This window comes from Ruditapes philippinarum, unplaced genomic scaffold, assembly GCF_026571515.1.
Source record: "Ruditapes philippinarum isolate M1 unplaced genomic scaffold, ASM2657151v2 ctg313_1_1_1_1, whole genome shotgun sequence".
Lineage (NCBI taxonomy): Eukaryota > Metazoa > Mollusca > Bivalvia > Venerida > Veneridae > Ruditapes > Ruditapes philippinarum.
In genome coordinates this window covers 71,046-337,500 of record NW_026860654.1, presented here as the reverse complement: position 1 = coordinate 337,500, position 266,455 = coordinate 71,046, and the positions used below count along the sequence as shown (strand labels likewise).

The following is a 266,455-nucleotide window of genomic DNA, read 5'->3' as shown; positions in this document are numbered from 1 at the left end:
TGCTTCAAGTACCATTAAAACATTGATACGTGCCTATTTTAAAGTAAACACATGTACATGTACAAGTGGCTCTTCTTCGTGGAATTGAGATAATATCAAATTATTGGTAATCAGGATTTTATCGTGCCATTGTCCGTGATTGGCTATCTTTCAATATACATAATGTATATCATACATTAAAGTACAGTTGGCCATAAATTTGAAGAAAAAAACTTTGTTGGAAAAATAACCATATTGTATTTACTAAACTGTCATGTTTTAAAGAACGTGAACAAGAGGCTAATTTAAGTGAATTCATATTAGTGTTATGGGCAACCAAGGGCGAACAACTGTTGACGAACGTCTATTTTATAGGTGGTAATGATCTCACAAACAAAGGGAAGTAACTGCTCAAATGAACATTAACCAAGGGCGGATAACTGTTGAGGAATGTCTATTTTTAAGGTGATTTTATATACAAGGGGAGTAACTGTTTCGAATTTACTGTCATTTTAAATCGAGTAACTTTAATTTTCAAGGGCTCTTTCTAATGTATTTACAAATACGGGTGTTTATAAAGTTGCTGTGGTAATTATTACTGTTTTTGTTTTGTTTACAATGCGCAATAGGTTGCAATTTTGCATTTATTTCGACGTCATTCTATAAACATGCGCAACACTCTTTTAATTGTTGTTGTTTATTTCAAATGTTAATATACTCTTTGAAAGAACATGAAATGGACCCGTGTGAATTTAGTTGTATGTTAGTCAAGGTCAAAACAGTTTAATTCTCTCAGGGTCATTTCAAAATCATTCTATTAAAATTGTTATGCGGAGTAGATCTAAGTAATGATATTATCATGAAACTCAAAGCGTAATCCCCCGTAATCCACCGTAATCCGCAGACATATACAAATAACAAGTGCTTTTTATACACAACATAAACTACGCAAAATAACGTAAACAAAAACAAGATTATTCAGTCCGATTTGTAATAAATAAATTTAATCGGATTTAAAAATTTTGTTGAGATTTGTAACCGTTGCTATAAATAACTTTTTTTCTTTACTTTTTAGTGTTAAGACAGAGCAGGTTATTAAGTACAAATAAATTCTTTGATTTTTTTTTCATAACTGGCTTTTTCTAAAGGAAAGGGAAAGGTTTCTGAACAATGCCACTGTAGGTGAACTTATTTGGCCCATAGTTTTTTATCACTGATGAAGAAAACAATATAGGGTCTTTTTCACGTCCCTCTCCGCATCCCTGATTATTTTTAAAGAAAAACACCACCACCAACAACAACAACGAAAAAAATCACGAACATATCGTTTCATCTTTCTTTAGGCTTTTCTTTTTTATGTCAAATCTTGCGTCATTGAATTGAAAAACGTCAAAGTGTTGATTCATAAACATGTCAAAACGTGGAGTGACAGAACGGATAATGTTTAACTATTTTACTATAAATGGAAACATTTTAAACAAAAACAAATCTGAAACTTGACCCCAGAGGAATTTCAAAGATCGAGGAACTTATAGGTCAGGTCGCCCTTGAGTGGATTCTTTTATTTACGCTTTCCATTCTTACTTATTGTGACACTAAGGTTAATTACAGGTATTCTTAAGCGTAACAAACGTCTAAAAATATTTAACTGTTTTGACAACTGTAAAATATAGCGTTCTGTTTTTTGATCGCTAAATCATATGAGCCCACGCAGGAAAATATAAAGTAAACATAACGTAACTACGAAAATGCCTTTGATTCTTAACGAGATTAAATACGTTACTTTCTTATACGATTATTTACGCTTAATGAAATTTCGTTTTTAAAGAAAGGTTTTAATGCTGACAAAATTTTAACCACTGCTTGCATAATATGACATCAAATTATATCATCACAAATTGTATGAATTATACAACGACATCGGTATTTATTATCTATACAGTCAAACCTGCGTTAAAGACCACATCCGAATAGAGATAACCCTGTGCAAAAGGCCACTATTCGACAATTGAATAGTAATGCAACATTTTTCACATAATACTATTTTCTAGCCGATTTATAACAAGCGGCATGTTCTGTTAAATATGTTTGTAACCTCTTTTCTCCCGTACTGATTTTTTTTTCGTATTTCGTAATGAACTCGTCCTGCTATGGATCTATCAAAAATCTCAAAAAAAAAAAAATAAAATCAAATTCTGGTAAGTTCGTAAATAACGCCACTGCCGCTCACTGCTGTTCAACTTTTGGACGTTTTTTCCCAACTTATGTTGCATAGAATAGAACAGAACAGAAACTTATTTCAGGCTTGTACAATGTACTTCAACATACTACATATAACCATTCAAATATTTCAAATGGAAATCATATTTCATTTAGGTTTTAAAATAAGCTAAGCACAGTACCGTAAAAAAGCCTTTTCTTCACGGATGTGCAAGTACTTTGCGGAATCTGCGCTGGTCATTTTCAAAAGATCACAGTACAGTTACAGTTAACAGTACGAAGTACAGTTACATTTACAGTACAGATACAGTTTAAAATTACAGTACAGAAATTTCACAAGCAAAGTACAGCTACAAGTTTACAAGTTACAGCACAGCTCAGCACAGTGCAAGCTGCAAATAGAGAGTTTAAAAGTAGGCCTTACTTCTTTGCCGAGAATAAAAGGAGATAACTATGTGGAAATTATATCGTTGCAAGAACGCAATGGGTAGTCATGTTACCCAGAAAAATTTTACGATCGAATATAGAGAAGGGGCAGATAATCCAGACTACTCCAGCGGTAGAACCTTAATGCGTGTATTCAGCCACAGATCCGGAAATTAATCATAAAGTTTTTATTCTCTCCTAATTTCTGCGTGTCTTCATTACATGTTCATCATTTAATGTCATCGTCAACATACCGTACACAAACACACACTCATTTACAAATACAATTATTTAAGCTTCGTGAAATGGAAAACATTTCCTTAAACAAGGTTTAGTTTCATTTGCATTCATTTAAAAATGGGGAAAAAAGGGAAAATTGAAAAAAAAAAGAAAGACAAACGCGCTCACTACAACAGAATTAATGATGATGAAGAAAAACAGTTCCAAATATCAGGCCAGTTTGTAAGTCGGGGTTGACTGACCAGATTTGTCGTGTCAAGCTACCCAGTTTTATCATTTTGACCCGAATAGCCGTTGAATAAGCAACGAGCAATTTAATATCAATGAAACCCTGACATTTATTCCAAAATCTTAGATAAATTTAAAACACGGGCAACAAAAAGAAATGTTCGTAACATTAAAAAATATATTAAAACGAGATGCACAAGAAATTCAACAGACTTATTTTCTTAAGTTAAGAGCAATACATCATTATCTATTGCAGGGCGAGTCGATTTCATAAAATTAAAAAACAGGTTGAAGAATGTTTTTTGTTTTTTTAAATCCAATATTCTAATATCTCATGAATATATACATTTTATAAGCATTATCTAAGTATAATATGTTGACGATTTAATAAAGGCGTCATATTTTCTACAGATTTCGTATTGAATATCGATGTATAATCAACTTTTGTGTTTGGCACAGATTGTCAAAACTATGAAGATACTATTGAGACAAACAATTTTATTCCTTTTGTCAGTATTTAGCGTATACTAAATAACTAATATGGAATGATATATAATTTCTGAAAACTGCTGACAATGTAATATTCATATTGTTAGCACTAAATTTTTTTCTTTCTTTTTTTATTTCACTCTTCCTTCCTTCCTTCCTTCCTTCCTTCCTTCCTTCCTTCCTTCCTTCCTTCCTTCCTTTTCATTCATTCATTCATTCACTCTTTCTTTCTTTCTTCCTTTCTTTTTTCACTCTTTCTTTCTTTCTTTCTTTCTTTCTTTCTTTCTTTCTTTCTTTCTTTCTTCCTTTCTCTTTTCACTCTTTCTTTCTTTATTTATTTATTTCACTCTTTTCTTTCTATCGTTCGTTTCGTTCTTTTTCACTCTATTTCTTTCGTTTCCTTTATTCATTTCGTAATAAAGATAATAAATATCTAAATAAACTATTTAACAATTTAAAGATAAAAAATCATATACGATTTTAATATAATCATTTAATAAATTTAAAAAATATAAAAATAATAAAATAATAAATCTCTTGGTTTTCAATAAAGAAAAGTTTGTAGTTAAAATAAAAAATAAAAAATAATTATAAAAAAAAATGCTTTTAAATAATATTAAAAAAAAAATAATGCGAGAAAAATTACGAAAAAGAAGAAAAGAAGGACTAAAAAAAAAAAAAATAAAAATAAAGGTTATAAATAAAATAGACCACAATCAAAAAAAAAAAACGGCCCAAAAGAAAAATATTAATAGAAAAAATATCAAAAAGAAATAAAAGATAACCAAATAAATTTTAAATAAAAATTTTCTAAAAAAATTGAAAATTTTTGTTTTGTTGCCTAAGGAAAAATTAAAAAAAAAAAAAAGAAAAAAAAAAAAAAATTTTAAAAAAAAAAAAGGTTTTTTAATTAAAAAAAAAAATTTTGTTTAAAAAAAAATAAAAAAAAAAACAAGAAAAAAAATTAAAAAAAGTGAAAAAAAAAAAGAAGTTGAAAACTAAAAAAGAAAAATGAAAAAAATATTGTTAAAATCAATAAATCCCAACAATAATATCACCCATTCAATTATGGCAAAACTTTTAAAAAAAACGGTTGGAGGACCGTATATTGAACACTATATTTTTGATATTTTAAGTAAAGTTTTTATATTTTTATTTTGAATATAATATAAGAATTTTTTTTACATACCGGATAAGTTGAATCCGCCGTGGTGAAGTATTCCATCCCTAGTTTTACTACAAGGGTTGGCTCCTCTTGAATTTTTCCTTTCTTCATTTTTCTTCGTCTCTTTAAAGAATGCTCCTTCGGAGATCGTTGAAGGGTTCATTATAAAACAGAACCCTTAGTGGAAAATTTAAAAAAAAAAAGATTTAAAAAATATAAAGAAAAAAAAATTTGGTTTTTAGTGTTTAAAATTTTGGAGAAAATTTTCCCTTCTTGTATTTACCCCCACTTAAAACGAAAATTGGAAAAAATTTTAAAAGTCAAAATTTATGTCCCATTGAGTCAAAATTTCCAAATTAAAAAATTTTTAAAAATTCAAAATTTCCACAGTTTTTGCGAAAAATTTTGAATTTTAAATCCAGCCCAATTCAAAAAAAATCCCCAGATACTTTAAATCCACTTTTCTCCTAGCCCGTTAGACACAAATTTAAACTTTAAATTTTTTTCGAGTTTTTGACTTTTCATTTAAACAAAATTTAACTTTTAAAAATAATCGGTTTTATTTTGGAAACGTCCCATTTAACAATAAGCACCCCCACAAAGCCGTTTTCGGGTAGTGTTTTTAATAAATGCCCGAACTGTAGAATTTACTTTACATTTTTGGGCCCAGACAAAATTTAAACCCCTAAAAACCGCCAAAAACAAATCCCAATTTATTTCCAATTTAAACCATTTTTCCCGTTTTTTAAAAAAAAAAGGGAAAAAAAAATTTTAAAATCTTTTGCTAAATTTACCCGGGGGCATTATTTTGCAGAACGATAATTTTAAAAAAACTAATAAAGCCCGCCAAAACAAAATAAGAGTTTTTGAATATTAAACTTTACATGAAATACTTTGATTAATTTTAAATTTGCAAAATTTGGCGATGGTATTTTAGTATAATTCATTTAGATTTAATTTATATTAAAAAATAATTAATAAATATTAAAGACGCCAACAGGGGTTCATCAATGGTTTACAATAGGAATTTGGGTTAACTGTACGGGCGTTTTTAAAATACTTGTCCTATTTTACCCGTATTTACGGGCGTATACATCTATTTTTAATTACTTTTGACTTTGAATTGAATGATTTCCTTTACATACAGTGGGGAAATGGAAATTTTACTGTATCAATTAATTGCGAGCCTACACCAATTTATTGTGTATGGTTTATTGCGAGGACACCACACCCGTGTTACCTCAGTTCCGATCACTGTATTATTTATTGCTAGCTTATTAAAATCAATTTTTATGTATCATTTCTTGCGAGCACATGCAAGAGAATCCTTAACCTACTGTGACATATATTTTGCATCTAAATGTCGCTTCCCCCCGCTTTAAATTGGGCGCCCAAAATTTTTGTCGTTTAAATCTTTGCAATGTTAACATTTAAAAGTCTTAAAAGCTACCCTTTTTTTTTAAAAATTTAAGTCGCAAAAATGTATTTTCATGATGAAAAATTTTTATAAGTTAGCTTGGGGGGTATATAACGATCAAAATTTAGGGAAAAGTTTATATAATTTTTCTAACTTTAGGACATAAATTTTCGGGCTCGGGATTTAAAAAAACTTTTAAAAGTGGATTTGGGGCTGCAATTTGGGGACATTTTTTAAAGGGAAAGGGTTTAAAAATTGAATTTAAAAAATTAAAAAATTTCATCCGGAATTCTTGAACAAAAAAAGGGTTTATTGGGTTTTTTACGAAAATTTAAAAAAGATATTTTTTATAAAACCCTTTCTAAATTTTTTTTATTCCAGAAATTATTTATCAACATCCACAATAATTCATTGTATTTCATGGTTGTTATCCACAATATATTAATACTAAACAACAAAAAATATTTATGGGATTTTTTACTTTTCCAAACAAAAACCAATTCATTTAAATTTTCTTTTTGTTTGCCAAATTTTGAAGTAAAAAAAACATTGGTTAAAGTAAGGTATGCAAATTTCGTACTATTAATGCATATAATTTTTTCTCCTCTGCCCTTTCTTATACAAATTCATTTGAGTGAGTCCAAATCTTGCCTCTCACCGCTTGGTTTTGAATCCCCCGTGAGTACTCATTTTAGGGCTAACGGGGCAAACCTTCTCTGGTTCCCCGGTCGCGGGAAAAAGGGGGGAAACCCGAATTTTTTCTTCCCCCGTTTTTGCTGGAAATTCCCCACTTTTTTTTGCAATCTTTTTTTAAACGTTTTTAGAACTTGTTAGGAGTTCTTATTAGGAGAAGTATTTTGTATTAAAACCGTATTAGAAATTAATTTGTAATGATTAGGTTGTATTTTTATATTTAGGCCTTTAAAGCTCCACATTAGGACTTAGAGATTTTATTTCTAAACTCCTAACAATATAATTAAGACTCATTAGACTTTCAAAACTCATTGTTTAGTGTTACAATTTTGTAATTAGGTTTATTTCTCCAATTTCTGAGTAAATATTCCTAAAAAGTTGTAACTAGGAGTAACAAAGTTCTAATAAGTTTTATTTTTATTCTATTTAGGAGCTTAAAGTTCTAAATAGGCTTTTATAACTCCTAGTTTAAAGTCAAAAAGTCCTTTTTAGACTTAAAATCTTCTAAGCAGAAGTAAAGTAAAGTCCTAATTAGGCTTTTAAAACTCTTTAATAAGAGTTATTTTGAAAACGCTGTCATTATTTTTAGAAATTTTCGACCATGCGACCACATACATGCATCGAGGACATGCTGGAAGGAAAGTGACCGTGCGACCACATACACGCATCACAAGATTCCCCTTCTCCTTCGAGAAAGGGACAAAGTGTTGTCCGCCCTTTTGATAAAGGGCAAACAGAAAAAGTTGTCCGCCCTTTTAGTAAAGGGACAGACTAAAAATATGCTATTTCCTTATAATTATAAATAAGGTGGCTTATTTTCACAGATATGTTTTGAATAGGTTAATATATAACAATATTAATGCAAACCAAGTGGGAAATCAGTTGTCGTCCTTTTAAGTTAACTTTGAAATTTTGAAAAGATCATATTTAATTTCTTGGAAAATTTTGAGTTTATAGTTTTTTCTACTTTTCATTTTATGTATATAATAGAATAAATTCATTTATTTGCAAAACATGAACTCTTTCATAACGTTTTATATACATTAAACATGGGAGATAAGTTTCACACTTTGTTTGCAAATATCAACCTGGGGGCATTTTTGCAAAAGTACGTATATTTAATCTATATCCGACTTACTCTATTTGAAATAGAAAAGGTAATGTGATTGGCTGCAAGAAAAAAAGCTTAAGCTTGAGCAGCCGGCAGTGCTGACAATGGTAAGGCTGTACATATTTGCAAGCATTACCGTAACCTGATGAATTTGTAAAATGCACTTTTCAAGCTTTCAATTTTTAGAGCTAGCTGTCAATCTGGGAATATCAATATAGCAATTTCTAAAGTTAGTCAGCCATAAGTACAGAGCCGGTTCAGCCTGTACGGGTGTGCAACTTGGCTTTTCGGTTCCAGCAGTGTAAAAGTGCAGTGTAAGGGTGCAGTGTTGTTAACAGTTATCATGCTTTTGGTCTGAGCGCATTCAAAGCTTATATACAGTTTCGATCTTATATATATGAAACTGTAGGATATGCCTTTAAACTTTCATTTGTTATATTTTATCAAGATAGAAAAGATATCAATGCAAAAAGTGCATCGAAGAAACACTTTTTACAGACAGACAGTAAACATTAATTCAAATCAAACGAAATCCATCAACTCAATGCCGTTTCACATAATGTGAAAATATGTATGAACTCAACAATGAGTAGTATAACAGAAAAGGCTTTCTTACATACATAGACAAATTTGGTCATAGTGAATGTAACTGCGTGTCAATAAAGCACCTTTTGCATTATCATCTTTTAATATAACATAAGAAAAAAGATGCCTTTATATATATAGAAGTTATTACTTTACAATATTATAGAACTTCTTACACATAAAGAAGAAAATTGATACTAAGCATAAGGAAAAATGATACTTACATTGACAAAATTGCCATCAATTCAAGGGAAACAACTCCTACTATTTCAAAATTGATATTCAATTAAGAGTTGTACCTCTTGTCATGAATACTTTATGCAAAGAAAAAAAACGAAAAAGAAAAAAAAACCCATTGCCATTCAAGGTGTTCAAAAGAAAAAGAAACAAAAAGGCAGTTTGCCAGTATCCTGTGATTAACTTTATACTGAAAAATTGTAAATTTGAATCCTTTGTTATATTAAAAGGGTGCCTATAAATGCCATTCCAATTAAAACCATCATTCAAATTGAGTTCATCTTAACTTTTTTTGTCATAAGAAAAATATTACAAATGCTAGCCTTGATTGTGGACGATATGATAGTTCTAATTAGTACTACATTACTCGTATAGCAAATTTGTTGCTCGAACCAACAACATCCGGGTTGCTAAAAGGAAATTAAAAGTATACAATTGGTTTTATCACTAAAGGGCTCTTTGGCATCAATTATGTTCATCAATTTATAATACTGACTATAAGATGACTTCAATTTCAACCAGTTATTTTGTACATTACAGCAAAACCTTTCCTATCTGATAGATAGGTAGTCCCCTGCAGATCGCTTACTTAACTTTGATATTGACAAATTTCCAGTTGTTGAACATGAAAATTTAGAAATTGTGACATTTAGCGGCGGTTGCGGTATTTAGCGGCGGTTGCGACATTTAGCGGCGGTTGCGGTATCTAGCGGCGGTTGCGGCATTTATGGCGGGAATAGAGTTAGAGGGCAACACCGTTCGCTTCTGTATTCTAAAGATATTAAAGGAACTCCACTTACGTCCAAAAGCTTGAAAACATAATATTTGAATTTCTTACAAAAATCACCTGGAGCACTTAAAGCAGAAAGATATACAAACGATCATTAAGAATTAGACTCAAAAAAAAAATTGTCTAGTTGCATTTGTGTGCTATTTTTGGCCCGATTTTAGTGTTTTTCAGTTTTAGGTAATTTTTCACAATTACGATAATTATTCTTGAAAAAAGGAGTGAACGAATGATTTGAAATTTTGCACATAACTTATATTGATCTAATTCTACATCAAATGGAACATTAATCTCGACAAATTATTTCCAGTTCCCTCGTGTCAAAAAATCTTAGAAACAATAGCACTCGGAATATCTTGCAGGTTATCAGTTATCGAAGTTGAACGGAAAGGGCCGAGAAGTTCCGAATGTAACACACACTTTATATCAGTATTCCTGGATTCTTCACCTATATCAAACCCGTGTTTCCACAAGTAGTAGTCAACTGCTCTACATGATTTATAAATATAGAAGTGGGGGAAAGATGACATTTTGCAAGTTGTCAAATCATTATTTAAGTGAATTGGTCCATAATGGAAGGCCTGTAATACGATGAATAATTACGTGGATAGTACTTATATTATAATCATTAGACATGACAACAAACCACGAACAAATTATACATGGTTACAAGTTGTTAGCATGTGCGAGATATATGACCCGATATTACATATATTTATACAGTCAAACGTGTATTAAGCGACCGCGCAAGAGAAACACCAATGATGGTCGCTTAATGCAACGGTCTCTTAAGACAAAGCGTGTATAGAAGATAATAAAATGTTCAACAACAAATTTTTATTATTCACCATCACCACACAAATGTATAAAATTAATTCTCAATCACTTAGAACTTTATCAACATTTTTTCTAGCAACATTGTATAAGAATATCAAAATGATGCATTTCTATTATTCTTGTTTCTCAGAGTAATAACATAAAAATTATAAAAAAAATATCACAACAAAATAATTGATTTTAATAAATTTATCATATTTTAGATGTTGTGAAATGTTTCATTCAGCATTCAATTGAATTTTTTTTATAACGGTCATTTTGCCAATTGGAGCAAAATTACATTATTTTATATTAGAGATTAGAACAATGGCCGAGTTGTTTCCAGGGACGAGTGGTTTACGTGGTTTAAAGGGTCGAGTGTTTTCCTGGGTTTTCAGGGCAGAGTTGTTTACGGAGTCGAGTGGTTTCCGGGGTTTCCAGGACCGAGTGGTTTGCAGAGCCGATCGAGTGGTTTCCGGGGTTTTCAGGGCAGAGTGGTTTGCAGAGCCGATCGAGTGGTTTCCGGGGTTTTCAGGACCGAGTGGTTTGCAGAGCCGATCGAGTGGTTTCCGGGGCTTCCAGGACCGAGTGGTTTGCAGAGCCGATCGAGTGGTTTCCGGGGTTTTCAGGGCAGAGTGGTTTACGGAGTCGAGTGGTTTCCGGGGTTTCCATGGTCGAGTGGTTTGCAGAGCCGATCGAGTGGTTTCCGGGGTTTTCAGGGCAGAGTGGTTTACGGAGTCGAGTGGTTTCCGGGGTTTCCATGGTCGAGTGGTTTGCAGAACCGATCGAGTGGTTTCCGGGGTTTTCAGGGCAGAGTGGTTTACGGAGTCGAGTGGTTTCCGGGGTTTCCATGGTCGAGTGGTTTGCAGAGCCGATCGAGTGGTTTCCGGGGTTTCCAGCGCCGGTAGGTTAAGTTTGTTGACACTATATGCCTCTCATCAGTATTCAACCAGCTTATAGAAGTTGTAACTTTAAAGCCAAAGGTTTGGGTTTTTTTAATAGATGAAACAGTATATCAATCTAATCACGGCGGACGGTTACTTGTAAAGGGAAGAATTCTGGATTAAACATAAAGTACCTTATGTTTAATCCAGAATTCTTCCCTTTACACTGGCACTTACCTGTTACCGAAACTAACCTATTAGCGGTACTTACATGTACTGACAAGTTACCAAAAGTTCCTGAAAACTACTCCACAGTAACTCTCCACATTTATCTTTAAATAAGAGATATTTTCTGCAACCATATTCTCGTCTCGGATAAAACCACGAGCTCTCACGCCGGAAGCCTCAGATCTGTACTGCACATTGTCTTAAGATGGTAGGAGAGTCTTTAAGTTGCGAGTTCTGAATGTAAGAAATGACGATCTGCTAAACTTTATAAAGGCATATACGTACGTTCAAATATAACGACCACTCCTCGAGACTATCATAGATGTGTAATTATACGAGTCAAGTGATAAAATTATTAAACTATTTTCGTTAATTCAAATCGGCGATATGAAATTCTCAGCAGCGATCGATACATGTTTTTTTTGGTCAATATTTTTCCAGATTTTAAAAGCCCATTTTGCCCCAGAATTGCTTTCACTTCTATTTCTCAATTTTTTTAATTTTTGGTATTCTTTTATGGTTTCCAACAAGTTACTCATTGGCCAATTACCTGAAACTGTCTTCTTCTTCTGTTAATTTTTTTTTTGGCAATCAGTACATTCATAGAAGATTTAGTAATTTCTGTGGAAGTCAAAATACTTTGTTTTGGTATTTTTATGTCACAGACATAAATTTTTTACATTTAGTCTTATTTTCCTCAGGTAACATTCATCTAAGCTCTAAAACCATTATTTAAACGTTGTAAACGTTATAATGTTCTTTTGAAAGAAGTAAATATTTATTCATTTCTGAGAAATACTGTGCCTTTACAATTGTACGATCATAGATCGGGAATTATTTTTTCCATATGTCTATCACTCTTGTGTAAAAACTGTTTCAGCTATACATCACAAAAGTTCTATGAAAGACTTGTCAACTTTTGAATTCGAAACTCAAAATATAGAAAGTTGTGCAATTTGGCAACTAAAGACAAAAAATCTGGTACCTACAAGTTATTATATCGCCGCCGCTAGAATTCAAAGCTTTAAAGCAGCATGCCTCCAGATTCATGCTAATTTTTCATGACTTTTTAATGTATGGAAAAGTAGGCCTAAAATTGTCGAGCGGACAAAGAAAATAACTTACACGTTGCAAACGGCATTGAAAATCGAAAATTACAAGAAATAGGTAAAACTATGCAAAAACTAGAATAACCCTTTCTGCATTAGTCACGCGGTAGAAATGTAATGACAGATACTGCAAAATCAGTCATTTATGGCATATAACATGTAAATTATTTGTCAAGTGATTTTTTTACTTTTCTTAAAATCTTTGTACAATTTTCTCAAGGTTGATTTTCTTAAAATATTTTGGCTCATCTGGAGGCATGCAGCTTTAAATTACAAATGGCATATGAGTGACTTATTATGTTTTTTCAATATTTTAATAACGTTCTGGTAACATGACACAAATTCTTCTCTTGAACCAATGCATTGTCCGATTTTTTTGTGTGAAATACATTTAGAAAATTCTCCATCGATAATATCTCATTAACAAACTGTAAACTGGTTAAAGTTTTTTCTTTTGACTATTTAGCTTAAATTGGGTACGTTAAAACTGAAGCTACCTTAGCAGCTATTTGAATACGCTTCAGTTACTTCAACACAGTGAACGGTAGTGGAACATTCGACCGATGCGCAAGAGAGTAGGTTCAACTGTCGCCAATCTTTCGGTCATTTCCGTCAATCTTCGGATATAAATCTTTGGTTTAAAGGAAATTAAAACCCCAACTTACATGTTGAAGCCAGAGATTCAGTCGTAACTTTCTTTGATGAAGTTCTAAACAGCAATGTACTAGTATACTGTAAATAACAAAAACTAAAGAACAAGAAAGACCAAGTCTTATTTTGTTTTTTTAATTATCAAAAAGTATATAAGCAAGCCAAGGGGAGGAAACACCCCGTAACAGATCTACTACACATCTCCTTCAGAGTTATGCTTCCTTTAGATTCTATAACAAACGTAAACTTAATTTGAGCTTTGATCTAGGAATGAAAATGCATTTTAAACTGATAAAATATCAATCAAAATGGAAGACACGTGTACCTTATTTCAGGTTAAAATGACAGGATTTTAGCTGCACGCAAAAACCAAACAACAACAATGCACCCCTACCCCCCCCCCCCCCCCCCAAAAAAAAAAAAACAAAAACAAAAAAACAAAAAAACAAAAAAAAAACCTTCGCACATTGTGATGCACCTAACGGTATTACTATTTCAAATCAACAGTGACAATTACAGAACAAAAATATTACATCTACTAATTTTCGTTGACTGTTTTATCCGTAAAGAAGTACAAATGTACTCAAAACATAAGATTTTGTTTAAAAAAAAACATTTTAAAATAGGCATAAAAAGTATCTATGAATTCTATATACATATATGTTTCCAAATAATCACAAAATAATAACAAAACGGTCATATATTTGAAAATAGCGCTCAAACAGAACTGCAGCTAAAATGTTAATGAAATCTGCAAAATAGAAAAAAAATCGTAAAAAGTAACAAATGAATAAAACATATCTAAAATGAAATTCATTCTCTATTACTACTATACAAACTACAAGCAACCTATTTCAGTTTGTTAACAATTCGTTACACACTCAGTCTGGGTTACAGCGTATGAAAACGGCCTAATTTTTTCAACATGTCATGTAAATTAGCGTGCATAATCATTAATGACATAATTTTAAAAAATCAGCATTTTAAATCACACCGACCATTTACAAAAACCAAATATGGTTATGCCATACACTGTTAATCAATTTACATGTATAATCATTCAGTTAAAAAAATACGTTCGCCATGTTAAAACGCTCGTATGTCATCAAATAACATCAACAAGCCTAATGTTCATAAGTACAAATACTATCTTGTCAATAATGATATACAACATGTTTACCCTTTGACCTCTCATCTTCATACTAATCACTTGATAATGACTACAATATGACCTTTATGAAAAACATGTGTTGCGGCCGTAATCTGGACTCACCAATCCATTATATCATTTATTACACACAATACTTTTTCATAGTGATCTCACAACTGTTTCAAAGATGACCACCAAATAAATATAATACTAAGAAAAGAAATAATAACCATTATTCAAATTTCCCATTTCAGTAAAATAAAGAAAAACAGGTTTTAAGCGACAACCTTTCAATAACGACCATCTTGACTGGTCTGTAAACTCAAGTTCGACTATATTCCTCATTATGATTTACGTTTGGTAATGCCATCCCGTATACATATTTAATTAAATTGATTAAAGAGATATTTGATAAAAACAATATAATTATGTGTAAGAAAAAACCCAAGAAATGTGTCTATTAAAGCTTCAACATCCTTAGCTGGCACAGAGAAATTGCATATATTTTTGCATAGTTCATAAAAGTCAAAAGTTACATATAATGTAACTTATAATATATATAATGAACAATATTATAACTAATACGTATCCTAATCCCACTACTGGAAATACTCTTAGACGAGAATTTCACGTGTCACTGTGACCTTGAACATATGACCTTAGAATCAGAAGGGGTCTCTTACCGACCATAAACACTGTCTCAGCAAAGTTTCATAAATTAAGGCTTATTACTTCACAAGTCATGGATCAGACAAGAATTTTACACAGTGACCATGACCTTTGACCTCAACATCAGTAGAGGTCGAATAAATTGGTCATGAACAATTTCCACAATAAATCTTAAATCTATATCATATGCAAATTCGTTCTCTAGTTCTTGGCTTGACAAGCCTTTAGTGTTCAAGGTTACGGTGACCTTGACATCAAACATACTGACCTCGAAATCAATAGGGGTCAACTATTAGCCACGGCCACTTTCACACCAAATCTTAGGTCAGTCTGTGTGTCAAATTGTTCTCCAGTATTGGTTGGGTCAGACAAGCGTTTAGTGATCAAGACAATGATGACCTTTACCTTTGACCTTCTGACATACAGACAGACCAACCCATTACAGTATTCTTCATTCTTTTCAGTTGGGGTATAAGGAGTAAAAATTTACATGAGAATGTTACCTTTTTTGGAAAGAATGTAAGGGGAGTTAACTCGGATACAAATTATACGGTGTTAAAATGCTATAATATGTAATAATATAATATCAACGCTATGACAGATCTTAACGAATGCACTTTGGCATATATATATATTTATAATTATGTATATCAAATTATCTAATATTACAAACATATATATAGATTCTGTAAACAATGAGATTATGCGTGACTATAAGCCTCAATAAAAAGCTAAAATGTACATGTAAAATACAAATGTCAAATACAAAACGTATAAAATATCTGTAAAAAAAATATTACAAAGAAAACTCAAATACAACTAAAACAATGTACCCACACGTCTAATATATACATTTATATTCTATATACAATATGAGCATTATTCTTTCATTTTGAATGTATGATGAAATTTACTGAAAGACAAAAAAATCAACATTTAACAACGAAACTTTAAACGGAACAACTTTAAATCCCTTAACATGCTTAAAAAGAATATTAAAGGTCATTGTTATACATCCGTGAAAACTCGACAATCCCCGTCACATTCCGTAAGGGTTTCGAAATATGGCGGCAAAAGTCGACTTCATACCCGCTGCAGACGACAGCATAATGTTTACAATGACCTGATTGACTTCTATTTTCACTTTGCATTACATGTACCTGCTTAAACGCCTGGATCAATCTAATTGTACATGTTTAAAACTAATCAACTTCTTTCTAAAAATCGACTGTTTTATACAAGACAGCCTCAAAAGGTTTCGTTTATACCCTACACTTCCGCTTAAATCATAAAACGATGAAATTAGCCATTCTTGACTTAAGTACAAAATTTTCATTTTAAAGTGTACACATGTACTTAAGAAATATCTATGTAAATATGAAATAAACGATTCGATCTTCTAAGTCAGTAAAACGTCTGTATACCAGTTTGAATTCCATGTTTAAGCAGGAACATAATTGTGAACTAATAATTTCCTGTTCAAATGAAAGGGAACTAAAACTAACTGGAACACAGAAAAAGATTTTTTGTGTGTAAAATTTTCAGTTTAAACTCATGTACAAAATGTTTTTAAACGACCTCATTATACCCATGAAGCATACATGTTCACAATTTGGCCCATACAAAAACATTAAATCCATGTCAAAAGCAGGTTTTTAAAATAAAACAGAGCTCAAAAGACTGGTATCAACTATTAAAACAAACGACCATGAAGTCTAAGACAAGAGATAATAGCCATACAAAGTAAACAAAAAACCTTTGTAAATTAGTAACAATAAAAAATAGTACTACATTTGACAAACAAACCCAAGCTTGTAATTATCGTTAACAATAAGGCAAAAATGCATTGCATAATTTTATCATAGTTCGCTAAAAGAAAGCCCCTTCTCATTCGCTTTCTGTGATCCAGGAACCAGACCACTTTCAAGAGCACGTGACAAATCTGTGCTATGCGCATGCGTAACATCCGGTCCCTGGCCAGACAAAAGTTGCGGTATGTTTTGCTGACCCAGGCCGAACAGCAGCAGTTGCATCATTCTGTACTGATGATCTCTATCTTCTCGGCGCTGTCGTTCCTCCATCTCAATTTTGTTCCGTTCCACCTCAAGTTTTCTCAATTCTAAATCCAATCTCATTCTTTCAAGATCATTTCCGGTGCTGGGTGCTTTTGAGGAGGAAGTCGTCTGCACTGCTGGGGGCTTTGAGAAAGGCACGGACCACTGTTTATTCTGTTGTTCATAATGTTTAGCAGCATTATCATCGGTGACAACTGCATCTGTTTTCTCATTTTTAACAACAATGTCATTATTATTGACCTCGGCAACATTTGTATAAGACAAGGGCTGAAAACTGTTTATATTTGCAGATGGTGTCATGTTGTACGGATACGGAGACGCTGTTTGTAAACCGGAAGCTTGCAATGGCTGCTGGGTGAACTGGTTACTCTGATTAAAATTTGCAGGTGTCTGTGAGTGTTGCTGCTGAAGTTGTTGTTGCTGCTGTTGCGATGGCAACGGTGGGTACCAAACCGTACTGGAACTAGTTGAAACAGTTGCGCTTACAGGAACTTCCTGTGAAAGTGATGAACTTTGTCCATTGAACTGAGAAATGCTACTTATGCTTGGAAGACTATTAAAGGTATTTGCCTTTTTCACTAAATTTGGATTTTGACCAACGGTAAGTTTCCGTCTTACTGGCTGCTTCTTGCCTTTAAACTGAGTCCCCCTCTGCTTTCGCGTCTGCTCCAAATTAGCAGCAAGCATCCCTGGGCTGATTTGCGGATTATCACAACAGATAATCTCAAGTTTATCAAAGTGCCTGCAGTATGTTATTGTCTGACAGCCTTCTGCGATCTCATCTTTTGTTATCTTATAAGCTCTCTTCAATGTATGTATTCTAGTTTTACACTGTTCCCACGTTTTCTCCCAGCCTAGTTCCGCCATTGACCTTGAAATCAGCCGGTAAACAGGAGCGCACGTGACTGATTCTTCCCCTCCCTTTTGCTTATTTAATTCTGCCTGCTTTGCCCAGACTTCCATCAAATATTCAGTTTCGTCGTCTGTCCAAGCAGACCCTCTTCTACGTCTCTTTTCTCTCATTTTGAAACTGTTTGACAGAGATCTTGATGACGTCACTTCCTGAGGTGATGTGACGGTGCTTGCCGGTGACGGTTGAGGAGAAGTTGTAAAACTTCTGTTCGAAGATGCACCTGGGGAATGCAGACTTGAAGATTCAGATTTTATATCACTCGTCGATACAAGATCTGAAGTTTGAACTTGTGGTAAAAATGCAGACGACTCTGTCTCAGTTTGATTACTTCCGGTTGTTTCTGATTTTTTAAGCAGGGCTGATTCAATTGCACTGCTTGTGACACCAAATTGTGGCGGAACATCTTGATAACTGAGATTAGCTGTAATTGAACTTGTAAACGATTTCAGCAAAGGAGTTTCTAATTGTTCCTGGAGTTTTGATTTAAATTGACTTACTCCTGTCTCGCCATTTTGTGTGCATTGCCCTCTCGCACTGGTATTATTGACGGGTGTCACGTGATTTTCTTCCAAAGTTACCGTAGATTCGGTAGTTTCCAAAGTTTTATTCATATTTTTATCAAGGTCATTTCTCGGTTTAGTAAGAGATTCATAAAGTATTTGAGATTCCATTTTAATCGAGTGTCTATAACACTGCGCGGAAATTTAGATCACAAATTATTATAAATCAGTTCGTTGAAAGATCTAGTTAATATTTGTACAATATATAGCGTGCTCAATATATTTTACCTGTAACAGCTTTTTTAAGCGCCACAATAGAGTCAGATTAAATCGTTCTAACAATATGTCGTTTATTGCCTTAATTAAATCCTATTCGTAAACGCATATACACACATCCTGTCGTAGTTTAAACCAGTATTTCAACACGTAAAATGTAGGTCACATGTCATTGAAGAGAATACATAATCACTTCGAACTGCATTAAAAAGTTTTAAAAACTTTGTCAAGTTTTGCAATATTTCCTATACCCACGTGTTGAGTGTATATTTACATATTTCCGATAGTATTTCAGTATTCCTTTTCGTAGATAATTACATACATGTGCTCTGTAAACTGTCCTACTGTAGTAAATTACCGTCTATTTTTAGATTGCCGTAGGTAAATACTACGCCTAGCTGCACTGTTACTACATGCCGCAAGTTCGTGATGGTGTACCGCGTTTAATCGGCACTGCGGATTCACGCTTTTGAATACACAACTCTGCAAAACGTACAGTGAGTCAGCTAAATACGCAGAAGAAATATTTCAACACAAAATTCATATTAAATTTTATAAAACTACTTATGGCGTATTTAAAATGGGTTGGTTTACAATGGTAACATTTTCAATAATTATTTCAAATATTGATGAAACATTAGAAATGTATCATTTGGATGTTCTTAATAAATATGTCTTGAAAAGAAATGTTGATACAATGCTGAACATTTATATGAAGAATAGTTAATTAGAGGCTATTTTGTTCTTGAACACTTTATTATCTGCTATTTAAATATATGTAATATCTCATCATGCGTCTTACACTTGCCAACAACATCCATATATACTATTAATGTGTTAATGTTTTTTTGTTAATGGTTTGTTGTTATTTCTGATACTAAATACTATCAACCATTATTAACTGTATAACGGCCCTTCCATTACAGACCAATTCACTTTAAAACGAATTGAAATAAAATTTATAACTCAGAACGGTTAAATTTGAAATCCAAACCCATGTGACGTACTCTTTCAGGAACGATCAATCGGGGAGGGACGCGATGCATATAATAAGTTGCCAATCCCTACCATGGTTGTATTGACTTTTGGCGCTTTTTTCTTTCCTTCTAAAACGGATTAAATATACTAAAATATAAGTCGCAGCGGCATAAAAATGCCAACAGGGCATTCAATCATTATTAGTTGGAACCTGGAACCCTGCTAAGCTTCTTATCATAAAACTCGGTTAATTAGTAACAAGCAGTGCATGCCTTGAGGATATAATGTGCCAGAATTCTTTAGTTCTGTTGATTGACAGTAAATTGTAAATACTGAATAGCTCCTTTCATTTAATTACTCATGATATATGGTGCTGTATCTGTCAAATATATATCAAATAAAAAAACATATATGAAAATAAAAAAAAAACATAAATTGATAATAAAAAAAATGAGAAAGTTGAGGGCGCAGTCAAAATCCATATTTATATTTTAGGACTACTTTTTCATATGATATTTTTTCTGTGCCAGTTAGTAGCTTCAACTATTAATTTCATTATCAGAAATTGTATGGTTATATTTTCGCAAGAAAGTTCAAGATGGTTGTGATAAATTGTGTACTGAACCGGGCCATGCACATTTATTACTGTGGGTTGTACACAAGACAACTGCGTAGTAAATGGGAATTTTCGTGAACAATTTCTATTGTTTTTTTTCTTGAATGTAAAAACAAATAAAAAAGATTCCGGCTTGTGAACATATATGGAATTTTATCATGTTTCGTGAAAATATATTTCATATTTCACTGAAACGAAAAAAATGTTCTCTAAGACTATCAAAGGGACATGTGGTTTAAATAGCAATGTTTATGGACTGTGGTGTATACATAACAGCTTTCTAAGGGTAGTCAAAGTAATTGTTCTACGAATTGAGATTTTTACTAATTTTGTTTGGGCAATTTTTCTCTACAAAAAGCGAGCCAGATTAAAAAAAAATATCTCAGAATATAGCTTAAGAGCGTCAAATATTAGGACTTTTAGAACTGACACATTTGGTACATTTGTAAAATTAGTGCATGTTAAGAGTTTAACTGATCAGCATTGATTTTTAAGTCGTATCTTTTCGGCCCTTTCCGTCAAACTTCGGATAAGTACTAATAATTTTAGTTTCACATGATACCTGTGGGTGTTCATTTTCAGAGAGGCTACAGAGATTGCATGGTATGTAAGTTCAAGCCGTAATCCGAGCCAACTTTTTAAAAAAAATTTGTTTGTTCTTTTTAATTATTTTTTTGTCTGGTAAGATTATGGTTTTCTAGTTTAATTTTTGTAAATGTTTGAAATAGAATATATTTGCAAATTTATATGTACATTTTAGTGTTGAATTCAAGTGTAAATATGGTAGTTTTACGGTTTGAAAATATTAAAATCCAGTGATTTAACAATAACAACAGAAGCAGAAATGTAAAATTTAACCGATGAGCATTTAAAATATAGATTTTTAATAAATGAAGGCATGGCTGGTGACATAACCATAGTCTGAACTTCAGTAAACTGGACCTGAATGGCCACTTGCAATTTAAACACCACTATATTGTTGTAACCAATGTTCGCATTGGTTACATTGATTTATCAAAGTAGCGAAATACAGATGGACTGGCTATCTTACTCACACATAACGTGGTGTTCGTATGTCTTTTGTAAAAAAAATGCTGTAACGTTCATTAATATAAACTCTGCACTGTTTTCAAAATAAAAAAAGAGAATGTGGGAAAATATTGTGAAATTGTGAAATGTATAAGTTTAGACTACAGTATAGTTACAACTCAAATTTACCAAAAGTTTTTTTAATTTTATTTTGGTAACATTAATAACAAGTAATATATTTTTATTTAAACATATTTTATTGCCAAAAAATTAGACATAATTATACATACATGTAGACAGTTACAGTACAATGACATGAAATATTTGGCAAAAGGGTTGACCCACAAGTTCACTCAACATTAGCAACGGGTGATGCAATAAATTACAATAACATATTTTACAAGAATGACTATCAGTTAGATAGTAGTAACAAAACTCACACATATATAGTACTTGGCTTTAAAAAAATGATTTTAGTTAAGAAAGAACAATAAAAATGATAGGGTGTACATGTTCTCTATCTTGAATAGTATTCTAAGATGTTAACTGATTTTATATGATTTGCGTTACAATGACTTAGAAAACATGTACATTTGCCAAATATAACAAAAACAAACAGAATGCAAATAGATTTTGAAAAGATGAAATATAGAAGGAAAGAAAGAAGAAGAAAAGAAGAAGAAAGGAAAGAATCTTGTCTGTTGTTTTGCAAAAATGAAAGAAAAATACAAGTAATATGCACACTTCATGAAATTTGTAGTAGGCTCTGTGACACCATACAGCTTTGATATTGATTTCATTAATATGTGATTATAGCAGATATTAATAATATGGAAAGTTTTTTTTGTCTTTTTTTTACTGAAAAATGTTCATTTTATTATAGTCATGAATTTAACTTTATTATAGTCATGAATTTAACTCATGTGTCTTTTTGTGATATAAATAGTAAAGCACTAAATGTTGAGACGATTCTTACGCTTTAAAGTAAAAGGTTATTATAAAAATCAGTTCATGATAAACTACGAAATGATCGAACTGTACATACAGACTTACATTGTACTAGCTTAAGATCTTCAGCGTACCCGTTTATATACTATGACATGATGCCGCATTGATCAGATGAAAAACAAAAATATTAAAAAGCGGCTTATAAAGTTTTGGAAGCCAGAACTAACATTGTACAGGACTGTGCTTTCTTAACTTGTTTATTGACGTTCACGATCACAAGAAAATACAGTATGCGCGCGGCTCACCAGAAAACTTAGCCAAACAGTAAAGTACGGTGTCTTTTATCAATGTTACGTGATTGTTCAGTTTGCAAATTGAATTGGATATTGATCTTTAAAATCATAGAAATAAAAATCAAATATAGTCCCAAATATAGTATTTAGATTTTTCCAATAATGATACCTGTATTTATCAATAATTGGGTTAATAATCAACAAAACCAGTCCATTAAGATATTTGGGAACCAGTCACACAACAAGCATGGCGGATGGCGATTCACTGTACGAGTTGAGCTCAGATCAGGACGGAGATCCTGATGCTATAGACGGTGATGTTGAAAATGACGACACTGCAGACGATGGGTGATACATTTTTCTTTAACCTTCAGCTATTTAAATAGTCAATAACTAATCCAAAAGTGCATACATAGTGCCTGTTTACTTGACGTTTCGAGATTTCCAAACATTTTTTTTCGCGATCGGGCATGTCGATACGAACGAATAAAGAAGATAGTACATAATGGAAAAGAATTATTCTATTTAGAGAATGCTTCATGGTGATCATTTCAATTAATAAAAGATACACATGTTTGTTGTTAATATAGAAGGAAATGGAACAAATTATGTCGAACACAGAAACTTGGGTGTCAAACCCAGCCCTCGGCTTGATCCGTCCCTGACAGCTGTCAATAAAATACTTTAAACATTTAAACACAGATAGGGCATCCTTCTTTTAAAATAATAAAACTTGTTATAAAAGTTATAACCATTTCCAGAAAGTTAGAAAAAATTCCGCTTACTATAGTCGTAATTAATTATAAAGTAAAGACTGCGAAACATATTCCTGCCCAACCAATACAAGTTCTGAGAGTTCTAGGGATAACATTTACACCATAATTTAGATTTCTGAGCTGGAATGCATGTATCATCTGTGTGCGTGCTTGATAAACTGCTTGGAGTGATAGACAAGACACAAAATGGGTGGTTGGGTGGCCCCTGAGGGTGGGGAAGGGAGTGAGATTTTAATAAATGTTAAGAAGCAAGAAGCAAACTTAAGATTTGTTTTTCAAATCTTTTTTCCTGTTTCAGGCCTTTTTTTCCTCTATTCTGGGAAAATGCCACATGGCAAATTTGGAAAGTTTTTGTCGTAAAATTTTCCAATTTGGGAAAAAAGGTTATCAAGAAATTTGCTGATTCAGTTTTGGAAAATATGCTAGCATTCAAAGTGTTACAATTGTTAAAATAAATGTAAGGCCAAAAAAAAAAAAAATGTTTGTTTAGGGTAACCTTCCCAAAATTGCTAGGTAGGGTAGGTAGGGATTTTTTTATATTTTTTTTTCAAAATCTGTCGAAAGTTCAGAGTGTTTTCTTGCACATGGCAGTCTTTCCTACACTACTGACATTGCCTGACTTTGTATTATCATATTTTATCATATAAACAATAATTCTGATTAAAATCTCCATAGCTTTAATGCCATTTAATGTTATTTCAATATTGAATAAAGACAATATACCCAAACATGTGTTAATTTTGATGTTTGTTTGCTACAGTCACTATTTTAAAGTTTGACTCTAACCTGAACAGCAAACATTGCAGATTCTCATCAGCTTGCATGGTTGCAATTCTGCTGATCTGAGTCTACATTGGTTGCATGGTAGGAGTTAAGCACAATAAAAGAGCTAAAATGACATGCTGTGATCTGGCTTTCAAAGTTTTAGTTAAAAAATCAAGACTTATTCTGTTTTTCACTATTTGATATTCATGCATTAAATACTGCACATTTCATTGAATTATCAGTTGTAGTGCTAACATCTTGTAGCTCTTACAGTATTACAAAGTTTATATTTTGACACTATGATACAATTTAACAAAATCTATAATTCTGAATTGCACTTTTGATACACTGGTTCACATAAAAAGTGCAAACACTTCTATTTGTAAAATGACACCCTTGTCAGTCAAATACTATTTATTTACATGTATATCAACATATCAAAGACAATAGCCAAGCTTTTTGATGAATTGGCATTTCGTAGATGTCATTCAAAGTGTCGTCTAATAGTGTCCATGGCCCATCTGAAAAAAAGCAAAGACTAGGTCTCAATAACACATGGAAAATGGGATACATTTGTGACGGTATGAAACAAAATGATGCACAGTACAGAGTCAGACTCCAAGTTTGGCTAAAAATTTGTTTCAGTATGCGAAAAAAGGATGAAAACTATACTGGAAAAACCGGGAAAAGCTTTGCAGGTCTCCAGAATAGCTATGTATATATGACCTGTGGCTATACAGGGCCTTTTTACCCTTCTTTGCTGTAGCCTGTATCAGGCTACTTCCCCAAGCCAAATTACTACCTTTTTTCCCCAAAAAACAGTCTAAAATTCCCCTTCTGGCAAATATTTCCCCTTTAACTGAAGAATAAAACTTGTAAACAAACTTTCTAGTTTAAAAATAGATAATTGTTTTGTCCAAGGAATGCTAATAATTCAATAACCTAATAGAGGGATACCTTGATTTAATACAATTGATGTTAACTCAGAGCCTGAGTCTGAGTTTGCAACTTTCTTAAAACAGCATAGGAAATCCCTGCTGCCTTATTTTTTAGTGCACATGTGATTTGTTACGACAATATGGCGACCGATACAATGTCACTAATGTAAACAATATCACAGAACAAGAAGAAAATACGATTGAGTGACATTTGTAATTGTTTATTAAAAATTGGATGAATTGATGACCTTGTTAGTGCAAGCCCATGTGTCCGAGTAGCACAACATGCCCAACTGTTGGAAATAGCGAGCCTAGCACATCAGTGCCAGTAATACAGCGTAAACTGATAATAATGTACCCTCTGAATCAAACCAAGAACCTTCACATGACTAACATAAAATACTATAAATAGGAAATAAATTATGAGTTAATATAAAGGGGCAATAAATTGATCTGTAAAAAATGTCCTTTTACTCCTTTTGGACAGAAAGCTTAGTACTGTAGTAAACCTTAAATGTGATTAGAGGAAGATATGCAAATAAATTATGATATTCCCCCGAAATGTGTGAAAATATGATATTTTCCCCAAAAGTGTGAAAATCTCGCGTTTTTTCCCCACAAAAGGGCTAGGGCGCCTTCCCCAAAACTAGTGAAAAGGCCCTGTTATACTTTATACTCAAGTGCACTTGATTTTCAGTGGGACTAGGGTCTCATTTGCCTCTATCTACTGTCTGAACTTGAACTGGTTTAATAAATTGTAACACTTTCAATTTTCCAATCAAGCTGAAATGTGTAACTTCAGTGTTATTTTCACCCTTTTCATTTTAATGTTACTGTTTTAATATTCATTTTGAAGTGTGGCACAGGACATATCAAAACAGCTTTTCAAATTTTTAAATATTAAAAGCAATAAAAAATAGTGGCATTGATTTGATCTAAAATGTGTTTAACCTTGTTATTTATGCAATAAAATATCAATATATTAAAAAAAAAATTAAAAATTTTTTTTTTCACTGACGGGTATGCATGAACCGAGTACGAAAATTATGGGTATGTTCGTTCTCGGTATCAAAATTATCCACCGGCAGGTAATTTCGTCGGATTTTCGCATGGAATCAATGCAATATATATTTTTCTATCAAAACTGTCTATGAACAGATCCTTATTTACACGTAAATTACCACAGTAAAGCCAGAAAGTCAGAAATCACCCAGGTCCAAAAGATGAGACCGTCATGACATGTACATTGTAGCCTGGTATTTACGCTTGAAATACTACATCAACAAAGAGATTAAACGAGTCGAACACACATGCAAACAACTGGATTTTACATACTTCTAAATGGTTTTATCCTCCACGAGTGGCACTAAGTCCTATGTGCCTGTATTGTAAGAAAAATTCTACATGTATAAGAAATTCCTAAATCGGAAGTGTTCTCCCGCAACAGGTGCGTGGTCCCCGTTCCGCTCTATGTCAATGTATGTAAAACGGAAGCCGGAGAATATTTCCGGTAGGAATTACCTTCTAAAAATATCGTCTACATGTAGAATTTTTGTTTCCAATAGCGTGATATTCATTGGACCGCAATACAGCACGAGCCAATCAAAACACGTATAACTAAAAATGACCGATCTAAATCTGAGAGTCTAAAGCGTTCAATTCGCATTTATCCGCCCTTTGAAACTCTCTATTCGCCGGCGAATATTTTTTTTGTTCAGAAACGGAAAAATATAGTTAGGGTCGGGACAGGGTGAGCTTTTGTGATCGCTTTTCGTCCGGCGTCCGTCCGTCCGGCGTCCGTCCGTAAACTTTTACTTTAAATGACATCTCCTCATAAACCACTAAGCCAATTTCATCCAAACTTCACAGGAATGTTCCTTTGGTGGTCACCTTTAAAAATTGTTCAAAGAATTTAATTCCATGCAGAACTCTGGTTGCCATGGCAACCAAAAGAAAAAACTTTAAATATCTTCTTTTAAAAAACCCAAAAAGCTAGAGCTTAGATATTTGGCATGAAACATCTTCTAGTGAGTGTCTACCAAGTTTGTTCAAATAAAAGCCCTCGGGGCAAAATTGGCCCCGCCCTAGGGGGTCATTGATTTTCCCTATATGCTTATAGTAAAAACTTAAAAAATTTTCTTTTAAAGAACCCAAAGAGCTAGAGCTAAGATATTTAGCATGAAACATCTTCTAATGGGTGTCTACCAAGTTTGTTCAAATAAAAGTCCTGGGGTCAAAATTGGCCCCGCCCTAGGGGGTCATTGATTTTCCCTATATGCATATAGTAAAAACTTAAAAAATCTTCTTTTAAAGAACCCAAAGAGCTAGAGCTAAGATATTTAGCATGAAACATGTTCTTATTGGTGTCTACCAAGTTTATTCAAATAACAGCCCTGGGGTCAAAATTTGCCCAGTCCCGGGGGTCATTGATTTTCCTTATATGTGTATAGCAAAAACTTAAAAAATCTTCTTTGAAAAAACCCATATAGCTAGAGTTTAGATATTAAGCATGAAACATCTTCTAGTGAGTGTCTACAAAGTTTGTTCAAATAAAAGCCCTGGGGTCAAAATTGGCCCCGCCCTAGGGGGTCATTGATTTTCCCTATATGCATATAGTAAAAACTTAAAAAATCTTCTTTTAAAGAACCCAAAGAGCTAGAGCTAAGATATTTAGCATGAAACATCTTCTAATGGGTGTCTACCAAGTTTGTTCAAATAAAAGCTCTGGGGTCAAAATTGGCCCCGCCCCGGGGTCATTGATTTTCCTTATATGTGTATAGCAAAAACTTAAAAAATCTTCTTTGAAAAAACCCAAATAGCTAGAGTTTAGATATTAAGCATGAAACATCTTCTAGTGAGTGTCTACCAAGTTTGTTCAAATAAAAGCCCTGGGGTCAAAATTGGCCCCGCCCCAGGGGGTCATTGATTTTCCCTATATGCATATAGTAAAAACTTAAAAAATCTTCTTTTAACCCTTTCGCTGCCAGAGGGTTATTGTTTTATTGTTCACCTATTTGCCAGATGATTTTCTAAGAAATTACTATATTTATTAATTAATATAATTATTATTGTTTATTATTAGTATTATAATAATTATATATGTTTCCAAATCTGTTAGTATAATAATAGTTATTGTCGATGGTATAATTTCTTTATATTTATTATTATTTTTATTATTATTTTTTATTAATTTATTATTATTACTATTATTATTATAGAAACGGCTAAAGCCGTCCATATGGCAAATACGCCGAAAATAACAGGGACAGCTTAAGCCGCCCCTATGGCAGTGAAAGGGTTAAAGAACCCAAAGAGCTAGAGCTAAGATATTTAGCATGAAACATGTTCTAATTGGTGTCTACAAAGTTTGTTCAAATAAAAGCTCTGGGGTCAAAATTGGCCCCGCCCTGGGGGTCATTGATTTTCCTTATATGTGTATGGCAAAAACTTAAAAATCTTCTTTGAAAAAACCCAAAAAGCTAGAGTTTAGATATTAAGAATGAAACATCTTCTAGTAAGTGTCTACAAAGTTTGTTCAAATAAAAGCCCTGGGGTTAAAACTGGCCCCGCCCCAGAGGTGTCATTGTTTTTAACTATATGTGTATAATAAAAACTTAAAAAATCTTTCTTTTATAAAAACCCAATGAGCTAGAGGTTAGATTTTAAGCAGGAAACATCTTTTTGTTGGTGTCTACCAAGTTTGTCCAAATAAAAGCCCTTGGGTTTAAATTGGCCATGCCAAGGGGGGGGGAGGTCATTGTTTTTCATTATATGTGTGTAGTAAAAACTTAACATCATGAAACATCTTCTAATGGGTGTCTTCCAAGTTTGCTCAAATAAAAGCCCTGGGGTTTAAACTGGCCCCGCTCCGGCCTATATACAGGTGAGCGACCTCAGGGCCATCATGGCCCTCTTGTTATAGGTAGGGTCGGGTTACCCGAAACAGACATATTTTTTTTTTAGGCCTAAACAAATATTAAACTGTTCAGCCTTTTCTGTCATATAAAAAATACAAGGACAGGCTAAAATGTGTACAATTTTTTATGTAAAACTGATATCAATTACAAATCCTGTTTTTATTCTCAAAACATGAATATATTCAGTTAATTTGAGGATACAACTTTAACTCAGTATGTTAAACAGTCTGTAACGCTATTTCGCGACACCAAAATTGAAAATGCGGTACTTTTTCTTTCAAATTGCCAACTTCTAGATTGGGAATATTTTTTTTGGATTGGAAAAAAAAAACATAATTTGGATGAGGAATGGGGCTGACCGATATTATGACCCATGGGATAGGGGAAGAAGTCCTGTGTTTTCACATGTAAAATTCTTATGTTGAGATTAAAAGAACTTTCCTTAATCATATCTTACATTTGAAAGGGCTTCCATTTAGTTTCAAAATTTGGAATTCAGAGACTGCAAAATCAATGATATTAGAAGTCACATTACAGTATATAGGTAAAGAAGGAAAAGTAATACATTTTAGTTGTCACAAGCCAAAATCAAGGATCAAATGACTCCAAAACTTAACTTCCATTAACAGAAACCCTGATTTGGGTTTGTTGCATTTATAATTGATTGAGTATGATTATATTCATATTCTTAAATCAATTTTCAGTGTATTAGATGCAGCCAGGAAGAAGAGCAAGAAGAAAAAGTTAAGGCGTCCACGAGGTATTGAGAAATCAAGCGGAGATTCAGACAGCCAGACAATGAGCGAGGATCAAGATGGACACGAAAGTCATCATTATCATCACCATCATCATCACGATGGGCATACTCATCAAATGAAGAAAAAAGAGGTACCCATTATTCAGCATAATTGGAATTCTCTAAATTCCTTCCCAAAAAATTGTGCTTTGCTCATGTATTAAAGACACAGTTGAATTTACAGGCAGTTGAATTTACAGGGTTTTCATATGGTGATCCATATCAATGTTTGAAATTCTGTTAAAATTGGTTGTATTTTTAACCAGGTTTTCCGAAGAAAAAAACTGGTTATTAGATTGAGGTGTGTCGGCAGGCGGGGGGGGGGGGGGGGCGTAAACAATTTCTTCTGTGCGCAACTCCTTCTACATTTCTCAACGGATTTTGACCAAACTTTCACAGAAGCTTTGTCATCAAGTGCCCCGGCGCATATTGTCCAGGTTTTGCGATTGGATAATATTTGGCCTAATTATGGCCCTTTGTTTTTTTCCTTATATAGAATATATAGTGAACAATTTCTTCTGTGCGCAACTCCTCCTACATTTCTCAACGGATTTTGACCAAACTTTCACAGAAGCTTTGTCATCAAGTGCCCTGGGACATATTGTCGGGGTTTTGCGATTTGATAATATTTGACCTAATTATGGCCCTTTGTTTTTTCCTTATATAGAATATATAGTGCACAATTTCTTTCGTGCGCAACTCCTCCTACATTTTTCAACAGATTTTGACCAAACTTTCACAGAAGCTTTGTAATTAAGTGCCCTGGCGCATATTGTGGGGGTTTGTGATTGGATAATATTGACCTAATTATGGCCCTTTGTTTTTTTTTCCTTATACAGAATATATAGTGAACAACTTCTACCGTGCGCAACTTCTCCTACATTTCTCAACAGATTTTGACCAAACTTTCACAGAAGCTTTGTTATCAAGTGCCCTAGCGCATATTGTCGGGGTTTTGTGATTGTTTTTTTTCCTTATACAGAATTATCAATATATAGTGAACAAATTCTTCTATGCTGAACTCCTCCTACATTTCTCAACAGATTTTGTTCAAACTTTCACAGAAGCATTGTCATCAAGTGCCCTGGCGCACATTGTCGGGGGTTTTGTGATTGGATAATTTTTTACCTAATTATGGCCCTTTGTTTTTTTTTCCTTATACAGAATATATAGTGAACACTTCTTCTGTGGCAATTCCTCCTACATTATTCATGTTTTACATTGCACATAGTTACATTGTTTGTTGCTTGTATTTGTTTTTCAAATACAACATATTTATCTACAATGAAGATAATTAAAAACTGGTTTCATGGCATTGCCATGTTTCTTGTTTTAGCCTGTAGATTAAAATATGCCTTTGACCCTTGTCCAAATTGGTTGTTTTTTGTTGGCACATCTGCTGCCTCAGATTATAAATTAAAACCCTGTTTTAATCCAGTATAAATGGAATTCTCTAAATTCCTAACAAGAAATTTGTGCTTTGCTGGTGTGTAAAAGGCGCAGTTAATTTAGAAATAGTAGGATTCAAGTAGTAACACCAATCGCATATCAACTACAGTCCTGTGTCTGTCTCGGAGCAACAAGCTAAGAAATTAATTTCAGACATTTTTAGTGTCACGGATTACAGCTGCATGCCTCCAGATCAAAAAATCAAACTTGAGAAAAATGTATTATGATATGTGTGACTAATGGCTGATTTATCATTATATTTACTCACTATAGTTCTGTGATTAACACATACAGGGCAATTGTAACCTCTTCTTGACTTTTAAGTGTAAATTACTTTCTTTTTTCACTTTACAATATCTTACATGTAAAATCAGTTTCAAAATGTTCATGAAAATTAGCATGAATCTGGAGGCATGCTGCTTAAAGAAAAAAAAATCTGCTGGTACACATATATGAAGATATTCTTTTGATTTTACAGGATATGAATCATATGTCTGGGTCTGGTGCTGAGGCTGATACGGAAGGTCAGGGGTCACAGATGGAATACACCCCAAGAGGGAAGGAAACTAAGACTGTAGATGAGGAAAAAGCTTCAGGGGATAAAGCGCAGCCTGCTGTACCTGCTTTGGTAAATATTTCATTTCAAAATCCCCATTTATAACAAAAGTCCCCATTAATAACAATGGACAGGTCCAGTTTCAAAGCAGGGCAAGTCCATTGCAAAAATTAAAGGTGATATAGGTTGATTATGACACAGAAACAGTCAGATATTGCTGAAAGAACAGAAAACAAAAAAATTACTTCTGGAAGATAGGCAGTACATTGTAATAATTGTTAGTACATGGATGAAACATCGTAAATAATTATAATAGGTTGAGATCAAGTTTTCTTCAGACTACTTACAGTTAAACTTCGTTCGCTTGAACTCTGATCGCTCGAATACCTCCCTTCGCTCGAACTCATCGCCCAGTCCCGGTGAAATTCCTATATAATATATATTGTTCTACCTCGGATCGCTCGAACACCGATCGCTCGAACTCTCGAACATGATCTCTGGTCCCTTCGGAAGAAATATAGTGAAAATCACACCTTTTCAGTCGAACACAAAAAGACAAGTCGACATGTCCTAAATTAATGACCGTTGGCGACACATGTTTTTAACACCTCGTGATCGTGACAAAGGCAATTAAGGTTAATTGATATAAAATAAGAGGTGTTGTAACCGATTTGTTTGTTACGAAATATTGTTGATTTGCCGTTTATGGTAACGATAAAAAGAAAATAACTTGTTATAAGTAAAATATGCAAAAGTCAGTAAAGAATAACGTTTACCCGTACGGCTTTAATTACAACCGTAGTGTGAACGTAACGTGAATTGTAACAGTGTTTATCTATTTATAGAATGATACTTGTATGTGTGTTTGTTTTAGTAAATGACTACAAATAGATGCTGCTGTAAAACTTTTTCTCAAATATTTCATTAATTTATCTTTTAAAATTAAATTAATCCCATTATAAACATATAAATATATTTTGAACATTGGTCAACAAGTTTGGTCTGATTGCCCAATCGAACTCAACCAATTACAATATGCATGAATATAGATTAACACAACATACCGTTAATACTAATAATTCTGAATATAACATATTTGACAAACAGATGTCCTAACAAACAATTATATTGACGTATTTATCATCAGATCGATGTATGCTAGAAAACCTTTAGGCATTTGATCAACGTAATAATAGTTCAACCTCGGTTGGCTCGAACTACCGATCTCTCGAACAAATGTGCACAGGCCCTCCGAGTTCGAGCGAACGAAGTTCGACTGTATTTTTTAAGGTTACTGGTAGGGGTATGTATCACCCCTTTAGTGATAGCTCTCTAGTTTCTGTAGGAGTAGAAAAACCTGTATAATAAGAACAAGGTAAAATAAATATGAATATTAGATAAATTTATACATGGTAACATTTGGATTCTGTGTTTTCTAGAGTCGTGCTCAGATACAGAAGACAGTAAAGGAACTAGAAATGTTATCTATGGTGGCAGGGGCCGCACCAAAAAGCATGGACGAAGCTGCCAAGAAAAGATACCAATTTTGGGAAACTCAACCAGTGCCAAGAATTAGTAAGTGTTTAAAAGAATGTTTAGATAAAAAAGGTAAAAATGGTAACCTGAAAACGTCATGCGACGGTTTAGGCGTGCTGTCCTAGCGACAACACTTTTTTTTACCAGGGTACCTTTTTTCCCTCAGTGCTTTTGATGCCTCCACTTAGGGAGTAAATGTGAAATAATTTGTCTTAGAAATAACAAAATGTACATAAAGCAGTATTTTGACTTCCATACAAAATACTAATTCACTATAACTGTACTTATTGCCAAAAAGCAACAGATGAAAAAGATGGTTTATGTAGTTGGCCAATGAATAACTTTATGGATACTATAAAAGTATACCAATATCAAAAAGCTTTTGATAACTAAATACGAAAGCATTTCTGCGGCATAATGGGTTATTAAGAAACAATGAATCCAAAAATATTGCTTTTTTTGTTGAAGGAAATTTTGTTTAGAAAGATCCTACATATTACATTTATACGCCAAATTATGTATTACATTTTGACGTCGTTGTCCTTGACGTCATATGACGTTGACGTCATTTCCTGTAAACAAAGTATACTTGATGAAGACTTTTGAGTCAAAAAGTTGTACATTTTTCAAATAAAATAATTACATTTTTAAATTGAAACTGGAGTTGATTTCTATATTCAAACTTACGTTTAGAAATATAGAAATTTATACTTTTTGGAAAGGAGATGAGTTTAACCTGGCCTCGGCCCTTAAAAAGCCCAGTTTCTCAGTGTGAGATAGAAGTTGAAAAATTTCATATTTCAGACGAGAAAGTACAAGGAAATGAGGAGATAGAACAAGATAAACCAACTGATGAAATCCGACAAGACACATATTCATTGCCTCAAGGATTTAGATGGGATACCCTTGATATTAGTGACCCTCTTATTGTAAGTAGTATTTTTAAAAAAAATTTTTTTTTTTTCAATTTTTAATGTTTTTTTTTTTAAAGCTTGACTTTCAGTTTCATGCAAATTTTCATAAAAATTTAGAAAAAAATATATTGAAAAGTACAATATTGTGATGTGAATGGAGAAAATGATTTATACTTTGTAAATGACACATTCAATCCACATGAATTGCAAAAAAAGTCAGTATATACAAAAATAGCCCTTACTGCATTAGTAAAGAAGTAGAAATGTGGAGAATAATACTGTTAAATTAGTACCTGTAAATTATTACTTGAATCTTGAATCATTTTATTTTTCTTAAAATCTTAGCACATTTTTCTCAAGTTTGATTTTCTTGAAATATTTTGGCTCATCTGCAGGCATTGGGTTCTACTTATTTGAGTGCCGTGAAAGAAAATAAACAGAGAAAAAAGAAAAAAAGACCAATAGACTTTTTTATTTATAATTGAATAAGATCTGAGGCAAATATCCCCCTAGTCCATTTCAGTGTAATGTCAGGCTATATTTCTTTATTATATACCTATAAATTTTCTCTCTAAAATACACGCAAATCTTAAAGCGAAAATAAGCTTCAACAAATAGAAATTTCCGTATTATGTTAGTGACAAATACGGTTCCATATATGGAAGTGTCAGACTATTTTTGACGTTGGTTCCGATCTTAGCTTTGTATGACGTTGCATTTGGAAACTGGAACCTAAATTATTAAAGGCGTGGCCGGTTTTCCAAGAATTACGTATTCATCCGTCAGTCATGAATTTATTTCTTGACAACTACATTTCATTTTCTGAATAAAACGAAAAGGTATATAATAAAAGGAAAATTATTTTGTAGTAACTTTCTGAGGCTATGTATTTTTCTACTCGCAACATTGGAAAATTGATATCTTGCTCGACCTTCGGTCTCGCGAGATATCAATTTTCCACCGCTGCTCGTAGCAAAATACAAAGCCTCAGAAAGCTACTACAACATAATATTCCGTATTTATTGTACAATACTATTAACTCTTACCACACTAAGTATTTTAGATCAACATGTCCATCTTTAATTCTTAACAAATCCATTCATCATTTATTGGGAAAATTTTAAAGTATGTACAGACAGTTAATTTGAACGGTGCAGATCACGTTCATGCAGCAGAGAATGATGTATTGCCCAATTGTGGTCTACACTGGTCCAATGGGTAGAATTGTGTGCCGCCAGCAGGGTAAAGATTTATGTACCTAATATTATAGTTTCAGGAAAATAATGAAATCTTTTAATTCATAATTATGCTAATGAATTATAAATTTTCTGTTGATTATAGTTAAAAGAGCTGTACACATTATTAAATGAGAATTATGTAGAAGATGATGACAACATGTTTAGATTTGATTACTCTCCAGAATTCTTACAATGGTAAGTTGATTTTTACTGTACAATATAAAGCTGGAATGTCTTATACTATATTGGTGCAACTTAAAACGTAGCCCAAAAAAAATGTGAGGAAGCTATTCAGTGCTTACAGGAGGTTAACTGGCTATTCTGGTGCCTGCTTGTTTCTGGTACAATATAATAGAGGAGCTGCCAAGGTGGTCCCACCAATAGTTGCCATATGACATCTACTGTGTCATTGTGACTTTAAGCTCTACAAACTGCCTCCGTGGTCGAGGAGTTAGAGTCGATGACTTCTAATCCAGTTACCTCTCTGGCAAGGGTTTGATCCCTGGGAGATGCTTTGGTAGTTTAGCGTAGAGGAAGGTAGTCTAGTACTGGTGTTACTCTCCAGGTACGATGGTTAGGAAACTACCCGCCTATATGACTGAAATACTGTTGGGGAAAAGGCGTTAAATGAAACAAACAAACAAATTAAGCTCTACAAAAAGAAAGCAGTATTTATTTTATTACTGAAACATAAGGTCTCCAAATCTCACCGGAGATTTATTTAGTGGTTTTTTGTCCCAGAAAAAGAAGATAATATTGCTGAACAAATATTAATTTTTATTGATTGATTTTGTTTCACAGGGCGTTACAACCACCAGGCTGGTTAAAAGATTGGCACTGTGGTGTGAGGGTAATCAAGAGTGGCAAGTTAGTCGGGTTTATAAGTGCTGTTCCTGCTCACATTAAAATATACGACAAGTAAGTGTTATGATCTAAGTAAAAGACAATACAGTAGAGCTCTGCCTTACAGTTTGTCGGGTTTAGCGGCCACTCTGATAATGCTTAGATAATAAGTAATACTTTTCATTTTGATTATACATAACATATTATTTTATTCACAAGTGCAAGAAACTTAGTAATGAACCTACATGAATACAATATTCTTTTATTCTTTTTTTCACATATCCAAAATAAGAACTTTGACAGTAAAAAAGATTCACTTTTTAGCTCACCTGTCACAAAGTGACAGGGTGAGCTTATGTGATCGCTTTTCGTCCGGCGTCCGTCCGTCCGGCGTCCGTCCGTTTGTAAACTTTTACTTTAAATGACATCTCCTCATAAACCACTAAGCCAATTTCATCCAAACTTCACAGGAATGTTCCTTTGGTGGTCATCTTTAAAACTTGTTAAAAGAATTTAATTCCATGCAGAACTCTGGTTGCCATGGCAAGCGAAAGAAAAAACTTTAAATATCTTCTTTTAAAAAACTAAAAGAGCTAGAGCTTAGATATTTGGCATGAAACATCTTCTAGTGAGTGTCTACCAAGTTTGTTCAAATAAAAACCCTGGGGTCAAAATTGGCCCCGCCCCAGGGGGTCATTGATTTTCCCTATATGCATATAGTAAAAACTTAAAAAATTTTCTTTTAAAGAACCCATAAAGCTAGAGCTAAGATATTTAGCATGAAACATCTTCTAATAAGGCCTAAAAAAAAAATTGATGTGTTTCTGGTGGCGAGGCGAAAAAAAGTAGGGTCGGTAGGTCGGACTTTTTTTTTTTTTTTTTTTTTTTTTAGTCAATCAACGATTGTAGATATGTCAGATACGGATTATATGTACTTTAAATTATATTCTATAGCATATAAAAGTACTTAAAATGTTAGACTACCAAACCTAGTCTTCAATATTTTATTTTGAAATAAATTTTACCAATGGCATGACTCGACTTTCGTTTTCATTTTTTTTATTCTTACAAAACAACTGGCTTCAATTTTAATATTATCACTCTTAACATGACCATGCACGTCCGAAAAATGTTTTGAGCTGTTTTGCTGTGGTCTATTAATTTGATTTCCTATTTTGCCAAACTATGATCTTATTTTTAAAGAAAATCGCCAGCAGTGACACTTCGGCTGCTTGTTGTGCCGCCATATTAGCCGGTGCGCGTTAATACGTAATTGGAACCCGAATCGTCTGTGCCTCACATCGTTGTCGACTCGCAATACTAAAACTCGTCTTCGGTACGGTTGGTACGGGCGCCATTTTTTTTTTGTACATCGATAAAAAACTTTGGGTCGGCGCTAAAAAATAGGGTCGGTCGGGCCACCGGAAACACAACATTTTTTTTTTTTAGGCCTAAGTGTCTACCAAGTTTGTTCAAATAAAAGCCCTGGGGTCAAAATTGGCCCCGCCCCAGGGGGTCATTGATTTCCCTATATGCATATAGTAAAAACTTAAAAAATCTTCTTTTAAAGAACCCATAGAGCTAGAGCTAAGATATTTAGCATGAAACATGTTCTAGTAAGTGTCTACCAAGTTTGTTCAAATAAAAGCCCTGGGGTCAAAAATGGCCCCGCCCCAGGGGGTCATTGATTTTCCCTTTATGCATATAGTAAAAACTTTAAAAATCTTCTTTTAAAGAACAAAAAGAGCTAGAGCTAAGATATTTAGCATGAAACATGTTCTAATGGGTGTCTACAAAGTTTGTTCAAATAAACGCTGGGGTGAAAATTGGCCCCGCCCCGGGGTCATTGATTTTCCTTATATGTGTATAGCAAAAACTTAAAAAATCTTCTTTGAAAAAACCCAAATAGCTAGAGTTTAGATATCAAGCATGACACATCTTCTAGTGAGTGTCTACAAAGTTTGTTCAAATGAAAGCCCTGGGGTCAAAATTGGCCCCGCCATGGGGGTCATTGATTTTCCTTATATGTGTATGGCATAAACTTAAAAATCTTCTTTGAAAAAACCCAAATAGCTAGAGTTTAGATATTAAGCATGAAACATCTTCTAGTAAGTGTCTACAAAGTTTGTTCAAATAAAAGCCCTGGGGTTAAAACTGGCCCCGCCCCAGAGGTGTCATTGTTTTTAACTATATGTGTACAGTAAAAACTTAAAAAATCTTCTTTTAAAAAACCCAATGAGCTAGAGGTTAGATTGTTAAGCAGGAAACATCTTTTTGTGAGTGTCTACCAACTTTGTTCAAATAAAAGCCCTTGGGTTAAAATTGGCCCTGCCAAAGGGGGGTGGGCGGAGGTCATTGTTTTTCATTATATGTGTGTAGTAAAAACTTAACATCATGAAACATCTTCTAATGGATGTCTTCCAAGTTTGTTCAAATAAAAGCCCTGGGGTTTAAACTGGCCCAGCTCTAGGGGCCTATATACAGGTGAGCGACCTCAGGGCCATCATGGCCCTCTTGTTCATTGACACGCTTATTACGTTATCATTTACCGCGTCATAAAGCTATGTATGTATAAGGCATATGATGGATGAAAATGAATGCACAGCAATGCAATACGATTTTTACGGACTCGCAAAAGTGGCATCTGATGAATCGATGTATTTTATTTTTCAGAGATAAGCATATGGTAGAAATTAATTTTCTGTGTGTTCACAAGAAGCTACGATCAAAGCGCGTTGCACCAGTTTTGATTCGCGAGATTACTAGACGTGTTCACCTGAAAGGACTGTTTCAGGCAGTTTACACGGCCGGAGTGGTATTACCTAAACCAGTTGCTTGTTGTAGGTGAGTGATTATAATGTTTATACTGATGTATTTTGTGTAATGGATTTGTCTTGCTTTGAGTTAAGGGCTGTTCATTAAAGGGGTTTCTGTATCAAAATTGTCGAAAATTATAAAATCTGACAAGACTGCTGTTTTGTGCAGGCATGACTGGCTGTATACTGTTCCAGGGTTTTCGAAAAGGCATGCATCTTTCCATACTGTTTTGTAGAAATTTTAACTTGGTGCATATGTGGATTGCGCCAGAAACTGAGTTTTGAAATACTTTATTTGCTTCCCCTTCAATTATTTCAACCATTTTATATAAAAGTTGGTTTAATTGCAAGCATTTAAGAGGATTAAGTTCAATCAGGGCTTTTTAGCTCACCAGAGCCGAAGGCTCAGGGTGAGCTATTAGTATCAAAGGGGGATGCTCCGGCGTCCATCGTCAGTCGTCATGCGTCAACAATCGTCTTCTTCTCTGAAACTACTGGACAGATTTACTTCAAATTTGGTCTGTAGCATCCTTGTGACAGTCACACTTGAATTTGCTCATGTCATTCCAATTGGCCCCTTTTAGGGGTCTTCAGGGCTAAAAATAGAAAAACCTTTAAACATCTTCTTCTACAGAACTAATGGATGGATGATCACCAAACTTTGTATGTAGCATTCTTGGGTAGTCTTTTATCAACTTTGCTCATATGAATTTGATTGGCCCCTTTTAGGGACCGCTAAAGCTCAAAATAGAGAACCTTTAAACGTCTATTTCTACAGAACTAATTGATGGATGATCACCAAACTTTGTCTGTAGCATTCTTGGGTAGTCTTTTATCAAGTTTGCTAATATTATTTTGATTGGCCCCTTTTAGGGGTCTCTAGGGCTAAAAATAGAAAAACCTTTAAACATCTTCTCCTACAGAACTAATTGATGGATGATCACCAAACTTTGTCTGTAGCATTCTTGGGTAGTCTTTTATCAAGTTTGCTAATATTATTTTGATTGGCCCCTTTAAGGGGTCTCTAGGGCTAAAAATAGAAAAACCTTTAAACATCATCTCCTACAGAACTAATTGATGGATGATCACCAAACTTTGTCAGTAGCATTCTCTTGGGTAGTGTTTTATCAAGTTTGCTCATATTAATGTGATTGGCCCCTTTTAGGGGCCGCAAAAGCTAGAAATAGAAATACCTTTAAATGTCTATTTCTAGAGAACTAATGGATGGATGATCACCAAACTTTGTCTGTAGCATTCTTGGGTAGTCTTTTATCAAGTTTGCTAATATTATTTTGATTTGCCCCTTTTTAGGGGCCGCAAAAGCTAAAAATAGAAATACCTTTAAATGTCTATTTCTACAGAACCAATTGATGGATGATCACCAAACTTTGTCTGTAGCATTCTTGGGTACTCTTTTATCAAGTTTTTTTATATTAATTTGATTAGCCCCGTTTAAGCTAAAGCTTAAATGCCCCAGGTCATGGCATTTCTTCAAATTATTGTTTAAACATATTCTATGCTCAAATTTAATATTAGAATATATTGACATTCCAACACTGAAAAGCAGTTGTTTCTGGTGAGTGACTCAGGCCATCGTGGCCCTCTTGTTTTAAATTGTTTTGTTTATGGCTACTTCCTTACTAACTGATAATGGGTTTCCAAAATCCCTGTTTCAGTCTTATTTTCCAATTTAAACTTTAATCAGAAAACCTTACTATATAATTCACTGAATAAAATTCTTTTTCTGTTTCTGACAAACATATTTTTCAATCTTATAAAATATAAACTAAATAAAATAGATAAGTGTAAAAGATGTCAGATTTAGCAAATGTTCTATTTATAGATACTGGCACAGATCGTTAAATCCAAAGAAGTTGATTGAAGTGAAGTTTTCACATTTAACCAGAAACATGACTATGCAGCGCACGCTGAAACTGTACAAATTACCAGATGTAAGTGCTTTTAAACAACCCTACATTTTCAAAATATTATGGGACAGCATATTGAACGACCACAAAGTCAAGAGATTGCAAGTTTGATCCCCATCTACATTGATTAGAATGACTAAACAGTAGGGATGGCAACGAATACCAAAATCAATACTCGAGTACTCGGTCATTTTTCCGATCGAGTACTCGGTTACTCGGATGATTTTTAATGATCTTTAAAGTTTTATCACACAATCAATATCAACACCGTCTGTATGCTACTTTCGTTTTCTATTTTAATTCATAGAATTCGTAACTATAAATAGGACTGCAAGAAATATATAAATATAAACATAAGAAATGTCAATGACAGCATTTCTTATATACCTATAAATTTTCTCCCTAAAATACAGGATGAACTTGAAGCGCAAATGCAAATACGCTTCAATTAACGGATAGAAATTATAATTATAGAAATTGACACATACGGTACCATAATTATATGGAAGTGCTGGACTATTTTTGACATTGGTTCCGATCTTAGCTTTGTTTAAATGTAGCATTTAAAACGGAAACCAAAATTATAAAAGGCGTGGCCGGTTTTGCAAAAATTACGTATTCATCCGTCGGTCATAAATTTGCTTCTTGACAGCTACATTTCATTTTCTGAAATTTCTTATAGTGTAGTATAATGAAAATCATTTATAATTAAAACGAAAAGGTATATAATAAAAAGAAAATTATGTTTTAGAAGCTTTCTGAGCCTATGCATTTTTCTACTCGCAATGTTGGAAAATTGATATTTCGCTCGACCTTCGGTCTCGCGAGATATTAATTTTTCCACCGCTGCTCGTAGCACAACATAATATTCCGTATATATTTACGTTTTTATAATTAACAAGTTTCGGCTACAAACTGTCTAATATTTAAAGGTGTTTAAATATCATAAGAGGCCGAATGACGTAAACGACACAGGACTGTGTTCAATCCCATACGCGTGTCAAACTGCTGATCGTCTAGTTAAATTTACGATATCATTTTCACACCTCTGCAAGGATGTTTTGATTGCATTTAACAAGTATTTATATAGATACGTGTACATTTCCGAATTTCTGAACTAATCTTTCTAAATCGCAAAAAGTAGAAATATTTTTTTTTTCCGAGTCATCGATTATCAATTTTGTTAACCGATATTCGGACGTTCGATCGAGTACTCGGTTAGCCGGTTACTCGTTGCCATCCCTACTAAACAGTATTTCAGATGAAAGACTAAGTAAACCTTAAGTCCTGTGTAAAAGTGCATAACACTTGGCGCCGACACAGATCTGTTTAAATTTGGAGAATTTACATTCTGGAAATAATCATCGAACTTAGAACAAATAATTGTGTATTCATAAAATGCATGTGTGTTTAACATTGTAAAAAAGAAGTTAGTTGTAACTTGTAAAAAAAGTTAAATATTTTAAATACAAATATTTAAATAATTCATTATGAATTAAAGCTGCACGCCTCCAGATGAGCGAAAATATTTCAATAAAATCAAACCTGAGATAAATGTACTAAGATTTTAGGAAAAGTGTAAAGATTCAAAGTTCTAGTAATAAGTTACATGTTATGTGCGATTAATGACCGATTTTTCAGTATTTATAACTATTTCTACTGCGTTACTAACGCAGTAAGGGATAGTTTTGCATATTTTGTCCTCTTTTAGTAATTTACGTGGGTTGTAAGTGCCATTAATATCGTGTAAATTGCTTCCTTTTGGTTATTTCACTGAATAATACTTTTAAACACATTTTCAAAATTTTCATGAAAATTAGCATGAATCTGGAGGCGTGCCGCTTTAAGAGAAAGGGCTGACTTTGTGTTATTTACCTGAGCAGTCAACTTTGACTGGTTTAATTTGAGCTATGGAGCTATTTACTTAACAGTTTATGTTAAAAGCTTGTACTCATGTTTTTAATAGAATGATGTGTTGATACAAAATTCAAGAACACTGCTAAGGATAATTATCTAGGGTTTCATGCAAAATTGCTGATTAATCGGAATGAGATATCTGAAAATTAGTGGATACGGGGGCTTGCTGCGTTGATTTTGGGCTTGTCGCCATCTATTTGCCCGACACTTCTAAAAACTGTGTTATTTTGAAATGATTTTCTCTGTTACAGACCACAAAGGTTCCAGGATTCCGCCCATTCACTCCAGCTGATGTTACAGACACTTTCAAACTTCTTTCTAAAGTGAGTACATCACACGATCACAATGATTGATATAATTTAAAAAGGATTTTGAAATGAACTTTACATTAGCCTGTTACATGGTAGGAAAAAATTGTCATAATTATGCTAGAAAATTACATCTGCTGACTGTTTTAAGTATTCTTTAAGTATCTTAGAAAGGGGCATTTGTGGTCGAGCAGTTAAGTTTGTTGTCATCAAACCACTTGCCTCACACTTGCCTTGTAGGTTCAAGCCATGCAAGCATTGTCGTATTCTAAATTTGAGAAAGCTATTTTATAGGACATTGGTGGTTCTACTTAGGTGCCCGTATGTGCCTGAAATAATGTACAGAGTGGCACCTGAGATCTTCCTCCACCAGTAAAGCTAAAATCATCTTTATTTATTTACAGCATTTGACTAGTTTTGTTATTTTCTGGTTTTCATTATTTGACTGATTTTGGTATTTTTTCTGGTTTTCAATATTTGGCTGAATTTGATATATTCTGGTTTTCAGTATTTGACTGGTTTTGATATTTTATGATTTTCAGTATTTGACTGGTTTTGATATTTTATGATTTTCAGCATTTGACTGGTTTTGATATTTTATGATTTTCAGTATTTGACTGGTTTGATTACAATTTTGTTTTTGTTTTTCAGTATTTGTTAGGTTTAGATCTGGCCCCAGTATTCACAGAGGAGGAATTCCGTCACTGGTTTATTCCGAGAAAAGGGATTATTGATAGCTATGTAGTTGAGGTAAGCTGACATCAAATTGTTAAGGGGTCATCTGTGACCAATTGTTTAAGGTCTTTTGACTTCAAACCACTTGCCTCTCATGGCTGTAGATTCGAGCTTGGATTCTTGCATGTGGGGATGTTTTCCTGCTAGCTAGAATACCCAGGTGCCTGTTTGTGCCTATAATAATGCACAGAGGGGCATCAGAGGTTTTCCTCCAACAGTAATGCTGGAAAGTGGCCATATGATCTATAGTGTATTAATGTGATGTAATACACAAGAAAAGAAATCAAATTGTAATGTTGTAAACATTGGTTAGAATTAGTTAAAGGGGGTGTGATAGTAACTTGCAATGATCTCTACCATTTATAAACATGCTTAATCTAACAGACTGCAACATTTTGAATTTTATCATTTTAGGCCTTCTTTAGGGATTCAGATTTTTATGCCCCCACAGAGTGGGAGCATATAGCGTTGCACTTGTCCGTCCGAGTGTCCGTCCGTCTGTCCGGTGAACGCAACTCCTCTTAAACCAGATGGCAGATTTTGCTTAAACTTCCAGGGATTAACAACCTTAATGTGTAGATGGTAGTAAAGGAAGAAATTTTTGCTGCGACCAAATTTAACAGAATTATGGCCCTTTGTTGATTTTTTCAGTATAAACTATGTAGAAATTTTGTGAACGCAACTCCAGTGACTGTTAAAATACTTCTTAATTGATATTAGTTAACATACTCTAAATAAGTGAAACCGTCATAAACAAAATACTGGCATCAAACTTTGCTTGAATTATTCACTATTACATTTCAGAACAATGGAGTTATTACAGATTTTGTAAGTTTCTACACTTTTTGTACCCTTCAAACTGGTGAAAGGGCACGCACTCCGGCTGTTTTTTTTCAGACTCTTCGACGTTGATTTAAATGTTGATAACACATGCATTTAAGACGAGTTTAAATCTAATTTAGACTGGCTTGTAGTAATGTATTTTCAACTATTTTTGACTTGTTTCAATGTGTGTTACTATCTTACAAGGGTGTCAATGTATTTTACTTGTTCAGAATTGTTTCAATGTATTTTAAATGATTCAGACTTGTTTCAGTAAATGTAAACTATTTCTTAGTGGTCTTGATTATGACAAACTATTTCAAAAACCGTTCTTGTTTCAATGTAATAGTGTAACAATTTCAGACGGGTTTTAATGTATGCAGCTACTTAGTCTGATTTCTATGTAGGTTTTATAGACTGGTTTCAATGTTTGATTGGCTTAAACATATGACATGTTCCGAACTATTTCAGACTGGTTTTAATGAATTGAACTCTTTCAGACTGGTTTTAATGAATTGAACTCTTTCAGACTGGCTTTAATGAATTTGAACTCTTTCAGACTGGGTTTGATGTCTTTAATGCCCTGGACTTAATGCAGAACAAAACATTCTTGGAGAAACTCAAGTTTGGCATTGGGGATGGCAATTTACAATATTATTTGTATAACTGGAGATGTAGTCAAATGGAACCAAACCAGGTTGGTATACTATTCATCAGCATAACCTGCTAAATGTAATTTATATACTTCTCCTGACACTATTTTTGGAACTGGCAATTATCAATTTTTGGGGATATCAAAAATGAATTTTTGATTTTGGTCAGGCAACAGCATAGAGCCTGGTCTAAATGTACAAATATGCAGACTGGCCTGGCTCTGTACTGGTGGTATAGGTTATCCACAGTTGGTTCAAGCCGGGTGAGGAATAATCTTAAGTAATATGGGCATCAGTGATGAACTATTTTCAGTAAAGGAATTCACTGAAGTCTTGTTTTAATGAATTGAACTATTTTAGACTGGTTTTAATGAATTGAACTATTTTCAGACTGGTTTTAATGAATTGAACTATTTTCAGACTGGGTTTAATGAATTGAACTATTTCAGACATATTTTAATGAATTGAACCATTTCAGACATGTTTTAATGAATTGAACCATTTCAGACTAATTTTAATGAATTGAACTATTTTAGACTGGTTTTAATGAATTGAACTATTTCAGACTGGTTTAAATAAAAGGAATTATTTCAGACTGGGTTTAATGAATTGAACTATTTCAGACTGGGTTTGATGTCTTTAATGCCCTGGACTTAATGCAGAACAAAACATTCTTGGAGAAACTCAAGTTTGGCATTGGGGATGGCAATTTACAATATTATTTGTATAACTGGAGATGTAGTCAAATGGAACCAAACCAGGTTGGTATACTATTCATCAGCATAACCTGCTAAATGTAATTTATACACTTCTCCTGACACTATTTTTGGAACTGGCAATTATCAATTTTGGGGATATCAAAATGAATTTTTGATTTTGGTCAGGCAACAGCATAGAGCCTGGTCTAAATGTACAAATATGCAGACTGGCCTGGCTCTATACTGGTGGTATAGGTTATCCACAGTTGGTTCAAGCCGGGTGAGGAATAATCTTAAGTAATATGGGCATCAGTGGTAAAGGGTCACTGATTTGACACCATTTGACATTCACTGCTTGGTGTTCCAATCCTGCTAGGGACTTTGGAGTTTCTATTTAGGAAGCTTTTCAGCTATCCACCTGGTCAGTGGTTCTACCTTGGCCTTTATGGACAAATTTTAACAATGTTTATTTGATTGGGTTTTATGTCACATTGACACAGTTTAGGTCATATGGCGACGTTCCAGCTTTACTGGTGGAGGAAGTCCTCATGTGCCTTTATGTGCATTTTTACTATGATCAATGATTGTTATTGAGTTGACAATTTGACAAATGTGACAAATGTGTAAGCTACATATACTTTTATTTCTGTTACAGGTTGGGCTTGTATTGCAATGAAGTAGGTATTAGGAAACTATTGTATTTACTGTACAGGAAGCTGGGGAAAATGAGATAGTGGTAGTTGACCTGCAGAAAGAAAAAAAACACTCTGTTTTGTGATATATGTTGATTTTCTCCAAAAAACAAAACAAAAAACAACTTTAAAAGAACAACCTCACTAAGGTGTACAGGAGTGAGATATATGATGTGTCACTGTGTATAACATGTAATGTAAAATAAAACATGCACTTTATCTGCAATGCTCCATGAGTAGTACATTACACTGGTGCAGCGTGTTCTATTTTTTCTCCAAAAAAATTTCCTGTGAACAATAACATTTACTAAATGATCATACTTATGTTCCTTCATTTAAAGTTAAGTCAATGAGTTGTTTATGTATTTGGTAATTTTTGCAATAGTCATTTTAATATTAATCACATTGGCAAGCCTTATTAGTATGTAGAATGCGATAAAAGGTTTGAATGAATTTTAAGTTTTTCTGGGTTAAAAGTTTCATTTTAGATAGATTAAACCATTAATTTAAAATAGTTTATATCGTTTGCTACAGTCGTTTTGAATGACTATCAATAATTGAGATTATAATTCGATAATATCAATTGATAATGTTCCAGCATTAAGGAATGATACTTTTATTTGCGATATATGAACACCAATCAATAAACAATTAGTACTACAGTATTATGAACATATACTGAAACTTTTACTGTGAATTAATAAAGCCAAGGCTACATCATTAAATTTTATAATTCAATATTTTTATGGATATTTTGTTGAACGTTACTTGCAGAGATGGTGTTTTAGAACAATGTTTAAGTATAATAATCATGTTTATGAGCTATATGAACTTTTAGAATGTCTATAAACTATATGTTTATGGTATTTGAACTCGGTATATAATGTACACATTCATGAACAGTTACGAATTGTTCACCAACTTTTTTTGCTCATTATTTAATTGGAGATTCATATTGGCAAGTTAAAGGAATTGCCATTCTTTACATACAAATTATGACGTTTTTTACTTCTCAAAGTAAAAAATCATCCAAACAGTTATGTGTCTGCGAATCATGTGCTATATTTATCTAAGAAATGAATTTATGTTAATAATATTGTCGGCATGAATGCATGAGCGGATTAGTATATAGTTATGTGACACAAATACTTGTTATGTGTTGGCCCATGTATTCATTTTTTTTCAGACCACTATTGCAACCTTATTGATACCTTCGTATTGTGTGAAAGTGTGTTTGATAACTTTGACACTGTTTTCAAAGTGATGACAGAAAATTAAAGAATTCCCTTTATTTATCTTTTGACAGAAAGAGTGCTTGGAAGGGCACCTGAGGTCTTCCTCCACTAGTGAAGCTGGAATGTCGCCATATGACATAGTGTGTCGGTGTGACGTAAAACCCAAATCCTTCAAACAAACAAAATGTAAATTATTAAGCAGTGAAGTGCTTGCATCAATTATAACAAACTTCTTCAACAAGTATAGAGTCAGGCTAATCGTGTAGTGCTACCTGATTTATACAGTATTCATAAAGCTTAATTGTATTTTTATTTGTTATCCAAAATCTATTTGGCAATTCCAAAACCAAGAGAAGGACATGCCCATTGAACACATTATTTATAAGAAGTGGTTAAATCTATGCTCTCCATAAATTTTAAAGAAGCTAGTGAGAATTTGAGAGTAGCCCTCGAATGTTTGTTAAAACATTTTTGTTTACTATGTCTTTGCAAAAATAACTAGTGACTAATTATATAGAAGCCTGCGATTTTGAAAGAGAGCACTTAAGTCAGTTGATTTACAACATTGTTGTAATATTGAATCATTTTGTTCACCAGGTGACGTACATAGCATTGATGTTTTCATTATTTTCTATTCTTGGATTGTAATATTGATTTTTTTATATCAAATATTTAATGCACACATTTATGGTATTTATTTTAGTTCACCGTTTCATCGTCGGCAGTTTTTGTTTTAACGCTTTATTAGAATGGTTGGCACTTTCTTTGTTGTAGTTTTTTTGTAATTATTTCATATCCGATCTGAACCATGGTGTAAAATTGATGATAGAATAAATGTGCTGTTTACGTAATGACAGAATTTGTTTCCATTCAGGTTTTGCATTAAAATATCAAGTCATTGTCAAAAGTCGCATAAGTATCAATTTCGGTTATCCTTCATTTCCATGTGGAAGATCAGTGAGTGCATTTAATTTTTCTATCACCTCTAAGATTGTAACTGTTATATATGTTTATTTCATGCTTTCCAGTGTTTTATTGTAATATATCAGATGATTATATTCTGATAAACCACTAGTGAAATTTATAAAATATAATTTTCACTGTAGCCGGACTATATCTGAATGCGGATGAACAGAAAATCATAAATAAATGGAATAACAGGCAGAAATAAATGCCGTCGTACGTAAATTTTGCTTCTTTAGGAAAAGAAAGTCAATGTCATCATACATCATGTTAGAAATTTAACAAAATTAGAGAAATTTAACGGAACTAGATTTCAAAACTGATGATGTGATGTCATGATATAATGACGTCACAAAGGAGAATGCGCGACGTTACGCGGCAAAATCATTAAAAAATTACTTAAAATCACTTAAAAAGCATAAAATAAAAAGAAAATTTATTTGTTTTACAAATAAGATTGAAATATATTTCATTCGTGAACACCAGCTATTATATTTTCACTCGTGGCTACGCCACTCGTGAAAATATTGCATCTGGTGTTCACTCAGTGAAATTATATTTCAATCTTACATGCAAAACAAACAAATATCCTCTATATAATTAATTTTTCATCAGCTGAAGCCATCCAGATAGCTTACGAAATTTTGATGTTAACTGGTGAAAATTTTGATGGGTCTTGCTTGCAATTGTACATGGTATGGCACCTATGGTCTTCCTCCATCAGTGAAATCTGCATTGCATTATTTTCAAATTTACGTTCATTAGTATTTATATAGTTTTGAATTAATAAATGTAAGCTGTACAGACACACGCAATTATTGCTTATAAAAATGTTTTAACCACAAGATTATTTAATGTTGTTTCTAATTTCCTATTAATGTTTTATAAACAAAAAAAAAAACATTATTAAAAATATTAAGCTCAATTACATGTAATATATGAAATACTTCCGTTAACTTCAGATCTTGCTTAAAACTTAACTTAAATGTGCTTGTCCAACTTATATTTTTTATGCCCCCACAGAGTGGGAGCATATAGCGTTGCACTTGTCCGTCTGAGTGTCCGTCCGTACGTCTGTCCGTACGTCCCGAAATCTTGTGAACGCAACTCCTCTTAAACCGGATGGCAGATTTTGCTTAAACTTCCAGGGATGAACAACCTTAATGTGTAGATGGTAGTAAAGGAAGGAATTTTTGCTGCAACCAAATTTAACAGAATTATGGTCCTTTGTTGATTTTTTCACTATATACTATGTAGAAATTTTGTGAATGCAACTCCTCTTTAAACCTGATGGCAGATTTTGCTTAAACTTCCAGGGATGAACAACCTTAATGTGTAGATGGTAGTAAAGGAAGGAATTTTTGCTGCAACCAAATTTAACAGAATTATGGTCCTTTGTTGATTTTTTCACTATATACTATGTAGAAATTTTGTGAACGCAACTCCTCTTAAACCGGATGGCAGATTTTGCTTAAACTTCCAGGGATGAACAACCTTAATGTGTAGATGGTAGTAAAGGAAGGAATTTTTGCTGCGACCAAATTTAACAGAATTATGGCCCTTTGTTGATTTTTTCACTATATACTATGTAGAAATTTTGTGAACGCAACTCCTCTTAAACCGGATTGCAGATTTTGCTTAAACTTCCAGGGATGAACAACTTTAATGTGTAGATGGTAGTAAAGGAAGGAATTTTTGCTGCGACCAAATTTAACAGAATTATGGCCCTTTGTTGATTTTTAGTTTTCAACTTGTGGCACATGTAGTCCAAAAAATATTTGACCTAGAGTCATAAGATTGACAGAACAGTGGCGTGTGGGGGCATCCGTGTCCTATGGACACATTTCTAGTTTACCTTTCCATTACCAATGTTAGGGAAAATCATGTTGAATATTTTAAGACCAGTCTGCCAACAGAATAGAGCCCGATCTGACTGCTCGGATGTATAGGCTGACTTGACTCCATACTAGTGGCAAATGTTAATTGTTTATGGTTCAAACAGTATAATCTAGTAAATTAAATTTGTTTTCAATTCATTTTATTCATTAAGTTTTTTGTTCAATGACATCATTATTATTCAAGATCATCAATTCAAACATTTTGAAACAATTGACATTATACAGCGTTACTATCAATAATTTGTTAGACATGATGCAATTAATTTTCGTTATTACATTATCAAAGATGTATCGACACCGTTTCTATAAATAGACATGATGCAATTTATTTCACTGAGTAGGAGCTTGTGTGTTTATTTGAGTGTTAGGTAACTATGATTAATTTTTGTAGTCTTTTTATATATGTTTCATTGTAAATGATAACTTAAAACATTTTTTATTTGCTATCAAGAATAAATTGATGAAAGATGTGTAAATATTCTTTGTGGTTTTTATTTCCCTTTGACAGCAAGTAGTCTAGTTATTTGTGGTTTATTGTCCCCGACCTTTTCAAAGAAAACAAGAGCCATGTCAACATGGCCATCCCCCGCCGAATGTGTTTGCTCATTGGAAGAATGTATATGTAGTAGAGCAGAATAATTCCATTTTAAGAGGTCTTTTGGTAATGAAAACTGATGGCTATAGTGATTACAGATTTGAAACCTATGTGAATACTGATGGCTGAAAATAACAAAGGGCAATAACTGAAAAATAATGCAGGGTAGGTTATCATTCTTGTGTGCTGCATCCCTCCTCAGTAAAATCTATCCACCTATGAAGTTTCAAGTTGATACCTCAAATACTTTTTGAGAAAAAAATTGAATTAAGTATGAAAAATAACAAAGGGCAATAACTCAAAAATTATGAAAGGTAGATTTATCATTCTTGTGCACTGCACACCTCCTGAGTGAGATCTATGCACCTATGAAGTTTCATGTTAATATCTCATAGGCTTTTGGAGTTATGCTCTGGACAAAAATCAATTTTGAAAAATAACAAAGGGCAATAACTCAAAAATCATGCAAGGTAGAGTTATCATTCTTGTGCACTGCACTCCTCCTCAATGAGGTCTGTCCACCTATGAAGTTTCAAGTTGATAACTCAAATACTTTCAGAGATATGCTCCGGACAAAAATGTCGGAGGACGGACGGAAGGTCGGAAGGACGGACGGAGACTATTTCTATATCCTCCGCCGAAAATTTTCGGCGGGGGATAAAAAGGGGGGATATAGAAGTACCTGTAGGCTCTGTCGGTCTTTCCGTCCATCCGTCAGCATGTTCGTCCTTCAAATTTTCGTCTCCAGGCCATAACTGTCATTTATCAAAGGAAATTGAAATAACTTGGCACAATGTTTGTTATAATAAGGCGATGTGTCATGCACAACAACTGGAACCCTACCTCTATCGTCAAGGTCACACTTGGTGATTAAAGGTCAACATTGTCTATCTGAGGGTATATGTCGTGTTAGGTCAGTAACTTTCTTATCCGTGAAGGGATTTTAAAAATACTTAGCAAAAATGTTCACAATAATGTGATGATGTGCCTTGCCTAACAATCAGTCGCCTACCTCCAAGGTCAAGGTCACAGTTGGAGGTCAAACATTTACATAGTCTGTTACAGGGTTTATTTTGGGTCCATAATTTCTTCATAGATCAAGGGATTTTGTAATTATTTGGCACAAATGTTCACAATAAGACGCTGTGTCATTCGCAACAAAAAGTTGCCTACCTCCAAGGTCGTCGGTGTTGGAAGTCAAAGATGAACATAGTCTGCTATAGGGTATATTTTGTTTCCAGTTCATAACTTTCTCATTCATCAAGGGATTTTGAAAATACTTTGCACAAATGTTCACAGTAAGATGATATGCCGTGCGCATCATCCACATGACTACCTTCAAGATCAAGGTCACACTTGGTGATAAAATGTCAACATCGTCTGTTTGAGGGTATTCCGGTCCATAACTTTTTCAACTATCAATGGATTAAGAAATTACTAGGCTCAAATGTTGACAATAATAAGACGATGTGTCAGGCACAACACCTGGACCCTTATCTTCAAGGTCAAGGCCACACTTGGAGGTCAAAGCTAAATATGGTCTTTATAGGGTATATTTTGTGTGCAGTCAATAAATGTCTTGTTGTTCAAGAGATTTTGAAGTAACTTGGCACAAATGTCACAATTATTGGACCATGTGCAACAGCAAGACTCATACCTTCAATGTCAAGGTCACACTTGTGTGCCAAAGCTTAACATGGGTCTGTTGTAGGTCATATTTTGTGTGCAGAATATAACTTTTTCATCAATCAATGGATATTAAAAATAACTTTGCACAATTATAAGCAACATGTCATGCGCAACACCTAGACCCCTACCTCAAAGCTCAAGGTCACATCACTTGGAGTTCAAAGTCTAAAATAGTCTGTTACTGGGTATGATGCCAAGTCAGGCCCTTGCAAATAAAATGTCATTGGTGAATTGCCCACATACCTTGATTGATGACTGGACTCGAAATATACCCAAATCCGAAATGGCCGCTTCGTGAGCCGCGAGGTAGTTAAAATGAATGGTTACCGATTTCTATCCGCCTGGCGCCTGGCATAGTGATAGGAATCGGGAGGTACATGGTATGCAAGCAAAATGTGTCTCATAAGTCAAAATGGCTGGCCCTTTCAGTAGGGGTGACACTATAATAAACAAGACCTTTTATACCCTGTAATCGACCACACCCTGTATTGATTTTGTATTCGTCACATTTTATGGCTTTGAAATGGTGATAACAAGTATACAAAAGTATTTCTGTTGATACATACACAGGAGTTATTTGATTATATTTCTTTAAAGAATTTATTGTAACTTACATGTGCAGATCAAGCATCATCAAAATTTTGCGCTGGAAGTCCACCTCAACCTTTTGAAATAGCACCGTTTTGTGCTTTATGTAAAACTTCCCTAGGCGGGGGACGCTGGTAACTCTGTTACAAGTTATTGTTCAGTATAAATCGGCCCTTTTCGGACACTATACATATAATGAATCTTTTTGTTTATCAAAAGTTGGAGAGTTTGATCAAATATCGATAAAAACCAGTCGCGAAATTTGAAATAACAAATGCTATTGGATGTTAAAATGGTACTAGTAAAAAAATAGTCGCCGTTTTGTCTGTTTGTCCAGAAATGTTGTACTGACTGGAATTCATCGAGTCTCCACAAGATGTTTGCATATTAATATATATGTTTTAGTTCAATGATTTTTTCACAAATTTCAATCTCAAGAAGCCTTATTTTCAAAAGGAGCCGTGCATATTAACAGCTTCTTTCCATTCACTGAGTTGTTCTCAAACGGAGGCCCCTTTAATGCCCTTTTCAACTGCGTTATCCAGACAATGTCTCAGCAAACACGCACAAGATGTCTCCTAAACTTCGCAGGAAATTTCAATACCATTAAGTGATGTGCATTTTCGCCACTTTGGTAGGTTTTTATCAGCTGTGATTTTTGTCTAGACTATTTCTCAACTGACTTGAATAACGAAACTTCACAGTAGGCTTCAGTAACAAGAGGAGCTTTGCATTATAGTGGCATGTTCCGGTTCATTGATTTCTTTCTTTAAATTTACTCCTCGCCCGAGGATAAAACCAGCGACCTGAATTATTTATCTAATGCTCTCCCCATTAGCGGGCGGACGGAATCATCCTCAGAAAATGTCAACAATACCGTTTAAGTACTAACGTAAAATAGGCCAACAATATTGTATTGACACTAATAGAACACAGAATGTTATATAAAATTCAACACCTAGATAGATCATAACATTTTTATTCAAAAAGAAAACGCAGCTTCAGTAAAATGCACCAAATAAATACCCAACTTCTACATGAACATGCACCCTATAGACATCTGTTTCAAATTAAATTAATTAACACATTATTTATACAAGAAAGAAAAGAACAACTTTCAAGGTGGTGAAATATGAAGCACGTTACTAAAATATGTATCATATGCAATAGGCATACACTGACTACATGGAAAGCTTTCAGGCATTTGCCTAAAAGTTCAGTTTTTATACTCCTGAAAGCTCTCTTTCTATATAAAACCAATTGAAATATACTAAATTCATAGTTTTTAGGTTTTCTGATACATGTATTTTTAACTTGCAGCCATGCTATGCAATCTTTAGCGATACTTGAAGTCCTTTATTTATTGTTTACATAACTAAAAATTTGTTTTGAAAAAAAAATGCATTTTTCCTGCTTTTGAAATGTAAAATGAATATTAAATACATCAAGTAAATATATCACCGAAGAAAAAACAAACAAAAACAACAACATTTACCAATAAGTTACACTTGTACTCCACATTTTTAAACCAATAATGTTATATAAATATTAATAATATGCACATCCTCGAGTAATAATACTTTCATAAACCCAAACAAGTCATTTCAAACAAACAAAAAAAGCCATAAATATGATGCAAAATTATACATTCTACTCTTTGGTATTTAGGTTGCTTGGGAGGGAAGTTGTCAAGGAGGGAAGACATTTTTATAAGTCTTCTTCCTTTCTACTTCCATGCGTAATGCGTTTCCTTCTTTCCCAACGGATCTTTTTCTCTTTTAAAATATGACGGCACTCACTTCATCGTTACTAATTTCATATACAAACTGGTGGTGAAAAATTCATGTATACAATTTAAGTGACATATTTGTTTACTCTTGACACAGTTTCTTCACCTCTATACCAAATTTCATTTTCTGTTTGTTTAACTTTCCTTTATTTTTTGATAACACGATATCGTCGTCACACCTCTGTGATTTTCTTTTTTGGGAACACAGGCAGAGGTGGTAGATCGAAACTGTAATGATCGCTTACAGTGACATTGTCAACATTAACATCATCAAACAGATCAATATCCATATCACTGACCGGTTCTGGATGAAAAAAGTCCTCGTCGCTCGTCATTCCAGGGCGATAATTATCATACTCCGATTCATACGCAGATGAGCCTGCCTCCATATTCAAATGAGGATCACTTCGCGACATTTCGCTCCCGGAGTCAACCGACGAGACACTTATGCTGTCGATACCTAGACCATTCCGTCCGGAGAAAAAAGGAAACATATACGCGTGCATAGATGGTATATCATGTTTTGATTTAGGGCTTCCACAAGTTGAAGACTGATTTGATTGATTATGCTCGTCCCTATCACTTGGAATATAGTCCAAACTTCGACAATATCTAGGCGGTATCGTGTAATTGTTCCGTCTTTTAATCTGGTAAGGGTTGATTCCATTTTTGCCTATTAGAACCTTTCCATTTGCTTTCTTTGATTTGTCCATATCTTTAATCTTACCTCTGCTCGCTTTATTGCTTACTACGCTATTATCTGTAACATTATCAAAATCACTGTTAGCACCATTTAATAAAGGTTCGTATTCCGTAAAACCTTTTATTCTCACATTTCTAAGATGATCCCCTTCATCTGAATCAAAATCCGACTCGTCATGGCGACCAAGCAAGTCTGTATGTAAATTTATATCAAGAGATGGGTGATCATTTGCCAATTCTTTTAGTAATTGCGTCAATGACGTTGATTCTGCTGACATAAGCGGAAACTTTGGTGTCTGTTGACCACGTGGGATACTGTTTATCGTATCACTTGAGCGTGACAGATGTCTGTGTCTGCTAGGAAAGCTAAAATCCGAATTTGCCAGAAAGGCTTTTAAGTGATGATCAGGATTTGAGATTTGACGAACGTATGCTGGCCTTGCAAGCTTTAACTCGATCGGCTGCAGCAGTACAACAGAAGAATTTTCACTCTGTTGATGAGATGCTACCGACTCGTCGTCATCTGAAAATGAACTCACGTTATGACTAGGCTCATTTCTGTTCCGCATAGGAACAGGAAGGCCTCTTGGTCTTGATTTTGGACTAGAATTACTTCTCTTAACTTGCGGTACAGATTTTCGATGTTTTATCTTATCTTTTGCACTATCAGAAGGAGACCGCTTCAGAAGGGAAATTATTTTTTCTTCTTCATCTTCAAGATCTTGAGATTCTGGAGGAGGTGGCAACAATGACATCATTTTCCCATCAATACTTGCAACCAGTGGGTTGCCAGAGGTTGGCGTCAATGTTGACGCGGAGCTATTACTGCTATGATGTGATCCATCAGAAATTCGTCGAGGATCTGGGGGTGTTGGGCGAGGCGGCAATCTTGTTAATGGTTCGTGCTCTTGCGAGTGCAAAGGCGCCTCAAACGAATTTGGTGTACTTCTTTGCATATTCTGGGGAGTATTTCGTTTCGATAGTGTCTCCTTTAATGGTGGTGTAGGTATTGGACTGTGATTTGGGGATGCCGACGCTGCAATTGGTTCCCGATATACTGCAGTCACAAACTTTTCTTCGCACGTTTCATCTGGAGATTTATTTTTGTTAATAACGCTATAGGTTGCCTCATTAGGAACATTATTTTCTACTTTGACATGCCGTAAAACTGGGCGATTAGGCAGGGCAGGATTAACGACTGTACCAAGTTCTTTGAGTACATTCGAACGTTTCCGCCTTTCCTCAGGTGGTATTTCATCAATACTGGCAAGATCATTTTTCAAAGCGATGTTTGCATGGTTGTTAGGAAAGAAGAAATTGTTTTGTGGGTTGACACTTCTAGGTGACTGGCACGGTGCAGACCTAACCGGGCTGAGAATAGGATTTGTGACCCCAGCCTGCACGAGGGGCGTCTCTTGCATCATAGGCACTATTGGATTGCTCACTTGATATGGAACAATAGGGCGCCCGTGTTCAGATGAATATCTTTTTAACGGGTATGGATTTTGATTTACGTTTTGTGTTTTAACAGGAGTAATACTATCGTAATGTAAATGTGCATATCCAAATGAATCTCTATTTTTGGCTGGCAAAGGAGGTGGGATTTCATTGTTCAAAGACTTTCTAACAATTTCTTTGTCCAACGGGTTACTAATCGAACGATTTATATCTTTCTTTTTCTTAAGTTTAGAATGCTTATCATTGTGCTTTACTTCAAGTCCAACCTTAAGACTATCAAACAAATCATTTTGTATTGCTCGGGAATTTCTGTCATCGCCATCGTTCATTTTTAAATTCCTGAAATGCACTGCAGGCAATTCCGGTGAGTCCACTCTCATATAGGTGGATGAAGTTTCTGATGGTGGACCTTGGTTTGAAATACAGTTTGTCAATGAATTATTGCTAAGCTTTCTCAACGGATTTCGCGAGTCTCTTGGACTTTCAATGTTATTTCGTCTTCTACTTAGACTGCCTGGAGGTGTCGGCATACTCATTTGCATATCTATCTTTTGTGCATGCTCTTGCTCATATGCACGCACTATTCCACTTGGCGACCTTGGCGTTGATTTTAATGACGAAGACGGCGATTGAGGCACATTGGCGGTAGCAGACACTACTCGGTCGTTACCATTCTTTTCTGTAGGGTTCGTACGTTGACTTAGATTAGAAGAACAAGACGGAGAAGACTGACTAGTACTTGAACTACTCTGTTTTCCTTGCTTGTGGTCCTGCTTTGAGCCACTCTTTGTTGATTCAGATGAAGTCTGCCTATTAAAGAACCCTCGACTTTTTGGTGTATTTTCACGTGGACTAGATGGACCCTTTGACTGGCCTTGACTTGGAGATTGTGCCCCTTGTGAAGCCAATGGTGGTTTGGGATTTGGTAGACCAGTAGCAGCTTTTCTTCCAATTAACCAATACGTTGTCATTTCTCCTTTACCTTTTACCTTTACTGTTCCTCTACACTCAAACTCGTACCAGTCACTTAGTGCTTTTTTCACATCCTCTGTCGTCTAAATATAAAAAAATAATTACATTTTAATGTGATACATTCAGTGTTCAACCTAGCTTCGTCTAAAAGGTGGCCCAGTTGTTTATTGTTATAAAATATAGTAACAATTGTAAGATATTTTAATAGTAACTTACTAACATTTATATGAACTATTATGTATCAAAATGTTCTATTATAAATATAAGAACTTATTTATGCACAGTACAACACTGAGCTTGAATTTAAAATGACCAGAACCAATACTATAAAATCCTAATTTTTTGTCGACATGTGGCATATTCTTTAATGTTAATTACATGTATGCAGCGACAGTGCCCATTAAAAACCAAATCTCCAATCACACTTAAAGTCTACCGTTCTTCAGCTAATATTGGTCGCACTCACCTGTATGGATCCAGGTTTTCCCGTACTCTCCATTCTACTGGCAACATTCACAGTGTTTCCCCAAATGTCATATTGTGGTTTTCGGGCACCAATCACACCCGCTACCACTGGACCAACATTAACACCTGAAATACATATTCAACTTCTTAACTTGCATATTATGTATATAAAAACAATCTGTATTTTGCTAATTCAGCTTCAACATTGTATTTGTTTCTTAAAGAACGTCAAAAGTTTATTAATCCCCACGTGTCGATGAAAGAGTACGACAAGTGCACTGCGGGTAATTTGTATTGCCAAACTTTGTTATTTATCAAGTAAAAAGGAACCCTTAAAATTCTAGAAATTTCCAGACTTCTTTAGCCCTGCACAAACTACAGGAAATTAAGTGCTAAAAGCTTACCTATTTTCAGCATGAAATTGTTGTATGAATTCTCATTAATATTATGAAGCTTTTCCTTCATAGCCAGAATAAATTCCACCAGTATTGACAGATTCTGCGTGATTGAATCAGGCGAATCCTGAAAAAGAGACAAGAATGATAGAGACCAATTTATCTTCAATATTATTTTCTAACATCCGCAACAGTACAAAGAAGATTGTTTAAATTTCATTAAAACAAAGAGGAGAGGTCAGCAAGGAGAGAGCCAAATTCAATAAAGGCAGACCACCAAACAGAACCATCGGTAAGGTACCCTGCAAGGCAATGAACAAAAAAGACCGCAAAATGGCGGAGCAAGAACGGGGCGAATCATTTAAACCTAATAAAAGAATTTGATTACGGAAATAAAGTTAAATTTATTTAATTCAATATAAATGGCAGAAATGGAAATTACAGAAAAAACTATAGTTTTCATCGTTTCAGAATGTTTTAATGTTTTCAAATAAAAGAAAATATAAAAATTTCAATTAGACTCTTTGAACAAGAAATAACAACACTGTACTTACAGCTTGTATTTTGTATTCTGGCATCAGACCTATCGCGCCCATGTAGGTACTTCCGATGGTCTTAATCTTGTCAACAGCACGGAATTTTGGCTCATTCAGAGACTGCAAACATATTACTTATATTCATGTAAGACCGACAACAATATTTGAACTGAATTCATTACATTATCAAAGGAGATGAAATAAAAATCATTAGTATAAGTATACATTCAGTTGTAAGGTAAATATCAAAACTTTCAATTAATCATCAATGAAACTAAAAGTTCCAGAATCGTCGAATGAATTTACGCATGTTCAAATGATAAGAATTACACTGTGAACTACATTAAATCATCACATGCACATTTATTTTGCCTTACCTATATACGACCATGTGTCAACTTTTAGTCATCTCGCATTTAATATGATGATGGTGGTGTTGGTGGTTTTCACCCAGGATAACGACAGTAAGCCACATTGAATTAACAATAAGACAGTAGTTTACGAGTACTAGTTTCGCAAGGAACTGATAACTTCTGTACATGCCAGAGCAGAGGTACAGTGCCAATGACCATAGAAAGGATTTCATGATCAGTCACAACGAAAGTGATCTGCAGCGTCCGGGAATCGAACCCTGGTCGACCAATGCACAGTCCAACGCTCTACCTATTGAGCTAACCGGACAACTGCATTTAATATAATCACCATACCCCTACTTTTGCACTACTCATGTATTCACCTAAACATAAAAGCTGACGTGTCTTACCTCATCAAAGTCGGCGATTATTTCGTTGAGGACACGAAGGCACTCCATTCCTTGGTTGTTAGCATCAAGCTCCATATAAAACTCGGAGAAGTTTGGTATTGAGGCAAAGAAAACGCCAATCTTGCTGTAGTGCTGGCTGTACAACTCCTGAAGCAAAGGAATGGACTGTCTTTTGTTTTGCAAAATGTATTACCGTACTTGTTTCAGGCCTGTGCGTATATTGTATATAATTTTGTTTTTGAAATGGTTATTGCAAATTTCAAAACAAACTACGTACCGATAATTCTACAACTGGAAATACGAAGTTTAATCAGTTTAAAATTTAATGAATTACGTTTTATTGCAAACCTTTAAAGTACAACTTTGTAATGACTACGTAATGTAATATTCAGTCTAAATCATATTATTAACTGGCACAAAACAATGTTTCTGATCAAAACACCCGTATAGAAGTAAAAAGAAAATTGGATTATTCTGTGATTTCAAATATGCAGGTTAATTACAGACGTCAAGACAAAAAAAGTTGAGATTAAAAACTGTTTTACAGAGTGAGACAGAGACAAAAATTCATTTGTGATTCCTATTTCATTTAATTATTTCTATATAAAAAAGCATTACCAGAATCTTGACTGAAATTATTTTTAATTTTTGCCTTTCCTAAAAACTTTTAGTAGAAGAAGCTTTTGAAACACTGTCAGGCAAAATGAATGCAAAAATATGATGCGTTTTTTATACCTTAGAATAATACAGAAATATTAAATATGACAAGCTTATTTAAAGACTATTCTAAATTAGTGAAAGAATATATTAAATTCACGCAAAATGTTTTACAAAAAAGAAATGTTTGCATATTACTTTTACTGCACAAACTCATTGTCACTTTATGTTAATCCAAACTGTGTTGAAACGGCATTCATGTATCTTAACATTATTTACTAGTAAACTCTTAACCCTGTTTTTATGATAAAATAAATTCGTACGGCTCTAAAATGAATACAAATTTCTAAAACGCAAACTTTCTCCCTTTAATTCACTTGTAATACGTGGAACCAGTCATAGAAATTGACTTACCATATGACTTTTATTTTGGTTATCAATAAAATGTGCCGCAACATGAGCTGGTAACAAGTTACATAATATCTGTCGATTATTATTCTGTAAGTCTGTCATCTCAATCTTCTCTTCTGTCGCCTGCAATAAGTAAACAATAAACATAATTTATGTAAACAATAAACATATGTAAACAATAACATAATGTAAGAATAATACTATGTAAACAATAGCAATAATATGTAAACTCTTCATATTTAAATATCAAAATTTACAATTAAAAACAATTAACATTGTAAAATGAAAATATATGACCAAGATATAATGTAAATAAGTAAACAAACACATGTAAACAGCTTCGTTTAATATGTAAACAATGAATATGTACACAATAATAACTTATAAAAATAATAAATATGTAAACGATAGTAACATATTAACAATAATAGTATGTAAACAATTGATATGTAAACAATAATTAATATGTAAATAATTTATATGTAACAAAGTAAGAGTTAGAAAGATTCGAATATTATGTAGACAAAAACAACAACACACCCCTCAAAAAAAAAAAAAGAAACGATAAAAAACATTTGAAAACATATCATATTGATCTAAGATCCAAAAATCAGGTTACTTTACATTTGTACATAAACTTTATTTCTTTTTTGTATTTTATTTTCTAATCTTTTACTGACGTCACAATGTTTTACATTATTTGAATGGTTTCTGAATGAAATGAAACAACAAGAAGAGAAATGAATCGCACGCAAAGAAATAAAATACATAGAACCAGTCTGAACTGAATTTTGACAATAAATTCCATGCTCGTTTGTTTTTTAATTCAAAACAAAGAACATGACTCACCAGGGACATGAAAATCTATATAAAAACATACTGGAATAGCAATGTCTGGCATGTAGGACCATCATTTATTATCTGCATTTAACCATATACAAATTTCCAAAATCAAAAGCAAACATTGATATAGGATTTACGTAATATTTACAGAAAACAGACGACATTTTCAGGAGCCAATCTATAAATTTTCAATTTCGGAATGTCAGACAATTCTGTATTTATTTATGATTTTATTAATATAATACTACCAAATAATCGACCATTGCAATTGTTTTATGATATAATATATAATTGTATATTCCATATGAGGAAAAAAAAGTTTCTTGAAGGATTGGCTGAGGTAATGTTTTGATTTTCCTCCGTCTGGCAAAATTTCGAAATATTTATATATATTTTTTTCAGAATTCGCTAACCATAGCAATTTACCAAATTTAACAGGAGTGCCTTTGAATAATTGTCAAGAAATTAGATATAAATCAAACGCAAGTAGCCGACAAAATGTAATAGTTATTAAATATTTGTGTAATTACCAAGTTAAATCTAATAACTTGCATTGTCGGGAAAATAATGTTGAAGTTTTATTTTGTGGTTTTAGCATATGCAGCATAATTTTGCAGTTTATGTAATCTAACAAAAAATTTTGAAAATATATTATATGAAGTCCAACAAATAACTGCATACCAATAATATACGAGTAAAGTAACAACTCAATTAATCACTGAATCAATCACTGAATCAATCAATCAATCAATCAATCAATCAATCAATCAATCAATCAATCAATCAATCAGCAAATCTAGCACCAAATTAATCTAATAGCTAACATAGAATGTTTCGAACATCCTGTATTTTCGTTAACAATCTTCATGAGAACTGAAAAAAATCATTCTTTTTCAGATTTTTTTCCTATCTTTGTTTCGTTTTATTATTTTTTAAATTTATTTATAGCTTGATCCTACCTGTGTTTTCCATAAGAAGTCCAACCGTGATGTCCACTCCGATTGTCTCCCTTGTACATACAGTGTCACCATGAATATGATCAACACAACTATACCGGAGAAATTAGTAGGAATGATTGGGCTAAAAATAAAAGAGAATTGCATTTTGTTTTGTTTTGAATTAATTCATTATACTTTTGCAGCAATCTAGTAGGTTTAGTCCGATTTGAAGAAACAGTTTTAAAACTACATCTTATGATTCTATTGTAATTTCTCGGCAGTCAATCATTAAGTAATTTGAAGACATGTTTTCAGCGAGGACGCGACTTTCTTTACACTGGAAATTATACAATAAATAAATGTTGATGATATCTGATTTAATTTACAGGCAACATGAAAAAAAGTCCTACTTAAATGAACAGTCGTTACAGACATTTTGTTGGTTTTGGTTTGGTCATAAAAACACTGTAAAGGTCAAATGGCGACACGTCAGTTTTACGGAGAAAGATCTGCGTACATGGTTACAAGCCGTTTCTTGGCTAGAATCACCATTTTTCTGTAAACTAGATTTAAAATCCGAATACTTAACCTTTCGGCTAAAGAAGGCTCAAAAGATATTATTAAATTAATTAACATACTTGTATAGGCTATCAAACTCTGTGAATATTTTTGAGTGCGTATGTTCCATCAAGACAATATAGCCTGCGCCCATGATCAGCATCAGTAGAAACTTGATTCCAGCTGCAAGCTTCAGGAACACCGAGACGCTTATGTACGCCATTACGCACGTGAGGTACACGTAATGAGGAACGCCGCATTGAAGATGGCTGTCTGAGGCGGTATCCGAGAGCATTGTCTTTGTAAACACATGGAACACACCATCTGCGCAGCAAAACTGCAGAAAAATCAACAGAAAAATAAACCAGTAAGACTATTTGTTTACATTTTAATATACTATTAATATAAAAGTTATTCTGAATTTAACAAAACGTGTAAATAATGTGTTTAGATGTTTCGTTCTGTAAACGTTGAACCTGAATACTATGGCGACAAAAAATAACATATAATTCTAAATTAAGTTTCATTAATTAGTTAGTTTAAGTACTGTTAAACCAGAATACTTTGCGACAAAAGATAACACATATTTTCTTAATTAAGTTTCATAAATCAGAGAACTTCAAAAATTTAAGAAAAAAGTCGAAAGTATCATTTCAGGAATATTATCAATTTCATTATATGTTACTATATTAATGTGACGTACATTCCTTTATCATGATTTCGTTTTAAATATAATGTAAAGAAATATCAAATAGAATCAAATATACATGTACCATGAGACTATTATGTCAGGTAATATACTAAAACCACAGTAGAGCACTTTTTTGAAGACTATGATTTTTGTTGTTTGATGTACGTTTCTCAAGAAATTCTTAGCTTAATGCGTATTATAACTTTGAAAAGAAATTATTATTATTGTAAAAACTGATTGCTTTACAGGGATGGTCGCTCTGCAGGGGTTGCACTGTACTTCAATGGACGTGTTGATCACGGTCTTTTATTATAATATGATAATACACAATTTAGGAATTATTGTTAATTTCTACATAAACATAATGTTAAATTGTTTTCAAATCTACATACAACATTGACTTGCGCCATTGCATAGATGAGTAACACAGTTGTGATCATCACAAAGAGCCGTAGACCCGACGATTTCCGAATATCAAACTCCGTGCACTAAAAATAAAACAAAAAAACCAAAACCAAATTAAGATTACGTAACATTTATTAACAGACGAAATAACATATATATTGTATTGAATTAGCTTAAGGTAGACTAAAAAATAACAGTTACATTACACTGTAACAATAATTCAATTATCTAAAATTGAAAACAAATAAAAAAGAGACGGTATGGCAGACAAATCTAATATTACTTTCATTTCTTTTCAGAAAACAATACGTGATATCAATACAAAAGGACAATTAAGACAATCCGGGTAAGGCAGACACCAATCCGCGATTTCATGATTTTTTTCGGAAATTAAATCAGTTTCCAGACAAACAATCCAGTTTTATATATAATTCAAGAAAGATAATAAAGGCAGTCTGACAATAGTTCCTATTGCATGTGTTCAAACATTGCAAGAAACTGACATCCATGTTATACTATTCTAAAAAGACAAGCAAAAAAGACCAATCTATCGCAATAAATCGAACTATAAGTTCGTTAAAAATCGACATTTGCCGTACCTACAATTTACCAAGAAAGCGTTTAGTTAACAAGGATTTTTTGTTGCTCTTTGCTTTCGATACACATTCGAGCTTAAAACTCATAATAGGGCGAAATATGCACTATTTCTACGGAGCAAGGAATGTTGGGAAACATACTCTTTTTCTACGAGACACGAAATTTGGCGATATGAGTCAAATATCTGTGAAACACGGAAAATGACAAACTGTGCTCTTTTATTTACGACTTACGGAATGTGGCGAAACGTGCCACATGTCTACGAAGCATGAAATGTGACGGAATTTCAAGAATAATGATCTTGACTATTGATCTTTAAGCACATGACTTGAGGCAATACTTTGATAGACAAGTTTGATAGACATTTATATAAAAAAAGATTTAAAGTTAAAAAAAAATAAAAATGAAACAAAAATACCTTTAATTTCACACTCAGTATGAGCATTAACACAACGGCTATCCAACAAAATGATGCTAAAAATAGCATCAATAGCAAGAGTGTCCTTGGTAACATGGCAGTGTTTAGGGCGGCTGTACATATTAGCATCAACATAGAGCATATCATACTGCTACTGAACGCGAAGTCATCCATGGCCTGATACTGTAATGGTGATAAGAAACAATCACATTAGAAGAACAAAGGGAATCTAACTAAAGTTCAGATCTACTTAAATTATTTCCTGCATGTAGATCTGATTGCCACCGTATTTGTTTCACCTTGACTATCATTCGGATTTCCCGAGAAAAAAATCTTTTGCCATGCAATGTAATCAAACCGTTTTTACAGATATGCCGCATTTTTTAAATTATTTAATTAACTTGATGAAAAAGAAAAAAAAAAGATACAATATCTCTCGTTCAGTTAAATGATCTAAACTAAACTTGATAGAGAAAGTCTTAATCTAATATTCATGTTCAAGTATAAATCAAAATGTTTTTTGATAGGTTAAGAATGCATTGAATATATTTTTTATTTATTCTTGTCAGATAAATCTTTTTTAGCTGGGGGCAAAAAGAACAAGGTAAATATAAAATTCAAAACTTTTAAATAATCTGCTTACACTGAAATTTAAATTTCTGTTCTTTCTTTTCTTTCCACATAAACTCATTTAATCACAGTGACGTTTAAAATGATACAGTTTTTTTTATCAAACTTTTGTCAAAGACTGAATTCTTGCAATATTGTCCCGCAAAACTACATTAAATTTTGTATTTGAATAGTTAAACAACCTAAATTCTAATATATCTCGTCTTTACAATTATTACAAGTTCAATTTTCAGGAAGCCATCTAACGAAAGAAAAAGGTTTCAGTAGTTCTACCTCAATAAGACTTCATGCTTAAAATTATGCAAAAAAGTTCACTAAATTTACTTCCTTCTTCCGGTATGTTGTCATGTTATTATCTATAAATATCAGAATGACTCAAAACCAACAAATTTAGAAGTAAGTGAAATGCAAATTGTGCACTGTTCCATGAATAAAAGAGTAATGCCTTGTTAAAACAATAATATCAACATGACTGTGCGACCGTAAAATCAAATTGAATATGCAGAATGACTCATTTGAGTGCAATTTACCTGAAAATATGCTTGTTCTAATGCATTTGTTTAATTACTTTGCTGTTCGCCATTAAAATGAGAAGAAATGAAACGAAATGTATTTCATTTGAGGCATTTGACAATATATTTGTTACGGTTTATACGCAAAAAATGATTTCATGTGTTTTCCAGTTTGAATGCGTATCGAGCCAAATAGTCAAACAACAATGAAGGGGCAAAGGCAAATTTCTTGTCTTGAACACAGTCGTTTGATGGTGGATGTAGCCGATCATTCAAGCTCATAATCCATAAGCCTTACATTATCCATTTAATGACAACCGCTTGATTAAAGAAGGAAACAAGATGTTTAAAAAGATAACAGGAGGAAACAAGGTGAGTTATACTCTTAATATACAATGTCAAAGCTCATTATGCCTCAAAAATGTTATCATTTTTATTTCTCAAAAACTTTCTATTTTTGGTATCTTGTTACAGTTTCTAGACAATCCTCATTTGTCATACAGATAAACTATCTTTGCTTCTTTTGCTCTTTTAGCAATCGGTAAAATCAAAGTGAATTAGGATTTTGTATGAAAGGCAAAATACTACTATGTTTACATATTGCTTCCTTTACGACACATTACCGCATATTCAATATTACTTTCTTCAGCTGTTAAACATCTAACATGCTCTAAATCAATTATTAAATATGTTCTACATTTCTTAAGAATATAATCAATATGTATTTATGAGGCAAAATGTGCCATTAAACTGATTCTTTCTGTCCATGCGACCATTACAGTCCTAAATAAGCCATCACGTGTCCTTGCTTACATTCCATTGTCTGTGCATTTCAATCAGTACAATTTTGAAATTTCCCTTAAATGTGAGTGACGAAAGGCTTCGTTCAAAAATTAGAGATTGACAAGTCTATTTCAGATATTAAGGGAAATTGTTACCTACCAGTTTTTCCTTGTCGGTGTTTCTAAACCTTAATGTAATATAGTTTACATGTTCCGACTTCTCTCGCTCCACACTTCTTGCTGTAATCGCTTGATTAAGGTACTTGTTTACCCTGTCTACTGGCGTCGGCTTGTTGGAATGCCTTAAAGTAGAAAACGAAATACTATCATAATAGAATGATATAGAAACAAGTGTTTTTATGTTATCAGAATTAAGAATAAAACTTTAAAGTGCATTATGACGTAAAATTGCTATTGTCTTTATTTCTCAAAAATGTTTAGCTTTGGTTTTCTGTTATTTTTTTGAAATGGTACTCATCGGACATAAAGTACATAAGGCTGGGTCATCCTTTGCTTTTGTTGGCCATTAGATGATAAGTTAACGTTTAAGTATTTTGTATGGGAGAAAAATACACTTTGTTTATGTTTAGCTACTTATCTGATGAAACTATTTCATTTTCAACGCTGCTTTCTTCATGAGATAAACATCTAACATGCAATAAATTAAAACATTATAAATCAAACACAATTTTGTCTTGTCTTAAGAGGCCAAATCGTATTCAGTTCCGAGGCGTATTGTGCCTTTTTTAAATAACATGTATATTTGTACGTTTCAAAATCTAGACATGACATATATTTATATATTCTTTCCCCTATGTTTTACAGTTTCTCTTAATAGTACAACTGTGCAAGTCCCAAATGTATATCTCTCTTAATACGTTTCACCAATAATCCAGTAATATTACTCTTTAATCAGTTAAGTACTTGAATACCTACATCTAGTATAGCCCATGGATTATAAAATACTTAAATACTTTACTGTCTGTAATAGTAACTACCATACTAAATTAATATGCAAAACATTTCTTCAAGTAAAATATAAACTTACTAAAGACCATCTGTTAATAAAATTCACATGTTTTGCTTAGATAATTATTGCTCTAAATCATGTCTGGAAAATCTTCAAAAAGTACAAAAGAAAATTGGCAATCTACGGTTTTATCACTAGCAATCTACAGTTATATCACCAGCAATATAAGACACAGTGCGCCATAATGTGACACAAACGATGACTTCATTTCCGTTGTCTAGCTTGCGACAATGTTATCAAGAGATAAATAAATTAATGAAATGTCTTAGAGATATCATATTCTCTCAGACAGAAAAGCGCGTATTTTCTTTGACAGACAGACACGATGAATCAAATTCTTATTGTATCTAAATATTGCTTAAAACATGATTAAAACATTATATAGCTCACTGCTTCATTATTTTGTAATGCATATTGAAATTCCGAGAATTGTTATAACATGCGTTCGCTTGCATCGAATTTCAATGACGTGGAATAATTCATTGCATTAAGAACAAGCCAAGACAATTATTTAAATGCTGATGTACATGATGTAATCTGATGCTGAAAAACACGTCTTTTAAGCCATTATAATCTAAAAGAATTCTGAAAAGAAAAATCGTCTTCTGAAAGACAAGATAACAAAATAATGTATGAAAATGGCACACCTGGTTTCCTGAAACTGTTCAAGAGACAGGAAAAAAAGAAAAAGGAGAAGAAAAAATAATAATAAAAATTAAGAAGTGAAAAATCTCTCAAACCACACTGCTTCTCATTTGTAAAGATCAAATATTTAACAACAACAATTATAGAAAACACAATATATACGACTTTCATATATATATATAGAAAAGAAAGGGACCACGATAATGTTTCAAAACCTTTTGGCCTAATCCATTTGTATACTGTGTAATTATGTTGATGTATCAGAATTGATGTTTATTTATATATGCAAAAAATATTGTTAAATTAAATATATAATTCAGCAATAAAATATGGGACAAGTTACACGCTTTGAAAGTTTCGTAAAGTTTCATAAACATAAGCATCTACTAATAGCAAACCCTTGAACAAAACATTTCGATAACCGTTATCACCAACAAAAACATTTTTTGTTAGATAAAATGTCATTGTAAGCATCAAAAGTTTTGTTTGCCCTTTATTTTACAATCTTAAAAAAATACAACCCACAAGAGACTACCTTGATGTATTACCATTTAAAAATTAAACACGTTCTAAAAGTCAATGTCAAAAATGGGAAATTAAAGTAATTTAAAATGATCTCAACGATATAAATTCAATCAGAGTAATTTTAAAACATTGAAAGCAGAAAAAGGAATCAGAAAACACGGAAAAATTGTTCGAAAAACAATCGTCAATGATGTATTAAAAGCAAAGTCAGTTTGCCATTTCTATTTGTCTTAATTTATGCCTAAATTTAGATGCATGTAGTCTGGCATTTAAAAACAATATCTGGCCAATTAAAGAAAATTTAAAAGAATCAATATGATTAAAGGTTCGTTTGTTATTTTTTTTTATAATGTACCGTAATTAGATAGAATTCAAAAATAAAGCAGACGATATTTTAGGTGACAATATTCCCAGCATGCAAACGATGGATTAATGTTTCCGGAAGTTTAAAATATAATTATATAAAAAAATACGTTACAGCTCCATCACATACATGTATTTAACCAGTTAGTGATTTGTTTCAGATTAGTTAGTCATAAACGGGGATACTCTTTACAATAAATGTCATTTGTAATAAAAAATGTATACAACTTTAACTATTCCTTATAATGTATTTATATTAACTGCAACAACCACCAAAAACTCAATTGAAGCTTGTATGGAGAAATAAGAAACAACCATGTTATGAGATTGATATTTGGGCTTTATTAAGCCATAAGTATAACATGAACAAGAATGAGGTAATTTTTCGAAATATCTGGCAGGGAAAAACCGCCAGCCTTAAAATGTATATATATCCAATATTTCATTGTCTTTTATATATCTACTCATATTGATTTCCAAGACTTTAGAATACAATCTAAGAACATCATATGTTATTAGTTGATGCCAGAAGTGGATAAGTGGATAAATATGACACATGTTTTTTAAAATTACAAATTTATGTGTCTGATATTTTTTCTAACTTTAAGAACATATGTAACAATCATTCCTGAAAGTACTTTCTCACAACTCATTAGCAGCAAATTCCATACAGAAACTATTATATACATAGACCCGTAAAATGTTTCTTTTGTCATAAACGCATTGAAATTATGATGTAAATCAAAATTATTATCCTCTGAAGCCTGCAGTATTTCTGGAAAGACTTCAAGAAAAGTATAAAAGAAAATTGACAATCTACGGTTATATCATCTATATCATCAACAATAAAAAGACATTGCGCAATAATGTGACACGCAGGGAGACTTCATTTCCGTTGTCTAGTTTGTGACAATTTAATAACGTGATAAAATGATTAATCACAAGTCTCAGGGATATCATATTTTCCAACATAGACACTGTAAGGAGAAAATAACTTCTTGTATATAAAGTTATTGCTTTTTAAAAATTGGTCCTCACAGATGCCATTAATAGTATTGCTAAATACATTGTACATGCACCTTGTCGGTTTCTATTTAATTGAATTTTATATTCTGTATTATTTGAAATATCATCCCGTCGTGCTTTGCCATTGTGCCCTGTTCTGATTTTATTTGGTGTCCGGCTGGGTTCCTTCAAGGAATTTTTGTGTTGCTTGGTCGTGTGGAGGATTGCGTGTATTGAATGCTGCCCTTTCTTGTTGATCTTGATTTTCATATTTTGGTTAAGTTTTTGGAAAGAAATCATGTATTATCTTTAGAGACAAGTGTGAAATGCATGCATTTTGCTTAATTGCTTCAGGGCAAATCATTTATATTTTTTTATCAGATAAATGATCCATTTAGAATCCATGCTTGATTGGTTTACGAGTATTTGTCATTTGAAACAACAACAACAAGTACAGCCAATGGGTTATAAAATACTTAAGTATCCTGTAATGTATTTTTTTATGGTTTTGTATCATAAAGCTGATGCTCAAATGTAGATTTATCCATATTGTAAGTTTAGAAAAAAGCATTATTTGTAAAGATATAACCGAATTTACATGTCTTGTACATAAAGGGAGGTAATTAGCGAGGTAATTAGAAATCTATTTTCCATAAATTTAAAGCCAATTTTTTTCAATAAGAAATAAATGCATATATTACAATGATTACTTATAAACATTTGCAGTACATATTTAAAATATTATTGGATGTTTGGAAATTGTTTCAGAAGAATTATTATATACATATATAAAATTTCACGTAAGCTTTGTTTCATCCTTAACTACAACATACAGGATCTTTAAATACTTTACCGTCTGTATAATAGTAACTACTATACTTAATTAAATAAGCAAAACATTTCTTCAAGTAAAATATAAATTTTCTTATGATGATCTGTTAATAAATTTATGAAAGTTGTATGTTTTGCTTAGATAATTATTGCTCTAAATCATGTCTGGAAAATCTCCAAGAGGTACTAAAGAAAATTGGCAATCTACCGTTATATCACTAGCAATTTACGGTTATATCACCAGCAATATAAGACACTGTGCGCCATAATGTGACTCAAACTATAACTTCATTTCCGTTGTCTAGCTTGTGACAATTTTATCAAGAGATAAATGATTAATGAAATGTCTTAGATATATCTTATTCTCTTACACAGACAGACAAGCACGATGAAGTTCTTATTTTATCTGAATATTGCTTTTAAAACTAGATTACAAAACAACATAAAACTCACTGCTTTATCATTGTCAATGCATATTCCGACTATTGACAACCTAGAACTGCTTCAACTAGTATCTAATTTGTAAATTAATTAATGCTAAGCAATAGATCAAATAATTAAGAATAATAATGGTACAAAACGCAAGATTTGCATAAATATATATAATTCAGCAATACAATACAATACGGAACAAGGTACGCGCTTTGAAAGTTTCGTAAAATTTCATAAACATAAGCACCTACAAGTAACAAACCCTTGGTCAAAACATAACGACTTCAGTATTCATCAACACTTTATTTTAAGAAAAATGTCACCTGAAGCATCAAGAGCTTTGTCTTGGTTGCCCTTTTTATGCTCCCCTAAAAATTTCGGGGGAGCATATAGTCGGCGCATTGTCCGTCTGCCCGTCCGTCCGTCTGTCTGTCCGTCTGTCCGTTGTATTGTCCGGAGCATAACTTGAAAACCCTTGGAGATAATTTATTGAAACTTCATACAGTGGTAGAGGGCATTGAGGGGGAGTGCAGTGTCAAAGAACCATAACTCTATTTTGCCCGGTGTTTGAATTATCTCCCATTATAGAAAAATCTTGTCCGGGGCATAACTCTAAAACTATAAGAGATATCAACAAGAAACTTTGTAGATGAATAGATCTCAATAGGTAGATGTGCAGTGCATAAGAATAATAACTTTTTTGTCCTAATTTTGGAGTTATTGCCCTTTGTTAATTTTAACACTTTGAACTTTGTCCGGAACATAACTCTAAAACTATAAGAGATATCAAGATGAAACATTGTAGGTAGATAGATCACATTAAGTAGAGGTGCAGTGCAAAAGAACCATAACTCTGTTAAACCTCATTTTTTGAATTATCTCCCCTTTTAGAAAAATCTTGTCCAGGACATAGCTGTAAAACTATAAGAGATATCAACATGAAACTTTGTAGGTAGATATATCTAAATGGGTAGATTAGATGTGAAGTGCACAAGAATCATAACTCTGCCTTGCCTAATTCTTGAGTTATTGCCCTATGTTTATTTTTACTTTTTGAAGTTGTCCGGGACATAACTCGGAAATCATAAGAGATATCATCAAGAAACTTTGTAGGTTGATAGATCACATTGATTAGAAGTGCAGTGCAAAGAACAGTAACTCTGCCTTGCCTAATTTTGGAATTATTGCACTTTGAACTTTTTCAAGGGACATAACTCTGAAACTACAAGAGGTGTACTTTCCTGTGTCCAAAACCTATTCGGGGAGCATCACCCGGCTCAAACTGGGCTATTGTTTACAATCAGTACAACCCACAAGAAAGTACCTTGATGCATTACCATTTAAATATTGAACACGTTCTAAACGTCAATTTCAAAATTGGATAATTAAAGTAATTGAAATGATCTAAATGATATAAATTCAATCAGAATAATTCTAAACCATTGAAAGCAGAAAAATGAATAAGAAAACACGGGATAATTTTTCGAAAAACAATTGTCACTGATGTATTAAGAGCAAAATCAGTTTGCCATTTCTATTTGTCTTAACTTATGCCTAAATTCGACTGCATGTAATCTGGCATTTAAAAACAATATATGGCTCATTAAAGATAACTCAAAAGAATATTTATATGATTAAAGGTCCATAAGTTATTTTTACGTCATGTACTATAATTTCTTCATGAAAAATAGATAGTTTGAGGATGGCTTAATGTTTCCGGATGTTAAAAAATATTATAATATCAAAGAACGTTACAGTTGCATTCATATACATGTAAACAGTCATTGTTGATTTGTTTCAGATAAATAAGTCATGAACGGGGGTGCTCACTTTAGTACATGCCATTTGTGATGAAAAATGTAAACCATTTTAATCATTTCTTGTAAATATGTTTAACTAAGCAATTATTTATATCCAATATTACATTGTCATTACAAATACACTCATACTGATTTCCAAGGCTTTAGAATACAATCTAAGAACATCTTCTATTATTAGTTGATGCCAAAAGTGGATAAGTAGATAAATATGATACATGTATTTAAAATTACAAATTTATGTGTCTGTTTTTTCCCTAACTTTACGAACGTATGGAGCAATATTCCCTTAATGCACCTACTCAGTATTTAACAGAAAATTCCATACAGAAACTATCATATACATTGGCCCGTAAAATTTTCCGTTTGTCATAAACGTATTGAAGTTATGATCTAAATAAAATTTATTATCCCCTGAAGCCTGAAACATTTCTGGAAAGACTTCAAGAAAAGTATAAAAGAAAATTGACAATCTACGGTTATATCATCCATATCATCAGCAATAAAAAGACATTGCGCAATAATGTGACACGCACGGAGACTTCTTTTCCGTTGTCTAGTTTGTGACAATTTAATCACGTGATAAAATGATTAATGACATGTCTCAGGGATATCATATTCTGTAACACAGACACTGTAAGGAGAAAATAACTTCTTGTATATATAGTTATTGCTTTTTAAAAATTGATCCTCAAAGATGCCATTCATAGTCTTGCTAAATACATTGTACATGCACCTTGTTTCTATTACATTGTATTTCATATTCTGTATTATTTGAAATAACACCCGTCGTGATTTGCCATTGTGCCCTGTTCTGATTTTATTTGGTGTCCGGCTGGGTTCCTTCAAGGAATTTTTGTGTTGCTTGGTCGTGTGGAGGGTTGCGTGCATTGAATGCTGCCCTTTCTTGTTGATCTTGATTTTCATATTTTGGTTAAGCTTTTATAAAGAAATCTTGTATTATCTTAAGTGTGAAATGCGTGCAGTTGGTTTAATTGTTTCAGGGCAAATCATTTTTATTTTTATAACACAAAATGGTCCATTTAGAATCCATGCTTGATTGGTTTTACGAGTATTTATGATTTGAAACAACAACAACAAGTACAGCCAATGGGTTATAAAATACTTTATTTCTTTTTGTTGTAATTTGTTTTATATCATAAAGCTAATGCTCAAATGAAGACATATCAATATTGTAAGTTTAAAAAGCATTTTTGTAAAGATATCACCGAACTTACATTTCTTGTACATAAATGGAGGTAATTAGGGAGGTAATTAGAAATCTATTTTCGATAAAGCCAAAGCCAAATTTTTCAATAAGAAATGAATGCATATATTTTAATGATTACTTATAAACATTTGCAGTACATATTTTACATATTATTTAGGTTTGAAAATTGTTTTAGAAGAATAATTATATACATGTATAAAATTTCACGTAAGAGTGGTTTCATCCTAAATTACAGCATACAGGATCTTTAAATACTTTACTGTCTGTAATAGTAACTACCATACTAATTAAATAAGCAAAACATTTCTTCAAGTAAAATATAAATTTACTCAAAACCATCTGTTTATAAAATTATAAAAGTAATATGTTTTGCTTAGATAATTATTGCTCTAAATCATGTCTGGAAAATCTCCAAGAGCTACTACAAGACAATTGGCAATCTACCGTTATATCACTAGCAATTTACGGTTATATCACCGGCAATATAAGACACTGTGCGCCATAATATGACTCAAACAATGACTTCATTTCCGTTGTCTAGCTTGTGACAATTTTATCAAGAGATAAATGATTAATGAAATGTCTTAGATATATCAAATTCTCTTACACAGACAGACAAGCACGATGAAGTTCTTATTATATCTAAATATTGTTTTAAAACACGATTTCAAAGCAACATAAAACTCACTGCTTCATCATTTTCAATGCATAATCCGACTATTGCGATAACATGCGGTCGACTGCTTCGAATTTTAATGACGCGGAATAATTCATTAAGTAAGGACAAATCAAGACAATTATTTAAATGCTGACATAATTTGATGCTGTTTCAAGCCATATAATCTAAAACAATTCTGGAAAGCAAATTTCGTTTTTTTTGAACACGATAACAAAATGATGTTTATGAAAACCGTGCGTCCGGTTGAATTCAATTTGTTTAAAAGAGTGTAAAATCTCTTAAACAAATTAGAACTGCTTCAACTAAGTTAATTAATGTTAAACTGATCAAATATTTAAGAACAATAATGATACAAAACTTGCTATATACCACTTGCATAAGGATATATAATTCAGCAAAAGGTACGCGCTTTGAAAGTTTCTTAAAGTTTCATAAACATAAGCACCTTCAAATAACAAACCCTTGGTCAAAACATCACGACTACAGTCTGCTTTTCTTATATGTAACAATAATCTATTTAAACACCTACTTAGTATTTAACAACAAATTCCATACAGAAACTATCATATACATAGACCCGCATAATTTTCCGTTTGTCATTAACGCACTGAAATTCTGATATAAATCAAAATTATTATCCCCTGAAGCTTGCAATATTTCTGGAAAGACTTCAAGAAAAGTATAAAAGAAAATTGACAATCTACGGTTATATCATCTATATCATCAGCAATAAAAAGGCATTGTGCAATAATGTGACACACAGGGAAACTTCATTTCCGTTGTCTAGTTTGTGACAATTTAATAACGTGAGAATATGATTAATCACATGTCTCAGGGATATCATATTCTCCAAACACAGACTATCATATTCTGTTACATAGACACAAAAGGAGAAAATAACTTCTTGTATTTATAGTTATTGCTTTTTAAAAATGGTCCCACTGTCTTGCTTAGTACATTGTACATTCACCTTGTCGGTTTCTATTACATTGTATTTCATATTCTCTATTATTTGAAATAGCACCACGTTCGTGCTTTGCCCTTGTGCCCTGTTCTGTTTTTGTCCCTTTTATGCCTTTTTCCATTCACTTTCACATGCAAACCACTGGTTAAATTTAAAATATTTTTTTCCATTTTTTTCGCCTACATGCTTTTATTTTTATATCAATTTCGGCTATTTCTATCTTATGATTGAATGATTGAATTTTCATTACGTCGATTGGCAAAAATGCATAAAAATCGAACCCAAGCCATTAAACAACAGGCAAGAATTGAAATAAAATCTCGGATGATTGTTCCAAGAAACGAAAGACACTGATGTATTAAATGTATAATCAATTTGATTTTCTGCTTTATCCTCTGTTCTGCTCTAAATTACGGTGAAAGTACTTTTAAATCACTACTATAAAGTGATTAATATTTTCACAAACTGTAGAGTCAGATATTTTTGCGAGGCACATTTTTACATTATTCACATTTTGTACTCATTTACGAGTTTAAAGTGGATTGGTCATGAATGGAAACCCTTTTCCAGAAGTATTTCCAGTTTTGATATAAAAAAGGACAGAAATGTAATATTTGGATATTCTTATAAAATGTTTCTTGATAGTATTAATTTAATATGAACATTTATATGATAGAAAATGATATTTTGTTCCAGGACAATTCAATAATCTGCCAAAAATTGATATGTTATATCGGAACGTGTATCTCAAATATAAGAACTATATCTTATATAATTAATTTGGGGTTTGTATTCATGTTTGTTACTAAATACTATTAACATAATTATTTATAGAATTACAGACCTTCAACAACAGAACAATTAACTTTACTCGTAAATGATCGCAAATTACTACTTTCAATGTTGTTGAATGTACTTGATATACATTGAATATTAATCATTGCTTCATTTTTCTTTCCGTAAATTGATGGAAATGTAATATCTATTTTACAGAAACAAACACATACATTTCAATTAAGTTTTTGTTTCATAAAATAATATTATTCTATGTTTGTTGATATACCAGAACTAAGAATTCAAATACTAAATATATGTAATACTTATGAGTTGCAAAAATGTTTTTCGTTACCGAGTTGGCATTACTGATGTTTTGTAAACACCATTTAAGTGGTTACACATACTTTTCTGTATAGTAAAAGGACATTTGGCTTCTTAACGCTTACGGGCCGCAACAGGGGATTAAGAGTTAAACAAGTTTCAAGGCTTATGCCAAAGTGTTGGTATATTTCATAATAATTTCACCGGATACAAATATATTACTGAAAACTTTAACGAACTTTATCAGTTTAAAAAAACCTTACCTTTCTTTGAACGCTTTCCGTAGTTTGTCTGTTACTGAGTAGCCAAATTTTGTCTGTAAAAAGAATTATATGAGATGGCTGATAACCTACACAGAGCATTCTATCAAAGAAGCAATATATTATATATTCCTAGTCATAACTCAAATTAACAACTCAAGCGATACGTTATTGATATATCTGAAGACAACCATCATTCAAGGACCACGTAATGGCATATCGGTTAAAAAAACCCCGCAATTTTATAATTATTATCAAAGTCTCCAACTGTTTATCCTCAAAAACTTCCGTTAGTCATTGCTTTCAAGCATTTAATAACCTTTTTAAATCTTCAAAATATTGTAATAATATCTAATGCTTAAATACTGTCTTTGCATATCGTTTGTAAAAGCTATAATTTGTAATATTTCATTTTTGTTATGGTATCAATTACTACAATTTTGTTTCTTTATTAAATTAGATAATTTAATAAAATTATTATATGCTAAGTCAATATATTGTAGCGTTGTCAGTTGTTACACTGTTGTCTTTATATACATCAAATATAAATATAAAAACTATGGTTTTGTAAGCTTACGAATTTATTGGAACCTCCATGGCTCGAATGGTGCTTTGGCTCATCAGATTGGGGATTAAGTACGTTGGAAAATGGAATTTCTGCATTAAATTTGACAGAATGGATCAGCCTCATAACACAGTTCGTGACACTCCTAAACGACAATTTCTTTCCTCTTATACCACCTAGACCTTTGTCGGAAAGATGCGTCTCCTGAAAAAAAGTGATAAAGAAATATTTTAAAAAGTAAGTTATTTATTATAATATGTTAATATAACGATATTATTCAGTATTTACTTAAAGTTGCATCTGAGATTAGAAGAAATAATTATTGTAATATGTAGACAATAAATGCGATCTTGAAAAGAAAATTAAATAATTGCTTTTGAGCAAGTTTGTAAAGAACGTTTTACACACAAAATGACATGATAAATACATTATCATTTGTTGTGGGCCACACTTTATTTGCTTAACTCTTTTCAAAACCGAATGCCTTATATGGAAGTAACCATCATTTAATCTGGACAATACCATTACTAACTTGTAGGGAAAAAATCAAAATATATTCTAATTGAATACCAAACATTAAAGATCGCGATCAGACGGTATGGATTAAAACTGTGTTGGCTCTAAACTAGTTGCATTGGTAGAATCATTTGTCACAAGCAAGATAATGAGCTTGATAAATGGAAAAGTAATTTTTATAAAAGATAAATTCAAATTAGTATAAAACAGAGATATAAACATTCCGTGAGAAAGCTGCTATAATAAATGTATCAATTCGTCATGTTTTGGCAAACATTACTTAGAAACAGCAATGATAGAACCCAATTAAACAGCCTTATTTACCTTATGTAAGGGCAAACTTTGACAAACAAAGATTGTCCAAGTCATTTTAATACCAAAATTCTTAATTTTTCAAAACATTAGCTTACAATTGCAAAGAAAATGACGATTCGATTTAGTAATACGTAGTGTTTTTAAAAGACTTCGGTCATATGTACTACATGTTCAAGCAAATAATAATATAGTCTCAATATTCCCAAAATCAACAAGCATACATAAGCATTTGTTTAGAAAAGCAGATGTTAAGTATCTAGATATTGCCAATATTTTACAAATATAATTAATGAACATACCTTAGGTGGAACTGGGTGAAGTGATTTGACAAGATATGTTTCTATTCCGTGTTCTTGTAGGTAGGAATTCCTCTCCCCACCATGCCCATTCTCAACTTCATACTCCCCGTGCAAACACTCTAATGTTTGTTTGGTAATATGTACACGTCTGCAAGCGAAAAAGGGTTTGCTTCTTATTTATTAATGACTTGCTTGTATTCAACACATAGCTTTGGAGTAAGCATATTGTAACACAATTGGTTTTATTCAAAATGAGCTACTAAAATTTATCAATGCAAGTTAATAAGTACCAATGAGGCTTTGATTTAAATGATATAAAGACCTATTTGTCTAAAAGTTTGATGACTACAATACGTCTTTAACAAGACAGGGCTATTGTTTGATTCTATTATTTTCGAAAGGTTCATATTGCTTTGGCAAAATAGCTATCATTATTGCCGTTTATCTAATAGTGTATATCTTTTTGTCAACTTGATATTCTGTTGTAGATCTAATATTATCTATTTTCACCTAAAGGACAGGGTTTTTTGAATGGACATACATCTAAATATATTTCTTTTGATTCTGATAATTAATATTTAAGTAGTAAAAACGTAGTTAAATATTATTAAAACAATTGTTTAATTTACATCTTTTCAAGCTCATGAATTGTACATTTAAACTAAATTCATTTACCCAGGTATACCACCAGATTCCATGGCGTTCGCTAATGTGACGTCATTACTCCATACGTCATATTGCCATTTCTTTAGCCCAAGGACACCGCACAATACTCGACCAGTATGTATTCCAACGCGCATGTTTAAATTTACTCCGGTAGACTCACATACAAAACTGAAACAGGTAAAACAAATTGGTTACACTTAGTCACACCAATTCTCTGTAAGTCATATAGCTATTTTTTGTAGTGGAATACTGTATTACGAATAAAATAACCAAAGAATTATATGATAAAATGTTACGCAAAGTTGAAAAAAAATGTTCATTGCAATTCTATAACCAAAGACTGACAGGAACAATTAAACATTTTTGACATAACAATATTTATCAATCAATCAATCAATCAATCAATCAATCAATCAATCAATCAATCAATCAATCAATCAATCAATCGATCGATCAATCAATCAATCAATCAATCAATCAAAACTTACTCAATGGCTTCTATCATATCCATGCCCATTTCCACACAGCATTTAGCATGATCATCTCGTTTGTCTGGCAGACCACTCACACAATAATAACAGTCACCAAGAATCTTAATTCTTAAACAATGATTGTTCTGTAAAAAAAGATAAAACATATTTATAAGAAGTAAAGTTATAAAAGACTGATTAATAGAACGATTCTAAATAAAATCATAAAAGTAACATTTTATTATAACAATTATTTTTATAGAATCATTTTCAAAATATGGTAAAATATGCTTCGTTTCCTAGGAAAGCATATTAAATACAGATAAAGTTTCATTATGTTATCCATATGACAACATTGTTTATAACATTCAAATGAACAAAACAAAAATAATGTTCTGTATAGAAAAGTCAAAGACAATAGGATATATTGTAAACATGCACAATGTCTAGGAAAAAATCTCATTTCATCAAAAGGAAGAAATGATAAATCTTGTCTCTTACCTTTGCTAGATGATCAAATCGGCCAAACAATTCATTGAGAATCTTGACAAGGTTTTCAGCTGAACAATGGGAAGAAAGACTAGACTAGTAAAGCCAACAATGTCTGCGAATAAGATGCTGAAAAATATAATTACAATGTATGTAGAATGAATTATGTGCTTCTTTGCAAGTTTTAGTTGACTGATCTTTCTTTTATTCAGTTGTTCTATAATACCAAAATTGTTAATATATCCCGAAGACTATAATTATCTTCAGGTTTGAAATTGATATAACTGTGAAAAGATAAGACAATAATAACACTGAAAATGTTACCAAACTTAACGAAAACATTTCAGTTATTATTTGTAAAGGAGTGAAATGAAATATAAAAACAAATTAAATAATTATAATTTTGTTTTGTTCTTAATTTTATTCTATTTATTTTGTTTGATTGGGTTTTACGTCATTTGTATATGGTGACTTTCCAGCTTTACTGATGGAGGATGACCGTAAGTGCTTAATTTCATCAAGTTGTTGCAAAATTAAGTTAAAAGTATATGGTATTTGGAATGTCAAGGTACGAGGAAGCTTCCTTAAATGACATTCTTTATATTATATCTTTTCCCCGGAATCGGCACACTGCAATGCATAACTATAATAAGCAACAGGCAAAGTTTGACGTTAAATACAGATTAACGTCCTGGAGCGGTGCGGTATTATATAACGAAATGCAAAAGCTTACCTAACGTCTTCGTGTTTTTGTATGTATATCTTGTGAAACATTCCCTGGTGTGGGGATGTAATGTCATTCTTCATCTCCATGGCAACATGTTGTGGAAGAACACTGAGCAACAACTTTTCCTGCAAGTAGAAACAGCATTTTTTGTTAAGTGAATGTTGCAAGATTTTTTTCAGCGTTGCTTTCTATTGTATATACTTACTGCCTACTTCGGAAACCGGAGCCACAAACCTATATTAGCATGTTACACTAGTTATGTTAATTTAGCTAATTTCTTTTAGAACTGAAACTGTTCTTGTATTGCAAACAGATATTACAATTGAGACTATAAAATGTTATGAAAACCAAATGACATGGAACTGATAGACAAAGGATCTCATCCAATCAAAAGGCAACACGTAACGCATATCTATATAAAGGCCCATTATCCAATCACATGCCAAGACGCAACACATAATTTTAAAAAAAAGTAATATAATTCCTGAAACTGACAGGTCGCTCAGAATATTTTTAACATACGTATATTATCTAATCAAATGGCTAGGCACATAACATATTTTTCAAGTGTTACAAAAATATTAATTCAATCAAATACATATAGTAATACACAAAAACATAAAGTAAAAGAGAAAACCAATTATGTAATATAATTACTTTAATTTCACGTACTGCAAGTTTTATAACATTCCACTTTGCAAACAAATTATTTATCAAAGGAAGTAATTTCATATTCAATTATTCAATTACCAGAAAAATAATTGATAATATATCTTTATAACAAGTTATTTAGGTATGCAGAATCAGATTTTTGTCCACATTAGAATCTTTTCAATAAGGTTTTTGTCAAATCAACGTAAAAGCTTATTGAAAAACAGGAAAAAGGGTGATACAAAGGAAGCATTTATAACAACAAAATAACAAAAGAACAGCAGACTCGATTAATGAATCTGTAAATGAGGGATAATCAAAAGGTGCAACATCCCTTACACCCCCTAGCACAGGCTTGAGTGGTACTCAATTTTCAACACTTAAAGTGCCGGAATCAATTAAGCCAATATATGAGCTTTTATGTATTTTGATAATCTGAAAGCATATCGATCATTAAACTGCCAAACATTAGCTTTAACATATTGTTTAATTATTTCCATATCAAAACAAGGACTTTATCCAAACTAATGTTATTGCTGTTTTTCGATGTTTACAAAACACATTGGTTCTAATTATTTCAGGTAATGAAGATATATTTCAAAGCTGATGATCAGTGCCTATATTTATAATTCGATATATTAAAGAATGACGTTTTCACATTTAAGACATTAATTTGGCACACCTTGTCACTGATAAGCATTTACTGTGTGTTCTGATGATTATTTTGCAGAAACACACGTGCGTTCAGCAGAAATACACAATACGTTGCAGTCATTAGTGCCAAAGATAGTGTTTTTGTCGATTAATACATATAAAATTTGCAAAACATTTCATTTTTACTTTGATTATCTAAGGTACATCTGCGTAATGCATTTTTTTCATTTTATCAATCTTTATTCAAGGTAACTGTAAATCGTATTATGCACTAACTTATAAAAGTAAAATCTTTGCGCAGCGTGCAAACTACCTGCAGGAAAGTGTAGATTCTTTGATACATACCTTTTAGCTTGATTTTTTCCTGAGCCAGATCAAAAACATAACATAGGGAACACATATATATATGATATGATACATGAAATTTACAGAAACATCAGACGAAACGTAATGTTTTCCTATTTATTTTGAACAGTCTTTTTAACAATGAAAGAAATCTTATCCATTGAAAAAAACAACAAAAAAACAAAACAAAACAAAAAAAACAACAAACAAAAAACACAAACAAACTGGAAAACAATATAAAATCTTGCTGATGTGGATTCTGTTCTTGGCTAATGCAATAAAATTGGCGGTTTTATGGCGGTCTCAAAATTAAATACCTAGAATTTTGTCTGAAATATGTCATATAAAACGTCTAGTGGGTGTTCAATTCCAATAAAATGACATGTCACACGAATTAGTTGAAAATTCAATCGTGTTATTTTAAATTAAATTCATAGTGCACTTTGTTTACTAATACGTCATTAGAATTAATAAGGACACATAATTGTGCAATTTCAAAAGAAGCCGCAAAATTTAATATGTCCATCAAAGGAAGTCTTTAAAGTGTTTTAAACAACTTTTATTTAAAATTTAATTTCGATAATGAACATTTTTTTTTCATTTGTATCAAGTGTCTTATAAGCTTTTATACTTTCTTGGGTGATAGATATTTGATAAAAGAATATTTAAACAGTTGGCTTTTATTTTTGGTCATATCCTTTCAATCTGAATAGTTTTAAACACTTGAAAAATGCTATAAAGCTTATAATGAACAAGTCAATTTATAAATAATGAACCCAGCTTACTTGAATGTCAATATTTTCCTGAAGGAAAAAAAAGACATTTAAACTAACCAGATCGTTGTCTGCGTCAGTAAATTGACATTTGTCACCGAAATCCCGTACATAACGTCTTACAATAACAAAAACGACAGTACCTTATATACGAGTATATGTAGACAAAATGTAATTTAAAGCCCTTGTTTTACTGAAAAGTACATCGGTTTTCAAAATAATTTATTTTGGACACAAATTACTAAATAAATAAACCTACTATAATGGTGAAAATATACCTTACTCCATCCTCAGCTTTTTGAATTGTTCTTCTTAACAAACAATTACAAAATTTAGCCAAGGCTATCTTCTGTTTTCCAGAAATGTCTGACACTATTTCAGCAGCTTTAATCTGATTTGCAGTCTTTACAAGGATAAAGGATGTTCTAAGAGAAAATTAGGCGCGTTATTAGCGAAATAATACGAATGTCCAAAAGGCTCTTGACACACATTGTTACAATTACATACTAGGATATATACTTCAAAGCTCATTAGGTGATACGTTAACAGCTATTATTATCGGAAAAAAAAGATTAAAAAGGGGTCAAATAAGACATGGAAATAAACTTTATTCAGTCACATAGTTTAGGTCAGTAAGTTTGTTTTATTAATTATATTCAGAGTCATATGAACTTTTGTTTTAATAAATATTTTAAGAATCAAAATAAGTCATAGGACTAGAGACCATTTCTATTATTTATATCACACATGTTACATCAATTAAACCTCCATTGTGACTAAGGGGTTGCCTTTAAGGGTTGATGCATCAGAATTACAGAGCCAGCGGTTATCACTGCGTGATCGTAAGAGGCAACGACTTAATGGGGTTCGAATTACTGGAGTCTATGCATCTCTTAGCTCAAGCAGGTGAGGTGGTTTTGACCTCTGGTGTTGCTTTAAGTTTGTAACACCCAAGGTTAGCCAAAATCATCTTTCCTGTTTTTGGCGCCATATGAAAATTGTGTTGATGCGCCGTATAACCAAACCAAACAAACATCAATAAATCAATCGTTAACGTATAAATTAACATGTATATCTAGCAGAGAATGTAGCTGTATTAATGCCCGGTTTTTAGAATATTTGCAAGTACTTAAAATGTTATTTAATACAAGGAAAAGAATTTTCAAACCTATTTTCTTCTTAATTGTCTTGAACATTTTGGTATTAAACATGATATGAATCGCTCACGAAGATATGTGTGTCACCTGGTATGATCATTTAAAATTTGGCACGATATTTCCACCCACACTTCAAAAGTAATGTTCCATTACACCAAACTAAAACTATGTAGATTTTCAGTTGTGCGTAATAGTGAAAACAGGTACTAGTAATATGGTTGTATGTTTGTTTTAACGGTGCACCAACACAGTTTAGGTTATATGGCGCCGAAACAGGAAAGATGGGTTTGGCTTACCTCTGTTGTTACAAATTTCAAAGCAATAACAGGGGTCAAACCACCTTACCTGCCTGACTTCATGCGCACTATGATCAAAAATATAAATTTATCATTGTTAAATATTTCCTAAATAATGTTTGTAATTAAATGTTCAACTTTATCTTTTCTCTTAGTTACTCACTCATACACTGGAGGCTTTTGAAGTAAATACTTTAAAATGTATTCATGTATTTCTTATTTAAAATATTTTTCTTCATTTTGATACATTATCAATGAGAATTTTTGGGTACTATTTTATCATGATAAAATGTAAATCAATTCGAAAATAGTGTTGTTGTTCCCGAACGATTTTATATAAATAACACAAACATATGTCGTATTCAAATTAAAATTAGAAGGATAATCAAAATGTAATGTTTGTAATCGTTTACACTTAATTATATACGAAACAGCACAAACTGCTTTCAGATGTGTGATAAATTTTACATAACAGTTTTATATCTACTAAATAATTAATCATTAATATAGTAACACGTCATAAAATAATTTAATTATCTCTTAAATTATGTAACTTGTTGTCAAGATCTCAAGGCAACATGTCTCTGACAGCACATACAATTTATTGCAGAGAATATACTATGTAGTATTAAAACACCAGTTTTTGTAAACAAACATAATTCACGTTTTATTGTACTGAAATAGAATAACAATTTATATAATATATCACTATTAATATCGTTTTGTGATATTATTAGCTATATCTTTATTAGCTATATCTTTAATTGTCGGGGAAGATATATAGTTTTTTCTGCATATTTCTGACGTGAGTACAGCTTGTACTCAAAGTATACTTAAGTATTTTGCAATATGCGCAACAATCTTTGTGATACAAAAACAAAGTTAAAACTAAAAATGGTTGTAGATACATTGCCCTGTACCCAAACAAGATCAATACAATCACAGTTTATAAAGTTGCCTCTTACGCTAAAATTCTCGGATAAGAATATATTCACTTTGGTCACTAAAGTGATTTGATTATCTTACAACTCGAATCATTTTACTCTTTACACATTACACAGAGCAGGACAAACTATTGGCTAGATAACACTGTAAAATGGCAAGAAAACATAATAAGAGTTTGGTTATCGAATTTCTCATTTTATTTTTTTTCAGCGTAATCTTTCAGTAATAAAAATGAATAAAGCATTATTTTCATAAAAAAGAAAAATGCCTTATTTCCTCCGTATAGAAATATTAATTTATCACATTGTAGTAAGAGTGAAGAATACATTGCATAGCTATCATGACGTTTTGGTTAACATGCATTTAAGGTCATATGTAATGTAAATAAAGATGTTATTCACTGATTTCACATATTAACAGAATGCATTTTCTGAAAACAACAACATGCTCTAATCTAGACATCGCTTATTTTACTTTTACATATCAAATCTTATTGTAATTGTATCGAAATTCCATACCACTTTTGATGAAAACTTAATTTCTTAATTTTTTTGTTCTGTCCTTTTGTGATATAATAAAACTTTTCATTATAATTATATTCATAAATCATACTGTTAAATAATTTTTCTTTGATACTATCATTTTATTAGTATTCTTTTGGCACCCAAAAAACTTTCAATAAGATACAAGAACATTTTAAAGGTGCATTTATTCTTAGAAATGAAAAAGAGATTTTCTGCTGAAATAAAGAAAAACTTGTAATGTTTTAAAAAAATGATGTTGAATTTAGAGCATGTTACATGATGATTTTATGAGGAGAAAATAGCATAAAAAGTTAAATGATTAGTTATAAAAAAATCAAAACTTAAAAAGTGGTAGTTTGTTTTCATATAAATACCAATTTAGTATAACTTTATGAATGTCCTATAATTACCTTTTCAGAAACTGTGACAGAACACCAAAAAATAACAAATGCTTTGAGGCATAAAACTTAAAGTATGTTGGTGACTTTATGAGCTTAAAATATTTGGCAAGGCGCAACGCATTTATTGCAAGAAGCAAGGGACTGGCAAGATATCACTATTTCTTTTTCACGTACTGGAAGTTGTTTAACATCAATCATTTATTATAGGGAATTTTTAGATGTCAATTTTAAGAAAAAACAAATCACATAACTTTAAATCTAATGAGATGTATTTAAGTGATTTGATTTTACAGAAAAAAAATGATATTGGCAAAGAAACCTTGGTATTAGGTTTAAACGCCAACTTATCACTTACCGAACACATGTGCAATCATGTTATGATGCGTACCTGCATTGTTTGATGTTAATATATGTATAATTGTCTTATTTAAACAAAAGTTCAATTTTAAACTAATGTAAGTATATATGCCATTCGAAAGTTGAATGACCTTCGAGTGGTCACAGGTTTTCTAAAATCATTGTTATTGTGAATGTTGAGTTTACGACAAAAATGATTTTTTAACTGCTTTAATTTTGTTTATTATCAATAATTATGGCAAATGACATAGCAGAGTTGATAATAAGTGCCATTAGGCAGTAATTTGAATCATTTTATATTGACGTCACCACATAAAAATTGTTGATATGAAACAATATTTTTTGTTCACAGAAATCTTAAAACGGTAACTGTGTGCTTGGATAAAATTGTTAGATATAGTTCATTAAGCAAGAATTCACAAAACTTCAAGTGCCGCAATTAGTGTTTTTTTTGTACCTTTACATAAAAGATATTGCAAAACCGTTCATAGATTTTTGATTTTTAGAATTGCATGATCCATATGACTGACGCAGATACATTTTATTTAATATGGGAATATATGTATGTATGCACTTACGATACATGAAAAAGCTACGCAGCGTAGAAAACAAGAAACAAGCTTGCAAAAAGGAAAAATGATAATAAAAGATGTACACATGTAAAGTGCCTCGAAAAATCATAAAAAATAGCTTAATATTGATATATCAACTACATTCAAATATAAAGTATCATAAACGCCTGATGAGACAATCATATTTTGTTATATTTATAGTCAATATTAATCTTGACTTTTAAAATATTATTAAAAGTCTTATAGGGGATGACATCACATCGTAAGTTTACTTAAATAAATATCTTTAAAACGTGTAATTTTATTTTGATCAAATAAGAGAAAACTCATTGCAATAGATCATATATGATTATGTTCATATATGATTATGTCACAGAAATTCTTTTATTTTTAACTTTTTGGTGTCCTGTTATAGATTCCTAATAGTCACTCATTGGCAAATTACCTTAACTATCTTTTGCTTCTAATGCTCTTGGCAATTAGTACAAGTATACTGATTTCACATTTTGTATTGAAGTCAAAATACTACTTTCTTTACAATTGACTACATTTATGACATATACTTTCAAACTCAGCGCTACTTTCTGTATATGATAAGCATCTTAACATGCTGAAATCCATTATTAAAATGTTATTAAACCCAAGTAATATATTCTTTAAGGCTCATAAGGTTTCATGTCTAACCGTTTTTACTCTCAAACAGTAATTATAATAATAATAATAATAATAATAATAATAATAATAATAATAATAATAATAATAATAATAAATATAATAATAATAATAAACGAATGTCAAACAGGGGGATACAGGCTACTCTAAATACGTCAACCAAAACTAATACATTTTTTTTTAATTTAGAAAGAGAAATTCTCATAATTCTCATAATGTTAATATTTTTGTTTGGTCTATTACCCTACCCTGTGCATGCATAGGGTAAAAATAAAAATAAAAACTCCTATATAATTTGATATTCACAGGTTATTGAATCAGAATACGTACACTTTTGTTATTTATTTAACTAATTTGATTATTTTGCAACATTGGCTCTCGGACCGTTTTTCTTTCTTAATAAATTTTCGAATCGGGATCAAACGAGTGTACCAATGACGATGCTGATTGTTGATACGAAACAATATTTTTTTGTTCACAGAAATCTTAAAACGGTAACTGTGTGCTTGGATAAAATTGTTAGATAAATTAGTTCATTAAGCAAGAATTCACAAAACTTCAAGTGCCGCAATTAGTGTTTTTTTGTACCTTTACATAAAAGATATTGCAAAACCGTTCATAGATTTTTGATTTTTAGAATTGCATGATCCATATGACTGACGCAGATACATTTTATTTAATATGGGAATATATGTATGTATGCACTTACGATACTTGAAAAAGCTACGCAGCGTAGAAAACAAGAAACAAGCTTGCAAAAAGGAAAAATGATAATAAAAAATGTACACATGTAAAGTGCCTCGAAAAATCATAAAAAATAGCTTAATATTGATATATCAACTACATTCAAATATAAAGTATCATAAACGCCTGATGAGACAATCATATTTTGTTATATTTATAGTCAATATTAATCTTGACTTTTAAAACATTTAAGTCTTATAGGGGATGACATCACATCGTAAGTTTACTTAAATAAATATCTTTAAAACGTGTAATTTTATTTTGATCAAATAAGAGAAAACTCATTGCAATAGATCATATATGATTATGTCACAGAAATTCTTTTATTTTTAACTTTTTGGTGTCCTGTTATAGATTCCTTATAGTCACTCATTGGCAAATTACCTTAACTATCTTTTGCTTCTAATGCTCTTGGCAATTAGTACAAGTATACTGATTTCACATTTTGTATTGAAGTCAAAATACTACTTTCTTTACAATTGACTACATTTATGACATATACTTTCAAACTCAGCGCTACTTTCTGTATATGATAAGCATCTTAACATGCTGAAATCCATTATTAAAATGTTATTAAACCCAAGTTTGCCCTTTCTTAAAAAGAAAAAAATGAGAGTGTGCCTTTAAATAAATCAGATTAATTTCGGTATCATTAATTTTAACTGAGAATTTAAGAAGCTTTTTGTAGCCACCACATGTGCTTCGGTCAAACGTTTGTTTTCAAAATTGTGTCTCCTACTTGTCATTTGGTTCAAAAAGTGGGATTTTCTGAAAAAGCTCAATTTTTAAACATAATAAAAACACGCTAAACAACAAATTAATTGTTTTACTATTTATCGCAAAAATATACTGACAATACAAGCTGTCGCATTAAAATATAGTGGTAGTTGAATTTGAATGAATGTTCTAATGTACAAGATGAAGTACAAGATGAAGCCAATACCTCTTCGCTAAAGCAATATTATAGGCGGTTTTGTAGAATTCATAAACTTTTATACTTAAACTTTGTCTGAAATTTGTTCAGTTGAACTGACTGGTGGGCGTTTGAATAATAAATATAAAATGAACTGTCACACGAAGAAGTTAAAATTCATTCGTCTTATTTAAAATCAGAGTGATTTTTGCTGCACTTTTGACGAAAATTTACAGATAAATATGACATTAAAACGCAATTAAAACGGAATTTGAATTAATCAAGACGCGTAATTCAAATAAATCTAATGAAACCGCAAAAGCAACACTTTCCATATAGTAGAACCTTCTAAATATTAATATGATGATTTAAATTTTAATTGAAGCAATTCTTTTTTGCGATCACACGCTATCGTTCATCTCTTTATAAAGGTTCTACAATGCCTTATTATACTTTGCCTACTTGAGTGGTATGTGTTTCATTCCTATAATTTTGAATAAAATAAAATCGTTCATTTACATTATTCTGAATAAAACAAGAAAAACAAAAAGAAAACTGATCGATTTGAATGTCAACATTTCCCTGAAAGTGACATTCAAACAGATTAGATCTATGTCTGCGATAGAAATTTTGACATTTGTTTCAGAAATTGCATGCACAATATTATTACTCCCGATAACACAAGATAGCAGCTAATTTTACGAAAATGTGTAGACAAGATGCAATTTAAAGCAGTATTTTTCCTTGGTAAAATCTTACTTTTGAAACAAAATCATCAAATAAATGTAAACCTCCCATGTCCAAGAAAAGGATCATAAACTAACTGCAATCTGTTCATATCTACTTATTCCTAGATGGGTAGCGTTATTTAGGAGCTGACTTGAATTAAATTGAAACTTTATGTTGCTTCTTTTGCATTGTACACAGGACATACTCGAAATTTTATTATTAATTTCTAGAGGTTTTTTCAAAAAAATTTCTGAAAACATTTAAAACATTTATAATCTTATTTGCTAGTCTTTACAACGATAAATGATGTTTTAGGAGAAAATAATGCACTTTATAAACGTAAATGTACGATACTTCAAAGGCCTTTGCAGCATTTTCTTGATACACTTGTTACAATTGCCATCTAAGATATTCTTTAAGGCTCATAAGGTTTCATGTCTAACCGTTTTTACTCTCAAACAGTAATAATAATAATAATAATAATAATAATAATAATAATAATAATAATAATAATAATAATAATAATAAACGAATGTCAAACAGGGGGATACAGGCTACTCTAAATTCGTCAACCAAAACTTATACATATTTTTTTAATTTAGAAAGAGAAATTCTCATAATTCTCATAATGTTAATATTTTTGTTGGGTCTATTACCCTACCCTGTGCATGCATAGGGTAAAAATAAAAATTCCTATATAATTTGATATTCACAGGTTATTGAATCAGAATACGTAGTCTACACTTTTGTTATTAACTAATTTGATTATTTTGCAACATTGGCTCTCGGACCGTTTTTCTTTCTTAATAAATTTTCGAATCGGGATCAAACGAGTGTAACAATGACGATGCATTATGTGATTGGTTGACGAATTGCTTAGTTTTTATTCTTTCCATTCAAACGTGACTGTCCAATTCTCAAAACAGATGAATTACGCATTACATTGATTAAAAGGGTAAAAAAATATCAGATTGTATTACTTCATCCATATAAAACAATTAATGAAATGAATTTTAGTTAAAGTAAACGACAAAATTTACGACTGACATGACGCTGCATTATTCTACCTGCTTTTAAGGGAATTAAAAAATTGAGACAACATTTCATCCTTGAAAATCAGGTTTGCTCTTCATAATCAAGAGGCATGTTTTACATTTCAATTAAATCCAAAAATGAAAAAAAGTATTTATTTCATTTTCTATTATAACAGAATTAAAATTCATACAAGATTATGAATTATGATATTCTGAAAAAAATTGTTATTGATTTTCCTTAAGATGTAAAAATTATCCGTTCATAGCCAATCAGAATTTCTTTATTGGTTTATTTAGATTTAAAATTGTCCTAAAATTGCCAGATCTTGCCTAGATGGTATCAAAATATTAAACACCATTTGGCTTAGCTTCTACTATGGTGAATATCTGTAAGGAATGTAAAGAAAATTTTGCAATTTCTAATATTAAAGATCCTGTATGTTAAAGTGAAATTTTATATGCTAGTAAAGCAATTTTCAAACATCGAAGAATATGTGAAATATGTACTTCAAATATTTGTCCACAATATATGTAATCATAAATTAATTAAAATATACGAATTCATTTCTTATTGAAAAATATGACTTTGACTTTATAGAAAATAAATATGTAATTACATTCCTTTATTAATATGAAATGTAAATGAGGTAATCTCTTTACAAATAATGCCTTTTGGAAATTACAATATTTATAAATCTTCATTTGAGCATTATATTTATGATATAAAACCATCAAAAAATTGAGTTACAGGATTTAACAGAAATCACATAATTTTCATCACATGATAAAGGAACGCAATTTCTGAAACCACCATTTTGCTCTCAATTCATATATATTCCTTATTATTTTTTTTTACAAGAATTGACTCTCGTTGCAATTGTATTGAAATTGCAATTATATTGAAACATATTAAGTTTATTTAAGAATAACTTATTTCGTATAGTGTCCAATCATGTTTGATATATTGATATTTTTTATTGTAGTTATTTCATCAGGGGTTTTCAAATAGATAGACCATGTATTCATATAAAATATTGTTAAATAGTTTTGCTTTGGCATGATAATATTTTATTTTGGTGCACAATGCAAAGGAGTAGCTGCCATGAACATATGATTTATGAAAGGCAAATTTGATGGCAATATAGTTTGCAAAACAATCCATTATCAAAGAAACTGTTATCAAAGTCAATTACTGGAAAAATAAGTAATCATAGGCTTAGCCTTAGAGACTATAAGTGATTTACTTACACAGGAAGAAAGATTTTGGCAAAGAAAACACATTATTTTATAATTCACTGCCAACTTCTGACTTTTGTAAGACACCTTTGCAATTATGTTTCTGATACATGCATACACAAATAGGATAGTGTATGATTTTTTGTTAGTGACATACGATTTCATCATAAAAATGATTTGCAGAAAATTTTGACTGCTTTCAAAACTTCTTATTATTACTATTTCTTCCTCTGGACTGAGATAGCAAAGTTAATAAAAGTAATTCCGAACATTTAATATTGACGTCATCACATCAAAAAATTTGCTATAGAACAATTTTCACAGAACTCATAAACAGTTACTTTGTGCTTTGATAAAAGTAATAGATAAAGAACTTAGTTTAGCAGGAATTCGTAAAACCTTGAAGTTATTAGAGCCACAATTAGTGTTTTTGCCGCCCATTACATAGAATATTTGAAAAGCACTTCATAGTTATTTTGGTTGTCTGTGATTGCAGCAATATTCACAAGTCTAATGCAAAAACTTTACTTAATCAAGATTTTGCTACATAACTGATGAACATATTTTGCAATAATGATAAATGTTAAATCGTTATGCAGAACGGAGAACATCTTACAAAAAGAACAAATTATACAAAAAATGAAAAATGCCTCCAAATGTCTGCCACAAAATCAATTTTCATGGATATATCAACAAAAATCACCATCCAAATATACCGTAACATCAACGTTTCGCGTGACAATTGCATTTTTTTTATCTTTTAAGCCTTCGATGATGATCAGCAGAAACGTTGGCTGTTTCATGCATTATGATAGCACTCTCATAATATGAGGTTTTTATATATTGCTAATTACAATACTGAATTTCATTGGAGGAGGACACAGATGCCAAAACCTATGGACGAGGCCCAAGCTGCTGTGTATTTCATCTGTTGATTGTTGATATTTTGATAGAACATGTTACTTAGGGTATTAAAAAAGGTTTTCTGGACTCTGAAAATGAAAACCCGAGAGTGGATTGTGTACATGAAAACACTTATCTATTGACTTGAAAATGAATGTTAAGACAGGCAAAATAAATGAAAACAAGGTTAAATTGATTGATGGTGATTCGTATTCGGAGATCACATGGTACAAACGTCGGAAGTTCATTGGTTACAATGTAAAATGTGCGTAATAATATTGAAATATTAGACAGAAAGAATCATTCACGCCAGTCTTTAAGCATTTAAAGGTATTTCTACAGATTATTGAAGATGAAATATTTTAGAATAAAATATTAAAGGGAACTGTTCTTGACAAAAATCTGTAAAATTCACTGTGTAATTTTTATTTGTTTGTTTTTCTGTTTTGATGCGAACTTATTATATTAATGGACATATTCAGTTGCCGATCCACCTGTCCTTAATAACTAGCAAATATTTACTAATTGCTCCATAAGTGACCGACGAATAATCAAATATGACTAATAATGATTCGACATTCATTAGACTCAATGCCTGAGATCAATTGTCAAGTGGAAATTACGATTCTCTTGCGGTTCATACCAGGGTAATCACGCTGCTCTTCGGTTTAGCCAGCCAGCCCACACTTTTTAATATATCAGCTTATTTTAATATGATTAGAAATATGCTGCAGCTTAGATTATAAGAAGCTTTGTGTAGTCAGCATATGTGGTTCAGTCAAAAGTTCATTGCAATGATAAAGTTAAAAGAGTGTGTCATTCGCTTGGCCTTTTTTTGTCTCATACAGGGGGATTGCCTACAGTATTTATCTAATTTGAAACATGAAATAAAAACACACCACCAGACACAAGTTATGTTTTCCTATCTATTATAAACATCATTTTACAATATAAGCTGTCGCATCAAATAAAGTGTAATTGGAGGCACACTCGGATGAAAACTGGAATATATGATATTATCTATATAAAGTCAATTCTCTTCTTCGCTAATACAATGTGATGGGCGGTAATGTAGGGGTCACAAAATTGATTGTTTAGAAATTGTCTCAGATTTATTAAATAAAAGACTCGTGGGTGTTTGAATAATATGAAGTGTCGAAATTCATTCGTCTTCTTTTAAATGAAGGAGATCCGTGCTGCACTTTGATGTAAATTTACTGAGAAATGCAAAATTAATACGAATCAATATGTTATTAGAATTAATCAGATGTTAATTATGTAATTTAAAAAGTAACCGCAACATCAACACATTCCATGAAGTAAAATCTTAAGAGGACTTTTAAACAACATTGATCTTAAAGGGAAATTATGCTTCAGAATCTAATGAATTTTTACCTCTTAACAAAGGGCAATTTTTGAATAATGGTTCTAAAACCTGTTAAATGAAAGTAGCGCTAAATGTGAAGAAATGTGTAATAAAAGTAGCAAAATGTAAATAAAGTAGTATTTTGACTTCCATATAAAACACTAAATAACTATACATGCTATAACTGTATTTATTCAGAATGCCAAAAAGCAACTGAAGGAAAAGATTCATTGGCCAAAAGTTGCTTACTTGAGTGATAATAATGTAGTAGTAGATTGAAATCACCCCTAAAACAGCAAAAAACAACAACAACAGAAAACGACTGACTAGAATGTCAATATTTTCCCAGAAAAATGACAATAAACTTATCAGATTATTGTCTGTGACAGTAAATTGACGTTTGTCAAGGAAATTCCGTGCATAATTTCATTACTCTTCTTCACACAGCAACAGAAAGACAGCAACTCATTTTACGAGAATTTGTAGACAAGAACTAATTTAAAGCAATGGTTACCCAAGATGTACTGAAGAATCTCAATATAAAGGTTTGACTACACCTTTCTAAGAGAGCAAACCTTCTATAACCTATACTTAGGCTTTAGTTTTGTGCAATCATATTACAAAAATCAAGTAATCATCGCAAAAAACATACCGAAACGTTTTTAATTTTAAATGGAGTTCAAAAACTGTTAATTATTTTTTTTCCTGAGAAATATTTGACAATATTTACAGTAGCTTTAATCTGATTTGCTAGAAGTATCTTCAAGCAAAGGTTCATAAACATCATGTGCTTATTGCAATGTACATAGGCCATATACGAAATTTTATCATTTTTGTATAGAGATTATTTTAAATCACTGCTTAAAATTAAAGTTTCATATTTTTGTAAATATTTCTTTTTTTTCTCCAGAAACTAAATTTCTGACAAAATCGACAACAGCTTTAATTTTATTTGCTAGTCTTTACAAGCTCAAAGAGAAAATTAGGCGCTTTATTAGCGACATAATACAATTGCCCAAAGGCAAAGGCTTACTCTTCCCAATCGCCTTCGCCTCGAAATACTTGTACAATTTTGTTCTACAAATCCTTAAACGGTTAAAATGATATTTTATATGCCATCAATTTCTTAGATGTCTTGGGAGCGACAAAATATTAACTGAATCTTCGTTTCACAGCTAATACATCTGCAACAACATTTCATTCCGCTCTAATTTTGCTTGATTTTCATTCTTATTCAAGTTGTTTGGAGACTTAAATTTAAATCAAACATGTGGTAAAATAATGCTATATGTACATGGGATAGAAGACATAAGGTGGAATATATTTACGGGAATATATCTGTGCAGTATTGAATATCTCATTTTGTTTTGAAAAATTAAATACCCAATGCAATGCAAATTGTGTAAAAGTAAAAAAAAGTTTAATAAAAATATAAAGTGCACATGACCGTAAAAAGTTTCATTATGAAACTTGCAACATCATACCTTTTATAACTGTTTCATCTAAACAGTATTAACATGCATTTCTGGCATCAATCTTGATGTTATAAAATTCTTTGCGAGTAATTTATATAAATCATTTTGCAATACATAAAAGTTTCTTAGATCTACGATTAGTACTTATTTGCCTAGTAAACTTTGGCTTATTACAGGAGACAAATCGCTTGCTTAAACACAATTGTCGTCTGCAATAATCGTTCAAGGTTTGGCACGAAACTTCCACCTACACGCTCACTTAAACAGTCGTTTTCCTGTTACTCTAAACTATTCAAGAGTTCAATTCTATGAACAAAGGCAATAGAAAGAAATAGGAAATGTTTTTGTTTCGGAAGAAACTAATAAGTTTAGATAAAATATTAAAATCTGAGAAATCATTGACTATGCACGAGCCACTAAGTCCCCTAAAATATAAAAGGGAAATTTGGATTTTAATTATAATAATGATAATAATTTTTTTATCTATAGAAAGTAACACATAAAGATTATTAGATATACCATTGTAAAGAACTAATATATCTTAAAATGTTATTAGTTCAAGAGCAAAAGTATTAACTGATGAATTCGAATAATTTTGATATAAGACCTTTTTTCTCGAATTATTCTTTTCAAAATCATCTCTTATATTATTTTGTATTTCAATAAAAGAATTGATTAGAAAGATTAAAGCTTTTCTTTACAAATAATCATTTGCACATTTTACGTCACTCAGAACATTTATTTATTTTCCAAGTTACATCTGTTTGATCAATTTTGCCATCATGAAAGTCCACTACAATATATTAAAGCATATCCTGGAAGATACACGAAAAAGCTCTTAATTCAAGAGTATAACTGCTTTCGAATATTTGATATTACAATACAGGTCTGCAGCATTATATGATATGTAGTTAATGAGAAAGAGTAATTAAAAATTAACCATTAAATACCGTTAATTTCTCTCTTAAATCGCGTATCTTATTAATGGAAAATTAAAGCAAAATATCTCTGACAGCTTAATCGTCCTATGAAATTTTTTTAAATCTAAAGTAATATAGCTTTAAGAAAATAACAAACATAAATAGTTAAGGTTATATTTAAGGTACAATTATTGTTCAAAAATCAGCATTGTTTGACCGTTTCATCTCTTAACAAGACAGTTTCTGATAAATGAACGGATGAACGTGATATCTGTTAACTCTTTTCCTGACGCATTTACAACTTGTAGCCGTAGAAAACATACGAAGTTGAAAATATTATAAATTTTATTACAATGGTATAGTTATAAAAATATAACATGGACGTTAACTTCTAAAATATAAAATCTCGAAGTTCAGTTTATAAATGAAATGCTTATAAGAAAACATAAGAACCTGAACGTAACGAAAATGTCTATAATCATTGACTAGTACAATAATTAGATCACTAAAACAATATGACTTCTCATAAAATTTCTATGCTCATGGAAACGTCTTGGGAAGAGAAAATTTTCACTCGGTCATTTTAGAAAATTTGATTACCTAACAACAATGGCTGTCAAACCTTTTACCCTTAAGGCGTACTCAGAGCGTTATAAAGAAAATCATGAAATGAGAATTGTTATCAAATTGCTCAACTTTTGACCGTATTCAGCTTAATTAAAAAATAAATCATTGAATCTCAATACGACAAATTATTAATTATATTGGTTGAACAGAAAACAAATGAATGGCAAAACTTCATAACATATATAGTGTTAAAGTAATTAGATGTTTACGTGTATAACAACCTGTATGGTTTGCAAAGAGATTGAATCTTAATTGCACTTGAATATCGTTTCTTATATCATACAAAATTTGTGACTGAAACGAAACATTTATCATGATAAATTATATCCCATTTCTTAAATTATATTAACAATAATATTCAAACATCACACAAAAGAAATTGTTATTGTATATAATAATGGAGCGGCAATCTATATATTTATAAAAACTAATGAATAGTATTCTAACACTTGCTTTTGGTGCTAATTTATGGTTGCTCTTTAATCAGAACTTTATTTTATTTAGAAGTATTTGTCCCTTGATTGACATAAGCTGTTAAAGAGAATGTTAAGCGCATTTTAAAGTTATTAGGTAAGCTACTGCAATTTTGTTTTCTGTGACAAACATATTGAAGAAGATTTCCTAAATTTTGAGAGAAATTTAGATGATTTAAAGATTTAAATAGGCCGTCTGAGACAATCTAAATGCTTGCTCTAATTAACAGTTTCCTATCAATCATTGTCTCCTATTCAATTATGTTGAGGCAATTTCGACAGTTTTAAGAGTTAAATTATTAAAGAATTAATATCTGGTACTTCCGCACTTCTTTGGTATCAAGTCCCATGTGTTCTAAAGACTGTACCTTTCTACATGCATTATTGTTGTATCCAGTTCCATATATAGATATAATTCTCGACATAAATGATATAGAGTACATACAATGCTGATTATTTTCCAAGACTTATGTAGGACAAACAAGCATTTTTCATACCTATATATAAACTTTTACCATATAACAAAAATAAAAATTAACAAATAATGATAATAATAATGATATAAATAACAATGTTTTTATGGTCTAGACAAGAAATTTGAAGATAAAAATTTTAAACTTTTAATAACAAATGATAGATAAATGAGTTAAATATAGGGAAACTAACATGTACGTGTCCTTAGAATTCCACGGCAGCAGAAGATTCCCTTCTGTACTTAAAAGGAATTATATGACTTTATTATACCTTGAACCAAAAGCAAATACAAACGAACATTGTTCCACAGGGATTTATCTGATTTTCTCACACATAATATAATTTTTACAAAAGATAAATCTATAAAACAACGATACACTCGAGAGGTACATTCCTAATGGTATCATGAGGTTTCATGAGGATATTTGCAGGAATGCAACGAGAATATATTCTACGGTTCCTAGAAGTCAAAGAAAATTCCAACTATCCTAGAATGTTAATATTTTAAAATCATCATTTATAATGCACGTGATTTCGTAAATATCAAGTTCAAAATAAATTTAAGAAAATTCTAGTTATGTATTTTCCATATGGCCTTTAATGGCTATTAAATTGTTATTTACTCTAAAAGACCTTCCTGGTTAAATACCATCTCGTTTATCTAAAGTGGATAAATATTAGGAATTAGGATTAGGAATCAATTTGTGCAATTGTAATTGCAAAATCAATGGTTAATGGCGACAAAGTGGAAGTTTTCTGCCGTATAAATGAACATTGTTTTGCATATCAAAATATTCAATGGAAGCAGTTTAAAAGACTAAGTAACAGGTTTATCAATTTATTAATATTACATCTGAATAGACTTCCCATCTTATCTCGCAACTCATACAACAAGTTCATGAATTGACATCAAACGTTTACAGCCAGCAGAGGAGTATAATTCAAATTCTAAGGATTTTAAGAAGCATCAACATATAGAAATGATCAAGAGGACTTTTGTTTCTTCCATACAATTATTCTGTATAGTACTCCCTGAGTGTATCGCGTTCTCGTCGATATTGCGGTAATTTGGACATACGGTTATTTGCATACATAGCTAGCGCCACCTGGCAAATTAACATAAATGACATTGTCTTTGATCATTGTCTTTAAGTTTGAAAGTTTCGTGTACTTTAAGAAAAGGTGAAGCAGTCAATACCAGTAAAATTATTAAGTTAATGTAAGTCCCTTTACTCTTCAAAATTTACAGAAATATTATGTACCACGTGACATAATGACCCCACCCTTTATGAGTGTTTATTAGACAAGTAAAAGAATTATTAATAACAGCAAATCAGTTCATTACATAACGGACATATTATTAAGTACTCATGCTTGTTTAGTTGATTTTAAATAAATGTTATAAATCTTTGAAACTTTTTTTATCTACTCCTTTGGCTAAAATAGTCTGAACATGCGCAATAAAATAATAATTATAAAATCCTTTTTGCTTGATGACTGGTTAGAGGAGGACTGAAAATTAAATATCCATTTGCACCAAACTTATTTGATTTCTTATTTAACAAAATAATATTTTTAAATAACAAACAATATAAAAATCAAACAAAAAATAAAAAAACCATAAACAGTAAATGAAATCACTTTTATTCAATTAGAGCACTGTTGTATTTGACAGAGCTTCTTCTTTTAAGAATGTACAATATATCGACTTCATTTAATCACAATTTTCTTTTTTGCGGAATTATGGGATTACATGATAACATTTCTGTCTGCAGATTTTATATTAAAGAACCAATCTCAAGGGCATTGTTTATTTTAGATTGTTATGTCATTTTACATAAATTCAATGTTACGACTAAAACATAGTTTGGCATTGTTTCCATTCGACACGCACGCATGCAACTTTTATTTTTCAATTTCGAAATATAATCTTACTTTTTGTCATCATTTATTTTCAAAATTACACTGAACACTTAATCATTAAAGTATAACTGAAGAAACAGGAATTTACAGAATTCAAGCAAATCGAATTGTACATGTTAGAGTCACCTAAATACTCTCTAAAACATTTACAAAATCTTTATCCGCGTAAACAATAAATTATTAATTGCATCTTAAGCATTATAAAGTTTCTTAACTGCGGATAGTCAATCCATCCTATAAAATGAGAAAATTGTACTTGTCGAACTTTTCAAAGTTCAAACATAACAAAACTGTTAACACTTTGGTATAATTTGGACTTGTAAGCATGCCAAATATAAACATTTCCAACAGTTTTTGAAATTCAAAGGAAGCAGATTAATCAAATAAGCGGGTTTAATCCAGGGAATGCTAAGACAAGATCAAAATTCCTCCGTCCGTTGCACTAAAACAAAGGCAACGTCTTTAAGCTGTACTAGTATAGCCCCAAATGTAATGATTTTAAACTTTACTTTAAATTTCCATCTTGTGCATTGATTCCCGACTGCAAAATGTCACTCATTAGTATAAATATGCAATAAATTTAAGAAAAGAGATTTGCAGAGGTAAAAAAGCATTGGTTCAGGGGTAAGTCATGTGTTTAAGTAATGTTCGTAAAACTGTATATGAATGAAATATTTCATTTTAATAGTTAACTGAAAAATTGAATAACCTGACTAGACAATAAATCTAAACATATAACACATTTAGCTTGTTTCCTTTTCTTTCAAATTTCGTTCGTTTTATTGTCTCGGAAACTAGATGACCGACAAACTCATTTGCTTTTTTAAATCTAATTTGTTGATCCTTTAAATGATGTTTTCAGAAAAATTAAGATAGTTTATTTGCGACCCATTGTCATTGTTCATATACAGACCATTTGTTGCTCGGGAAATATCAAAAATATAGAAACTCTTCAATGTTCATAAGATAGTCTGCTTATCTAAAGTTATTTTTCAATGACGAGAAATCAATTAAATGTGATATGACAACTTATACAACTAAATTTGATATCAAATTATCTTCATGTCATTATAATATTTGATATCTCAATTGAAATGGGGAGAAGAAAATATGGAACCCTGTAAGGTGGGCAAAACTTAGAAAAGGTAACTTCCAAGGTTTGATTGAGACTTATGTATGTTAACAGAGACACGCCCCACACCAGCTCCTTCCGTGAACCGATTTAAATTACATTGTAACATTATCTTTACAATATTATAATCTTCTTTATCTACATTGAAAATATTCAATTTGTCGTTATTTCCTTTTTTTATACATTTTGGGACGGGATGACATTTTCTTTTTGTTGTTTTATAATCAGGAATCGAATCAGTAGGCAGAGAGACCAATAAATTGATACGACTGTTACAAAACGACTACTCTAATAAAGTTATGATTCAGGAATGTCAATTAAATCACTTTTTTCAATTAGAGAAATAAGTCATTTTCCAGTGTGTGAAAAAAACCCCGAAGCAAAACTATGCAATTTCCTTTTAACAATTTAAGTTCCTTGAAAACTTGGCAAAGCAAATGAAAATAAATCTTTATATGTTTTAAGTTTGTTTATTTTCTGGTAAAACTATTAGAATGCTTGAACAATATCTTATAGTTTTCCACCTACACTTTCACTGAATAGTGCAATTGGTTAAGTATCAAAATATTCAAGATTTTTTATCTTCAATACAGAAGGCAACACAAATCTAAGTATTATGCCAGTATAAAAAAGATATTTAGGTATGATGTTATATTTGAAATAAATTTCAAATAAAAAATGAATATGCTTATGGCTACAAATTATATAAAAATACTAAATAACATAAGATAGCAAACAAACTCTTTTAGATATTTAGATAAAAAAAAATGAAACAAAAAATTTGCCTTTAGTTCTTCGCCTTATAGAAATTCTCATTAAACACTAAGTATAAACAAATTTTTTCTATTAAAACTTTGCTCAGATAGTCTATAACATATTTTTTTCAGAGAATAAGGAAGATAAAAAAACTTGAGGTCTTGTGAGCAAATGATAACGCAATTATCTGTAATGTTTTCTTTGTTCAGTAGATTTTGATCTAGTTGATGAAATAATATCTTGGTCCTAGCATCTTTAAATTTACTTATTATCTTAAGATCTGCTTCGAAGGATTACATAAACACTGGCAATAATAGAATAAAACTCGTGGCTCCATATATTTATGACTAGGATTACTTGTATCATTTATACATTTTCTTTTAATTAAGACAGTAAGCATATCATATCATCAACTGATTTTATTTTGTTCAACAAATTCCAATTCAGCAATGATTTTTCTTTGTAATATGAGCGTTATATAATTGTTATCTGAATCATAGCGAATAGAAATAGCGTTAAGATTACTATCCGTTAATAGTATGTGTTTTAGTAATACATCAGTACGATTAATGACACACTGTATTGACAGGTTATTTTCAAGCTCTCCTTTTAAATCTCATTTACATTTTTCGTATTTTAATATGAAAGATTCAAGTATCATTAAATTAACACATATCTGATCAATTACATTCTTGTATGAAATTATATTGAATATTATATCCAGGAAACCACAAGGACAAGCTCTTAATTCCTACCAAATTGTTTTTCACACTACTGATTTGTGACATGATAAGACATCTAGTTAATGAGGTGAAGTAATTTTTAATCACATAATGAAATACAATAAATTAACGTCGTAGGGAATTAAGCACAACATAATTTCATTTCTGTTCAAAAAGAAATATTAAACAAGCTGCATGTTGTCCAAATCATTAAAAAGTAAAAGCAAAATCGAAAAAAAATATCCCTTTTTATTTCAAGCAGATACTTTTTTTTAAAAATATTTTAATATACGATATAACTTTTGGAAAGCGCCGCTGTCGCAGATATGAAAAACTTGTTGTAATTAAGAAACTACTAACATGAATTTTTCTGTGTTTATTGATTATTAATTCTTCTAAGCAGTGTAAGAATTTTAAATCAATATCTCAAATATGTTTTACACAATAAAGAAAGTCCACGATGTTTTGGATAACCCCTCGTATAATATTCTTTGCACTGCTCAAAACGAAGATATTGATATCAAAACATTAAGTATGGTTCACAGTTATGAAGGGGCGATAAGTCATACATAAACAAAGATAAATAGATGTCTTTGACAATTCAAATACTAAAAATAAAATCTAAACTAAATGATTGATCTCTTAAAACAATTCCTCTCTCATTATAATAGGCATTATCTCTGAATCAAAACTCTTACAATGAATTGTTTATTTTTAAATTCTTTCTCAATTGCCTTGGCAGTTTGTCTAAATTAATTGTTATTTGTGAGATCTTTGCGAAGCTCATTTGATTTGGTGATCTGTTACAAATGTAATGGAGAAGAAAATTAAATACTCTAGAATTGATAGAAATTTAAACGATTTTATTCACTTAATTATAGAATGCAATTTCAAATCTAAATCCATATTTTCTCTCCTCTATAGTTTTGTTCAGCAACTCACACTGAAATATTATCGATATATGTCGTACAGTTCATTTGGTGGCTGATTTCAACCATATGATTGTATTTTCGGCTCTAAAATGCGAAACAAGGACGACAAATAGTGGCTCTGTCGCCCCTTCGTGTTTTCACAAAGGAACAAAACTACGACATGGTATAAATTAGCCATCATAAGTCAATCAACAGAACAGAGACGAATATATTTATATACCTATTGCTAAAATTAAAAGAAAACTACTTCATAATAGTTGGGGTTCTTAAAGGCAGCATTGCGACTTTCGAGCTTTACTGGTTGAGTACGACATCTTATAGCCACTCGTACATGGAATAAACTAACAGAAAAGATCTGTCATACGAAAGAATACAATGTTTAGCTGAATCTGAACCAATAAAGTTGTTGAAACCAAGTGATTCCAGTCATCAGCCACTCGATAGAGTGGGCCCCTGTTAAAGATCTATTTACTTGTTCTCGTTTTATAGAATAACAAGTTATCCGATACAAATAAATAAAAAGTTTGTATTATTGGCGGATACAAAATGTAGAAACATTATAATATTCCGTTTTAAATGAAATAATGATACTGTTTTAAGAACCATTCTTAAAATTATGAAAAATTGTGTTGTTTTTTTTAAATCCGATAAAATATTTATATTTTTGCAGTTCCTTCTATGATAGTAATGTGAAGGAGAAGGAAAGTTTTAAGAAAGCATCATCTTTTGGTATACAATGAATTTCATTTAAAGATGTTTCGAATTAACTATATTGAATCGGAAACGAATTTATAGGTGTTAAAATAAAATCACTCCATTCTAAGCATTACCTTGAAAGTATATTCACAGTCAAATTGGACATACGATTACTTTATTCAATCGCGTTCGATTAAGTTCTCATTCGGGTTTTCTTCCGTCTGAGACGTATGCTTTATATCTAGTTTATATAATCTAATGTCCCTCCTTTGTGGAATTACGGGATTACATGATATCACCTCCGTCTGCTGATTTTATATAACATAGTTTCTCTCGAGAGCATTGTTTATTGTAGCATAACGAAACGTTAAGTCCTTTTACACAAATGTGCCATAAAATGACACAAATCTACCATAAAATGACACAAATGTACCATAACAAATGAAGCATACGGGTGTTGGTGTTTATTGCAACTGTTCTTCCATATACTCGTATATACAGTTAGTAGAGACCGTGGATAAAGGCATTAACGTTCTCCGTCTTTGTGAAAATAATATAAAAGAATTTCTGAAATATCTTCCCGAAATGCATCCCTAGAATCATGCAAAACAGGTTCTATATTACCAGAGCCATCGCCGGGCATAGGGGAAACGCTCGACTTTTTATACTTTTTCTAACACATAAAAAGTTAAAACAAATCTTTAAAAGAAATTGAGAAAAAATGTTTTTCCTTTATTTTTAACTTGAATAGGTAGGTGTAGTCATACTTTTTTTGTTCAAGTACATTTCAATTTTTCGACAATGTTTTATATTCAATTTAACATCTGAAACTGCACATGGTCCAAATGTAAATCAAAGCACAATGATAGCTTCTCAATCTTCTATGCCCTAAAGGGGTTATATATCTTTGCCATGATGGGCAACTTACAAGAAAAATTATTTTGCAATTTTCTAGGGTATCTTGTTCATTAACGTTCAGATACAGTAGAATCAAAACTACCTTTGAATGTGACCTCGAATTTGTGTCCGTGTGCCAAAATTCTAATATTTTCTGCATAAGCGTTTATCGCGAATTATTTAAAGTAAACATCATGCATTACATAATCGATTTCAAAGCCACGTGTGAACTCATATAATTTTCGTTTGAACACAAATGATCGGCATTAATCTCTTTTCTTGATATATTGCTTCAGTTATAAATGTTATAATTAACAGCTTTACTTCAAAAGAAGAGGGGCTTAATAACACACTGGTAGACAACGTCATTGACTTTTAATTTCGAAAATTTCTCCCGGAAACCCTCACGAGTGAGAGTTATTCTGCAGTTAATCAATGAGCAGAGATTTGCGAGGCTATTTTCGTAGCATTAAGAGCTTTGTCAGGTGTCTACTGATATTATATTCACCAATAAAATGGTGCTAAAAGAGAGTGTTAGATAATACTCTTTTTCCTTGTTTTAACTGCAGCTTTTATTCTAATTTATAGACAAAAACAATTGCATCGGGTAAAATTATTGAGGAAAAGCACCATGCGAATCAGACTTATTTATGATGGTATAATTGATATTCAATTATATTGAGACAATTTCGAATTTAGTCAGATTTAAGAGAATCGAAATTATATTTGCTATTTACGCACTTCTTTAGTATCCAGTCCCATGTGTTCTATAAATAATTACTTTCTATATGCATAATTGTTGAATTCAGTTCCATTATTATAGATATAATACTCGACATGAATGACCTGTAACAGATAACTTAAAAGGTAAAATATAAAACTTTTAATTACAACAGGTGAATAAAACTTTAAATTACAACTGGTGGATAAATGAGTTCAACATGATGAAAACTAAAGTGTATAGTAATACTTATTTGTGGTTCTCAAAAGTTCAAGAGCAGCAGAAGATTCCTTCTATGCTATAAACCTATAATATGCCTAAATGATGTACCTTGAACTAAAGTAAAGTACCAATAAATTTTGTTCCTCACGGATTTATCTGATTTTCTCACACATAATGTAATCTTTACAAAGAATAAAGCTATAAAACAATAATACCCCCGATGGTATAATAAAATTCCACGAGGTCTTTGCAGAAATGTAACAAGAATAGGTTGTACGATTCTTAGAAGTCTAAGGAAATTCCTACTATCCTAGAATGTAAATATTATAAAATTGTTGACATACAAATAATCATTATGCATGTGATTTCGTAAATATTAGGTTTAAAATAAATTGAAGAATATTCTAGTTATGATATTTTCCATATGGCCTTAAATGACATTTAAATCGTTATTTACTCTAAAAGACCTTCCTAGCTAAATACCACTAAAGTGGATAAATAATAAGATCAGGAATCAGTTTGTGCAACTGTAATTGCAGAGTCAATGGTTAATGGCGACACAGTGGGAGCCTTTTCCCCCCTTAACATGAACATTGTTTTGCATATCGAAGTATTTAATGATAGCAGTTCAAAAGATTAAGAAACAGGTCTATCAATATATTGATATGCCATCTGAATAGACTTTCAATCATATATTGCAACTTATGTAACATGTTCATGAATGGACATCAAAAGTCTACAGCCAGCAAAGGAGTACATATAAAATTCTAAAGATTGTAAAGTATCAACACATAGAAAACATTTAGAGGACATTTTGTTTCTTCCATACAATTATTCTGTATAGTACTCCCCGAGATTATCGCGTTATTTGGTACATATGCTAATCTCATACATAGCGCCACCTGGCTAATTAACCTAATTGACAAGGTCTTTGATCTTTGTCTTTCAGTTTGATACTTTAAAAAGCTGAATAAGTCAATACCAGTTAAATAAGTTAATGTAAGTCCCTTTACTCTTCCAAATTTACAGAAATACCACGTGACATAAAGACAATACCGTTTCTTAAATAAAAAAATTATAGAAAAGAGAATTCATAATTACAATGATAATAACAACAATAATAATAATTTTTTGCGTGATGACTGGTAAGAGAAGGACGGAAAATTGAATATCCATTTGTACCAAGCTTATGTAATTCATTATTTATCAAAAAAATATTTCTAGATAACAAACAACACACACAAAAACAAAACACCGTAAACAATAAATAAAATGATGAAACACTTTCGTATTTGACAGAGCTAAAAATTTGCATTTCTTCTTTTAAGAATGTACAATATATAGATTTCAATTAATTACAATTTTCCTTTCCTGCGGAATTATGGGATTATATGATAGCGTTTCTGTCTGCAGGTTTTATATTAAAGAACCATTCTCAATGGCATTGTTTATTTCAGAATGCTATGTCATTTTACATAAATTCATTGTAACAACTGAACATAGTTTGACATTGATTTCATTCGTCCGACACGCATGCAATTTTTTCTAAAGTCGAAAATAAAATCTTACTTTTTGTCATCATTTCTTTTTCAAAATTACATTGAACACTAAATCATTGAAGTATAACTGGCGACACAGATATTTACAGAAACCCAGCCTATAGAGTTTAAGAAATGGCATTCGAATGATAATACTCCCTTAGAGAACATTTTCAAAAATCTTTATCAACGTAAAACAATTAATAATAAGGTGCATCTTAAAACGCAGAATCTTATGTTCTCTTCACCGCGGATAGTCAATCCTATCAAATGAGAAAATTGTACTTGTCGAACTTTACTAAGTTCAAATGTAACAAACCGTTAACACTTTGGTATAATTAAGATTTGTAAGCATGCCAAATATGAAGCTTTCCAACAGTTTTTGAAATTCAAAGGAAACAGATTAATCAATAAGCGGTTTTAGGCCAGGAAATGATTAGACAAGATCAAAATTTCCTCCGTTGCATTAAAACAAAAGTAACATCTTTAAGCTGTACTGGTATAGCACCAAATGGAACAAGTTAAATTCCGAGAAATACCGAAGTTTTACCCCAAAAACTTTGACTATAATTCCATCATAAATGGTGGTGTAAGTGAATAAACTCCCTCCTGAAAATCTCACAAGTAAGCATAAATATTCAATAAATGTAAGAAAATAGATTTACAGAGGTATAAAAGTATTAGATTTTGACTTAGTCAGGTTCTCTTTAAGTATTGCTCGTTTATATCAATGCAATATATCATTTTAATAGCTTTATTAAAACATTGAATAATCTATGGAATCACTGACTAGACAAGTAATCTAAACACATAATATATATTTAGCTTCTTTTTTTCTTCTTTCAAATTACGTTCGGTTAACTGTCTCGGAAACTAAATGTCCGACAAACTCAATTGCTTCTTAAAACTAATTTATTGATCCTTTAAATGATGTTTTCAGAAAAATTGAAGATACTTTATTTGCGACAAATTTCCATTGTTTATAGACAGACCGTCTGTTGCTCTGAAAATTTCACAAATATAGAACCCTTCAATGTTCATTAGATAATATGCTTATCTAAAATTATGTTGAATGACGAGAAATCAATAAATTGTGGAATAACAACTAATACATCTAAATTTATTATCAAATTATCTTGATTTCATTTTTATTTTTGATATCTCAATTGAAAGAGAGAGAGAGAGAGAGAGAGAGAGAGAGAGAGAGGGGGGGGGGGTATGGAACCCTGTAAGGCGGGCAAAATTTCAAAAGGTAACTACAAAGGTATGGTTGAGACTTTTCTAGGATATTACAAATACGCCCGTCAATATCTTTTTTCGTCAGCAGATGTGATCATGAAACATTGTCTTTACAATATGATAACTTTCTTTTCTATATTGTAAAGAGTCATTGCGTCATTCTTTCCTTATTAGTATGTTTTGGGCGGGATGATATTTTATTTGTTCTTTAAAAATCAGTAATCTAATTAGTAGGCAGATATATACGTAAAATGTTAGGACTACACTACAATTACTCTTAAAATTTTATGATATAAACCACAGTGCCATTGTTTCAGGAATGTGAATTAAACCACCTTCACTCAGAGCAATTAGACATTTTGCAGTTCAAGAAAAAGGCCGAAGCAAAACTATGAAATTTTCTTTTTTTACAATTTAAGTTCCTCTGTATCTTGGCACAGCAAACAAAAATAAACCGTTTTCTGTTTTAGTTTTGTTTGTCATCTGGTATAACTATTCGATTCCTGGAACAATATCTGATTGTTTTCCACCTACACTTTCACTGAATAGTACAATTGGCTTTGTATCAAAAGATTCAAGTTTTTTTCTTCCATAAAGAAGGCAACACAAATCTAAGTCTTATGCCAGTGTAAAAAGTTCTTTATGTAAGATTTTATATTTGATATATCAATTTCAAATAACATGAATATGCTTATGGCTACAAATTACACAAAAATACTAAATAACATAAGATAGCATACATACGTATTCTTCTCAATTTTCAGATAAAAAAAAAAGAAAAAAAAAGCCCTTTCTTCTCCGCCTAGTAGCAATTCTCATCGCTATTTTCTACCAAAAGTTTGCTAAAATATTTAGTAACATAATTTTTTTCTGAGAATAAGGAAGATAAAAAACTCTAGTTCTGATGAGAAAATGATAACGCAATTATCTCTAAAGTTTTATTTGTTCAGTAGTTTTTGATCTGGTTGATTAAATAATATCTTGGTCCTAGCTTGTAAGAGCATCTTGAAATAAACATTTTCTTTGATGTTCTGCTTTGGAAGATTACATAAACACTGGAAATAATAGAGTAACACTCTTGGCTTCACATATTCATGAGTAGTATTACAATACAATACAAATACTTTATTCGCTTTAAGGCCTCCGGTCCATGCAAAAACATATATACAGAGAAACAATTTACACAAAATTATAGCATGTGCACAATGTTTAAACTTATACTATATGAATTTAACTGAAAATAACTTTTAAGCAAAAAAAAAATTTCTGGGAGTTTCTTAATTATCATTTTATATCTAAGACATATTAATTGTTTAACTTCCTTTTTTCAAAAGCGTAATACAAAAATGTTGCTGTACCCTTTATAAGATCATCATTTTTTGTAGACATTAATATATTAAATTTGTTTCGGGTTGGAGCATTTAGGTACTTAATCGGTAAATATAATTTTCTAAGATCTGAATAAAAATCACAACATAGTAAAAAATGAAATTCATCTTCTATTACATTCTTAGAACATTTTGTGCATAATCTGTTTTCCCTCAATATCTTTTTATGTCTACCAACCTCAATTTCAAGATCATGTGACCCTATTCTAAGATTTGAGTATATATATCTAAATTTTCTAATGTCTAGAACATCTAAATAACATTCATATGAGAAATTTTCCTTAAACATACCATAAAAAGACAATTTTACATTAGAGGTTACAGATGAATGCCACTCTTGTAGGTATATATCTTTTAACCTATTTTCAAATTGTGCTATAAAGTATTTTTCTGATGTAACTGATTGACTTTTCCATACATATCCAAAACCATGACTTTGTAAAATTTTTCTTAAAGATGTAACCCAATTGTCATGTCCCTGTATATCATCATTAAACATCATTAAGTAACACTTTTTAACTAATCTATCGTTTGGCATTTTAATAATTTTTAACCAATAGTTAATACACCTCTAAATGGATATTAAATACATGGGATACCTCCCGCAGTCGCCTAATACAGCTACATTGGATGCATTTTGTTTACAACACATAAAGCGTTTGCATGCATAATATTGTACTCGTTCTAGCTCTTCAAATTTACCCATGCCCAAAATTTCAGCCCCATAAAACAGTTTAAAAAATACTTTCTTATTTAATTGGCCACAATCATACAAGGATTTTAAGATTGATATAAAAACCCTCTTACCCTTTATGCATAACTCGTGTACCATTCTTTTCATAGAAAGTTGTCTTGTAAATGTTAAACCAAGGTAACTAAAAGCACTTCAATCTGTCCATTTTTTAATTTTACATAATGTACTACCATTTTTAAAAACAACTATTTTTGTTTTACTTTCATTTACTTTAAGTTTATATGTATCGCAAAAAAATGACAAAGTGTCTAACTGTTTTTGTAAACCAGAAACTGTATCTGAAAGGAGAGCAATATCATCTGCAAACATTAAAGATAAAAGTTGTGTCTCAGACGGGTGTAATTGAATTCCTCTTATGCCACTATCATCTAAAATATGTTGTAATTCATCTATATAGAAAGAGAAAAGAATCGGGCTGGCCAAACAACCTTGTTTTAATCCTACTGAACTTAATGTGTAATCACTTCTTTCATTATTACATCTATTACATGCTTTAACGGTTCTATACATACTTTGAAAAGCTATATACAATTTTCCACTGACACCCCCATTTCTAAGTACATTCCAAAGAATTTGTCTATTTACATTATTTATGGTATCAAAACATTTATGAAAATCAATGAATGCAACAAATATCTTTTGTTTTTTATTTTTAACTAGTCTATCGGTTAAAGATTTTAAAATAAATGCATTATCCACAGTTGAGTATCCTGCTTTAAAACCACTCTGGTTTTCAGAAATTTTACTATATATTTGTGCAAAAAAATTCAAACGAGCCACTAAAATCCCACAATATATTTTACCTAAAACATTTTGTAAACTTATACCCCTGTAGTTGTCCACATTGTTTATATCCCCTTTTTTGTGAAGTGTTGTTATTATAGATTCACACCAGGATTCTGGATACTCGCTTGTAGCAAATAGCCGATTAAACAATTTAACAAGTATATGTATAAAGCTATTTATACCGTAAATGAAAAACTCTGGGATAAGATTATCAGGACCTGGTTTTTTACCAGTTTTAATATGCTTTACAGCCATTCTTACTTCATCTTCAGTAATCTCAGAATTAAAAATGTATTGATCAACTTCATTATCTATTTCTTCATTTATCATTTCTAAATTTTCACCAGTATTTTCATCACATTCATAAGGGTTTAGCAGGCCTGTAAAATATTCAAGCCATTCCTGGGTAGAAATATTGTTTACTGTCCTACTTTTCTTGTCAGTCATAGATTTAAGTTTTGACCAAAATGACTTAGGATCATTAACTTTTGCTGTCAGGTCATCAAGGTTTTGTTTATTGTATTCTCGCATCTTCAAATTACACTTGTTTTTAAACTCATTTCGTTTTAAAAGATATCTTTGCAAATTTATGTCAGACCTACAATTCCTATATTGTCTTAACAGTTTATATTTTTGATTTTTTAAAATCTTACAATCTAAATCGAACCATTTTGGTGATGAAGGAAGCTTAAAATATGTCTTTTTTTGAAAATGCTTACCAATATCAGTAAGATATGTACTAAAATTAGATACAATATTATCGATCCAAACTTGAGTGTCCTCAATGGATTTACAAAAGTTCAACATTACATCTTTTGTGAATACTTCACTCAGTTTCTCTTGATAAACATTCTTATCACTATATGGGATTTTGTAAAAGATAAAATTGTTATTCCCTTGGGCATTTAATTTTTCTCTTTCATTTTTATACATTTTCAGCTTTATATTTAATGGAAAATGCTTTGATTCGCTCCTTTCATCAATTTTAAAATCTGTAATATTACTTATCAAATCTTCTGAGCATAATGCATAATCAATTACACTGCAGCCCAAAGTAGAAGTATACGTAAAATGACCATAATTTTTGTCTTGTCCAAAGCGCCCATTCATGATATATAAAGAATACACTTTACACATTTCAATAAAATAATTTACCCTGCGAATTTATAGTCTTATCACAAGATTTACGTATTTCATCAATTGGACTTTGAAAAAATTGGTTATATTCTTCAAGTTGGTTAATATTATGTTCAACATTTAAGCATTCGCTCAATTCACCACATCTTGCATTTAAATCACCCATTATAATAATATTACAGTCTTAGTAATTACTAATGGCAGAGTTTAATACTTCTTCCAATAATGATACACCTTTTAATGTTTTATTACTATAAAAAGGAGAGTCAAGTGGTGGTAAATAGGCAAAAAAAACAATGTATCTTTAGCTAATTTTGTAACAGACTTTGAAATTTTCAATATAATGCCTACTTCACATTCATGGATAACACGTGTAATATATTTAATCAATTCATTTTTTACATGCACGGACATGCCACCCATGGCCCTGCCAAACATCGAATTTCTAACTGCTGGTAAAAAGTAACATTTATGTGACACAAAAATATTATTTGTAAGATCATTATTTTCTTCCCAGATTTCTCCTAATGCAAATATTTCAAAAGTTGACAAATAAAGAATAAAATCATGAAAAAGTGTTTTTGACACAAATCCTTCAATGTTCCAGAAACATAAATTTACTTCTTGTTCATATGGGCTTTGGCCTGATCGTTATTCAACACTAATATGATTAATGTCATTGTTCTGGTTAACTTCCATATCAGAGCTTTCCTGGGTATTTTTACGCCTTGCATTAATAAATGTTCAAGCCCTTTTTCTTCCTCATCTCGTATATGAAGTTTTCCTTTAAGGAAATAGCCTGTTTTTCCATTAAGTTTTAACTCCGCTAATGTGGATCTTTGTCTAGAAGTAAGCTCGTCTGATATACGTACACCATTAATACGCAAATTCTCCCTGCCTTTAAATAGTTTAAACTTACAGTATTGTTCTTTGAATTTAACTATGACCATTCTAGTTTCACTTAGCCGTTTACCTCCCAATCTATAAGCATCTAGTATACAATCTATATTCCAAGTATCATCTGGGCATGCCACTTTCAACACTTTATTCAAAATTGAAGCTTTAAGAGAGATATCTGTTTCTTTCTTTGTTCTCAGATAAGCCAAATATTCTTAAATTATTTCTTATATTTTGTCGCTCAAGCTTTTCAACTGTATCGCCAACCTGATTAAAGATTTCCAATTTCTGTTCACACATTTCATGCATAGTGTCAATATCTAAATGTAGCATTTTTATATCACCACGTAAATGCTCCATATTTGATTCAATTTTATTACAATTGCTTTCTTGGTAACTCTGTTTAATTTCTAAGGCATCTACTCTCCCTTTAACTTCCATGCAAATGTCTTTTACTAGTTTTACATCTGATTTTATTTTTGTCATATCTGACCTAACATTTCGGATTTCGGCTTGCAGTTTTTCGCCATTTTGGTTTATTGCTAATAAAATTTCCTCTTTATCAGTTAAAGGTCCCGGATTTGATTCAACATCTTTGGATAAGAATAGAATTCTTTTATAAAAATGTTTATATATTGGTTGGGACCATAATGCTTCATCAAGAATGCTATGCGTGAATTGGTCTTGTATGTGACAAGGGTGTTTGCTTAATTTCTCTGGTGATAAATCTGCCATTGAACCCATGTCCACTGCCGTGTTTGATAAAAGTGTTCCAACTCCAAGTGTAAATATGAGGCAGAATCTGAACCTGTATTTGAAGCCTCATTTCTCATGACATTTCGACAACTTACACCTCTCCCCGGCCCAAATAGACCAATCCTTATACGATATACTGTTATGTCTATACCCATGTTTATCTCAATTAATGTCAATATATATCAATGCAACTTATTTTACACCTTACAATAGAGTATATTTCTACACATACAATTTTACTGTTATTTACTGTTATCTCACTAGTTGATGACCATCACTGCTGACCACTGGTGCAGAACTATAACTATCAAATACCTTTCTTCTATTGTCTTCTTATTTGCCTTTATAACTTTTTTATCTTTCATATTATTTCTTACATTTTTTTACAGTTCACAGAAGCTCATACCTTCACAAATAATCCAATATAATTTTTGTTTAGATTACTCCAGTAAAATTCACTTATTTTTCAGTTTGTTTTAGAGCCTAAAAAAACACATCCTATATGTACACATGCTATTGACCATTAATTATACATCATGTACATTCCCTTTAATTAAGACAACAGGCATATCATATCATCAACTGAATTTATTTCGTTCAACAAATACCAATTCAGTCATGATTTTTCTTTGTACTATGAGCGTTTTATGATTGTTTTCTTAACCATAGCGAATAAAAAAGACGGCCAGATTACTATCCATTAATAAGTATGTGTCTTAGTAATATGTCAGTACGATTAATGACATACTTTTATTGACTGGTTATTTTCAAGCTCTCTTTACATGGTATCATTTTAATGGAATATTCAAGTATTATACTAAATTAACACATATCTGATCAACTATATCTGTAAAAGAGTATTACAGTCTTAGTTATATAAAATCATATTGAATATTAAATCAAGAAAACAATACGGGGATAAGGTTTTAACTCTAAACGAATTGCTTTCCAATATCTGGTTTCACACTACTGTTTATGACATTATTAGACATCTAGTTAATGAGGTAAAGTAATTTACAATCACGTAATGAAATACAATAAATTAACGTTTTCAATTATACAACTTGTCGTAGGGAATTTAGCACTTTAGAATTTGCTTTCTGTTCAAAAATAGATGTTAAACAAGCTGCATGTCGTCCAAATCATTAAACAATAACAGCAAAATCGAAATATGATATCCCTTTTATTTAAAACAGAAACGTATATATTTTAAAATATAATATTCTTTGCACTGCTCAAAACGAAGATGTTGATATCAAAAACATTAAGTATGGTTCAAAATAACGAATTACAAAGACCTTAACCTCTTCCCACCTAAAGGGACGAATGGTCATACATAAATAAAGATTAATAGATGTCTTGACAATCTAAAAATTAAAAATAAAAATCTAAACTAAATGATTGATCTCTTCAAACAAAACGATTTATCTGTCCTTATAATAGGCAATATCCCTGAATCAAATCAAAACTATTACAATGAATTGTTCATTTTTAAATTCTTTCTCAATTTGCCTTGGCAGTTTGTCTGAAATAAATTCTTTTTTGTGAGGTCTTTGCGAAACTCATTTGATTTGGTGATCTGTTACAAATGTAATGAAGAAGAAAATTAAATACTCTAGAATTGATAGAAATTTAAACGATTTTATTCAGTTAATTATAGAATGCAATTTCAAATGTCAGTTTTGGATCGAAATCTCCATTTTCTCTTCCTTTACAGTTTGCTCATCAACTCAAACTGAAACTGTAACGGTATATACAGTTCATTTGGGGGCTGATTTAAATAATATTGTTTTTATTTGGTTCATACAAACGGGCAAAAAAACGACATTATATGAATTAGCCATCATAACTCAATCTATAGGACAAAGACGAATTTATTTATATACCAATTGCTTAAATTAAAAGAAAACTACTTCATTAATAATATATATAGTTGGGTTTTTTAAAAGGCCGCATTTTTGCGACTTTAGAGCTTTACTGGTTGAGGACGACATCCTATAGCCGCTCGTTCTTGAAATGAACTAGCGGAAAAGATTCGTCATACGAAAGGATCAAATGCTTTGATGAACCAATAGCTTTTAAAGATATATAACTTTTCTCGTTTAGGGTATGACCCACCTAATGCATTACCTCCACTTTGAAGAGTACTCAAATAGGCTAGAACTACTATCAACTGCATTGAAACTGAGGGGCGCGGGTTCAAGCCCCAGAAGAGGCAACTTTTTTTCTTTCTTTTTTTCTCTTTGAACATTATTTGTGTCTCTCAGATCACTCTTGATAAGAAAAAAGTGTTTCATTTTAATTATAAGTTTGTTATTGGTATTTATTGGCTAAATTGTGCCAAATTTATTATCAAATATGGTACCTGATATTTTCAAAGTCTAATAAAATAAAAACTAGACGGTGAAAGTATTCTATATTTGACAAGCGCATCCAATATACATTTAAAAAAAATTATGCAAACTTTGAAAACAGCCCCTGATTTGAGTAATTTTAGGGATATTTTGAATAAGGCCCTCCAAGTAGAAAAATGATCAAACAACTACTTAAAATGGGTGGGGTAGGGTAACATTTATATACATATTTCAAACATTTTGAGTAGAAACAATAATATTGCTTGGTCATTTGTTAGCTGAATGCTATTATTTGTTATTTAAATATTTTCTATAGGAAAACATTATTTCATAATGATTATATAATAGATTAATTAGAGTTTTTCATTTCTGAAAAAGAGCCCTTCTAATAGCCAAGTCTTACTTTAGAAAAATCTCCATAATTCTTAAACCATACGGTAAACTTTGTTTAAATTTTGCATTCTTGTGTCTTTTAAGGTATATAACTGATCTATGTTGTCAATTTTATAGTTCCTTATAGTGCCCATTAGGGGGCTCATACCTTAATAGAATAACAAAGAAAATAAAGTCTTGTTAAAACTATTAGACCAACCAAAATAATTCGTACACAAAGTATTGCTTATTTACATTAAATATTTATTTGTTAACTAAAATAAAGAGAATTGTCACATGCTAAAAAGACAAATTTTCACACTGCAAAAATTACAATAGAGGAATTTCAGATCTCATTTCAGCAAAAATACACAAAAAGTACAAGTAGGTCAAAACCTGACCATATTCCACAACCTTTTCTCGACCATCTATGTTAACGTTATACAAAATTAATCTGATAAAATTTTAAAAAGCTTAAATTTGTATTATAGACAACTTGACTATGCACTGTTACAGTTTTAAGAACCTTTCTGAAAATTCTGAAACAATGTGATTTTTTAAAATCCGATTAAATATATATTTTTTACAGTTAATGCGATGGTGGTTATGAGAAGAACAAGAAAAAGGTTCAAGAACCGTACCGGCCTAGGATCATCTTGAGGTATATTTCATTTACTTGTTTCTATTAACTGCATTGAATCGGAAACGTATCTTTAGCTGTTGAAATAAAATCAATCCATTCTAAACATTACCTTGAAAGCATTTTCACAGTCAATTTGGACAAATCATACGAGATCACTTAATTCAATCGCGTTCGATTAAGTTCTCATTTGGATTTCTTCCGTCTGAGACATATGCTTTATATCTAGTTTATATAATCTTATGACCCTCCTTTGTGGAATTACGGGATTACATGATATCAACTATGTCTGCTGATTTTATATAACATAGTTTCTCTCGAGAGCTTTGTTCATTTCAGAATAACGAAACGTTAAGTCATTTTACACAAATGTACCATAAAATGACAGAAATCTACCATAAAATGACACAAATGCACCATAATAAATGAAGCTTACGGATGTTTTTGTTTATTGCAAATCTTCTTCCAAATACATACAGTTAGTAGAGACGGTCATTATAAGGTTGTAAATAGGCATTAACGTCTACAATCTTTGTGCACATAATTTAAAACAATTTCTGCCATTTCATCCCTAAATGCATCCCTTGAAGCAATCAAAACTGGTTCTATAGTAGTTGTTAAGAAAAACAATTGTCACCGCCGGGCTGGGACAACGCTTGACATTTCTACTTTTTCTAAAGCAAACTAATAACAGGTTTAAACAAATATGTAAAATAATTAAAGAAAACATTGTTTGCCCTTTTAAAAATTAGTTGGTCCATGTTGTTTTGTCCAAGAATAAATAATTTCCATAATATTACATCTGAAACTGTGCACGTGGTCCAGATTTCATACATGTACATCAAAGGACAGGAATAGCTTCTCGATCAGTCCGGGTATGCCCTAAAGGAGTTAGATATCTTTGCCATAATGGGATTTTATATTCATCTAGAAGAAGAGTATTTTTTCATTCTGTATAAAATCTTTAAACGTTCACATACAGTAGTCAAACGTACCTATGAATACCAACTCAAATTTGTGTGTGTGCCAAAATTCAAATATTTCATACATAAGCGCTTATCCCGAACTATTCAAAGTTAACATCATGCATTGTATAATCGATTTTAAAGCCATGTGTGAATTCATATAATTCTCGTTTGAACACAAATGAAATGATCGGCATTAATTTTTTGTCTTGATATATTGCTTCAGTTATAAATGTTATAATTAACAGCTTTACTTCAAAAGAAGAGGGGGCTAAATAACACACTGGCAGATAATGTCATTGACTTTTAATTTCGAAAATTTCTTCCGGAAACCCTCACGAGTGAGAGTTATTCTGCAGTAAATCAATTAGCAGAGATTTGCGAGGATATTCTCGTAGCATTAAGAGCTTTGTCAGGTGTCTAGTGATATTATATTCACCATTAAAATGGTGCTAAAAGAGAGTGTTAGATAATACTCTTTTTCTTTTTTTAAAAGACGCATTATGCCTCAGAAAACCATAATAATATATAATAATATATATAGTTGGGTTTTTTAAAAGGCCGCATTGCGACTTTAGAGCTTTACTGGTTGAGGACGACATCCTATAGCCGCTCGTTCTTGGAATGAACTAGCGGAAAAGATTCGTCATACGAAAGGATCCAATGCTTTGATGAACCAATAGCTTTTAAAGATATATAACTTTTCTCGTTTAGGGTATGACCCACCTAATGCATTACCTCCACTTTGAAGAGTACTCAAATAGGCTAGAACTACTATCAACTGCATTGAAACTGAGGGGCGCGGGTTCAAGCCCCAGAAGAGGCAACTTTTTTTCTTTCTTTTTTTCTCTTTGAACATTATTTGTGTCTCTCAGATCACTCTTGATAAGAAAAAAAGTGTTTCATTTTAATTATAAGTTTGTTATTGGTATTTATTGGCTAAATTGTGCCAAATTTATTATCAAATATGGTACCTGATATTTTCAAAGTCTAATAAAATAAAAACTAGACGGTGAAAGTATTCTATATTTGACAAGCGCATCCAATATACATTTAAAAAAATTATGCAAACTTTGAAAACAGCCCCTGATTTGAGTAATTTTAGGGATATTTTGAATAAGGCCCTCCAAGTAGAAAAATGATCAAACAACTACTTAAAATGGGTGGGGTAGGGTAACATTTATATACATATTTCAAACATTTTGAGTAGAAACAATAATTTTGCTTGGTCATTTGTTAGCTGAATGCTATTATTTGTTTCTTAAATATTTTCTATAGGAAAATATTATTTCATAATGATTATATAATAGATTAATTAGAGTTTTTTATTTCTGAAAAAGAGCCCTTCTAATAGCCAAGTCTTACTTTAGAAAAATCTCCATAATTCTTAAACCATACGGTAAACTTTGTTTAAATTTTGCATTCTTGTGTCTTTTAAGGTATATAACTGATCTATGTTGTCAATTTTATAGTTCCTTATAGTGCCCATTAGGGGGCTCATACCTTAATAGAATAACAAAGAAAATAAAGTCTTGTTAAAACTATTAGACCAACCAAAATAATTCGTACACAAAGTATTGCTTATTTACATTAAATATTTATTTGTTAACTAAAATAAAGAGAATTGTCACATGCTAAAAAGACAAATTTTCACACTGCAAAAATTACAATAGAGGAATTTCAGATCTCATTTCAGCAAAAATACACAAAAAGTACAAGTAGGTCAAAACCTGACCATATTCCACAACCTTTTCTCGACCATCTATGTTAACGTTATACAAAATTAATCTGATAAAATTTTAAAAAGCTTAAATTTGTATTATAGACAACTTGACTATGCACTGTTACAGTTTTAAGAACCTTTCTGAAAATTCTGAAACAATGTGATTTTTTAAAATCCGATTAAATATATATTTTTTACAGTTAATGCGATGGTGATTATGAGAAGAACAAGAAAAAGGTTCAAGAACCGTGCCGGCCTAGGATCATCTTGAGGTATATTTCATTTACTTGTTTCTATTAACTGCATTGAATCGGAAACGTATCTTTAGCTGTTGAAATAAAATCAATCCATTCTAAACATTACCTTGAAAGCATTTTCACAGTCAATTTGGACAAATCATACGAGATCACTTAATTCAATCGCGTTCGATTAAGTTCTCATTTGGATTTCTTCCGTCTGAGACATATGCTTTATATCTAGTTTATATAATCTTATGACCCTCCTTTGTGGAATTTCGGGATTACATGATATCAACTATGTCTGCTGATTTTATATAACATAGTTTCTCTCGAGAGCTTTGTTCATTTCAGAATAACGAAACGTTAAGTCATTTTACACAAATGTACCATAAAAATGACAGAAAAATCTACCATAAAATGACACAAAAAATGCACCATAATAAATGAAGCTTACGGATGTTTTTTGTTTATTGGCAAATCTTCTTCCAAATACATACAGTTAGTAGAGACGGTCATTATAAGGTTGTAAATAGGCATTAACGTCCTCAATCTTTGTGCACCATAATTTAAAACAATTTCTGCCATTTCATCCCCTAAATGCATCCCTTGAAGCAATCAAACTGGTTCTATAGTAGTTTGTTAAGAAAAAACAATTGTCACCGCCGGCTGGGACAACGCTTGACATTTCTACTTTTTCTAAAGCAAACTAATAACAGGTTTAAAAATATGTAAAATTTTAAAGAAAACATTGTTTGCCCTTTTAAAAATTAGTTGGTCATGTTGTTTTGTCCAAGAATAAATAATTTCCCATAATATTACATCTGAAACTGTGCACGTGGTCCAGATTTCATACATGTACATCAAAGGACAGGAATAGCTTCTCGATCAGTCCGGGTATGCCCTTAAGGAGTTAGATATCTTTGCCATAATGGGATTTTATATTTTCATCTAGAAGAGAAGAGTATTTTTTCATTCTGTATAAAATCTTTAAAACGTTCACATACAGTAGTCAAACGTACCTATGAATACCAACTCAAAATTTGTGTGATGTGCCAAAATTCAAATATTTCATACATAAGCGCTTATCCCGAACTATTCAAAGTTAACATCATGCATTGTATAATCGATTTTAAAGCCATGTGTGAATTCATATAATTCTCGTTTGAACACAAATGAAATGATCGGCATTAATTTTTTGTCTTGATATATTGCTTCAGTTATAAATGTTATAATTAACAGCTTTACTTCAAAAAGAAGAGTGGGCTAAATAAACACACTGGCAGATAATGTCATTGACTTTTAATTTCGAAAATTTCTTCCGGAAACCCTCACGAGTGAGAGTTATTCTGCAGTAAATCAATTAGCAGAGATTTGCGAGGATATTCTCGTAGCATTAAGAGCTTTGGTCAGGTGTCTAGTGATATTATATTCACCATTAAAATGGTGCTAAAAGAGAGTGTTAGATAATACTCTTTTTTCTTTTTTTTAAAAGACGCATTATGCCTCAGAAAAACCATAATAATATATAATAATGTATAATAGTTGGTTTTTTAAAAGGCCGCATTGCGACTTTAGAGCTTTACTGGTTGAGGACGACATCCTATAGCCGCTCGTTCTTGGAATGAACTAGCGGAAAAGATTCGTCATGACGAAAGGATCCAATGCTTTGATGAACCAATAGCTTTTAAGAGATATATAACTTTTCTCGTTTAGGGTATGACCCACCTAATGCATTACCTCCACTTTGAAGAGTACTCAAATAGGCTAGAACTACTATCAACTGCATTGAAACCTGAGGGGCGCGGGTTCAAGCCCCAGAAGAGGCAACTTTTTTTCTTTCTTTTTTTCTCTTTGAACATTATTTGTGTCTCTCAGATCACTCTTGATAAGAAAAAAGTGTTTCATTTTAATTATAAGTTTGTTATTGGTATTTATTGGCTAAATTGTGCCAAATTTATTATCAAATATGGTACCTGAATATTTTCAAAGTCTAATAAAATAAAAACTAGACGGTGAAAGTATTCTATATTTGACAAGCGCATCCAATATACATTAAAAAAAATTATGCAAACTTTGAAAACAGCCCCTGATTTGAGTAATTTTAGGGATATTTGAATAAGGCCCTCCAAGTAGAAAAATGATCAAACAACTACTTAAAATGGGTGGGGTAGGGTAACATTTATATACATATTTCAAACATTTTGAGTAGAAACAATAATTTTGCTTGGTCACTTGTTAGCTGAATGCTATTATTTGTTTCTTAAATATTTTCTATAGGAAAACATTATTTCATAATGATTATATAATAGATTAATTAGAGTTTTTTATTTCTGAAAAAGAGCCCTTCTAATAGCCAAGTCTTACTTTAGAAAAATCTCCATAATTCTTAAACCATACGGTAAACTTTGTTTAAATTTTGCATTCTTGTGTCTTTTTAAGGTATATAACTGATCTATGTTGTCAATTTTATAGTTCCTTAAGTGCCCATTAGGGGCTCATACCTTAATAGAATAACAAAGAAAATAAAGTCTTGTTAAAACTATTAGACCAACCAAAATAATTCGTACACAAAGTATTGCTTATTTACATTAAATATTTATTTGTTAACTAAAATAAAGAGAATTGTCCACATGCTAAAAATACAAATTTTTCACACTGCAAAAAATTACAATAGAGGAATTTCAGATCTCATTTCAGCAAAAAATACACAAAAATTACAAGTAGGTCAAACCTGACCATATCCACAACCTTTTCTCGACCATCTATGTTAACGTTATAACAAAATTAATCTGATAAAATTTTAAAAAAGCTTAAATTTGTATTATAGACAACTTGAACTATGCACTGTTACAGTTTTTAAGAAACCTTTCTGAAAATTCTGAAACAATGTGATTTTTTTAAAATCCGATTAAATATATATTTTTTACAGTTAATGCGATGGTGGTTATGAGAAAGAACAAGAAAAAGGTTCAAGAACCGTGCCGGCCTAGGATCATCTTGAGGTATATCATTTACTTGTTTCTATTAACTGCATTGAATCGGAAACGTATCTTTAGCTGTTGAAATAAAATCAATTCCATTCTAAACATTACCTTGAAAGCATTTTCACAGTCAAATTGGACAAAGCATACGAGATCACTTAATTCAATCGCGTTCGATTAAGTTCTCATTTAGATTTTCTTCCGTCTGAGACATATGCTTTATATCTAGTTTATATAATCTTATGTCCCTCCATTGTGGAATTACGGGATTACAAGATATCTGCTGATTTAATATCACTTAGTTTCTCTCGAGAGCTTTGTTCATTTCAGAATAACGAAACGTTAAGTCATTTTACACAAATGTACCATAAAATGACAGAAATCTACCATAAAATGACACAAATGCACCATAATAAATGAAGCTTACGGATGTTTTTGTTTATTGCAATTCTTCTTCCAAATACATACAGTAAGTAGAGACGGTCATTATAAGGTTGTAAAAAGGCATTAACGTCCTCAATCTTTGTGCACATAATTTAAAACAATTTCTGCCATTTCATCCCTAAATGCATCCCTTGAAGCAATCAAAACTGGTTCTATAGTAGTTGTTAAGAAAAACAATTGTCACCGCCGGGCTGGGACAACGCTTGACATTTCTACTTTTTTCTAAAGCAAACTAATAACAGGTTTAAACAAATTTGTAAAATAATTAATGAAAAACATTGTTTGCCCTTTTAAAAAATAGTTGGTCCATGTTGTTTTGTCCAAGAATAAATAATTTCCATAATATTACATCTGAAACTGTGCACATGGTCCAGATTTCATACATGTACATCAAAGGACAGGAATAGCTTCTCGATCAGTCCAGGTATGCCCTAAAGGAGTTAGATATCTTTGCCATAATGGGATTTTATATTCATCTAGAAGAAGAGTATTTTTTCATTCTGTATAAAATCTTTAACGTTCACATACAGTAGTCAAACGTACCTTTGAATATCAACCAACTCAAATTTGTGTGTGTGCCAAAATTCAAATATTTCATACATAAGCGCTTATCCCGAACTATTCAAAGTTAACATCATGCATTACATAATCGATTTTAAAGCCATGTGTGAATTCATATAATTCTCGTTTGAACACAAATGATCGGCATTAATTTTTTGTCTTGATATATATATCTTCAGTTATAAATGTTATAATTAATAGCTTTACTTCAAAAGAAGAGGGGGCTAAATAACACACTGGCAGATAATGTCATTGACTTTTAATTTCGAAAATTTCTTCCGGAAACCCTCACGAGTGAGAGTTATTCTGCAGTAAATCAATGAGCAGAGATTTGCGAGGATATTCTCGTAGCATTAAGAGCTTTGTCAGGTGTCTAGTGATATTATATTCACCATTAAAATGGTGCTAAAAGAGAATGTTAGATGATACTCTTTTTCTTTTTTTAAAAGACGCATTATGCCTCAGAAAACCATACATTTTTTTAAAAATTCTTTAGAATTTATAGTGATTTAAAAATGGGTTAAGAATACGTTGCAATTTATAAAAATAGTGCTGAACATGCAGTTATGTGTCGAAAAGGAAAGTAGTATTTTGACTTCCATACACAATATTAATACCTATTGCTAAAATAGCAAAAGAAGCAAACATAGTTCATCTATATGACAAATGATTAAGATTTTTGGAAACTGTAACAATATATCAAAAATAATAATAATATTAATAATAATAATAAGCTTTTGAGCAAAAAAATAAATGATAACATTTTTGAGGCATAATGTGCCTTAAAGTTTAAAGACAGCTTCTACGTGTTCTATTCTAATTCATAGACAATAATTGCAATTGAATCGCAAAAAAATATTGATGAAAAAGCATCAAACGAATCAGAGTTATTTTAATGTTATGATTGATATTTGTAAGGAGATGAAATATCGACGTCTCACCAGCAACTAAGCAAAAAAATGGAACAAAACATCAACTAAGAAAAAGAGGAAGATTTAACATGCTAAATTAAACAGTTTGATGCTTTTTTGATCACGTAAAAATTAATAAATTTCTAGAATAAAAATACGTTATAGTGTGATAAGATGATATTAATAAAGACGCTGGTTTGACCCTTGCGAACGACTGTTGACCTTTATTTACCACAACTTGTCAATGATCTTTATAATATCTCTTGATACTGTTACCACATACTGTGTGAAAAACAGTGTGATACCTTAATATCATGTACAAGAAGTGCAAGATTGTAAGTGTGAAGTTCTCTGAAAGTTGATGAAAATATATAAAGCCTTTCAGATTATAAGTTTACTGAAAAGTCAAATATCACGACACCAAGGACATTCAATATCATAATACATGGCATTGGCAGCATTGAATGAATAATATAAAATAAAATTTAAAGCATTTGCCAAGAAAAATAAGCTTAGATTAATTAAGATACTTTGAGCAAAAAAAAATAAACAAAAAAACAAAACAAAAAACAAAACAAAAACAAACTGATGAACACTAATACATCAAAAAGATTTTGAATAAAATCCATAAAAAAAATCCAAATTAATGTGAATTAGGACGCTTTGCCAAAACACGACATTATTGTGTTGATTCTTATTAGTAAGCGTAAACATAATACTGGTCTTACAAATACTATTATGTTACAGTCTGAAAGACTGCATCCCAGTCTCGCAAAGCTTCAATGGTGTTTCTTGGAGCCCTTTGACAGACAGACAGTGCCAACAATGTAAAATACAAACATACATTTAACATTACAAAATTAATAAATCAGAATGTGATTCTTACCAGCTTTTCGTTTTCATCTTCTATATCTAGACGCGAAGCAATACAGTTTCTTGTCTTCACAAATGTTTTCCGCTGGGCTCTCTCCGTAACATTGTGGATAAAAATACCAGCTATATTTACACACAGGTAGAGGATACCATTTGCCAATAGCTGAAAATATAAAACAGAACGATGATTAATCGGTTTATATTAAGCATATCATAAACAAATTTCATCATCATCATCATTATTATCATCATAACACTTTGACTTTCAGTTTGTCATCAAGTTATAACGAGTATACATTCAAAGGACATAACGTTTTATAAATTATTGATAAAACATGGTATAACAACAAAAATAGCAACAACAATAATAATAACAACAACAACAACAACAACAACAACAACAGCCACAATCACAACCACAACAATAGCTGTAACAAAAACAACAACGCCAATAGCAAATAATGGCTCAGATTGTTTCAAGACTAAAAACAGAAAGTACGACGCTCACGATGCTTAGGCTGCGATTTTTTTATCTCATTATTTTATCAATTCTCTAACAAAACTATGGCAAAAAGTCAAAACTACAACGTTCTTCTTATCTTTAAACAGTTTGTATATAATGAAATATGACAAAACATGTCTGTATACAAAATTCTCCGCGTGCGATCCACGTGTTCGCGATCTGGATCTCACCGTTCCCGTGGTGTCGCGAGATATTTAGTTTTGAAACAAAGACTGCCCCGTGTTATCATAGTGATAACGTGCCAGCAAGTTGAATTTTATGTTCAACAAATGATTTATCTAAACAATAAATGTTCAAACCATTTAACAAGAACATTTTTTCAGGCAGGCAATTGTATCTATGCGTACTTAATTTGGAATTTCCAGTCTGGGGCTTTGTTAAATTTCTTAAAATATTGCTGAATTGACATATCTTTGAAAAAAATGGAAGTTTAATAAATTTAGTCCTCTGAAAAAGAAACATCCAATTTTTTCTTACAAATCAATCAGGATTGTTTTTTAATACCACTCCGACACACATTTACAATAACATCTAATTCGAAGATCATTATCAAGAAAAAAAAACAAAACAACCATTATTTTACCCTTCAAGCACATCAGATAAACATTGTTAGTGTCTGTCTGATAGTCTCAAATGATAAAACTGTGAAAAATAAAAGAAAATGAAAAAAAAATAAATAAAAAATATAAACGTTTCGCTGTAAAGCTTTCGGCAGCCTTGAGGTATCAAACATGTGTACTAAAAATAAGAAAACAGTTTCTCATAACAAGAAGGAATCTTCCTCCCATTGAAACAGTAATTGTATGTAAAAATGATTTAAAAGTCCCTTCGGAATTCCTAACGTCGTTTGTTTATAATGCCATAAATGGATTTTATTACAGCATCGCCATTGTAAGAGATCATCGACATTAATTCGACTTTAACACGAACCTGTAGGTGATAATGTAGCATCACAAAGAATGTAAATCTTAGGTTTATGACCTCCAAAGGATTTGTACATATATCAGGCTTACAAATGGATGTTTTTAGTTTTGTTCTGTCTGAGTCAATAGTTTACGACTATTAAAGGAACGCCATAAAAGACTTCATTCGTAACGTAAGAAATTAACAAAATAAAAAGAAAACTAAAAATCATCTACCAAGAAAAAAATATTTCAGGCTCTGTTTGATTCTGTTTGATTCATCCTATTTATGGACGGGTATGTTTGATAAAGTTTACCTCCTTAAAATCACCGTCTTTAGTAAATCCCCAACTATAAAACATAAAAATCGTTTTTCATTTAGCCCTATATTTGTTATTTAAGAATAATATGCAATAGTTTATTAATTTAAATCGATTTCGAAAAAAATTAAATATCCTGGAAAGTTAAAGCCTTTAACCATTGCCCCCATTCATTGCCGTGAAATCAGATTCAATTCTGAAATTGAATTCATATTAATGAGGAAATTATTCAGGCTATCTACATCGGACTGATGCCTATGACCATACACCTTTAAATACCCGGGGTCTTATCATATTCGAGGGGTAACATTTTAATTATACTATTTAATGAATTGAAAAAGAGTGACTGTTTTTTCGCTTTGTATAAGTCTGTAACCAGACATATTCGAATAATATTTTACAGTATCTTAACAAACCATGTGCTTGTATATTTATAGACAAATGTTTAGAAACGTGTTGGGTGCATCTTATCACTTTTAATTGTAGATAAGAGAATTCTCCTTGATAATGTGCATAAAATGCAGGTGTTTCATTTCAGTGTTGAAAATAATTTAACACTTTTATGACTTTATAATATTTATATCAACGAATGTCTGGTATTATAACTAGCATACACAGCACGTTTCTTTTAGGTTTTGCAAGTTATTTCTTTCCATTTATTTTTAGATGTTAACATAATTTAAGCTTCGTTTCAGTAGCATGACTAATATATATTTTATTTAAATGTTTTATCCAAAGTAAAAGTTGATTTCTTTTGCAAAATCAATAAATCTTTGTATTTGATTGTGTTGATTTTTTGTGTGTATTTATATGATCATTGAAGAAAACTTATTTATATAATGAGTGAGTATTAAACAAAGCATTCAAAGGCAGAAATGTAATAAAATAAAGAACTTATAACATGTGATACTCAATATAAATTGTTAATTTTTCTGCCAAGAAGATTCGTTTTTCAATTTGCTGATAACAATTTATTTACTTAACTACTTAAAATATGAAAAAAAAAACAAGATCAACAACAAAGGCCGACATTCAATGAATACATCCCCAAACAAAAAACAACCACAAAGAGCCAAGCAGGACACCAAACAGCACAGGGCACATGGGCAAAAACAACATTTTGTACAATATGCCTTCAAAGATATTCAAGCTAATTATAATATATTCGGTGGAAATTGTAATATGCATTTGATTATACAAGGACATCACTTATTACCGGCATAGATAGATATTCCCAAAGACATTTACAAGGTTAGCTGTACTTGTTCTTATTCCCAATAGACACATCGTGTTCATTATTATTCAAATATATTCCTAAATGTGCAACAAGAAATCTGAAGCTTGGCAAAATGACAAGGAACCACATCATTTGACCACGTGTATTAAAATTATGGCTTATATAATTTCGAAATTGTTGTGAAGACACAAGGACTGCTTCACTGTATAACTAGTGATCCTTTTATGAATTCTGACGAACATTCATATTTTCAGGTCGATTGTGACGAAAGTTATTTGCTTATTTTAATCACTACCGAGTCCAATTTCAGGAACAAGCAATTACTACGACTCCAAAACGAGAATCTTAACTAGTCCTTTTTTGTTCAATAGTACTGACGCAAATAGGAATCCATGATTATTTTCCATATCATACTTTTTTGCGAGCCGTAGAGGATCAAACGATTATTGTTACATATGTTTTATTTTAAATATGAAATTATTGTGACCAAAGTAGAATTAATAATAATGATTATGATGACGGTAACGAATATTATAAAAATAGAAAAAATAATAATAACAATAATAATAATAATAATACTGATAATAATAATAATAATAATAATAATAATAATAATAATAATACAGACCAAAATAAACAGACAAATAATTAAAACAACAAGATGGCATTGATCTTTGACTGAAAGTCTTTAAAATATCGATCTCGTAATCAAATATCTATAACGTAGCATAGGGTTTTTGTGTCAAAACAAGCAACATTAGAACTACAGAACGGTCAATACCGTCTGCCAAATCTTAATATATTTGCTTAAGGCTATAGACGTCTTTAATTATTGTTGAGACAAGATCATGAGACCTTTCAATTGACTACTTAAACATTATTACAGCTATGTGTCAGTCTACTTCTTCAGAATGATATACCTCGCTGATCCACCCCGTAGACAAAAACATGACTTGTTGGCAAGAGAAGTGATGTCGTAATAGCTAAGATAGTAACATTTTCTGCGCGGGTGGACAAGCTCACGGTTTATTCAGGATTATTTGTTGATTACAATCAACCGCGTTCTTTACTTTTACAGGACACTACTTTTCTAATATATGTACAATATATTTCAAAGTAAAAATAAGTAATCATAATGCAACAGGGTTCACTGAGTGCTGATTCATTTTTTTTTATCTCGAAATATTTCGAGAAACACATTAAAATAATCCTTTAACATGCACTTATTATCAAAGGATTATTAAAACTTAACAACTTAAAAGAACATGTCAGGAATACTTGTTTATTCTGACTTGTACGATTATGCAGCTTTCAACAATGCACTCTTTGCAAGCTTGCCAAACTTCCAAGATCTGCTATTGTTCATTGTTTACACTCGTGAAAATTTACTAGAATTTAACTGTTTATGTTTGATCATAATAGTTTTTATGCTAGAAAAAAGCTTTGAAGTGTTTTTGTCTTAAGAATAATAGCATTTTTGGTCCTTTTTCCTAGACTGAGGCACTTATGCTGTAAGTGCAGTAATCAGACAACCTTGTGTTAGATACAAAACTCTGTTTGGTTATACAAGCCTGTCTGGTCTCAAGTATCAAATATTCTCTGAACGCATAATTTGCTTTGGTTCTTACACTCCTACAAAAACTTATGCAGCTATATTCTTGTGAATAAAAAAACAAGAAGGCTTTTTTTATTTAATTACTAAGATGCACATCAAAACAAAACTGATATCCGACTGCCAAGACATTTCTTCTACAACATTAGAGAAACAGTGATGCTTGCGTACTTTATAAACGGGCAAAAATCCAGTTTGTTTCCATCTAAAATATAGTCATAAGTAGTCTTATAGTACTGCCATTTGTAACGTAGCTTTTCTTTGGACAATCGTGACGGTTATATAACTTCCATTTTTTAATTTTTCACTTAGTATTACCGTCCATGTACAAACTCAATCAAACCGAGCCTGCAACATTTTCAATTATGTCTTGTTGGGCTTTCTTTAGGGATTCTTTATTTCTCTCTATTTTATATACACGACTGCTGTCAATTTATGAATAAATCTCACTTTTTTCTATCAAAAAAGAAGTTGTTGTATTATAAATTAGTTATAAAGATTCCTGACAGGTAATATGGCCTTACATAAACGGTTGTTTGCAATATTACCATCGCATAGCGGCTCGGGCTATATTTCCAAACAACCGTTTATATAGGGCCACATAATCTGTCATAAATCTTTATAACTAATGATATAAAGATATAAATAGACCTTGGTCACAAGTTATCATATAAAGTTATAAACAGACGTTCTTTGTAAAATTTATTTATCAGTAGTTATATGAAATTATAAAAAGACGTTCTTTCTAAAATACAGTAGTTGTCAGTAATAAAATAAAGTTATAAATAAATATGTTTGCAAGCTGTAGCAATAAAACAATATTAACTCTACAGTCTGTATTAAAATTGACATAAACACCGACGCAAAATAATATAATGGCAGCAATATAAACCGTCATACCTAACCTTAGCATTCTTGTAGACATTTATAAGGTTAGCATTGATTCAGTATTGTACTTTACCAAATTCCCGACAGACACAAATAGTTCATCATTATTCAAATATACTCCTTAATGTGCAGCAAGAAAAACAAATGAAAATCAAACAAAAAGAATCAACGGCCAATCGTATGCCAACATTACCGATATATTCTAAATTAAAAAAGCCAAAACGTGATCTGACTGGTTTTGCTCTCTATTAAACCTCGACAATATTTGAATATCACATACAAAATAGCTCATTACAAAACATTGATATTGATAAACTTGCATTCTAAATATTTTATGCTTATATACTTTATACGAAAACATCAAATTGATATTAGAATACTTGTATTCTTACTTATATAAGGTACTACAAGACATCAAATAGAAACAACACACATAAAAATAACTTTTTTGATGATGTTTTAAAGGGTATAAATTAATATCTTATGAATTTTGTTTTTATAAAATTTATCAACATTAAAAATATATTGGTTCCATTATTATATGGTATTTTCCCGAAAAAAAGTTTTAACATAGGAACACACATGTATCTTGCACCCAAACAGAATAAAATATTCCGGAACAAAAAATAATTTGCTATTTTAATTAGGGTTTTAACCGTTTGGCAATGATTTTGTGAATGTGTCGTTCGCTTTTAAGTCAATTATCTAACATGTTTATTTCAAACAAACAATTTGGAAGTATTCTTTTTTAAAATTCAAACAATAAATGTTTAGCAGATATATAGCTTTATACACTTAAACCTCAAAGAAATGTCATTCAAAATCAAAATGATGTTTTTGTGACTAACTGTTACAGGTTACACAAAAGCAATTTCTGTCCTCCGAAACTACAAAAACCTACACATGAAGGTTTTCAGACTGTACCGTACAACATAAACATTGTCACTTTGTTCCTTTTCGAAACAGATAATTATTGGGTCCAGCCAATTGACAGAACATGACATATTGGCACAGTAAGCAGCGTTGTTAAAAATGGGACTGTTGTCTGCAAAACTTTTTATTGTCTTGAAAGTTAGCCGAGTGTTTGTCATATAGGCAGTTCACCAGGTTAAACATTTTCGCGAAGCTTCCAATTTATTTTATGTACTTAGGAATGCAGACAAGTTAATGAACTGTCAGTGAAGGTAATCATATGTACAAAGGACTTCAATTTCTTTAAAGTATTTTGATACATCGTTTGAAGTAAAAGACTTTGCTTTCTCTTAAAAGTCGGCAATATTTGAAGATCATATACAAAATAGCTCTTAAGAAAACTTTGATATTGATATATTTGCATTGTGAATTTTATAGCTTTTAAAAATGCATATTGATATTAAAATACTTGCATTCTTACATTGTTTAGCATGTTATGATTTAAAACAACTCATCATATGTTTGAATAAAAAGACTGTGTTAGCTTAATAATGTATTTGCTACTTTTATTAGGTACTATCAGACAGAAAATAGCAAAGCAGCAGCAGCAGCAGCAGCAGCAGCAGCAGCAACAACAACAACAATAAAATTCCGCTTCTCTTTGTTGATATTTTAAACCTCAAAGTAGGCAAAATTATGCTTTTGTCTTCCAAGACTTCAAAACCTACAAATGACGATTATTTAAATTGTTCTATAAAACTTAATCACTTTGTTCCTTTTCGTAACAAATTATTTCTGGATCAAGCCCATTGGCAGAACATGACTGATTGGCATGGCCAGCGGCGCTGTTACAACTGGGATTGTTGTCTGAAAGACTTTAATATTGACTTGAAAGCGAACCGAGTGTATGCCAAACAGGCAGTTCAAGACAGTTTAGTCATCAGGTTTAACATTATCGTGAAGCTTCCAATATTGTGTACTAGGGAATGCAGACAAATTAATGAACTGTCAGCGATGAAAACGGTATGTACAAAACGACTTCAATGTCTTTAAAGTATTTTGATAAATCGTTTGGAGTAAAAGATATAACATACAGGAATAAAATTTCGTGAAATTGACAAAAGAATAAAAACATTTTTTGTCACAACAAAAATATATGCTGTGCTTTGATATTAATATTATAATTGCTTAAAAAGGACCGAGCTGTTCATCTTCTTCATAAAATACATTTAATAAAATATAATTAACTTACAAGGACTGCATCTGTACAGTCATTAAGTGAAAGCAATATTGCCACCAACGCATTCATTTAGAATGCTGCATTGGCATTGATACAACTGTTCCAATAGAAACGGAAATCATTAACGTGTTTGATATTCAATGCAGGTATTTAAAATTGGCAAACAAACTATAGAAATATGGAGCTGGAAGTTCTTCAAGATTCAAATACTGCTTATTGATTCGTATCACCGAACACCACAATATGTTTAAATGCAAGCAGCCCTGAATTGTTTTTCTTTAGACTTCACCCTTTTCTTTTATGCCCTCTTTATACAAGTTAGAGAAAGGGAATTAATTGAAACATTGGATATATATGGAATTCATAGAGCTAGTAATTTACAAAACAGTTAGACCAAAATCACAAAGCCTTTTTACAATAATTCAAACCTGGACAACTCAGACAAATTCATTATAGTTGATAGATTGATAATCATAATTTAATTCAGTACATAAATGCATTAAATGTATTGTCTAAGTTTGGTCACATTATTGTTTGTCTCATTAGACGCCATTGGAATCTCATGCTTATTTTATAGGACGGAAAGAAACATATAAAAAAGGTAAAATAATGATATCTGGAAAACTTTGTGACACTCTTAAAAGCGTGAAAGATAATCAGACGGACTAAAATGATGAACGTCCTCTTTGATTGCATATGCATGTCTGGTATTGTTATGAAAAATACCGGGCCAGTAATTAAACAAAATTTGATTTGATTCTTGTTGCCTTTGAAATATTTTTAGTTGAACTGTTGCATTCCTGGATAAGCATATTCCTTTTTTCTAAAGTTACAATAATTATGTAACTTGTTTATTATTTCTACATCTTGATTATTTGTATTATTTATAAACCTTACATAATGAGATTCACTGTCAAATTTGTATTTCATAAAAAATCTTCAGTAATATATGAATTTGCACTTAGAATCAAAATAACGCTAAGTAGATGCTTAATATAAAATAAGATATTATTAAACGTAGATTTCGATATGTCTGGAATCGATGAAATACGACTATTAAAAATGCCCCAAGTAAAAGCTTGCTTATTATACTAATTATGTACGTGCTTTATAACAAATTTGAATATTTTAAGTCTATATTCCTGATTAAAGTGCGGCTTTTTTAAACAACTTTATTAACCAGTGTACTTAACTTGGCAGCATTTGTGATAATCAACACTTGCAGCACCAACATCAAACGTCTAAACCCTAAAAATTATACAATACGACCTGCTGAAATTCTTAATGAATTTGCTCTGCCATAAATTGAAAAAGACCATTAAACAATTTAAGATATGCCAATAGCAAAATACAAAATGCAGCTACCAAAGGCAGTTCGCACGTACATAAACAGACAAGAAAGCCATGATGGCCTCAAACCGCTCAACTGAGATCTTTGGTGAGAAAAGATCATAATTCCTAAAGTAAATGTTATGATTAATATATCTTGGTATCTTCAGCACTTTCAGTATTCCTAAAAATGAAAAAAATAAAAGAACTGAAATCAAGGATCCCGACGGACAAATCAGCAACTTTTCGAAAGAATTCCTGACATGTTCTTTTAAGTTGTTAAGTTTTGATAACCCTTTGATAATAAGTGCGTGTTAACGGATTATTTCAATGTGTTTCTCGAAATATTTCGAAATAAAAAAAAATGAATCATCACTCAGTGAACCCGTTGCATTATGATTACTTATTTTCACTTTGAAATATATTGTACATATATTAGAAAAGTAGTGTCCTGTAAAAGTAAAGAACGCGGTTCGAAAGCACATTGGCAGAACATGACTTGTTGGCATGGTAAGCAGCGTTGTTTAAAATGGGATTTTTGTCAGCAAATTTTTTATATTGACTTGAAAGTTAGCCGAGTGTTTGTCATACAGGCAGTTCACCAGGTTAAACATTTTCGCGAAGCTTCCAATTTATTTTATGTACTTAGGAATGCAGACAAGTTAATGAACTGTCAGTGAAGAAAATCGTATGTACAAAGGACTTCAAATTCTTTAAAGTATTTTGATACATCGTTTGAAGTAAAAGATTTTGCTTTCTCTTAAAATTCGGCAATATTTGAAGATCATATACAAAATAGCTCTTAAGAAAACTTCGATATTGATACATTTGCATTCCTTATTTTATAGCTTATAAGAAAACGTCATATTGATATTAAATACTTGCATTCTTACATTTTTTAGCATCTAACGAGTTAAAACAACTCATCATTAGTTTGAATAAAAAGACTGTGTTATCTTAATAATGTATTTGCTACTATTATAAGGTACTATCAGACAGAAAATAGCAAAGCAGCAGCAGCAGCAACAACAACAATAACATTCCGCTGCTCTTTGTTGAAATTTTAAACCTCAAAGAAGGCAAAATTATGTTTTTGTCTTCCGAGACTTCAAAACCTACAAATGACGATTATTTAAATTGTTCTATAAAACTTAATCACTTTGTTTCTTTTCGTAACAAATAATTTCTGGATCCAGCCCATTGGCAGAACATGACTGATTGGCATGGCAAGCGGCGCTGTTACAACTGGGATTGTTGTCTGAAAGACTTTAATATTGACTTGAAAGTGAGCCGAGTGTATGCCAAACAGACAAGTCAAGACAGTTTAGTCATCAGGTTAAACATTATCGTGAAGCTTCCAATATTGTGTACTAAAGAATGCAGACAAATTAATGAACTGTCAGCGATGAAAGCAGTATTTACCAAACGACTTCAATGTCTTTAAAGTAAAAGATTTAACATACAGCATTAAAATTTCATGAAATTGACAAAAGAGTGAGACATTTTTTTTTAGAAGATTTTAAAAAATAAATCATGCATTTGATATTTATATAATTGCTAAACTGTGCAGACTGTAGAATAAAAAGTATTTTCTGGATCGAGCTGTTCATCTTCGTCATAAAATACATTTAATAAAATATAATTAACTTACAAGGACGGCATATGTACAGCCATTAAGAAATAGCAAAATTGCCACCAACGCATTCATTTAGAATGCAGCATTGGCATTGATACAACTGTTCAAATAGAAACGGAAATCATTAACGTGTTTGATATTCAATGCAGGTATTTAAAATTGGCAAACAAACTATGGAAATATGGAGCTGGATGTTCTTCAGTATTCAGAAACTGCTTATTGATTCGTATCACCGAAAATCACAATACGTTTAAATGCAAGCAGCCCTGAGTTGTTTTTCTTTAGACTTCTCCCTTTTCTTTTATGCCCTCTTTATAATCTTAGAGATGAAAGGGAATTTACTGATACACTGAATACATATGGAATTCATAGAGCTAGTAATTTACAAAACAGTTAGACCAAAATCACAAAGCCTTTTTACAATAATTCAAACCTGGACAACTCAGACAAATTCATAATGGTTGATAGATTGATAATTATAATTTTTTTCAGTATATGAATAAATTAAATGTATTGTTTTTGTTTGGTCACAAAATTTTTCGTCTCATTAGACGCCTTTGGAATCTCATGCTTATTTTATAGGACGGAAAGAAATAATACAAAAAAGTCTGGAAAACTGTGTGACACTCTTAAAAGCGCGAAAGACAATCAGACGTACTGAAATGAGGAACGTCCTCTTTGATTGCACATGTATGTATGGTATTGTTATGAAATATACCAGGCCAGTAATAAAAACAATTTGATTCTTGTTGCCTTTGAAATATTTTTAGTTGAACTGTTGCATTCCTGGATAAGCACATTCCTTTTTTTCTAAAGTTACAATAATTATGTAACTTGTTTATTATTTCTACATCTTGATTATTTGTATAATTTATAAACCTTATATACTGTAATTCACTGACAAATTTGTATTTCATAAAAAAAATCTTCAGTAATATATGAATTTGCACTTTGAATCAAAATAACGCTAAGTAAATGCAAAATCAAAAATAAGATATTATTTATAAAGCTCGTGAAAACGTAGATTTCGATATATCTGGAATCGACGGAAAACGAATATTAAAAATGCCCCAAGTAAAAGCTTGCTTATTATACTAATTATGAACATACTTTATTACAAATTTAAATATTTTAAGTCTATATTCTTGATAAAAGTGCTGCTTTATTAACCAACTTTATTAACCAGTGTACTGAACGTTGGCAGCATAAAAGATAATCAACACTTGCAGTACCAACATCAAACGTCTAAACCCTGAAAATTATACAATACGACCTGCTGAAATTCTTAATGGATTTGCTCTGCTATAAATTTTAAACAGACCATTAAAAAATTACGATATGCCAATAGCAAAATACAAAAGTTAGCTACCAAATGCAGTTCGAACACACGATAACAGACAAGAAAGCCATGATGGCCTCAAACCGCTCAACTGAGATCATTTGTGAGAAAAGATCATAACTCCTAAAGTAAATGTTATGATTCATATAATTTGGTATAGATTACTAGGCAAACATCTGCGGATGCTTGAAAATTCAAAACTTTTAAATTTATTATTATCAATTTTTAAAATTATGTTTAAATGTTGAATGCGGCTTTAGCTTGTGCTTGGTGGATAATCCATCCAGAGTAGATAGTACACACAATTATTAGATGATTGAACATTTGTTGTCGGAGATAGAATTGTACTTTAATCTATAGTACGTCATTTTTCAATCAATGATCCCGACGGACAAAATAGCAACTTTTGAGATGATCACATAGAATATATTAAATGGCTCTCCAAAACGATTTAAACTTTTAGTGAGTCAATAATCTATCAGAATATGAATATGAAAATGTGAAATTATTTCGATCTAGGTCATATTTTTCAACATATATACGATCTTTTGTTTACAATATTTTTAAAAGCTTTATCCTGAAAACAATTATTATAATACCACACATTTAATTGCTTTATTACATTCATTTCCTTTAATAATAACATCCTGTTTATCTGACTTTAATTCATTTTAAAAATTCATATACATGTTAGACACTTGCATAAATATTATAAATACAAAACAAATAATTTCACAATGTTCCAACAATTTTTATATTTCACTCCTTTAAAATACCCATATAAATATGCTAATATTTATCGAAATTTCAGTGATAACTTGAAGTGAGAGATGTTGCAATTTACACTGTCTCATGTGGATTGTCTCAATCAAACCGATTCTATCTTATCAATTATATTTTATTGCTCTTTAGTCATTTCCATATATAATATCTTTATATATCTATTTCATATGCAATCAAACGCATCCATGTAGGATGCACTGAACACGATATATCAATTCTGATAAATCGTCTCTTTATGATATAGCACCGACCATCGGGTACCATACAAAACTCAAAGCAATACATCTCAATTTGCATACATGAAAGATGAGTCTCATCTAACCCCATTGCTTTATTATACCAGAAAGGAAAATTACATAACAAATGTATAGACATAAATCTGAGAGTACAATAGAGAAGATGAATGGCGATATTAGTATTCAGTCGATAATCAGACTAATGTCTTATTCTACGCATTATGGAAAAAGGAATTATCATTTTGGGTGTACATATGATTGAATAAAATGATTTCTTACGTATTTCTTTTGACCCAGATAATGCATATGTAATGAGTTTGTATTCATTAATCTATAACCTGTACCATGTTCTATTCCAAAAGGCAAGACCCAGTTGGTACATGGATGACCCATGGATCTCCTGATAGAGAAGCTTCCTACTAACATATTAAAATATTAAGTAAATACTATTTTTGTTTTTAAGTTCCAAATTTGAAACCTTAATGACAGTATTGAAAATTGAAAAGGCAATTTATTTCAATACAAACGAGTTAAATATAATATTCGGTGCAGTGCAATACTCATTTATTTAGATTATAAAAGGCGTTGTGCTATCTATTTTAAGAAAATTAAAACATAAGGCCTATAAATAACATTTTGTTTTGACATGTCAACGTTCCCAAAATAGTAAGTTGTTTCTTTTATAGCATTAAGATTTTGAATTCGGATTTGTAGTTTAAACATTCGAAATTTAATATTTATCAAAACATGAAAGCTCTTTTATAAAGTTGTTAAGCTGAACGCCTCTTGTTATATAAATCTAAGAATAGTGCCATAAAACAACTTGTCATTTAAGCCATCAATCTTCAAGCAAAATCTATTTACAGAGATATAATTGTATCCAAATATCCCGTGAAACGTAAAGAAACTGGTAGAAATATGTTGTTAATGATAATAAGAGAATCAGGCTTACGCTCTTGAATTGCGAAAAAATAATCATTACTTTTAACTTTTATAAACATTTTAAAACCCGTTGTATACTAATCAGTAAACGCTCAGCTTTAAAAAGAAATACAAATATTTAATAGCAAATACCTCCTTTGATTCAATACGAGAGCATGTATGTGCATGTCCTTCGGGATGACATAAACTGTTTATTGATTCGGTCATACGTTTAAAAGAACATCAGTTCGATGGGCAAACATTGTAAAAAGCAAACACTTGATCAATCTCTTCAACCAGCTAATTATACAAATGCGCTATTATTAGATAACAAGACAGGAAAAATGCGCAACATGATGGCAGATGCATGTTTTAAAACACTAAATATTGGCAAGACTCAAAGAAAACAAAACATGTTGTAGCCACATAAAAGAATCTATAAAAAATTGATAAGTTATCTTTATGATATAATGCACATTGAAATGATGCATTTTATATCTCTTTGACTGCGGTTATGAAAAGTAAACCAATGTTAGTTTTGCTATCATTGAGAAAACATTGACCAGTAAAACGCAAGCACAAGCTCTCTTTGCGACATTTAAATCATGCAATACAATTAGAAGCCTTATAATATATCGATTAAACGTCTAATATTATTATCGTCCATGAAACAAAAAATATTTTTGCTCCCCACATTAAAAATGTATTCTTATTACCAATGATTATTCTACGTATAATTGTGATCATTGGCGGCAAAGAATATCCTAGAATGAAACAATACCATTACGTAAACGAACCCATTTTTTTCGCAACATTTATCTGATTGTTTACCTGACAAATATACGTTGTGTAGCATATTATTAATTCAAACGTTTATCAGGTAAATTGAAGAAATGTTCATTAACTTCAGACTATGAGCCGTTTTTCTTTCTTTATGAATGTATACAGCAAACGCACATTATGTTGAACAGACCATATTCAGGAAATGAAACAATCGCTCAACCAGTAAAATGTTTTTGATAACAACATTAGTAGTCGTTTCAACTTACAAAAAGAAAACAAAACTTAGATAAAGTGTGATCCCTCGGAAGCATTATTCACAACAAAATAACATGAAAATTGCAGACTCGGTTTGGTTGAGTCTGTTCATTCAAATATTTCTATATATGAAACAAATATAAAAATGTGTTTGTATTGAACAATTTGTATTGTTATAATTTTTGCTTGAGGCTTTTGTCAAGGAATCAATCCATTGAAATACAATCATCACTAGAGATCACGTTTGGAATGAAATATTAACAGTTCTTTATAGAACTAATAGAAAATGAATGTATAACTTAGAATATATGTGAACTTTTATTAAATTGCAACAGTCAAATCATTGTCATATACAAATGGTTGACCTTTATTATGGTGAGGTGATAGTCAGAAATGTGTTGAAAGGAAAACTAAATTTGACACATAATTATTAAAGGTTCAGTTTCAAGTATTTCAACACCAATGGCATAGAAAATGTTTCATTCTTCTCTTTGAATTATGTATGTAAGCTTTCGTCCCCGGCTCAAAATGCGAAGTAATACATATGTAATTTGAAATCATCTCTAGGTAGCATCAATGTATGTGTTTAATTGATGCATATATCTATATTATATATGTATATTACATAATTACCTGTTTCTTATTCACTTTGGGATTACTTATCAAAGTTAAACAAAAACAATAAGGATATATGTTTGAAAGCATAATTAAAATGTAATTGCTTATTTGTAATTTACGCAAATTCATATATCACGAGTAAATAGGTATACCTCGATCAAGAGAAGTAATCAAGTATGCCATAAACATGATATACTGGATAATTTATACAATATATCAAATACCTACATCATTATCCATATAAAGAAAAATAATTAACTTCAGGGGAATTATATATAAAAATATAATTACAATATAATTGGCAATTATAGACATAATATATATAGCAAAATATAGAAAGATAATTAAAAATATAGGAAAGGAATTGAAACGTTTAATATGGTTATTAGAGCTAAAGGACAAATATTCAAATATAGGATATTGTTTAATAAATTTTATAATTTAATTCGTAATTCTATATGCATGTTGAGGTCGTGGTACCTTTTTACAATTTGTATTCAAACATTCTCTGTTTCTACATATCTATAAAAGCTATTCTTTTTAACTTAAAAATCGTTTTATAGAAAGAACCTATTTCAAAAAGCCATGCATTAGAGTTAAACTGATCAGTTTTGCTTTCCAGATGTGAAATGTAATGTATTAACGTAGAAACTGCTCGTTTGAGAAACTTATAATATTGTCTTAATGTTAGAGCCGCAGTAAAAACTCATCAATTTCTTACGTCATAGGCTAATTACCATGCCATTATTTGTTCAGGAGTTAACAGGTTTCCGGAAACAACAGCTTTTCAAAGCCTTTTAATATCCGATACAAAAGATTCGAGTGGCGCCTTGTTCAAAACACAAATAAATAAAGAATGCAAATGTAACCTTTTTAACTTAATATACTCCTAAATGCAAAATAAAGGGTTGAAAAAATGTTTGAACGAGTTTCAGATGTTATTGTTGTTAAAATTAAAATAGGAAATAGGTTCTTGTTTCTGTAAATTTATAACCGAATATATGAAATCTATTGTTAAATGAGTAGATTATACTTAGCGATTCTTGAACTTATTGCACAATCTGTTTTTAAATATTGACGTTGAATTTTTATGTAAAGTGAATATAACCATAAAGCAAAAATACATTTCTATATTTTCTAACAGCACATCTTGTTGTTACTTTTTCTTTTCAGTAGAAAGGGAAACCGTGTTTTAAAACTTTGTAAAGATTCAAAACATGTACATTGCCTATCATTTTTATTAAAAAGTGCTTATGTTAAATAATGCGTGATAAAAATGGCAAATTGTTAACAAAGATGTACTTGACTTCCATACAAAAAACAAAATCATTATAACTGTATTTTTTGCCACAATACATAAGAAGCAATTTAGTTATGTGGTCGATGATTAAAAGTTTGGACACCGGACAAACTGACAACAAAATTAAAAAGCTTTTGAAAATAGCAATCTTGCTTTTTTAGGCTGAAATGGCCCTTGAACAACCATATTCTGTATTTATTTAGGAAAATGATGAAATTATCATTAATAATAATATATTTCCGACTTTAGTCCCCGAGAGATCTCTGACTTATTATCACTTCTTACTCCTTACCATTTTTGAGAAGATATTCCTTAAACGACTTTATATTGTTCCCATGTGTAATGCTGCCATGAACTATGCTGCCAATAAGCATGAAGCATGCTAAAGAAAGATAGTTGAAACTAATCAGATGCTCTACTAAAGGAAAAACTAAGGTCTGTCTTTACTTCTAATGCTTTAATGTTTTATATCGACTTAAAAAATCACACACAAAAATATCAACAAAGAAATAAGCACAAGATATTGTTGTACAACTTATCAACATCAAAGACAATACACTTAAATTCTGTTTCTTAAAATAATATATCTTATGTTTTGTTTTGTTATCAAAGCTTCAAAAGTATTTCTAAAAAATTCAAATAACTATACTTGTATTTACATTGCTTCAACTCATCCGGCTGACATTTGTGCAACTTAAATGAAACAAATGCTAAGTAATGTAATATATTTCATAACATATTACACACATCTTATGGGAGATATAGATATCATTTTTATACCACCGCTTTACATCTACTCGCGTATTATTTCGACAGCAATGTTTGCTTAACCAATACATCCTTTCCACATGGGCCTCATTTCACTGACAACAGTATAACAGTAGTTTTAATTTGTCTGACATAAAACAAATACAAACATCATGATTAACTAGCTGAGAAATACCATCTGCGACATAGATCTGAAAACTCGTTTATTTTACAGACACACATGGAGGTTTTGTTTGATAATTCAAGACGAGCAATGGACCAGCCTTAACACCAATTGCAATTCATCATGCTCTGAGTGCTGTATCTTTTTGTTCCAGTAAAAGAAGACGATAAATTTTGTCTTGTGCATTATATAAGTAATTAAGTAAGTCCAAATATCACAGACATTTCGAAAAACTAAAATGTTACAAATGATATTTAGATGCCTTGCCACTCTTTCAGTGTTGTATTAAACAAATACAATTGGAACCTATTAGGTCACTCAGCGAGTCACAATTTACCAATAAGAAAACATATATAGTAAATGAATTATTGAAGTATAATGCATGTTTTAGCATCAATCATTTAAAGCCAGTATCTTCTAACTACTCCATGAAATATTTCAAAGAGCCTGATTTATTTCTTAATGTATTTGTCACAGAAAGGCGGTCAGTACCATAAACCCGAACTTGTAAAATAGAACTAAAGACCTTTTCGGGTAATCAGACAGGGATAAAAAGAGTAATTATGAGATACCTAATAAAAAAACCATTATTTCTATGACTTTATTATCTTAACCGTACACAAATATTATCATATATTTAGAAGCCTACAAACATACATTTATTTATATTATATCTAATTCAGGCCACTATTTATATATCAAATGAAACCAATATATCTATATCTTATATTTCAAAAGTTTACAAAAATACAAAAGATGTCTTTATTTACATAATCTCTGATACAGACCGTCTCTATTTATATAACATCCTCCTCATACAGACACTTCAGCTATTGACACCGTCAATTCATATCAGCGAAGCTATCAATGGAATGGTAAACAAACTCTCTTGTTTTCTCTAAATATATGACAAAAATCTATAGCATAACTGTGGAAAACGTTCTCTAGTTGTTCATCAGTCTAGGTAATTCACGGACTTAAATTTAACAATTAAATCTATATGCATGATGCATGGTATTTTGCGTTCATAAACTACACATTAACAATATCCTTAGAAACTTTGAACGAGGCAGACTTAGCCAAAATGTATGCCCTGCTTCGCCACTGGATAAGGTCAAATATGTTTAAATTATGGTGAGTAGTAATTATTATATAAAATGTATTGATAAAGCGATTTGAACCAGAATTAAGTTTTCAACCCTTCTATCCACGTAATTCAAATGTGTTACACATATGCAAAAATAGACGTGACGTCGCTAGTTTTGCAGTAGGCTTTATATGAATATGAAAATAGTAACTAAGCTATATTTACATAAAAAATGCAAAATGTTTTATAAATCGGGTGTATTCATACATTTCTCAAATAGTAAAAATGAATTTTTTTCTTATCTTTTTTGGTAACATTGGTTTATTACTTGTAAAACTTTAAAGGTTATAGCTTGATGATATTATTTTTTATTTCTTAATCATATATAAGTGATAAACACTGATACTTCAAATGCATGTATATGCTTTAACACAAACGCAATTTAAATGCGAAGCGCAGCTTTAGAAAGATCTGATTTGTATTACTTAACTAATAACAAAGTCTGTTAGGACAGCTGGCATATTACAACAAAGAAAAGCAATACAACAACAATGTTCCATCAAAATAAACTACCAGGATATAGGTTTACAGTAAATACACCGTATCTTTAGGGTATGATATTTGCTTGTCTATGCACGTGTTAACGAGATTTTGAAGATATACTCTATTTCTTTGCAGCAGACGATCTTTTTCTCGGAGCAATACTTTCACATATACGCCATTCGTTTGAAAATGATAACGATGAGTAATACGTCTGAGGCTACTAGATCAACTAGATTGAACGGGTTTCTGTGTAACATACATTCTACAAAACATTTGTTTACTAAGCACTTTTACCTCTTTGCAAAGATGCTACAGTATATTTGTTTTCGGTAGTATGAAAATGGGGATGTCAATCAGACCGGAAATAATCATTACATTTCTATTTATAGAATAAAGCATAATAAGCGTCTAATAACTAGCTTGCCTCCATCTTACTCTCCGGCGTGAAGAAAGTGAGGCATTGTTTTTTTTTAACAGTAAAAAACTTGTTTAAAGAGAGAAACCTCCAGAGCAAAGAAAATTGAAAAAAATATGTATGATCGAATCAGTCCATAACAGAACATGAACCCAATTTCCAATTTTTGATTTTACTGATGCAGCTACGTGAATACTTTAAACCTTATTCATATTCTAAAAACGAAATACCAGTACCCTAGAAAAACAATCTTTGAAACATGCAGGTAATAAAATAATAGGAGTGTTTCCAATCTTGTCAATTCAGCTTTGTATCGGGTTTTCTCTTTGCATTCATAAAATATCAATTTCATCTAAAATTGAATCAATAGTATGTTATCTTCTTTCCGAAATATTAGAAACTGTTGAAAGAAACTCTGTATGAAAATTTGTAAATGTGTGCATCAATGGATTATTTCTATTGTGAAACATACAATAGTATCGTATAACAAACTATTCTCTTTAACACAAAATCATAGCATTTGTAAAAGCCAAGTTTGATATAGGTTTGTGAAATATACAATCGAGAATTCTTAATACCTACTGTTTGTACATTTGACATTTTGAACTCTTTAGTATGATGAATTATAGCTCGTTAAAATACTGTTTACTACAGATAATGATCATATGCTAGCCATTTCCATAACTCGGATTACAACTAGGAAAAATCACTAGTACCTTACTTATATTTATCATATTTTGAGATTTATTAAACTTGTCTTGTTTAAACATTGTTTTACACTGATGTTCACATTATGTTATCTTTCTTTTCATCATTGTCGACATGCTAGTATTTGTATAAAGCATTTACATTGTAATACACAATAACATAAATTTAATCACGGTCCTGAAGGTTATAGAGGACCAGCATTCAAAGCATTGTTGAACAAGATTTTGAACACTATCATTCAATATTTACACCCAGTATGAATGTTGTCAAAGCCTTTACATATATAGAAAAAATAACTATATAAAAGACAATAAATTATAATGTAAACAACTTTATTTCAGTCAACATATTTTGTAGAACCAGCAAAAAAGATTTTGGTAGCTAATGTTGCTTCTGTTCCAATTTATATTACCTGTCAGAAGTAAATACTACCATATGTATGTCTTTAATCTCACTTTTAGCTCTCATATTCTGGATACTTGAAACAAATACATAAAGAAAAACATTTATCCTCTCCAAGCAATCCATTTGTAAAACAACATATGTTCTTTTTTCCGCAACAGAATTGATGAAATTAGCGATTAACTGAAACTGACAACCAAAATGTGCAAAAAATCAACAAAACAATAAAAAAAATCATAAAAAAAACATTAATTTTGTAGATCTCAAATAGATACCATTGCATAATATTGACACTGTGTCTGTTCGCAATCACTAAGACTAGAACTTAACGTGCTCAAAAAATCTCCAGCAAAGTCCAGTCACACAAGACTACTGGACAGACACCCGTTTAAGTAATAGCCAGCCATCTAAAATCTAACCTTTTTACAGATGAACTCTATTCATTTATCATATTGCTTAATGGATTAATTTAAAACAAAAAAGAATCATAACATAAATGTGAAAGCAATATTGAAGTATTTTGATGATATAAGCTGTGAGAAAAGATCAATGAGAGTCATTTGAATGTATCAGACGGGCAGTCATTTAAATGTAAAAATCAGCGTTCAAACATGAAGACAAGGGACATGGCTAGACAATCGGGATATTCGCTCGCCACCAATTTGAAACATTTCCTAGAATGTACGTTTGAATGAGATAAAACATCAAGAGGTTACGAAAGAATTTCAATATATTTAATGTAATATTGTGCAATGGATACTCACAAATGAATTATGAAAAAAGGGATTGTCAATACATGTATATAAAACAGAGATTTAGGTTTCAATAAAGTCCGACGATGTTCAGTCATGCAGAAACTACTTAGTTATTTCGTTATCCCCATCTGTGATTTAGTTTATGAAAACAATGATCATGAGTCATCATCTAATACAAAGAATTTGCATTTGGATATGATTACAAATATGTTTTCTAAGAAAGTAAATTCTGATATGAACAGAGCTAATTTATCTAGCATAAGGCGGATAAACAGTATGTAAAACGTAAATAAGTCATCCACAAAATTGACAGAGACATTTGCGCTTCCTATAAGCTGATAAGCATTTAATTTAACTTTAATAGCATTTAGGTTGATATACTTGCACCTGTTTCTGAATGCCAGCTCTAGGAGCATCGTAACTGGAGCGACAAATGAAGTTGAACTAATAGTTTTACATCAATCACATATGAAAAAAAACTTCTGACATAAACATCATGGGGAAGACATAAAGCAATGCATTGAATTCCGCTGATTTAGCCCACAGTTGTTTATGTCATTAGTTACTTAAGTTAGACTTATTAAACATTTCTATTCTATTATAACTCTCAAAGAACAAAAAACAAAGATCAAAGAATCGTGCGAACGAGTGTATGTCAGTCTGAACTGTTAGTAAAAAATCTAAATATTTAACAATTCAACTTGTCTCAACCAATGGTCTTGATAAATATTAAAATATACTACAAAAAGTAAAAACGGTAGTTGCCAATTTTAGATTGATGCAATATATCTCTTCAAAAGATGTAACAACACTGCAAACATTAGCAGACCACTTAAGATATTGCATTTCCTGCCTGAGACACTTCTCTCAGCTGTTTTGCTCCCATAATCGAAATATTTACTTGTCTGTCTGTCTACTTTTGCAATGACAGCTACTTTTAAAAGACAATCGGTGCGTGTTGCAAAACTGGAAACGTCCCAACAGCAAATCTGGTATGATAGCAAAAATTTAAAGATAAGAATCAGTTGATGAATCACAAACAGTTTCTACAACGTTCATATTGTGCTTCATCATATGTGTATTAAAAACGAACATCAAAGAACACAATTGATTGCTTAGGCGAAATGCTATGTGTGTGTTTTGTGTGTTAGAGTCTAAAGTTCCACAATCTACAAGGACTTTATGATAATGTTGTACAGAATGAGCTATGAATGTATAAAGATGACTCAAAATTCAATTCCGATATATTTGCCTTTTTGCTTTTGGTAGTAGTACTAAAGGATATGTTGCAGTCACTTTCATAGTGCATTTTTCAGGAAACGAGTTAAATTTTCGCAGGACACTTGTAAATATTCTTTTAGGAAAGAAAAACAATTTTCAAGAAATACGATAAACGTACGTTTAAATTTTCAACTTCTTTACAATACCAGCAAATTACTGGTCAAATTGTATGCTAGGCATAAATACTTTGTAAATGGACATAATAATAGAATGCATTTTAATCAAAATTCTTTGCCATAGAGTCAGCAGCTGCTCTTGTAATGACATAAAACAAAGCTTTAATTTTGACATGGTAGAGCGTCCGCCTTATGTGTGATAGGTCAGGGGTTCAATTCACGCTAGACCTGTGCCTTTTTTAGGCTTTCTTCTACAATATGACACAGCAGATTGATATTAATTGATCGCTTTTGAAACGTTTAATACAAAAATAATATGTTTGCAAAAAACATGGTTCTTATTTCCGTTTATGCGATAAAATTGTAATAATTTCTGATTTATTCCAAAAGATTATTAAATCAATTGGCAGCGTTATATCTAAATAACAGATGCCATACCACAAAGCGCCATTGATTTTGAAACGTTCATGTTTAACTTAAAAGGAGCAGGCAATTTATTTTTGTTTAAATAGACGTCGCTGTGAATGCTGCCTGTTTGTATTATTATCAGGGTGCCTGTAACATATAAATGCTTTTAGGAAAACTCCTATATATCATATAAAAAATATCCGCTTGCGTCACTGAAAGCACAGATTGTATCGTGCACTATTTCTTATTCATTCATTAATTTAGATTGGATTAGTTATTCAAATGATTGATATATTTACAACAGTGTTGGTTATTAACAATCTTTTTTATGAAAAACGGTTAAGATTATTTAAAATAAATTCTTACTTTAAAGACAAACCTGTGGCCTAGAAACCAATATGTGGCATTTTAACTGTTATCATAATTTAATACATGTATATCTTTTCTCAGCTTCATAAAACATAACTCATATTTTCAAAATGACACTTATAATACACAGTGTATCATACCACCATCAGAATGGTAAATAATTCTTCTGCTACATTGTTTGTGCTAAGGATTTGTAATATCTTCCCAAGCGACCATGTTAAACATGAATTCTACACGTTGGTATAAATTTACAAGAGGAATGACATCTTAATCGTGACAACCGTTTGATGTTGAATTTGTTGAAACAGCATACATATTCATGTACAAAGTAAAAGAAATTTTATTTTAAGTAGAAAGTTGATAAAACTGTAAACTGTTAAACTGTTTTCTTTTAAGAACTTCCTAGTTTGACATATCGTCAATATTTGTTGTTTGAAATTCCATTTTTGAAAAATGAACGCTCATAGTTAACACCAAACAAAGTGTGCATGCCTTTGCAAAAATACAGTGTCCAATATTTATTTTATTCTTATAGGCTTCAGGCATTTTCCACTCTGAATAAAACAGGCAATATAAAAGACTGTCTTATGGTACTTCCTTCTAATTACTTCATTTCCTCTAGGAAATAAATGTTTAAAAATAGCTACTGTTTGGTCAGTTGATCGTTCTCATAAGACTGATCGAAAATGTCTTAAAATTTGTTTATAATTTGGACGCTTTTCGAGATAATTGAGTGTCCTATTTGTCGTTTTCACCCCAGTTTTATAGAGGAATAAGAACCTTGGCAATGGATTTTCCTAGTTTTTTTAACCCATGTTTTATTGCTCGACCGACATAAACTTTATTTGAAGGATGTACTATAAGGACGTGCTATAATAAAAGATAAAATCATTAGAGCAAACAGACCTTCGAGTAATGAAAACATATTGTTGCACTTCAGATAATAAAAGAACTATCAATTAATCCTAGTTTATTATGATGGTTGTCAGAAGTAATTAAAAACATGCTCCATAAGTTAATTTCATAGTACAAAATGGATTTAGGATATCTGTAGCGAAAACGGTATAAACTAAGTTTATCACAATGCAACAAAAGCGTAAATTGAGAAATGACGGGTTACCTTATATGGTTTATAAATTTTATAACCTGCCGAAATAAAAAAAACGACATGCTAATATGATGAGTACAGCTTTTATGAGCAGACTCAAAATAACTTTAATGGTGAACGAAATTGAATCGTTTCTTGATCGAACATTTCGGGCAATATCTATCATGATTCTGGGTTATTTAACGAAGAAACGGGAGTAATCATTTTGCAGAAAAAAAAGCCATTAATATTTGATCAATTTTTAATGTTTAGCATTCTTAAGATCACATCATAAGGTGTAAAGAGTTAAAGAAATAGATGTTTATTACATTTCGGTAAGAATAAACATTTTAGGTCATAGGGCTTCTTAAACAGGCAAATCATTTTCTTAGTACCAGTTCATTACGATTTATTTGAGAAATAACACCCGACCTTATAAGGAGGCCAGCCACATAAAGGGAATCATTATACAAATAAGAAATTGTTGATGATCGTTCATGATCATTAATGGTTGCACATCACATATGCATGTTACTTACATTTAAGGTATAAACTTTATTTGACATTAAACGTCAACGACATGCTTTGTGAAACAACCACGTGAACAACCACGTAAATTGCTGCGAAATATCATTTCCGTTCAGTATGAAATTTCATCCAAATTAACAGTGCAATATCAACTCACAATCAATTAACTTTTGTACCATTTTTAACCTCCCTTGTCCTAGTAATCTACAGAGAATGTTTGTAATAGTAAGATCTACTTCATTAGCAGCCTTGTCCCCGAGGCATATTTTGCCCTACTGCCTATCAAAGTCCAATATCGCAACATGATAACCCGTTCATAAAATATCTTGTGTCTCGATGTTCTTGTAAATAGATAAGTAACAATTTCCCTGTTTCCATAAAAAGCGCTGCTGTGTATAAAACAATGTTAAGAGGCCGAAGTGTTTGGACAAGCCGGGGAAAATACATAAATTGTCAGCTTAAACCGACGTCTTGATGTTAACTAAAAAGCATCAAACTTGATCAAAGTGGAGTGAGTCTTCGTATTCTATTTAAGGAATCAATAAAATGATTAATCAAAGGCAGTATTTTATTACACATAAAAATATCCCTTAGGCGTAGTTTTCAATGAAGAAGATGTGCATATCTTGAAAAAAAAAATCTATTGTTTTTGGGTTCTTTTTTTCAAATTGATTTTATATTTTTAGAGAAAAAGACGAGTATGATTTTATGCTAGATTTTAAACCGTTCGGTCTAAAGACGAACTAAAAAGTATTTCACCCCTCAGTTTTACAGTTTATTATATGTACTATTTGTTTTGCACGGTCTTCATTTAGTTGAAAACCTTAGAGAATATAAATAGTCTTATGTTTTCCTTAAAACAAATCCCAAAAAATCTACTTATACTCACTGTAAAAGAACGACTCTTATATATGTTACTCTTTGACTGGTTCATTTATTTTGAAAAACGAATAGCAATATCGTCATTGCCGAGCAATTTACTTTTGACCCTGACTTTTCTATATCCCGGACTCTATTAATTCCTATATATCATAGCTTTACGGGGATAATAATCATCGATGAATTCTCCATACTCGTATTAATTCAATGTTCGTTAGTTGAAGGAAACATTCATTTATCGTATAGAAGACGAACGGTTTGCTGTTGTTGGATATATTGCTGTTGTTGTTGTATTGCTGCTGTGTATTATTGTTGTGGCTGTTGTTGTTGCTGTTGTTGTTGTTGTTGTTGTTAATATTGTTGTTGTTATTGATGCTGCTGTTGTTTTTATTACTGCTGCTGTTGTTGATATTGTTGTTCTTACTCTTGCTGTTGCCGCTGCTGTGTTTGTTCTTATAAGTTGTATCTGTTGATTTTGAACATGCGTATTGAGTTTCCATACTCATGGGATTGTTTTATTTTATCAGGAAAATGAAAGTACAGGATATTTAATGTTCAAAGACACACTACTGATTGCCTGACTTCAAACGGTTTTGATAACGAAAAGATAAGCAAATGCCATCAGGAAAGAGTCAAGCAATTTCTGGTATTTAAACATACACGATAAAGATATCAAAGAAAATCTTGATTTTGATAGCCTTTAGATTGTTGATTCTAAACTCACAACTCGATTATATCCTAACAAGAAGTAAGCAATGAAACTATTTTGACGTTAACAAAATTATGATGAATGACCAAATTTAAATATCAAGGTAACTTTTTTTCTTCTTGTTAAATCTTATTAATTCGAATTGCAAATCCATAAGATTAAAACAAAATACACGTGTCATTGAAGGTTCAATAATAGCCATCGTATGAACACATCTGTGGATGTTTCTAAATTCTAAATTTTACTATATCATGTTAAATGTTGGTCTGCTTAATCCAGTTAAGGTGATGGTTTTACTACTACTGTCAATGGACAGGCTTAATCAAACCGAGCGTGTATCATTTGCAATGTTGGCGTTCTCGGCTTCTTTACAATTTCAATTGTCCATTTTTCTTTTCTTCTTTATTTCGGACATATAACTTTTTGATTTAGGAGCTCTGTTTTATTCGAAGACGAGACACCTAGTCAACTTTGTTGCATTAATATATAATTCTGCATTGATTTTGCCATGCATTGCCTTCTTTTATTACCACATTTCCCAATAGAACCATTATTCTATTGAACTCATTCCAAGACGGATAATTTCTGTTTTCAAATATGATATGAAATATTGCAATCTATGTGATATCTAGCTATTATAGCTCTTAAATCACATCGTCATTTTGAAGCTGTTTTTCAGGAGTGGGAAATTCACAATTATATCAAACCACTGTCAATTAATCATTTCATATATTAATCTAAGGAAAAATGATTTGTTTTAACGTCCAGAAAGTATATAGCAAGCTAATCAATAGTCAAATTTGAAGATAAAATCTGTGTTTAAATATGATTCATTTAAGCACATGGATCTCGCTTATGATATTATATAAAGTAATTCATCTACGTTAAGATAAGACGGACATATTTGTGCAAATTAGATCATAAAATGAAACTGAAGGTTCGTTGTTAGATCGACAGTCAAGTTATAGGTAAAATAGTTATTTAAGATTGTAAAAACAAAATCCAAAAAAAAACACCACCTAAAACGGAAAAATTGAATTGTGGCAGGTTCAGTTTGATTGACCCTGTTCATGGCCGATATAGGAAAGTGCAAGCTACCAAGCTACCGACCTCGACGTCCCCCTAAGACACACTGACATAAGCAGATTCAAGATTTAATAATGTGAAATTTTGAATTTAGAAAACATCATAAGAAACTGTTGTTTTCAATTTTGTTAAACAAAGGACTTTTAAGAAAAACACTGAACTTTCGTAAAAGCTTAAACAAAAAGAGTTTTCTGAAATAAACGTTAATAAACTCGTTTAGATTGCTCGATTTTTTCTTTTAACTTTTCCGAATTTGTATGAAAATAATTATTCCCTGGGACATGTTACCACAGGCGATTCATTTTATTCATAAACATATTCAAAATATAACATTAAGATTATGTAAATAACATTACATCTTTTATTTTCGACATGGTTTGGATAATGTGGACCAATGCTGATTTATATATATACATAGTTATCTATCGACATGATCTAGATCATACTCTTGCGAATACTGGCTATAAGAGACACGTACAGTTACTGCTACTTATGAGCAACATTTTCTCTCTTGATCATGATTTGTAATAATGTTTATCGTACATGATTAAACATCTCTTTGGATTTCTCTGGCTTCGTCTTTTCATAGGCACGCATATGATCTACCTTATAATATGATATGCTTGACAAAAGAACAACGCCCTTGAAATATCTAAAAGACAATAACTTTGTGCAATAATATTGGTTCTATGGAAAGTATGATTTTTAGATTTTCAACATTTTTTTTACTTCACATCAGCATGTGTCAAGTGCAATGTGGTAGCCGCAAACAGTTGTCCCGTACTTCACTTCATTGTGTTATATTTTCTGGTCCTTCGGGACCATTGAATCCAGCATGTTAGTGTAGAGGATTTAATACCGCTTTTAAGTCGGTTATAGGGTGCGTGAGAGATGTCGCACTTATACATTTTCTCTATTTAACAGGCTCACTTTTACTGAGTCTGCATTTTTCATTTAATACTAGTATTTTTTGTTTTCATTGCTTCCAAGGGACAATCGCTTTTCGATATTTTCATCATTGAATATGCTATTAAATAATGAATATGTTCGTAGATTTATTACAAGAATCATATCCAAATAATGATTATATGAGACGTATTGTCGTAATAATTAATACATTACCATTGCTAGGGAGTAAACATCCAAACACCGTCAAAACAACGCTTGAAACGATTTATATAAACAAATTAACAATTATTGCGTATTATTTTAATACCTATTTTTCAATATATTTTCACGGTGTAAGAACTTAAATTTGACAAACATATTTCGAGTAAATATATATGAATATCAATAGACCAGATATGAAGGCATTTACGTTGAAAAGAATGACAATTATATAGCTATTACATTTTCGTGTCTGTAAGTACAAAGGTACCTCTGCCCGAAACAAATATAAAATCAAACAAAGATAAAAATTAGTAATTTCTTAAAAGTGTTCTAATCTTATGGCCTTGAATGCGACGACTTTAAAAAGAGTAATCGTTCGAAAAATATTTAGGATTTTTACACGTAAGATTGAGCCATGATAACTTATCAAATGAAACTGTTCAAGGAAAAAATCTTGAACAAGATTGGAGAAATGACTGAAGAAGATGCTTTCATTTCTAGGTTATCTGATCCACCTTAATGATATTTTAAGCTGGCATGTCTGCATTTGGTTTCATTTTTGTTTCAAGATCACCTAATTTTTTTTATAAGATATAACGGTAATTAAATTTCATTTTGATACAAAAAGTCAAATGCTGTTATTACTCAAAACATTAATATCGGTTAGCATTGACAGCTTTGCTATGTAATTATGTTATCTGGTAAAGTTCTCGGTCAGGTTGTTTTTATGTTGTAATTATAATTCACATATCCAATGCTCCTAAAATTACAATATTTAAATTGCTTTATCTTTACATTATCAAATAGAGTCCTTTATACCTTTAAGATTTTATTTGTAAGAGTGATGCTAAAATTCTGTTATTTTAAAAGTAGCTAAAATGTAAATATTTATGTAGATAAACAAGACAAAATTTAAAATTCATTTAAAGTATATAGTAACATCCGCAGATGTCTTCATCGATGGGTTAATAAAATCATTAATGTGTCATAAGCATTGAAAGGTTCCCCATCCACTATGTAGGTAAAACAATGCAGGGTATAAAGGAAAAAAATATATCAGCAGACCTAAAAGGAAGTGAAGTTCAGCAGAGTTCAGAGATAATGAAACCTTTTGAATCGTATGTACACAAAAGGTTTCTGAATAAATAGAAAAAAACATGAAAATACTTTGCATGTTTGGAAGACCTACCTAATATTTTGATCAAATTTGTAACAATCACGTCGTCTGTATTTATAGATACAATAAGAAATTCGATACAGTAATGCATTTTGCTCATGTAAAATTATTCCTGACCTGCTATTTGTTATATTTTTGGGAAAATAACCGCCAAACAGGTCACATCGGGCATACAATTTGCGTAATGAAACAGCACATTGCCAAGTACAAGTACAAGGATATGTAATTAACTTTCGCTAGTTTAAGAGAGAGCAATGCCTCAGCCTTATAACCTTAGCAAAATAAAGATAAAGAGCTATGGCATTGCATACAATTTATGGAGTCTGCTATCCGGAAGGCAAATATAAGACATAATGTTAAGAAAATATGATAGGAACAATCAATATTTACTAACACTCAAACTGTAAGTGGATTGATTATTTAAAGTACTATAAATAAAGATCAAACGTTAGTGAGATTACTAGAAAATGTATTTTACAATTAGCGATTATGACACGTGACCTTGCAAATTTGTGGACTAAGATTAAATCTGTAATGTTTCAAAGAAACTGTTTTAAAGTTAAAACGAACATGCAGTTAACGATATTGAATGCGATAGTGTAAAACAGATATATCGGAATACAGATTGATAGGTGCAATTTTGAAGAAAATATTAAGTTTATTAACTTGAATTTTCGAAATGACCATGATAAAATAAAGGGGGGAAAACGATTTTTAACATGTATGAGTATTTGATATGTTAGTAAAAAGGCAATTCAAATCATGCACAAAATTGACAGGAACGCTTGCCTTAAATAGGCTGGAACGCAGATGAATAGACGTTGATAAAATGAAATTTGGTAACATGCATCAATGTAAAAAAAAAGTTGCAAGTGTTTAAGTAATTCAAAGTTTCTCTTCAAATGCGGATATTCTGTTAATTGTAAGAGCACTGCAATCTTTGGCAAGCCACTTTAGACATCGCATTTCCTGCCTGAGACACGTCTAGCAGCTGTTATGCTCCGTAGTCTAAGTATTAATTGACTGTCTCTTATATTGCAATTACAGCTACTTTTTTGAAACAATTTATGCATGTTGCAAAACTGGAAACTTTCAAACAGCAAGTCTGGAATGATAGTGATAGTGATTTTTCCTGTGTTGTTCTGTGTAGTTTTCATTGAAAAGAGAGAATGCGAATTATACGATTTATCGTATTTGTTGAAGTAGTCGTCGCTGCGGATACTACCTGTTTGAATTAATACTCTAGGTGCCGTAACATATAAATGCTTTTAGGAAAAGTAATATATATCATATCAAAACTGTCCATTAACGTCACTAAAATCACAGTCTGTATCCAGCTTTCTCTTGTCTTAAATGGTTTAAGTTGGATTAGGTAACAAGTTTGAACAGTCAAAAGATTAAAAATTAAAAATCATTTAAGGTTTTTGAGATGTTGCATCAAACTAAGCATGTAACATTTCAATCTTGCTAAGAAATGAGTACTTACTGTTTATATTTTGCAACTCGTTTTTATTTTAATTTTTATTTTGAAGTTATATTTATGTTCAGTAATAAGTTAAGATACAGCGGTATCTAAATTAATTGTATCATAGTTTGATATGGTGGCTGTTTTGTGCCATTCATGGTTTCGCTCCGCGCCCCCGACATTTTATTTCTTAAATCTCGCACCGCGGCCCCGCGGAGCAAAGTTATATTGATTAAAATCGGCCCCGCGCCACCGCTTATTAGCGTGTTTTTGCTCCACCGCGCTACCGCCATTTTAACTCGTTAATTCTCGATATTTCGCTTGGCGGGATCGCGGGGCGAAAACACGAATAGCACAAATCAGCCACCATAGTTTGAGGACCTTTCTGTTGAAAATGTGCCTGAGTGAAAGTGAATAGACATACATGCACCGTGCGTTAACTGGAATGCAGGTATTAGGTACCCGCTGTCCATAGCATAATCATTTAGTAGCTCATTTTTACTGGAGTCGTCACAGAGAAAGAGATAACGATAGGTCATATTCAGATGCTCATTTATTGGTTACTTTTTTCTGGGGATTCATATTATGACAACATGGAATGTGTTTTTATTGTTGACTATAATGCAAAAGAGAAAGAACATCAAAACACTCGGCAATCTGATTTATACAAACAGATAGTCTAGTTTTTCGATGTTCTTTCTATTACAAAGCAATACTATTAATTAAGCGTCACTGAGTTTTTTTTTTTTTTTTGACATGACTGATTTGCTGCCCCTTTCAAATGTATATCATAAAAGTAATGTGGCACAAACTTAAATTTTACTCCAAGTTAGTATGATTGAAAGGTACAAGATATAACAATAAAGTATAGCTTAATAAAGGATAACTTGCTGCATGTTTGTTCATACTTTTGCTAAAGATTTGCAATTATTCCCAGGCGACCATGTTTAACATGCATGCTACATGTTGGAACGAATTTTCAAGAGAAGTGACATCATGCTCGCGTCAAATGTTTAATATTGAAATTGTTCTTACATCATGTTGTTCTTATTTACAGAAGTAAACGAGTTGTTTCTGGTCAGTAAAATTGATATTTTACTATCAAACAAATATTGCTAGCCTAAAATATTTTAAAATTATTATATCATCCTTGTAAAATAAAACATTACATGAAAAGCATACATAGTATCTGAACTTTCTGAAAAGGTTCTGTTTTCCATATCACAGCTATCTCGGTTGCTAGCTAGTACAAGTACAATAAAGAACTGTTTTATATGTTACTTCCTAATTACTTCATTTCCTCAAGGAAATAAACATTTTGAAATTTTTTTCTGGTTGGTCAGTTAATCATTTCGTAAGATAGGTCGAAATGTTTTGCAATTTGTTTATGGTTTGGACGTCGTTTTCGTTGGATAATTAACTCTTCTCTCTGTCGTTTTTATCCTTGTCTATGTGGGAATATGGAGATTTTATAGATTTTCCTAATTAAACCAGAGCAGCAAGTACATAATAACGACAAAGTATCTATACTCAGATGGTACTATAATCAAGGAAAATTGTTGCTCTACATGAGTAAATACTGGACGTTGTTACCCTTTGAGTAACTACGGGATCTTGAAATTCGAGCAATGGCAGGAAGTTACCGCATTTCGAGTTATAACAGAAGGTTGTTGAATAATCTTCCTACTTAACAAATCAATGACCAAGATATAATTCTATGAGGTAGAGGGGTCCATTATACAAATTATGCGATAAGATTGTAAAAGAAGTCATACTTAATAAACCATTTTCGGACATATTTAAATAAAGTTTTTCCCTGCTTCCGAGGGATCACCCCTTTTACAGATTGTAATATTTACATCATTCATACCTTCATAACTTGTTTGGAAACAAGAGCAACTGCAAGACATAAGAGTAAAGTATGAATCGGTTCTTCGTTTATTTATTTAGTCCCTTCATATGCTTGATTTTTGTTAAACTTTGTTCCATTTTTATTTTTCAGCCGACTTATCCTAGTAATCTACAGAGAATACATATACTAATAAGACCTGCTTCATTAGCTTTTTATCCTCAAGAAATATTTTGTTATATTATCTATCAAGGTCCGATGTCTTAATATGATAGCTGGTTAATAGCATTGCTTGTGTCTAGCTTTCAAAGTAAGTGGGATGTGAAACACCGATAAAAGACAATACACTTAACAAAAGTTCTAACCGATCACTTTTTAAATTTTGATTATTTTATAACGGGTCGATAGATCCTTATAAAATTTTGCAGAGGTGTGTCATTTTCTACCGATTTGTGGAATGAAAAATAATTTAATACGGTTCCATGCACTCACGCGGGAGACAGGGCGCGGTTTACATATTTTGGCACGAAATGTTCGTGCAGAGCGTGTTGAGTTTTAAATTTTACATTGCATAAATCCTTGTTAACTTTATAAGTGAAAAAACATAAAACATGGCACGAATGTCGATGCAGGATCGTGCCGTAGCAGTTGGAATGTTGAATGCTAGAGCCTCTACCAGACAGGTGAGTGGCTGTTCATAAAAATATTGCTTTAAAAATATCGATAAAGTATTATTTTAATAGAAAAATGTTATAATTTTATTATTCTCAATGTGTTCATTCTCTTCGAAATAAAATAAAAGTCGGATCTATTGGTATTATTCTTTTTCATATATAAGCGAAAACTCAGGGTGATCGGTTAGAACTTTTGTTCAGTGTACTCTCTGTTGTAATAAAACAGTGCTGTGATCAAACCTTATGTTAAAGAGATAACTAGTTTAGAAATGCGAATGAAAACATACATTAATCATAAGGTAACAACAGCATGTTACCTAAAGAGTAGCAAAATTAATCAAGCTCTGATTCTGTTTGTTCGTGTATTTTAGGAATCAATAATCATATGAAAATACCCCTAAGGCGTTGTTATATCATTTTTATTTACCAAGTCATTTACAGGACAGGGAACAAGGCAGAGCACGGGTCGCTCATCCAGAAATAATTAAAATACCCTGGTTTTAGCAATTTGTAGAATAATTAAATTCTTTATTAAACTTTGACACATCTTTTCAACACAAATTTCAACTTATAAATTTGTTAGTTTTTTCTTTTACATTGAACTAGTTGAATATCACGTTTGCATAGGGTAAATGGTTATTCCTTAAAATGTTTCATTACTTGCGATAAAGCACTTGCGGTATCATCGTATATTGGTCAGTTAATTGTTTTCCATTAGAATGATCAATTTGCTTTGTAATATGTTTCTCTCCCGCACTTTTCTGTGTCAGGTACATTGTAATTAATTACTCTATGTGGCACATTTATCCTTGATTCCTGGAAATTAACACCATCAATAAATGCTTTATACTGTGCGTTTATTGAACTGTACAATCATGTATTTGTCTTCTAGAAGACAAAAGGCTGACCTGTGTTTTGTTGTATTGTTGTTGCTGATGATGTATTAATCATTTAATGTTTGATTTTTGTACAACAAAACTCAACAGGTGTTTGTGATGGATACTGGAAATTTATTTAAAAAACACAGAATTGAATAGTTGACTTTGATAAATTTGTAAAAACAAGACGTCAAGCATTTGCTATCAGAATAGAGTCAGACACTCCAAGCAGTCTAAAGATTATCTTTACATTTCATCGGCGTAAAGTGATATTATGCTCATCCAAATGTAAGTGGTCAGTGAACAGGTAAAGAAATTGCAATAATTGTGTTAAATCTTATATTTTACTGTGTAAAACTAATTAATAATCCACAATAATGACTATGGAAATTCCTATTAATATCGTTTAGAATGTTTGGTAATGATTGGTAACAATAATGGGGCAGTTTTTCAACATCAGTTATTGGCCAACCACCTTTATATAGTCAATCTATTTAAATTCAACTCAACTTGAAATCGAAAAGTTAGCATAATGTCACTTTTACCTCGGATATGCATTCCTTGCTTAGGATTATAATACGAAATTCCGAGCTACAAACTTTATCTGTCCAGACTTTATAATAAGCAATAAATGTATTTTGATGTTAACAAAAATTTATGTTCTCCAGAGCATTAGATATCAAATACAGTCATTCCAGTTTTCTTGTTCCATTTAATTAATACTGGGAGAAAAACAAATAAATTTTACATATAAACTGTAGTGTACTAAACAATCCAAAAGTAGTGACATTTTGATAAGTGTCTTTAATTAACGACTTCTGTGGGATTAAAAGTTCATTAGAATCTAAACACGTGTTAAGACAAAAGTGATAAACAAGACACCAACTGTGTTTTAAACAAGTACATATTTTTAGAGGCTTAATTAAACCATGATTGATATGATACAAATAAGCTGTCTAAAAATAGAAATACATGTTTCTTGTTAGAGGCATATCTCACAAAATAGGTCACTTTCCTTTCTTATTGTTTCATTGGCGTAATATTACAAAAGTTATAACGCCGACCTTGATAATGTTCAATGTCATGGTATATAGTGTGTGTTAAATCGAGTGGTGGCTGTGTGGTCGACAGGTCAACGCGTAGGACTAGTAATGAAAGGATTTCTGACTGCGTTGGTTCAAACCCCGTCAGGGACAAGCCATGGTGTCATCAAGCAAGAAACCGTACTCTAATTGCAAAGCACTTGTTTGCTTCATGAATGGATTCAAGATCTAGAGTATGTCTATAAGCTTACAGCATTATGCATTAACTGCTATAAATCGGTAAGCAACTGCACATAAGCTATCATGCATGTAAATGCAGTACAGAATTAGTTTTGAATTATTTACAAAAATCTTAAAATTTTATCTATTCGTAACTTCGAAATAACAGAAAAGATGTAAAGGTTAAACACAAAGTAACATAATATTAATTTTGTAATAAAAATGTCTTAGATTAACCAATAAATCAAGTTAAAAAAATGTTTTTTCCTATTTTTTAAAATAAAAAACATTATTTCTATTTCGGAAAGATTACGAGTTGATTCAGGATCTACTTTTATTCGGAGACACCTAAGTCAATTTTGTTGCATAAATGTATAAATTCTGCATTGATTTTTCCATGCATTGCCTTCTTTTATTACCACATTTCCCGATAGACTCATTATTCTATTGAACTCACTCCAAGATGTACGAGCTCTGCTTTCAAATAAGATATGAAATATCAGAATCTATGTGATCTCGTTCTGTTATAAGTCTTAAATCATAATTCGTAATTCGTCATTTCATTTTTAATAGTAATGGTAGATTCACTATATCACACTATTTTCAATTAATCATTTTATTCATTAAAGATCATGTATGTTGTAATTCAGGTTGTTACCACACTTAAGTCAAATTTCATACATGTATACAATTATGCTTATAAAACAATTTTGAAACTTCGAAGAATATGCAAAATATGTACTGCAAATATGTGTCCACATTTAATGTAATCATTAAAATACATGCATTTATTTGCAACGTTTGACTTACACTTTAAAGAAAATAAATTTTTAATTACCACCCTTTATTTACTTGAAATGTTAAATTCGGTAAAATCTTTATAAATAATGCTTTTTGGAACTTACAATATTGATAAATTTTAATATGAACATCATAATTATGAAACCATAAAAAATTGTGTAACAGGATCTTTAACGGAAAGAAAATTAATTTATGGCAACGAAAAGTAGAAACAAACCAATTCGGCGCTAAAAATCGAAGAAAAAAGAAGCGTGTGAAAAAATAATGAATTTATGAATCTCAATAAATTACAAAGACAGTAAAGGTAAGTACAAGCTACCGTACACGCCCAAGAACAGGTAGAAATGGTAGAATAGTTTAAATTTAGAAATCACCCGCAGATGTTCGTACGTCAAAGATCACTTAAAACTTCTAACGACATAAAAGTTATGTAATATATGATGGTACTACTAGCTAATTTATCACATGTCTACATTTTTAGATTTATTTTAGATGTCTTAAGCCCAGACATATTTATAAAAATTATATCGACTTAGGCTAGAACTTTCTATGAACTATCTTGTCTTGCCATTTGGACATTTGGGACGAAACTTCTGTTGATCCAGATATGTAACAATGTATTTGATGTTATAGATGACTCAACATCTGTTTATATTTATCTGACTACTTCTTTATCATGCACAGGCTTATGATCTACCTCATTGTACAGTATGCATAACATGAAAATACCATCATATACAGTGAAACTAACATGTTGTTATTGCTCAGTGTAACCATGATTAGAGTGACTAACTTCATGCAGACAAAAAACTGCACATTTTCATGAGAAAGAACTATTTTGCTGTATTTTCTTTTTTCTGATTCAATCTAGTAAACAAATAACTGCACATTTTCATGAAAAAAACTATTTTGCTGTTTTTTCTTTTCTTCTGATTCAATCTAGTAAACAAATAACTGCACATTTTCATGAAAAAAAAAACAACAACAACATTTTGCTGTATTTCTCTTTTTTCTGATTTAATATTTTTGTTGAGAATAAAACTCGAAGCATATGATAAATACGAGATGATGGAAAAGGTAATTTACTAAAATTATAACGACTTAGGCTAGAACTTTCTATGAAATATCTTGTCTTGAAAATAGTTTCTATACCAGGAACAAAACATGACATTTGGGACAAAAAAATTATGTTGATCACGATGTGTAACAATGCATTTTATTTTAAAGATGACTCAACATCTGTTTAGATTTATCTGGCTACTTCTTTTTCATACACAGTCTTATAATCTACCTCATTGTACAGTTTGCTTTACATGGGAATATCATCAAATTCAGTGAAACTAACATGTTGTTATTGCCCAGTGTAACCATGCTTAGAGTGACTAACTTCATGCAGACAACTGCAGATTTTCACGAAAAAAGTATTATTTTGCTGTATTTATCTTTTTCTGATTTAATATTTTTAATTTATCGGGTATATTCGAAAAAATTGTCAATTTTAGTATTTATAGTTTTGGCACATATTCTGCAATTATTAAAAAGAGATAGAAAAAATATGATTAATACGGTTTGATTTAAGTTGTTTATTCGACAGCATTTAGAACCAAAAGCTAAAAGAAAACAACATAAAACAATATAACTCAAAACAACCCATACATGCGTTATTCCTTTATTCATGTTAAGCAATATATTTTGTTCCTTATAAATCAAAGATATTTTTTCAAAACAAGAAGCATATCTGAATATTTTTACTTAACCTAAATAGAATATCCGAATCTTTAAAAATGACCCTTGCAAAAAGGATGTTATGACAAAACCCATCGCTTAATATTGTATATTTTACTTATTACAAATATTCACCTTATATTGTATATTTTTCACATTACAAAAAATTAGGAAACAGATTTATTTGAAAAAAAAAACAAAAAACACACACACACAAACAAAAATAATTTCTTAGGTTTGTTAGTTATCTTTTAAGTGGTTTAGAAGCTTAATTAATTATTTTGGTAGAACTGTTTTTTAATTTTCCCAGTCCTTAAGTCTATGTATTGACATGTACATTTTACGATTTTACGAAATGAATAAGAGTAATATAAATATCACAAGACGAGATAGGATTGCGTTTATATTGATAATTTAACTGATTGTACCATAATTACATATTAATGTCAGCAAGTACGCAGGTACACCTGTTTGAAACAATTATAATTAACTATAAAAAAAATCGTGAATCATTTGGCATGTCTCAATCCAATGTTTTGCTGGTTGGGAATTTTAACTGCAACAATCATCCCAAATATATTCAAGACTTTCAACACGTTAGATAAAATAATGATAATGTATCTATAGAAACTATTTACATAGGGAAAGAAATCTTAAAAGATAAAAAAAAGCCTGAGAAGGATGTTTTCATTTCCAAGTTATCTGATAATGCTTTAAGTAGAATAATATTTAGAACTGAAATCATGGTGAAATATTTTATGTTTTTGTGCAAGATAACTTATTTCTTTCCGCTAGGTATGGTATATGTAATAGAAAGAGCATCGAAACACGAGACTATCTGATTTGTACGATGGGGCATAGTCCCCGAGTATTAATCAGATTGCCGAGTGTTTTGATGTTCTTTCTTTTTGTATCAAAGTCAAACATAAAACATTTAACGGCAACAATCATCCCAAATATATTCAAGACTTTCAACACGTTAGATAAAATAATGATAATGTATCAATTGAAATATGAAACCCCGGGAAAAAGTAACCAATGTTCGAGCATCTGAATATGATATTTCTGTCGCTTTCCCTTTCTCTTCCGTCACAATAAGTAAACCACAGCAAAAATGAGCCAATCAATTGGCATGCCCTGGAGTGCGGGTAACTAATACTTGCACTCCAGTTAACGCACTGTTCATGTATATGTATATGATTTAACTCATTTTCATCAGAAAGGTCCCCAAACTATGATACAAGATGATTTCAATGAACTTTTAGCATCATGTTTGGTCTTCACAATAACTACAGTTTCTTGATTAGAATTGAATGAAGCAAGTACATGTCAAATGTCCAATGTAATCTGATTTGCTGTAAACTTTGAAAGATTTAAACGAACTTTATGACTAGACGTTCAGGATTTTTGAAAGAAATGCAAAGACATCTGTGCTGTGAGATAGTTAACAAAAATTGAATTTTGTACCCATTTGCGTTTATTCTATATTTCGTTATAAGAAACTCTTCATAAAAATAAAGACCTCATTTAATTATTTGCAACGAAACGCCTTCACATATACCACGCTTAGGTACATACCCTACTTTTAGTGCTAAGCAGTCCTATAGTAGTTCAAGTTATTGCAAAAGAGCTGCAATCACGAACAGTTTCAATTTTGCAATTTTAGGCGTTCTTAAACAATTCCGTTTTTTTTCTGCCATCAATATAGAGCATGGTAACACTTCATAGTTATCAAGATAGAGGTGGCTTTAAACTGTTAACACAAGCCTGTTTTACACACTCCTCTGAAGCTGTTCAAAGTGTTTAATACTCAATTTCTTAAATGCCTTATGGAAGAAATTTATCTTGTAAACTAAAAAACGTGGGATTTTGCAAAGCTTTGTATACGTGAAAATATTCTAAAATGTGTGGCATTAGAATAAAAATTTACTAAAAAAATGAAAATTATGACAAAAATCACAGAACTTGATACTTAAAAGTTACTTGAAATAGGTTCTGCTATGAATGAGTCTAAATAAGCATATGAAAAGACGAAGGATTGTCAACGAAAGACGCAGCATTGTCACTGAAAGTTTCATATGATTGCATTGGAAATCAAAGCAACACGTTATACAAAGCACATGATAGTGAGATAAATTCACACAGATAGTAAATATTATTCATTCTCATTAGTCACTGACAATTACATATCTAGCTAATTACTACCAGATATCAATACAATTTACTGTAAATTTGTCAATCTAATTAGACGTTATGTTATATTTCAGCCTTATTTGAGGCAAAATATCAACATAACTTGACATATGATCTCAATAATATTGCAGGAAAATGGAACGAATGCATGGTTATTCATATAAGCATATTTGATTTAAATTCACATTCCATGAACTTGTAAAAAGGAGTGGTTAATACAATTGTATTTAAGTTATACTATCTTAAGAGAATAACGTTGAGTACCCTTTCAAAAACGAACAAGACGAGAAGATGAGAGCAAATGCATACAAATAATGGAGTCTATATTCTAAAGGCAAGTGCCAGGCTTTTAAGGCAAAATGACAAAATACATAAATACATGTACTCAACTTATTATGTTGACTGATCTATTTTCTAACTATAAAGTAGGACCTAAATTTAATGTGGTGTCCACAAAGGTGTTTAATATGAGTAACGTCACCAAATGCCTTTTGATTAAGATTTTCAACGAATATTTCAGCTCGTGTATTGCAAATAGAAAGCTTTTGTCTTGCTACATGCGTGTTTTAATGAGCTAAAGAATGCGAAATAATATTGGTGACGTGACTTCATTATTAATATTTTTTTTCAAATAATTAATGAAATTAAACAAAAAGATTGGTCGTGAAAATCAAGACATAATTGTGTTTACACATTTCTAATATCCGTGTTCTTGTGAATTAACCGATGATCACCTTCTCTTTGCATTCCAGTAACTTTTGTACCCATGTCAATACTTAATTGCCCATTTCTTCATTGATTTGTTTTGCATTCCTTGTCCGTTCTTTTTCTCATAGTATTCATGATTTGCATGCCTCCAATACCATTGCCATCTTCTTCTTAATTGCAATAAACAGGTCATTAATAAATGCTTATAAGTCTGTTTCTTCAACTTTACATTTATCTTCAAGCCGCCCTTGAGGAACATATTGCTTTTAAAATCAAATAGACTTGTTTGACTTTTGCTATGATAGAAGGTAGCAAATACATGTATAACATCGATATATGTATATAATTCTTATTTTTTGTGATAACACTGCAGGTAAATTGATAAGGATTGTAAGTGATGGAAAAGAAGAAATATCAACTATATATAACAACTTACAGCCGATTTTTCATGTTGAATAAAACAACCCAATAACCTTGATCACACTTGATCCTAATTAGTCTTTAAGAAAGGAAATCAATGGACTGATAAATTGACGGCGACTCTTTCCTATCACATTTAGTTATCCCCTAACTGCTGGGATATTACTGTTACTCTACTAAGTAGACACAATTTGTTGTCAAGATTTATGGCTTTGCAACATGACAAAATGGTCTTCGTAATCTTCTTGTATTTTCGTTCAAGAGAGAAAAATCCAAAGTGGCAATTTTAAGCATTATAAATACGCATCCTTCTGGCTCTGTAGTGCATATATTTGATAATGATCTCGAGTTGTTTTGAACAACATCAGTTAAATACACTTGAATTATTTGTTCAGAATAAATGTTTCAAATTCTAAACTAAAGTATAAGAAAGAAGACAATATGACAACTAAATCAAATTTGTAAAAAGACACTCTTCACATGAAAAGACAATCCTATTACTTTGTAAATAAAAACGTAGTTCTGAGATATATAGATAAAGCATTCTGAAGCTACCAGTTACTAAATGTACCCTATAATTACTTGCAAACATTGTGAGTATCAACGCCAATTATCACTAGTACAAATCATCTGTACAGAGTTCTAAAAACTTTTAAGACAATATAAGCAATGGTAAGATAAATGGTTTCACAAATATAATGTTAGGCTTTTCCAGTACGAGTGTACTATAAGCTGTGAAGTTTTTATTCTAGGCAATCACCATGAAGTGGAAGCATATGCTTTATGTAATGTTTCTCGTTATGTGGATATGCTTTAGCGTTATATAAGAACATACCCGATATAAAGCCAAAGAAACATTTTTAATAATTTTCAATATTTTCATCGTTATGTAAGCTGAAGAGTGATAAAATTTAAAAAGCTTAATTGGCGTTATTCTTATATTTCAATAATTAAAATTGATAAATATTAGAAGAAACATTTTTCGTTTATACGTCTTAAATAGAAGAGCAAAAGATATTTGTTTTCAAAATCAGGACTTGTTTTTCACAAGAAGCGGTCACTATTTTGGACAATCCGTATATCAGCATTTACATAAATATTTTGGCATCGTCAATCTAGCACAAGATTACAAGTTTCAATATTAAGAAAGTGATAAAAAGCCCATAAACCCCGAAAACTGTTAAACGTTTCTTTTATCATCATATTTCCAAAACTTACCATTTGGTATTTCATTCAGAGTTGGATCTAGATCACTTCTACGTGTAAGTGTGCAAACCCAAGTCTGAGATGTGCTTTTATTTTGTAGACATTTTCTCGTGAAGTGTACGACAAGTATTCTCTTTCGAGACATGCATGCTCCTTCCAGAAAATATTGATGTAATAGAAAACATATTATCCGTGCCTCAAGTGCTGTTTGACAATCTTTCAGAGATAATGGTGAACAAATATTCTAGATAAAATATATTGATCTACTGATAACAATTCCGAAGTTCGGAGCACTTGTATTTTTGCATCCAATCCACAAAATAAAATACAAATACAAAACAGGAAAGGAAAGAAGCTCACAAATTTAAAGAGAATGTTTCAAAACGTTAAAGGAACCACTATTTTAATGTTCGCAAATTAAGTTTGGTTAGGTTGGTGCTTTGCATTTGCCACTGCTGTCAATAATCATGCTAAAACCCCGTCAGAGTCAGACCAAAGAAGTTAAACAGTAATTTACACTCTTTGCTCAATACTTGGTAGTTCCAGGGACGATTAGAAAGTGTGTTCATGAGCTTTTAGCTTTTTTTACACAATCTTAAACGTATCTGCAACATCTTCATTTTTGCAATTTCAGCGTTATTTAAGGTTTTAATATTTTTCAAACACTTAAAATAAAAAAAACCAGCTCAGTTCTCCTTTTCAATACTTGAGAAACATGTGTCTTTCAGTACTATGAATGGCGATCAAGTACGTGATTTTCAGCAAATCAAACAAACGCCACAACACTAGGCCAGAAAATTTGCAAGCAGAAGTTAAAACATTTCCTTTTTGTTTTCCAAAATAACACATTCTTTTACTTTTAATAAAACATTTTAATGTCTTTGCAGTAAATAAAAAAGCAAATAGGCTACCTTTGCGTACTCCGAAAGTACAAGATAACACAAGAACATACAAATGTTGAGAATAAAACTGGAAACATATGATAAATACGAGATGATGGAAGAGGTAATTTATCATGCCATAAATCAAAGACAAATGTGATGAGTGCCATATATTGTTTACTGCGAGGACATTTGCATAGAAAAACATTGCATGAAGTAGTCAAAAAATGTTAAAATAAAACAACAAATATTTTCCAGTTGCTTATTTTTATTTTAAGAAACTGGTATGTCAAAGTACGTGCATATGTTGTTTGTAAAGTTGATACATGTACACCTTTTACAGTTATATTCGCATAAATGGTAACATTTGGTGTAGATGTTTGTTTGAAACAAGTGTAAGTGTTAGACTTAGACTGGTTGGCTTTTATTTTAAATTACACTTTGGTTTCTAACTTCATCAAGTACAATTTTATATCAGAACGTATTAACACATTCAACATTTAATAACATTCTGCATTGCAACTACGTTATAAGAGTATGACTTTAAAATAGTATAACTTTCTGAAGCATTTTACCTTAAAAGTTTATAATATAATTAAACTATCCAATTAAGCTCATGAATATGGATTTCAAGACGAAATAAAATGTAACCAAACTATTGCCACTGTGCTTTATGCCCTTTTTCATTGGTGCTTTTTTCATTGCTGTTTCTTGATAGGATGATTATAAAAACAATATTTTACAATAATGTATATACATAGTGAGAATATTTTTAAGTTTGACTACAACGGTACACAATATGTTCACAGCTTCGCATTTAATATGAAACACGTACAACTATAGATAATTTTTGGTCCAATAAACATTATCAAGTATTTCTTTGACTATAATGTCCTTGTCACTCATGACAATATAATTACTAAACACTCTACTATAATATCAAAATAGACGAGACTAGAACCTCTACTTAACGTGACACATATACTGTTTTTATTTATTTATAGCCTAATCTTCCCTGTTGATGCTATGATAATTAACTACCGATGTACATATATATTCTCTTTCTGTATTATTTTATGATATTGTTTTTATCACGCTCTCATGACTAATCAGACTTTTTTGGCACTGGTATCATGCAATTTATTCAAGGTAGAATATATATGAGCACATCGTGCTTTTAGCTACTTACGAGTGTGCACTTATAAATAAAACTGGCAAAACCCTGATGGGCGTTACTGCTTTATTTACGTTAATTATAATTGATAGTTGGGTGGAAATAAGCTTTATTGGAGGCAGAGAAAAGACTATAGTTTGTTTTAGTTACGAAGTAAAGTGATCAACTGTAGAATTCAAGACATTAAAGAGATATTGGAAATAAAATAAAATAATTTTTTGTGTATGTGAGTCTTGTAAAAACCAAGGCCTAGACCATGACTGAAAATGGATCATCCATAGTTTTACAATTTAAATACCTAATTGCATCAACTTGTATACTGTTGCAATGTCAGAAACTTTTCTCTTAAAGTGTTTTTCAATACGTTATATACATAGTCCAAATTATGTGTAAGCACATTTTTACGCTAAGAAATTCTTGAACTGTTGTTATACGTATTCGCCCTTAAGTTAGCTTTGATGAAACCTTGCCAAGAAAATAATCTAAGAATTGAATTCAAGAACGTGAAGGCACTGTTGCTGTTAAACATACTAATTTCCGGACAAATACATGATACCAATGTGAATCATTTTAGTGGATACACTCAGATGAACTTACAGCCATAAGTATTTTAGGTCAATACATCTAAAATCCCTATCACTCGAAACGTATTTAAGATTTAATATTTTTATCACCTGTGATGAAACCTCAGATTACGTACCAATAGAAACTACAGGTGAAAATGCTTTTGTGCGATAAAAGAGAAGAAGGACGTGGATGGTTCCATTAAAAGTTGTATGAGTACAGTTTATACTTAAACACACAATGATGTTTTAATGATGTTTTTTCTTAATATGGCAGGTTTTAATTCAGTATTTATATAAAGAATGTGAGCACAAAGTTAAACAAGGAATTGCATTAAAATGAACCAAAGACTAAAGTATTTTACATTTGTAACTTATTAACCACATCTAAGATCAATTGCAATGAACTGTAATCATACGTAAGGAGCAAACATTTTTGTAGAGATTCAATTTAAATCACTGTTTAAAGTAGAAAAATAAAAGTACCAACGTTACGATCAAATTTTAAAAAGATTAAAATCGGGGAGAGTACATTGTACATGATTTATTACTAATTTAACAGATTAAATATCTAAATTATATCTTAAAACGTATTGATGATATCTCCCTCTTGCTACAATTCCATTTTGGAGTTAAGTAAAAAACAATTAAAATGATTGCACTAGATGCTCGCAAAGAAAACAGACACTATAAAGAATGCATCGTTGTGTGGCAGGCAATCCTATTTCTTTTCATGGAATTCATGAAATTCAATTTGTTTGACCTAAGCTTTTCAGTAAGATATCAATAAATTGTCCACAACGATTTTAATCATTTCAAGATTAAATGTTTTTGTTTGTTTTGTTTGGCTTTACGGCTTTTCACCAACACAAACACAAACAGTCCTCTGAAAACCAATAATGGAACAAAGAAAATGCTGTTGTGATGAAGCACGTAATTTGCAATGCAATGTACCAGGTATTCCATTTACCTATACATTTGTTAAATGGTATCATATTATTTATTTTAGATCTGTATACGGTGGTCTAGTTGTTTAAAGTGTCTGCGTCTCAATCCAGGGATCATGTGTTCAAGTCCTACTCGGCTCAAGGCCATGTTTTTTTATATGGAACCAGTAGACTTAGTAATGAGTTCTAGGAAGCGGACTCGAAAGTTATCAATTATATAAGATACAAGAACTTGTTTCACAATCGAGCTAAAATAAATATAATATTTGATAAAATTAAATTATTATTATTAAATTTATATTTATAGAATAAACAAAAACTAACCGAAAAATTCGGCAGTATTAAAAGTATTTGTTTTTAAAATACCTATTTCGAATAATGTTTTACTGATGGAATTTCATATGTTATGTCAACAGATTTCTGCGATTTCAACTGAAATCATAGCAACATTTGATAAGCACCTTTTGCGATTACAACTGAAATCATAGCAACATTTTAGAAGAGCAGAAGGTTAGTTGAACAAACACTGTCTGAAAATAGTCGATAGACATTCATTCTCATTAGTAGTTAACAATTACATATCTAGCAAATTAACTATGAGATATCAGCCTAATTTGCAGCAAAATATCGTCCTTATTTGACGTGATAACTCAATGTAATTTACAGCTGAATATAAAGCAAATTTAGTGTAAAGTAGCAACGTAATTTACAAGTTAAACGAAATGTGTTAATTCATGTTATTGTCAACAATATGACAAAAAAGAATGGTTTTTGCAGGCGACCACAAACAACTGCCCACAGAAAAAGGTTGAAAATTGAGTACCGCTCAAGCCGGTGCTAGCGAAGCGTGAAGGATGTTGCACTTATTCATTATCCCTCATGTACAGAATCAATCAAATAGAGTAATCATGAGATTTTGTTGCTATTTATGCTTCTGAGGGATCACCATTCTTCCAATTATTTTCACTCTTAATGCCTTCGTAGCCAAAGGTACTTAATGAAATTTATCATTGATTTGGACTGGACAATTCAATAAGTATTGAACTAAACACGGTAAGTTAAATGTAAACGATTATTTACTCCACGTGTAATACACAAATTGACCTTTTATTACAAATGAATTGAAGACTTAATTTTAATGCAAAGCATCAAAGAAGCCGCTCATGTTTTATATACCATAGTTAATCTTATATAATATTATGTAAAGCATGTGCAAATCTTATTTTAGACAATGTGTTTTAAATTATCGTTTCAGTGGTATTCAATGTAACAATTACTATAATGACATGTCAATTTCATAAGATATTAAATTAAATTGTTTACTAATCATTTTATAATAATAATAATAGCTTTTGTTTCTCTTAAAATCGATTATGCAATGCCAGAAAGCAACGTGGAACACAATCCCATTTTACGTTAGCTTTTCACGCCACGCGACGTCAATGACAACTTTTGACTGTTTACAAAATATGAAATACATTATAATGGTGAAAACAATGTTTATTTTCACGTAATTTTGTTTTGATGAATGCTTCCAAGGGATCACTTTGTTTCCATACTTTTTGTAAACATAGATTGGTTAGAATATCACTGCTTATGTTTGAACGAAATGCAGAACACTAGCTAACAACAAATCTTTTAACTTTGTAGAGTATGCTTTAATGTCGATTTCTATGTTTCCAACATACCAAAAAAAAATTATCACGAGAAATCAGGCAAAACCGGTCATCTGGAAGAAGAATTGGCACAATTAAACTTCCATCAAGGAAGAAAGAAAGGCATGCCAAAACTTGCGTCAAAGTCAGGGTGAAATATCTCAACATGGTAACCTTTATGCCTACAAAATAATAAAAAAGTAACATATAACTATAAAGTTGGCATAGGAAGAGTAAGAAGGGCATGCTAGAAACATTTGGTTAAATGGCAAAATGGTAGTAGCAAGGGAAGGAACTCAACTCCTAAACATATTAAAGGACATTTATCGCCCTTGTTCTTGATGCGTCTCAATGAATTAATAATTAGCAGGCAATACTTTTGATTCTCATATTGTTATCATTGGCGTTAGGGAATATATTTTATCTCAGTAAGTAGAGAACATTTGTTGTGATGATTTATGACTTTTAGACATGACAAAATACTTTTCTTTCTTTTTTTGTCTTTGGATATATTCCTTACTGTTCTTACTTGCTCTTTTACATTATGAGGAAAACGCAAGGGAAAACAATCATATGAACCAAACGTTAGCGCAATATGACCAAAGGTAATGCAGCATATCAATATTTGCGGAACAATCTCAGCGCATTCTTGCAATCGACAACTGATCACTTAAAAGAACACCGAAAATATCTCTACCACAAAATGCTTATAGTTGTCCTGTCTTGCCGGATATAATTATATTGTTGTGGCAACGATTCTTGGACGTTCCACTCCCCCTACTGAGCTTTACCCTCATATGTTATAGTTCAGTTCAGACCAATGGCTTATTGCAAAAATGGAAGCGATAATCGATACACAGTCATGCCAGTACAATAATGAAGGGGCTTACCCGTTAGGGAAGTGTCAATATTAAGTTTTCATTGACGTAGTTCCCAGATAAAAGTTGCTATAATTAGCTGTTACCAGATATTTAACGTTATAATTATCAACAAATATTATGAGTGCTAACCTCGATAATGACGGGTTTTTGCCAAGAATATAAATGTATGTCGTCAGCCAAAGGTGTTATGGTTGTTTATTATGAGTTTTGGCTATAAAAACAAAAAGAGCTGATCTCGGGGGAGCATGAGCTGTCAGAAGGACAGCGTGCTTGACGATTCTCAATGCTAGATAGTGAATCAAGAGTCTGGAAAATGAGGAATTTTCACCTAAGTTCAAAAATGGCCATAATTCTGTCAAAATCTATGGTAATGTTTTGGGCCGTGTACACTGATCTCCTATTATGCTCTGAAGTTTCAACCTATTCTCTTCAGGTGATTTGGAGAACCAACTTGCATGCATAAAAAAGCAAATATGATAGCGATGCCGATAGAGGTTTGAGAATAAAAGAGACCCCTATTCTTTGAATAAACGAGCTAAAATGAATAGATATAAACAGTGATTATTTCATCAAAAACAAATTGAAAACAAAATGAAATAATAACAAAATACTGATATTTTGATGAGCTTTTATGTGGACAGACTCAATCAACCCGAGCCTACAACATATATAATGTTGCCGATTTTGGGCGTGTTTTTTAAGCCAGTCTTCCTCATCTTTAATCTTTAAATCTAAATTGCCATACAAAAAAGAAGAAAAATCAGGGCATTGAACATTCTAGTAGCTTCCATAAATAGGCTCAATCAAACCGATCCTGCAGCATTTTCAATTTTGTCTTTTAGAGCATTTTTTAGGGATTCCGTTTTTCTCTATTTTATATTTCAGTTATGACATGTATGGTTGTCTTGCAATTTTTTCTGTATTATCTTATGTATTCTGAAAAGATATTTGATTTAGAACAGAACTAATAGGCAATTCCAGTCTTAAAAAGTACATTTGTTTTGTAGACATTTCTCGTTAAACGTATAAAATGTATTCTCCTCCGAGACAATATCGATGTCACAGAAAGCATGTTATCGGAGCCTCCAGTGTTGTTTGACAATATCTCTGAGTTAATGCTGAACAAATAGTCTAGATAAATTATATTGATTCACAGACGTGAGTTTTAAAGGGACTCCACTGCGGTTTTTTACATGACAGGACTGGAAATATATTTTCAAGATTTGTGTACGTACCATTTGAAGGTCTGGACCAATATCTTTCAGATCATTCCATCATCCTGTTTTTTTGGTTTGTTTGTTTACTTTTTTGTTTAATAACCATTTTTAGTGTGCAAAATGATCCAAAAATGAAAATAGAACAACTCTTTTTTTACTAAAACCAAGCTATATACAGCACAAAAAATCGACATTCAATTCAATTCTGAGTATATTTCTTTATTTATTACCTTTGCAGATTTTTCCATTTGAAGTGATTCACTTGATTTATGTAAAAATTTCAAACTATGTTTTTTGGGCTTTTTGATCCTTAAAGTAAGAAGTACAACGTGTATTTAAACAGTTACATTGCTGTATATGTATTCTGAATGAATTAAATTTACGATGAACACTAAATAAATTTTGTTTGTAAACAACGACACTTAATAAGCTAAAAATAAATCATTACCGTCAGAAAAGTAGTCTATTTTGAATAAGATGACACCTTGTCTTAACGTAAATTGCAAAAAAACGATAAAAATGAATGAAATTGGCGAAATGAAGAAGGAAATCATTTTGTTGCAAAACGATAAATTAGCTAGAACTTTCGGGCGCACTACAAATTAATTTTAAATAACGGTCCTTCCTAATTCTTCTGTTTTACTAATACGGTTCTGGACTCGAACACAAAATAAATGCTATATATATGTTCATAAGATTAATAAGTTGCACATGAAAATGCAGATGGTGATAAGTTGTTTTAAGTAAAAAAGAAAATCAAACTCCTTAATCTTTTTGCATTAATAACAGTTCGTGTTTTACCCGGACGTGTTTCCGTAAGTTTGCCTTTAGCTTTTCCGACTGCTACACGAATACGAAAAGGTTACATTATTCAGGTCGATTAAAAAAGAATGAAGGGTGCCAAAGATTGTGTGCTTTTGTATAATAAAGATTGTGTGTTTTTGTATAATCTAAAATGATATATTTATAAGAAGGCGTAAACGTTTTAAAAGGTCGTGCTTTCGATATCATTCTGTCGTAATATTTTCGTGCTGGCTGCCAGGGTGAAAACAAGAGAACACGACAATCATCGTAAGCCATGTTTTGTTTTTAAAAATGTCGTCTACCACGCCGAAAACACGCTATTACGACATGCCAAAAAGCAGCCACAATATTTTAGCATACGTAACGTCAACATGTGTTCATATTTAGTATCATGAGTAAACAAAAAATATCCCCCTTTTGACAGCTTCATACGGTATCATGTGTTTTATGCCACAAGGGGCTAAAATAAATAAACATTGATTAATTATGCTTAACATCATATATAATAATAAAAACATCTCTTGTCTAATATATACATTTTAGGACACGTGTCTTAAATTTGGGACAAAAATATTTCGAAAACAAGCTATTTGTGACGAGAGGCTTTGTACTCTTTTGAAACATAGATGTTATAGTTACCATTACGTTTCAGTTTTCTTAATTATTTATAAATATTTACTACGTGAAAATGTCGGTTTTTTAATAAAAAATTATCTTATTTCTTTTCATACAAAGATGATATGTTTGTTTGAGTCTGGGCGTGATGAGGGTAGCCAATTTCTGTAAAACATAAGTGGATTTTAAAAAGGATTTCAAATATTGATAAAAATAATAGAAATGTATTATTGGTATATTATTATGAAATATTGTTTAAATAAAGGAAATGTTGATAAAATACTCATATACTTTGTATATACATTTATACGATAAATAACATTTTATAACATTTTATTTTCTGCTATATAAAAATATGTTAAACCGGACCTTGTCTACCACGTGCATTTATAATTGTGTCATGGTATGTTATGTATGATACATGTATACCATCAAAGTTGACGTAATTATTTCTTGTATTACAGACCTTTCTGTGTAGACCAATTCACTTAAAATATGATATACCTATATGAAAAGGACAAAGTCTGTATTTGATTCAAACTCAAAACGGTGATGACCAAGTGGTTTTAAGCCAACGACATTAACCACTCGGCCATTGATATTTCTATCATTGTATATACAGTATTTAAACTAATTAGATCTGTATAATTTAAATAGAGAAAGCACAGTTACGACATTTTATTGACGAAGAGTAAAACAACAATCACTAAATTTGTGGTCAGAAATCGTACACATGTCCAAAATATCGTTATTTGTTATTGCCAGTAAAGATAACTACTGTGCCCTTAACTTTATTCTAAAATTATTATGATAAAATGATAAAGTAACATTTTGAAATCTAAATCAGTATACCACTGCACAAGGATGGAGGAGTAATGTTACACTTACTCGACTCGAGTCATTGTGTCATTTATTTACATCTGTTTTGCATTTTCTATTTCAGTTTAACCACTACAGTGTCTAGTTTTGGGAATCTTTTTTTCCTGGTTTGTTTCAATGAACAGGTATTTCACTACAGTGTCTAGTTTCGGAAAAACACACTTTTCTCCTTTTCCTGGTTTGTTTCAATGAATAGATATTTCACTACTTTGTTTACGCAAGCTTCTAAAACGTGAATCTACAATTAATTTCAAAGCAGACAAAGTTTACGGACACGTACATTATGCTGATTTTTTTTTTCATACTGCCAGTAAGAAAATATTTTTTCCAAAATACAGAAAATGGTTTCTCCCCTGATGGTAATATTTAGTACTTTATCTGCTTTATAAATCTACGTTTCATGATATATATTCCGTACATCTAAAATGATAATTAATAGAACGTTTCATGATGTATATTCCGTACATCTAAAATGATAATTTATATAAGTATCTATATAAAATTGGCAAGAAGAGTCAATAGTTGCATATTCTATTAATAGTCAGTGGAATAAAACATTGTAGGATCAATCCGGAGGTTGTGGGTTCGAATCCCACCAGTGGTGAGATTCTCTGTAGACTTCCCGAATCCATACTGGTGCGGTAAATGGTTATGACACTCAGAAAGCAGTCAATTGGCATGTCTAAGTCTCTAGAATCATGGGTTTTTGGTATTATATGGGCGAACAAACACAAACAATTGATCTTTCAGGAAGAGATCGTGCTATTTAAGGGTTAAGTATTGTTGGAATTGAAGCAGTTTGAATATCACAATGTGAACTGAACATGCAGGTTATATCATCCAACTTGAAACCATACAAAAACAACTACTAAAAGTGTCATATATCCTTGTTTTAGAAATACAATCACCATTTCAAAAATAGGAAATGCCATTTTGAAGTGGTATTATTACAATACAACTTTGACGTTTAAAATCAGATGCTTTTTGAATGTATTTGAATGACGGGATCAGTAAAACTTCCGATTAGATCAGAACGTTATCGGTGAAATCAGCGTGTGGCATGGAACGCGCTCATTATCCAAAATACAACGGTATACAGGAAAATAATAGGCACTTTGTGCGACTGGATAGCTTGATACAATACACAAAAGAAAACGTTAGAAGAAATCAATCAAAGAGGGCCTTTGTAACAATGATTTAGTGCGATATAATTGTTAAACGTCTTACATTTGTATGGTAACAGAAGTTAGATCGCTTTCTTCCAATTAATTTGTGGGTGTGGGTGGTTAATTTTCGTAGGGTTCATCTAGGGTTATGTATAAAGTATAATACAGTCAGTGAACAAAATGTGCTGCATTTTTTTTTTTTTGGTATGAACAGGTCAACCGTTCATATCGGTGTGAAATGAGTGTTATTTAAATATACCGGTACTATTATATAAATAGATCTTCGGAAGTTCATGAGCTTATCTTTAAATGTAAATACTCTTAAACGGTTTTAACTCGGTAATATAGAATAATTTTATAACGTAAAAAGCTTAAATCTTCCATATTATTATATTACTTTTGGTTCCTTCAAGAAAACAAATGTCGTAAGATATTACGAAAAAATGATATATTTTATGAAGCAATTTTAGCACATTAAAAAGGCAAGTTAAAACACAAAGTACTCGTTGTACATCTTTTAAAACTTAAATGATGTTTATTAAGGAATATGCGTATACATGTACATCTATATAACAAATTATGTTATATCCATATACTAATAATGAGAATACAATGCATTAGATGACACATTTAACATTAACATTGCGCAACATTACATTCTCCTATACTAAAATAATACTTCAACATTATGTCCGTAGTAAAAAAAATAATCTTAACATTTAAGAAGTATAAATGGATAACAAATGTAAGACGTGTTCCCGCCGAATGTCACAAAGCGCTTAAGATATTCTATGTTTTGTCAGAGACGACTTTACATAAGAATGTGGATAATGTATAACAAATAATAAAACCTAGGACAACAAATAGTTCCGACAACAATTCATATATCACATCTAAATATAATTTGCATTCCCTTTTAGTACGTCGCTGTCTTTAAAAGGATGAAAGACAGATGTATACTTTTATGTAACATTTTGTTAAATATTGTGACAATTTAACCTTAAAATATTTTAAGCACGTCGAAAAAATTGCTGGTGAACTCTGAACAGAACAGAACAGAAATGTTTTTTTTTTAATTTGAGCATCTTGCTACTTATTCTATATATATTTTAGAGGGGCAATATGTCATATTTTACGTCTGCTTTTTAGATGAGTTATTGGAAATATACATGTATTATCACACTGTTTAAAATGAAATAGATCTACATTATTTTGTTTTCCGTTATAAATAAAGTTTGCAGGCTTTACGAAATGGAACGCATACCGGAAAAAAGAATTTCATGACGTCACTGTAAACGTCATCGTTATTTGTAAATATTAAATCTGACTAGTTTTAAGGCAACTATAATAAATAAAAATCTATAAAGTTGTGAATGTAAAATATATTTCATTTTGAACTGATTGTTTTTTTTTATATTTTCCACGCGCGCTAAAAAGTATTTAAAGCGTCCACTTCTTGGTGAGGTATATTCGATATTAACTCAAACAAAAGAACGAACGAAAAACAAACGAACGCACGAACAAATAACCTGTATGTATGTAGTTTTTCACAAAGAAATAATAACACAAGGTAAAGACATATAAACTGCTTTCAAGTTTTTGATGAGTATTTGCATAAGAAATGAATACATACTATATAGGCCCATTAGCTACGGCACACTTAAGTCATTTCATTGTTTGCGAGGCGGAAAGGTCAAAGGTCAAAGATACCATTAAGTACAGATAAACGAACAGAAAAACCTAGACAAATTATGAACGATTTAAAAATTACAAAATTTACAAAAAAATAAAAAAGCTGGCTATTAATGGCAAAAACTTGACACCGGCGCACGTGCCTTCACGCAAACTAAGTTATTGTAAACACAAGTATTTAAAAGATGTTCACCTTTAATTTACTGCAGATAAATAACTGAATTTAATATGGCAATCTCCTTAACAAATATATATCATAACAGGTTGATATTGTCCATTACTGACCGGTGAAAATACGCTTGCTACCAATCATCAACGGTATGTCGTCCCCGCGACAATCTGGCGTTTTTTCACTGTCAATGTTCGTTAAATTTAGGCTGTCAACCGTTTATCCCGCAGTGTGAAATGTTATTATAACGACCAGGATATAGTTCATCATGTGGTAACTTAACTAATGAATCTTAGTTAGAAAATTTATCAAACTTTAAAGGCCCATAATGCAAATATTAAAGCGTGCTGCATTAGTGAATGAATGGATGTAAAGGCTAACATTATACTAGAAAAATGTATGTCAAGTTGTCACGTGTAAAGTAATGATATACTAGTACTAGTAATTGCTTGTGTAAAGAATGGTTATTTTCATCAGCTTTTAGTTAAACTTTAACAATTTCAAAATGCATATTTCTTATTGCATATACAATACACATTTGTGTATATACCTGTGTAAATAAAGCAAAGTATGTAAAGTTGATTAGGCATAAAAACATGCATGTTTGTCTTATAAATGTAACTATTTCATAACAAAAGTTATACTTATGAAAGAACATTATAATAACATTGAACCTAACACCCTTAGACTCTAAGATTTGACGTTAAGCAATAACATGCAATGCAATGCAGTGCAACGCAACGCAACGCAACGCAACGCAACGCAACACAACACAACACAACACAATACAATACAATACAATACAATACAATACAATACAATACAAATATATGTTTGCCTAATTCATAAAAACGGAATCCCAAAAGAACGGCAAAATAATAAATATATCACAGGCTCGTTTTTATTGTGCCTATTCGAGGACGGTAGTGGTTAAGTCCAAGCAACCGTTTACGCCCCCAGCACCGACTAGACAGATTTAAAGACACATTTAAATAAGTGATATCACATCGTGTCTATTTTCCTTACTCCTTTTAACTATGAACACGCGTAAATCACAAAAATAGAAGAAAATAATTTACTCGTTAATATCTCATGTTTCAAATTTTACGACTTTCCGTTTTTATTATAATTTAACTACCTACATTTATTGTTCTCCTGCATCATATTTCATAAAATGGCATTTATACTTTCATAACGTTGTCATAAATATCAATTAACCGGATCTAAAACATTGTTTTTTTAGTTCTTAAATTAGCACGCTTTATTAAACGTGTTTAATTTTCAAGACAGATAACTCAATGAATCGTACATTTTACCATGTTATGAATTTCCCTTAGACAGAGCGAATTAAATAAAAAAAAATCCTTAACTAGCTGAATGTCTTACATGGTCTTGTCAAGCTTACACTGGGATATGAAGAATAAATAAGCCTGGTTGCACTGTTTGGGTGTGTGCTGGTCGGACTATTTACCACTGACCATGTTTGGACATGTTGTATTATAAGATATAAAGATTTTTGCAGGTTATATGGCCATATATAATCAGTTGCTTGTAAATATCTCTCAAACAGCTATACGAGGGTTATATTGCAAACAACAGTTCATATAAGGCCATATAACCTGTCAGGAATATTAGTAACGAATTTATAATACTGCAAACTTTCGTTTTTAGTGAAAAAAGTGAGATTTCTTCATGAATTGACAGCAACCGTGTATATTATTAGTTATACATATTCCTGACAGGTTATATGGCCCTATATATAAACGGCTGATTGGAAATATATTTATTATGGTTATATTGCAAACAACCTTATATATACGGTCATATAACCTGTCAGGAATATGTATAACGAATTTATAATACAGCAAACTTTTTTGATAACTGATAATTTTGCAGCATCCGTATAGGTAGAGAAGACATAAACACTACAAAAATATATACCCGTATATATAAAAAATCAAAAATAAAATAAAAAAAATCCATATTCATAACATTCTATAATTTTTTATTGGGATTTAAAAAAAAATGTTACACAGAGCAATTGTTATCAATGTATGCATATTTGGAAGCATTAAATACTTTTATTTGTTATTGAAATAGAGTTACAATTTGTTCAGAGCACCAATAACAAAGCGAAAGATCTACATAAGGTATGCGAATAATGAATAACAACCATAAAAGCACGGACAGACCGCGTTTATCATATATACAAACATGTCATAACACAGTCTTGTTACACTTAACTATTTTCATGTCCTTAAAAGGTGAAAAACAATGGTAAGTTTTACAGTTTCTTTAATTTAAGCGACACGAGATGTTAAATAATTTGTATGCTTACCGGCTTAACATGTAAATAGTAAGCACATTTTATGATGAAATGTAATACAAACGCAGCTATTTTCTAAAAAGAGCTTTATTTTACTTCACAGGCCCATTAAAGGCCAATTATGCCTTTATGCTTTTTATAGTATCAAAAAAGTTTTACTCATTGGTTTATTACTTGAACCATCGTTTTCATAAGTTGCTTTTTAACATTAAGTACAGTTATAGTGAATTAGTATTTGTTTACATTTTGATACTTATTACAAATATTTTCCGTTATCGCTCCACAAATATTTCATTCATCGCTCCTTTCGTCCCCATTATTTAAACGTTTTGAAATTCAAATCAGGAGTAAACAAGTCATTTGTTTCAGAGGCATAATGCGCTTTTAAACAACAAAAAATATGCAATTAAACCATACAAAAAAAAAAAGAACCTGATAAAATACATATTATAACACTCAAATAAAGAAAATCGAATTTTAAAAAGTTTTAGAGTTCTTAGGTTTTAAACCGTTTGCAACTTAAATAACATGCACTTCAGCTTTTATAAAACACACATTAAATCACGAAAAACGTTCGCACGACATCAAACTAATGCGAAATTTTTATGGGACAATCTTGTTAGCATAAATATGTCATGTTGCGACAGACAGAAGCATTTAAATGAAGATACTGAATTTTGAAAAAAAAAAAAATATCGTTTTGCAAATGGCAGACATATTTAACTTATATTTACGTTTTTAGAACAATTTGTGATACCTGTATATAATTTGTTGCAACTGTCAGTTACATCAACTTATATATTAAGAACAAAATTTGAATATAGCAAACTGTTTCAGACTGAAGAAGATATGGCTGCTGCTACAGACTGAGGATATATTTAACCAATATAAAACGTTTAGACTTCATAGACAATATACCAAACTAATGTACAATAAATGTTATATTGTGGTGCTTTGAAAGTTATGTCAAATTAGCATGATGCTATGAAAAATCAAGGCTATACAATGACACAAGCGGTAAAAAAATAATACTAAAAACTGGAGCCATGTGATAAACGAAAATAACATCACATATAGAAAGGTTACAACGTCTAAATTACACGTTATTTACAAAGCATTTAAGAGTACAAAGTTTGAACGTAAAACAGACACTAATTTGCCCGGCCTACATTACAGGCCTGCATTTGCCAAAGTACCAATTTAGAGTTAAACATAACATTTTATTCAATACGGTTTTCAAGCCGTCAGCTTACTTTGTCAGTTTTTATTGCCATTCAACATTTTTATATCCAGTAGTTAGCATATAAAAACCACGTGTATTACACGCACATAAAACCTAGTTTTAACAATTACGATCCGTAGATAAAAGTGAACATGGGCGCATTTGATTAGTTCCTGATCTTGTAAAACTAAAGGTCGTCACATGTATTATCAGTGTTTCTCTGTTTAAAGGAGTTTAATTTGGAAGCTTTAATGAACCTTGAAATTAAATGATACAGTCTAGTTTGCATATTACAACTTTTTGTGACCGTGCCGTTTGTCTAAGTTGTATACTTTATTTCTATTGTTTACATATATATGTGAGAGAACAAGAACTTTTTTCGTATTCTTTGCAACAACTTTTTATATCTATCTTTGTTTAAAGTAGAAATTTTATTTCAATAAGCTTTAAAGCCCATGAGGACATAAATCATGCAAAATACCAAACTGTGTACGACATCAACATATATACATAATATCAACACTCTATCAAATGTTTTGAGATGATCGATTTTAACAATTAATAATACTATAGTTCGTATCAATAATTATTTCGTCTAAAATTATCATTAAGAGAATAATTATTTCGTCTAAAATTCATTTTTTGCAATAAAGAATTCAGTGCTAAAGTACATCACTTTGGTAACAATTAGTAAATAACTATCTATTTCACTTTGATTAAAGTTTGTGAAATTATTTGCTAAAGTAATTTAAAAAACGGCTAATCGAAAAATATATGTGAAAAAAAATGAATAAGAAATATTAATTCCATTTTTTCCCATTCAATACGTGTTTTATACGATAATTATATTATTAGTATAACAATATATATCATACGCGTTCTGAAAACAAAACTGTATATTCTGTCCTACATCGACTTCTGTTAGATTTTGCTGCCAATTTTACTGAAGGTCAAGGAAACGGTGTAGGTAGAAATCCTTCTAATTAATTCTTATCACTCAGAAATTATCTAATCGATTAACTGCAACGTGCATCTCACTCCAGAATTTCTTTTTCAGATTTATGCCTAGTCATACTTCTGCGAGAGCTTGACAAGGAACTATTTTATGTCGCGGAAGATAAATTTCTCAATATGCTGTCAAGAATTTAATTTTTTGCATGTTATGTACATGTTTTATAATAATTGTATTTTTTCCACGTTAATGAGAAGGAAAGGAAATAATCCAATACATCTGACCTTCATTAAGTTGGAAAATTTCCCTCCATATAGTAACGTAATTTTATCATGCTAGATTCTATTACCACTGAACATGCATGAGTATCGATCTTGGAACATATTCATGATGTAGCAGAACAGAAGTACAAAACAACTTTGCCTCCTTTCTTAGATGTAGAGTTGATGATTTAATGGCTATGTTTTTCAAAGGCTTTGTAGCTAAAGTAAAAAAAAGATATTTTTGGTAAAAATCATCATCATCATCATCATCGTCGTCGTCGTCATCATCATCATCATCAAAATCATCATTAGTAATGGTAGTAGAAGTTGTAGAAATACATGTACTACTACTAGTAGAAACAGTGGTTGTAGAGATAAATAATATTAATAATAATACTAATAATGATAATAATAATAATAATAATATCATCATCATAATCATAATCATCATCATTATTATTATTATTATTATTAATTCTCGTCGTCATTGTTATTATTATCATTACTTTATTATTCACAAAACTATTTCTTTTGGCTAAGCGAATTGCTTAAATGCAATTTTGGAAAGGAGACATTGCAAAAAAAGGCCAACATTTAAGTTTATTGTTACATTTCAAGTTATAGACTGGTAGATTGATGCATTGATTCTTTCAGTTAGTTAGAAGATTTTATGCATTATTACTTGTACACTGTTATAACAGTGTCAGTTCGCTCATCCATTGACAGGGAAATTATTTTAGCCGTTGCCTGACCTGGTCATTATCTGATAATAGTTACAATTTTATCAATACGTATCCTGTATTACATACTTACTTGATAATAGAATGAGAACGATGTTTTAAACTCGCGAATACTCATTACAAAATAATCAATATTACCTCGACCAGATGAACCCGCTGACACGTCATAAATGAAACGTAGAACCCTTGTAAGAATAATACGCTATCCAAAAATATATTTTCAGTAAAATAACACATAATTTAAGATTTTGAAATTTTAAAAATAATGAAATTTAGAAAAGTCTTACCTGTCTCCATAGCAACTCCGGTATATTATTAGCAACAAGGGGCGTAACTACCAGGTGACTGACCGGAATAATAATTCCAAAAATGGCGGCAAGATAAGTCCGAAGTGGCATCATAGAATAGATAACGAACACAATAAACATTATTTCCCAGACTCCATTGACAGGCGTATATGTAGGCAACGGCCTGTCAGCGTAAATAGATCCAAAATCGAAAGGTAATGAAAACACAACAAATCCTAGAAGGAATATCATAATCACCGTGCAAACGACACCTAAATGAGATTCTTTCATAAACCTCGTATTATGAAAAATAAACAACAGAAGAAACACTGTAAATTGCACGCTCATGTATATTCCAGGCACACTTATATTTTGAACATAGTAGAAGTTGAGAATTATCATGCAGGCACAAAGAAGGCACATAAGGCCGAGTAATTTGCTTAGTGAAGCTTGCCGAAGCTTGAACACATAGCGGCGGTACAGGCGCTCCAGCTCGGCGCTTTCAAACTCGTACCGGCTGAACATCCGCTTTAGCTTCCGCGCTGCTGGCACTCGATGTTGTATCATAGGCGTAGACTCCATAGTTACTTTGGTAGAAATAATAAAATTATTAATAACTTAAGAAATAATTTCCATCATTTTGTACACATCAATGGAGGTATTTACACCCATTCACCTCAATAACTAATTATTATCGTAAATTATACTAAACGCATCTTCTTCAGCAACATTATTTCGAGATTCGATCCGTACTTCATCATATCTTCAAACAAAAATACCTTTAACAGTAGTATCCTTTCTTTTAAAAAAATTCAAAATTTTTCATCTATATCGCATACATCAGACTAATTAATTCCTCTAATTTGACCATCCTCTTAAACCTCCGAAAAAACAAACTATCCGCATACATTAATCATTCCACAACTCAACTATTCCAAATAAACACAGTCTTTACACTGAGCTTGATTTTTATCCGATATCTATAATTTCCCTTTTATTGTAGATCTTTATCTACTGTAAAAATATATGTGTGAAATAGTTTCACATCTATTTGATAAAACTTGGTTCATTAAATGATTTTCCCATCCGCGTTTGTAGGTTTATTGTAAACAAGTTTGATAAACACTTCTCAAAAGTGATATACCGAACGCAAACGTAATAAAACATTTATTCAACAAACAAACAATCCGTTCGGTTTCAACGCGATACCAAAAATAAATCCTCAACTTTCAGCATACAGCATAACTCCAGTAAAGTCTTGTGTACATGTTAACATAGTAAATATGTTATCTAAGCGTATTTTCATCTGCCGGTCGTTTTACGACAATCTTCAACGCTTTTATAATTTGTTCCTATCCAGGTATATATATATAAGTTATAATACACAGTGTTTTATATACCATCTTGTGTATAACACACGCTGTCTTTACATCTACTCTCTAGCTCTGTAACCTATGCTCTCCTTTTCACCTGATTTGATGATGTATAATGAGTAATGCAGGAGAAAAGAAAAATATGCCAAGCTTTCCCCCCTGACTGCTACCGATTCTTTTTCATCACTTTTTTCTCTCCACAACAGACGCCTAATTTGAAATTCTAAACGCTTAAACTTGGCATACTAAGCACGTGTAGAAATTTGTTTAACGAGCAAAATATTTGGCGATATTTTTTTACCTTCTCTCTTTCAAATCTCAGTGTATACCTAGAATAATAACACATTCGTCACTCATTCAAAGATAATTAAAAACATACATTCCAACTTGTTCCAACCACATGGTTTATCTAATGATTAAGCGATTTTTTATATATCGCAGTTTTAGTTCTTCTTTTTTATACCATATAATATGAACTACATGTATATTTTATGCTGTCCGAAAAGTAGGAACTAAAAGTAATTTATCTCAAAGTCATAAAATCTTAAATATTCTTTCGTGAGTTTTCTTTCTATAAGAACGATTTTATATAGCAACTTTCACACTTTTTTTTCAATTGCACCAAATTATAACTCCTAAATACGTTAACTTAATTTCATTTTTATAGCACATTCGTTTTAAGCTTTAATACCGTCACAATAATTCGTTTTTGTTATTCAATAATAACTTTCAACACTTTTCAACACTCCAGCACTTGAATATATAATAAGAACGCGCATCTGTATGCAATATTCTTCTATCTATATTATATCATCCAAAAATAGTATCCGTTCCTGCGAACAAATTTGAAGTTATGATACAGCATTTCCCCATGGCATGATGCGCCTTGAAAACATTCTCTCTAGATCATGTAATAATCATACATAGAGTCTTCTAACTCACGCTACCAGATAATATCCAAATCTACAAAACTTGTTCGTTTTGCCAATAGTAGTCCTCCAGATACATTATGCTGCTGATCTTTGTTGAACAAAATTTAAGACATATACTCTTATTTAAATTCTCTTTTTTCCTTATTTCTTTCTGTTTAAGGCAGTTATCCATTATCAAAACAGGATGTGTTTATATAATATACACGATATTAAAATTTTACTTATTTATGTTTCCTTGTACTTATCCTGTGACCACCACACTTATATTATATTTCATTTTTCAGGACAATATTTCATTTCAATGAATTAAATCGATTTCTTTTTCTTCTTTTTGTACAAGAGAGTGGCAACACATGATACAATTTATTATTTGGCAGTTTTGCTCATTTTTATAAATTTCTCCAGCCAGTTATTTCGTCTGTATAGGAGATTTGAATGTGTGCAAACCGCCCTGTAATTTCGTTCATTCGATATCTATATCCTTTTATCCTTATTGTTCGGAATAATTTGATATTATCGGTGATTTTGAATTATTTTGATCTAGCAGATTTCGTTTTAGATAAAAAGAAAAGCCCGATTTCCATAAAAGTCGGCACAACAATGTAAATATGGCGTGTATAGATAACGTGTAAGAATTCAACTTCGATGATTGCCCATACTTGCAAAATATCTTCGTATATTTGCGTGCTTTATTGCCTAGCAGATTTTCTTAATACCTCATCTCCACAAATCTTCTTATTTGATCCGATAATTGTTCCATTAATCAGGCACGCGGATTATCCCGGTGTCCTGCAGCGCCTGTCGGACCTGGAATGAAAAAAATGATAACAATTATAAGGAATATGCTGAAGATACAAGAATTAGCAGAGATATCAGGAAAGATTATTATATACATCTTACAAAAATACTCAATGATATTTAGGGTCAACAGTGGACGAGTGATTTGAATCAATTACCAACGGGTTGGGTGTACTTGAAAACAAATATGTATCCTTAAATACATATAATGTTGACTTTATAAATCATATAGGTGAATGTTGTAAGTAATTATTAAGTAGTATAAACGTTGACTTTTGGCCGTTTGGACTTTTGTTGTTTTTTATGGTTGTTTTTTTCTTGTTTATTTTTTTTTTTAAATACCAACCACAAACATTGCGGCATTTAAAAAAACAAGCGCACCTTTGAAAATGACTTCTTAGAATTTGTCATACAAAAAATATATGTTGTTAATGGCAAATGGTAGTCGCACTTAAACCGCCTTCACATAACTTGAACGCATGCTATTTAATAGACGATTGTCAACATTAAATGTTTAATTAATTATTTATCAGTACGAGGTATTTATTTACGCTGTAAACAATCCTTCGTAAATGGTTTTATCAAATCAATCGATTGTGTTTCAATATAAGGCACACGTATCAAACAAGGTCGCGCAGTTGTCAATCACATAATGATTGGCTTTTTACAATCTGATTTTAACTTCATTGATATATTCATCCTATAAATCGGCTAAATAGAAAACCACTCAGAACACTTGGTGTGATTAACTTTAATGTACATGAAAAAATTCAACGCCAGTGCATTCATGTGCAAAAACTGCAGTTAATTCAAACTGTGCCAGGTGTATAGGCTTATCAAATAAGTCGATTCCATTACGCAAATGGATACTATTGATATAATCTGACGAACTTAAATTAAACTGGATAGGCTGAAACATTGATTTAGTGTTATTCGCTGTATGAAATATTAAAGTCACTGTATTTGACACTGTTGTAAATATAAATAAAAAAATACGTAATCATTTATTCTAGAAATCACATTTATACCTCATGACGCAAAAACTACAACAGTTGAGAGTTTATCCTGTAATTTTAAAGGATACAAATTTAAAACCGATTTATTTTGTGGGTATAGCATGCTTTATTCGAGAGAATGTTGAAATATATCAGTTTTTCAAAATGAAATAATATTTATATTTACGATGAGTTTATTTGCGAACTGTATATGGGACAAGTGCTATAAAAATAACTAAAAATAACTTTTTTCAGTATTAATTAGCTTAAAATCGGTATATCATTTGTCGCGACCGGAAAAATTATAACACACGAGTTTTGAATTCGTTAACTTAACGTTATCCACTCAATTCTATAAATTTTGTTGATAGCTCATTGTTTTTCAAGTGATCATCTATCTTTTTACAGGAGTCATTAAACATAGGGTTTGCAAGAAATTTCTATTTCATACTGAAAATGTATTTTGACCACATTTAATGTTACAACGGCCATAGTAAATAAAACCTACATTCATCTGCATTTATTAATTGTATAACACTTACAGCTTAGCAGATAAGCCTTTACACACTTCACGTATTAACTGTTGACAAAACCATATTAATTTTGTAATAACCTTTCCAAAACCTTTGGTCGAACAAGGGATTGATCCCGCACTTGAGACGGACTTAAGCAAAAGCAATACTAGGAAAGTATATTTAAATGTTAACTTGTTTCTTATTTATTATCCTTAAACAGGATACAAGTATCTGAAATTGACATGTCCATCTTCCAATCTGGACTAGGAATAGGAACTGTCAGAAGAATTGGCAAAAAGTGTTTAACATAAACGCTGTTTTATGTTATGCGACGTAAGCGTGTTTTCGGTACAAAAAGGCCAAATATTCAAATATTTAAATCAAGACAAACGGTGACTGTCGTATTTCCGAGGTCGTAAATCAGTGCTTAGTCCTTACGACTCTCCAGCAAGAAGACGCGAAAACACGACGTAATTTGGTGTCGTGCTTTTCGCCCTTCTATTAGTCGTGTTTTCACGTTTTTGCCTTATTAAGGAAGAGCTAAATGTCTTTAGACTTTTGACTTCTTGATTTGGTACAAAAAGTACACTATTGCTCCCAATATCTATATTGTAAGAACTAAAATCGTATTAATTGTTTAACAAACTTTCTAAAATCCGGTCAAAAGACAAACCATTGATATCTTATTTTTAATATTTGTTCCCTATAAATTGAATAAAATATCATAATACAGATTGTAGTTCATAACTAGCCACAGAAATTATAGCATTATTGTATCTATATATCTATGACGCCAAGAACATTATATCAATTACAGAATGATATTTGCAATACATTATTCAATACTGCATTTTATATGTAATTTACAAAATGTGATACTGTATTCCTTACAGACTACATTGAAATAAGTAAACAAATTGTGCTTGTTACATTGTTTGAAGTTCGACAAGATTGAACTTTTAAATTCAATCTATTCGCATAGACTATTAATTGCATGTAAATTAACAATTTACTACAAACTGACGTTGTGATTTAATTTAATGGGTCAAAAACAATGTTGTCTGTTGTCATTTTTATAGAGTATCAAAGTGCTTAAAAGTATTGATGGAAGGCGTTCTGTGAATTTTTAAAAATAAAAGATCATTCATTTAAGTTCGCATTTATAAGTTGAAAATGGGTCAAGAATTGAACAAGGTCATCTAATAAAGCTGCTTGCGTTAGAGGCCTAACCTCTCACGATAACTATGTCGTGCAACGCTAATGCACAAAGATACGCGCTAAGGATTGTTAATTTTCTCCATAGACAAATAATTTGTACTCGTAACAAGTAATGCATTATTAACTCATAAAAAGTGGGAATTGAACTTAGTTTATCTCTTAACACGGCATTCAAGTTATTTGATACTTTGTATATATTTTTTTCAAAGTTTTTTTGTCTGATTTAGATAAATGACATCGAACTTGATACGCGTATGTATGGTGTGCGTATGCAAAATTAAAAACTAAGCACTGGACACGATAGCATAAGAAAACCGGGGCTTAAAATCCTTATTTGATATACAGAAACATTTTTGCCGTTTTGATGCATTGTTTATAGGCAATCCCATGCATGTAAGTGACCTTTTAGTTTTTGTACTGTTTGAAACTGAACTAATAACCTCCATAAAATATAGGTATTTGGTGCACAATTATCAGAAATATTATGTTATGAGAGAAAGAATTATCTCATGTGTTACTAGTATATACTAGATATATATCTAATATTATATATTTTGTTCATTAAGAATTAATATACTCTTTGTATGTTCTTCCATACAAACCTGATATTAAGTTAAAACCTGTTTGATATAATTATGCATTTGATACCAGAAAATAATAATTGAATTAACAAAGGGATATTTTTAATACCTGATCACCAGTGACAAGATACACGTGGCGTTCTGCAAGTAAACACGAGGAAGCATATTTCCAGCAAGTATCAAGTAAATAAGATAAAATGAATATGCATCATATTAAAAAAGCTATACGTAATTCAATTTACAAATGCTCAGCAGGTCTGAAAAAAGATACAGACAATAATTTGTAAGGTGTTCTGGATTGAAAATAAAACTGATCAGCAATTTTCGATTTACGTAAAGAGGTAATTAATTCTTGCACACTGTATATTCTAGGCAGACTGTAAATTTATATTTTTTTGCCATCTGGGGTTTAACGGTGCTTCCTTTTACATCACTACAGCATCAAAAACATTCTGAATTTATCCAAAGGATTTGCTCCACGTTGAATTTGGAACAGTTCATTCAAAGTTAAAGAAATTTAAATATATCAAAATAAAAGAGTGAACTTATAAATATATACAGCCTTGTCAGACTGCCCTGAGGTGCAGGATGGTCTGACTCTATACTGGTGACAAAGGCCAATCACGTTGTATAAAGAAGGATAAAGAGCCTCCATTGTAGACATTGCAAGATAATAGCAGCTTATATATTATCTTCTATAGATGTATTCTTTTCTATATTTTAATATATGCGACACATATAATCTATCTTGAAATTCTCAATGTTCCCAAAAAACTTGAACAAGACTTTTTATAACAATTACTTCATACAATTTTGTGTGTGGGTATTCTAGTATACTGACCTACGGGGGATACCAGTTATATAAGAAATAATTATAATTCAACAATTAGTGCAAATATCTGCCGTAGACTTTTGTAATTAATTATAGATTTAGTCGTCTTCTTTGACATACCCGAGTTACGAATGTTGAAAATGTATTGAATTACAGTCTAACGGAACGTCATATTTTTGCATTTAGTTTACCAACATGCAACTATAGTGATCTTCTTTTTTCATTCTGCAACCATCACCCATGATATTAACACTGATCCATTAACAGGTTTTATGATAAATTGAAATGTGATGAAATTAAATAATATTAGACGTTCTCAGATGACGACCGTCAATATTAAGATGTTTCATGTATTAGTGCATCATTTAATATTTAAGCCCTGATTAATTATTGTATTAAATCGATTGATATGTTGTCCGCTCAGGTACACATATGATTACATTTTTGCTTTTTTTATATCAATTAACTAATGATTGATCTTAATACTCTGCTTTTAACGCCCTGGTATATTTTCATTGAGAGTTATCATTCTACAAAAGAAAATTAAACTTGTCAAAGCCCATGGCATGATTGCATTTTTGTATTTTAAATATAAATTATTCGCTTTTAACGTTAAAACCAGAGCATTTATGCATAAAAAGCTATTTATTAAACAATAAAAGGGACAGAATAACGAAATTCGATTACATCGATGTAATAATATTGATGTGACTTTACCAACTTGTATTCAATAGGTTTCAGCCTGAAATAAGATTATTTGACTCTTGTTAAACATATTAAAATATCCCATACCGATTTAAATATTATTTTAAAGTAAAGAAAAGGACGGATATGCATTTAAAGGGTAAAGGCTTAATATATCATTCTGTAAGAAGAGGCACAATAAAAGCGCATAATCCTTTTTTTAATTAGCAAATTCTTTAATGTATTGTACACTGTACACACCATCTGAACGTATGTATATTGTTTACTGTATTTATTCTAAAAAGAAATAAATTAAGAAAAAACAACAAACAAACAATTAAACAACAATTAAAACAAAAGAAAAACAAAATAAAACAACATTTCAACTAGGTGGATTACAATAATTTACGACGACCATAAAATATAATTACGTTTTTACTGGACCGTATTTATATTAGATACAAACATTTCAATTTGATGCATTACAACAGGTAAACTGCGCTTCAAAATAGCTATTTGCACTCATGTTGTGTAAGTATTGGTTGCCTTCCTACTTAACTGACAATCTTTTCACTTTTCACGTTTTAATCAACTATTGACAAATGTATATCAATGAAGTGTAATCCTTTTGAAGACCATTGACCGTACAATGAAGTACTGATTCCGTACTTGAGTAGAAACATTGCATCATTAATACAACATAACTCCTGAACGGCTATTGTATAACCTTAATCCATGTAGACTTTCGGTTATTACATTGCGTATCCGGTCATGAGGAAGTAACATAACACTTTAGTGCAGTTACGGGTTAAGTCCTTCTAAATTTAATAGGAGTTAACAAGTAATTGTACTAAAAAGACGATAAATCGTATAAAGTCTCTATTTACTAATGTTATGAACATTAAGTCAACGTTAAGTCTATAAAAACATGGTCTGTGGTCAAATAATATTATTCTGTCGAGACATGGTAGTAAAATTTAAAACGTCTAACCGAATATTACATAAAATCTCCAATATTGACATAGATTCTTTACGACTAATTCCTTAAGACCGAAGATGAGGTAAAATAATATTTCACGACAGGAACATCTGTCTTGTTGTCAAATGATAGTTTTTCCGAGAGATTGTAATTAATCTGAATCTTCTAACCGCTTGTTATATCATACTTTTTATAATGTAGGCACCTATAAAAATCATATATAAATTAATATTAAATGTAGAAATTAAAGTTCTTGCGAACGGACGGTTAAATCTGTAGTTTAGATTATCTGCTGATTTATAAGTATTTTCACTACGTGTATATGCGCTGAAATACTAAAATTGTTTAAAGATAAATTATATATTTTACACGTATTTCCACTCAAAACTTTACATATTTTAATATCATATTATGAACGACTTATTATTTTTCTACTATAGACTTGTATATAAATAAAGCATGAATACCTAAACTTGTTCTCTACATTTTAGTAATCAGAAAATGCATTATTAAGCAAGCAGGTGTTTCTTAACAGTTTCAATATCAGAAACAATATCTTAAATTTACGCGTGTGTCCGTGTAAACTAGGTACGCTTCGCGAGTACAACTTATACAGGTGGCCATTTGATCAACATCTATAATAGGAAACAGAAAAACCATTATAAATATTTTCTTATGATGAGCTTAAAGCGATTTTATTGCTTAACTGGTTTATGAACACTACATGCCTTATTACAGGCACGACCGAGCACCTGTTTAGAAACACCGACCATCCGTAAGCTGGCTAAAATGTCTTTCCATAAAAGCCTCTTGCAAAAATCGAACCCAACGCGATAAGGGCCAACTGATTTAAAGACAGTGATTGTATTATCCCGATCATGGAAATGAATGCTATGTGAATTTAAGATATCAAAGACTCGAATTGTTGCAGTTTGAAATTATTCTTATCATAATGTTGAAACAATTCATGAGTACTGCTTATCCTTTACAACTTTATATTGTCTTCGGGTCAAGGCCTCTTGGTGCTATTATCGATGACATTATTAATTAGATTTATTACGATAATGAAAGCTGGAAATTGGCCATTTGACCTGTACCGAGTCACTGTAACTTCAAACAAAATCAAACCAATCCTAACATAACTAATTCTTGTTTACAAATTTCGGGCTCATTTGAACAAAAACAAAATTATGAAATTAACTTAATCAATTATCATCCATGAAATATTTAATCAGTTGCGAGGTGGCAAAATATGCATCGTGTCTTGTGTGTTATATATAGAGAGATATGAGGTAAAGCAACAATATCAGAGTTGATGGTAATTGCTGTTTGCAAACATGTGCCAAATTCACAAGCTGAGTTACATATAAACAAATTGAAGATCTCAGATAACTTCCTGCCGTATCAGAGACTTCATAGAGAGAAAGAATTAAGATCATTTCAAAGATATTTTACAGAAGGACTTTAGAAATAACTTTGTATGATTTATATACTAGTATAAGATGTTTAAAATATGATAAACTATAATTTAGTTGTCTGAAATCGGTAGACTTATTGCTTAAAATAGTGTATACATGTATATAGAAGAAATCAAGAGCATTGTAAAAAATTTGAACAAAAAAGATTTTGAAAATAAGTTTGATAAGAAAGTGTATATGAGAAATGTAGAAATTATTATTATAATGCACTGTAGATAGATCTCCCTTTCCCTCGCTTTTTTTATAAAAACAACTATTGTAAAATGCTGTGTGACAATTTTAAAGATTTTTAGTATATCTTTTTACATGTTTTTTTTATATTATTCTGCTCTTTGTAACAATGCTATTCAAACAGATAATATTAAAAGACTTGCATCTTCCGATGAATCAAACCATACATAGCTTTCATTGTCATTCGCGTAGAATATACAGGAAAAATAAAATACAATACAAAATACAAATCATAAATCTCTAAGAACAAGTAGTAGTAGCAAACTGATAACAGATTATGCTCAGCATGGAACATGATAGACAATTATTGCTGTTAGTTGCAAACACAAATCTACAATGCACGTGCAGAATAAGATTAACACCAATCAATTGATCTGTATTGCTTTAGTCATTACATTACCGCATGTGAATTTACCCTGATATTATGAAGCAATCATAATATAAAGAATATTATAAACATTGTATTGATATTATGATAACCGATGATTAATTGTACTCGAAGAAAGTGTTTCATTAAATGCATTATCCGATATCATTGTATTTTCATAATGTTTCCCTGAATGGTTGATTACTGTTATATTCCATAAAATTGCGCATTATACTACTTAAAGATCCTGTAACACAATTTTTTATGGTTTTAAATCATAAATATGATGCTCAAATTAAGTTTTATCAATATTGTAGGTTCCGAAAAGCATTATTTATAAAGATTTTACCGAATGTAACATTTCATGTAAATAAAGGGAGGTAATAAAAAATCTATTTTTTTTATAAAGTTTAAGTCAAATTTTACTATAAGAAATAAATGTATATCAAACAACATTGTGCATGTGATTAATCTCCATTGCAACCACTCTTATCAAACGTTTGGATAACTCTAAAATAAATAATACCACAAGAGAAATAAATTTTGGATGTTAAAGCAATACAACGATATTTTTTCTGTTATTGCAAAGATAAGGTTGACATATGAACCCTTGCCGTGCTAAATATCATAAATCGACACAGGCAAAAACAACTTGGATAAAAGATTCATTTTTTAAGGAAAAATTTAAACTTCCATTGACTGAATAGCGAACAGTATATCCCATAATCAGACATCACGGATGTGCCGCACCTAGTCTTGGCTTGCACTGGTTTGATATGTGCAATAGGTACTCCCCCAAAGCAAGCCAAAGGGTTCAGTGTGTAGATATAAACTTATTCTTAGTGTCGAACACACCATTGTTCAATAGAAATATCATACAAGTCAAAATAAAAGATCTCATTCGATAAAAAGCCTCTACAAACTGGCTGTTTTTGCAAATCGAATATAATGTAAATCTACTTCCGTATGCACTCTTTTCCTCATCCGCAGAAAATGCCCATTTTATGGTTTTAACGATATAAAATATTACATCCGTATTCACATATCATGTTTGAATAAATTTTAATGGATAATTATTCTTTATTTGCATCATGCATTATATGAAAATATTATGAAAATACATGCAAGAAATGATGGTTTAGACCTTTTTACAGGTTTAGATTTATGAATAATTTGATTTCCATACAGATTTGCATTTAATTTACACATGTTTATTATTTTCACGTTCACAATTGGACAGTGCTTAAAAGTCGATAAAGACGGTATCATAGGTAAAAAAAGCTGTTATAGATTTGCATCAATGTAATAAGAACGTTATATAAAGAAAATTAAAACTGGAATCACACTCAAATGAAGCAGATCAACATAAAATGCAATGCAAAGGAAGTAAAAAAAATCAGCGTTATCTAACTTATTTATTATTTTTTATAATAGAGAGATTTATGAATAATTTATAAAATGTAAAAAAATACCTTCTTAAGTATCCGTATATTCTTCACATTTAAGTCATGGTCACCTCAAGTTTGTTAATTTATATACCTCCACATGTATAATCATCCAAATATTTGTAGTAAATGTAAGTTAAACTCTAAGTCCGCATTGTATTGAGACGTTTTGTTCAGATATTTTAATGAGATTTCATTGTGGCCATTTTAGTCATGCTTCGTAAAATGTTAAAAGGCTAATGTTTTAAAGCCATTTAACGTTGAATTTGCGTTAAGCTTGGGTTTTTATGTTGGTAAAATATGTCAGTGTGCTATGTGATGAAGATATAACTAATTTAAGAGACTCCTATGATTTTTAAAAAGGTATTGAATGCTATATATTGATGACGTCATTAACGATAAAGTCCTTTTTCTTAAATCATTAAAGTTTGAATAACTAACTAACTAACTAACTAACTAACTAACTAACTAACTAACTAACTAACTAACTAACTAACTAACTAACTAACTAACTAACTAACTAACTAACTAACTAACTAACTAACTAACTAACTAACTAACTATATAAATAATCTAAATAAATAAATGAATAAATAAATAAATAAATAAATAAATAAATAAATAAAAATAAATAAATAAATAGATATAATAAATAAATAAATAAATAAATAAATAAATAAATAAATAAATAAATAAATAAATAAATAAATGAAATCATTTTTTGGATAGATCAACTGACGCACTTTAAATTCAAAGATAACGTTAATGCATACTAGAAATTAACTCAATTTGTGTGCTAGTTTTGTCTGATTTGAGTTAAAAGCATTTTAAGGGTTTTTAAATCACAAAAATAAAAAAAATATTATTCTACAAACGGAGTGGGAAAATGATTTTACATGGTAATCGCACTTAAACCGCCTGCACAAAACTTGAATGCATGCTATTTACCAGACGCTTGTCAACATTAAATGTTTAATTAATTTCTTATCAGTACGAGGTATTTATTTACGCTGTAAACAACCCTTCGTAAATGGTTTTATCAAATCAATCGATTGTGTTTCAATATAAGGCACACGTATCAGACAAGGTCGTGCAGTTGCCAATCACATAATGATTGGCTTTTTACAATCTGATTTTAACACCAGGACTATATTTTCATTGATATATTCATCCTACAAATCGGCTAAATTGAAACCCATTTAAAACACTGGTTGTGATTAACCTTTATGTACATGATTTAGTTTATCGTCAGTGCATTCACGTGCAAAAAAATGCTGTTAAATCAAACTGTGCCAGGTGTGTAGGCTTATCAAATAAGGCGGATCCATTACGCAAATGGAAAACTATTGATATAATCTGACGAACTTAAATTAAACATGAAAGGCCGAGCATTGATTTAGGGTTATCCGCTGTATGAAATATTAAAGCCATTGTATTTAACACTGTTGTAAATATAATTCAAGACATAAATAATTATTTATTCCAGAAATCACATAAATACCTCATGACCCAATTACTACAACAACTGAGAGTTTTTCCTTAAACTTTTAAGGATATAAATTTGAAACCGTTTTTTTTTTGTTTCGGTTCGTGCGAATGTTGAAATATTACACTTTTTCAAAAATGAAATAATATATTTATATTTAAATGGAGTTTAATTAGTTTAGTTTATACAAATTCATTTTAGTTCGATTGTGTTGGAAGATATCAGCTAATTGAACAAACACACTCGAATCCGTTCCTGGAACCAATCAATACTGAGCAATGAATGTAGAATTTTCTTGCTCAATGAGTTTATTTGTATATGATATTTTACACAATGTAGGTAAGTGCATTTATAACTTAAGGGTAGTTTTTCAGTATTTAATTAGCGTAAAATCGGTATACCATTTGTAATTGTTTCTAGTTCTAATATTTGATTGCATATATAGATATACATCAATTCATTTATATCAACACAATTACACATTATCAAAAGGGTTGGGCCTAAAGGTTTTACAACATTATCGTTGGCCCTTCCCTGTAAAAGTTTAACATCAGTTTCATAAAGTAAAGATAGTTATAATTATATATAATTATAGACAGTTGTAATTGTTTCAGATGCGATCGGGAAAACATAGCTCACGAATTTTCTCAATCGTTAACTTAATCCACTCGATTCAATAACTTCTGTTGATCTAAGGTACCTCTATCTTTTAACAGGAGTCATTAAACATAGGACTTGCTAGCAGTTTCAATTTCACACTGAAGATGTATTTAAACCACATCTAATGTTACAACGGCCATAGTAAATAAAACCTACATTTATCTGCATTAATTAATTGTATAATACTTTACAACTTAGCAGGTAAGCCTTTACACACTTCACATATTAACTGTTGACAAAACCACCATATTAATTTTGTAATTACCTTTCCAAAACCTTTGGTCAAACAAGGGATTGATCTCGCACTAAAGCAATGTTAGGAAAGTGTGTTTTTTAATTGTTAACATTTTCTTGTTTAATATCCCTAAACAGGATACAAGTTTTTGAAATTGACATGTCCATCTTTCAATCTGGAATTAACCATTCATTATTTTTATGGAAATTTCAATATATGTGCGAGACGGAATAGGAATTGTCAGAAGAATTTGCAAAAAGTGTTTTACATAGACGCTGATTTATGTTATGTGACATGAGCGTAGTTTCGGGACGAAGAGGAAAAAAATATTTCAATCAAACGAACGGTGACTGTCGTATTTCCGTGGTCGTAAATCCGTGCTTAGTCCTTACGACCCTCCAGCAAGAAGACGCGAAAACACGACGTAATTTGGCGTCGTGCTTTTCGCCCATCTATTAGTCGTGTTTTTACATTTTTGCCTTATTAAGGAAGAGATAAATGTATTTAGACTTTTGACTTCTCGATTTGGTACAAAAAGTACACAATTGCTGCCAATATCTTATTGTAAGAACTAAAATCGTACTAATTGTTTAGCAAAATTTCTAAAAGCCGGTCAAAAGACAAACCATTTATATCTTATTTTTAATATTTGTTCCCTATAAATTGAATAAAATATCATAATACAGATTGAAAATCATAACTAGCCACATAAATTATAACGTTATTATATCTATATATCTATGACGCCAATAACATTATATCAATTACAGAATGATATTTGCAATACATTATTCAATATGTATTGTATATGTTATTTATCAAATGTGATACCGTATTCCATACAAACTGCATTGGAATAAGTTAACATATTGCACTTGTTACTTTGCGTTATCAGCATTGTTTGAAGTTCGACAAGATTGAACTTTTAAATTCAATCTATTCGCATAGACTATTAATTGCATGTATATAAACGATTTACTACAAACTGACGTTATGATTTAATTTAATGGGTTAAAAACAATGTTTTCATTTTTATAAAGTATCAAAGTACTTAAAAGTATTGATGGAAGGCGTTCTATTAATTTCGAAAAAATATTCATTTAAGTTCGCAGTCGATTTAATTATTTATAAGTTGAAAATAGGTCTAAATTGAACGAGGTCATCCAATAAAGCTTCTTGCGTTAGAGGTCTAACCCCTCACAATAACTATGTCGTGCAACGCTAATGCACAAAGATACGCGCAACGGACTGTTAATTTTCTCCATAGACAAAAGATTTGTACACGTAACGAGTATTGAAGCTTAAGACCATAATAATGGGTTGAATTTTGTCCTTTTAGTATTTCTCTTGAAACGGCATTTATGTACTTCAAATACTTTTTTTTCAAAGTTGTTTGTTCTGATTAAGTTAAATTACATCGAACTTGTTACGTGTATGTATGGTGTTATTATGCAAAATTAAAAATTAAGTCATTGAAACTACAACATAAGAAAGTGATATCGCCTAAAAAACCGTCGCTTAAAATCCTAATTAGATATTATGCTTAAACTTTAATTCTGGTCGTTTTAATGCATTGTGCATCACCAATCATATTAACGTAAGTGATTGTTTAGATGTGTACTGTTTTGATACAGAACTAGTAACGTCCTTGTAATTGAGGTATATGGGAAATATATATCAGAAATATTAGTTTTAAGTTATGTTAGGAGAAAATAAATTATCACATTCGTTATTTACGAGACATACCTACTACATGTAATTATAATATTCTGTCCATAAAATTGATTCTTTGCATGTTCTTCTATATAAACTTTTTCTCTTATATGCATTTTGATAACCGGAAATTCAATAATTGAATTAACAAAGGAATGTTGGTAATACCAGACCACAAGTGACAAGATACAATTTTAATATAAGTGTGGCTTTGTGCATGTAAAAACACGGCGAAGCATATTTCCAGCAAGTATCTATAAAAATTGCAAGTTAATTAGATAAAATGAATATTTAATATATTAAAGAATGCTATAAGTAATTCAATTTACAAATGCTCAGCATGTCCGGTTAAAAGAAACAGACAATAATTTGTAAGGTGTTCTGGTTTGAAATTAAAACTGATCAGCAGTTTTCGATTTACGTAAATAGGTAATTAATTATTGCACACTGTATATTCTAAGCAGACTGCTAAGTTTAGTTTTTTTCCCGCTTGTGTCTTACGGTGCTTTCTTTAAAATCATTTCACCAATTACATAATGAATTTATCCAATGAATTTAAAGTTTAGGAAATTTAAATATATCAAAAAATCATAATGCAAATAGTGAACTTACAACTAAATAGAGCCCGGTCAGGCTGAACGGAGATACAGACTGGCCTGGCTCTACACTGGTTACAAAGGTCAATCACTTTTGTTTAAAGAAGGGTAAATGTAAAAATTAGAAGAGCCTCCATTGTAGATTTTACAAGATAACAGCAGCTTATATATTATTTTCTATAGAAGTATGCGACACATATAATCTATTTTGAAATTCTCAATGTTCCCAAAAATTGAGTTTTTTTTCATAACAAGTACTTCATGCAATTTTTTCTGTGGATATTCTAGTATATACTGGCCTACGGGTGATACCAGTTATATTAGAAATAATAGTAATTCAAAAATTGCTGCAAATATCTGCCGAAGACTTTTGTAATTAGTTATAGATTTAGTCGTCTTCTTTGACATACCCGTGTTACGAAATGTTGAAAATGTATTGAATTACAGTCTAACGGAACGTCATAATTTTGCATTTAGTTTACCAACATGCAACTATAGTGATTTGATTTTATTTCATTCTGCAACCATCACCCATGATATTAACACTGATCCATTTAAAGGTTTTATGATAAATTGAAATGTGATAAAATTAACTAAATGTTAAACGTTCTTCGTAGACGACCGTCAATATTAAAATGTTTCATGTGTCAGTACATCATTTAACATTTAAGCCCTGATTAATAATTGTATTAAATCGATTGATATTTTGTCCGCAGAGGTACACATATGATAACATGATTGCATTTTATATCAATAAACTAATGATTGGCTATAACAGTCTGCTTATAACGTCCTAGTATATTTTCATTGAGAGTATGAAACTTGTCAAAGTCCTATGCATGATTGGAATTTTGTATAACAAATATAACCAAAAAGCTATTAACTTTATATCCAGGGCATTTATGCGTAAAAAAGCTATTAGTTAAACAATAAAAGGGGCATAAAGACTACCAGAATAACGTAATTCGATTACACTGATGTAATAATATTGATATGACTTTATTAACTTGTATTCTATAGGTTGCAGCCTGAAATAAGATTATTTGACTCTTTTAAAGCTATTAAAATATCCCATACCGATTGAAATATTATTTTAATATAAAGCAAAAGACGGATATGCATTTAAAGGGTAAATCCTCAATATATCATTCTGTAAGAAGAAGCAGAATAAAAGCGCATATTCCTTGTTTTAATTAGCAAAATCTTTAATGTATTGTACACTGTACACACCATCTAAACGTATGTATATTGTTTCTCTAAAAAGAACCAAATAAAGAAAAAGCCAACAAACAAACAATTAAACAACAATTAAAACAAAAGAAAAAAAAATAAAACAATATTTCAACTAGGTGGATAACAATAATTTAAGATGATCATAAATATAATTACGTTTATTGTACCGTCTTTATATTAGATATATTTCAATTTGATGCATTACAACCGTTAAACTGCACTTTACCTATTTGCACTCATGTTGTTTAAGTATTTGTTGCCTTCCTACTTAAGAGATAAATCTTTTCACTTTTCACGTTTTTATTAACCATTGACAAAGGTATATCAATGTATTGTAATCCTCTTGAAGACCCTTGATCGTACAATGATGTATTGATCCCATACTTGAAACAGTTGTTAGCTGTTGTAATAGAAACATTGCATCATTAATACAAGATAACTCCTGTACGGCTATTATATAACCTTAATCCATATAGACTTTAGGTTATTATAACGCATATCCGGTCATGGTCACCTTAGTCCAGTAACAGGTTAAGTTCTTTTAAATTTAATAGGAGTTAACCATTTATTGCATCAAGGTGACGATAAATCGTATAAAGTCTCTATTGACTAATGTTATAAACATAAACTTTAACGTTAAGTCTATAAAAAACATGGTCTGTGTTCAAATAATATTCTCTGTCGAGACGTTGTAGCAAATTTAAAACGTCTAACCGAATATTACATAAAAATCTCTAATGTTCACATAGATGTTTTACGATAAATGTTATTTCCTTAAGACCGTAGATGTGGTAGAATAATATTTCACGACAATTACATATGTCTTGTAGTCAAATGATAGTTTTTCTGAGAGATTGTAATAAATCTGAATCGTCTAACCGCTTGTTATATCATACTTATTATAATGTAGGCACGATAATGTTATATGTTACTTTCGTATTATCAAAATGCACCAAAACAAATCTTGTTCATGTTTGTCTTTAAAAAGTAGTGCGTTCTATTTTTATAAGCAGAAAACCCTATTTTTAGTTAAAACTACATGTATAATCCATTGTGTCTATAAAATGTTATATGGTCTTATAAAATCTTATATAAAGTAATTTCAAGTTTTTGCGAACGAACGGGTCTGTAGTTTAGATTATCTGCTGATATATAGGTATTTTCACTACGTGTATATGCACTGAAATACTTAAATTGTTTATAGGTAAATTACATATTTTACACCTATTTCAACTTCAAATTTTACATATTTTAATATCATATTATGAACAACTTACTATTTTTCTTGAATAGACTCTTAAATAAATAAAGCATGAATATCTAAACTTGTTCTATATTATAGTAATCGGGAAATGTATAATTAAATAAACAGGTGTTTCGTAACAGTTTCAATATCAGAACCAATATCTGAAATTTACGCGTGTGTCCGTGTAAACAAGCTAAGCTACACGAGTACAACTTATACAGGTGGTCATTTGAACAACATCTATAATGGGAAACAAAAAAACCATTAGAAATATTTTCTTATGATGAGCTAAAAGCGATTGATTTGCTTTACTGGTTTATGAACACTACAAGCATTATTACTGGCACGAGCGAGCACCTGTTTAGAACCACCGACCATCCGTAAGCTGGCTAAAATGTCTCTTGCAAAAATCAAACCCATCATGGTGAGGGCCAACTAATTTAAAGACAGTGATTGTATTATCCCGATCATGGAAATAAATGCTATGTGAAATAAAGATATCAAAGACTCGAATTGTTCCAGTTTGAAATTATTCTTATTATAACATAATGTAGAAACAGTTCATGAGTACGGATTACCCTTTACAACTTTAAATTGAGTTCAGGTCAAGGATTCTTCTTAGTGCCATTATTAGTCATACATTTATTACGATAATGAAAGACGGATATTGGCCGTTTGACCCGTGCCGTGTCACTGTAACTTAAAACAAAATCAAACCAATCCTTACACAACTAATTTTTGTTTAGACATTTCGGTTTCATTGGAACAAAACAAAATTATGAAATTAACTGAATCAATTAACGTCCATGAAATATTTATTTAGCTGCTAGACGGCAAAATATGCATCCTGTCTTGTATGTTATATATACCGATATATGAGGTAAAGCAACAATATCAGAATTGATCGTAATTGCTGTTTGCAAACATGTGCCAAATTCACAAGCTGAGTTATATATAAACAAATTGAAGATCTCAGATAACTTCCTGCCGTATCAGAAGCTTCATATAGAGAAAGAATTAAGATCATTTCAAAGATATTTTACAGAAGGACTTTAGAAATAACTTTGTATGATTTATATATAAGATGTTTAAAATATGATAATAAGCTATATTTTGATTGTCTGAAAACGGTGAACTTACTGTTTGAAATAGTTTATACATGTATATAGAAGAAATCAAGAAAATTACAAAGACCTTTGTACAAAAGAAGTTTTGAAAATAAGCTTGAAAAGAAAGTCTTTATGAGAAATATTAGAATTATTATTGTATTGCACTGTAGGAAGATCTCTTTTCCCTCGAGAATTTTCAACACAACTATTTTAAAGCGCTGTGTGACTGTTTTAAAGTCTTTTGACTCGCTTTTATTATAATTTTTATTCAGCTTTTTGTAAGACAGAAAATATAAAAAAACCGTCTGATGTAATCAAACCATGCATAGTTTTTAATGTCATCCGCGGTGAAAGTACAGGAGAAATACAACACAATACAAAATACAATACAAATTATAAATCTCTTAGAGCAGGTATTAATTGCAAACTGATAACATATTATGCTCAGCATGGAACATGATAAAATATTATTGCTGTTATTGCACAAATCATCTAAAATGAACGTGCAGAATAAGATTAACACTAATCAATCGATCTTTATTGCTTAAGTAATTACATTACAGCACGTGGAGTTACCCTGATATTGTGAAGCAAGCATAATATAAAGAATATAATAAACATTGTATTGATATTATGATAACAGGTGATTAATTGTACCCGAAGAAAGTGTATCATTAAATCCATTATCCGAGCTCATTGTTCATCATAATGTTTCCCTGAATGGTTGATTTCTGTTATATTCAATAAAATTGTGCATTATATTACTTAAAGATCCTGTAACACATTTTTTATGGTTTTAAATCATAAATATGATGCTCAAATTAAGATTTATCAATATTGTAGCTCCCGAAAAGCATTACTTATAACGATATTACCGAATTTAACATTTCATGTAAATAAAGGGAGGTAATAAAAATCTATTTTCTATAAAGTTTAAGTCAAATTTTAATTTTACAATAAGAAATGAATGCATATATTTTAATGATTACATATAATATGAACAAATATTTGGAGTACATATTTTACATATTCTTCGATGTTTGAAAATTGTTTATTTGCATAATTATGTATATATATAATTTCACTTAGTGTGGTTTGCCACTTTGATCTCAACATACAGGATCTTTAAATGAAAAGATTGTATCTAAGCACATTGTGCATGTAATTAATCTCCATTGCAGTCACTCTTATCAAACGTTTGGAAAACTCTAAAATAAATAATACCACAAGAGAAATAAATTTTGCATGTTAAAGCAAAACCACGATATGTTTTTTCTGTTATTGCACCGATAAGGCTGACATATGAACACTTACCAAGCTAAATATCATAAATCGACACAGCCATAAACAAATTTGGATAAAAGATTTATTTTCAAGGAAAAATTATAAAACTTTCATTGACTGAATAGCGAACAGAATATCCCATATTCAGACATCACGAATGTGCCGCACCTAGTCTTGGCTTGCACTGGTTTGATATGTATAATAGGTACCCCCCCCCCCCCCCCCAAAAAAAAAAAAAAATAAAATAAAATAAAATAAAACAAGCCAAAGGGTCAAAGGGTTCAGTGTTTAGATATCAACTTATTCTTAGTGCAGAACACATCATTGTTCAATAAAAATAACATACCATTCCAAATAAAAGATCTCATTCGATAAAAAGCCTCTACAAACTGGCTATGTTTGCAAATCGAATATATTGTAAATCTACTATAGTATGCACTCTTTTCCTCATCCGGCAGAAAATGCCCATTTTATGGCATTAACGATATAAAATACTACATCCGTATTCACATATCATGTTTGAATAAATATTAATGGATAATTATTCTTTATCTACATCATGCATTATATGAAAATATTATGAAAATACATGCAAGATATGATGGTTTAGACCTTTTTACAGGCTTAGATTTATGAATAATTTGATTTCTATACAGATTTGTACTTAATTTACACGTGTTCATCATTTATACGTTCCCAATTGGACGATGCTTTAAAGTTGGTAAAGATGGTAAAATAGGTAAAAAAAGCCATAATAGATTTGCATCAATGTAATAAGAACGTTATAAAAAGAAAATTAAAATTGGAATCACACTCAAATGAAGCAGATACATATTAACTACAATGCAAAATGAAGTTTAAAAAAATCATTGTTATCTAAATTATTTACATTGTATATATTTTATATTAGAGTTCAAAGATTTATGAATGAATGCAAACAATACCTTCTTAATTTGTTGATGTGTGCATATCCGTAAATCCTTCACATTAAATCGTGGTCAATGCAAGTTTGTTAATTTATATTCCTCCACATGTATAATCATCCGAATATTTGTTGTAAATGTAAGTTAAACACTAACACGGCATTGTAGTGAGACGTTTTGTTCAGATATTTTAATGAGATTTCATTGTGGCCATTTTAGTCATGCTTCGTATAACGTTAAAAGGCTAAATGAATGTTTTAAAGCCATTTAACGTAGAATTTGAGTTAAGCTTGGTTTTTTTGTAGGTGGTAAAACATGTCAGTGTGCTATATGATAAAGATATAACTAATTCATTGGGACTCCTATGATATTTAAAGGGTTAATGAATATCATTTATTAATGATGTCATTAACGTTCAACTCCTTTCTTGAAATTATTAAAGACGCTACAATAAGGTTTAAATAAATAAATAAATAAATAAATAAATATATAAATAAATAAATAAATAAATAAATAAAAAATATGATAAACCTTCAATTGTTTAAACAGATCAACTGATGCACTTTTAAATCAATGATAAAGTGGAGGCAATTCTAGAAAAAATATTTTTAGTCCCTTCATGTCAAGAAACCTCTGTGAAGATAAAGTTATATGATTTAAAATGATAAATTTATACAAATGAAGTTTATCATAAACATGGTTATCATTAGTAGAATATAGATAACTTATTTCTCACTTGATCTTGCTTCTTAAAATAACTGAAATAAGATATACTTTAACGATTAGTTCAGGGTCGAAAGCCCGATTAGTTCAGGGCCGAAAGTCCGATTAGTTCAGGGTCGAAAGCCAAACGATCAATTTAACAAACAAAAAATTAAAAAAAACAACTTATAAATGAAAAAGTAATAATTAAAACAACAAATATAAGTGTTTACAAATCTTGAAATGGAAAATGGATTGTTAGCACGTGACTGTTTGCGACACATTTCTGAAATAATAGCTGATTATGTTTTAAGAAGCAAATGTGTGCGCGTCAAATTTATGAATTTCAACATTCAAAATAAAACTTTTTATCCTTGAAAGCTTGTAAATCCGTTGCGATTTTACAATCATTTTGGCCCTTGATTATTCTTGATACTTTGTAATCGTAAACACCTGTCAATTTCAAAGGTTTAATTAATTTCTTATCAGTGCAAAATCAGCATTGCAATCAAACTCTTGTAATTGGCTTTATCAAATTAATCGCGTTTTGTCAATACAGTCACACGTATGATGAAATCATTAATGTATTTAATCAATCAAATCATGATTGACGTTCATTATTTCGTTACAGCGATGAATATATTGATTGTGATTGTCCCCTACAAATATGCCAATGGAAAACTTGTTGGGGCACTGGGCATTACAAAATTGTTTTGTAATTAATTCATGTAGAAAATCTTTTTTTTAGTTAAACAGTATCAAGGGTAATAAACTATATCAGATAAAGTGATTTAATTACAAAAATACTATAATGACGAGGTTAACTTAAAATGTCATGTAAGGATTTCAGGCTATACGATGCCATGAATATAAAATGAATAGCACTAAAACTGGTGGAAAAATATCAATTATTAGATTAATAAACTTATTAATTTGAATTAAAAAACACATTGTTAAAGTACATGTTGTTGCTGAGCGCGTATCGAATAGAATGAAAAAGAACCCCTAAAAAGTCTAAAACATCATAATTGAAAATGTTGCAGGCTCGGTTTGATTAAACCTGTTCTTGGACAGTACGTACTGGGAAGTACAAGCTACTGTCTACGCCTCCCTTGCGACGGCTTAAGCAGTTTTCAACTTTTAGACATGTAATGTTAAATTTAGAATTTAGAATCAGCCGCAGATGCGTTCATACGGCTGTGATCATGAAACTTACCTAAAATGAAGGAAGGCCTTAACTTATAAAGAATGTGTAATGTAAGTTTTAATTATAAATAAAGCAATTTTCAATCATCATTTTGAATACTAAATAATTACACGTATACATGTATTATTTAACTTTTGCATGTCTTTTATTTCTTATTGATGTAATAACAAGATGTAATGTTTGCTGAGCATTGTGCCTTTTGTTTCTCCTGAATGAATGGTCCACATTCGCAAAGCGACTTAAAGGCGGATGATACATTTTGAAAGCTGAAATATTTATTTTGTTCTTAAATACCCTGTATGATCGAACCATTTTATGTAATCAAAACAGTATATTTATTTAATAAGGTCTCGCTCATTGTATGATTCTTGAAATAAACCCTAGTTTAAGTGTTTTGAGGTAAAAGATTAATTCATATTTTGATGCAAATTAGCCTCAATTCTTACTAACCCTCATTAACAAAGTGGTTATGCAGTACTCCTCCATCGAGGCATCTAAAATTTAGTCTTATAGTTATGCTTTACCTTGTCTATGTGACATAACTGAACCAACTGAAGGAAGCTAGATCAAATTTACATCTTGGTAATTATACATACACTCAAACTACAGTCAAAACCACAAAAGAAAATATTCAAATTATGTCCCTGATGAATTATCGTCAGTTGCTAACTTCTTCATCATTCTGTATCGTGATTTCAGCAGACCAATGGGAAATGCAATATATTTCAGAAATAGTAGTATATTTTGCGTGTAGATTCGTACCAAATTTTCAAAGCGAGTGATATATAAACAGTTTCAAGTTGTAAGATTATTATTGCTAGGTTCCAAATTTCATTTCTTATTTTATAATAATATAAATGGAAATCAAAGAACTGAGGGTACTCATGTGACGCGGACATTTGACAAGGGCATTGGAAAAATTGATTAATTTTGAGATCATGTGTAGAAGTAAAAATGACCTCAAAGCGTTTCTAATTACAAGATATAAAATTTTAAATAAACGTTGTTGTTGTCTGAGGAAAAATTTTGGTGTCCGAATTCAAACAAAATTTTGTTGCCTGAATATGTCACTAAAATCAGTGATGTTATCATAGAGATGTCCTTTAGCTTTTAAACGTATGAAATGAAAAAAATAATTGAACGATTATCGAAAAAAAAGTCATTTATTTTAAGCGAGAATTTTACTAAATTATTAACCACTTCATTGTAAGAATATTTTGTAGTGTAAAATATTCATTAAGAAAATTGTTTATAATTTGACGAAATGGATTCTTACGCATATGTGATAAGCGAAATTGTGTCAGATATAAATGATATATAGACTAGCGCATGATGTTATTGACTCAATCTTTCCCGAAATAATGTGTTGCATAAGTATTGAACAACTGTACCACATATTTTTTTCAAATTATTATATTTTCTGTATAGTTTAATTAGGTTTTTACTATAGATATGTTCTTTAATAACATAAAAAAATCATACGAATACCAATGACGGATATTTCCTTATCGCACCATGAACTGAATCATGATTTAATTTACGGAACAAAACTTCTTTATTTTCATTTAAGATGAATCTTCTTTTTTCTAAATATAAGATATAATATGATGAAAATAGAAATTGGTTTGCAATACTATAATTGTGAAATGAACTATCCATGATGCAATTTTACACACATCAGATAGCTTTAACCCTATATCTACATATATATTTAGTATCACGAACATAATTTATTAAGCAAACATAAGTTAATAAATTATTTAGATTTAATATAAAACATTGTTATGCTCGTGTGCTTGTGAAAATAAGAAAATCACAATTTATTATCACACAGATTATAAAACATGCATCATACTACAATTGCGACTTCTTCCGCTTTACAGATGGTAGGATCCTTAGCGAACACTATGTATATAATTCCAGGCACGAGAGGGCACTTGTTTAGAACCTCTTTAGCTAGCTAAAATTTCCTTCATGAAAGAATCCACAGTCTCTGATTCAAATCTAGGCTCCCTTTCATGGAAATAAATGCTATAAGAAATAAAGATTCGAAGTTTTCGAATTGAGGTATTTACATAATGTATAAACAATTCATAAGCACTGCTTTATCTTTACAAGTTAAGAATGAGTTCAGACCAAGTGTTTTTTCTAAGTGCTTTAATTAGTCATATTCATCATACATTTATTACGATAATGAAAGACGGAAATTGGCCATTTGACCTGCACCGAGTCACTGTGACTTAAAACAAAATCAAACTAATCTTAACATTACTTATTCTTGTTTAACCATTTCGGGTTCATTGGAAGAAAACAAAATTATGAAATTAACTTAATCAATTATCATCCGTGAAATATTTAATCAATTGAAAGGCGGCAAAGTATGCATCATGTCTTGTATGTAATGTGTAGAGATATGAGGGAAAGCAACAGTATCAGAATTGATGGTCATTGCTGTTTGCAAACATTTCTGAGTTATATATAAACAAATTGAAGATTTTAGATATCTTCCTGCTGTATCAGAGACATCAAACATTGAAAGAATTAAGATCATTATAAAAATTTTCAAACATAAGGACTTCAGAAATAACTTTGTATGAGTTATATGATGTTTAAACTATGTTTCGGTTGTCTGAAATCGGTGAACAAATTAAATAGTTTATACATGTATATACAAGAAATCAAGCAAGGACTTTTGAACAAAAAAGGTTGAGAAAATAAGTTTGATAAGAAATGCTGTATGAGGAATGTAGAAATGTGTGTCAATTTTAAACATGTTTAGTGTATTTTCACATGTTTATATATTTTGCTGCTCTTTATAACAATGCTATTCAAAGAATAAAAAAATTACATCGTCCGATGAATCAAACTTATACATAGCTTTTAATATCATCCGCGGAGAAAGTACAGGAGAAATACAACACAATACAAAAATTTTAATACAAATCATAAATCTCTAAGAGCAAGTAATAATAGCAAACTGATAACAGATTATGCTCAGCATGGAACATGATAGAATTTTATTGCTGTTAGTTGCAAACACAAATGTTGAATGCACGTGCAGAATAAGATTAACACCAATCAATTGATCTTTATTACTTTAGCAATTACATTACCGCACGTGAATTTACCCTAATATTGTGAAGCAATCATGATATAAAGAGTATTATAAACATTGTATTGATATTATGATAACAGATGACTAATTGTACCCGAAGAAAGTGCATCATTAAATCCCTTATTCAAGCTCATTGTTTTTTCATAATGTTTCCCTGAATGGTTTATTCCTGTTATATTCCATAAAATTGCGCATTATATAACTTAAAGATCCTGTAACACATTTTTTATGGTTTAAAGTCATAAATATGATGTATCAATATTGTAGGTTCCGAAAAGCATTATTTATAAAAATATAAATATAACACTTAGTGTGGTTTACCACTTTGATCACAACATACAGGATCTTTAAATGAAAAGATTGTATCTAACCACATTGTGCATGTAATTAATCTCCATAGCAGTCATTCTTATCAAACGTTTGGATAACTCTAAAATAAATAATACCACAAGAGAAATAAATTTTGCATGTTAAAGCAATACAACGATTTTTTTTTTTGTTATTGCAACGATAAGGCTGACATATGAACCCTTACCACGCTAAATATCATAAATCAACACAGCCATAAAACGATTAATCAGACATCACGATTGTGCCGCACCTAGTCTTGGCTTGCATTGGTTTGATATGTATGATAGGTACCACCGCCCCCCCCCCCCCAATAATAATAAAAAAAAAAAAGCCAAAGGGTTAAGTGTGTAGATATCAACTTATTCTTAGTGCAGAACACATCATTGGTCAATAAAAATAACATACAAGTCCAAATAAAAGATCTCATTCGATAAAAAGCCTCAACAAAGTCATTGTGTATATTGTATATCTACTTCCGTATGCACCCTCATCCGGCAGAAAATGCCCATTTTATGGTTTTAACAATGTAAAATACTACATCCGTATTCACATATCATGTTTGAATAAATTAAATTTTAATGGATAATTACTCTTTATTTGCATCATGCATTATATGAAAATATTATGAAAATCATGCAAGAAATGATGGTTTAGACCTTTTTACAGGTTTAGATTTATGAATAATTTTACTTCCATACATATTTGCATTTAATTTTCACATGTTTATTATTTTCACGTTCACAATTGAACTTTGCTTAAAAGTCGATAAAGACAGTTAAGTAGGTAAATAAGCTATTAAAGATTTGCATCAATTTAATAAAAACCTTATCAAATAGGGGAGCACAGTCAAATGAAGCAAATCAACATAAAATGCAATCCAACCACTGGTACAACATAAGCGTTATCTAAATTCGTTATTATATTTTATATTACAGTGCGAAGATTTATGAATAATTTATAAAATGCAAATAATGCCTTCTTAATTTGTTGATGTTTGCATATCCGTAAATCATTCACATTAAATCGTGGTCACATCAAGTTTGTTAATTTATATTTTTGCACATGTATAATCATCCGAATATTTGTAGTAAATGTAAGTTAAACTCTAAGTCCGCATTGTATTGAGACGTTTTGTTCAGATATTTTAATGAGATTTCATTGTGGCCATTTTAGTCATGCTTCGTATAACGTTAAAAGGCTAAATGAATGTTTTAAAGCCATTTAACGTTGAATTTGCGTTAAGCCTGGGTTTTTTGTTAGTGGTAAAATATGTCAGTGTGCTATATGATGAAGATATAACTAATTTATTGAGACTCCTATGATATTTAAAGGGTTAATGAATGTCATATATTAATGATGTCATTAACGTTCAACTCCTTTTTTGAAATTATTAAAGACGCTACAATGAGGTGTAAGTACATAAATAAATAAATAAATAAATAAATAAATAATAAATATGATAAACCTACAATTGTTTAAACAGATCAACTAATGTACTTTAAATTCAATGATAGAGTGGAGGCAATTCTAGAAAGATTATTTCCAGTACCTTCATGTCAAGAAACCTCAGTGAAGATAAGGTTATATGATTTAAAATGATATATTTATACAAATGAAGTTTATCATAAACATGGTTATCATTAGTTGAATATAGATTACTTATTACTCACTTGATCTTGCTTCTTAAAATTACTGAAATAAGATATACTCTAACGATTAGTTCAGGGTCGAAAGCCTGATTAGTTCAGGGTCGAAAGTCCGATTAGTTCAGGGTCGAAAGCCAAACGATCAACTTTACAAACAATAGATAAAAAAAACCTTATAAATAAAAAAGTAATAATTAAAACAACAAATATAACTGTTTACAAATCTTGAAATGGAAAATGGATTGTTAGCACGTGACTTTATGAATTTCAACATTCAAAATAAGACTTTTTATCCTTGAAAGCTGTAAATCCGTTGCGATTTTACAATCATTTTGGCGCTTGATTATTCTTGATACTTTGTAATCGTAAACACCTGTCAATTTCAAATGTTTAATTAATTTCTTATCAGTGCAAAATCAGCTTTGCATTCAAACTCTTGTAATTAGCTTTATCAAATCAATCGATTTTTGTCAATACAGTCACACGTATGATGAAATCATTAATGTATTTAATCAATCAAATCATGATTGACGTTTATTATTTCGTTACAGCAATAAATATATTGATTGTGATTGTCCCCCACAAATATGCCAATGGAAAACTTGTTGGGGCACTGGGCATTACAAAATATTGTTTCTTAATTAATTCATGTAGAAAATTTATTTAGTTAAATAGTGTCAAGGGTAATAAACGTTAAAGGGATTTAATTACAAAAAAATTAATGATGAAGTAAGGAGGATTTAAGGCTATACAATACCATGAAAGTAAAATAAAAATAACCAAAACAGGTGCAAAAATATCGATTTTTTAAAAAAAAAGTTGTTTAAGTTATATATCAAGAAATTTCAACTTTTATTTGAGTGATAAAGAAATTGTACTGAACCGATTATAAATGAATAGCATAGATTGAGTTTTTCAAGAACGTTTCAAAATTTAAGGCTTCTAATTCTGTAGGATAGTTTTGACTGTTAATATGGTATTCGGGTAATATCTTAACAATTAACATGATAAGAATGTAATTTATTAACTTAAATGATAAATAAAATAATTGAATTTTGAGTTGTAAATTTTAAGATTTGCTTTTATCTTTTTTTTCAGTGACACCGGCGGAACGGACATGAAGATGGCAACATCAAAACACCAATTCTTATCGATCGACGTAACCAAATAACCATGCAATTTTCGCCTATAATTATGTCTTTGTTTTTGCTTCTGAGTGAATAGTTTGTGTTTACAAATGTGCTACAAGGTGAATGGTATATTTTGACAGCGGAAATATTTGTTTTATTTTAGATAAAATCGCAATTATTCACGCCATGAATAAAGTCTCGCTCATTGTATGATCATTCTGAAATAAACCCTGATCCAAAGTGTTTTGAGGTAAAAGTTTGATTCACACTGTAATGCCCATTTTGCCTCAATTAACACTGACCCTCCTTGACAAAGTGGTTTAGGACATTGTCATATGCAGTATTCCTCCATCGAGACAGCTGAACGGTAGTCTTATAGTTACGCCTTACCATTTTTAAGGGTGACCTAACTGAACGAAGATAAAATCAAGTTGACATCTTAGTAATTATATACACACTCGGTCTATAGTCAAATTCACATAAGAAAATATGCAAATTATGTCTCTGGAGAATTGTCGTCAGTTGATCATTCTGTATTTGAGTTCAGCAGACCAATGGGAAATGCAATATATCTCAGAAAGGATAGTATTCTTTTACGTACGGATAGGTACTAAGTTCACAAAGAGATATGAACAATTTCAAGTTGTTAGATAACTTTTTGCTTTTTCAGAGACTTTATAGGGAGAAGCATTGAGATTATGTCAAAGATATTTCAAAAGATTTAAAATAACTGTGCTTTACTTTATGTTGACCTTGTACATAAATAATTTCTTTACAGCACCATGTTTCACAATATTTTGAATATTTTCAAATTGCAAACGTGTTTAATAATTACTTCTGAAACATAATCATATCAACAGAATTTATCAATCAGACTGTTTTTTTTTTTGTTAACACTGCGTTAAAAGTCTGATTAACATATATTATCTGGAATATAAATACTTTGTGTCATTTACTTAAGAAGTTTCCAAATTTAATTTCTTATGTTATAAATTACCATAAATCAAAGAACTGAACGTACTTATATGACGATCATTACTGACGGCGGACATTTGATAAGGCCATTGGAATTCAACTCAAACTTTCCCGAAATAATATGTTGCATTAGTTTTAGATAACTGTTCCACAATTTTTCAAATTACTATATTTTCTGTATAGTTCATTTAGTTTTCACTATTGACATTTTAATTAACATGATAAATTCATATGAATATACCATTGAAGGATATTTCCTTATCGCACCATGAACTGAATCATGCTTTAATTTACGGAACAAAACTTCTTTCTTTTCATTTAAGATGACTCTTCTTTTTTATTAAATATATCTAATTAAATCACAGATAGATTGAAGCACAGGATGATAAAACATGCATCGTACTATTATTGCGACTTTTTCCGCTTTACAGATGGGGAACACTATGTATATTATTTCAGGCACGAGCCTGAACCACCGATCTTCGTAAACTAGCTACAATTTCCTTACATGAAAGAATCCAAAGTCTTTGATAGAAATCGAAGCTTCTGATCATGTAAATAAATGCTATAAGAAATAAAGACTCAAAGTTTTCCAATTGCAGTATTTTCATAATAATGAGAATTCATATTGTGATGCCCCCTCTCAATTCTCACTAACCCTCATTGACAAAGTGGTAAAGGACATTATTCCAGCTTGAATGTAGTCATACATTTATACTTTACCTTGCCATTGTGATCTTACCGAACTAACAGAACGAAGGAAAATCAAATTTACATCATGGTAATTATACAAACACTCGGGCTATAGTCAAAATCACAGCAACAAGTATGTAAATTATGTCCCTGAAGATATTTCGTCAGTTGCCGGACTTACTCTTTACCCTGTCTCGTTCAGGAGACCAAAGGGAAATGCAATATATCTCAGAAATGATAGTATTTTTTGCGTGCAGATAGGTACCAAATTCACAAGGCGAGTGATTAACAATTTCAAGATAACTTCTTGCTGTTTCAGCGACTTCGTAGGGAGAAACAATTGAGATTATGTCAAAGATACTTCAAGAGATACAAAGTAACTTGATTATTTGACATAGTTTCGATACAGCGATGTTTTGAATATTTTCAAATTGCTAACGTGTATTTAATAATTACATCTGAAACAGAATCTTTTAAATTATTAAATAAATCATAATGTAAGTTTGAATAGAGAAATCTATTCCATATTGAATTCAAATATGTCTTTATAACAATTAATGAATTCAAACTGTTTTTGTTGATATTGAGGTTGAAGGCTAATAAATATATAATATCTAGAATATAAATACTTTAAGTCAGTTACATAAAAAGTTTCCAAATGTCATTTCATCTGCTATATATTATAATAAATCAAAGAACTGAACGTACTTATATGACGATCGTTACTGACGGCGGACATTTGATATGGCGTTTGAAAGATTTGATAATTTGCAATATGTAGATGTAAAAATGACCCCAAGGCGTCTTGAAATACAAAACATAAAATTTCAAATGAATGTTTCTGTCTGGTGGTATAACTTTGTGTCCGAATTCAAGCACAGTTGGTTGCGTGGCATGTCAAAGAATTATTTAGTGATTTTATTATAGATATGCTCTCTAAGTTTTAAACGAAGAACAATTATCGGAAGAAAAATTACATTCATCTATTAGCGAAACGCTTACTAAATTATTAACCAAATTCATTAAAATATTTTTTTTTTGTAAAACATTCATTTGCAAATGTTTTGTATTTAAACAAATGGATTTTTAAGCATTTTTATTTTTTAAAGCTTATTGCTTTCAGATATAAATGATAAAGAAGTGAAGTGCATGTTCACATTAACTAAAACTTGTCGAAATGTGTTGCTATAGTATGAAATAACTATACAAGAAGTTTACAAATCATTAAATGTTCTGCATAGTTCAATTAATTTTAACTATAAACTATTATTTTTAACATAATAAATTCATATGAATGTACATGTAAATTTAAGAATGACAAGCGAATGCTTCAGTGAAACCGCCGGAATAGACATGGCAGATGTTACTTAATGAGAATTTCCTATAGATCGTCGTAATCATATCAATTTTCGCTTAGAATTATGTTTTTGTTGTTCCTGAATGAAAGGTCTCTGTTCACAAATGTGCTTAAAGGCGGATAGTATAGTTTGACAACAGAATTTAAATAAAATCTCACTTATTCATCCCAATTCACACTAACTCTCATTGACAAAGTGGTTATGGACAAGGTCATATGCAGTATTCCTCCATAGAGGCAGCTGAACGGTAGTCTTAAATTTATGCTTTACCATGTAAATGTGACCTAACTGAACTAACTAAACGGAGCATTATCAAGTTAACATTATGGTTTAGTCAAAATCACAAAGACAAATATGCAAATTATGTCTCTGGAGATTTTTCGTCAGTTGATGAACTACCTCGACATTCTGTTTTGTGATTTCAGCAGACTAATGGGAAATGCAATATATCTCAGAAATGATTTTTGCGTGCAGATACTTACCGAATTCACGAGGCTAGTGATATACAATTTCAAGTTGTATGATTACTTCTTGCTGTTTCAGAGACTTCATAGGGAGAAACAATTGAGATTATGTCCAAGATACTTCAAAAGATATAAAATAACTTGATTATTTTGCGTGTGCTTTATTTTATGTTGACTTTATACATAAAGAGAGTGTCGATAACATGTTCAACAATGTTTCGAATATTTTCAATTTGCAAACGTGTGTTTAATAATTACTTCTGAAACATTATCTTATCAATAAAATTTATCAATGGGACTGGTGTTTGTTAATATTGAGTTTGAAGTTTGATAGACATATATTATATGGAATATAAAAATACTTTGCGTCAGTCATTTATGAAGTTTCAATATTTGTTTTTTTTTTAATTTTATATTAAAAAGATAAAGTATTTAGCGTGCTTATATGAGGAACGGTAATGATGGCGGACGTTTGATAAGGCATAGGAAAGATTGAATTCTATATGTGTGGAAGCAATAGTGACCTCAAGTATGCTATTCCAAATACAGACGATGAAATTTCAAATAAATATAGTTGTCTGACAGTAAAAGTTCGGAATTCAGAAAAAAGTTGTTCGGGCGTAATGCCAATTCATCTTTTTATTAAGACTTCTGTGATTTTGGATTTTGTCAGTAAGACTGGTTTATAGATTCAATAAAAAAGTGATATTTTAACTTTTGTAACACTCTCTTTGATTGTGTTACTTGCTTATGTTTATGCTAATATAACCATGCCATTGTTGTTACAAATATATTTATGTATTGGTTGATGTCGATGTGCTGTATATGCATGAGACTGAATAAATTTTCTGTATTGTTCTGTAACGAAATTTATTATTACGAATAATAATGATCGAATTGATCTGAAAAAATGACACCCTTTGGCTTTAGAAAGTAAATGGCTGAAAAAGTGGGAGAAACATTATTTTTTACCTTTAGAATTTAACTTCAAAATTGAATTGCTGCAGGAAAAATAATGATATATCATTGTGATTCCCTTTTGCACTTCCAGATAAAGAATCTCTTGCACTTGGTGATATACATTATAATATTCACGGATTGCAGTTTAGCATTTTGATTCCAAAGATATAGAGGTTCACTAGGTTTAAGATGTATTGCAATTCTTATAACATTATATTCCAATAAATGACTCTCATAGCACGGATCGCTAAGCTTCAAATTCGTTGAAATCTTTTCTGAACAACTGCAAAATTAATCTTAATTAGGAGGAGCTAAATGTAATATTAGAGTTAATAAGTGTATAAATGGTAATTAACTTACATAAAACCTACACACACTAAAACATTTGCAATTAATTCCTCTGACCTATTGATTGATTATATAACAAATTTCAATATAGAAATATTGATTTTCATTAGTAAACAGTTTTAACAAAATTCACGCTTGCGTACACAAGCCGGTCTAACCTAATGGTATTTTTTAAGCTGACATGTTAAAGAGGTTTTCAGAATCTGCTCTTATTTATTTGAAAAAAAAGCAAATCATGAAGCATGCCAATGGCTGACCTGTTGTCCCCAAAGGCGTGTCAACAACAAATGCTTATTCAACATGTAATAATTATTAAGAAATTAGTTTACATTCTTTTCTATCATCAAAGGGATAGTTGTCAAAAGCAGGGATTAAACAAGGTAATAACATGCGATTGACATTCATTACTTTTTAAATGATGCATAAAATCGGATATTACCACTGTTTAGCCAAATGATATAAGGCAATGATTAAAAAAAATTAAATCTGCCTTAAAAAATCTTTACAAACTGTCTGAATATCCTTGTTATGTGAACGTTTAGCCATAAAGTCAAAACATGTCTTTTGTCAATTAGAATCGATCAATCTATCAAACATATTTAATAAGGTCGTTCTGACAGGAAACTGGTATTGCATTTTGGATGTATTTCTAGCGTTCCTATGTTAAAGATTGAAAATGGAACATTCTGTGTTATGATTGGTTTAAATAATTATATGTTCTTTAATCACGTCTTTTGTAAGGAATATTAAGTTTCGTCTATGTATCTGTTCTGTACTAAACTGAAAGACTTCATCTCAAATGTGAGCTTTAGTGCCAGCAATGTGCCTGTGTCCGCCGTCTGTCGACACCATTATTTCCTAAGGTGGTAAGTGTTAACACGTCAAACAATATTAAGGTGCTTAGGCTATCGACCGTTCCAAGGCAGCGCCTCACTGTGTTCCTCAGATGTATGTCTTGTTGTTTCAAACTGTTTTCGTGACACCTTTGTTTGTGCCCCTTGTTGTTTTCTCGTCTACGGTAAGTATCTTCCCTTTTGTTCCTAGTTATTTTTGCCCCTCCCCGAACCTCCCTCTGCCCTTTTACTTTGTAGGCCTATTAATCAATCAATTATTTGTTTTCTTTGATTTCCTTGTCGGTTACTATTATTTCTTTTTAAGTTTCATTTATGTGATTATCCTGTCCGTGCTCTGCCTTGCGCCCTGTCCTATTTTTAGTCCCCTACCGGTTTACCGGAGGGGACTTTAGGTTTACCCTCCGTCCGTCTGTCCGTCCGTCTGTCCGTCCGTCCGTCTGTCTGTCAGTCCGTCAGTCCACAAAACTGGATCCCGCGATAACTTGAAAAGTACTGAAAATATTTTTATGAAACTTGATATATGGATAGATGGCAGTATGGAGATTATGCACGTCTTTTTCTTTTCTTCCTATGTTGAAAATTCTGGTTGCTTTGGCAACAAATAGGCTGAAAATATGGCAAATTTTACGCATAAACTGGATCCAGTGATAACGCAAAAAGTACTGGAAATATTTTTATGAAACTTGACATATGGGTATATGGAAAATATGACAAATTTTACACATAAACTGGATCCAGTGTTCACGCAAAAAGTAATAAAAACATTTTTATGAAACTTGTAATATGGGTAGATGGCAGTCTGGAGATTATGCGCGTCTTTTTCTTTTCTTCCTATGTTGAAAATTCTGGTTGCTATGGCAACACAGACTGAAAATATAGCAAATTTTACACATAAACTGAATCCAGTGATAACTCAAAAAGTACTGGAAATATTTTTATGAAACTTGACATATGGGTAGATGGCAGTCTTGAGATTATGCATGTCTTATCTGTTCTTCCTATTTTGAAAAAAATATTGGTTGCCTTGGCAACAAATAGGCTTAAAACATGGCAAATATAACAATATTTGTGATTAGTCAAAAAGAGCTGAAAATTTTTATGAAATTGCATCTTTAATTCAAGAGTTATCTCCTCTTTAAGAATTTTGCTTTTAAAATGTTATATTTTGGTAACAGGGATGTTTCAAATATTAACTTAAGAGTGTCCTTCAGTCCGTCTGTCTGTCTGTTCATAAAAACTGTTTCCTGTGATCACTTTTAAAGAACTTTTCCAACAAATTTACTTAAAATAGAGAAAAATTGAAACATTAGTGAATGGCCAATGGCCATTCAGAATGTTGATGGGGTTGTAACCGGTAGGGGACTTATGGATTGCTTGCAATACTATGATAATTGCTTGTTGTTTAGGGTCCTCCAGGGCTCCTTGCCGCTGGTTCTTGTTGCTTGGTCGTTTTGGGGTTGCGTTTATTGAACACCGCCTTTCCTTGCATATCATATTTTATGAAGAACGCCTGGTGCAACAGGTAATGTTTGAGGTGATCTGGTTTTGAAATTGAACAATAAAGCATTTTACTTAACATTTTTTCTTTGACGCATTTATACCGTGCATCTAACACCAAAGTGACTTAAAATACTATATTTGTGTAACGCGTATGATGTCATGTCTAAATATGAACGCAAAAGCCATATTGTTTGAGTCGCAAAAGCTGCACCGATATGTGATATATTCGAATATGCATTTTATACAGTCAATCCCTTTTCACGGAGGTGTTATGTTTTAGGTTATTGTAAACCTACGAAATTTCTATACCTTTAGAATAGAGTTGTTATTAGTTATTTCAAATGAAATGTAACATTTAACCTGTAACACATCAATTGAAGTAGAATGATCTATTTAAGATTATTTGCATACAAGCAGGAACTATACAAAATTATTAAAATATGAAAACAAATTATATCCCTGAATACAGTGCAGTCAGTTGCCAAAACCACAGACTCTAGTCTAGATAGTCTCGAGATATACGAAGATTAATGAGGGGAACTAGCTTTATCAAAAGCTAGAGTAATTTGTACCTAGATGTACCAACATTACTAGGCGCGTAATATATGTGTGAACAAATATGAGATCTAAGATAAAATCCATGTTTGTCTTACAGGCTTCATATAGAGGAAGAATTATGATCTGTATAAAGATACTTTACAGGAATGAAAAAAATGTAACGATAATAAGTTTAGAATATGGATAACAGTATTTAGTAAAATTACTCCCTTTATTTTAAGACTTGCTTCTTTTTCATAATATCTGAATGCTTTTTATGCCTATATCATGTTTGGTAATACTAAATCTGGATTTTGAAGGATAGGTAGCGAGTAGAAGAAAAGTAAAGCCTTTATCATTAATGCGTAGGAGCAAAAAAAATGCGTTTAATGTTTAGACAAAAAAAGTTAAATGATATCTCAGTAAATATATCGATAGTATATTAAGTATATCAATAGCTTTTATGTTGTCATTAGTTAAATCATCATATCGGCGTATATGTGTATTTACTTTCTTTTTCATTTACCTCACTATCCCCTCTTCATTTTGTTCTATTTAAAAATATTAAAAAGACTTTGCAACGGGCAACATATATCAATAATTCATGGTCATTCATTATGCATTTTTTGTACTGTAATTCTCATAATATTGTATTCTCTGAATGACACTGTAAAACATGGATCGCTAAATCAAGAACGTTTCTTTTTATGTCATATGCTTGAATAAATTTAAAATTGAAGGGACTTAATGTAATATCAAAGTCATCAATGGTAATCAACTTTCAAAAACATTCGCACAATCAAACATTTAATTCTCGCCTGTAAAGACTTTTGACCTATTTTCTGTTATATAATTAAATTTAATGCAAAAATGCTGCATGTAGTGCCAAAACTGCACTTATTCGAGCAAATGACTGTGACACTGGTGGCACAAGAAGTGTTTATCGACGCTGGTGTTCAATTAGATAAGTCTAAGTAAGTCTTGGAACATTTCTGTTTCCCATGCAAATAAAGTTTCACGAAACGGCATTTCCACAAACAAACAGTTTTGTCCCATACAGCTTGTATAAAATCCAAACTTTTGATATTGTTTTCAAATTAGTACATGTGCGTATTATATAAACATTCAACGCTGATTTTGTACCTCTAAATGTAAAGCTGACATGTTACAAAATTTTTCAGCATTGACTTTTATTACTAGAAGAAAAAAGTGATTAATTGGAATAACCGACCTTTTTCTCCCAAAAGCTTGACAACAACAAATTTCTAATCAATTTTGTACAATGATTAAAGAAATTTATTGACATTCATATTCATTACAAACATCAAAAGGATGGTTGTCAAAAGCAGGGATTAAACAGGATTATAACATGCGATTGACATTTATTATCACTTGTTAAATGATGCAGTCGACTGAGTTTTAACAGTCATTAAAACTATTTAATTTGCTTTTAATTAAATGATTATACACTGTCTGTATATCATTGTAATGTGAAATTGTTGTAATAAATTCAATACATATCCTTTGACAATTAAAGTCAAGCGATTGATTAAACATATACGGTGTTTCTGATTGCATTTTGGATGTTTTATAGCCTTCCACGGTTATCTTTTAACTTTCGGTGAGCATACTTTGTTATAATCGGTGGAGACAGGTTTCTCTTCTCTAATCACGTAATTCTCTCGGAGGTGTTAGAGTCACATCTGCATTCATTTACGATGTATATCTGGTGTTTTTTCTTCTTTAAAACGGTTTATTTATTTTAGCTCATCAGGGCATAGAGTGCCAAAAGTGCAACTAGGGAGAGAAATGACACATCTAAAGAGATCTAATTCGTTATACCTACATTTTTGCCTTTCCTATACAGAGGGTTTAGATGTACACTGTACAAATGTCCCCTGGTAAGTACCATCTATACTTCAGCTACTTTTGTTTTTCTATCTAGCTTTTCAAAATATACACTTTACATTCATAGCAAACTAGTATGTGGAATGCAAGACTGTATGACATTGTGTTCATTTTATCTTTTTTTCCAACAATGATAACCTTCATTTTTGACACATACCTTTCCATTATGAAATATCTCTGCGAAAGTTCGTTCAAAATGACTAATCTGTTCTCCGAATGATATGGACGTTGTCTAAATGTAAATGTTTTAGGAAATGATGCTTCGTTTACAGTCTTAATTTAATAAGCGGTCAATTATTCGCATGCTAATTTATTCCAGACTTACAACCTGGTAAAAAGCCAATATTTTTATTATAACAATAACATCCATAATGTTTATTTCAAACATTACTCTGTTGTGTGTTGATAACATAACTAATTTGTTAGATAAAACATATTTATTTAATTCAATGCAACGTTTGTTTTTTGTAATGTATGTTTAAGCGAATAAAAAACACAGAAATTATACAAAAATAAACATCCGAAATCCATATAGAATGTCCAAAATTGCAAAGTTTAAAATGTTGTAAGCTCGGTTTGATTGAACCTGTTCGTGGACAGTGGTGATCGTTGCATACTACCGTTTACGCAGAACCCCTTACACCGATACTTGCAGAACAAAACATCCAAACATGATAATATTGACATCTTAAACATCAACAAATTTGTTCATACGGCGGTCGTCATAACCTTCAATGTGAAATATTGTGTTATTCTATGTAAAGCGCACATATATCTCAATTGAAAGAATTAGTGTCTCCCAAACGAGAGAAAACGACGAACAAAACTTAAAAGATATTTAAATTTGAATGGGACCAGAGGTTATGAATCTTGCGTGCCACAAGCAGATGACCAAAAGAAGAAAAGAAAGAAGAAAACACACAAAAAACAAGAAAAAAAAAACAACAAACTGACCGAATAAAATAGCAGAAGATATTTTTTCCAGAAAATCTTTAACTTTGTTAAATGTCTCTCTAAAAGTAATGCTTAATCATGCTTTTGTAATCAGTTTTTTCATAACAATCATACTGTTGTCTAAACATGATAAATCTTCAACGAACAGGCACCAAATTGTTTAAAAACCTAGTATTTATGAAAGGTTATGTCCGCAATGACGTAACTGCAATAACAAGTTAATGCATAACTAATTATTTCCGAGCTGATTCCGTGCATTTTATTGCTGCCTGATACTTATCGAATATGCTTGCACGTGCAGAATTTAATGTATATAATTACCTGATGACCCAGTAAATTAAAGCTGAGGCAAGGATTATTTCTGTCTATATTAATTTAAATTTCAGAACGTTTTGATAGCAAGCCATATACGCGTTTTATGACAACGAATATGTTCAGAAATGTTGAAGTAAGTCCTTACTTCTTTTTGTGACTTCGCTTTGCTTTCTAAACATTTGCCATAGGGGCTTTTTAAATAAATGTATTTAGTATAAGATAGACTTATTATAAATATCAAAAATTGTAATTTCACAATTGTCATTGGAAGTTCGCAATAACCCACAAATGAGATTTCAGCTTCAGACTTCCAAAGTTAACGTCTTCCCTTACAGTTTTTTTTTTTGATAACTGGGAAACAGAGAAAAAAGAAATGTTATTTATAACAAATTGAGCATTACTGTTTGATTCCAAACACTAAATTGATACATAAGTACTAACGAAATAACGTTTTTAAGTCCATGTAAATTGTATCTAATATTATTTCAATAGATTTCCGACTGACACAAAATACAAGCTCTATTTCCCGTGTAAATGAAAACTTGTCTTTTCCATTTCCAAAGAATAGTAGAGAGATTACTCTATAAATGACAAACAATATGAAAAATATAAAACATTAGATACATAATTGATATTTTCATTTTATAAAGAAAAGGTTAGGTAAAAACACTTAAATAAGGATTGTGAACATATGAATAATAAGGATTTATTGTGATTGAAAATTTCTAGCTGGTAACGCCTTTTGTTTATTTGATTATTAATTTGCATGACCAAAGTCTGCTATAAAGCTCATCTGCTTACTTTTTACGTTCTACTGTCTGCGTTTTAGAACCACTAGAATAACCTGCGTATCAAAGATGGTGACTTTTAACTTCCGCCTGCATGTTTGATGGTTATAAAACTCATTTCGATGTCCATTTATAACACCAATCAATTCAAATTGTTGGGCATGTTCAATCTATTAAACAAATACACACACTTACCAGGGAGTGAACAGTTCTCTTTGTTATAGTAAACATCTTAAAAATGTTTTTGGTTCTTATAAAGACAGCAAATCATATATAGAAAACTGCCGGAAAAGTGCATTTTGGTATGGTTTTTAACAAAAAAAAATAAATAAAAAAAAATAAATAAAAATCACTTTGCGACTTGTTTTCTGGATTTACCTTACACTTATTGTAGTGCTTGCATAAAAAAGAAAACGCTTGTAAGAAAAAAAAAAACAAATATGTGATTATAAAATTATCTTGTAATGTTTACATTTAGTGGTTTTATACTATTATCAATTGCGCTACCGAAAAATATCAAATATTATTGTACAATGGTGACGCGTTAATTCACAAATACATTTACAAAGAAAAAATATACATTAACAACAATAAATCCGTTAGTGGAGGTCAGTGGTGGGCCTGCAACATTAATAATAAATCCGTTAAGGTGTCTATGTAATAATGTCATCCAAATCGCATTAACACTATAAATTAATCTGCCAAATACCATTTATTTTACATCCAGCTGTCAGAACAATTAAATTGACAAAATAATGTAACAACAAGTTTCCTTTTTTTTTGTTTTTTTGTTTTATGAACTTAATTAAATTGATGACGAATTACATGTTTTTGTCCGTTTCTTTTAAAATAAATTTAATTACCTAATGAAATCGATCATATGTTAAAGATATAATATAATCAGTTTCAGTTTCAGTTTATTGGCAAATTGGCATATACAATATACCTTTGGCCATTTACAATATACAAAAGGATGGTCAAGATAATACAATTTTCATTTAACATAAATACAATAAAACAATACAATTATCAACACACTCTTGGGTCCATTCATGGAACTAACCATTACTGTGCAATGAGTGTAAAGTTTCATGCTCGAGGAAACAACGCCAGGAATTAAACCAACACCGTAAGTGATCTTCAGATTTTGAGTCCGACGCGCTTATCACTCGGCCATGCTGCAACTTCAAAGTAATTGAAAGTACTTTTTAATCGGATGTTTAAACTAGAAAAAAATAATATTGATATAATAATAATTATTATTCTAAGCAAAATGTGTAGACATTTATGTAATAATTGAATGACAAAAGATATGTGTACTTTTTAAAGTGTAAAGTATACATTTAATTTAAAAAAAGGTTAAATTTCATGATTTATGTGTCTGTTTCCATAGAGCTATTTCATGAAGTTTATATAAAATAAGAACTCGTGACAAAAATTGTATATATAATTTAACGTTTTCAAAACCTATTACCAATGATTATTTGTAAAAAAATGTTTTGTGTTAATGTTTCGCTCAAAACTTTTTTTTTCATTTAGATGTACCTAGGACCTTTAAGTTCATCATTTGACTTATCAAACATTTTAAATGTGTTTGCTCTCAAGAATAAAGTTGAAAAACCTAATTTTAAATGTTTGTGCCATCAAAGTGGCATTATGACCATACAAATGTAAATGGTAAGTGAACAGGAAAAATATAAATAACTGGACATTTTGACATAATTGTATTCTTCAATAAAACTGCCCTTTTTAACAACAAAAACAGGATAGGTCACAAGACAGAGCATGGGCAGTTTAATCACTAAAATAATACATAAGAAGAAATAATTAGTAACTGATAAGGAATTCAAAGAAACAGGCTGACGAAGAGATATCACATGGTATCTTTATAATAAGACATTGTGTTGCAGTGATGTACTACTGTAGTCAAAGCAGTCCCAACTTTTACAGATCAATAACCTCTAAGCACTCTTGAAAATGCTTTAGGTGCCTGTAGTGATAATGGCAATTCTATATGCAAACAAACTAGAGAATCATATGGACTTCTTGCTTAAATGTTGTATTATTATATGATATACGATATCTCTTTTTCGTGAATTAATATCATAAAGCGAACATCTTTTTCAAATGAACAAGAACAACAAAACAACTTTGATGGTGAGCATTTTCTGAAAATCTTAAAAACAATATTGGATGTCCATGAAGAATAGGAAAAGTTACCTACACTCCCTGAGAGATAGTTCATTCTACCAGAAGCCTAAGACATATTCAATGAGAGCAAACAGATGAATATACCGTGTACTCTATTTAGTTATTTGCAACAATATGTTTTCCATATGTTCTAACAGTTGGATGCAAGGTACAAGTTACACATGAGTAATTAGAACTGTAATAACTTTATAGAAACTAAGATTGTTCGTGTCAATTTCAGATGGTAACTAATTATAATGACAGATGCTTTCCCAAATGTTTCAAATCAGGGTATTTCTGTCCTCAACTGGAAAGAGAAGACATACAATAAATTCTTATCTGTTCATAATGCATAGCGATTATTGCAAACACAAAGAAGACACTACAAACCACATAAATGTTAATAGCAAACAACATGTTTTAATATGATACGGAAACAGTAGCCAAAAGGATGAAACGACAACAACTTCATAAAATACAACCAGCACACCACAAAAGAAACAACAGGCATCTTTTCGGCGTTCATTTTAAGATTTTTTATTTGATCCTGTTTAAGTATAAAGATGTTATTAAACAAAGCCAGACAGGAATGTTTTTTTTTATAAAAAAAATACAACTGTCAGACATGTGTGAAAGAAAAATAAAGAAATACGTAGAAATGAAGTAACTCTTTAATATCTATGTTAATATGCTTACATCCAATTTTAAGCATCAACATAAAATACAACTGAAAAGGAAAGCACGTTAAAACAGACTACATGCTTACGTGATAGAAGCGCAAACGCCCGTTGATTAAGGATTTGCATGTCCAAAGCCTATTTAAAACACAAATTTATCATTTATTCTAAGCATTATAACCGTTAGAACAGCCTTTTTATTAAATATCATGACGAGTTGCTCTTCCGCCAGCAAGCGTTTGTAAGAAACATAATTACCTCAGACTCACTTAAACTGGGTGTGTTCAGTCAAATGTAAACAAATGGACAAAGTTTGCGGATAGTGATTAGTTTTCATTGACATTTCTAAAAATAACTTATGTTTTGAAGAATCTAACATATGTCTTTGTCCAAATATTGTAATAAACATGGTAATAATATATAAAATTAATATCATAATATCCATTGAAAATTATTGGAATTGATTCGAAATTAACTGGAATTCTAAAAAACGGTTTGTACAGTATGATGTATATTATCAAATAATGCATTTAAATGTAAAATACTTTATGCGATTGATCTTATTTTCCATTTTGTTTGTCAAAACGTTTATTTTTACCAACTTAAGAATTACTTTAAATGTATACATGTATTCTGCAAAAGAAATTTGTCCGGTAGTGGAGGTCAAATATATTGAAAAATAAATCTGTTAGGGTGTTAATGTCGTGAAATTATTTATGACCGTAATCGCTTTTTCACTACAAATTAATGAACCAAACACCTAATTATCAGAACAATGAAATTGGCATATATTATAGATGGATATAGGTTTATCCGTTATCAATAAATGTCTTATTTGTAAATCAAACAATATTAAGGATGAATAACATTTCCTTTGTAAATCAAACACGTCGGGATAAAAGAAAGATGTGTAGAAATTGTGATACTGTTTATATAGTTTATATGAAATAGAAACCCGTGACAGTCCATGAAATAAAATACGTTCAAGAACTATTACTATTTCCTAAAATTAGCAAACTAAGCATTGCATCCTTTTCTGTGTTTTTTTTTGTTAAAAAAAACAACAAAAAACATCACGACAAAATGCAAAACAAAAGAACCCCACTAAAACTGTTGGCAAGTGTCATTGTAGAAGCTTTCTGATTCTAAGTTTGCTGTGTCTTTCGTTATTTTCAATAGTTACTTTTTTAGCAAAGCAGTCCATACTTTCACATGTCAATTATTTCTAGCCACTTCGGAATGTGCTTTTGGCGCGTCTGCAGTTATAATGGTAATTCTATGCAAATATGCTAGAGAACCATTGAATTCTTGTTTCATTAGAGATTTAGTTTTATGATTTGACTGTTTTGTTTTTCGATATTTATCTAAAAGATTATGGCCTCTTAATTTTAATGACTAAAAGTTAAGCACAAAATAATGATAACTATAAACTTTTTATTTCAAACCATCAAAGATAACAGATTTAATTTCAAGATCTTATATTCAAAAAAGGATTTCAAACAATTAAAAAAAACAATGATGATAAATTAACACTTTCAAAATGCTTAGATATAGTTATAAATATAACAACAGCGTTAAATAAAGAAGTAATCATTTTGATATCTTTAGCGAAATATTTCCGGCTAGATAATGCATTCTACCAACAAACTAAGACCAATATAATAAGCAAAACAGAGGCATTTTTCCTACTCTTTATTTCTTTACAACAATAATATGTTTTCCGTATGTTTAAACAGTTAAATGCAAGGTACAAGTTACATGCGAGTAATTAGAACTGTAATATATTTATGGAAACTTGCATACAACGTGCCAATTTAAGAGGGTTGCTTATTATATTGACAGGTGCCGATTTTAATGTTTTAGAACGGGGTACATTTTGTAAGTTATTTAATTGTTTTTTAATCTACGGAAGTGAGTACAGACGAACAATAAACATTACGCGTTTCATGTTAGACCATAGCGAATAATGCTAACACTTAAAAAAAAATACGAGCAATGCATTTTTGTTTATTAATAAATACAATATGGGAACAGAAGCTGCCTTGTATCCTTAATTATGTCAAGTCCAATGGCTAACAATTTCGCTGTTACAATTGACTTGGAATGGACGATGATTCGTTAGATTATATTCTTAGTTTGCGAAAAACATTTATGTATTAAAAAATAATAACAAACATATGAATAGCATAAAATCCTTAAATGGTATTATTTACTTAAATCATAGCAAAACCTACATAATGTGTATATTAATTATCCTAGCTTTGTTATGAAGTGACGTAAAATATCAAATTATGATGTTATTATTTTTACTATAAATGATGCATACCATGTTCGATTGAAATTCATTTCATTTGATCTCATTGTTTTTTTTATATACATATGTACATATATGTAATTATTTTGATCTTTTACACTAAAAGGTAAGCAGCAGGATATATGTTTTTACTTTAACATAAATAAACAAATACATAAATGATAATAATAACAATCATAATGATAATAATTATCACACACCCGTGCCGATTTTGCGACTCCGTAAATATGGTATTGCACGACCGTGCATATATTTTGACGTGACGTCATTCGCGTTATACAAACATAGTGTAAAAACGCGCTAAATGTTAGCGTTATACTATAGGCGAGTCAATGAAAAATGATTCTTATTTCACTTTAAATGTTCTTTATTTTGGGTATGTGATAAATAGAATATTAAATTCGTGTAAGTTCATTACTAAATTTATTGCACTCGTTGAATAAAATAATATTATGCTCGCCAGAGGCTCGCATAATATAATTTTATTCAACTCGTGCAATAAATTCAGTATTGAATTCACACTCATTCAATATCCTCTATTTATGAAAACAACTAAAACAGTTAAACCTTTTTTGTTTAGTTTTTGTCACACTAGTATGTTTGATGTTATATGGCTGCGTTCCATTAATTTCTTGTTCATTATTTTAAGGACGAGGCTTGTTGCATCTGAGTATACCCACAAACCTCCCGCAAGCTGGCTGAATAACAAAAAATCATTTAATCACTAACGCAAGTAACTTGAGGTCAGCAACATTATTCAGAAACCCTGTTATTTCAAATCTTGCTGAAGTACGAAATGTAGTGTAAGAGTGATGTTTTCTGATTGACATATACAACGCTTGCAGATTAGTTGGTTGTTATGTCAGTGTTTGGCTAATGATTGGTTTCTGAATAGCATTGTCCCCTAGGGGATGCTTTCAGGGTATAAAGACATTATGGAGCAGTTGATATTAGCATATAAAGATACTATGTAGGACAGTTAATTGATTTTATCGCCAGCACGTACGAAATGTAGCTCGCTGTATTGGAGCGCAAAACCGTGAGCGATTCCATTAATATTTTAATGACCACTGTATTAAATTGATAAATACACATTGAGTATTTACTATGTAAAACTCACATTGATATGCACGCTGAATATTTACTGTGTAAAATCCAAGTTGATATATACACACTGATAATTTTATGCTTGAATCCCAAATTTATGTAAACGTTTGATTCTTGTATTTTTAATGCATAGAGTTTGACATGTCGCAGTGTTTGTATAAAAATGTTGATAAAATTTTTAGTGATTTAGTATAACCCTTTACCTCATGAGCATGCTGTGAAAATAGCCGTTTACATTGAAAAGCCTTCTGTTACAAGTTCAAACTGCTATTTAACTATGAAAAATGCTTCAATACTGATGAAACTTGGCACAAATGTTGACTGGACCATAGCCTCTGTAACAACATGCTCAATCTTAAATTTCCTTTTACCATGGCAACGGGGGAACGTCTTCAAATTGTCAAAAATCATTATTTTGCATTGTTTTTTTTTCATCAAAACTGATTTCAAAATGCTGCAACTTCTCAATGGATTGAGATAGAGTAAAAGGCTTTTCAGCGTTCTTACACGTTACCTTACGATCGACCTGAGGCCATTTTTAGCCTGAGCAAAATTTTCTTGGCGGTGAGGGGGACTGCCGCCCCCTTCAAACCCTCCAAACAGACGGGGGCACATCCCCCTTCTGGCAACCCCTTGATGAACCTTTTTGATGGGGGTGGCGCCGAAATAGTGTTCACTTTTTAACAACATTTCTCAAACGAAATACAGTGTTTGGGGCCTAAATAGGGTAGTTTTTCAATGTTTGAGGCATCAAAAAGGGGGGGGGGGCGGGTCGAAAAGCCGTCAAAACACGTCTAAATGAGACAAAGGGTTAATCACTTATATGATGAAAACTAATATTTTGTTTTAGAACATAATATTTTCTGCTATAAAATTAATAAGCAATATCGGATCATATATGTCACACTTGCTAACAACATCCGTATAATTTTGTCATGGTTTGTATATGTACTAAATTCTATCAACGTTATCATTTATTGTATTACACATCTTCCATTATAGACCGATTCCATTTAAGCAAAAATGATAAACGTTAAACTCTTTTTTCTTCAGGTATTTTAAATTGCCGTTCGACTTCACGCCTTATTTGCATTAATGATATGCAAACCTTCAATCGTCAATAAAAGTAACCTTTATCATGCTGTTGCAAATATCTAAAATGAATTTGCCAGTCTATTAATGATCATGTTTCACTCTTTAGAAAAGACACTGTTAAGTAAGTATATAGATTTGCTGCTGGTTTGTTAACATCTATCCTTCGCCTTTGTCGGGAGGAAGTTTTTTTTTAGACTCACTGGGTAAAATGTTGTATACAATATCTTTTGAGGTTGCCAGTAGGATTTCTAGTAATGTATGTTTGAGAAAATATTATTTAAAAACAAATCTTATCATACTATTTGTAAACAATGTATTTTCTATAACCTGATTTAGTATTATATAATGTTTTGTGTCGTGACCACGTGACGTGCTAATTGTTTCGTTTATCTATTTTCATGGCGATGTACTATGTACAAGTCTTAAATAAAATGACTATTCTGTTCTATTTATTTTGGTAGAATCAGTCATCATGTTCAGGTTACCATATATAATAAGTACTGACTGAATAGCAAACAGTGCATATCCTGATCAGACCGCGGTACGCATGTTCCATCTGGTATTAACATGCGCTTTGCATATTACGTCGCTACAAGAAGGCTTAAGGTTGAACATATACTGTTCCTTGTTATAACTTTTACTATAACTTTTACTATAAATGTAATCGTTTATCAAGTAAGTTTATATAAATGCTATATATTTGTCTATTTACGTATCCATCGTTTAAACATTTCGTTTTTAAGAAACAAGCCGTCCATCAGTTTATAATATCTTTTAAATCTCTTAAAGTTGTCACACGAATTCATTTATTGCACTTTTTATACCTTTTATCAGTATCTTCATTACGGCAGTGTGAAAACGAAATTAGACAATAAGATAGTAAGAAGATTTTTGCTATTTGTGAAAATACTATAAATGTTTCAGTGATGACAGTAAATGATAATGAAATCAATGTTATCTGATTATAAAAGTATGTTGACATTTCCACAATGTTTATCAAGCAAAGAACCTGCAGTTATTTCAATCAAAAGAAAGCCGTTTTACAAGAAAATTCAATTTAATTTATTGCATTCCAAATAAAACAGATCTATGCATGCAGTTAGTTTGGATATCGAAATAATCATAATTATCTTTTATCTTCGCTTTGAAATAAAAATATTTCCAAGTGAAATAATATGTAAGTTTCATTCCCTACATAAGGAGTCGAGTGTAATTTGCTTCCAAGAAACTTTAACCGCATTTCTTTTATATGCAATAATATGTTTTTGATGGTAAACATATATACAAATATTGCAGAAAACTTCAAACGATTACTAAATTAATCAGACAATTGATAGATGTAAAAATTTTACATGACTACATTTAATTCATTCCAATTTCCGTCCTTCAGTCCGTCGATACGTGGTTCCGTCCGTAAAACTCAAAGTTCAAGGTCACGGTGACTTTTGCAAAACCAATCTTGTTTGTTATAAGATTCGGTTTAATTATAGTATTTAAAAGGGCCTTTGCAGTAAATATTAGAATCACATGTGCTTACTGTCACCATTTCAGTGCAATGAGGATATAATATCAAGGTAACATTGACCATGTTAAGAGTCATGATATTTAAAAAGTTTTACAAATAGGAAGTCTATGTGACATGACTAGTTGATTTCCGTTATTGTTCACAAACATCTCTTATTGTGTGATATAATTTTTCTAGATTTAACATAATTATATGAATGATGATATAACTCTCAAAATTAGTCTAATTGTCTGCCAGTACCTTAATTTTTATATGCTGCTTTTTCTTGTAAATGGGATTGTTTATATTTGAACAGCTAGATTTTGACTCAGTTAGTATTATTTGGATAGTGTTAATATCTTTATTCTGATCAGATTAATACATGCAATGTTATAATGATTTCCTTTATTATATCTAGCAGAACTGTGCTCTCTTATTTTCTATTACTTTGTATCAGGAAAATGCTACAGAGCATCGATCATTCTGTCTACTGACGGGCCAGCACTTCTTCATTAAACCTTCTTTTTTATACGATGCTAGCCAAATCTGTTAATTCTCTCTTTGAATATGTATATATGCTAATTTTCACTGCTTCAATTTATCCTTTATTTCCTGAAAATTGTCCCTAAAGAACAATTTTGCCGTGCTATCAATTAAAGGCCAAAACCCTACTCTTTTAGGCGATCAGTTATTTTCTGATATAAGGACATTTTTTATGCAGATGAATCTTGTGTTTAAGCATTATATATATACAGTAAAAACTCTGAAAACCGGACCCTGTCCGGACTTGACCAAAAGTCCGGTTTTCAGAGGATTCCGGTTTTCAGAGGTTTTATACATTTATTGATAAGTATGATGTTTTTGAACAATGACTTTGTTCAATCATTTTGTATTTACTTTTCAACCCTTTTGTCTAAGTCACATTTTAATTTCTTTTTGCACTGAATGTCTTAGTAATTTTATTAATATAATTCAGAAAATCAGAAAGTAAAAACACATTGTCTGAAATATATCATAATACCTTTTTCATTGGTTTTGAAATATGTAATTAATGAATTTTGTATTACTATTTTTGCATATAATTGATATCCAAACAAAGATAACTTCAAAATCAAAATTTAAAGCAAAACAGGAATCATTTATCCAAAGTTTCCCAACTCTTTTAGATATTTTATAGTTGGAAAAAAAACAACATAACACACTAAAAACATTTTTAAGAAATCATATCTATACAAGGAAAGACACAAATTCAATAAAAGAGCTATAATTTAATTGACAATAAGAAATTAACACATACTGACAAGTGTTTTCACACCTGCATAGATAAAAGGAGATTACCATTTACTGGTAATTGGACATGTCACCTGTTGAGATTATGTTAGATCTACATTAAAGTACACAGAAAGTTGACACTTTAATTTGCTGTCCGGTTTTCAGAGGATTTTTTAAGCATGTTTAGCATTAGAAGCCATAGAAAATAGTCCGGTTTTCGGAATTCAGAGGTTCCGGTATTCAGAGGATTTTTGTCAATGAACATATAGGGAGAAATTACGGGACTTTTAAAATGGTCCGGTATTCAGAGGATTCCGGTATTCAGAGGGTCCGGTTTTCAGAGTTTTTACTGTACATGTATATAATCATTCAGGTGGCAACAAGGTCTCCATATGCAACCAATGCAGACCAAGATCAACTTGGTACATGCTATTTAATCACGGTCTGCACTTTTCGCTCATCAGTCAATACATATTATAAAAGTTTTCCCTTAAAAATGATGACTCGTTCTGTCTAGATTAAAAGATGAACATTTCTTTTTTTTATAATTATTTAGAGTGGTAAGGGATAAGATATATATGTGATGAACAAAAGGCGATTTTTCAAGATTTTAGACCTTTTATTATGTTACTGAAGCAACTGCATTATAACATGGATTTGGTACAACAAATCCTTTTTACTTTAAACACAATGACGCGCAAAGTTGAAAATATTGAAAATATACAGGGAATATATATGTGGCGAATGTACCATGTCAAAGGAGATATGAACTATTCAAAATTGAAATGTTAAAGAAATAAGGTTAGACAAATGGAACTATTTATTCATAACAATCAGTAGAGATGTTCTTCATTTACGAAAAGAAAGCAATATAAATATGCTTAATTTATAATAAAGGGAATACGATTCATGATAACCGATCATTCAATCGCAATTTGTCGTCAAGAAAGTTTTACTTTCCCTTCATACAAATGTTAAAAATATTTGTCAGAAAGTTTGGTCATATGAACAAACATCGAAAAAAATATCAAACTGGCTACAGTAAAAATCAAATATTACGGTAGCGGTAGAAGACAGAATAAAGCAATGAAAATCTCGAAATGCATGGTTTGATATTTATTAATTATGGCGATTCTTTTTGGACGCGGAAAAAATAGAACGGTACTTAAACAAAAACATTATGCAATTATACTTTGGACAGTAGAGGTGCAACGATAGGTGCGACTGAGTTACGTCCCTTGGTATAACATGGTGTACATTTTTTGGTAGTGATTAATTTCTAAGTTATTAGTAAAATGGGGATAGATATTAGCACTTGGAGGTTACGTATAGGTGTGTTTTCACAAAAGTTCAAGGTTGGATGTAAATTTCAAGGATTTAAAACCTCTATTGGACGGTTTAGATTAACTTTTCGTTTGTGCACGTGTTTGCTCGTACTTTTGGTCGTTTGTGGTGACGTAGAGGAGAATCCCGGCCCTCCAAAAACCCAGCGAAATGAGAGTCGGCGACAGTCTCATATGCAATCAGCGCTAAATCTATCACAGTCGGCCCCACTAGGGTCGTCGTCGGCATCAGCAGTGACCAGACACGCGGAACCGCCAACCGGTAAGAATACGGAGGGTGTTACAACACGACAGCGGACAATCTCCTCATATGCTAACGTTGTTAGTAGCCCATTATCAAGCAATAACGAAAGCGGCTACAGGTCAGTAAATGATGATATTTATGATGTTTTAATGACTATGAAATCAGATATGAATAAAAATAATGACAGAATTATAACAGATTTGAAACAGGTACATTCGAAAATTGACACTATCTCAGACACAGTGCGTGAATTGAGGGCTGATAATGAATCCCTTAGAAGAGAAAACTCACAATTGAAAATGCAAATATCAGACCTTCAACTTAATGTTGATCGCCTAGATGGCAACATGAAACGAAAAAATTTAAGAATTCAAGGTATCTCAGGTCAAATGCGCGAACCACGTTCTGTTACAGAGCAAAAAGCCAGGGAATTCTTGCAAAATAACCTTAAATGTGAGAATGCCAGTACTGTTCAGATTGATGATATACGGAGAGTGAAATCGTCAAATTCGTCTACACCAACGATATTGCTGACTTTTTGTAATTATGTGGATTGCACTACTATTATGCAATTGGCCAAAAGTAATTTGCAGCGTGATAGTAATGTTTACATTCAGTATGACTACACGGATCGCGTACGCAGACACCGAAAAATTCTCGGGGAAAGAATGATCGAAGAGCGTCAACATGGAAACTACTCAAGTGTGCGGTATGATAAACTCATTATAAATGATGGGGTGTATAAATATAGTGACAATAATCGATCCATAGTGTACATAGGCAGACGACAATCGCAAGATAGCAGACGACCGTCTGTGTTAGCTGAACAGAACGAACCTTTTATAAATAACCAATCGCAGCAAGCCGGGATGGATACGGAAAGATCCGAAGTAGACCAATTTAGCTAGGAAAGTGGCCAAAGCCCATTATTTGACTTTAATATACTGTCATGGAACATTTGTGGTTTAAACCGGTTAGATAATTGTACTTTAACCAAAGAGTTTCTTAAAACATTTGATATTTTATGCTTAAATGAGACATGGTCAAAATTTAAAGGAGAGTTTGACAGTTTTTTAGAGGGTTATATACATTATGATTATGTAAGACCATATAATAATGCTCACATTAGAAATAGTGGAGGGGTTAGTATATATATAAAATCTAGTTTAAAATGTTTACATTTGATTGAACGTATTTTTTATGACATGACAGATTGTGTAGTGCTGTTACTTAAGTCTTCTCAGTTGTTTACAGTAGAAGATATTGTTTTTTATTTTGCGTATGTTTCACCGGAGGGATCTTCTGTTTATGATAATTTAGAAGAAAATGATGGAATTATTAAAATTCAGGGTGATATTGAAATGATTAAATTAAACTTTCCTAATTCATATATTCTTTTTGCTGGAGATACAAATGCTAGAACAAAAAATTTACCTGATTTTATTTATGATGACACTTTAACGTATATATTTGGTGACTCTGATTATAACGGCAGTACATTTTGTATACCTCGTAACAATAAAGATGGCGTTTGTAATAATTTTGGAAAATCTTTGCTTAATTTATGTTGTTTGTATGATATTCACATTTTAAACGGGAGATATCCAAATGACACATTAGGGGAGTATACATGCTACGCAAATGAGGGTGTCAGCGTTGTCGACTATATAATAGCTAGTTCAAATTTATTTGAATATATTGTAAATTTCAAAGTTTTAGAAAATGATGTATCTGATCATCTCCGTATATCATGTTCTCTGTCTTTACCATACAAGGACTTGGTAATTAATGCCGTTTCTAATGATAATGATGTAACATGTACAATTGAACACGAAAAATTTCGTTGGAATGAAGTCCATAGAGCTTATTTTTTAAGTCAGTTTGGTAGTCTGTTACGTCAGAAACAAGGTAGAATTATGTCTGAGATAACGACTAATATTGACAGCGCATTGTCTATATTGACAGCCGTTTATAAAGAGGCAGGATCTAATATGCGAATAAGATCCTTTTAGATACAAACAGTCACAGCCCGAATGGTGGGGTGGGAACTGCGATTTATATAAACGCGAGAAATATAACGCGCTACGTAGGTTTAGAACATCAAACGTAATGCATGATTTAAGAGTAAATAAGGTAAAACGTAATAAGTTTAAAGCGTATTGTCGTAGAAAACAGCTACTTTTTCAGCGCGACCAAAGACAAAAACTCATTAATGTTAGTAATAATCCTAAGGATATGTGGTCACTTATTAAGCGTTCACGTCCTCCGAAAAAAAAAGTGTGTAATATTTAAGCCAATGAATGGTATGCGTATTTTAAAGATCTTTTGTTCGATGATTCCGCCATATCACTTAACACGGATAATTTGACTGAAATAAATAATGAACAGTGTGTTGAGCTAGATCAACCGTTTACTCGTGCTGAAATCGAATCAGCCATTAATAATTTGTCTAATGGCAAAAGTCCCGGACCTGATGGCATACCATCAGAGTTTTATAAGTATACATTAAATGACAGTATTAACGTTATTGAAGCGTTGTTTAACAGAATACTTAACACGGGCGTCTTTCCTAAAATTTAGGGTAAAAGCGTGGTTACGGCAATCCATAAAAGCGGGTCGATTAATGACCCTAGTAACTATAGAGGGATTTCTGTAACGAATACTCTGTATAAAGTATTTTCTAGACTTATCAATACTCGACTTTATAATTGGGCCGAAAATAATAATAAAATCGACGAGTCACAATCCGGCTTCCGACACGGGTACTCAACGGTAGATAATATTTTTTGTTTACAGGCAATGGCTCAGAAATATTTAACAAGAAAAGGTGGTAGATTCTATTGTATTTATGTTGATTTTAAGAAAGCATTCGACAAATTAAATCACGCGAAGCTTTTTGAAATATTATATCGTAGAGGTCTCCGCGGCAATTTTTTACGCGTGCTCAAGACTATGTATACCGATCTATTATCGTGTGTTAAACTCGACTGTACATGCTAAAAATAGACCAAATTTTAATGATAACAATTGCTGTTATTTATCTACTGATTATTTCCCCTGTAATGTTGGAACAAAACAGGGAGACGTAAGCAGCACAACTATATTCATACTTTTTATTAATGAATTAGCAGAGTTACTAGGTCTCTCGTGTGGAACAGGAATTTTTATAACTAACGACATACATGACATTAACTGTCTTATGTTTGCGGACGACATTACTAATTGCGCAGAAACCGCTGTCAAATTACAGCAACAAATTAATATAATAGACGTATTTTGTCAAGATACGGGTATGGAATTGAATTTAAATAAAACAGAGATTATGGTATTCCGTAATGGAGGTGGTCTTAGAAATTATGAATCTTGGCTCTATCGTGGATCTCCTGTTAATGTAGTATCAATTTATAAATATATGGGTGTTCATCTTACACCGACTATATCTTGGTCATCAACCCACAATAAATTGTCTATTCAAGCAAAGAAATCTATTCTAGCCATCAAACAGTATCAAAAGTCATTTAGATATTTTCCAGTCAAAGAATACTTTAAATTATTTGATGCTTTGGTGAAACCAATATTATGTTATGCCTCACAAGTATGGGGTTGTTGTTATGTAAATACTATTGAAACTGTTCATAATGATTTTTGTAAAAGGTACCTTAATGTTAATAGAACTACAAATAATGCAATGGCACTAGGAGAATGTGGCCGGTTACCATTATGTATATTTTACATGACTAACTGTATAAAATATTGGTGCAAGTTATTGACTATGCAACAATCAAGATATCCGCGACAATGTTATCTTATGTTGAAAAATCATGATGATAGTGGGAGATATAATTGGACTACTAAGATAAAAAATTTATTATTCGAGTATGGTTTTGGGTTTGCCTGGATTTCGCAAGAAATAGGTAATCCTGACATGTTTATCCTTTTGTTTAAACAGAGACTGGTTGATTGCTACACTCAAAATTGGCAAAATGATATTAATACTTCTAGTCGATGCTTTCATAATAGAAATTTTAAATCACTTTTAAATGTAGAAAGATACCTAATATTGGACCTACCATTTATTTATAAGAAATCTTTTTTTAAGTTTAGGTGTTCTAACCACAAACTTAAAATAGAAATCGGCAGACATTTAAATATACCAAGAGAACAACGCTTTTGTACATATTGTTTAAATAATAGAAATATCTCAATTATAGATTGTGAATTTCATGCTTTTTTGCATTGCTATAAATATAATGAAGTACGCCAACTATACTTACTAAATTGGTATGATGGAAGAACAAATTTAAATGATTTCTACTCATTAATGAACTCGAGTTGTGATACAACAATACGTAAAAACAAGACTGTCACGTACCCATTGGTTGTAGATTAGCCCATGCAATATTATGGATACTTCCCATTGCTTATGGGAGAATGTCAAAGTCTTAAACTTCTCGCATGACTTAGGCTTTTGCTTTTCATTTATATTGTTTTTTGACAAAAACATAAACCATATTTCCTAAACCGATCGTCTAGTATCAATTGGTCCAATTTCTTTGCAGATTGGTCAGTGCTATAACTTTAAGCTCCCCACTTGGTCATTATTATGTTCATGTAATATGCTCACGCAAAAGAAACAAGGTCTAAAGAATTGATATTGCAAGAGTTGGTGTTTATATACTTTTTATCGGATATTTCTTTCCCTTGGTAAAAAGTATTATCCATTTATGATCGAATGTGTAAGCGTTTTGTAGCAAAAATTCATATTGACGGAATAATTTTTTAAATATTTTTTTCTTTATATTCGTTATAAGTACAGTGTAATAACGAGTCTACTTTTGTTATCGCAAGAAGTGAAAATATATAGGTTTTAATGTAGAAGATGCTTGTAATTTGCAAGACATGTTACACACTGAATATGGGCTGGTAATGTGATTTCGTTTAGAATCAATGATTTCAATGATGAAGTTGTATGCATTCGTCACTTTGACAATGATAAAAGATAAAAAAAATCATGGCTGTGTTAACTCTAACAAATTGTGACTATGGTTATTTACCAAAACAGCATAGGAAAGAGTTAAAACCGAAAAAAGTGTGGTTTCATGATTCTTCCACATGTGCAGTCCATAATGTCGCAATTTATGCCTGATCGATAAGTGATTAAAAAATAAAAGGAAGAATATCGTTTGTAGGATTTTCCGTTGGCCCTTGTGCCTACTTGTTATTCTGTTTTTGCTTGGTGCCGTGCTGGGCCTCTTGCTGGTGGGTCCTGTGTTGTTGTTGGTTGCATTTAGGGGGTGCATTTATTGAATGGCGCCCTTCATGTATATATTTGTTTAAATATTTTTCGCATTTAAGTGTACGGTACAAAAAATTCAAAATGTCGTGTGGGATACTTTTTAACATGGTAAACTATAATTAATTAATAAATAGACAAGTAAATGACTATAGATAAGTTACAAAAGGGGAAGAACTTTTAAAAATTATATTTTTAATAAGCTCTAGGATTTCTTCCCTTTCATTTAATAACAAAGCCATTTCGTGGTGGGTACATTCTTTTTGAGAACAGCAGTCTTGATTGTTTGAATTTTAACAATAAACTCACTATTCCGACACGGTATCGTTAAAAAGTCAAATTTAAGGGTTCAGATTTTTGAATGAAGTCGTATCTTAGTAGTTTTCTTATTCACATTTCTTTGCGTCAATTACGAAAAGGAAGCGGTTACACTATGCTTGAAATTCACACACCTGTCACTTTTCTTTTTATCTATTGTCTGCTGCGTCGAACAGTGTTGAAATTTACGTCGAAGGTATTATTTCTTGGATACAAATCAAATGTTTGAGTATCATTATGAGAAAGTTTGAGGGAAACATATAGATTCTGTAAACTTAATATTGATACTTTATTTGCCAAAAAATATCAAACGGTTTTAAACCTTTTCTGCTTTTATTTGATGATGTATTAAATGACCTGGGATATAAAACCTCAAAGATACATACCTAAAAATACAATCAAACTTAAATAATAATGAAAAATATTACAACATTTGTACAATACGAATAAGAAAATCACAAATATACGTTTTATGATTTATTTATGATAATAATACAATATTTTCTTACCGTCCGAATAAGTTCCTTGACATTAAAAATAGTAATCAATTTAGTAACTAATTTTGCGATAAAATAAGGTCAAGAAGTAATGCGGATGACGATTATTTAGTACGATATTAAATTATAAATTAAAATAACGTTGCTGTGGACAATGAAACATTTGAATTGAAAGATTTAACAAATTTTGCTTTGTTTCACCACATATTACTAAAAACAATCATAAAATTGATTTTGTGTAACAATAGATAATAAGCAAAAACGATATTTGTGCACTAAAGAAATGTATCAACACACATATATTTAAACAGCTTAAAGGAATGACATTAATATGTGGATCTAATTTAGTTAATGATTAAACTTGCTGAAAAATATTATTGGAGTAATTTTAAATTTATATATTGTTGATGGCATACACAACAGGTATCATGTAATAAAACAATAATTTTAACTTTATGTGCCTATAGACTGTATAAGTTATATGGGTATAATATTAGAAATGACTATTTATAAAACAAATTTGTGTTTTGTTTTATTTTCAGGATTGTGATAAAGGTCTGACTTGGATGAACATTTTAAGATATTATAGCATAAAATCGGCTATTTTTCCCTATTTTGCCTATGTTATAACGGGACCAAAACCATGCGTTAACATAGTCACGCGCTCTTGTTATAGCCCGGTTTCACCTATGCGCAATACATACAGGGCCCGGTAAAACAAACAAAAAAGTTGACGATTTGGCCTGTTTGCCAAAGAGTCATGCGCTCTTGTTATATTGAAATTATTGATTCGAGGGCCTCAGTCGCATAAACGGCGAGCAGCATTCAAGTAATTATGCCGGCAATACGGCGTATAGACATCGCCGCTAATCCTGGTTGTCGCCCTTTCTTAGAAACGGACAGTTGTCAATGTAAACAAATAGAATCTGTCATTCAGTTTAAACTTACAAAAATGGAAAGCACAAAATGAATATGAGAAAACGTTGTTTTATTGATGTGTATATTGATAAATGTTCTGTATGTTTCTTTGAGAGAATAATGTTTTATGCCTGATTTTTTTAAACTTGCGTGCTTGAAAAAAAAACCGATTCTGAAATTGAATCTAGCTATGTCCTACCGCCAATCTGTAATCATTCTAGGAATTTCTGAGGGGCCTGTTTTGTCTTGGGTAGAGTAATGTTATGTTTTTCTTAAGTTAATATATCTCCAAAGTTAAACTTTGTTTAATCAATTAAAATTCGAAATTTCGTTCGGTTCCCAAAATGTTGGCCCCGGAAAAAATAAAACGCATACGTAAAACATGTAGAGTTGGATAAATACCGTTCAAGCACAAGGATTTAATGTTTGTGATTTGTATATAATATACATCATGAATCTGTTTTAAAATTTTATGCTATAATAGCGTCAACGCACGTTTATTTCGTGCTATAAAGTCTGCAGAGTCCCTCGGAACTGTTGGAGCCCTCGCCCTATCGGGCTCGGGCACCAACCGTTCCTCGGGACTCTGCAGACGTTATAACACGGAAAAACGTGCGTTAACCCTATAATGTTCTTTCTGGCTGTCAATTCCATTTTACATTGAAAACCTTGATCATATTATTGTTTCTATTGCTGAACGAAGATGAACAACTAAAAAACAATTTGTGATCCTTTTCATTGTATGTCACAGCGTTAGAATAATCATATTTTCCTATTTCAAAATCCACGATCTCACATTTCTTGAAGCTGCTAGACAGTCTTTCAATTATTTGACTGTTCCGGTTGCACAGCAGTAGCGTTCCATCTTCTAACTCTTGTATTCCTTTTGGATACTTATATATCTGATCCTCATATGTGTGTACAACAGTTCCTTGCCAGTCCATTTTTATACACTTGTCTGCATGCGTGCCCTTGTAATTGGATACATACATGAATTTCTCATCACTGCTCATAACAATCTTTTCAGGTGAATCAAACAATCCAGGAGTATCAAACACTTGTGTGATATTTCCTGTTGTATCTAAAATAACAAGCTTTCCTGAGCTACAACCACAGCCGACTACTAGCTTACCTTGGCCATAAGCTACACACTTACACTCTTCTCCAACATCTATTCGACGCGACGATCAAAAGTCAAAGTTAAGTAACTGTAAGACACCATCTGTATACACTTTTCATCAGGTATGGAGACTGCAAGTTTATTGTCTCGAAGTTTTATCACATCATGTGGTGCCGAAGACAAGGTTATCTTTGATACCAGCTTTCCCGTGTCTGCGTCAATCATTTTAATTGTTTTATTGTTATCATCAGCAACGACCATTAGTGTCTCAGAAATTATTGCCATTCCAACGATATTACATCGCTTTTCAGAGGGAAATGTCACGTTGTATGATTTTTCATATTGGACTTCCAATTCCTTATCTGCTGTGCGTGCTTCATATGTTACAGTAGTTCCTAATTTTTTTGCAAACTTCAACTCCTTAAGTATCTTGTCGTTTCGGACAAATTTAATGTCATCATCTGTTCTGTTGTCTCCGATAGCGCGTCTTCCTTTGTTATCAAGTTTTGTCATAAAGGATCCGACATTCTTCATTTCAACAAAAAGCTTATTGTGTTTGTTTTCGTTACTTAAAGCATTTAAAACTGACTGTGAACGTTTCACTTCCTCAGCTATCTCTCCGCATACAACCTGGACATTCTTCAGTTTAAGCTTTGCTGTGGTAGTAAGATTCTCAGCTTCCTGTATCATTACAGACTCCATCTGATCCAAATATGCGTTTATTTCTTTCCTGAAAAGCTTTATTTCTTCAACGACTTTTCCGTGACTTTGATCAATATGTTTTGTCGCAGCCTCAGCCCGCCTGACGTTTGATTCAAACTTCTTGACCAATTCTTCCATATTTGTAGTCATTCTTTTTAAGTCGTCGGACACGCTTCCTGAAACATCAGGAATATAGTCCATTTTACATTGTTTATGTTCAAGTGTAGCACAAACGTAACATACTACAACTTCATGATTGTTACAGTAGAAATCCAATTGTTTATCCCTATGTTTAGTACATGTGTCCGTTATGGTGTCCACGTTAATGTCAACGGTAATTGGCTGCATTGGCATTACGTCTTTGTCCAGCAGAATGTGATTTCTAGATGGCTTTGGTCTTGAATGGTGTTTAAAGCAAGTTTTGCAGAGGTGCTCCTGACAGTCTTGACAATAGCCATGAGCCGAAGCCTTCAATCCGTCTTGGTCGCATGGATGACAATATAATTGCGGAAGCTGCGTTGTGTCCTCAGTAATTTTCCCAGATACCTCCATTCCGTTCTAAAATAATAATATTGATCTATAAATGACAGTATTATTACAATTCCTTTCGGACAAAGTATAAAGATGATTTGAGGTAATTTTGATTATAGTTTAAGCCACCCTGGATATCAATAACTCGCTTGTTGCAAGTCCAAAAGATCGGACTATAAACACTAGTGGGTTTTATTAAAGCAATACTATTCATTTATCAGAATATGTCATCTGCGATTCACATAGCCATTCCGTCAGCAAACTTATCTTTAAAATCGGCGTTTTAGAGCTGCTGTAACGGTCTATCTACATTTTAGTTGTTCTTTTATCATATTCTCATCAAATTACGTTGTTTCGTAATATGAAGATCTGAGCCATATGATATTTGAATATAAATCATTATTGGGTCTAATATTATTAATATCCAGATTTAACAAAATTCATAAAAAAATCACTGTTATTAACCCTATCTTTTACATTTGCAGAGTACAAAATATCGTAATAAATTTCTATTTAACAAGAATTTAATTTCTTTGTTTGAGAAAATGTCACACAATTGAAGGTGTGAAATAGAAAGGACATTATACATTGTTGTCTACAAAACTGATTCCATTGGACTCTACAAGAATTGCATGAGACTATCATTCAGTTTTGTACTCAATTTGTATAATGACCTCATAATACAGAATATGGGAAACCGGGATCCGATAGATTGTACATAACATAATAGGGAAACGAATGAATTGCTATGGTTTTGATATTTGTCATACTTTGTGTCATTAAAAGGTAATAGTCAATTATTTTCATGATATATATAAAGACAAGTATATTAGTATGTGAAAGGAGATTTTATTCAATGTCCAATGTTTCCCAAAACAATGTGGGTTAGTCGCTAGATCCCAAACTATTCTTGATACTAAAATTCAACAGCTCATTTCTATAACGGCCAATGGAAGGGTACTAAGACATATCTCATTTCCCATGCTTTCACCCACGACCCCTCTGGCAGTGGGGTTGGTATGCAATATGGCTTGTACATAACTTATCTATAAATTATATAATCCTTCAACATTTAATGCTCCCATACATCCATATATCCTATACCATATAGGTAAAGTTTTAAAGAATAGGCCCAAAATGAAAATATTGGCTTCCTATTCCTTTTTATTATGGCTAACTCTTAACGTTTCAAAAGAAGATAGCTAGAATAATGTTTATTATAATTCAAAAATATCATAAAGCATATTATTATTCGGTGCTGTTGCACAGTATCATAATTATAGCACATGGTTATTTGAATTATGAAATTAAGTACATTGTCTCCCAAGTAAAACAAGTAATAAAGTGGCTTGAACCATAGTAAAAAAGATTTTTTTGCACAAAACAGAATGAACAGTAAAATAATCTTAAAAAGAATTAAAGGCAGTTATACATACTCCCATACCTGAATCTTGTGTCATTTCGACAATTATTCGCCTCAATGCTCAAAAAATTTACAGTTCTGTCAAAATCTCATGATTTTCATTGGTCAGTGTACATTCTTTTGCAATTTGTGACCAATCAAATGCCTGAGATATGCGTTCGAGCTATGAGAATTTCTTTTTAACCTCAAAACCTGGAGTTTTTTTTATTAATTAGACATCATTCTAAATAAATATTGTTTTTTTTAGGTTTTCAATTAGGTTGGTCATTGAAGAAAACAGTCATTTACTTGTTTCACTAGAAAGAAAGGATAATTATTTAAGAAAAAGAAACAGAAAGGTGATTTTTTGTTGGATACCTTCAGTTAATGTATTACCTTAAATATATTTAGATATTGCAAAGATTTTATTCTATATACAACCCAAATAATCTTTAACATACAGCACAAAAGTTAAGTGTATAACATTGAAAATATATATTTTTCAAAACGTGAATGTTACAGTCTATTATAAAAAAGGGTATAAAAAAATCAAATCTTCATACAAAGTTAAATTTCTGTAACGTTTTTTTTTTCTGCATGACCTGACACTAATGCAAATGGTAAAAATGTAATTCATTTCTTCTGTTAGAAATGCTAAGGCAGAAGAAGTGCAATAAATAAATAAAATAATTAAATAATAATAAAAAAATAAATAAATAAATAAATGATTCAATGAATGAATTAATTAAGTATTATTTAAAAAAATAAACAGACAAGAGATGCGCATTTATAGCATTTTCAAAATGTAGGTATAAAGAAGTGAAAATACTTAGTTCAAACTTTTAGTATAACAATGCCAACATTTATATAAAACTATTTTGTAAAACAGTGTCAATACGCCTTTATTCAATAAGCGTTCTAAATAATATTCGTTTAAGAAGTTTTTTTTATCTAGATTGATATCTACGATACAGAGTCATATGCAAAAGTATTATTCTGTGTCTTTAGAAAATCTTTTGAATCGGTCTTTTCTATACAATTCCACTATTATATAAATCAAATAATATCAGGGGCGTAGCCAGCTTTTTTCAACTTGTAGGCACATAAAAGGGAGCCTGGGGGCTAAGCCAAACACAAGTTCAGATTAAAAAGAGCAAATTGCACGTTCAAAAGTATGTTCAAGGAAAATTATCAAAACAATGATTTTAAACTATTAATTTGATTACATGCAAACTTTACTGAGGATGGGAAATCATGTACACACACTTAATTCGACTCCACTACCAACCCGACACTCGCCTGTTTTTATTGTATATTTTGAACTTTTGAAAATGACAATTTCTTGACCAACTTGTAGGCCCGTGCCTTCATGGCCTAATAGTAGCTACGCCACTTTATTGAAGAGCCTGAAGTTTGTGATTTTTCACAATTACTTGTTCACCAAGTGTGAATTTGAACGATTTACAAATTATTAGGTTCATTTTACCATGTTCATCGTTCAGACTTAAATAATACAAATTACGTTTTTTTTTAAGATTTGTGCAAAACCTTTTAAGTCGTAAGTCACATGACCTTATATTTATAATATTTTATGGATTTCTCTTCATTAAAGAAAAGTAAACTTATTGAATTAAAATGAAAATAAAAGAAATTATAAAACCATGTAGCAAACATTTGTGTGCTTGTATTTTTTTAGACTTCGAAGCTGACAAAGTTAAAATTTCTTACCTTTCTTCAAAATGTGTCAACTCGATTTTTGGAACGCGGAAGTTTAAAAACTAGTACACAATGTAAAATAATAATTATTCTCAATATTTGAGGTATCTAAACACTTCATGCACAGACTAACTGAAACTCAAAATGCAAAGGTAAAAAAGAACTGAAAATTACAAATGAGAGAGTTCCTGCTACAATTTTGTTTTATTTATACAAATATGTTTATACAAAGTCACGAAACGGCATCAAGCAATGGTATTAATATTTTGATTTTTATCTATGAATTATAGTACATGTACATGTCATTTGTATTTACGAATAATACCTTATATTGTATGTGCGTAAATCTTTTCTTATGAATATAGTTATAAATTTTATTTTATAAAAGTTTCTAAGCTGAATGAACTGTATTGTAATTAAAATAGTCCGTTTTTTTTGTTCTTAGATGTTTGACCTGCCTTTTATCTTCCTTTAGCAATTAAAGGGTAAAATATCTTTCTGTCTGGGTATAAGACAAAATGTGTGATAGTGTGTTAATTGAGCAGAAAGAAGAGAAATCGTCGACATTAGCATGTAAGTTGATAAAGTATATTAATAAGTATCTAGTAGGGACCCATGACATTTGATACGTCACTACATTAAATTCATTAAATATATTGGAAATCTATTTCATAATGATAAACGTAACACGTTTATCTCAGGATTGAAAAGAGGGAATCGTTAAGTAACATGTTACAGCTGTCTTCAGCTTTTTTATGTTTTTCTGTCGGTAAAACAGTTATGCGTAGTTTCAAACTAAGTTTTTCAATTATTTTATTTTGACAAAGTGCATTATATTACTCTTAAGCCTTCTTCAAAACAGCGTCCTGAGATCTTTTTATATCAATCAGTGAATGGCATCCGTTAATAAACGATAAAACCATGGCTGTTTAAACTGTTTAATATTGTGACTATAGTAATTTGCCTTAAACAGCATAGGGAAGAGTTTAAACTGAAATAAGTGTGGTTTCATGATACTTCCACATGTGCTGTCCACAATGTGGACATAATTTTATTTAATATAAATAACATATACAAAAATGTACAACAACATCATATTATACAGGAGTGAAACGGAAGTCAATGATCAGTTAGCATATGCATGTACATTTATATATCCCATACTATGGAACGCCAGAACTGCCCCATGTTATTACATTTCTTTTGATTTTGCCCAGAAAGCGTCTTATTATGTCAAATATAAGTGTTGTTATGCCATTGTAATGTGACGACTTGTCTAAACATTGCATTATAATGCGTAACAGTAGTCTTATCTCTTTAAAATGTGATGTTGACTTGTGTTAACATTGTTTATTTTTTTCAAACAGTAGTGTTATCATGTCAAAATGTCGTTTTGGCTTGTCTGAAGTGTGTCATATTATGTCAACTAGTCGCGATATTTGGTCAAATTGTGGAGCTGTTTTGTCAAAAGACAGTCTGATCATTTGAAACAGTAATGTTCTCTTGTCGTAACTTGGTGTTGACTTGTAAAAGCACAGCTTTATTTTATCAAACTGCCATGGAATTTCGTCAAAATACGGTGTTTAAATGCCTTAACATTGTCTTATTGTGTCAAACAACTGTGTTAATTTGCCAACGTACAATACTGAGTTGTCTTTTTATATCAAATATTCGAATTATCTTGCCGAAATGGGGTGTTGACTGGGCTAAATAATGCCTTATTATGACAAACTGTATGCTATTTTGTCAAAAAGCGGTTTTGACTGGTTAAAACTCAGTCTTATAAAGTCAAAAAATTGTGGTATCTTGCCGAATGTGGTAATGACTTGTCTAAACTCTTTCTTATAATGTAAAACAGAATTGTTATATTTTCGAAATTTGATGTTTTCTTGTAAAGCACAGAAACAATCTTATTATGTCTAATACTTGTGTTAATTTGTTCAAATTTAGTCCCGTCTTGAGAAAACGCTGTCTGCTTTTGCTAAACTGTCCCGTTACCTTTTTTACTCTGTCTTTTATCGATCCGCGCGAGCTCTGGTCACATGATACTAAATTTTGACAACATCGCATCTGGACATGATAACACGATTATCTGACATAATGAGACGGCGTGTAGACATGTTTACGTCATAAACTGGCAAGTTAACGCCATTGTACTACATAATGATACTGTGTTTCAACAAGTAAACACCACATTTGAAAAGGAAAAATGATACTTCGCCATAAAAGGACGTTGTTTAGTAAAATTAACACTGAACCTTGACAAAATAAAATGACACTTTGACAAAAAGATAGTAATTTTAGAAAAGTCATCACCACGTTTCGACAAGATGATATGACTATTTGACATAATAAGACGGAGATAGACAAGTTGAATCTGCATTTGGACACAATTGCATGACAGTTTAACAAATTAAAATAGCGTTTTAACAGTGCATAACCATAATTTGTAAAGATACCATCATTATTTCACATAAAAAAACGGTGTTTAGGCCGGTTAACATAAAGTTTGGATAAAAAAGCATGGCGATCTGAGATAATAAGGAAGTGTTTAGACATGTCAATACCATATTTAGTCAACAATACTGTTTGACATAATAAAATAACTTTTACACAAACAAACAAATTTATTGGCAAGTCAACATTAGTATTTCACATAATAAGTATATTTTTGGACGGGATAACAACAGTTTTAGACAAGACAGCATGATGTTTTGGCACAATTAGACAGAATAACATCACCTCATACAAAGCAACACAACAGTTTGACAAAACAGGACAGCACTCAGCCAGGTCAATATAACGGTTGAACAAGATATCACTACTACCCGACATAATAAGACGTGAGTTTGACAAGTTGCCACCAAGTTCCGACAAGATAACACTACTGTCACATAATAAGACAATTTCAAGACAAATTACCACCACAGTTGGACAAGACAGCATGCTATTTTGACATAAAAGACATATTCTAAGCAAGATAACACCGAATTTGAACACAATGACATGGCATTCTGACAAAATGTGACGGTGTTTAGACAAGTCAATACTACATTTAGACAAGACAAAACGACAGTATAACATATTACAATAGTGTCATAACATACCAGGATCTAATTTGGACAAGATGACACCAACTTCCGACAAGATAACACTACTGCTCCTAATGATAAGACAATTTCAAGACAATTCAATACCACATTTAAACAAGCCTTTGTTCAGACATAATGAAATCTTTATTCGAAAAGATGGCGTGCATGTTAGACATATTAAGACTTCCATTCGGCATGTTAACACCGGATTTGCACATGATAACATGACGTTTTGAAATAATAAGACAGTGTTTAGACAAGTCAGCACTAGGTTTTGACAAGATAAAACGAATATTTGACCTAATAAGACTTCGTTAAGACAGGTTCCCATAAAATGTTGGCAAGCCAACACTTCAATTATACATAATAAAACGCTTTTAGGGAAAAATAAAATGAAATTTAACAACATGAGGCAGCTATGGCGTTCCATACCATACTATGAAGTGGTGGTGTTGAACTAAAATCTTGGGTTAACTTCCTCCAATGAAAGACTAGTACAATCTTACTTTGTTATCACTTTCATGCAAAGAGAAAATGTGTCGGAGTGTTAATCAACATTGTTTAATTTGTTTAATGCGTCATTTGTTTATCAATATTGAAAATAACTTGATGTTATCTTAAACTTAACACCATTGAAAAACGTTTCGTCATTATTGTTAACAATATATATATATAACTTCACTTAGAGCGGGGTGGTTATATGGAACTTCCAGTTATAAGGAATAATTTATTTTGGCCCGAATTTTGCCCTTCTTTACTTAATGTAAAAATATATGGTTATAGCGTACACGGTTATAAGGAATTATCGCTTATATGAAACTCACCTTTTAGTCACATTTAAGTAAAACGTACATAAATTTACACTTTTATAACGAACTCGATAAAATATCAGCTATCCGTAAATAGATCCCGTATTCACATCGGCGCGGATTACAACTCGCTCAAATGTACCTACTTCAATACAGCATGTACAGCTATGAAAATGAATTTGTATAACAGTACGTTATAGTTTTCTATCTACTAGTAGGATATTTTTACCATGTGTTCTTGTCACCAAGGTGAAACGATTATTCATTTTATTCCATTATTTCTTTTCTGTAATAGTTTTGCTCGAGAAAAATAATTTTGATCATTAACAATCGGTTTCCAACTTAATGACGCATGCTATTTCTTGAGTAAAATCCATTGAAAAGTACAAAGTACGCTTGATTGAAAATAAAAGGAAATCTATCATAAGTAAGATATTATAAAAAATATAAAATACATGTATAAGAGAAAATATTTAATATAAAAGGAAGGAAAAATCAAATCTTGTTAATTACAATGAGTTATTTTTTTTTAAAATTAGATACTCTTAAAAATGGAGGACGATAGTAAACAATCAGTTCGTTATATGTTAATATGTTCACTTTCAACACTCCCGATATGAGGCACTAATTCGCTGTATGCTTACAAGGAACTCCGGATATAAGGAACATATTTTGAATGTCCTAATGAGTTTGTTATAAGCGGAGTTTACTGTATTCTGATTGGTTAATTATCTCGTGGCCACGACTTAGCTATCTCGTGGCCACGACTTAGTAACTCGTGACCACGACATAGTACCTCGTGGCCACGACATAGTATCTCGTGGCCACGACTTAGCTATCTCGTGGCCACGATTTAGTTACTGGTTGCCACGTCATAATATCTCGCGGCCACGACATAAATAAAAACACACACATGTCACTTTTGTGCCACCGTAAATCACGTTTATTAAAGCATATACTGTGCGCTTTTGCCCTACGCAGAATGCGCATGCGCGAAATGCAACATTGGTTGCTATGGAAGAATCTAAGGAGTTTAAACATCTTTACTAAGAGGCTTGACCAATTCTATAAATTCTAAATTGCCGGCTATGTCTTTTAAATTAATAGTCTTGTAGAACTTTTATTCCTTTAACTTTTTAATCTTGCATATAAGTAATTTCTTTTATTAACAACACTGACAACACGCCTGCTAGTCATAATCAGAACTGATTGTTAATTAGTATGATGTCGATGTTGATGTAGATTTTCATTTACTACAGATAAAATTCTTTAGAGCTTATTGTATATGTAATGTCTTTCCCCGTTTCAGCCACCTTGGTTATTGCCCGTGGATTGATAATACAGGATCAACGGTAAGAAATTATTCTGATGGGACCGACCAGCAAGCAATTGTAAGTTCATGCTTATCTTTTCAAGATCTCCTGTAGGTACTGTTGTAAAATCTCATAAATATAGAACATGTTGAACATCATATATATATCGTTATTATTAAACTTGTACAATAGCAACTAGTCGGCCCTTTACGTCAGTCGTCGAGATGCACTGAATGCGACTTGTATTCGGCAAGGAAGAGTAGGTTTTAATTGGTCTTAATACCAACACAAAATTTTAAGTTTAAATGACGTTATCAATCTCAATCAACAAAGCTTAACATAGAAGAGAAAAGAATATAATAACTCTACCAAAGACAAAACATGACCCTCAGAACTACAAAAAATGATTTCAATTTGACGGTAGAACGGATCAATGGCAAATACAGCTAGACATCAGTCTCGGAAAACGTTCTTGAAGGCAGAAATGTTCATAAAAACAGGCACTAAATGTTATTCTCACAAAGAAATTATAGTATTTATAGATATCAATATTGTCTCATATTTATTTTGTTTTGTCAGGTTTCAAAGATAATCGGAGGGTTAAACTAAATGACATATGTCTGTTTACATTGACAACTGTCCGTTTCTTAGAAAGATAAGCGGCTATGTCTAAATGCCGTATTTCGGACATATGTATTAAAGACGTTAATACTTGGTTGCTGCTCGGCATTATGCGATAATGGCCCTCGAGTCCATAATGTCTTTCGGGCATGCGGCACATCGGATCATTATCGCATAATGCCGAGCAGCAACCAAGTATTAACCTCTAAATATGACTGAAACGCCGAATTTGGCTCATCCTAGTACCATCAACTCCATGGCCCGCCGCAAGGTGAAAAATCGCCGATTTTGACTGAAAATTGATTTATGAAATCAATTCAGATTGATTCAGATTTAAATGAACCAGGAGTCATATGTGCTGAAATAAAGAATGAAAACGACACGTGTATGTATTCTAATCAGAGTGATCATTTGCTGACAGATTTTACTGATGAATCGTTGAATCGTAAGTGGTTTTACCTATCGAATATTATACTAACACTTAGCAACTCTGTCTGTTATTTGCATTTTGTAATTCTAATTTGACAAAAATCCCTTTTTAACGTAATGGTTTCTACCACTTGACACAAATAAACGCCAGTTAATATGGAAAATATTTTGGAGTGGACACGACATGTTTAATAATTGAAAAACCAGAAATATCCGGCATGTGTGTAAAGTGCAATCATATTTCTTTTTTAAGAATGCTTTCGAAATACCCGTAATAATGACATATCTTTGTATATGTTTGTATTGAGTGCAAAGTTCATACCCGGTATCATGTTGCTAAACAGATGAAACCACAATATTATTTTGCTTGATAACATTTTATTCTGTTAACATACAATATGCATGGGTGATAAATTACCTAGACATTCTAAGTTAAATTGTAGTGATATTAGACCATAAGATTACGAAAACAACATAATTCTACTGTTAAAATATATGAAAAGGAGTCAGTGAAAAGTCCCTTTGTGTTAATTCATATAGCGAGCACGAGAAAGACATCACTAAAGAGCAAAAGTGTAACCAACATGTTGAACATTACTATACGGCAGATGAAACTGAGAAGAATAATGAAAACATAACAAGTGAGGAACAGCTTGATATGTCAAACAAAGAATATAATGCAGTAGTAGAAACTACCAACAGAATAGAAAAAGCCCTTGCAGTCCGTGGTCATAGCATTAAGAGTGTGAATATGTGCGTGGGGAATATTGAGATTGTTAGAACCAATGAACACTGCCTTAACACAGATGACGTTCCTGACGAAATAAAGAAGACTTCCATCGGGATGTCTATTGTTGGACGCTTGCACGATTTAAAACCTGACGTGGTAATTCGAAGACAAAAATGTTCTACAGACACATGTTTATTTATAAAGCGCGCTTTTGGACAATATTATAAAATAATAT

The 266,455-nt window shown here is 31.2% G+C and overlaps 5 protein-coding genes and 1 long non-coding RNA gene across 6 annotated transcripts in view; 2 read left to right on the top strand and 4 right to left on the bottom strand.

Moving 5' to 3' along the window:
- Positions 1-4,890, bottom strand: part of LOC132712914 (uncharacterized) — a 25,859-nt gene extending 20,969 nt beyond the window's left edge. Inside the window, exon 1 of the mRNA XM_060695347.1 lies at positions 4,772-4,890. Coding sequence (XP_060551330.1) covers positions 4,772-4,858 — 87 coding nt within the window. The 5' untranslated portion in view covers positions 4,859-4,890. The remainder of the gene's footprint in view (positions 1-4,771) is intronic.
- Positions 4,891-15,760: 10,870 nt separating this feature from the next.
- Positions 15,761-19,256, bottom strand: LOC132712912 (uncharacterized). Its single transcript, XM_060695345.1, has one exon. It carries the CDS (start codon positions 18,741-18,743, stop codon positions 16,944-16,946), a length of 1,800 nt encoding a protein of 599 aa, XP_060551328.1. The 5' UTR covers positions 18,744-19,256; the 3' UTR covers positions 15,761-16,943.
- Positions 19,257-22,916: 3,660 nt separating this feature from the next.
- Positions 22,917-45,886, top strand: LOC132712919 (glycylpeptide N-tetradecanoyltransferase 2-like). Its single transcript, XM_060695354.1, has 14 exons — positions 22,917-23,060; positions 29,813-29,996; positions 31,832-31,981; positions 33,349-33,484; positions 34,250-34,374; positions 35,701-35,792; positions 36,399-36,515; positions 39,114-39,284; positions 41,100-41,208; positions 43,353-43,424; positions 44,061-44,159; positions 44,949-45,029; positions 45,526-45,667; positions 45,789-45,886. Exons 1-14 carry the CDS (start codon positions 22,960-22,962, stop codon positions 45,884-45,886), a joined length of 1,677 nt encoding a protein of 558 aa, XP_060551337.1. The 5' UTR covers positions 22,917-22,959.
- Positions 45,887-46,242: 356 nt separating this feature from the next.
- LOC132712911 (uncharacterized) lies at positions 46,243-51,581 on the top strand. The gene is made up of 2 exons (XR_009623379.1): positions 46,243-46,380; positions 46,973-51,581. It is a non-coding gene; the product is annotated as an uncharacterized LOC132712911 (long non-coding RNA).
- Positions 51,582-54,940: 3,359 nt separating this feature from the next.
- On the bottom strand, positions 54,941-219,091 carry LOC132712910 (Ca(2+)/calmodulin-responsive adenylate cyclase-like). Its single transcript, XM_060695344.1, is given in 22 exon segments — positions 54,941-58,981; positions 59,365-59,489; positions 59,768-59,885; positions 60,313-60,414; positions 61,058-61,204; positions 62,129-62,248; positions 63,928-64,048; positions 64,545-64,801; positions 65,548-65,643; positions 66,576-66,758; positions 68,660-68,801; positions 79,383-79,435; positions 79,957-80,148; positions 81,075-81,222; positions 81,750-81,908; positions 82,229-82,356; positions 82,712-82,795; positions 82,798-82,828; positions 83,433-83,551; positions 130,240-130,389; positions 192,266-195,377; positions 218,943-219,091. Coding segments are annotated over 21 exon segments (6,099 nt in total). The 5' UTR covers positions 192,848-195,377; positions 218,943-219,091; the 3' UTR covers positions 54,941-55,939.
- A 35,430-nt stretch (positions 219,092-254,521) lies between these two features.
- LOC132712922 (E3 ubiquitin-protein ligase TRIM33-like) lies at positions 254,522-259,292 on the bottom strand. Its single transcript, XM_060695358.1, has 2 exons — positions 259,239-259,292; positions 254,522-256,135 (listed from the first exon to the last, which is right to left on the bottom strand). The coding sequence occupies exon 2, from the start codon at positions 256,127-256,129 to the stop codon at positions 254,927-254,929; it is 1,203 nt and encodes a 400-aa protein (XP_060551341.1). The 5' UTR covers positions 256,130-256,135; positions 259,239-259,292; the 3' UTR covers positions 254,522-254,926.
- Between the last annotated feature and the right edge of the window lie 7,163 nt (positions 259,293-266,455).

Coding starts and splice junctions, on each gene's coding strand:
- LOC132712912 (XM_060695345.1), bottom strand. CDS start 18,743: ATGGAATCTCAAATACTTTATGAATCTCTTACTAAACCGAGAAATGAC.
- LOC132712919 (XM_060695354.1), top strand. CDS start 22,960: ATGGCGGATGGCGATTCACTGTACGAGTTGAGCTCAGATCAGGACGGA. Junction 45,030..45,525: donor AAAGGGCACGCACTCCGGCT/GTTTTTTTTCAG, acceptor GAACTCTTTCAG/ACTGGGTTTGATGTCTTTAA. Junction 45,668..45,788: donor AATGGAACCAAACCAGGTTG/GTATACTATTCA, acceptor GATTTTGGTCAG/GCAACAGCATAGAGCCTGGT.
- LOC132712922 (XM_060695358.1), bottom strand. CDS start 256,129: ATGGAGGTATCTGGGAAAATTACTGAGGACACAACGCAGCTTCCGCAA.